This window comes from Notamacropus eugenii, chromosome 5, assembly GCF_028372415.1.
Source record: "Notamacropus eugenii isolate mMacEug1 chromosome 5, mMacEug1.pri_v2, whole genome shotgun sequence".
Taxonomy (NCBI): Eukaryota; Metazoa; Chordata; class Mammalia; order Diprotodontia; family Macropodidae; genus Notamacropus; species Notamacropus eugenii.
The window spans coordinates 281,470,426-281,711,883 of record NC_092876.1 but is presented as its reverse complement, the minus strand read 5'-3'; the positions used below and the strand labels follow the sequence as shown (position 1 = coordinate 281,711,883).

Below are 241,458 nucleotides of genomic sequence, written 5' to 3'. Positions count from 1 at the left end.
ACTTTTATAGCGAAACACTCTTGATTTATTTATTGGTTAAATGTTGCACTTTTATTATGGGGACAAGGGGAGCGAGAGGAAAGAGTGAATAGGAGATAGATAGTTTTATTATTATTTAATAAAGTTCATCACTCTGCTTTGGTTCATTTCTCCTCTCTCCCCCTTCTTTCCCTCCCCCCCATTTCCTGTATGTGTTCCTGCAGATACACACTGCCAGAAAAAAGAAGCTGTCAGACTGACATTTACAGTCTGCTAAAGGGGCCAGCCTAGGGTTACCTCTGCCACCTTATCACTTAGTTACGTATGGCAGAAATATGTATTACCAACAAGGTACCAAGTTGGCTCTGATTTTTTTTCCTCCTAAAACATCAGTCCTAGAGAAGAATGCCAATTGATGAATTGCCATAATATAATTGTACATGATGTATGTTATATTATTTTTTATGCACTGATTTTGTGTTAAATGGGCAGAGGTCAGTAATTTGGAGTCTCAATTCTTTATTTGTATGCATTATGAAATGATTAAAAAAATTTTATTTGAAAAAATGCAGGCCTAGGGAAGTAATCTACTTCCATTAAAAAATGTTTCTTTCATTAAAGCAAATGGATGCAATGGTTGCTTGCTGTTAAAAGGGTTTACACAAAGCTATTTTATTCACAAGGAAAGTTGGTTTTGACATTTCATAAAGAATATGCTGCTAGCTGCTGATCAGCCAGTCAGTTCAACTAGCTTACATTTTTATGGGACCTCCAAACTAACTTGTGCACTGTGATGGTAAGGTAACTTTGTGTTTCTGAAATACTTAAAGCAGTCAATTAAATTACATATTTAAACCTAGGCCCTGTACATTAAACTTAAATTTATGTAATAATGCACTTGTCCTAGTAGCAAATGCTCTGCAAATTTTGTTTCCTTCTTATTGAAGGAAGCATCTTAGTTTTTAATTTCAGAAATTGTTTGAATTTTTTGTATTTTGCTGCTTTAAATTTGTACACAAATGGAAAACAGATCTCTGCTCTTTGAATCTTACACTTGTATTTTGAGGTTTTATACAGTTTTATGCTAATGTGCTCCTCTTCTTCTTTCCTGTGAATAATTTTTTAATTCATGCCATTTCTTGAGAGTTCTTTGGTATTGTAGGAGGATAGCCAGGTAGTTTAAATAAATGCAATCTACTTTCAAATGAAAAACCTAACATATAGGATAACTGTTTGCTAAATTAGAAGAGTGTAGTTTTCGACTTCAAGATTTATGGTTGGGGGAAAAATTTTGTTAATGCCAAATGTGTTTAGCTGCTCAGTTACTGAAGAATTCTGTACAAATGTATTTCTTCAAATTACTAGTTATTATTTTAGTTTTGTTGAATGAAGGAATGCTTACTAGCTTGAGAAAGAAGGACTATTAAAAGCTTCTAAAGATAAATATGTACTACAGTGTGTGTGTGTGTGTGTGTGTGTGTGTGCGTGCGTGCGTACACGTGTGCGTGTGAGGGGGAGCCACTAGAATTTATGGAAATTTTGGGGGACAAGTGAGGAGATGAAATCTACCTAGAATAGACTTAAGTGGCCATTGGACTTTCCTCTCCTTCAAAAAACCATGAAGATCATTGAGTGTAGTCTCTATTCAAGGAGAGGATAAATAAGGATAATATGGAGATGAGGATGTAACTCTTTTTTCCTAGTAGGAAAATGAAAATAAATGAAAACTCAGATTGCCATCTTTGGATTCCATTTGTGGGAAGAGAATAGATGTTCAACAGTCTAGGTTCATAGCATTTTGGGAAAACATTTCATAGATGGGGAATAAAAGGATTACCTTTTATAATCTTAATCTGAGTATTTCGATTATCCTACAAGAGTCTTCTTGATCTCTAATTACTTCATGTAGTGTTAATTTGGATTTAAAATGTATTGAATGGGGGCCAGTTAACCATAGAAGGAAGCCACACTCCACGAAGTTACTCTCTTACTCATGAAAAAAAAATTATGTATCAATTTTAAATACTTTTCAATGTGGGCAGATATAAGGGGAATGTGGCATTCTGTAGAATTATACATGTCTAGTTTGTAAAGTGTGTAATGTGTACTGCAGATGTGTATTCTCTGGGCTCTATGTATCTGTACAATAGCTTTCATTTTAGGAAAAAAATTGTGGAAAGACCTTTTTTTTTGGGTGGTACAAGGGGGAAAATGATCATCTGCATCAAGTAATGATGCTCTAATGTATTAAACCTAACAGAAGATCAGAAGATAACCCTTCTCTGCCTCATGGATGAGCTTTGTTTATCTTTTAGGTCCTAAGATGCTATTCAAGATGTATGGATACACTGGCAGACTGCATGATGTATAATTTGGAAAATGTTAAAAGTGGAAAATAAAATTGAATTAAACTTTATCTTGTCTGATTCCCTAGATTCATATTGTCCTAGAAGAGCTGTCACTTAAGATTTTAGTACTAGTGTTGAGGCTTTGTAATAGAAAAGTTATTTTGCTGATATCAAAGTTCTGTTTCCTGGAAAGCCAGGACTGTATGACACCATCAATTTGACAGAAGGAGATGACAAAGCAAATTACAGAACTGAAAGGAATGACATGCCTCCTTTTCTTCCCTCCCCATCTCCAAACTTCATGTAATGCATGGTAATGAAGTATAGCAGAATATCCCTCATGTTCGGTATTCACTTATGTTACTGAAACTAACTCATGGTTTCCTGTTACCTTCACCTCTGAGCTCTGCTGAGGCTCTTCCTTGGAATCAACACTGCAAAGCTAGAATTACCCATAGGGAAAGTGGGACTGGACCAGTCATCAGCAAAGGCAATTATGAATGAGGTTTGCATTGGCATTAGATAAGTGGCAGGTTTAATTCTAGTATTCATGTCAGGTCAAGTCTTGCAATTTGTCTTATATATACTATAAATCATAGAGAAGTAGGATGTCTCATCAGAGTGACACATCAGATTGAAATGTGCTCTACAAAGGCATCCTGAACCATGAGATTCTGATTTCCCTCTGGCACTTTCTTCTTCCTACGATTTACAAAAAAAGACTCTAATTACAAACAACATAGACTGCCTTCCCACTTTTCCCTTGTGCTGGAAAGTTTGGTAAGTCCAGGATATATCCTTTTAGTTACAATGAGTTCCTGAATTTTTATTGATTGTAAGTTTTCTATTAAGTTTCAGGAACATTTCTCAATTGTAACCTCCTTCCCAAGTATTACCCTCTCTGTTTCTCAATGATATTTAGACTGTCTGCCGTTAAAAGAAATACTCATGATGAAATCTCCATCCTTTAGAATGGATAATTTAGTTGGCAATAGGACAGTAGTATAGCCAACCCCCAGCCACTTAGGAGGCGACTAAGGAGTTGGGGCAGCTAGGTGACTCAGGGGATAGAGTGCCATTTGTGGAATCAGGAAGACTCATCTTTCTGAGTTCGTATCCAACCACAGACACCTACAAGCTGTATGACCCTGGACAAGTCACTTAACCCTGTTTCCATCAATTTCTTTATCTGTAAAATGAGCAGAAGAAAGAAATGGCAAATCACTCCTGTATCTCTGCCAAGAAAACTCCAAATAAGGTCATGAAGAGTTGGACATGACTGAAAACAACTGAATAGCAACAACAAAAAGAACTGGAGAGGTGACGGAAGTAGAGATCTGTGGGCTAGAGTAGAATGAGATGCCATTCTAGTTCTCCAGCATCAATATCACGCAGTGCTTAGGAGGTCAGGACATAAAACACAAAAATCCATTCAGAAATGTAAATATTACAGGTTTTCCATTCTAGCTACTGTTAAAACTGTTAAAACAGTAAAAAAAAAAAAGATTTTCTACCTTTGCCACACACACACACACACACACACACACACGTCTTGCATTTTATAGGCACATAATTGAGTTGAGTTTTTTCCTGTTATTGGAACCAAATTTGTTTCTGGAATCAATTTAATGCAGTTAGGCAATAACCAAGTATGAATGAGACAGGAAAATTTACGTCACTGCAAAAGACCTTGTAGACCTTGTTTATTAAAAGTATGGTATTGACTACATATGTATATATATGTATATATGTATGTGTGTATGTATACACACAGATATACACGTGCATATGTATACACACACATATATATGTAAGACCTTGATAGAGTCTTGCTCTTTAAGGTACTTATATCAATACCATTTTTAGATGTGTTATGTTTGTCCAGGTTTATTTATGCTCACAGGAAGAATACTAGAGTCAGGTGGCATAAGGCATTGAAACTGGGTCTCCGAGTTAAGACACACACTGATTGTTTGACCTTGGACAACAATGTTCCAGATAATTCTCTAAGACTGAAAGCTGCAGAGAAATTCCTGATTTACACTGGTGAAAGGAATGTCTTTACCAGGAATTTTTTACACAGAGAAAATCAAACATCTATGTGTTTCAGTGTGACCTTAGATAAGTTGCCTGACCTCTGGACTGATCTCAATTGCCTATTTGCAAAATGAGGAGTTTGGTCTCCTAGGTATCTTCCAGCTAGCTCTGTATTCTTATTTTAAAATACCCAATTGACTTTATCTTTCCTTTATGAGTTTATTAAAAATTGTCATTTTCAGAGTGTCTCTGGCTTAAAAAAAATCCATGTGTTCTTATGTTATGATCATGGGAACATGGATCCATTTTTTGTAGGGATGTAGGGTCTCAGAAGTCATCTTGTCTATTCCCCTCATTTTATGGATGAAGAACCAACTGGCTTGCTTCCTCCTCTGCCAGTTAGTCAGTCCTATGCCAATTATGCTACCCTGGTGTGAAAATTCTGTAGGAGTAGAAGGGACTCCAATATAGGAGTTCTGAGATACCTGAATACTAGCTTTTACTCATATGATTAACTAATTATGAGACATGGGAAAAGCTTTTCGAGCCCTCTGAGCAGCAGTTATCAGCTTCATTATAGGGCTAAGAACTATAACAGCTGCCTCCTACCTAACCTCTTAGCTCTGGCATGATGATTAATATGATCTCATAGTAGTGCTTTACACTTAAAGTCAAATAAACATGCCAATCATACCACACACAAACACATTTGACTAAGAAGACTTGCTAAGCCAATGATGAGTTCCACCAGCATTTTGGCCTCCTTCAAGGATGACTATTTAGAATAGGGGTGGGGTCCTCGAGTGCACCCAAATCAATCCAAGGGCTGCACTTGAGGACTTAGAGGGCCAACATGTGGTCTCAAGACTGCAGGTTCCTCACCCCTGAGGATTTCTAAGAAGAGGCATGAATGAAGGATCAATGAATGCTGATTTTACAGATTTCTGAGGCATGAGGGTGTCAGCTTCTATAGGCAGGATGAGCACCAGTGTCCATACTCGTCTGTACCATGGTGACCTGGTAAATGCTTAACAACAAACTCTGGGGGAGAGGGGAGAGAATGTGACTGTGACATATTTTTAGGACATACTTTAATCTTCATTATTAACATTTTCTTTATCACTTGTATAAGTTTAGACAATCAACAAAACAATAATGCATGCCCTGAGCTGTATGTTTGTTGATTTCTAAACTATAAATGCTCACACTGAAAATGCCCATGAGACAGTTTGAACTGGCTCCAGCAACCCCTGTCTGCACCCATTCCTTGCAAAGAAGTGTCCAACCCTACCTCGCCTCTTAGCAGGGCCTCCTTGTGCGACTAACCAAACTTAATGCTGCACAAGAAGGCTCCTGCTGCAATTTGCTGGATTGGCAACATGGGAACTCCCAGAAAGATCTTGGAGTTAAGACGTGGTCCACTAAGAGTATGCAGTTTGGCATAGTGGAAAATGCTGGTCTTGCAATCAGCAGATACCCAGGTTTGAATCCCTGCTTTCTGACCCTTTACTACATAACTGTGTGACTACTTAAACTCTGAACCTCTGTTCCCTTCTCTGTAAACTTATTTTGATCCCTGAATGGATCTGGGAAATAGGAATACCTATCATGTGGCAGCTAGATGGTGCAGTAGAGTGCTGGGCCTGGAGTCAGGAAGACTTTTGCAGCGTTCAAATTTGGTCTCAGATACTTCCTGGCTGTGTGACCCTGGGGAAGTCACTTATCCCTCTTTGCCTCAGTTCTTCATCTGTAAAATGGGCTGGAGAAGGAAATGGCAAATCACTCCAGAACCTGCCAAGAAAATCCCAAATGGGGTCACAAAGAGTGGGGCACCACTGGAACTATTAAGTAATGCCTGTCATACCTAACTCATTGGCTTTTTGTGAGGATCAAATGAGGTCATGTAAGTAATGAACTTTGCAAACTTTAAAGTGCTATGTAAATGTTTGATTTTTAAAAATCGTTATGGTTTTTATTCATTAAGTCAACAGGCATTTGTTAAAAGTTCCACTGTATTCCAGGTACTCTGCTAAGTCTTCGGGTTATAAAAACAAAACAGTCCCTGCTCTCAGGCTATTGGGGGATGAGGGGTGGGGAACAACATACATCCAGCAAAGTCAGTACAAAATAAAGACAAAGTAGAAATGATGTGATTTTGGGGGGAGGGCACTAGTACCTGGGGGGGTCACAATAGGCTTCCTAAAGGGGGGAACCTGAGGCAGAACTGAGGGAGAAGAGATTGTATTCCACACAGTGCATCCAAGTTAGCGAAGGGGCTTTGAGTCCATGTTAGATGAGGATCAATGGAAAGAAGTGAACGCATTTGGCAAGGAGCAATTATTGCTGTCTCCAAGAATTTGAAAAGCTATTATGTACACAGAGGATTAATTGGTTCTGTTGGGCCCCACAGGACCCCACTAAGAGTAGTAGGAGGAAGTGGGACTTGATGTTTAGAATGAGAGCTGTCTCAAAGCCTAATGAGCCACCTCCAGAGGTGCTGGGTTCCCCTTCACTGGACGACTTCAAGCAGAGGCTGGACTTGTCTGGTATGCTAGTGTGAGGATCTCTTTCATGTATGCATTAGACTAGCTAGCTGCGGGGGACCCTTCCAGCTCTCAAATTCTCTGTATGAGGAAACGGGAAAAAGGCAAGACCTGAAGAAGGGAAGTCATTTATCCAAGATTACACAGTCAAAAACCTGACATTAGAACTGAGTGAGGTCTCCCAACTCTTTGTATGATTCATTTTTTTCTAGCATACTTTATATCCTTGCCGGAATTCAAAGGGCAAATCTTGTTAGATCAAATATTATTATCATAATCATGCTTTAACAAAAGATTTCCAAATATTCACAGACCACTCATTTATTTCTAAAAGTACTTGACATAAAATTCTGGTAGAATAACAACAAAAAAGGGTACCATTCCTTAGAGTTCATTGTAAAGAGGTTGGGCTTATAAAGAGGGAAAACAGTAAGTGAAACCTTGAAGCAGTTGGAGTACCTTGTGATAGAGAAGGATCAATATTTTCTTTTTCCTTTTTTACTTATAACATTTTAATTGAATTAGAACCTTTGTACAATACCCTTCCAACTTCTATATGTTTCTATTAATCCTCCCCTCCCCATATCTCCTTGCAATATTTTCTTAAGGAATACTTTTTAAAAATTAGGTTTCAAATAAATACTCATATACTAGAGAAAAGTTTAAAAAATACTTTTTTTTAAAAAGAAAGAGAAAAATCCTTTAGTTCTCCCTTATGTTTAAGTAAAAGTACCAATGGCTCTATCCTCTTATGAATCAATAACCAATCAATTTTCCTACTATATGCTAGGAAATTTGGGATACAAAGACAAAATGCAAATAGTACTTACTCTCTAAAGGAGTTTGTGTTGTGTGTATATAAGAGATATGTGTGTGTAAAGGTGAACATATATAGGTATAGATAGAATAAACAGAAAGTAAACCTTAGGGAATAAGGTATGGTGTGTGTACAGCAAAGACTTTATGGATAAAGTAGTGCTGGAGCTGCCTTGTGAAGTAAACCAGATTATTCTAAGAAGTGGAGATCAAGAGGGAGAACATTCTAAGTTCAAGGGACAGTCATTCAGTTAATAAACATTTATTAAAAAATACACTATGTGTCAGGCATTATGCTAAGCACTGAGGATACAAAGAAAGGCTAATGTCAGTCCTAGCTTTAAAGGAGTTCACGGTCCAATGGGGAATGGCTATTTACAGACAAGCTATATCCTGGATAAATTAGAAATAATCAGTAGGAGGAAGGCACTACAATTAAGGGTGATCAGAAAAGGCTACTTGTAGAGGTGGGATTTTAGCCAGAATAAAGGGCAGAGAGATGAAGATGGAGTATCAAATGTGAGGAATACCAAGCAGACAAGTGGATGTAGATCTTAGAGTGTATGGAGGAGGGGGCAAGTCATGATGACCTTTGACTGTCAAAGAGGAGATTTTATATTTAATCTTGGAGGCAAAAGGGAGCCACTGGAGTTTAATGAATAAGGGGATTGACATGGTTAGGCCTCCACCTTAGGAAAATCCCTTTGGTAGTTATGTGAAAGATAGGTTGAAATAAGGAAAGACTGGAGGCACATACAGTATTACCTATTGGTTCTCACTTTTTCTTGCTATATAATGGGTCTACTTCCTTTTCTGGTCATTCATCTCTATGACAAGATCCTTGATGCTGCTTTTCCTGTGCAGTTCTTCAATGACAATAGCTTGCATCCTACTCACATCCACCAGTAACCTTTTGGATATAGTTTGAATTCTTCGGAGATTAAAATCATCTTCTTTGATTAGAAGTCATACAGTATTATTTAGAGGATATTCTGGTTCAGAAAGATGCAGACCAATTTTAATATTAGCCTAAGCAAAACACAGGGAGGTAGGTGTTTCCTCAAAATAAATCAATGTAATCAAATACATGTGATGTATTTGGGGGGGGGGGCGGCAACCCACATGACTACTCCCATCCATTTGAGAGTGACAAAGACATCTACACAAAAAATTAAATTAAAGGTGTCCAAAGAAGATTCTGTAGCTTTACAGGCAGAGGATTAAGGCTGAATGAGTAATGAATAAAGTGGTTTCCTAGAATTAATGAATTTAAAAATATCCTGGTGAAGCAGATCACTGTTTTCTATCAGGCCCTCCTGCCCACTACCAGCTGGGGCTTAGGTTCACAAACTCAGTATCCACCTGAAGAAGTAAGCAGATCTGGGAGGAAAGGCGTAGATTCCAGATCTTGAGATTCTGAGATCCTCCTCGACTTTCTTGTTGGAGAAAAAGAAAAGTGAAGGAACACGCCCAATCAAGGTCATTTAGCAAATCACAGTGGGATGCTGGGAGGAGAACCTGTACAATCCTGACTGATTCTCAGTCCTTTTTGGGTGGTATTCACACTTAGCAGTCACCTCTATTGTTGCCAAGATCACAGGCAGCAGAAAGATTGCCCTGGCACATGCAGCCAGGGCACAAGAGTGTAACTGAAACCAAGAAACACTAAGGATAGACTGATTCACTGTGAGTGATCTCCTAAGTGCCTCCTCTTCACTTTGCTTTACCAACTCTTAGAAGTTTGCTATCTCTACTTCTTCCCTTTCCATTACAGTAATACCGCAAGGCTATTCATTTCTCAGGACCAGAGCTCTCTTTCCCTTCCACCAGCCAGAGACCCGTCCACTGAAACAGCCAAGATGGGGCAAACTAGGTGATTTAGGGATAGTCCCATCTCATTTGACCACATAGCCTATATAGAGCACACATATTATGCAAAGACTTTTTACTAGGGAGGAATAGTGTATTCCAAGGATTTGGAAAAGAGCAGAGGATCAACTTTTGCTTAATACTGCAACCTCAGACTAATCCCTAAATTTCTGTTGTTGTCGTTTAGTCATTTTAGTCACTTCCAACTCTTCATGACCCCATTTGGGATTTTCTTGGAAGAGATACTGGAGTGGTTTGCCATTTCCTTCTCCAGCTCATTTTACACATGAGGAAACTGAGGCAAACAAGGTTAAATGACTTGCCCAGGGTCACCCAGTTAGTGTCTAAGGCAGGATTTGAACTCGGGAAGTTGATTCTTCCTGACTCTGGGTTCAGCACTCTGAGCCACCTAGCTGCCCTTTAATTCCTCTGTGCCTTTATTAATCTGTACAGTGGAAATTGAATGTTAAAGTTGAAATGTCCCTTAGTTCAATAATATCTTCCTATCTTAAAAGTTTCTCATGAGGAATGACTGAACTGTTTGTGAAAGTGCGCTGAAAAATTAAACATGTTATTTGAATGTAAGGTATTATTTTGGTGACATAGCCTAGCATTTTGTAGAAGGATGAGTAATACTAAGGAAAGATAAAATTTGGTTCTTGCCCTTGTTGTTCAGTTGTGTTGAACTCTTCTGGATCCCATATTGGAATTTCTTGGCAAAGATACTGGAGTGATTTGCCATTTCCTTCTCTAGCCCATTTTACAGATGAAGAAACTAAGGCAAACAGGGTTAAGTGACTTGCACAAGATCGTCCAGCTTGAACTCAGGTCTTCCTGACTCCAGGCCCAGCACTCTACCCAGAGCCAACCAGCTGCCCCCTGAGCTTAAAAATAGGTTTTTGAGTTCAGGGTTGTGTGGACGGCTGTGGTCTAAAAGAATTGGGAGTGAGCAAATCTAGATTATTCTGGAATTAACTAGTTATGCCAAGTTGGGTAAACTGCTTCATCTCTCAGTTGATCCTTTCCTTTTCTCAAAAATGAGGAGGAGGGACTAGTTTAGGATGACAATAATTCCCATAACTTGCTTTAAAAAAAACCAATTGGCATGTATTTACAACTCTGAGAAAATTCCCTCTACCAATTGCAGAGACCTGCTCTGCAATTGGTAATCTTAAAGAGTTGCCTGGGACTCTAAGAGGACACGTGTCAGAGGAAAGACTTGAATCTTTCTAATTCCTAAGTCATGTCTTTCCATCTCACCAGGTTGTTTTGAAACTTATATTTATATATTAAATCTATATGATGCTTAAAATTTTATAAAGGATTATATACATAACGTGTAAGCACCTAGTTATTTTCCTATTGTCTTTCCTCTAGAATATGAGCTCCTCAAAGGTTGGGGTCCTGTTTTTGGTTTTCTTTGTTACCCCAGTTTAATCCATATTCCTGGAATATAGTAAGCGATTAATAAATTGTTGTTGAGTGACTGGATGTTCTCATTTTCTCTTCCCAACAATCCTGGGAAATCCATAATGTAGCTATTCATGTCTCCACTTCACAGATGGAGAAAGTGATACTCAGGGATTTGACCAAGTCACAGACCCAGAGCTCATCACTGTCCAACTCGTCTGGGGTCTCTGAGACCAAGGGTCCAACATTCCCGCCTCCCGCATTCTGAGATTGTGCCCTGCTAAAGGCCCAGAAAAAGCACGGGGCTGGGGGTTCATTAGCCTCTAGCTCCCCGGTGCCTACCCAAAGGGAGTATCTCAGGACTCCTGCCCACCCGCTGGCCAAAGCCCACGGTACCTCCGCCCCGCTCCTCCTCCACCAAACGGGAGCCCAGGTTAGGAGCCCAGGCGGACACATTCCCTTAGGGATGTTTGGGGTTTACCTGCCTCCTCCCTCGCCTGCTCGTCTCCTCCCGCACCCTGCCGGGCTCGGGGCCCAGCCCGCCCCAGGTGATGCAAGGTGCCCCCCGCCCCGCCCCGCCTCGCCCCTCCCCCGCCGGGCCCGCCCCACTCGGCGCTCGGCGGCCAGACCGCGTCCTGTCCCGGGGCGCCTTGGGGAGCCCTGGGAGCTGCCGGAGAGCGGCCCGAAGGGGGACCGAGGAGCCGTTGCGAGGAGCGCAGGTGAGCGGCTCGGGGTGCTGGGCAAAGGAGAGCGGGGTGCGGGGGGCGAAGAAAAGCGCTCCGCCCCCAAGACCCTCGCTCAGACTCGGACTCTGTATCCTCCTGCCCGGGCTACCGTCGGCTCCGACCACGGCCCCACACTGCCCCCGGGCCTTCCAGCCCCTTCTGGGGCAGAGCCGACTGGAAAGGGGTGGGGGGGCGGGGTGCTGGGGTTCCCTTTGGACGCGAGGCCGCTGGAGGGCCGGCTGAGGCTGGGGTCCACAGCTGCGGTCTCGGGGCACAGCAGGAGAGAGCGCAGGCAGCTCTCGCTAGCCCTGGCAGGCGGTGAATGGGTGAATGGGCTCGGTATGCCCCGGTGGAGCAGAATCGAACTTTGGGAAGGGGATGGGCACCCTGGGGGGGGAAGAGGGATTCACTGGAGAGTGGCTGGGGGTGGAGGGTGAGGAGAGAGGGTACAGTAACTTACAGTTTCTGGAGTTTCTGGAGCCCTTGCAGTGCAGGCTGTAAAATGTAAATTTGAATCTCCATGGGGTTACTACACTCGGTGCTTCTTTCATCTGCTTCTCTGTCATTTTGTTGTAGACGGAGACGGTGGTGAAGCAATTGATTCCTTTAAAACATTTTAAAAATTAAATGTACATTTATATTATAGCACTGAAGGGCCACTGAGATTGAAATCTTAGCGGGGAAAGAGCAAGTTTTGGACCGATACTAGATTTCAAATCCTGACTCCACGGTTCGCTAATGAGCTGGAAAACCTTGGGCAAATCCGTAAACCTCTCAGGTCCTCAGTTTCCTCATCTTTAAAATGAGGGAGTTGGATTAAATGTTCTCCAATTCAGCAAGCATTTATCAAGCACTGTGCTTCCTTCTCTCCTAGCCCCAGGACCTGGGCTAAAAAGAGCAACTCTGAATCCATGGTGCTTTGATCCTAAATTCTTTGCCTGAAAATTGAAGGATTTTTTTTTTTTTTTTGAGCCTTGAGGTATTCCGGGAGCCAAATTCATCAGCAATCCTCCATGACAATTTTGCGGCACGTTGCTCAGAAAGGAAAAACTCGTGTTGTTCAGTGGGCTGTGCAATTGGCAACTACTTTAGGAGGGTAGATTTTTGGGGGGTGGATTTGAAGCCACTTTATAATTCTCTGGAAGGATATGAGTCTAGATGAAGGAGGTAAGTCTTCGAAGTGGCTACTTTTCCCAGAAACCCTTGACAACCACATTGTAACCCATAGGAAACACCAGGTGATAGTATGAATCTTGAAGAAAACTTGTTTCTTAGACAAATGACGTTTTGGCCATCCCTTTCTTTGTTTGACAATATCATGCAAAACAAAGCAGCACCTGATAACAGGGAGTTATTTGAAGGGGTTCCATACCTGACTAATAATATCCTGATAGAGACTGATCCTGTGATTTTATTGGGAACGTGATCTCTTCTGTCATCCCAACTTGGCATCTTCTTGCCATTTATAGTCTTAGAGCAGAGGTTTTAAATTTGATGTATGTGAGCTTGTTTTGGAAAAAGAATTAATAACTATTTCAGTATAATTGGCTTTCTTTGTAATCCTACAGATTTTTCCCATCATTTAAATACATTGTTCTGAGGAGGAGTCAATAAGATTCATTGGGTTGCCAAATGGGTCCATGACACAAAAAGAGTTAAGAATCATTGGCTAAGACAATTGCCTGAAAGACTTAAAGGTGAAGTGACTTGTGCAGGGTCACATAGCCAGGCAGCGTCAGAGGCAGGACTTGAACCCATATCTTCTTGATTTCCAGGCCGGTACTCTTTACTTCTTTACTACTAATGCTTCTCATCGGTTCATTAACAAGTGTTTATTTAAGGCTTATTATGTCCTGTCTCTGTCAACACTAACATCTTCACTTGATGCTTCCTTGTGGCATGGAGGTTGCTAACCTTGGATTTGCAGAGACTGTGTCAGCAGAACGCAAGCTCTGGCTGGTCCTATGAAGCCGGAAAGACCTTGAGCATGGGCCCAGTGATGGACTATGTATTTCTCATCCAAGGACCAAGCTGGCTAGGTTTGGAGTGACTCATCAACAGAAGATTAAATATGGGGCAAAGGATTATTACGTGTTACCACAGCAACTTGTAAGGACTGGCTTCTAAGACAGAGGGCTTATGATATGGAGAGAGGGCCCATACTTCCAAAATTACTGATCCTTTCAGTTGAAGTAGAAAGTACAATATTGTACTTCGTACTGTGCTTGGGAATGGAGGAAGGGTGGTAAGTGCTTCCCTCCTCCCCCCCAAAAAGCCTAACATACAATTTATCTTCAAAGAACCTATAAACTAGATTATATTTCAAGACCATGTTTCTTTTATTTTTTTAAATTCTTAGTTTTTCTCGGCCTGACAAGTAGGTCATAGAACAGAACCAGCATTTATTATTTGCAAGCGTTGCATTAGGTGCTGGGGATAAAAAGACAAAAGAAAATGCAGTCTTTCTGCCTTCAGAGAGCTTATATTCTTTGGGGGGTATGGGAGAAATACATATATGAAAAAATAAATACTATACAGAAATACATATAGACATTCTCTCTCTCTCTCTCTCTCTCTCTCTCTCTCTCTCTCTCTCTCTCTCTCTCTCTCACACTCTCACACTCTCACACACACACACACACACACACACACACACCCCCTCTCTTCCCAAATATAATCAGTTGCCATGTTCTATTGATTTTAGGCAGCTAGGTGGTATAGTGGATAGAGCACCAGGTCTGGAGTCTGGAAGAATTATCTTTCTTGAGTTCAAATCTGGCTTCAGGTATTTACTAACTTTGTGACCCTGGGCAAATCACTTATCCCTGTTTGCCTCAGTTTCCTCATCTGTAAAGTGATCCAGAAAAGGAAATTGCAAATCTTTCTAGTATCTCTGCCAAGAAAATCCCAAATGGAATCACAAAGAGTTAGACATGACTCAGCAATTAATTCTACCTTCTGGACATCTTTTGGTGTGCATGTCTTTCTCTTCTCTGGCACTACCACCATCCTGGTTCAGTCCCTTATCACCTCCTTACCTGAACTATTGCAATAGCCTGTTGGTTGGTCTCAGTGCCTCAAGTCTCTCTCTATTCCAAGTCATCAAACTGATCTTCCTAAAACCCAGGTCTGATCTTGTGAAGTCCCCCACTCCCATTTGAAACAACTTCTGTGATTCCCTATCATATTCACGATCAAATATAAAATCCTCTCTTTAGCTTTTAAAACCCTTCATAATCTGTCTCTTTCCTCCATTTTCAATGTTTTCTTAATACCTTATTTTCCATGTACCCTATGACCCAGGGACAATGATTTCTTTGCTGTTCCTCAAATACAAGGATAACCCTCCATCTCTAGAATCCAACGATTTTCATCGGCTGTTCCCCATGTTTGGAGTTCTCTCCCATTTCACTTCTGTTTCCTGGCTTCTCTGGATCTCCTATCTTCCTTTAAGTAATTCCCAGCTAAAATCTGATCTCCTATAAGAATTCTCTCCCAATCCCACTTAATTCTAGTGCCTTCCCTTTGTAATGATCTCTACCGGGCCTGGAATCAGAAAAATCTGCATTCAAACTGGCCTCAGACACTTCCTAGCTGTGTGACCCTGGGCAAGTCACTTAACCATAATTTTCCTCAGTTTCCTCTACTGTAAAATGTGGATAATACCTTGTAGGGTGTTGTGAGAATTAAGCGAGGTCATATTTGTAAAAAGCACTAAATCTAATGCCTAGCACATAACAGGCCCTATATAAATCCTTCTTCCCCTTCCCTTCGTCTTCTCCTGTTTTTGAGTCTCCCTCTATCTCTCAAAAACAGTGATGATGTCCATGAAAATTTGAAATTTCTGAACTTTCTCTCTGAGATAAGTTATTCTGAACTTATCTCATGATAAAGGAAGGCAGTAGGGAGGATTTGAACTTGGTCTTGAAGGGAAAGAGGATGTTTGAAAGGCTCAGATGTGATGAAGTGTGTTCCAGGGATAGACTATGGCTTGTGTAAGATGAATTGGACTGGAGACAGAATGGTGACTTTGGGGAACAAGCCAGCTGTCCATTGGGCTGGACCGTAGAGTATATCAAAGAGAGTGGTGTCAAATAAGGCCAGAAAGATATGTTTGGGCCCTTTCCAGACTCTGAAGCCACATTTGGGAGAAGACAAAGTAATCACTAGCTGCTGGCATTAAATAGGTAATACTTAGGAATGTTTTTTACTTAATGTGAACTTAGAATGGGGACTGGACTCCTCTACCAGTTTAGGTTGGCACTTTCTCTGCCTCTTATAGTCTTAGAGATTTGCCTAATACTGAGAGATTAGAGGTTAAATGACTCCCCAGCAGGGTCACGTATCCAGTATTTATCAGACATGGAACTTGCTATGTAGGGGCCAGGGATGGAATCAGAAATGAATATGATGTATAGACTAAAAGGCATCAATTAAATAAGAAAAGAAATAGTGTTCAGAAAGTTTCTTTCACTTGGAATTTCTTTCAGCTCTTTGTACTAGAGTTGATTATATCTGGCAGTTTGGTTAGAGATGGAAAATAATGCTCCATTTTTTAAGTGCCTGGAAGAGAACAGAAGGAGATTCAGAAGAAAGAAACAGAAGTAGAATAACTTTGGAATGTACATGCTAAATTCATCATATGCTTTTAAAAAATCACTGAGTATAATGAAGACTTGCAGTTTCACATAGTGTGCACTCTTTTCTGTTCTTCTTGGGACATGGAAATGCAAATATAGATAGGGGGTCCCCAAATTTTTGGTTAGTTTGATAGCATCAAAGGGCCCTGAGACTTGGGGCACTCAATACTTGCTGGTGTTTGTCAAGTTTAGAATGAGAAAAATTTGAAAAAGAGAAAAGTGTCAGCAACTGTGATTATGGCTACTTATCCAAGAAGTTGGAGAAAGATGACCTCAAGTTCTTGTTTTAGCCATTCCCAATCAACGAACACTTATTTGATCATTTCTTTGCTATCACAGAAAGGGCTGCTATGGATATTTTGGTGTGTTTGGGACCTTTCCTTGTTTTTTTTTAAATCTTGAAGTATAAGCCTAGTGAGATCTGCATCAAAGAATATGCTTGTTTTAGTCACTTTTCACCACAATTCCAGATTACTTTCTAGAACAGTTTTAATTTATCGTTCCATCAAGAATATGTTCACTTGTCTGCCTGATCATATTGGTAAAGGAACAGGTTACTCTTTTGCATTTATCCTCACTTTCCTATCCATGATTTTTATCTTTTATATTTGTTCTTTTATATTTAATGTCCTCTCAATGAGCTCCATGTGTAGTCAAGATACGATCACTGATAACTGTGTTTGACCATCTGAGAATTTTTAAGATATTACCTCTCTGAATTTAACCTAGAATTCTCTAGCTACAAGTCATCATATCTATCACTCAGAATAACTTGGGTCCCTGAGATCCAAGGGGAACTTTACATTGAGAGGAGGAGACATGGAAAGGAAAAGTAATCCCAGTTATCTCTGTGGGCTCTGGAACTATCCCCTTCTGCCTGTAGAGTATTTGAGGGACACTGAGAATAGCCACTGACTTAGCTGTGAGATGAGGCAGTCTCACATACTGGGAATAACGTTAAAATTGGTCAGAGACTTGGGTCTGAGTCCCAGCTCTTCCATTTAACAAGCTGTGATTAAGTAATTTATCCCACTTCTTTGGACCTCAGTTTCTTCATCTGTAAAAATAGATGGATTGAAAGAGATGACTTCTAAGCTCCTCAACAGTTTTAAATCCTAACAGACTTTTCCTTGTACCTTTCCTCCCAGTGGATTTTTAAGAAGAGGTTCTCTGTGTAATATGTCGATTACAGGGAATCCAGAGGATGGATATTCAAGATCATAGCACAGTGACTTTAAGTTCTAAGGAGAATTCTAAGTAAAGGTCATAGGAATAAGAAATGGAGTGGGAAAGGGGAGAAGAGAGGGGGAGAGAGAAGGGAGAAATGGATAAGGAAATCTCAAAGCATTTATTTCATTTTGAAATAGACAATATTCATTAAAAAACTAAGCTTCTCTGACTTGCAAATTGCATATTCTTTTCTTAAAATTCATCTCTCCTTATATCTTGTGCAGTTAAACTTCTCTTTCAAGCTTCTGTATTAAGGGGAATATCTTAGGACAAGAAATCAAAATGTGCAGATGAAGTATCTGGGGAAATTCAAGATCCTCTCCTCTCTCTTTCTCCCCCCTCTCTCCCTCTCCCTCTCCTTCTCTTTCTCTGTCTTTGTGTTTCTGTCTGACTCCCCCCACCCCCCAGCCTCTCTCTGTGTGTCCGTCTCTTTCTCTTCACGTTTCATTCCTAGAAAAGTTCGATAAGTTTACTGTCCAGAAGAGAGACAGACCCAGAACTCTGTTAGCGGCAAGTATATTATTCAAGAGAGAAAGGAAAGGATTCCTAAGAAGGGAACAGATCAGTGATAACTTGACACAGAATAGAAAAGGCTGATTTAACAAGAGCAAGCAAACCTCTCCCAAGAGAGGCTGAGCTCTCAGAATCCAGCCACCAGTTGACAGGTAGTTATTATTACTTTAACCTCAGTGACACCCCATTAAGGGTTCAGTACTCAAGCAGATCCAGGCAACTGTCAGCAAGCACATATTCAACAACCAGGTATCCCCTGCCAAGAAAGGGAAATGAGTAGGAATTACCAACACAAGAGAGAATTGGGACTGTCTTGATAAAAGTTCCCCTCCCTGCGGGAAAGAAGGATGCTTATTATAAGACCCTTCCTCCCCGCCCCCTTTCTAAAGTGAGCAGGGAAGGCCCTATTCAGAAGATTGAAGATGGGATCTACTCTTTACTTTTGAAGTTCAATTAATTGCTAAATGTATGAAAAATTTTAAAGATGGGTATATGAAAATCATAGGATCACAGATTTAGAATTGGGAGGAACCTTACAGGCCATCAAATTCAACGCCTTCTTTTAACAAATGAAGAACTCAGCCTCAGGAATGTTAAGCAATTTGCCTAATGTCATATAGGAAGTACTTAAAATCAGATTCTGGTTTTGAATCCTGACCTTCTGATTCCAAATACAATGATCTTCTCATTGTACCAAATGAATGACCTCTGAACCTCTGAAAGTCTTTCTCATCTGACATATCTGTTATTATTAGCTAGTTAAGATTCTGCCAGGCAGCTAGGTGGCACAGTGGATAAAGCACTGAGTCTGGAATCAGGAAGATGAGTTCAAATTTAGTAGCTGTGTGACCCCAGACATGTCATTTAATCCTATTTGCCTCAGTTTCCTCATCTGTAAAATGAGCTGTAGAGGGAAATGGCAAACTACTCTAGTATCTCTGCCAAAAAAATCCTAATTGGAGTCACAGAGGTTGGAAATGACTGAGATGACTCAAAAACAACAGCATGGTTCTGCCATTGAAGGCATAAGTTGCTGAACCTGGCATTAGATAGAAATATCCAGTTGACCCTCCCCCCTTACCTTTTCACATTTATAGGGAAAGATCTTAAAGTAACTTCTTGTAGCTTAATAATCAAAGACTCATAGACTGTCTAACCTGGGAGAAACCCTAGTATTCATTTAGCCTAAACTCATTTTATAGATGAAGTACTTGAGGTGCAGAGACAGCCAGGTATTTCCCACTCCTTCCTCCCTCTCTACCCTCATTGTGGCAGAGACAGGCTTAGTCAGAGTTCTAGTTAAGTGTTCCTGCCTTTATTCCATATTGACTTCCACACTGACTCACATATATGTCCCAGGTTACCCCAACTTTTGGGGAGTCCCTGTTAGATAGTTAATTGATAACCACATCCTTCACAATGAGTTCAATAGGCAAAAAAAGAAAAGTTGATATTTTTCCTAATTCTAAACATTCATCATTAAATTCTCCCTCTTTCTGAATTCTGACCTGCTTAATAGCCACCAGAACTTGACCACATCTCAAAGTTTCCTACCTTTCTCCTGTTCAGCATCCCTTACATCAGGGAAACAAATGAACCCTGCAGGATTCCTTTTTTCAATTCCTTGTATGTAGTACTTGTGCTTGGTTTGAAAATGTTTACCCCTCTATGTAATGTCATTTTAGGAGACGCCAACATTTGACTGCAGGAAATTGGAAAGAATTTTACAAACAGCTTACTGTGCACAAATACAGTGGGCACTTTCCTATTTCCCCTTTGATTGAATTGGCTGCAGTATCATATGCAGTAAACAGAGCTTTGAAAAAAAAAAACAAACCTTTCTCCTTATCTCACTCACTCACACAAAAGGGAGAAATAGATTATAAAAAAAAAATACAACAAAAGGAAAATAGAACTTTGAATCTAAAAGTTAATTAAATTGGAGGGGCTTGTAGGGACAGTTCACTTTCCTGTAATAATATGTAAGATCATAAGGTTTGTTTTCCACTTTGTGAACAGAATAATAAAAAATAACCTGATGTAATTTCTAATAACAATAAATAATGGATAATAAAGCTGACCTATACAAAGACCAGACCCAGTAGGACTGGTGAGTCACAGACACAATTGAGTTGAATAATTTTTTAGGTTAACATGGTTATTTTAAAAAGAGGGTACACATTTGAATACATTTATTATTGTTGCTGTTATTATTATTTTCTTTTTTTCTACTAGTTTGAGCCTTTTCTGAAATAATGGCTTTAAAATAACCATGGAGTCATGACCTCAGTTCCATCTCACTTCATCTTGTGGAATTTTGACAGGTATGAAATTGACACAGTAGCTGCTTTGCAGAGAAAATTAAATGTAAAATAAAACAGGACAGAAAGTATCCCAGAGTATTCTGGGTAACTTAGATTTGGAGTCAGATAACATTCCCTTTCCTGTCATGTCCATGTCATAGGTATCTGTTTGGAGGACAATACCATGCAGTCTTTGCAGCAGAGGAGTAATAGGAACTTTAGACAACTCATATTCAAGATGAACATGGAGATGGGTGTAACATTACCCAAAGCAGACACACCAGATGGAGCCAGAGAAGGGAATAAACCCTGAAGAGTTTGCTGAGAGCAAGATTCATTGCCTAGAAGGGGAAAAGGAACCCAAACTACGACCTAACATTAATAGATTTCAGAACAAGAAGGGAAGATTGATGATGGATTAGGAATTGAAGCCTGTATGTGAGAGAAAATTCTCCATTCATCAAATTAAGGAGTTGGAAGAGATGGTTTTTGAAGTTCCTTCCAACTCTGAAATTCTGTAATTTTAAACTCTAAGACATAAAGCGAACACCATCCCAACTGGTACCCAAAGAGTCTGAACTGCCATTTATTACTGGTTATTACTTCTTTCTGATTGCTCAACTTTTACTCAAGAGCTAATTTAACCAGTTACTGCCTACATTGGCAACTGACCTCTGAGCTCAGAGGGGGAAAGCACTGGAATTAAGAGGGGCTGGGAAAGAAGATGGAATTTTAGTTGGAACTTGTATCCAGGAAGTCAGTAGGCTGAGAGGAGGAGGAAGAACATTCCAGACATTGAGGAAAGGTAGAGAAAAGTGCCTGGGGCTGAGAGATGGAATGTCTTGTTCAATGAACAGCCAGGAGGCCAGTATTACTGAATGGAAGGCTATGGTGTGGAGAGTAAGATTTAACAAGACTGGAAAGGGTGGAGGCAGGAGCTAGGTTTTATATTTGCCTCTGGAGGCAGCAGGGAGTCATTGGGGTTTATTGAGTAGGGAGATGATACAGTTGGACCTTCGCTTTGGGAAAATCACTTTAGGGGCTGAAAGGAGGATGTTTTGGAGTGGAGAGAGACTTGGAGCAGGCAGATTCAGCAGCAGGGTATTGTAGTAGTCCAAACGTGAGGTGATCAGGGCCTGCACTAGAGTGGTAGCAGTGTCAGAGGACAGAAGGGGGCATGTTAGAAAGATATTATAACGGTGAAATATAAAGGCCTTGACAACATATTCGATATGAGGGGGATGGTAGTGAGAGGCAGTAAAGCTGAGGATGACACCTAGGTTGTGAATCAGTGGGTTTGGGGGGGTAGTGTTGCCCTTTACGGTACTAAGGAAGGTAGGAGGTGGGGAGGGTTTTGGGGGAAAGATAATGAGTTTGGGGCATGTTGAGTTTAAGATGTCTACTGGACATGCAGTTTGAGATGTCTGGTTGTTCTTTCTTTCTAGAAGAGGATCAAAATGACATCACTGTGTCAAGTTACAGTGTGTCTGACGGTGACTGATCAGACCAATATGCGTTTGGAAGGCTCCACCACAGGTCAGGCACAAATAGTTCATATGAACATTTGGAGTAGAGATGTCTCTAAATTTGCACATCACATGTTTCTTTTGAGCTACTGCAATTTTGCTTTGCTCATAGAGCACAGTACCTCCTTTGATGCGGGCACACCGTCCTGGGTGGTCCTTTGCCAGCAAAAGACAGTTGGAGATTAGCAGATAGGTTAGGGCAGGATAGGCAGATAGGACAATCATCAGTATAGACATGGTAATTAAATCCATGGGAGCTGATGAGATCATAAGTGAAGTGGTACAAAGGGAAAAGAGAAGTGGGTCCAGGATAGTACCCTGAGGGACATTTATGGTTTAAGGGCATGTACTGAATGAAGATCCAGCAAAGACTGAGAAGGAGTGGTCAGATAGGAGGGGGAATGAAGAGATAAATAGTATCAAAGACTACAGAAAAGTTGAAGATGAGATTTGAGAAAAGGTCATTGGATTTGACCTTAAGAGATCATTGGTAACTTTGGAGAGAAGTTTAAATGGAATGATGTGGTTAGAAGCCAGATTGTAAGGGATTAAGAAGAGAGTGAGGAAATGGAGGTACCCATTACAGAAACATTTTCAAGGAGTTTAGCCAGAAAGGGAAGAAGAAATGTAAGATGATATTGAAGATGGAAGGTGAAGTGAGGGTTTTTTTTTCAGAATGTGGGAGACATGGGCACGTTTTTGAGTAGAAAGGCAGCCAGTAGATAGATTGAAAATAAGTGATAGAGGGTGATTACAGAGGAGGCAGTCTGTTGGAGAATGTGAGATGGAATGGGATTGCTTGAGCAGGGAAAAGGCTTAGCCTTGGCAAAGAGGAAGTCCTCTTCATCAGGTGAGACAGAAGACAATATAATATAATATTGTATATAATATGAGATGAGGGAGAGAAGAGGAAACATATAACAAATGGCTCAGCATTTTTCCTGTAAAATATGAGGTTCTCAGCTAAGGGAATGGGAGGAGGGGAGCCTTGGAAGATTTGTGGAAGGATGAGAAGGTTCGGAAAAACCTCTGTGGAGAGTGGGATAGTGAGTTGATGAGTAGGTATAGGTGAACTTCCAAGCAGTAGTGAGGGCCAAGTTGAGGCAGTACAACATATTTGTAGTGGACCATATCAGAACAGCTGTGTAATTTTGTCCAACTTTGTCCATATTTTTGTCCAACTTTTGTTCAACTTTGCATGTATGTAGGAGATGATGGGAGTGACCTAAGGCTGAGACTTGGCAGAGACCAATAAGAAATATGAGGGGACTTGAGAAGAAGACAGTGAGTAGATGAATTGCCTCGCCAAGGAGTTAAGATGAGGAAATGAATGAGGGTGATTACTATAGGGAAAATGGCTTGGGAGAGAATTGAGGGATCAAGGGATTAGAGATCATGAAGAATAGGGTTTTGCAATGGGAAGGCAAGTTATGATTTGATGAGGAAATTTCACAAATATTGAACATGGAGGTGTTACATTTATGGGTGATGTAAGATCAAGGGCATTTTATGTGTGGCTGAGGTAGAGTGGAGGAGTAGCTCGTGAGAAGTAAGGCGAGGAACTGAGTAGTCAGGGTGATTGAGAGAGAGTCATTATTTATCTTGAAGTGCCCTAATAGGAGGGCAGGAGTAGGGAAGGAGAGAAGAATTGTGAACCATATACCAAATTCAGAAAAGGAAAAGGAGTGACCTGGAAGTCTGTAGACAACAGCTACCAGGATTTTAATTGGGTGATAGATATGAATAGCACGGACCTCAAAGGAGGAGAAGTTACTGAGTGATGGAGGTAGTTAGAGAATTTGAAAGTAACAATGCAGATTAAGGAGCATTCTGACTACCTTCTCTTGATCAATGAGCCAAGGGGAATGAGTGAAGGGTGCAGCCAGTATTAGAAATGGTGCCCTGCAAGGCTGTGTTGTCCAGGGGAGCCAAGTTTCAATAATGGCTAGAAGATGGAACGAGTGGGAGAGGAATGGATTTAGAATGAAGGGAAGTTTGGTGTCTATGGAACAGGTACTCCAAAGGGTACAGTGGAAAGTGATATTTGATTAGAACTTAGGGGTGGGAGGGTTAGAATATGGAATTAGGTGGTGGGGAATGGGAAAATGAGGTTTGCACAGTGAAATAAGAAAGAAATGAGACAAGTTTCTAACGCATTCATATAACATATATATTCCATCTTCCTCATCCCTACTGTAAAACCTTATGTAACTCATGACGAAACCATGTCATTATCTAAGTTCACACAGGTATTCAGAGTTGAGTTAGGACTTGAACTCAGCTCCTCTGTTCTCTGAACCCAGTGTTCTTTCTATTATATTATTATATTATACCTGTTAATTTATGGGTTAAGTGTGGTGATCCCTCTAGACTCTCCTTCAGAATAAATGTTTTGAAATGCATAAAATAAAAGGCAAAGGAAAAGCCAATTACATTGAAATACAGTTATAAGATTTTAAAAGAAGTTCACTGAACCCAGGTTAAGAACTCCTATTGTAGAGGAAGCTGTCTCAGTCTTTGCTTTCTCTGTGAGAAAACTAGTATCAGAAGAAACCGAGAAATAAACTTCTTGTAAAAATCTACCCCAAGTATATGTCTTAGAAGAAAACTTCTTTTTTCTTTTTGAAGTGGTTACTTTTAGAAACCACAACTCAAAATCATCTCTGCAGGAACAGACATACTAAAATCAGAATGGAATATTGCAATTTTCTTAAGTCCAATATAGAAGAATGATGAGTCATAGTTAGTCAAATGAGAAGGAAAATCATCAAGTTTCCTGCTTTAGGGTATAAATTTATGGCAAAATCTGTTGATGTTACTCAACCAGGGAGGAAGAGTCAGAGAAAAGCTTATTGTATGTTTTGCTCCTGCCAAGTGCCAGACCTTGGACGGAGTCACAACATGTTAGTGCTGAGAAGGACCTAGGAGGTAGTCTAGTCCAACCCCCTTGTATTACAGATTTATTTCATAATTCAGTCAACAAGCATTTTTAAAAAGTGCCTTTTCTGTCCAAGGTACTGTGTTAGGCACTGGGAATACGCATGGAGACATTCAGATGGTAGGTCCATTTTTGCATAAACCATCTGTGGAAGAAAATCATACTAATGGCTAGGAGGCAGAAGGGACGACACGAAAAACAAAAACCGTCCTTATATCCCCAAGGAACTTAAGTCTCCAGTCATCCTGATGAATATCTGGTCACTGGATTCAGATGGCTCTGGAGCAGAAGTGAGGCTGGTGACCTGCACAGCCCTCCCTCACTCAAAACAAAGTCAAGTACATGTCATGTCATCATTTCTCTGATGGTATAGTCTTCTTCGGCAACAAAGGATGAACACAACAAATCAAATGAGGGAACCAAAGCAAAGATGCCGAAATATGACACATAGTGAAACTTATCAAGTGCCAATTAATATAGAAATATATAGGAAAACTATCATCAGAAAGGGAAATCAATATGGTGAGAGTGCTGAATTTAAATTTTAGTTCACTTATAAAATAGCAAATTATTATACTCTACTCTCTACCTCCACCCCATGTTAAAGATCAAGGAGTGAAATGTGTTTGTCTAGGCAGTTGTCATAACACTGCCACCCAAGAAGTGATTGCCCCCTCCAAAAAGAAAAAAGTAAACATGAAGTTCAGATAATGGTTAGTGACTCAACTAACCCACATTACCCTACAATTAAATTCTCAAAGTTGTTTTTCTGCACAGAGAGAACTGATTATTTACAGAAGTTAATACCTAACTAGCTAATTCCTGACTGAAGCAGAGATAGTTTAAGAGATTAAGGTTTTCATTTACTCACCATCTTACAGGGACTGCTCTTAAGACCACAGATTGGTGCCATAGAAAGAGAACTGAGACTGAGAGTTAAAAGACCTAGGCTTGGATACTGTTTGGTTGAGTGGCTTTATGATCTTGGGCAAATTACTTAACTTTTCTGAACCTTAGATTCCTCATTGGAAGCTGCTAAGTTATGACTTGCCTAGATCATGAGTTATTTAAGATTTTATAGTAGGGATGAGAAAGTTGATATATGTATGTATTCTATGGATGTATTCAAAACTTGTGAGTCTCATTTCTTTCTTAATATAAGGAGATTTGAGTTTATGCAACTAGGGGAAGCAGTAGACAGAGTTCTGGGCTTGGAATTCAAATCCTACTTCAGACCCTTACTAGCTATGTGACCTTGGGCACGTCACTAATCCTTATTCACTTTCACCACCTGTGGGATGAGGGGGTTGAATTCGATGGCCTCAGTATCTCTTTCAAGCTCTTAAAAGGTCATCCCATGATGTACTTTCTTAGGGAAATAAGTGACTTAGAACGCCACTGTTGCTTATAGTACTTAAAATCTTGTGGGTCACTTTAAATTTAGGAAGAGAAGTCTTGAATTTTAAATGAAGCTAACTGTAATCCTACTTGTTTCTTTTGAAGATGTGGAAGTAGAAAAGCCCATTTCATTGACTAGAATGGAATGATTTATAGTTTAAATAAAACTATAAAAGATACTGTTCTCATCTGTTTTGTAGGTAGCATTTTGCATTAAAACCTGTTTGAACAAAAGAGGAAACATCTTTCATATCTTAGGCTTTTCGAAACATGTCATCACTTATCTTCAAAGGGCACCTTAGTGATATGGATGCATTCATTTCTATCTTTATGTATATCTTTTCAGTACCCATTGCTATAGGACTATACTAGGGTAGTTAGGCAAACATGTCATTTCATTATCTTGGCTTTTATAAGCAAAGGAAATGGAACCTCTGTGAAGTGATATCCTTGGGGTCACACATGAAGTTGGTGGCAGGTAAGCATTAGAACCTGTAGCTCCTGAATTCTTGCTAATTAGTTAGCCCACTCATTCTGCTGTGTGTGCCATCTGGGAATGCCCATGTAGGGAGATAAGGGCAGAGATAGGGCTTGGCGAATGAGCCACTGGTAGGGATTCATGGAGCATTTACCAGAGTGGTTGGCTGACTTTGCTTCTTGCCACAGCACTGAGGAGTGGCTCATTTTTAGGACAGAAAGAAAGCTACTGCAGTGGGTGGCATGTAGTCTGTGCCTGGTGCACTGTGATGGGTGTGTGAATGAGTCATTCTTTGGTGGAGGCAGGCTCTTGGTGAGGGTGGAAGGCCATATTTGAGTGTTGAGTTGACTTCTTCAGCTCCCAGTTCATCCAATGATGGAAACTAGGGTACGGGAAATAATATGACCTTGGGTGAGTGTGGCTATTTGAAGGCCTTGAGTATTTTTTTAGGCTCCTTTAGCACTTGGTTGGTGTTTTGAGTAATTGTTAGGTGCAGTGGAGAACGCTGGGCATGTAGTCAGGAGGACTTAACTTCGTGAGTTCAAATCTTACCTCAGACTTACTAGCTGTGTGACTCTAGGCAAGTCTCTTAACCCTGTTTGCCTCAGTTTCTTCATCTGTAAAACAAGCTGGAGAAGGAAATGACAAACTGCTTTAGTATCTTTGCCAAGAAAACTGGACTGAAAAATGACTGAACAACAAGTTCTTGGTTGTTTTTTTTTTGTATTTATTTAGTATTTAATTTTTCCCCAGTTACGTGTAAAAACAATTTTTAACAAGTGTTTGTTAAGGGAATAGAATGTGATGCTTCATTTACTGAGGCAGTCCCAGGGTCGCTTGCCCAGAAAATTCAAGAAACATTTATTAAAGTATCAACTCTGTGTAATATACTTTGTTATCCTCTTTTTTCCATTGACAGACCCTGATTCCATAAGCCATATGGTAGAGTTGGGAATTTGATGGATTGATGTTACTGACAGTTGTGACACTTGAAAATTATTTCTTGAGAAATTCGTATTTTGCATCAACCCATAAAGCATGGGAATGCCCATGTCACTTCCTTGTTCTGGAGGCTGTTATGGCTGCCTATTGCCCTTAGGATAAAACTATTTGCATTCTGGCTCTAGACAACCTTTGCAGCCTTTTTACATATCACTCATTTTGACATACTCTAATTTATAGCCAAACTTCCTGTGTGACATTCCTGCTATCTCTGTGCCTCGACTTTGCCTTTTAGAAACCCTGCTTTTCCTCAGAGTTCAGCTCAAGTGCTGCCTTTTACAAGAGGTCTCCCCTGGTTTTTCTAATTGCTAATGCCTTCCCCTCAAATTATATTTATGTACTTTGGACATACTTCATATTTGCTTATATTTGCTCCCCTCAAAAATGTTTCTTAGGAGGGAGGAACTATTTGATGTTTGTTTTTATTTCCCAAGTGCCTAGGACAGTGCCTTAAACATAGTGTTTAATAAAGGTTTGTTGAATGAATATGCCAACCAGAAGCTAGAACCACATTATTTACAGTGAAACAATATGTTATGGAGGGACCCAAGAATGCCTCCTCTTGATGCTATAGCAATGAAACCTCATTGCTCCACCTTAAAGCTGGCCTCTATAATAGCATATGCATCAGAGCCAAAAGGGGATTTAGGGATGATCTAATCCAGTCCTGTTACTGCAGTGGATCCATAATCTCATTCATGTGAGTATTCCCTCCATCAGTAGGGATTACAACCTATCCATGCCTTCCCTTCTATGTCCTACTGGACAATGTTATACTCTTATAATCCTCTAGAAAGGATCCACCCAATGGGCTGGAGGCCTTTCTCCAAATTTTTTAACGTTTTGTGGGTGCCAAGGCAGCATCTGGACTGCTGTTAACCATTACTCTAGCCCCATGACAAGCCTGCCTCCTCCTCTGATCATGCATTTCTTAGGTAGTCACGTTTATGCCACTTTTTCGCTACATACATCTTGAACAGAGACTAGTGTCATCTCTCTGTTGATTATTCCCATTTTTTGCCCCTCTATATCCCTTGTTTGTACATAGGAGTTTGCATGCTGTTTATAGCAGGGACTGTTTTTTGTCTTCCTTTATATATTCTGCACTTAGCATGGTGCTTGGCACATAGTAGGTGCTTAATAAATGCTTGTTCGCTGACTGAAGATAGGTGATGAGCTGGGAGAAAGATAAGTAGGAAGAATTTCATTTGAGAAATATTGCAGAAGTGTTAGTGATTCCAAGCTGCTTTCTGAAATAAAACACCACTAAAAAAAAAATCTGTATTATCCTAGTAATGGTAGGTGATTGTACATCATGAAATATCATAGTCTTCAAAGAATCAAAACTCTGAGTGTCCCAAAAGTAGAGCAACAACTAGGGTGAAGTGGTTAAGGTTTTGTCCTGGGGCACCAAAAACTCCTGTAGTCCTTTTGCAGAATAGAAACAGCCTAGTTCAATGCCTACTTATCAAGAAGGATTGATTAAAAGAAGGTACCAGATGTTTGCTTCCTCTCCTTCACATCATCCATGGCTTCCAAAATTGATTTGTATCATTTTGTCTCATTTGCCTTGAGCATGGTTAATGCCACTTTCCTCACAGGGAAATGTTTGATTAGAGCTCTGCCCAGAAGAAATGGAGAGATGGATGGTAAGCATAAATCAGCCACAGCATTTTGTCAATTACTGGTGACGTAAATAAGTATTCAGAGACATTAAATGGCTGGAGAAGAGTGAGTTACCATCTTTGGTCTTACAGTCAGCTTCTGTGATAGAAGTAAGATGATTTACTTAGAAAGTCCAGAATTTCAGATCTAGAAGGGACCTCAGAAATTCTCATTCACCACCTTTCTTCCTTACCCCTATTTTACAGATGAGAAAACTGAGGTCTAGAGAGGTACATTGGCTTATTCTTAGTTAGTGACAGATATCACTTCCTAGTTATATGTGTTGCTTGAGAAGTGTTTCATTAAGAAAGGGGCCTCTGGGAGATTTCAATAATGCCTTCTCCCCAACTGTCTTTATAATGCAGCTCCTTAATTTTCACTTTGATTCTTGGCCTTCCAAGGAAAGCCTTCATATTTATGTTGGTTCTTGTCTCTGAGTTGTTACTTACATTGCCTTGTATTTTCATGTGTTTGATTTTAGACCTATCTTTAATATTTTTGCATCTCAAACAAAGTTAATTTGCTTCTAAAATCAAGAAACTTTATTTCCCTAAATTAATGAACAGATATACCAGGGGAGTGTATTGTATTTTACATCTGTATCTTTTCTAATCAGAAATTATACAGAGTTTTTAGAATGCTTTTCTTTTTTTTCAGGTACCTGGTTACCTTCTTTGCTTTATTTCAGTGGATATTTTTTGAGAAGTTTGAGTAAAGAGATTTAGTAAAGTCCAATTTAAGATTCCTTTCAGCTCCAACATGTGAAGGAAAACCCTGATCAACTTTTTGAGAAGAAGCAGCATCAATTCATAGAAGTTTGGGGAGGGAGAAAGCTGCGAATGTTATTTGTTGATCAGATTGCCCAGTATTTTTCTGTATTCCTGGAGAGATCCAAGCTTGTCTATGATAGCTTCTTATCTTGCCTCTATAGGATCACTTAAGGGACTATCTCTGAAAGAGTGCCCTATATAGGAAACAGATATGAAATACTTATGCCTTATAAACTTATGATGAACAGAAATATACCACTTTTACCTGTCTTTTTTTCTTCCTCTGCTCCTGACACACACACCTTGAATCAGTCCTCTTGATTCCCCTCTGGACATTAGTTCTGGATTCTTATCTGCTTTGGGAGAAATTCCTGGCTTTCAGTCTTTTTCTTCTTTTTGACCTCTTGAGTACTAGAATACAGATCTTTGGCTTCTTGTGAACCTTCAGGACAGTTTCTTGTCCTCCTACCCTCTTAGGGGCAGATTTTAGACCTTCTCTGCATCTTCTTGGCTTCCATCTGTTTTAGTGACACATTCTTGGCTCTCTTGTCCATTTCTTGGACATCTTCTTGGCTTCCTGTCCACATGGGGACAATTCTCTTGACCGTCAGTCCTCCATAGATCAGTCCTCTTCAGTCAGCTCACTTGAGCCCTGTTGCAACCACCATGTTTTACCCTGGATGTATATTCAGCAACTCATAGAGCATGAAGAGGAATTTATAGTATGGTGATAACCTTAATGACAAGAAGGTAAAAGCCTAGACTCCTTTCTATACCCTCCTTCTGCCCATGTGAACATTACTTTTCTATGTCATTATCAGTCTTATTCCCAAGTACCCTCTTCCCTCTGGAGTACTGTCTCTGTTCCCAAAGGTTCTGTCCTTATTGACATCCCCTGACAGAAACACAAGAGAGGAAGGAGAGGGATAAGGTCAAAGTAAACAAATATTTCTTCAATCCCTGCTATGTTCCAGACACTATGCTAAGCTCTGATGATGCAAAGAAAGGCAAAAACAGCCCCGTTCCTCAAGAAACTCACAATCTAAAAGGAGAAACAATATGCAAACAACTCTATAAATAAGATATATACAGGGTAAACTGGAGATAATCAGCAGAGGGAAGGGACTATTGAGAGGGACTGGGAAAGCCTTCTTGAAGAATGTAGGATTTTAGCTGAGATTGAAGGAAGGGGAAAGGAAGGAAGGAAGCCAAAAGGCTGATAGGAGTTGCTTTCTTTAATTCTTGTTATTTAATAATAATTCTTGTCATTGACTAATTCTGCTAGACTTCACTCTAATCTTCAGGCCCTAATAATTCAGCTAAGATTTCTCTGTATTCTATAAACCCAGCCTCCCTACTTCACTTCCGCCATTATCATCCTCAATCATCATCATCACTCTTGATGTTTTGTTCTTAGAAGCAAATTGACTGGGTGTAAGATAATGGACCCAGCTTCTTCTTTCTGCCATATCTTTGTTTTGGCCTAATCTTTGAGAAACCAGAGTTATATGTGGAGTGAAATATCCTTAGTTGGGGTCACAGTATCAGCTCACAAGTACTTTGTCCATAAAGTAGTAGTTATAGAACATCAGTAATAGAAGAGACTTTGGAGATCATCTAACCCAGCTAAGTGGAATAGGAAATAGAGCACTGGACCTGGAATAGTCAGGAAGATCTGAGCTCAAATCCAGCCTTGGACACTTACTTGATACATGATTCTGGACAAATCATTTATCCTCTGCCTCAGTTTTCTCAACTGTAAAATGGTGATAAAAATGGTACCCACCTCCCAGGTTTGTTTTGAGGCTCAAATGGTAGAATATGTGTAGATTATCACCAGATGTTTGTTAAAGATCCTTATTTTTACATGGTATGAAAACAGACAGTGCTACTAGTATGACTGGCAGCCTGGGATACAGAGTCCTGATCTGGTAAAATTCTTCTTCTTGGAGAACAGCTCCATTATCCTCAAAGCTCAAACCTCAGGATGAAGACAGCCTCCCTGCCACCACTCTATCATGGGGATCAAACTAATTTCAGGTCAGTCTAATGCAGTTGTTTGTGAGTGTTGATCTAAGTAGCTTGTAATCTGCAAAAGTGTTTATGTTGTGTGGTGTAGGACTTTAAAGGGATTAGCAGATACTAGATAATAAAATAACCATCCCTAAACCCTGTCAGTTCAAGATCTTAGATGATAACCTGTGATTTAAGCTGAGAAACTAGTTAGGCAAGAATGATGTATGAGGCATAATCTGAATTTGTGCATGACCAGTATGACATTTAAATTATTCATCTTTAATTAAAGTGTCACAACATTTTTTCATTGTTGCTATGTTTCTTTGGCAAATTATATCATGCTGATCTCATATAGTGCACTAAGATGATACTATAATGTGGTTTAACAATACTCCTCACCATTAAATTATAAATTGCACATGGTACCATGTGGGATCCTCAGTGGAGACATTCAAAAAGGAGTTTATACCATCAGCTTTTTCATTTTCATTTTTAGGAATATGGGCCCTCAATTTTCCCCATTCAAGTTCCTTGTGTTGTCATGGAAGTTTTTGTGTGTGGTGCTCCCTTGGAAGATGGTTATACAAGTTCTTGGAAAATTAGCCAGCAAGCATTTCTGAGCAAACAAAAAGGGCTGAATGAAAATTTGTTTGCTTCTAAGATGGGCAAAAATACTTTGAGGAGGAGTCCTTTTGTCTTTCACACAGTATTTGACTTCCCCCCGAAATTGACATCACCCATTCAGTCTTTTCAGTGAGTGCTAAACTGATTCTGTGAGCAGTCTTTGATTTTGAGGGGAATTGTTTGGCAGACTTCATGCTTGGTAACCATAGGAAATAAACTTTTGTCTGTAGCTTGTAGGAAGATGTACATTCAGAAAAACCAGTTAGTACCTCTTTCTGCTCATTTCTACTGTTTCATGTACTTCCCAGAAGGCAACAGGTGGTAACAGAGGCAACTTGATTGATTTCTGGGAGGGCAGACTGTGAGCATATTTGACTTGATATAGGTAAATGGAATCTTTGGCACTGAAATTCCATTATCTTTTGTCCGAGGATAAGAGGTGTGTGACTTGCTTATCACTTAATCCCACAAATAGCATTACCAGCATGGATTTTGAAGGGAATTTGATGAGTTGGATTGGTGTGTTGTTTTGTGAATATATGTGATAAAGATGGGGGGATTTAAACCCTCAACTTTGCAGAGTTGGCACTGGATTTTGCTGAGCCAATGTCAGTACCTAATTAACTGTGCAAACATTCGACCCGAGATAAGATTATAACTGTTGCCTGTGGAAAAATTCTTTGAGCCAATATTTGTTTTACCTTTTTTTTCTGGTATTATAAAAGTGCTGTTCAGCTAGAGCATGGATCCTATTATGAATGTCCTATTTTAGGGATTTATTTTGTTTGAACAATAGGTACACCCTGGAGAGAGAAAGAGGTTATCGTAATCGCTCTTCCAAGATGTGGTTAGGGAAGAGTATTTCTTTTGATTTTCTTCATAAATTGGTTTTTAAAAGTTTAAATCCTTTGGCTTCTCTCTGTCAACAAGTTTGTGTTCATTATCTGCCTTGCACTCAGCACTGTGCTAGATACTGTAGAAGAAGCAAAAGACGTATATGGGATGATTTTTGTCCTCACGGGAGTAACTGGGGATAGTTTAACTAGGGCTGTAATAAATGGGAAACAATAAAGATAAGACAGCATATCATTGAGTATACAGCTATGTAACATAGAACTATTGTAGGAGTTCAGAGGGAGAAATACAAAAGCATTTGTTAAGCACAACTATGTGTTAGACACTGTTTGATTCTAGAAATGCAAAGACAAAAGTGAGACAGTCCCTGTCTTCAAGGACATTACATTACATTAGAATGGAGGAGACTATACATCTCTCTCTCCCTCTCCCTCCCTCCCTCCCTCCCTCCCTCTCTCTCTCTCTCTCTCCCTCTCTCCCTCTCTCCCTCTCTTCCTCTCTCCCTCCCTCTCCTTTCTCTCTTGCGCACACACACACAACACCATACCACATACGGAAGTGATGGGCAAGGAAGTAGTTTTTGTCTGGTAGACACAGGAATGGTAAATAGATGGAGGAGACAATATACAAACACACACATGTACACAAGGGAGTGGTGGGCAATGAAGGGAGATTTTGTCTGGTAGAGGCAGGAATGGTAAATAGAACCAGAGTGTTATTGTATTTTATCTTGAAGTAATGGTAGTACTGATTTGATTATTATGTAAAAAGGGGATGAGAGATACATGAGCAACAGTGGCAAATTGTGTGTGTGTGTATGTGTGTACGTATATATGTAAATATACATATAGATAGATCTATATACATATAGTATGGATTTGAATCATGATCTGATGGCAGCAAGATATTGTACTTTAGGTGAATTGGTAGCCACTCACTAGCCAAAGTTCAGCCTCAGGAGGAAAATTCAAGCTGAGTGCATTAATTCACCTAGAGATGGATTTGTGGTTGCTGGTTCAGATGGAACTGTTCCAGGTGGGGAGAAGGTAGATGATGGCAAGGTAGATGGCAAAATAAGTAAGTTCCAGCTTCATCAGAGATAATTGTTATAGAAGTGACCTTTAGGATGTATATTAAAGGATCATAAAATTATAGAATTGCAGATTTGGAACTGGAAATAACCCTTAGAGATGATCATGCTCATTTAGCCCTCTCATTTTACAGATAAAGGCACAGGCCCAGAGGAGTGAAATGATTTGTCTGTCATCACGCAGGTGGCTAGTGACCAAGGTCTTTTGACTCTAAATTCAATGTTTTTTCCGCTGTACCAAATTGTATCTGATAAGTAGACTTGGGCAGAAGTCTACTTTTAGGGCATGGGAAAAAATGAGTGAATAAATGTATTTAAACCTGAGTTTAGATCTGATTTCAGGTACTTGACTAGTTGTGTGACACTGAGTAATCTGTTTGCCTCAGTTTTCTTATTTGTAAAATGAGGATAGTAATACTGCCTACCTCCCAGGATTGTTGTGAGGATGAAATAAATAATGCTTTGCAAGCTTCAGTGTTCTCCATCAATGTTAGTGGTGATGATGGTGGTGGTGGTGGTGATGCTGTGATGATGGTGAAATATCTTGGTTTCTGAAGAGTCAAAATTATGAGGGACCCAAAAGGTGATACAGAGGCACACAGTAGGTATAAGAATTATATTGCAATGACTATTGAGGGGAAAAGACTAGGCAGGTACTAATAATAATGGAACGTCTGAATATTAAAAGATCTATACTTTCACCTTCATCCGTACATGACCTGTCAGCCCTTTTTCCATAATTCGCTGACTCCTTCCTTTTCAACCTGGTGCTGGGTATGATAGTTTCCACAAAGACAAATGGAGAGAAAGAGATGGTCTGCCATCACAAAAGTACTGACTAGGGAATATGCTATCAAATGGATCTGTGAAACAGGTTTCCAAAAGCATGCTTACCAGGTTCTGAAGGAAACTGTAAATTTGTCAAAAAAGAAATTGAGAACTCTAGATTACCTGTTTATACCAATCTTTAAAAAAGCTGTTTGGACCAAAGGAACAGTAATGTCCCATGTCACATCTGGGTGAGTTTGTCTAAGAAACACAGTAAGGATGAAGATTCACCAAACAAGGTATATATACATTGGTTATCTAATCTGCCACCCCTTTCAAAAACTCATAGTCAAGGCAGATGAAAACTAAATTGAACTTCATTTATAGTCACAAAATGACTTAAAAATCTATAGTAAGGCCTACTAAACACTGTAAAAATCCTTTATGAAATGTTTATGGGAGGACATGGACAAGAATTGCACAAGTCACGAATGTGTGGATGTGTTGCCATCCACACCCTTTGACAGAGTACCTACATTATTAAGATTGTGGGTTCATCAAAGTAATAATTACTCAGGTATTTGCAGGGTCGTTCTAGAAGTAAGTAGCTTGTATATTATGAATAACTTCTGTCAGAAAAGAAAAGGATGACACTGGGAATGATGAGCACTGAAAAACAGAAAAAATAAAATCGTCTCAATGGGCAGAAAAATGATAGTTGATATAATATTTCTGAATCAGGTTCAGATCACTGGCTGGTTAAAGGGAAAAAAAATACTGCCAAATTAGAAAAAAGGAGAAAGATGAGGAAATGATACAGCATGTGAGTGCAGCAACTACAATGTGATCTATTTAAAAAGTTGAGGACTCTGGGAAATGAGAAAAGACTTTGGTTATCATAATTTCTCAGACAAGTTTAACTGATGTCAGACAATCACCACAATGAAGGGGACAAAACAGCCAAGAAAGCGCCAGGCTTCTTGATGACCCAAGTGGCAGGAAAGGGCAAAACTAGTTTGGAACGTATGTTTATTTGCAAAACATTGAAAACACGGATGAGGGGAGATTAAAAGATATTGCTTCATAAAACCGTGAAAAGTAGTTCAGTGGTGAAAGATTCTGGGCACGAGATCAACTAAGCCAGTTAATCTCAAGAGAATTTAAAGATGAAAATGGAAGGAGGACAAGAAATAGATGTGAAGCCAGTCTTTAATAGCTCAGTATCCTCTGTGAAATATGAGCAAGGAAAAAGGTCATTCATGAAAATGAGATTGGGGAAGGTAACACAATTAAAGAAAACCCAACTTGAATTCATTTTCAAGATATCCCAAAGAAAAGAAGATTTCAAGAGAAGAAATCACAGAAGGAAGAAAGGAAACACGCCTTTATTAAGCATTTACTGTGTGCCAGACAGTGGTACTAAGCACTAGGGCAGAAATGCAATAAAAAAGATTGCCAATCTTTGCCTTCAAGGTACTCACTTTCTAATGGGGGAAGACAACACATACAAAGGAAGAAAAATAAAGGCAGCCAGTCTGAGTCTCTCCATTAAAAGGAGACTCCAGAGTGGGAGAAGGGAACAGGCCTTGCAGAAGGATAATCCATGGTAAATGAGTGGGTTTGTAGAGATGTTAGGTTGTTCCAGGGTGTGAAGGCCTCAGGGGCTAAGGGACATTCCAGGATGAGCTTTGGATGCTTTGAAGGCTAGAGAATCCTAAGATGATGTCATTACAAAAAAAAAAAAAGACAAATGGGAAGATATCAATAATTACCCATATTTCTCCTTCTCTTTAAAAAGCCTTTTTTGTCAAAATAACCCATTTGTGTATCAAGTATATCCTTAATGAAAATATGAGAAGTATACAAACAGGCTTTAATAGATAATTTTCCATAGCAGACCCCATCTTCACAGTCACACAATTGACTAAGGAGATCCTGCTGAGTTTAGTGTTTATTCATTTAAAAAAAATCATTTGACTCAGCAGAGAAGAGGTCAGTCTTTAAAAGAATCTATTCAACAGTTGTCTCTCATGCACGTATTAAGATCATACAAGAGTTCCTATTAGAAACCATTATAGGGCTAACTGCTTAATGGTCTTCTGTCATTAATATGGATTAAGCTGTATAACTGACATGCTAGCCACAGGTCATGGAAGATAGCCTGTGCAAAATCCAGATGAAAAAGGCATTCCCATTAGATATAGAGGTTGTCTAGATAATCTCATTTCTGAGTGACATCATGAAGACTATGCTGAGCCCCATACACTCATAATACTGAACTTCCTTGATAAGGATTCAATGAGATCCAATACCACTCAAAAGAGATTTCCTAGGAATTCCTATATGATCTTGTTCACTGATTCAGAGTCAGGAATACCTTTAGAGGCCATTTAGTTCAGCCACTTAATTTTACATGTAAGCAGCACCCAGGGAAGTTTAAGTGAATTGCCCAGGGTCACACAAATAGTAAGGAAAAATCAAGTGAACGACGCTGTGACTGTTGACTTAGAACATCAGTGCGTTTATTTTGAACTGGCAGTGAAGATTGACAAGGAACTGAGCCCAGATTTGAATGAGAAGAAGTTAGACTGTATCACATTGGAAAGTTGCCCAGCATTTTGAATTATCCTACATGCTCCCTTCCTCCAAATCCCCTCTTTTTAATAGCAGTTTTCTCTCAGGGATTCTAGATGAGTATAGATCATGGATCACAACTTCAAAAGAATCAGAATTGTCCATGACTCAAAGAATAGTTGAAAGATGAATGGTTAGCTGAAGCATATTACCAATACTGACTTTTGAGCAAGAAGTGGCAAAAAAGATGTCGTGCAGGACATACATGATTGGAAAGGAAGATGAGTTAGTTGTGTAACCATAGTAAGCTATTAATAGAAGGTTATCCCTGGTATTACACATTTATTCACAAAATCAAGATTTAGTGTTTGTCCCCTACAACTCTGTGACTTATTTATAAAAGATGGACAAGAATTGAACACAATTACTGTAGGCCAGGCCTAAGCTAGGCCAATCCAGTAACTCAGGCTCAGGGTTTAAAATGAAATAAGGCTCTTGTGCATTATTAGATGCAATTAGAACTAACTTTACTGATAAGACCTTGAAATAATAAAGCTGCTCAAATTAAAAGGATATAAAACTACTCCCTTATTCTTTCTGCACAGCAATAGCTCAAGATAAATGAGGAAGACGTTTTCCACAAGCAAATGGAGTTTTAGTGAAACCTCTGACAAGCATTCCTCCTATGCTGAATGTTTTTATACTTCAAGGAGTCTAATAATCAAATTTCCTTCAAGAATTAGCCTAGCCTACATGCTACTGAAGCAGCTTCCTAGTTTTTAAATGTCAGGGTTGGAGATCAAGGATAAAGGGGAAGGGAAAACAAGGAAGCAAGGGTGAAAGGATAAGAAGGAAGGAGGGCCACCAGACCTTGAATTGATACTGAGTAACAATCCCATTGGTTGCCAGGTTGCTCTTCCCCAGCAGTAGCCCTCAGCACCTCACTCAATGTCCAAACAAAGCCAGTTTATCTCCTGTCCCAAGGATGAATAGACATGGCTAGGTCAGTGAATCAGAGAACCTCAAAGTTGTAAGTTACCTCAATTGAAAAGTGTCTGGTTCAACTTTTAGGTGAACAACAGTCTCTTCTTTAGCATCACTGAGATCATGGAGCCATCATATTACTGAAGGGTCTACTGAAGGTGGTTCTGCAATCGTTCTGAGTAGTTGGAAAGCTGGTTTAAAAGTGAGAGTTTACTACCAATAGGATCTAATGTTAATTGGAGGGTCCATTTCATACTATTGATTAGTGGCAGAGACACTAAAAGCAAGTGGTAGCATCAACTCAAAGGAACTGGGGCATGGTGTAGGTAGGTGGTTGGAAAAGGATGATTCTTGACAATATGGAAGCAAGATTTCTTTCCATATTGGATACAAGGTTTGGAAAATAGAAAAGAGTGAGGTGATCATTGCTAGTTAGGTAGCACAAGCCTCCTAACTTACTAGAGGATTAATTATATGGTGATTTTTTAGTTATCAAAATAGATTAGTGAACTCCTCAGCAATGCCATGTCAGAAATGAAATATGATCCTAGGAGGAAAAAGACATGTTTTTCCTAGACAGCAGTGAGAAAACCTGTTAGGCAAGGTCATGGTTTATGACCATCCCAATACACGCATTACATCTTTAATTCGTAGTCAGGATAATCTGTGCCCCCAGCTGTAGCCAAATCACCCTACCCTCATAATGCCTTTCCATGGCCTACTGTGAAGTGCCGTGGAACATCCTAGCCACTCATTTTATGTTTTCCAAAACCAGTTAGCAACTTTGAAGAGATAAGGTTGGAGTTAAGTGAGTTACACATCTATGCTGTAAGCAGGCAGCAGTGATTTCTTTGAAAGAAACTCTCAAGAGTTTAGGAAAACATGATTTCTTGTTTCCACAATCCTGATGTGATACTTTCAGGCTCTGACTTGATTAAAAAACTCATCTTCATGAAATAAAGCTAAATCTGAAAATAGGGGTTCGTATATGTCTAAAACTTATTTTTATAGGAATCAAATCTCACACATGACAGTTGAAAGCAGCATAGCCCATAGCAGAATACATTATTAAAGTCTAAGTTTCACACTTTGCTTGTGTAATTCTTTAAATAGTTTAAGCGTGCTTTTTAATGTTGTTTGAAGTGAATGACTTTGAAGAATTTTTCCCCTCCCAACTCTCTGTGTTGCCAGGTAGGGTTTTTTTCCCCTTCAGATTGGTGGGTAAAGCTGATCCATGTGAAAATAGTTTGGCAACTCCATTCTCGAACACTAACAGCCAGAGTTAAAAATCAACCCTGTGTCTGCTTGCTCTCAGATTCTCAGTCCCATAGGGTCCAGCATCTGTCTTAATTTCTTCTAATATAGGAGTTTTAACTGACAAGTTCTGAATTAATAAATTCAAACAACTCACATTAGTCACACTGGTGTCTGCATGGGTTTTGAGTTGTCATTCATGTCATACTCATCAGATGTCACTGAAAACAAAGGCAAATGTGGAATAGCATGTTCTAGTTATAGAGTAACTTTGGGAAATCAGATTGCCTTAAAGACATGTTTATGTGATTTAGGAAAGATAAGAGGCTATTTCTGAAGGCTTAGGCAGAGAAATAGAAGGGGGGAATATTGGGAATCACACTTCCATCCAAGATAGTCTCCCTTGTTTACAGTATCTTGTAGTTACCTGGGGGCAGAAAGTTGGCAGAAATTGCCATAATGCTAGCTTCTGTAGAGAGGAACATCTAGGGATTGTTGAGGTCCTTCGTTGAATGTAGCGGAAAGACTGTAGAGCAGCTTATTGTTCTGTCCCTTTTTCATATGTGTGTAGTCTACTTCTTAGACCGTCACTTATCTGACTGGTTTCTGGGGCTAATCAGACCCCAGCTAGTGTTCGTTTGACCTTAAATGTCCTTTTGTGTTCTTTGATTAGAGGGTGTCATGCGTAGATTCCAGGCAACACTCAGAACATTATAGATATTCTGTATATGCATCTATGTTTGTACATATTGATTTGCTCATTATCAGCCCCCACCCCATTAAATTGTGAGCTCCTTGAGGGCAGGGACTGTCTTTTGCTTCTTTTTGTATCTCCAGCGTTCAGTATGGTGCCTGACATGTAACAGGCTCTTCATAAATACTTGTTGACTGATTGATTAGAGGGCCTATTCTTATGCAGCACCCTCTCTGGTTTACTTTCCTGACTCCTATGGTTCCTATGGGATAACTGGCTGTTTCTTATATTAGGTTTCTAGGGGGAGTATCAAACTATTGAACATGGACTATCTGTGCCCAATCTGTGGTAGAGCATTCCAAGCTTGTATTGGTCTGATCAGCCACAGTCCAACACAGTGAAATTTCACTTTTTCTTGGTGATGTCATTTTGGTCCTCTTTGAACACAAAGGACAACAAACAACCAATCAGGGGGAGTAACCATGAGAGATTAGAGACGGTTTTCTAGTACACAAATTATGTTCCTCCTTGATTATCCAGTTGATTACTACTAGCCAGCTACAAGTAGTTACTTTTTAGTTAGGAATATATTTTAAGGTGGCATCATAAGAATAGTTGACACGAAATATTTTCCCCAAAAGGCTAGGGACACAAATGTGTAGAAAGTCTAAGGAAAAGTGGGCTCAAGCTTACAGAAAACATGTAGCAAAGGGTTAACACATAGCTCCTTAAGGTCTCTCTGAGGAACTTTGGAAGTGATTGTGTGACATGGGAGACATTGGTATAGGACTGCCCAGGATGGCTTGCCCTCATCAGAGAAGGTACTGTGCCCTATGAGCAAAGCAAAGTTGAAGTAGTTCAAAAGAAATGCGATACATGCAAATTTAAAGACATCTCCACGCCAAATGTTTATATGGATTATTTGTGCCCAATCTGTGTGTGGTAGAGCCTCCTAAGCTATAATAGACTAATCAACCACAGTTAAACACGCTGTAACTTGATGCCAACGTGGTGATGTCATTTTGGCCTTCTTTGAGAATGAAAGACGACAACCAACCAATCAATCAACAGCTGTCAGTGTTATTATTCAGTCTTTTTCAGTCATTTCTGACTCTTCATGACCCCATTTGGGGTTTTCTTGTCAGAGATACTGGAGTGATTTGCCATTTCCTTCTCCAGTTCATTTTACATTTGAGGAAACTGAGGTAAACAGGGTGAAATAACTTGCCTAGGATCACATACCTAGTCACATTTGAACTCAGGTCTTCCTGATTCCAGACCTAGTGCTCTATCCACGGTGCCACTTAGCTGCCTGTGCAGCTCTTTGCTGGGCTTTAAAGGATTTGTCCTTGTAGAGGCCTAGGGATGCTATTCTCTGCCCAGGACAGTTCATATGCCCTGAAGCTTCCTTCCCTCAGTGGGTTTAAGTTTGTTCTCTTTCTCAGGCCCCTGAGGGGTGCGTTGATGATGGAGAGCCAGAGAGTGTATCGCTATCTTCTTCCTTCTTGCTCCCTTTGCTGCCCTCTGGTACAGGCACAAGGAATCTGTTTGACTCCAATTTCTGAATCTCCTTATCATACACCAGCCCAGAGGTGTGTCTGATTCTTTCAGCCAATCCCAATACAATCCATTATCTGGTTCCCAACTTGTTTAACTAGGTAATTAGCACCGACTTGATACCTTTCAATGACTGATGCTGTAGAGGTGTCTAGAAATTATTTATCCTTATTTTAATTAATTGATTCAGTAATTCAATCATGAAGGTATAAGGAGACCTTTTCTCAGTTACATAACTAGAACTGGGAGTAGGATTTAAAACTCTCACACTTATTCCCTGAAATGTCTTAAATATTTAAGTGTCTACAATGTACAAGGCAATATAGAGCATGTAACAAGTTCCCTCTTCTTCTGAAGCTTATTCCCTAATCATAAAATAGCGTTCTTCCTGTATGTGTCATTAAATCTTGGAGTTTAGGGACCTCAGAGGTCATCTGATCCATGACCAAACAATGAATCCCAAATTACAACACCACTGATAAGGAAGTAGCCACCTCACTTCCATTTGGAGACTTCCAGGGATAGGAATGGGCTGCTTGGTGACACAATGGGTAGAGTGCCAGGCCTAGAATCAGGAAGACCTGAGTTCAAATCTGGACTCAGATACTTACTAGCTGCATGATCCAGGGCAAGTCACTTCACCCTATTTGCCTCAGTTTCCTCATCTGTAAAATGAGCTGGAGAAGGAAATGGCAAACCACTACAGTATCTTTGCCAAGAAAATCTCAAATGGGGTCAGAAGAGTTGGACACAACTGAAAAATGACTAAAAGTGATAGGAGACTTTTGGTCTGCCCCCCCAAGGCAGTACATTCCATTTTTGGAAAATTCTAATTGTCAGGAACGTCTCCCATATGTTAAGCTGAAATCTGTTTTCCTATAATTTTCACCCAGTACTTTGTGCTAGTGCTGCCCTCCAGGACCAGGTAGAACAAATCTAATACCTCTTTCACATAATCGCCTTTCAGACATTTGAAGAGATCTATCATGTCTCTCTTAAATATCTCCTCCATAGGCTAAACTTCCCCAATTTCTCAACTGAGCCTCACATGGCAGGGCTGTGAGTGTCCTTGCCATCCTGGACCCTCTCCCCGGAATGTGCCTCATTTTACCAATACACTTTCTAAAACGTGGATCTCAAAACTGGACACCATAATTCAATTGTTTCTCACTAGGGCAGAATGTTATGTGCAATACTACTATTTTATTTTTAAAATTTTTACTTATTCATATAATTTTTAATTAATTTTATTTATGGAATAAAACAAATAACTATAATAAATGCAATATAAATATATATGTTTTAGAATAAAATAAATAGAAATAAAATAAATTCCATAAATTTATTCCATAAATAAAAAATTTCCCTAAATCTATTATGTACGACTGGCTGTTCCTTTTAAAAGTATGATGAGGTTATCATGTATATTTCTTTCTTCCTCTTCCCTTTTACTGCCCTAAAGATGGCTATTGTTAGAAACAAATATGTTTTTGTGTGTGTGTGTTTATATACACACACATGTATGTAAAATAATTCTGTACATACTTTTATGTGTCAGTTCTTCCTCTGGACCACAGATAGTGTCTTCCCTCACATGTCCTTTGTAGTTAATTTGTGTACACTATTCAAAATGACTCATTTGCTTTTTAAAATTTTATTTATTTTTACTCATTTTTGTTTCTATTTATTTTTATTATATAATTTATTAAATTTTATTTAATGATATTTATTAATTTTTCTTTGCTTATTTATAGGGCATATGTTTCTTCCCCTCCTGCCTTGTGTTGTTGGGGGTCTTAGGCTGACACACAATCTCATTCATTCCCTCAGTTTATGGAACAGTTGACTAGGATTAAAGGTGAAGTCTGTAGTTGTGCAGCTAATGGGCCCAAATGTAGGACCGAACTAGTGACTGTGGTATCAGTAACACCTTGATCTGATCAACTGAGCAGACACGGTGATTGTCTAAAGTGAAATATAACTCAACTATACAGTACATGCTTGGTGCAGAATGACGTTCATGCCACTGATAGAAGGAGGCTTTCAGGTGGTAGGAAGCATGCAGTACAAAGAAAACAAAATGACCCCGATGCCTGAGACCTAGCAGTTACTGATGAAGGTGTTTGAGGGATAGGGGCATTCCTCCAGATAGAGGTAATAGGCATAAGCCAAAAGAATCAGTGAAGGAATCAAATCCAGTGCTGAACAGCTATCCTTACTGCCCTTAGTACACTAAGTATTATTTCAGAGACTTGCAGGTCTGAGAGTATCGAATACAATTCAATAAATATTGATAATGTATATTTCTATAGAGCCAAGCACTGTGCTTAGTGCTTGGGATCATTTTACTGGGGAATGGAGGATAGGTAGGCAGGTAAAAAATATAATAAATATACAATTAATTTTGGGGAGGAGATAAAGAACACTATCTACTGCAGGGGAGCCAGAGATCATGATCCCCCGAAGATGAGTGAGAAGGAGTGGGCAGGTAGGAGAAGTAGGAAAGAGCAGAGAATCAAGGATAAGAGTGGAATCAGCAGTGGTCAATGCTGCAGAGAGGTCAGTCAGGTGGAGGCCTGGACAAAGGTCATTGAATTGAGCACTTGACAGATTGTTGGTATCCCTGGAAAGAGCAGCTTCCGCCAAGTGGTGGAATGGGAAGCCAGATTGCAAGGGGTTGAAAAGTGAGGGGTCACAAAGCAAGGACTGTAGACAGCTTTTTCTAAGAGTTTCAAGTTGAGAGCTTGAAGATATGACTAAGTAAAGTGAAGTTTTCTTGTTTGTTTTATAAGGATGAGGGGAGACCTGGTTGTATTTTGTAGGTGGTAGAATAATAGTAAAGAAATATTGGCTATTGGAGTAAGGAGTAAATTCATGGATGAGAAGTGAGGGAAATGGGATCAAAAGTGCAAACAGAAAGACTGGCCTTGGCAAGGAGAAAAGCCAACTATTTCTCTAAGACTGGGGCACAAGAGAGAATGAGGAATGAGGTTGATGGGATTTGAGGTCTTAAAGAGAAGAGGAAGCTCAAGACAGGTGATTTTAATTTTCTCAGTAAAATAGGAGATAAGGTCTCAGGGGAAGGGGGGTATAGGTGGTGTGAGGAGAAAAGAAATTTGTAACAGATGCTAGAGAAAGTACAATAGGGTTAATTGGGGAAGAGTAGAAAGGTGATCTTGCAGCCATGAGAAGTCATATGAGATGAGATAACATACACTTGTAGTATGTAGCATGGTTGTGTGACATCCTCCATTGGCATTTGGCAGCATCCCGGTAGGAGAGAGTAGAAATGGAGACTAGTAGATGGTAGTAATATTCCAAGTTTAGAGTATACAAAGGTGTGAGGGTCTACAGGTTATACAGGCAAGGGACTAAAGAACAGATTAATTGAATTGGTAAACTGCAAGAAGATTACAAAGGGAGAAAAATGAAGCGGGCGCAGGAGTGATGGACTGTGAAAATAAGGGGTGGTATAGTGACTAGAGATTGGGGTGAGACACAAGGAGAGATGAAAAGATAGGAGAATTTCACACTCTTGGATTGTAGAAGTAGCATCTTTGTTGGGGATAGTAAGATCAAGGGGATGTGGAGGTGTAGGTCATAGCTGTTGAGGAGGTTGATGATGAGGGATCATCAGCTTGTATGTTGAGGTCCTCAAGTAGGGATTGAGTTGGAGAGAAAAAGATTTAGGCAGGTCCTGTACTCCTTGAGAAAGGAATGGGCATGACTTGGGGACTAACATGTAACTCCAAAATCTGTATAAGGCAGTATAGCTGGACAGAATGAAGAAAGTGATGAATGATCAGTATAGGGTCTGGAAATGTCAATAAGGAGCATGCTTGCTTCTCCTCTTGATCTTGTGCCTGTGTGGGGGTGTTGGGGATGGGGGGAGGAAAAGAGAAATTCCTAGTACTGGAAAAGGTAAAGGATGTGGAGTCCTTGGGGCAAGGAGGAGAAGCCAAATTTCCGTGATCAAAAAAAGAGAGGAAGTATGTGAAATAATATGAGGGACAATTTATTAACAATAGAGTGGAGTTCCAGAGGGCACAATAGAAAGGGATGGGGCAATGGGATAAGGACAGTGGAAGAGATAGAGCTTAAGTGAATGGGGATGAGGGAGTAGGGGATGATAGCCAAGTATGAAAGTCTTCTATTTAGCCTTTGACTCTGAATCACAGAGATTCAGAGAGAAGGAGAAGAATGTTTGCTAGCCATAGGACAGTAGACTTACAGCCTTCCCCTTCCCATAGAGGAGGCTGCTTTGTCCCAGATGCCAGTTCAGATACTGCTTTATCACCCCTGGCAGGGGGCAGGAGCTAACTCTGTTGGGGTCTGTGGCCTGGGTGGTGAGGGTGGCATGAGCCTATGCATAGGGTCCTCAATAGTTATAGAAAGTTGAGGCTGGGATGGTGGCTTTATTCACCCTCCCATGTCACCAAAGACAACCCTATTCCATTCCTTTCTGGAATGTTGACCAAGAGTAGACTGTTGTAACGTTCAGTTCTTGAGCAACTCGATCTACATAGCAGCTGGCGTTTCCTTCGGTGTTGTGACTCACAGAATGCAGAAAGTCCTTTGTAAACCTTAAAATGTTACGTAAATGTGAATTATTATCATGATTGTTTTTTTTATATTTGGAAGATATAAATATCTCATAAAAAACCATCATTTACAAATGAGAAAACGACTTAGCAAGAAAAAGTGACATGTATTAAAGTCACCTAACCAGAAAAGTGAGAAAACTTGGATTTAAATCCACTCTCTTCTACTTCCAATAGAGTGCTGGGCCTGGAGTCAAGAAGACCCGAGTTCAAATCCAACCTCAGACTCTGCCTGTGTGACCCTGGACAAGTCACTTAACCCTGTTTGCCTCAGTTTCCTCATCTGTAAAATGATCTGGAGAAGGAAGTAGCAAACTGCTCCAGTATATTTGCCAAGGAAACCCCAAATGTGGTCATGAAGAATGGAGGTGACTGAAAAACAACAGAACAGCAACTTCTGCTCAGAGTTCTTTCTCGTGGGCACTGAAGCTGTCCTCTGAAGAAAGCTGATTTGGAAGCAAGTCACTTTTGAGAGCTCCAGTTTATACTCTTATCTTTCAGTAGAGGAAAGTCATGCTAGTGTGTCCTCCTCAGTGCATTCACTGTTTACAGTTTCTTAGTAGATTCAAAACCTTGAATCCAGTGATTTGATGGGAATTTTTATTGCTAATTTATTAATATATATAATATGTTAATATAATATTAATAATAATAATTATTATTAATGATTTATTTTTTGTTGTTTAGGAATCACAGGTCTGGAAGAGACTTAAAGAGGTAAATTAACCCATCCCTCAGCTTTTAGATGGAAATACCTCTAATCTGTTCCAGAAAGGTTCTTATCATCCAGAGAAGGAGAAACCATACTCTCTTCTACTTTGTCATAATTAATCTCTCTACAACTTTCCCAACATTTTTTCACAGTGGTTTCCTGATTTTTTTTTTTTTCTTTTTAGACTAGTGCAACAGGAATCAAGAGATCTATATTGCAGTCCTAGTTCTCTAATTATCTATGTGATTCTTGGTTAGTCAGCATCTCCAGGCCTCCGTTTCCTCATTTGTAAAATGATCATCATAATACCTCTTTTCCTATGTTAAATAATAAACATTTAAAGAATAAGACAGTGAAGTGGAATTAGGTCGTACTGCTTCTTTATGAATTTTCAGGTTTGATTTTTGCCTTTTGGAAAACTATAGTGAGAGAGACCTGAAAGATTTGTTTAGAGGTCAGGTTCATTTCAAGAGATTTGGTTTTGTTTTAAACAGCCTCAAGTTCAGGCCCTGGGGTCATTAATTTCTTAGCACACAGTATAAAGATTTCTATTTTCTCTTCTGATCATGGCCATATGAGTAACAGTAATCAATCCATCTAAGAGTATTCAGTCAATAAATGGTTTTAGTATACTTCTTAGAGGAGGGAGAAGGATTAAGAGAGATTTTAAGAGTGAGTAAAAGCTGGCTACTACAGTAACAACCACAAATTGTAAAGCTCACAGTTGTAAAGTACTAAGCCTATATTAGCGCATTTGACTATTCCAACAACCCTGTGAGGGAGATAGGCCAAGCATAAGATGATGACGTTGATCTGCATGACAATAAAGGGACTGGACCTGTGAATTCATTCAATAGGAAACATCCAAACGAGGAAACTCCCTTTACCAATGTAGGTCAGCACCTTTTCTGTAATTTATGGCCAGAGGATTTCCTCAAGCACGGAGAGGTTAGGTGACTGGCCCAAGGTCACATAGCTTCAGTAATAATCACTAATTAAGGATCTCTCAAAGTGCTGCCTGCCTGCCTAACTTGTTTAATTTGTGAACGCCCATGAATTTTGGAGGTCCAAGTTGTTTTTTTTCTTAATAATTCTTTATGATAACTTTGAAGAGGGGAAACATCTGGTTCTATCTTTAATCACTAATCAGTGATTATCACATCCGTGATAATGGAAATATAATATAGATATAATAATCACTTTTCATATACATACACATAGAAATACATACACACATATATACATATGTGTGTGTACATATATATGTATATGTACATACATACACACATACAATCTTTCCTTAATACTTAGAGTATGTGGCATTTCCTGTGCAATATCTCATTTGATTCTCACAACAGTCTTAAAAAGTAGGAAGGACAAATATTATTCTCATTTTCTCTATGGGGAAACTGTGACTCAAAAAAGAAGTGATTTGCTGGTTGTCATGCAAAGATTCAATGTGTCTTCTTTTGTTATTGTTCAATAGTTTCAGCTCTTTCTGACTCTTCATGACCCCTTTGGGGGTTTTCTTGGAAAAGATACTAAGTGTGGTTTGTTATTTATAGATGAAGAAACTGTAGCAAACAGGGTTAAGTGATTTGCCCAAGGTCACACAGCTAGTAAGTGTCTGTGGTCACATTTGATTGTAGGTCTTCCTGGCTCTAGGCCCAGGGCTCTATCCACTGTGCTAGCTCAGTGTATATTAAGAGGTTTCAAAAAATTACATTGTTTTCAATTTGCTGATATGTTTATTTATAAGAGCTGTCTATTTCTATTTAAAAGGACTTCTAACTTCATGTTACATATGGTACTTGCAACATTGTTAACATTTAAATGATAGTCACTAATTGCCTTGAGATGTTCATATGCTCTAAGTAGAATGTTTAATATTTAACACCATTTCTGAGGTTGCATAAAAAAGAAAAAGTTGTAGGTCTCTTGGTACAGAATTAGTAAAATGCTTCATTAATAAAGAATAGCAGCTATCTATGTGTAGCTATCTTAAATTCTGAGGTCACTTTCATAAATCTTTGCCATGCTTATAAATTAATGTATTAAAGTTGTAATTCAACTGGGATCTCTCAAAGTGCTGCCTGTCTGCCTAACTTGTTTAATTTATGAATGCCTTTTCTCCCTTTATACCAGCCCCATGGGTTTTTTGGAGGCCTAAGTTGTTTTTTTTCTCTTAATAATTCTCTATAATAACTTTGAAGAGGGGAAACATCTGGTTCTGTCTTTTGAATTTTCCAAAGTTTATGTGTTAAAAGAGAAAGTGTGAGCGATGGAAAAATGGTAGATTAAGAATGCCCTAGGAGTAACAACTGGCCAACGCAACACATCATTTCTTCTGTTCTTTTGATTACTGTTCTAGACAGAGTCAGTGTCAGAAAGCAAGCTGTGATCTTGATTGTAGATACCTTCCTTAATATAACAAGCACTAGGAATGTCTCTCTGAGCTAGGCTTGGGGGATGCTTTAGGACTAATAGCTTTTAGAGTGGGAAAAGCATGAGTTTTATCTCTCTCTGCGTTAAAAGTATTAACTTTAAGCAGCTTCTACACGTAAGTGAAGTTACAAGAAATAATGAACTTTGTCCTTTGCCAATAAACTTATATCAATAATCTAAACAAAAATCTATATGTAATACACACACAAGTACGTGTTTATACATGTATGCATGTACGCACACACATATATTGCTTTAAGGTTTATAGAGCATTTTATAAATATTATCTCATTTTTATCCTTACTACAACCCTGTGAGGTGGATGCTAGTACTATTCTAATTTTACAGATTAATGTTTAGTGCGTAATGGGTATTGGATAAACATTTCAAACATAAGGAATGGGCATTTTTAGAAAATGAAATGGCTTCAAACTCAAGAGAACTGAGGACACTTTCAGTGTTACCAAGGGAAAATAATGGAACCTCTCTCCTTCCAGTGGAGACAGACCAAATTGGCAAATTCTTCTCAAGGGAGTTAATAGTTACCATGTAATCAGGTCACCGGAAAGCCTTGTCATATGAGTCAGGCTGGACGTGGCCATAATTCAGCCCTAACTTTCCACCTCATTGCCCATAGGAAATAAAAGATTCAGTGTGTGGAACTGTCTCATGTCTAACTGCTTGACTGCACTTAGAGGTGCCTCTGTGAAGGAATTGTTATGTTGGTGTGCAGAACATATGTTACTAGGTGCTAAGCAGACAGGTTCAGGAGGCAGCCCAGTAGATTTAAAACTAGAAGAGACTTTATGGAGTGTTAAGTGAGACCTGAGAGGTTAAGTGGCTTGTCTAGGGTCACACAACTAGGAAGTGTCTGAGGCAGAATTTGAACTCTGGTCTTCCTGACACCAAGTCCAACACTCTTTACCCTCACAATGACCCTATGGAGTAGGTATGGTAGTGGATGGTAGTTTTCCTAATTTACAGGGGAGGAGAAATAAGATTAGAAATAGATGTTCAAGACCTTTTGCCTTTAAGTCTACTGTGAGTCCCAGTATACTATGTTTTCTCCCCTCCCCCCACATTACATATAAAAATAAATTTTAATATTCATTTAAAATGCTTTGAGTTCCAAATTCTTTTTGTCCCTTCTTCCCCCTTCCTTGCAATAGTAAGCAATTTAATACAAATAGACATGTACAATCATGCAAAACATTTCTATATTAGTCATGTTGTGAAAGAAAATACAAATTAAAAAAATAAAAACCATGGAAAAAATTAAATAGTATGCTTTGATCTACGTTCAGACTCCATCAATTCTTTCTCTAGAGGTGGATAGCATTTTTCATCCTAAGTCCGTTGAAATCATCTTAGATCATTGTATTGCTGAGAACAGCTAAATTCTTCACAGTTGATCATTATACATTATTGCTGTGACTCTGGACAATGTTCTCCCAATTCTGCTTTTTTCACTTTGCATCAGTTCATGTAAGTCTTTCTGAAACCGTCCTGCTCATCATCATTTCTTATGGCACAGTAGTGTTCCATTGCAATCATATACCACAAATTATTCAGCTGTTCCTCAACTGATGGCCCGCCTCTCAATTTCCAATTCTTTGCCACCACAAAAAGAACTGCTATAAATAATTTTTGTACCAATAATTTCTTTTCCCTGTTTTTGACTCTCTTTGGGATACAGACCTAGTAGTGGTATTGTTGGATGAAAGGATATGCACAGTTTTATAGCCCTTTGGATATAGTTCTAAATTGTTTTCCAGAATGGTTGAATCAATTTCCCCCTCCAACATTACTAATTTTCCTTTTCTTCAACATCCCTACCAACATTTGTCATTTTCCTTTTCTATCATACTAGCCAATCTGATAGGTGTGAGGTAGTTCCTCAAAGTTGTTTTAATTTGCATTTCTTTAGTCAGAAGTGATACAGAGCATTTTTTTATGATAGTTTTCAGATAGTTTTGAATAGGCAAAGACTTGTGTTCTTATAAATTTGACTCAGTTCTCTATATACTTGAGAAATGAGGCCTTTATCAGAGATACTTGCTATAAAATTTTCCCCCTTCCTTCCTTCTAATCTTAGTTGCATTAGTTTTGTTTGTGCAAGACCTTTTAAATTTAATATAATCAAAATTATCCCTTTTACATCGTGTAATGTTCTCTGTTTCTTGTTTGGTCATAAATTCTTCCCTTATCCATAAATCGGACAGGTAAGCTGTCATGCTCCCTTAATTTGCTTATGGTATCACCCTTTATGTCTAAATCATGTACCCATCTTGACTTTATCTTGGTATATAGGCTAAGATGTTGGTCTGTTATATTACTATGTTTTCAAAATAATAGAAAGTAAGGTTTTGCTCACTGGGGTACCCTCTAATTTGGGTGGTGTTTTTTCAAGTTTGAACTTATAAGAGAAATGTTCAAATTCACTAAAACTTCCCAGTTTCATTAACTGTTATGATATTCCTGCCTGCTTTATCCTTATCCTGATTCCTTCCCCCCACAACCTTCTCTATCATCTGTTTATGCTGGTTTTTGTTTTGTTTCATCTTCCAGAGACTCTCTTGGAATTATTGAATCTACAGTCATTTCTCTGATAGTTAATGTTTGCATCGCTCTTGAAGAACAACATCTACAGAGAGGTAAGGGAACCAGAACTAGAGATTAGATGTAAATATAGCTATCCTACTAGACCTTTCCCCTTTGTGGTTCCCTAACTGTTTTGTGGTTACATGATTTGCCATATCTGTCTTGTAATTGACTCTTTAGGGATTTGTGATAATTTTTTACTGAGTAAATTGTTTACAGCAAGTGAATTAAAACTTTTGTTTCCTTAAGAAATGATTGGGGGGAGGAAGGGGGGAGAGAGAGAGACAGAGAGAGAGAGAGACAGAGAGAAGAGAAGAGATTAGGAGTGATATGATAATGGGAGGAATTTGGATCAGCTAACTGTTTACATTTGCTTAATCTGATTATCAGCAAATTTGAGTAGGTTAATCATCAATATATTGGCAGGTATCTGGTGGGTGATAATGTGGTTGCTTCTAATGATGAGACCATGACAATTGGTTTTTACAACTATGCTGTGTGTGTATATACATATATGGGTATATACATACATATTTAAAGTGGATAGAGGTAGAGAAAAAAATTGTCCCTTTGTAAGAAGGAGGTTGATCTGAGCATGCTTTGTTTTCAGTGAATACTTATTTCAGTGTTCTACAATCACTTCCATATAACTTAAGATTTTTTTCCCTTCCTCCCCCTCTTCCCCCCTCCCTCCCTGAGATGGCATACAATTTTATATAGGTTCTACACATACGTTCCTATTAAATACATTTTCACCTTAGTGATGTTGCATAGAAGAATTAAGATGAATGGGAGAAATCATAAAACAAACCAAAACGTAATGCAAAAGAAAATGATCTGCTACATTCTGTGATTGAATTCCATAGTTCTTTCTCTGGATGTGGAAGGCATTTTGCCTTAAAAGACCACTGGGAATTTTTTAAGTCCTTGCATTGCAATGAAGTTCTAAGTCTACCAGAGAAAACTCTCACACACTGTGGTTGTTGCTGTGTACAAAGTTCTCCTGGTTCTGCTCCTTTCACTCAGTATCAGATCATCTAAGTCTTTCCAGGCCTCTCTGAAGTCTTCCTGTTCATCATTTCTTATAGCACAATAGTATTCCATTACATTCATATACCACAATTTATTCAGCCATTCCCCAATTGATGGGCATCCCCTTGATTTCCAGTTTTTGGCCACCACAAAGAGTGCTGCTATAAATATTTTTGTACGTGTAGGACCCTTTCCCATTTTTATGATCTCTTGGTGATACAGTCCAAGAAGCAGTATTGCTGGGTCAAAGGGTATGCACTTTTTTGTAGCTCTTTGGGCATAGTTAAAAATTGCTCTCGTAAATGGTTGGATCAGCTCACAACTCCATCGACAGTGAATTAGTGTTCCAATTCTCCCACATCTTCTCCAACATTTATCATCTTCCTGTTTTGTCATGTTAGCTAATCTGATAGGTGTGATGTGGTATTGTTTTGATTTGCATCTCTCTAATCAATAGTAATGTAGAGCATTTTTTCATATGACTATAGATATCTTTAATTTCTTCCTCTGAAAACTGCCTGTTCATATCGTTTGACCATTTATCAATTGGGGAATGACTTGTATTCTTGCACATTTGACTCAGTTCTCTACGTATTTTAGAAATGAGGTCTTTATCACAGACACTAGTTGCAAAAAATCCTTTCCCAGTTTTCTGTTTCCCTCCTAATCTTGGTTGCATTGGGTTTGATTGTGCAAAAACTTTTCATTTTAATGTAATCAAAATTATCCATTTTGCCTTCATAATGCTTTCTATCTCTTCTTTAGTCAAAAATTCTTCCCTTCTCCATAAATCTGATAAATACATCATTCCTTGCTCCACTAATTTGTTTATAGTATCAATCTTTATACCTAGATCATGTACCTATTTAGACTTTATTCTTGTGTATGGTGTCAGGTATTGTTCTGTGCCTAGTTTCCACCACACTGTTATCCAGTTTCCTCAGCAATTTTTGTCAAACAGTGAGTTCTTATCCCAGAAGCTGGCATCCTTGGGTTTATCAAACAGTAGATTGCTATATTCATTGACTACTGTGTCTGGAGTACCTAACCTATTCTACTGGTCTACCCTTTCATTTCTTAGCCAGTACCAAGTGGTTTTGATAATTACTGTTTTTTAATACAAGTTGAGATCTGGTAGAGCTAGACCACCTTCCCTAGTATTTCTTTTCATTAGTTCCCTTGATATTCTGGACCTTTTGTTCTTCCAGATGAATTTTGATATTGTTTTTTCTAGCTCTAGACAATACTTATCTGATAGTTTGATTTGGATGGGACTGAATAAGTAAATTAATTTAGGTAAAATTGTCATTTTTATTATGTTAGCTTGGCCTATCCATGACCAACTGATGTTTTTCCACTTACTTAGATCTGACTTTATTTGTGCAAAAAGTATTTTGTAGTTGTGTTCATATAGTCCCTGGATTTGTTTTGTCAGGTAGACTCTCAAATATTTTATAGTGTCTATCCTAGCTTTAAATGGGATTTCTCTTTCTATCTCTTGCTATTGGGCTTTGTTAGTAATATATAGAAATGCAGAAGATTTGTGTGGGTTTATTTTGTAACCTGAAACTTTGCCAAAGTTGTTAATTATTTCAAGTAATTTTTTACTTGAATCTCTGAGATTCTCTAAGCATATCATCATATCATCTGCAAAGAGCAATAACTTAGTTTCTTCTTTGCCTATTCTAATTCCTTCAATTTTTTTCTCTTATTGCTACAGCCATCATTTCTAGTACCATATTGAATAATAGTGGTGATAATGGACATCCTTGTTTCACTCCTGATCTTACTGGAAATGCATCTAGCTTATCTCCATTGCATATAATGCTTGCTGAAGGTTTTAGGTAGCTACTGCTTATTATTTTATGGAAAGTTCCAATTATTCCTATGCTGTTCAGTGTTTACATATCTTTCTTCCAGAGATTTTCTTTCATGTTTTTAATCTCTGATTTCATTTCTCCTAAGCATTTATGGAAAATCAGTATTTTTCCCCCTTAAGTCACTGCCTCATTGTTACAAGTCTCTTTTTTACAGATCTCTAGATTAATAATAATTTCTTATACTGGATGGTGGTTTCTTTGATTTATTCATATCTCCAACTTTAATTCCTGAACTGGAGCTTTGTGCCAGAGTTAGGCTCTCCCCACTACTACACTTCTGGATGAAGTAAGCCCTGCTATGCCTTCTAGGTTCCTTGGATGCCACATGGGGCAAAGGGATAAGGTAATAGAATCATGCATGATAGCAGTACTGCTGCTTGCCCTCAATATAGTACTTTTGGGAGAATTAGAATAAAGACTTCTGTGGAAAATGTTCCTAACTACATATGGTCTGAGCTTAATATACATTGCTTTAAACAAACTTAGTACAACATTGTGATGGTGGGTGGGGCGGCATAGAGGAGAATATTTATTAACACAATCAAAATTCCCTTGTCCAACCTAGGCTTTCTGACATCTTTAATCTCTTCATTTAGTTAATGACTTAGTGTTTTACCTTCTTGGCTTGGTTAATGCTACCCAGGATAATTACCTAGAGCAGCATAGGAGCCAAGTATAAAATCCAAGTGACGCAAACAATGCCCTCACTCCTTTTTGGGATAGCTCCTGCTCTCATCTAAGCAATGTGGGAAAACTAATGCTGACCTATGGCTGTACATGAATGATATCCCTAGTGAATATTTGTCTTCCTGTGTGATGGTGCCTAAATGAAGTGATTTCCCTAAGCAGACTGCCAATTCTGAATATTATATAAAATAGCATATTGTACCACTTAATTTAAACATTGGAGGTTTAGTAATGATCTCGTGAATAATGAAGGGATTAAACAACAACAAGCCAAAGTACTATAAGGTTGTTAAGTGAAAGAATTCCCAGGCTTTGGGTTTTCTTGGAGATTTCCTTAAGTAGTCACCAGTTTTCATCTTAATAGGCTTGTGCATTCTTTTTGTTTAGTCATTTCAGTTATATCCTACCATCAGTGACTCCATTTGGAGTTTTCTTGGCAGATACTGAGTGGCTTGCCATTTCTTTCTCCAGCTCATTTTATAGATGAGGAAATTGAGGCAAACAGGATTAAGTGACTTGCCCAGGATCACACAGCTAGAAAGTGTGCATCGTCAGATTTGAATTCAGAAAGATGAATCTTCCTAACTCCAGGCCCAACACTCTCTCTACTGCAACACCTAGCTGCCCCCTTTGTACATTCTAGACATTTAATAAATTGAATTGGTGATGAAACATAATTGGGTAAAGGTATGAAAAATGTTGGATTTGGGGAAATAAAATGACTAGTATGAGGTGACATTTATAGTTCTCATTTCTGTAGCCTTTTGTTTCTTTTGGGTGGATTGCTGGGCTGATCCGTTTTGAGTTGTCGTACAGTGGATAGAGTGCTGAACCTTGAGGCAGTAAGACCTCAGTTCACATCCAGCCTCAGACACTTAGAAGCTGGGTAATCCTGGGCATGTCACTTGTCCTTTATTTGCCTCAGTTTCCTCAACTGCAAAATGGGAATAATAAAAGCGTTTACTTGAAAGATTGTTGTGAGGATTAAATGAGATGTCTGTAAAGAGCATAACACAGTGCCTGGTCAGTAGTAAGTGATATGTAAAGTGTTTATTCATTTCCCTTCCCCTTCCCCTCTCAAAAGTACACATAGCATTCTGTGGGGAAACAGCTCCAAGTAGAGACGTGCAGGAACAGGTAGGGAACATGCGTGGCCATCCTCTACCATTTGCTGCTCCAGTGAATGCTGGCAGATGATTGCCAATTGATGCTGCCATTGCTGATGGTGGTGGAGAAAAGAAAATCCTTCCTCCTTTGTTTACCCCTCTGCTCAAAGTATCCCTAATACTTGACTAGCTCAGCTCTCTGTGAAGCTCTATTGCTAGCCCGGGTTGGCTCCTCCACTTTTAAATGTGTCAGGAAACTCTCCTTCCCATCCACACATGTGCCTGAGCAGGTAGAGAAAAGGACCCTGAGGCAGTCTGGTAGGAGGAGCCACATCTGTTAGGGCCTGTGGCATTAGGCTGGGCTAGTGTTTTCCCCAAAAGACCTGGGCATCAGTCCTTGAGACTCAATTAGTTAATGAGATGAAGAATAGGACCTTTGAGCTGTCTTGGTCCTCTAGACACAAAGGAAGGAAGGAAAGGAGGGAAGAAAGAAGGAAAGAAAGAAGGAAGGAAAGAAGGAAGGAAGGGAGGAAGAAAGGGAGAGAGTATGGAAGGGAAGAAAGAAGGAAGGGAGGGAGGGAGGTAAGAAGGAAAGAAGGAAGGAAGGAAGTATGGGAAGAAGGGAAAGAAGGAAGGGAGGGAAGGAGGGAGGAACAGAGGAAGGAAGGAGGGGAGGGAGGTAAGAAGGAGGGAAGGAAGGGAGGGAGAAAGGAAGGAAGGAAGGAAGAAGGGGCAGAAGAAAAGGAAAGAAGAAGGATGGAAGGAAGGAGGGAGAAAAGAAGGAAGGAAAGGAAGGAAGAAAGAAAGGAAGGCCAATTTACAAAAAGTCATTGCCCCTCAGATTTGATAAATATCTCCCATTGCCTTGCTAGTCAACATACTGTTCTAACCAGAGACATTTCCGAATGATAATGAAGGGGGCTGCTTCTACCTGAATCAGTGTTATATCCTTGCTAAATAACCTTTCCATGATACTGTTAAGTAGTTTTTTTTATGTCAAATTTTGTTCAGTCCCAAACCTGAATCACCAGCCCGTTCTGACCTAATCCACTTGAAAAGGGGCCACTCAAAATTTTCTGTGTCAACATTTATCACTGTTACTAGGTCCTCTTATATTTTTTAATTTCATCAAGTGGATTATAGAAACTCAATCGGGGGACTTCTGATGATTGATACTGCCCTCTTGATATCAAGATAACAGGAAATAGTAACAAATGACTGAGCAGCCCTCAGTAAATTCAAGTCACCAGGTTGAGATGAACCGAATCCCCCAGGTACTACGTTGATATCAATGATGTTGAAGAAATTGTGGAGAAGCAGAGATGTTCTGAAAGAATGCAAAGGGCTTCTAGTTTTCAAAAGAGAAGATGGTAGAATATTCAAATGATAGGCCAGTGAACTTGATTTGAATTCCTGGAAAATTCTAGAATGCAGTTTAAAGGGTGGGTTAGCTTGCTTAGAGTCAGTGTGACTTCATCACAAATTATTTGATGTTAGAAAAAAAAAAACCCAAACCTTTTTTCATATCCTAACAATTTGAGCTGTTTTAAAACCAAAAAGCTTTTAAAGTTGTTCTAGAGTGAAATGGGTTGCCTCAGGGTGATAAGGTTCCTTTCCTGGAGAGAGTGAATGGCTACTTTGGGGTAATTTGGAGGAATGCTAGGTGATGCAGTGGATAGAGGTCCAGGTGTGGAGTCAGGAAGACTTATCTTCATGAGTTCAGACAGTTACTAGCTGTGTGATCCTGGGCAAGGATCACTTAACCCTGTTTGCCTCAGTTTCCTCATCTACAAAATGAGCTAGAGAAGGAAATGGCAAACCATTCCAGCATCTTTGCCAAGAAAACCCCAAACAGGGTCATAAAGAGCTGGATATGACTGAAAAAAAAACTGAATGACAAAGTGAGGGGATTAGACTAGATGATGTCTGGGATCTGTCCCAGTCCTTTAAGTCATCCCTAGCTGAGGTAGAAGTATGGAATCTTCAGTTTTGCCATTTGTGGGCAGTGATGTCCACAGAGTAGCTTTCTTAACAGGTTGTAAATAAAAAAAAGATTTGGAAAAGAAGAATAATAGACAGAGGTTGCTAAGTCTAAAGTGGGTTGGGATTGGGGAATGTAATTGGATGGTGGAAGGAGTAGTGAAGATGAGCAAAGCCTAAGATATGGGAATATCCAGGATACTTCACTAAAGAGTATGTGCTGTAGGCCAGAGGAAGCTCCACACAACTGTACAGAATTCAAGAGTTGGAAGGGGCAATCTGTTCCTGAGTTGATGAATCACATATCACCCAAGTGGTTATCCAGCCTCTGCTTGAAGACCTTCCGTGAGTGCTAAGCTCCACCTCTGGGGGCAGTCCATTCCATTTTTAGTTGACTTAATGAATAGCATCTTGCTGGAGCGCTCTATAAGACTACTACCAATCTTTAAGTGGCAGGCAGACAATTGTCTGCACAGTGCTTTGGGGAAGGTAGCTCTACCTGTGGGGGAAAGAAATAGAGTGGATGAAAATCTCTACAGGGAGAGAGGGGGAGCATACCACCATGCAATTACCTCATTCTTTCAGTATACATGCAATATATATGCTGCCGTTTTAAAAGAGAAAATCGAGGACACCAAGGCCCCAAAACATCACTGTCAGATTCAGTAAGATTTTTAGGAATGTTTTCCCCCCAAATGGAGAAATGGAAATAAAAAGAAATTAGTTGATGATAAAAGAAAACCTCCTTTCTTCAGGAATCAGAAAAGAAATGAAAAGATGGTAGCACAGCCTAAGACTGGAAGTTAAAAATGGAATTAACTAGCTAAAAAGGCTGTATCCCTAGAGGTCAGGCGCTGGTGCAGACTGTGTTGATAAGGTTCATTTGGTGTTTTAAAACCAGTGGAATTGGATGTTTTAGGCCCAAGTTTTCAATTAATTCAGTGATGTGGAACTATGCATATACTGTGCCTCAAATGTATCTGGTTTGTGCCTCAGAAGTCCCAACACTGAAGCGTTTAGCTCTATTACCTGTTTGTGTAGGCTGGACTGCTTGAAAAAGGTTCTGTCACAGGATAGGGGGAAGACCGAGACACCAGGGGGACAGCTTTCTATCGGGGAGAATTGTGGTAGCATTTAAGGAGGAAGCATTAGAGAATGAGACAGGGACCTGCATGTGATTTATTTTCATAGTCCATTATAATACCTTAAGATGATTACTGTCCACTGATGGGTTCATAGCCCAAATGAATTCCTTCATGCATGAGTTTAAAGGCCTATTGCCTTTGCTTCCATCTTCATTGGAAATAAAGTTTTGCTTGACAGCTTCCGTATAATAAATGGACGCTGTGAAATCTGTGATTTCACTGTCCTAAGGTCTTCATAGATTGTTGTGACTCCCTCCCCACCAAAATGATCACATTTGTAGTTGAATTTCTTATGATGTGCTTCTCTATAGGTAGGTAGGTCCTCAGGCAACACAGATATAGACTATCACCAGGTCCATATTCAAAGAGGACCTGTCACAATTTATGTTTTTTTGGCCTAGCTTTTGAGAAGTCATGGTCATCTCTAAGTCACCCTTAGAATCATGAGAATCAGACTTTGGTGGGATGTCTCTATATAACAGTCCAGCATGCTACTCCAAGGCTTTCCTTAAATGACCTTTAAAGTTTATGTTCTGTAGGCAGATTAATCTCAGGTCCTATAATTTTTGTTTTTAATGCCTTCTTCTAGCCATTGGGTACTAAGTTGTACTTGCCTTAGAAACTCTTCCAAATTCATCGTCACTCATTAACTGCTGGAATTTAGAGCACATAATAAATAATCATTTACACTTAGGTAATAATAAATAAATAAATGATAAATAAATAAATAATGATTTACACTTAGGTAATCCTTAAGGTTTACTTAAAAGTATTTTTCTTCCAACAACCTTGTGAGGTAGGATAGTTAGTCTAAGTGTTATTTCTGTTACACAATGGAGGAGAATGAAGCTCAGGGAGGTTAAATGATTTATACAAGGTCACCGAACTCTGATTTGAACCCAAATCTTTCCTAAGTCCAAGGTTTGTGTACTTTCTGTTATACCATGCTGTTATCACGTGCATGTAGCAGGAGGAGAGAAGGATTCGTAGCCAGGGCTGAGAATGATGCTATTCTTTTGGCCATTTCTCTATTTCATATTCCTATTTATGCATTTGGGTGCCATCCCTTCTTCTTTCATAGCTCTTAACAGCTTGTGGTCGGCTATGGTACTTAGGGTCTTTTATTTCCCCCAGGGGAGATCTTTACATATCTTGTGATCCTGTAGTTTATTTTTCGTTTCCATGGATACGTTCTTGCATTGAGCTTTGTTGAACTCAATTGTTTCCTTCTTTCCACTTCTCCACTTTAGGAAGGTCACTTTGAATTCTGAGGTCATCTCCATGCCATCAGCATCCCTTAGGTTGGTGTCATTCTACTAAACTAGTTTCCTTACCCTTCAGTGGATTCTAGCACACTGAGGACTGATTGAATGCTTGTACCATAGCAATACCTTCATCACCCCTTTCACTAAAAGAGCCAGATTTTTTCAGTAATTCTTTTGTTTCTCATGTGTTTAAATGGAGAATCAATTTGCTTCATCAGTCCAAGTGATATTTCACAAACCATTGTCAAATGATACAAAGAGGTGCAATTCAAGAGACTCATATCTACATAAAATAGGAAAATAATGATCTGCTTAATTTTAATAGTGACTTTTTTTTGCCCTTGAAATGTGCATATGAATGAGTAGACATAATGAATGTCGCAAAGAGCAAAGTGTGTTTTACTGCCTAACAAGGATCAGAGTGCCAGCCAGCATGTAATTTCAATACAATAAAGCCGAGTTGGATTTTGATACAAGGAATGAACTGGCTATGGTGTCCATAAGAAGAAATTGAATAGAGCCTTGTCACTGGACCCCTAGAATGCCAGAGAAATTATGTCATTCTTGAGAAATGTTTGCCTGTAAAGATTACAGACCCTGAATTCCCAGAGTGCTGACGGCAAAAGACTGGAGAGAGGACCAGCTTGCTAGGCAAGGAGACTCTCTTTCCCTGTGGTTAACCACTTGGGGATTATGGGCTGAGTTTGGGGCCTATTACAGCCAGTGAACAATGAGTACATTTCACAATCAGGTTTAATTCCCATGAAATTGATATTCTTTGTGACTGTTCCTAACTTTCAAAGGGGTCCTTAAGAGATGGAGGGATTGTATTAACCAAATATTCCAAAATAACTTATTGGAACAATAGGAATGTGGTCTCTTAATCTTCTCTTCTTATGTGGGTTTTTCTTTTTAAATACCTAAATATTATTTTTTTCAGGGGGTCTTGGCATAGACATCACAGCCAATGTGACAAAAAAAAGGACAAAAAAGCACTTACCTTACTTTTTAAATCATAGCAGGCTAACCAGTGCAACCAAGAGGATTGAGCTACATCTGGCTGAAGAGACTGACATTTTCTCCTCACCATGAGGCAGTCATGATACTCAGTGTTCTGGTCTGGCTGGGTCTACTTCCCTAGAGGAGTGTTTACTTGAGCACATAATAGTTATCAGTGGTGATTTGTACAGATTTGGGTGGTCTTAATGGAAACTATTTACTCAGCCAGCTAATTATTGTTCCACGTTAAGTGGAATTTGGACTGGTTGAACTGTACTTGCATGTTCAGTGGAGGTGAGGAGTGAAGGAACACCAACCAGGAGATTTAGGTTTTTTCGTGACCCCTCAGGTAGCTACCAGATTTTCCTCTTGTTAAGTATACCATGCTCCAGTTTGAAATTTTATCAGCTATTGGTTAATGAGTGGGAAAATCATTTGAGATACAGAGAGCAAATTTAGCCCCTTGGGTTAAATATTGCCTTGTTTCTAATTCAGGTCATGATTTTGGATCTCAAGCTAGAGTCCTGAGCTGCAGTAATCATTACTTAATATTAATATGGAAATGAGTTTGCCCTGTTACAGGTCCCAGAATCAATCAGTAAGTAATTATGATAATCAGTCCTAAAGATGCTATGAAAGTGTGGTACTTTCTAGGTGGTAATTAAACTTCCCAGAATCCCTGGGTGGTTGATTTGGGGGTAGAGGAATGTTTCCTCCTTCTGTCATGCAGGTGGCAAAACACAGACAGCAAATTACGGACAAGGAATCTTTGGCAAAAGTAGAAATGGAATCCAGAGGATCAAGTGTCCATTCTGAAGCAGGGAGAAGTATGGGCCAAGGTGAATGTCTTTAAGGAGAAGATATCAAAAAGGAAAAGGCAGCTCAGTGGCTCCTCCTTTTCATTCCTTATAGGAGATATGTTTCCTGTGAATTTTAATGGATCCCAAAGCCTAAGGTGCTATGGAGTAAAACTCAGGAGACTTGGCCTTTAAATCCTGAGTCTGAAACATAATAGTTATTTGGCCTTTGAAAGTCACTGAGCCTTAAAATTCTCATCTGTAAAATGGGCATAATAATATGTGTAGTGCCTACCCTATAATTTTGTGTGATGAAAGCACTTTGTAAACTTTAACGTTTTGTAGGAACATAAGCTGTCATTAACCTTTCACAGGTGTCACTACTGAACAGGAAACAACCATACCTACAATTTCAGTTTCCATGGTGCTAGTCTTTTTTAGAGCATTCCCAAAGAGAGTTAGTTGTATGGTATTAGAGAGTTAGTAGTCCCCTAAGATAATAAGCCCACTGCTCCAACCTTATTGTGTTTTTTGTCCACTGAAAAAAGTGCTATTCAGGTATTTAGGGCCAGAATACAGGAAAAAGTTCTAAGAGGGAAATTATTTAAACATGAGATATTAGAGCATGGGGCCTGTGGAGTTTAGTTATATTTGGTGGAATTGAAGGCAACTCTTTGATCACATTGAAGTTTACTTCATGATTCCCAGTTAAATATATGTGTGTGTATGTGTGTGTGTGTGTGCGTGTATGTATACACACATATGTACACACACATATACACACATATACATTTTCCCTTTTGACAAAAAGTTTCTTCTTCATGATTACCATATCCAGAAGTATACTTGTCACACATTACTTTGGCCAACTTCTTATTTGCTACCCTGTTCTTTTGTCTCTGAAATCTTTCCACACACCTCTTCTCTCCCCCCACCCCACTTTGAGTGCTTACATGACCAGCCCTAGTCATACATCACTTTATGCTTGAGTCATCTATCTTGACTACATCTTTGAGGGGTCCCCCCACCTCTACCTTCCCAACTCTGACTTAAACCATTATCATTCAGAACTGCCATTGCTTTTTGAGAAAATATGACAGATATTCTCCTTTGGCTGCACTCACCATCTCTTGTAACTTTCCAAAATTCCATTGCATATGTATGTTGTCTTCCCCATTAGAATATATGCTCCTTGAGGGCAGGTCCTGTCCACTTTAGTTAGCACAGTATTTAACTACATAGTGAGGATTTAAATACATTTGCATTCATTCATTCATTAAGAAGGAAATCTCTTATAATAATTTTCTAAGGATCCCTTTCCTTGTTGGGTAGGTGGAGAGCCAGTTAATTCAAAGTAAAAGGAATAATGTCATTCAGTAGAAAAATTAAGCCATTCAATTCAATGATGATTTTTTTTCAAGTATCCTGTCTTCAAAGGAATTCCCTTCTGCTAAGTGGATATTATATGTGCACAGAGAGTTAGCTAGGTGGTACAGTAGATAGAGTGCCTGAAAAACAGATGAAAAAAATATACACAGATTATACAAGATAAGAAGCGATAAGGTCAATAGAGAGATCAGACAAAATGTTCAAGTATTTATTTGGGGAGGAGAGAACACAGGGAAGGTTTTATTTAGGAGTTAGCATTTGATAGGAGCCTTGAAGAAGATAATAGAAGAAAGCTTAGTGTCTGACATGTAGTAGTTGTTTAATAAACGCTTGCTGATTGCTCCATTGAAAAGTGAGGATGATGATGTACAATTAGGCTTGGAGGATAACCAGTGCAGAGATAGGAGGTGGTGTTGTGAGTAAGGAACAGCAAGACAGCCAGTTGGTTTGGACTGTGGAGTGGACAGTATGTAAGGTTTGGAACCTGGACCTGGGAATAAATCTCACTTCAGATGCTTCACACCTTCATGGTCTTGGGTCTCTTAACCACCTCAGTTTCTTTATCTGTAAACCAGGATACCTAGAATGTCTACTCTTGCAGTGAGGCTCAAAAGAGATAGTAATTTTTTTTAATGTAATGCTAAACAGAACAGTGGCTTTATTTGCTGAACGAAAGATTTTGGGAGGGGGGGCAAGTCTCTGTAGAACAGACCATCTTGGGCAGGAATTCTTAACCTTTTTGATGTCATGTAACTTATAAATATTTGTTTGCATGTTCTCTCACTTCTTAGACTGTAAACTTCTTGAGGCTAGGGACTATCTTTTGCCTCTTTTTGTACCCCCAGCGCTTAGCACTGTGCCTGGCAAATAGTAGGTTCTTAATACACATTTATAGATTGATTGATGATGTCCCTCTGTCTAACAGCTGGCAAACCCATTCTTAAAATCATATTTCCTGCCTCCATTCATAATTGAAGTAAATACTAAATTTCAGTTTGTGAAACTAAATGTAATTTTTTTCCCATCTATGTTCCTGGATTCTTGGAGGTTAAGAACTCCTGATGCAGGGTTTTTGGATTCCTTGTATTTGTCATCCCTGGTGAGCTGAACTTCAATGAACAATGGTCCTTTAACCTATTTCTCTGGAAGGTGAAGAAGTGGGGGTGGATACTTTCTAATTTCTTCAAGGAGATCTGTATGTGATCATCTGGGATTTCTCTGCCTTTCAGGTAGAGGTTGAAAAAATTTTCACATGATTTAGTTTGAATGCTCTTCTATGTCCTGGCATTTCCGTACAGCCTCTCCCATATATTGAGCTGTCATTGCAATGATCAGTGGTTTAGAACTCTTCCGGAATCCCTGTCCTTCTGCTGAAACAATTGTTAAGGTATGTTCCCCTTAGTCTAATGACTGTCACAACTGAGGCTTTCAAGTTATGCTTTAATCTTAACTGAAATAGAAAGTTTCTTCAGGAAATAAAAGTGAGCAGTACAGTTGAACTTGATTGAATCAGAAAGGGAAAGGAAAACTAATAACAGAGGTCCAGCATCATTTCCCTCTCTATCCGTTAGCTGTTGCCATTAAATTCACATACTTCTGAAGAGAAGGCCACTATATGTTACACTGTCCCTTGTGGGAAATGGATGTGGAAGATGGAATTGGAATCCCAGGACTGAAGTTTGAATCACACTTCTGCTATAACCTATCTTGCCCTCAGTTTTCCTCATCTATAAAGCAAAGGTCTGGGACTAGATGGTTTCATGCTGTTGCTGTTCATTTGTTTCAGTCACGTCCAACTCTTCATGACCCTATTTGGGGTTTTCTTGGCAAAGATACTGGAGTGATTTGTCATTTCCTTCTCCAGCTCATTTTGTAGATGAGGAAACTGAGGCAAAGAGGGTTAAGTGACTTGCCCAGGGTCACACAACTAGTAAGTGTCTGAGGCTAGATTTGAACTCAGGAAGATGAATCTTCCAGATTCCATGTGTGTCATTCTATCCACTACACCACCTAGTAGCCCTAGATGACTTCCTAGGTGTGCTCATTTTGTTCTTGGTTAGTTTATGAAAATCTTCAAAATTATTTATCTTATAATATGTTGCTATAGTATGAGAGAGGAAGGAGACAGAGGAGTCAACTCCCAGGAATTCAAGCATGGTTGACAGTTTGGTTTGGGACATGTTGCGTTGGAACTCCCAATGGAGCATCCTGCTACTCTACTGGAGCTCAGAAGAATGTCAGAACTAGAGAAACAGATCTGGGAGTCATCTGCAAAAAAAACAGTGTAATTTAATTCAGCAAATTCATTCCAATTTAAGAAACATCTATTAAGCACCTACCGTATGCAAGGGTGAGCAGATAGGTGGCACAGTAGAAGGCCAGTTGGCTGGGAATCAGGAAGACTTGTCTTCCTGAGTTCGAATCTGGCTTCAGATACTAAGTGAACAAGTCACTTAACCCTGTTTGTCCCAGTTTTCTCATCTGTAAAATGGACTGGAGAAGGCAATGGCAAAGCATTCCAGTATCTTTGCCAAGAAAACCCCAGATGGGGTCATGTAGCATCAGCAGGAGGAGAAGATGAAAGAAGAGGGGGACAGGGAGGAGGACTCAAGTACAGTGTGCTAGCCCCCAGGGATGAAAAATACAAAAAATATGCAAGTGTCAGTCTTTAAAAAGCTTACATTCTCTCAGTGGATGTAGCATTTATACAGATGAACAATAACACCGTAATTTTTCAGGAGGAAACCAGGAGCATCAGGGAAAGTTTGGGGGAAGATGGGACAATTGAGTTGAAAGGAAGGATTCTGGAAAATGAGATATCTAGTGTCCCATTGTCATGAGAGTACCCTTCAACTAGAGAGCACTAGAATTGCTTGTGACCAGGCACCCCTACTGAAGGAACCCCAAAAAGGTCATTGCTAGAATAAGCTTTTTATATTTTCAGAACATATATATGTTCATCCTTCATTGCCGAAGAAGACCATGCCATCAGAGAAATGATGATGTGACTTGCACTTGACTTTGTTCTGAGTGAGGGAGGGATGTGCAGGTCACCAGCCTCACTTCTCCTCCAGAGACATCTGAATCTAGTGACCAGATATTCATCAGGATGACTGGAGATGACCCAGGATGAGGCAGTTGGGGTTAAGTGACTTTGCCCAAGGTCAAGTGAGTGTCAAATGTCTGAAGTGAGATTTGAACTCAAGTCCTCCTGACTCCTGCACTATCCACTGCACCACCTAGCTACCCCCTTCAGAACATATGGGTCAACACAAAATCATCTATCTTATGCTAATCAATTTAAGGAAGGTCCCAGTGAGAATTAAGCATTGAAATGTGACCGATCTTGAGTAAGCACTGAGTGTTTGGCCAGTCACACCAGAGTAAACATGTGAAGTGGGTAGAGAGACCAGCTTTAGTGAGAAGTTTGAGTTCCTCATCTATGACTAAAGGGAAGGAGGAGAAGAGGGTTAGAAGGTATTGATGCTGGGACATGTTGAGGAGTAGAAGAGGGTATAGTTAAGGGGAATCCATGTAGAATGGCTAGCATCTTTTCAGTGAGGTAGAAAGCTCAGAGTGTGGGGTGTGTATGGGGTGGGATGGGACGAGAAGAATGAAAAGAATTGTCACTATGGAGAATGAAATTAACAGGTTGATAGGAATTTTCCCCTCCCTTTTCCTCATTTTAGTCTCCTTTCTCCATCTCTTTCCAAGACTTCTCTGTAGTCATCAGTCATTGTTTCTTACAGCACAGTAATATTGCATCATCTTCATATACCACAATTTTTGGTAGATTTGTGAAAATTCTTTTGGTAAAAGAATGACAAGTAGTTAAATTCTAAATTTTTTTATTTTAAGAGTATGCCTTTGTAGGTGTTTCATCTAATTGTTAAATGTGATAAAATTTCCCCTCCTCACCATATTACGGATCTGACAGATTTGTCTCACTTACTGTATGTTGTAGTAAGTAAAATAATCAAACTCTTTTTCCTGCAGGTCTTAATTCTGACCTTCCCACAAGTTTTTCTGCAGCATTAAAAATAATAATAATAAAAAGCCCAATGACCTATAGCCCCCTTGTCCCTTAAATGCACTCTTGTCGATATTTTAATCTTGAGCAGGTCAGAGCTGTCTCCTCTGACAGCCAAAGCCCATTTAGGTAAACAATAGATCCTCTTGTGGTCAGCGCTGCTGCAGCTAATAATTTACCTTGGCCTCATGTTCATTAGTAGGTGCCTTTGGCAGAAGCATATCTCCAGTGTGGTTAATTATCCAGTGGGTCAATAAGAAGGCTGGGTAAAGTCACCCTGTCATTGGAGGAAAGGTTTGTTTTTCCTGCAGAGCCAACTCTTGATTATCCCTGGTGGGAGGTGGAGTGAACAGGAAATGAATGGATAAGCAAAATCAGCTAATCATCTCTAGGGAACCATTAACACCTTCAACCCCTCTAACCTCCTTCCTCACCCACCCAAAGGGAGATACTAAATGGAGCGATGAAATAGCTAAAAGCCTGGGAACTGGAGGAAACTGGACAAGCAACATTGACTTGAATTATCCAAAAATCAAGTTATCCCTCCTTCAGGGATTCGTAATTTCATCATTGTAGGTATCCTTCCTACAGGTGCAGATCAAAATCCACCCATTATTTCTTGTTTTATGTGTCTATGTTATTTAGTAAATCCCCTGGTAGAGGACTGATGTAATGTGCTAAAGTCCTTCCTCCTCTTCTTTCTTTCTTTCTCTCCCCCGCTTTGTTTTTGAGGCAGTAGAGATAATTGACTTACCCAGGTTCACACAGGTAGTAAATGTCTGAGGCTAGGTTTGAACTCAGGTCCTCCTGACTCCAGGGCTGGTATGCTTTCTACTGTGCCACCTAACTGCCATTCTTTTTTCAAATTTTTAAGGTATTCTGGTATCTCACAGGGTCCTTTGGTCATTCACATTCACAGGGGATTTTTAACATATTTTGCCTTCAGTGGTAGACATTGCATTGGACTTCCTCAAACTTTCTGTACTACTATGCCATTATCACCAATAACTTCATTGTTATTCAGTATCACCAGTAATTTCATTATTTACCTAGAAATGATATTCCCAGAATGTCAACAGAGTTCAGATTCAAATGTAATAGCAAAAAACTGTCTCACAGTTAAAGGTACATCATACATGTTACTGCTTTTACTTCATAGTGCAGATAAGGAACATGCATTGACAAAATGAAGGTCCAATGTTTATGTGACTGCAGTGCCATCTGCATACTCCTCTACCTCAGTGGGAGCCCCCATAGCTCAAGAGATCTGTGGAAGGTGACAAAAAATGGCTTTCTTCTCATGAGAGAATAGAATGAGTAAGGCTGGAGGAGAAAGAGCTACACAGGCTTGAAGGAAAATCATACAGAGAATTTTCATCCTTACTATGAAGGCCATATACAAAAAGGACTTATGTTACGTTGGAAAGGTTTAGATTCAAATACCCATACACATATTGCAGGGAGCATGGAAATCACCATTCTTGTGAGGAACAAATGAGATAATATTTGTAAAACACTTAGCCCAGTGCCTGGCACATAGTAGGCTTAGTAAAGGCTTGTTTCCTTCACCTTATTGCCCTATGTGAAAAAGTTGATGGCATCTTCTTTATGCTGCCTTGTGATTTCTAACAAGTGCTTCCTAATGGTGGCTCTGGAAGGAATACAGGAACCATATAATTAGTACCGCTTCTTACATATGGGCTGAAAATGAGCTGGGAGGACCCAGATGAAGAAAACATCTGTCTCTTACTAACAGCTAGTATTCAGATAGTGCTTTACAAATAACATCTCATCTGATCCTCACAACAACTTTGAGAAGTATGCCATGTTTTTATCCCCATTTTACAGTTGGGAAAATTGAGACAGGCAGTGGATAAATGATTTGCCCAGGGCCACACAGATAGTAAGTGCCAGAAGCTGGATTTAAATTCAAGTTTTCCTAACTCCAGGTCCACTGTCCTATCCCCTGGACCACCTCACTGCTTGTTTCTTAACACTTCACTCTCCCTCTGGTCCCTTTCATCCTCTTTATTCTCTTGATATGTGACATATATGCACATAAGTTGTCATAACAATTCAAGAAAGGTATGTAGTAACTGTTTTTCTCCATTCATGTAGAAGGCGTATAATGAGATTATAAGATTTAGAGCTAAAGGTGACCTTTTAGTGTAATTTTGTGTTTAATTGTAATCCAGTGTAATCTATAATATAATTTAATATAATTTTTTTATGATATAATTTTACAGATAAGGATACTGGTCCAAAAGGGGTTTGCTTAGGATGATATAGTTAGTAAGTAGGATTCAAACCCAGAACTTCTGATTTCAAGTCCAGTGATCTTTCCACTTTATTAATATATTGTAGAGACAAGAAGCTATATGTGCTGAATGATACTGGGATCATTTTCAGACTTTTGTGTACAAAGTGGTGCCAAATGCCATCTAGGCTCCCTGTTGGCATGGTTCTAGTTGAGAATACAGCAGTAAAAACAAGCAGTGCTACCTAATGTTTATACAGAGAAAATGGTGTCATCTGATACAATCTCGGAAATCTCCTGCCATGGCCTTCACAGCAATTAGTTTAGACTATTTCATAGAGAATTAAGCTGAACAATGCCAGTCTGCTCCTAGGTGCTCTTCAACTGTATTTCTATAGTGAGGCCAAAAATTAAGTTGGAGAGAAAACACACTCATTTTTTGGTTGAAAGTTTACAAAGAGGGCGAATAGGTGGTGCAGTGAGTCGGCACTGGCCCTGGAGCAAAGAGGACCTGAGTTCAAATATGGATTCAGATACTTGATACACTTACTAGCTGTGTGACCTTGGGCAAGTCACTTAACCCCAAGTGCCTTGCCTTCACCCCTCCAAAAACAGAAAGTTTACAAAGAGAAAAAGCTGGCTTTTCTTGGATCCTCTCAATTCTAGTGCCTTCCCTCTGAGATTTCCTCTCCTTTATCCTATTTATGTCGTTTGTTCATACAACAAACGTACAAACAAACATACAACATACCCTATTTATGTCGTTTGTCCGTTGGTGTCCCCATTAGAATATGAGCTCCTTGAGGGCAAAAACCATGTTTTTGCCTCCATTCATTTCTCTAGCAGTTAACACAGTGTCTTTAACATAGTAAGCACTTAATTGGTGCCTTTTCAACTGGACTTTGAATTTTCAGCTCTTATTGCTAATGCTAATTGTCCCCATTTCTAATGTTCCAGATGGATTTGGTATCTATTTCACTTCACATCTAGCTGAAACATCAAGTTTATGAGGCAAAATAACCCAGAAAACATCTTCACTTAAGGATCCTAGGAAATATTTGTTTGCTTTGGGAGCTTTTACAAGACTCATGGAATAGGAAAGGAAGTTGAAGATATTATTTTCTACTCCCAATTTTGTCATATAGTATAAAAGTACAATCTATGATCCTACTTCCTTGGACTGTATCATAAGAATATAAATTTTCTAGGAATTGACTTAACAATCAAACCTGATCTGAACTCTAAAATTCGCTTCTCTTATCAGAATAAGTGATTCTTTCACATCTTTTATTCTTTCATTCCTACTTACCAACTTTTCTTATGGGAATGTGGTCCCTTGACTTCTCCTTGTATTTCCAGTTCATTACTTCTCTTCTGGCTTCTCTTGCCTCTTGGCTCATCCTGGACCTCATGCTTAGCCACTAATACTGATGAGGGCTGGAAAGGGGGTGTAAGACTCCCACAAAGACCAGGGTAGCAGGGGCAGGTTGTCTGGAGAAGAATTCATGAACTCAAGCATTGTTGGTCAAGGTAAAGATTTATTATGCTTTTCAGCGGGCAAGAGTTCTTAGGGAACCTGCAACCTTAAAGGGGTACAAGGAAAGTTTATATAGGATATTCTATAGTGTCACTTGTGCCAAATATGCTAACTAGATGTTTTGGGATGGGATTAAGGAGTGGTTAAGGAGTGGTCAGTTCTTAAAGGAACATATACTTGGTTTTGTATAGATATCAATTGTGCAGGTATTTTACCCAAAATTCATCAGGAAATAGCCCAAGCTGGGGCTACCTAGAGGTGTGGTTTTAGGCCTGAAAGTCACTAAGTCAACCACCAGTCAGGGCTGACCATGAAAAACCAGGCTTTTCTCGTCAATGTCTTGTTAGACAAGATTAATGTAAGGGAATATAGGTATGTCTAAGTCTAGGATACATATGATTGATCTGTGAGTAGTTAATGCCATTATGACCCAGTACACAGCCAGTTCAGTACACAGATGGTTCAAACTAATGAGTTCTTTAGGTACAGATGGTTACTATAGTAGGAAAAGAGATAACAGTTTTTGCTAGGTCAGGCTGTGTCCTTAGGCTGCGGAGAAACTGCCTGAGATAGTATTTTGAGGCTAGAGAGAAATGTGATTTTTAAAGAGAAATGTGATTTTAGAATTGGGGTCCAAGTACATGCAACCAAGCACCCCATCAATACCATGTGCTTGATACCAACTCCAGTACCCCCTTAATTCCTTACTTGACTCTCCACCATTCCTACCTCCTTAATCCTCAGCCCTGGTGTACTGGATGACTGTTCTCACTGTCTGCTTTCCATTGTATCTCTACTAATATGCCACTACAACTGGAGAAAGTTGCAAAACCATTTTATCCCATGCTATTTAATTTGGGTCTTTATTGCTTCTCAGAAATCCTTTTGTCAGTTTATCAATTCACCTAAAGCTCTCTGTCCCCCTAAAACTCTACCTCCATCAGATAAGGACCTCACATCTTATTTTCATTGAAAAGTCTAAGTCCATTCAACATGAGCTTTCCTACCTCCCTTCTATAATTGTACAGTTCTCTGACTTTTGCTAGATTTCTACTTTCCCTTGTGTTTTAAATGGCAGTCCTCTTTAACCAAAAAGGTATTCTTCTACCTTTTGACTTTGATCCTATTTCCTTCTGCCGGTTGCCAGACCTTCTCTCACATCCTCAGACATACTAAGCCAGAAGGAGGATTACTTTTAGTCCTTTCTCTTCACTACCACTTGCTATCGTTTCTCAGTTTCTTCTCCTTCGTGGTTTACCCCATCTGTCTTTATTATTCTACCACTGAGGTTCTTCACCTTCAGGAAGTCTACGAACTTGGATGGGAAAAAATATTTCCACTAACCACTAACTGAATTAAAAAATAGAATTCCTAGAAAGGGGCCATAAGTTTCACTAGTCTGCCGAAGGGGTCCACGACACAAAAGAGATTAAGAATCCCAATAGAGATCTTTGTTATAGTTACCTGCTACCCTCCCTCCTCCACAAGTTGTCTTTCTTTCTCAAGGAGTTCAGTACCTGGACCACAGTCTTTTCCATCGCAATCCCTACCCTCATACTTGGGGCCTTCAAAATAAACATTGATGTCCTCTTAAATACCTTTACTTTTCAAAGTTCATCAGTCTCAACTCCCATGACTTACACTTTTATTCTATGTAGAACCAGTCTCATTGTAGTCATCTCTTCATCATCTATAAATCTTGCCTTCATAATTCTGAAATTCCTCCTTCTGATTACAGCTTCTTATCTTTCTACCTTTCCCTCTGCTTCATTTCTTAAATCTATTGTATCTTTAGTCCTGATTCCTAGTCATTCCACTCATACCTGCTCTCCTAGTGTATCAACTTTGCTTTGGCCCCGCTTTGCTTCCTTGGCAATCTTGACCCTATGGTTAACCAGTTTAGCTAGCTCTCTTCAAGTACCAACACAAACCCCATCTTCTGCAGGAAGGCTTTTCTGATTTCCCTTAGTGCTAATGCCTCTCCTCTAAGATTATCTATGTATCTTGTTTGTACGCAGTTGTTTATATGTTGTTTCTTCCATTAGATTGTGAGCTTCTTGAGGTCATGGACTGTTTTTGCCTTTCTGTGTATTGCAAGCACTTAGCACCATGTCTGGAATTTAGTAGACACTTAATAAGTACTTGTTAACTTGACTTGACTTTGCTCTACAGTCTTTAAAGAAGTGATGGCAGTTCTCCTTGCCAAAGCCAGTCCCTTTACCTATGTCCTAGATCACATCTCCTCTCTTCTCTAGGAACTTAACCCTTCAATTATCCCCTCTAATATTTCTCTTGTATAATGAGAAGCCTTCCTTGTCTTTGGACTCCTTCCTTGTTGACTAAAATGTGCTCTATTCTCTCCCATCATTGAAAAGTCTCCATTGGACCCTGCCACTTCCTCAAGTTATTTCCCTAGATTTCTTTTCCCTTCAGACCCTAGGTGTGATTATGGCCTCAACTCCCACTAATTTCTCAGCTCCTTGCTGAGAATTTTCAACTCCATTCTTTGACTGAAACTGTTATGCTCTGTGCAAAATTATTAATGATCTCTTTGTTTCTGCCTTTGAAGACAGCTAGCTGATTGCAATGGATAGAACACTGGACTTTAGTTCTGGGACTCCAGACAAATTCACTTAATTTTTGTCTATCTCAGTTTCCTCAACTGTGAAGTGGGGATAATAATAGTACCTATGTCCCAGGGTTGTTTTGAAGATCAAATGAGATAATAGATGTAAAACACATTACATGCTATGTAAATGTTTGCTATTATTATTAAAATTGTAGTTGCCTTGGTCTTTCTGACTAATCTTTTCTCTATCCTATCCATCCTCCATGCAGCTGTCAATATCTGATCTTGTCAGTCTCCTGATTATTATGCATTTTCTGCGACTCCCTATTACTTCTAAGAAAAAAAAAGCAACCTCCTCAGATGGTCATTTTAAGTTCTTCACAATTTGCCTCCTTTGCCTTTCCAGTGTTTACTTTCCACACCATCCTTTCCAGACATATTGGCTTATTTACATTACCTACTTGCTTACATGAACTCTGTTTTATATCTACTATACTTTTGTATACACTATCTGCCATATCTGCGACATACTCCCTTCTCATCTCCTCACCTCTTGGTGTCCTTAGTTTCAGTCAAGGCTCAGCTCAGGCTGGAAAACAGAAAACAGTCCTCCCTAATTGTCAGAGTTCTCTTTCTTCTCAAAGTGTCTTGTACTGTATTTGCTTATGTGGGTATGGGTTCTATTCTCCTCTCCTACTCCAGCAAATTATAAGATTTTTTGAAGGCAAGGTCTGTTCTTGGTTTTGCTGTTGTACCACAGTGTTCAATATGATGCCTTGTCCATAAGCCATGGAATTAATGTTTATTAAATTGAATTGAAATGGAATGCTCAGTCTTTCAGCTTGGTGTCAAAAGTATCAGCTGATCCTAAATGTTTCTTTGTGCCTTTTAATTGAAACACTTTATTTTAGAAGTCTCTTTATGATGAATGTTGCATAGCATTTCTTAGATCTATATTGTTGTGTTCGTCCTTCATTGCTGAAGAAGACCATACCATCAGAGAAATGATGACATGACTTGCACTTCACTTTGATTTGAATGAGCAGGGCTGTGCAAGATCACCAGCCTCACTTCTCCTCCAGTGCCATCTAAATCCAGTGACCAGATATTCCTCAGAATGACAGGATTTAGCCCAGGATGCAGTGGGAGATGTTGGCCCCTTTAGGCCAAGGCCTATTCCATACTCATTTAGGCTGAGGTAATGCCCATTCAGTGAACAGGCCTGTTTAAGAAGTAGTCAGGGGATGGCCCCTTTAATGAGGCAAAGAAAAATAACTAAATCAGGATGGGAGGGAAACAGCAACAGTTAATATTGGTAATCACTGTTAAGCCAGGAGGGTCCCGAAAACAGCCCTTAAACGATGCTTGTATAGAGGTCTAGTGTGGTACAATCTATAGGCTGCAGAGTATAGTAGGTTTAAGGTTTTGGGAAAGGGAAGGGGATGGGAAATGATCTAGCCAGTAAACCTCAAGTTAACTGGTCATCCTCTGAGCATCCAAATTTACCTTCCTTTGGAGAGGAGAAGGAGGAGAGGGGGAGACAGACAGGAGAGAAGGAGCTGAGTTACCTAGCTAACTGGGTCCCCATTCAGGCAGCTGGGTCTACTCACAGGTTGTTGTGTTCATCCTTCGTTGCTGAAGAAGACCTTGCCATCAGAGAAATGATGACATGACTTGCACTTGATTTTGTTTTGAGTGAGGGAGGGCTGTGCAATATCACCAGCCTCACTTTCTCCTCTGAACCAGCTGGATACAGTCACTAGATATTCATCAGAATGACTGGAGATGGCCACAGGATGCAATGGGTGACCTTGGCCCCGTTAGGCCAAGGTCTATATCTATGACTTTATGGGGAAAGGCATAAAACTAAGGGGAGAAAGACTAATATATGAGTTGGTTCACTTAGTGCGATCCACATGTTTACTACTGGAATAATATGGTGCATTCACTACACAAGATTTCATCACTACATAAGGAATCTAGTAGGACCATCTGAACTTCTTGGTGCATATTTGTGTACCATTGTGGGAGTGGTAGCCTCGTGTTTGTTTTTCTTAAAGGATTTAAGAAAGAATGTGAGCCATCCATCTGGGCAGTCATAATTCCATCACTTTCTCTGAGGCAGTCAGATGAAACAGAGAGGAAAAAGCAGTAAATTGGAAATGGTTTAAGGCCTTTGAGGATTATACCTGAGATTAGTTTAGATTCCTGACTAGTATTAGTGATTTATAAATGAAGTCTGAAGAGAAAATTGGAGCATACAGCTAATTATTTTTTCTACCTCATGTTCCTGCCTCATGAATTCTTTAGAGGAAAACCTTGTCATTTTAAATAATGATTTCTTCTTAAACCCAAATGAAATTTCATTTTGATTTGGATATTCTGGGCTTTGCCTTAGAATCTTCAAAAAAATGGTTCGAGTTGGTTTATACCGTTGTATTCAGTTATTGCTGAAAAGAGAAAAGCCTCCGGTGCAGTTTTTCTCTGATGTTTGGAAACTAAATCTCCACCCCATTGTAACTGAAAGGAGGAAATTGTGTTGGGAGGCTTAACACTGAACTCATAAATGCTGGTCTTATGTTAATATGGTGCTGTCAGCAGCCTGCAAATTAGAGCTTTGGATAACACTGAAAGCTTAAACTCTGCCTTTGACACCAGAGCAGTCCATAGATTATGGTTCTGATGGCTAATCTTTAGTGACAGATGCGGAGAGAGAAGAGTTTCCTAATGTTAGTAGCAAACTCCAAACACTCTGTCGTGAGCCTCAGAAGTTTTTTGCTTTCAGGTGTCAGACAGGTAATCATTCCAGGAATGCCTTCAAAGAGAGCTGATGAGCCACTTCTAAAGGGTTCTTTCTGTGGATAATTTATTGAGTGAGCAATGGGGTATTTACACAGTGATGGGCAAATACAGAATTACCCAAACTCAGTCTTGGAAGGGAACTCCAAGGTTAAATCTGTAACTGACCAGGGTACCCCACACTCAAGAGTTGGTAATCCAAACTCTCCTTGAAGACTTCCAGTGGGGAGGGGACCTACCACTTGTTTAAACATCCCACTTTACTTTTAAACAGCTGTAAGTGGAAAAAAGTTTTTCTTTATCGAGTCTATATCTGCCCCCTACTACTTCCACCCATTGCTTCTTCTGGGGTCAAGCAAAGCAAGTCTAATCTGTCTTTTGCAGATACTGCTTCATATTATAAGACTCGTATGTTCTCCTTTGAGAATTCTTTACTCAGCAGATCTTCTGCTACTTCTCTCAGGGTCTTCAAGCATAGATTGGAGGGTCACTGGTCAGTAATGTTGTGGAGGGGAATCCTAGTCAGGTATAGATTGGACTGGTAAATCTCTGTGGTCCCTGCCAACTCTGAGATTGTATGAACCTTGCAACATAGGGATCAGTGGCATTTTTTAAATCCTCAAATGCCAGGATGATTTTGTAAAAAGAGCATGAAATTGGCTGTTCATATTGCGGTTCAATAAATAGAGCCCTAGATTTGGAATCAAAAGACCTGCATTAGAAACCTGACTCAGTTACTTAATACCTATATAACCTTGGGAAAGTTACATCACCCCTATGTGACTCATTTTTCCTTACCTGTAAAATAAAAGTGTGTAGACTAGAAAGAAAGTGTTGTAGGTCAGACAGTATACAGAAAGTAGTTACATATGGAACTGGTTGAAAGGCAAGACTTTAAGGAAGTAATTTTCTTTTTTAAAATAGATTTTATTATATATTTATCTTTTACATTATATTATATTATTATTTTGTTATCATCACTTAGATTTCCCTATTTCACTCCTCTCCTTCCCCTGAGAATTATTTCTTTTACCAAAGAATATTTTTTAAGGAAGAAAAAGGGAGAAAATCAGCAAAAATGGCCAGTATTTTGGGAGAAAAAAGTCTTTTATGCTCCATTACATGCCTCCCCACTTCTGCAAAGGAATAGAGGGAAGTTTTTTTTCTCACTTCTCTTCTTTGGGGCTAAGCTTATTTGTATAATTTTGCAACATTTGTTTTTTATTGTTTTTTGTTGTTGCTATGTATTTTCCCCATTTAAGTTGCTGTGGTTGTGTATGTTGTTTTACTGACTCTGCTTACTTCTCTTTGCATCAGTTCACTTAAGTCTTTCCATGCTTCTCAATAGTTGTCATCTTCATTATTTCTTGTAACATAGCAATAATTTGTTGTATTAACATACCACAATTTGTTTAGCTATTTCCCAAAGAATGGGCATCTACATTTTCCCCATTTCTTTCTACCACAAAAAGTGCTGCTTAAAAATATTTTGCCTCTCTTTTTGTCAGTTATCTTTTTGGAATATTGGCCTAGCAATAGGATCCTTGGGTTAAGTGATATGGACATTTTAGTCACTTTATTTTCATAATTTCAAGTTGCTTTCCAGAATAATTGTACTAATTCATAACTCTAACAGCACTGCATTGCCTGTCCTTATACCACCCTTCCAACATTGCCTATTCCTAACTGTTTTCATTTTGCCAATTTGATGGGTAGGAGATGAAATCTCAGGGTTGTTTTGATTTTCATTTTCTTATTATTAGTGATTTGGAGCATTCTTTCATCTGACGGTGAATAATTTACAATACTTCTTTTGAGAACTATTTGTTGATATCACTTGTCTATTGGGGAATGCATTTTGGTATTACATATTTCTGTTAATTGTTTATATTTCTTAGATACCCAAGCTCTCAGCAGAGATAATTCAAATAAAGATTTTTTTTCCCCCAGGTACCCACCAACTTCCCTTTCTGTTCTAGATACATTGATTTTGTTTGTGCAAAAGGTTTCCAATTTCTTATGATAAAGTAATCACTTTTTTTTTTAATCACCATTATCTTTTCATAAAAATCTACCTGCAGCTTTGTAAAGCACATGATCTGCTTTTCTTCTAATTTTTAAATGGTGTGATCTTTAATATTCAGGTTGAGTATTCATTTTGAATTTCTTGTGGAATATGGTTTAAGATATTAGTCTAAGATTAAATTAAGTTCTTATCAAATAGTTTTTTCCAACTGATTTGTGTTTTATGGGTTTATTGAACTCTAGGTTATTGAGCTCCATTACTTTGGATTCTTTCTTGTCCATTAATCTACTTTTCTTTCTTTTTTAACCAATACAAAATAGTTTGAATAACATCTGCTTTATAAATGCTATTTCTCCATTCTTACCTTTTCATTATTTCCTTTGATATTTTGTTCCTTCAAATGAATTGATATTTATCCTGTCTAGCTCTATAGAATACCCCTTTGGTAATTTGATTAGAATAGCAGTAAATATATAAATTGTCTTTGGTAGTATTGCTATTTTCATTTAATCAGTATGGCCCAACCATGGCCATTGAATATTCCTAAGGAATAGTCATTTTCAATTTCATCAATAGGATGACCAAGCAACTTGAGCTTCAGCCAATGCCATTTAGCATTTTTATTAATGACTTAGATAAATGTTTAGACATTGCCTTATTGGATTTACAGATGATACAAAGCTAGGGGGAATAGCTAACATGTTGGATGAAAGAAATACAACTCAGGCACCATCATCCCATCTCATCCTCCTAATGCCTTTCCTCCCTAATTGCTTTGTATTTAACTACTTTGTATATATTTGTTTTTATTCACTTTATTTTTATACTGCATATATTTATATGTGTATTATGTTGTATGTATGTGTATTAACATACCACAATTTGTTTAGCCATTTCCAGATGAATAGACATCTACCTTTTTCCCATTTCTTTGCTACCACAAAAAGTGCTGCTTATAAATATTTTGTTGTACATGGAGCCTCTCTTTTTGTCAGCTACCCCCCTCCCCTTTAGAATTTGTGCTTCATTTGAGTAGAGATTGTTGTTATTGTTGTCAGTTGTTATGCCTAAGGCTGTTTCTGGGCCCTTTTGGTTTCCTTGTGGAGACTGATTTATGTCAGTTAAAGTTTTTTTCTTCATCACAAGGACTCCTCTGACCCAGTGGCAAATGAAGGCATCAATAAAACTTCAAAAAAAATAAAAAGGCACAGGATTTTAAATTGAGATCTTGAAAGGACCTCTTTGTACTCTTATTTTGCAGATAAAGACAGTGAAACCGATAGGGTTGAGTGATTTGGCCAGAACCTCTGGGTTGGAGGTGTCTAAGTCCCAGTTTGACCGTAGGTCTTCCTAACACCAAACACCAAATTCAATCCATGATGTTATGTAAATGATTCCATTCCTCTTGTTAACTTATCAGGATGAAATGTCAGGAAGGGATTCTTGCCCCTTTCCAATTATTTTGTCACGTCCCTATAGAAGCAGAAAGGGGCCCACAGTGAACTAAGGGTAAATTTCTGTTTTTTAAATTGTTTCATGGGTTAACAGAGTCAAAGCATTCATCACCCATTGGCCATGCTCATGACGGTGATCCTCTTTAGACTTAACTTGACTGGTCCTTGGGAAGCAGAAGGGCTGTACTCAAAGGCTTTCTCAGTTGTTAGAACATGTGTTCCTCTGTTCTAGACTTCAGGAACTGAGGGTTATGCCTGTGCCACAGGGAGGCTTTGGTGGAAGCAGGTATGAAAACAATGTATTCTGCATCAAAATTAAGAAGGATAGATGCAGTTATGGAGAGGCAGCCCGATGGAGTAAAGAGCTGTCCAGCTGAGCTGCAAATGGGAGCTGTTTAACAAGATAAATACAAATGCAGTATAACATAGAGAATGCTCGTTTGTGACTTTCTGAGTTAACATGTAGCCTGCAGGATCCGTTTCTGTTTGGATCACAGAGGTCTGACCTCAGAGTTGTGAAGGAACTGGGTTCAAGTCTCACCGTTAACACCTACTGGACCTCTCATCCAAGGCAAGTTACTTACCCTATCAATATAAAAGGCAACTCTCCAAAACCCTTGAGTTGCCAACCTGCATTGGTGAAGGTAATTCTTGAGTATACCTGTGAAATCCCAGGTCCAGTCTCCATCACTCTATACTGGTATTATACACAGACAAGTAAAAATGAATCATGGGCAAGGGGTCGAGTTCCAACATTTTTCCTTCAGTAGCAGTAGTGCAGTAGTAGTATGAGTGGGTTGATAACAGTAAATCAATCAGTTTGAGTCCTAGATAAAGAGTTAAAGGGACCTTAGAAATAATTTTCTCATAATGTTACAAGGATCCCATGACTCCAAATCTGTAAGATTCAGAGCTGGAAGTATGTTGTAGATGATTTAATCCAACCCTCTCATTTTACAGATGAGGAAACTGAGGCTCAGAGAGGTTAAGTGACTTGCCCAGGGTCACATAGCTAATAAATATCTAAAGCAAGATATTAATCCAGTCCTTCATGATTCTCAAGTCCAGCACTCTGTCCACTATCATGATGCTTCCCTCTCATTTTGCAGGTTTCTATACTTTTCCAAGGTCATGCAGCTTTTAAACATTGAACCAAAATTTGAACCCCTGTTCCTCTGAAGATAGTGCTCTCATCTATTCTACCTTTCAGAGCACTTGATCATTAACTCAAACCCTCTTTTAAAAATTACAATATGTGTGTGTGTTCTGCTATATCCAGTAATATATTCAAATTAATACACTATTAAAGAAAATTATCACCCACTTTGCTATAGAATGGGATTAGTAATATTTCAAGATAATAGAGATTCTGGACCAGTTGATGATTTAGATCAGGAAACTTTGCTGAAATGAATATTTTAGCAAGACATCAAGTCATCAGTTTAATATTCAAGGATGAAAAAGTGTTTTCCTTCAAAAGGTGCTTTTGGTTTTCATGTTGAAATTGTGTCATACTTGTCGGCAAAACCAGGATAGAACTTCCCTGGCAAATACAGCTTAAAGAAAACCAGAAAAACCTTAGACACAGGGTGGAGAAGCCAATTTTTTTCTTGGATTTTTGCCCCCTACCATTCTAACACACATTTTGTTTGTGGAGTTAACACATTAAGGATGAACCAGAATGATGGTCTGGAGGTTGAAGGATGATAAGTAGACCTCATTACATTGCTTGGCATACAGCCCATAGAAGCAAGCAGCCTTGATTTCATTTTAAAAGGAGTTAGAAGAATGTGAAGAAGGTCATTGCCATCAATCTGTTATTGCCCTGCTAGATAGCATCTCTTTAAGGAGACCTAGGAAATGCTTTTTTAAAAAAAAAATCAAATAAAGGTTCTGAATGAGGGTGTTCATCTTAACAGCTTTTTAATGAAAGTGTTAGGTTTCCATAATGGAGTTCATAAGCCCTTAGATGTAAAAACTGTTTCAGAAAATGCTTTTAGCATCGTTACGTTCAGCTCTGCTGGTACAGGTGATACTTCTGCCTTGTATTTCCTTCCGAAAAAGCAAGGAAGCATAAAAATGGTTGGTGATAATACTTTGTTATTACTTCATACAATATTCCTGTCATAGTAGTTTAGCAGTGAACCCATTTCATAGGTAAAGAAGTGGAGCCTGAGTCCGGATAGCTTGTTCGTGCTTCCATATTGAGTAGAAGGCAAAAGTGAGGTTTGGGGGTGGGGCTGGAACTGTGTATCTGATATTTATATAGAGCCTTAATGTTTACAAAGTTTTGTAGATATTGTATTATGTGATCATTGGAGAACCTTCTTCCTGGATCTATGGCTCTGTAGTATGTGTGTACACACGTGTGTGCATGCACATGTGTATCCTCTTCTAAAATCCTATAATGATGTCTTGTCATACAGTGAAGGTAGTATTCTGGCTTCTTGAAGACTCTGCCCACAGGACACCACCCCTGGCAGGTCTGAAAACTTGGGGTGATGAATTGCACCTCTGATTAGAGGACTATCCTAGGTAAGTTCAGAGTCATTTCATCTGGTTCAGTGATGAATTTGGTGGGTAAGAAGTAGAGTAAACCACTCATAAAAATCATCTCTTGAGTCATGGTGGAGATATAACCTCTCTGTGGAAGGAGTGCTCATACCAACAAAATCACAAGCCAGAGGAGCACGTATGCATAGCCATGTGTGTGGATGTATTATTGTCAATCACCATTTATACACATGTATTACTGTCAGTCACCATATACACACATGTTGGTGACACGTACATGCATGTATTATTGTCAGTCACCATGTACACACATGTATTATTGTCAATCACCATATACACAGATATTATTTTCAATCACCATGTACACACACATTACTGTCAATCATCATGTACACACATGTATTATTGTCAATTATGGCACGATCATATATAGACATGCATTATTGTTAGTTATAAAAGCTGATCTTCTCTATTACATTGCACATTCTGAAATTCCTAATCTATACTCAGCAATCCCTGAGTGCTGCCTTGCTCTCTCATAAATGTTCTCTGTGATGATTATCTTCTATAGAGCCCACTTGACTGTGGTGTATGCACAAATAGCAGAACCCTGAACTTTGAATCCGAAGACCTATTCTTTATTAGGTGTGTGACCATGAGCAAGTCCTGCTGAGCCCTAGTTTTTGCATCCATAAAATGGGAATAACACTTGAACTATACATATATACATATATACACATATATATGTATGTATTAAAGGTATGGTATGTTGTTTTGAGACTCAGATGAGATAATGTATAGGAAAACACTTTTTAATCAATAAAAGTCCTGTTTAAATGAGCTTTCCCAAACTTCATTCAGTACAGCTCTTAATTTGCTAATGTGTATGACGAGTGTGTGACTTTAGGGGATTCTATTTTCTAACATAGGTGTCCTTAACCTGGGGTTCAAGGACCCCATAGGGTCTGTGGATAGATAGATTTCGTGGGTCTGGGAATCTGAATTAGAAAAAATTACTTCTTTATTTTCACTAACATTTGGTTTCTCTGTAATCTTACAAAGATTTATTTTATGCATTAAAAAACATTATTTTGAGGAGGGTCCATAGGATTCACCAGACTGCAAAAGGGGCTTGTGATACAAAAAAAAAGAAAAGTAAGAGCCCCTCTTAAGAGATGCTGATGCTGATGTTAAGTAGCTGACCTTTCTTGAGCACTTTAAGATTTTCCAGTTCCTTTATATAATTACCTTCTTTTACTTTCATAAGTAGCTTCTGTGCTATGAAAACAGATATATTAAGAGGGCCAGGGGACTCGGAATCCAGCAGGAACACTTTTCAGGACAGAGGCTTTTTTGTTTGTTTTTTTCTAGACATGTGATATGATAAATATAAGAGACCCTCAGCAAAGAATTTCTTTATGCCAGTGTAGATCAGTGACTGTTTTACAACCTATAGTCTTCAAGAGATGGCTGAGGCATCAAGAGGTTAAGTGACTTACTCAGAATTATACAGCTAGTATGTGTTAGAATAGGAAACCTAGGTTTCCCTGATTCTGAAGTCTCAGTACTGATTAAATGCCACCAAAATGGTTTTGATCCAAGGATGTATCAGTGAGTGACCACAGTCTTCACATCCCATGTAACCAGACCATAAGCCCCTTGAGGGGAGGGAATCAACTAATTTTATACAGGGCCTTGCAGATATCGGGAAATATTTATGGAATTCAAGTGAATCCCTGGGCTCTGATGGAGCAGAGCTAAAAGGAGTTCTTGATTGTTCCCCCCAAAAGTACTGCTCATAAATTGAACCTGGAAATGAAATCTGAAAAGGTTAAAAAAACACCGAAGGAGCAGATGTCATCGCTTCCACTGATGTGCAGTCTTGGTAGACAAAGGAAGGTGAGATTGTGTTTACTGCTAACCAAAGCATTAAGGTTTCTTCTAAGAGGTACGCAAGAACTAGGGTTTGCTTGCAGCCCTCAGAGAATATTATGGAGCCATGCTCTGTCCCATCATTCAGATAAGTATCACATGAATAGACTTTTGTAAAGCAAAATAGAAATTTAAGGAGTAATGGTGCAAATAGATCAGAGGTATAAACTTTTAACAAACATGTAATTTGAGTTTGATTCCCCTGATCTGAGGAACTAAGGAGCTTTTGAATTCTAATCACTGGTCTGGAATGGGCTTCCCTAGGGACTGGATTACTTAAAGAGCATATCTTTGATATCTCTGCCTGTAAAGTAAGAATATGAGGAGAAGAAGGTCCCGAAGGTCACTTAGCTTGGGAGTTCAGCAAGATAAACTACTCCTTATGCAACTAAGGCTTTTCTAAGCAACTACTGTCAAAGATGGAAAGAAGAGAATATGGGCTTGGTGGGGGGTAAAGGCACATGATGGTCCACTGGTCTGGAAATTTTCTGTGTTTCCCTGTTAGGTCCCATTGTTATGCCTAGAAGGTAAAGCTGCTAGTGGGGATCACAGTGGGGGGCTTCACTGCCCCTCCCTTGAACTTCAGGAGGGAATCACCATGAAGTGGTGGTTTGGATCAATTTGTGGTCTCTTTTATGATATCCTCTTCAGATGTTTTTTCAATACTGGGGCAGTGACCCTCAATTCTTGAAGGCAGCTGAATGGTAGAGTGGATAGAGTTCTGGACTTGGACTTAAGAAGCCCTGAATTCAAATCCTGGCTCAGATATTATTAGCTGTGTGAACCTGGGCAAGTCACTTACCTCCTCCCAGCCTGTTTTCTCCACCTAACTCAGAGGATTGCTGTGAGAATCAAATGGATAGCATATGTAACACATAGTGCTTTGCAAACCTTACAATGTTTGCTGTTATTGTTTTTATAATGGAAGTACCCATACCAATGAAATCATGTATTTCTGAACTATTGAATTATAGGTACTCAGGAGATACATGAAGTAGGGCATACCTGAGAGGAAAGGATCAAAACTGATGTCTCTAATGATTTAAAAACAGACATTTAGTAAATAACCATATGTGATAGGCCAGTGGGATCGGACTGTTTTGGGAGAGCCAATAAATGCTATGCTTGTGCATAGTTGGAGGACTGTTTCCTGTAAGAAATCACTCCCCTACAGTCCAGTCATAGCCCAGTAACATGAGCCCTATGCAAGTTATTGCTTTTTTTTCTTTTTCCTGGACCCGTGATTTATTTCATCAGTGTGAGGAGTTCTCAGTGAGGACCTTTCTCTTACCAACATAGAGCTGAACACTAACTTACAGTCTTTGAGAGATACCAGAGTCACTGAGAAGGGACTTGTTCTGAGTTTCACAAAAAAAAAAAACCAACCTGTGTCAGAAGTGAAGTTTGAAATCAAATTTTTCTGTTCCTGAGGATAGCATTCTATCTACTATATCACACTGATATTCTTATTTAAGTGAATATTTAATAGATATATTCATGTTTTTGCAAACTGTCAAAAATGTGGATTCTTAGCATAACACATTTTTGGGTGTTATTAAGCCTTAGGCCTTCTCAAATATCATGACTGGAGAAAGCCACTCTATGATCACCAATGACAGATCAAAAAACCTTACACATACACATTAAACATTAAGTCAGTTCTCATATCAACCATATGCAGGTTAGAAAGCCAGGGAGTGAAATGATTAGAATTAGATGTGATGCAATTTTTCCTCCAGCAGGTGTTATAAAACCTGGTTATAAAAGCATTGGGATCACATGGTACCAGGAAAAGGTGTTTGTGTATGATTTCAGTCTCTCATTTAGGTAACATTTTATCCTTGGCAGCCCTTAGGAAGACACTCCCTTATATCACCTGGAGTAGCTAAGGGTTAAACTGCACCACTGCAGAAGAGCAGCTTTTAATCTATGGAGTCAGTCTGATGCTAATGGAGGTGAGTCAATGTGTAGATAATCTCAGATGGCAGATAATGCAGAAATAATTTAGAGTTGGATTGGTAAATTTTATGTAAGTGTTATATAATTTTTTTCCCCTTCAGATTTACCTTTATAATTCTCTTTGGCTTAGGGTTACATTTTAATGAGTTTGCCCTCCAGGAGTGTAGCTAGAAGGCTGTTCTTTACCTCCTTTCTTCCTTTCACTCAGACGATTGATGTGGAGAAGTAACAGGAATAAGTTCTGAATTCCACTACATTTTACTTGATGGCAGAAAGCATGGTGCTCAGATCCATACTTATAGTCATAAAGCATAGTTTCCAAGGGTACCAGCAGAAAGGTACTTTATTCTGATTTCTTCTAAGAAATAAGAGGTAAGAGCAACAATAGACATCCAGGAAAGGATGTGTCTTGGGGAGACTGTCCTGCTAATGCTTGTTCTGATGGTTTAGACACTTAGGTGGAGAAGTGAATATGTATTCTTTTCTTTCTTTGAAAATCATCACTTGGTTCTCTGTGTTTGAATTTTGCCTGGCTTTTCCTTAATTGTAAACTAGAACTACAAAAGGAAAGTGGATAAAAGTTGCTAAACCCAACAACAGTGAAGTAAATGCTAGCTGATCTTAGGAAGTAAGAGTCTTCTTCCAGGAAAAATTAATTCATGACGAGATATAATGTTGAGTCTTTGGATTGTTTTGATTTGAGTGAATGGCAAATGGCATGCCTTGTGGGCAAGCAGATTTCCACTTGAAATTGCTTAATCAGAGGAAATCTCTCAAACACAAATTAGAAATCTGTGTTGTGGGAAGAAGTTGGGTCCTTTGAAAAGCAAAAATAGTATAAATATAGAGTTTTGGGGAAAAGGTCTAAAGAATCTAATAGATTTTCATCTCAAGTCACAGAGCAAGAGACATGAGGTGTACATTTATGTAAAATATTTATGATATACAACATTTAAAATTATAGATGTTTTGACATGACCTGCATTCCCACTATAGCCTTCCCTGAGACCCTTCTAAGAGATCCATCCTTATAAGAGGGATTCTTGCCTTTTATTTTGTCCTGGACCCCTTTGGCAGGCTAGTGAAGCCTGTGGATCTCATCTCAGAATAAAGGTTTTCAGTGAATAAGATAAAATACTTAAGATTATGAAAAAAACCGCTATTAAAATAGTTATCAAAATATTTTTTAAAAAAAGTTCACAGGCTGAACCTAAAAGAACTCCTGCTTTATGACAAAGAATTATAAAAGGAAAAAAAAAACTGCTGAGCAAAACTAAGAAAATAGCAAATCACTCCAATATGTTTGCTAAGAAAACCCCAAATGAGGTTATAAAGAGTCAGACAGGAGTGAAGCTTCTGAACAACAACAAACCAACACATCAAAAAAGTGAGATTTTTTTGCAGCATTCTTCACTCATTGTCCTGCTGTCTCTGCAAAGAAGGGAAGAAGGTGCCTTTTTACTCTCCTCTTTGGGGGAAGATCCTGGTCAGAAGAACATTCTGTTTTAATTGTTTGTTGTGCTTTCCATTTACATTGTAACAGTGGTGACTTTTTTTCTCTTGAATCTGCTCATTCCACTTTCATCACTTCTTGTGCCTTTTATGCCTCTCTGTGTTCATCATGTTAGTTTCTAGCATTAGTTTGCAAGCATTTAGTAAGTTGTTACGTATTCCAGGTATTGTACTAAGACCTGAGAATAGAAAGATAAGGCAAAAAAGAGTTTCTTTTTATATGTTGTATTACAGCTCATGTTATAATGAGGGAGGTAACATGTAAAAATGCCTAGGCACATATAAAATATATAAGGAGTACTTGGGAACTTTCTAGAAACCTCAGCAAGAAGTGGAGGGCAACAGTGAGCTCTATGCACAAGAACTCATCCCCCACCAATGGTCTCTTTCTTCTACTGACTGCCCCCCAAATCCTAACAGGATCCTAGGTGGTCCCCTTTAATCTCTCACCCAACTCCTGGACATGAGTGTTTCAATGCTGGGTCTTTCTCCCGAGCTATAAAAATTGGTGAAGAAAATGACTTGGGTTTTTTTGAGTAAAACCTAATGCCTCCCAGAACTAAAAAAAAGACATATAGAAAACTATCCTTGAAATATCATCCCTATAAGAATTCAAATGAAGGAGAAAAGGTCAAATAGATTTCTTGAGCTTATGAAGTGCTTTCTGATGCAAAAAGAGACATATGACAAAAATAGAGAACAAGCCATCAAAGAGGATGATTCTGGTGGTAACTTTGGTTCACCAATGAATATCTTTGTTGTTTTTTGGGAGAAGTGGAAGAATGCAAAGGGAATGGAGAGGTAAAAATGTTCATCATTTGTCTGTGACCTAAGAAGATTTAAGAATCTGATTTATAATAAATGTGAAGGTTGTGGTGGTAAGAAAGGAGATGTATAATGCTGTCCCAATTACAGAGGTACTGAAATGCAAATAAAAATTAGTCAAATAGGACCATCTCTGCAAAGAATGGAAGGGAGGTGCCTTCTCACTCTCCTCTTTAGGGTTTAGGGAAGAACATGGTCAGCAAATTCTATCAGTTTGCATGGAATGCCAAGGGAATGGGGATTAAATCAGTCCTAAAGACAGATGTAAAAGTTGCAATGGAAGGAACATTGTTCAAGAGAAAGGTTCCTATTGACAAGAGTAGGAAAGCTGGTCAGAAGACAACATTCCATGGTGAAGGTAACAATATTCCATGGTGAAGGTGACTGGGATCCAGGAGGTGAACAGGGAGATAGTCATCGTTTTGGATCAGAAGGATAATGCTATATTTACACAATGAGCTGAGGATCTTTTCATGGATATCAGTTGGTTGTTGCACTGTGTCACTTCCAGAACTATAGTCATTATTTGTCATACTGGTCAGATTATTAAATATGGAAATATCAGATGTGTGCAATGACTTTCTTTCATCTGATAAGGAATCTTTGTAGAGGAAACTGAAGAAATGGATCAGGTAGAACTGATGGGACTTAGATCCATCTCAAGAAAGAAGCTGCCATTACAGTGGTGAAGTTTCCAAAGATGATGAGCATGATCCCAGAGGTAGTATTCAGTATCAGACTTCTCAAAGGGGGCCAGTGAATACTCTTCATTGTAATGCTGGCTTTTGTATGCAATAGCAAATGAGTGAAGGACAGCAATCATCTTAACACACTCTTATAGCTATTGTTTTGTTGTAATATTCAAGTAGAGTTGTGTTTTAAAATGCTGTCTTTGCAATTTGTCATGTTCAGTGTGCAAGATAGTTTAACATTGTTAATTATGTCTTTATGGTAAGAAACCCCTGAGCACTTTTTTTATGACTTGCACTTTTTTGTTTTGAAGTGTATATACAAGTTTGATTCTTGACTGAGTAATTAACATAAGCATTTATAACTGTTAAATTCTGAAATTAAAATTTTAATCTTGCTGAATTTTCCTTAAGAAAACTTTTCTTTTAAAAGTACATGAAAAAAAAGCACATGAAATTGCATCTACTAATGCTAGCTGCTGGGTGAACTAAGAAAGGTTTCTTGAAAATCCTGAGTTTAAAACTGAGCCTTGAATGAAACCAGGGAAACTGAGGAGGAGATGATGAAGGACTGTACTCCAGGCATGAAGGATGGTCCCTGAAATGGTAGATTAGATGGAGTTAAGAAATGAGAGATGGAGAGCTATGTGAGAGGAACCCCAAGAAGGTAAATGAAGCTGGATTCATGTCAATGAAGTGATTGGAATAATAGTAAAGGGCCAGGTTACAAAGATATCTAGTAGGAACATGGTATCCTCAGTAGTAACAGGGAAGTTAGGAAGAGAGAGGAGAGTTTGAGAGAAAAGAAAGGTTTAAAAAGGTTTGAGAGACAAAGTTTCTGGGTAATTCCGTCATTTTATTAATAAGGCCAGGAGGTTATTAATAAAAGGATAGTCATTTGTTCATCTCTCTTAGACAATCATGACAGTGGACTCAGCTAATATAACCTTCCAATAGAGACTGATGTCACCCCCCCCCCCCCAACAGAGAAAAATATCTCTTTACCAGACCACTCCCAGTCTTGGGCTATCTAGACAAAAGGATCATCACCAAAACTTGAATAGAGCACAATGGACTTCCCCACCTCAGATTAAATTCTTGCAAGGTTGGGTGGGGTCTGACCAAGATCAAGGAGAGTCCATGTGATCTCCTTATCAGCAAAGTCCTTCTGAAGAAAAAGTAAACTTTTAAAATGAGGAATTTAGAAGGGGAGAGCCTCTGAATCTCCCCAAGATATTAGTTATTAATAATAATTTCTCAAATTCCCCCATTTGATTTTTGATATGACAAGCACTTCATCAAGAATTTACAACTATGGGATGTAAAAGGGGGACAACATGAGAGCAAAAAGGGGAAAATGGTTGGGGCTCTTTGACAAAATCAAAGGGAGGGGCAATGCCCTTTGATAACATTTTGACAAAATCCAAGAGGGCAATCCTTTTTGATAAGTAGACCATACAGATAAAAGGCAAAAAGGGAAAAAGTAAACAGCAAAATAAAATTCATAGATATGTCTCCTTCCATTCCTCTGGAAAGATCTGATGCAGCACTGTGGTTTGGGTGGGGTCTCAGAGTAGTTCTTCTACAGCTCATGTCACTTGTAGAAACTCTCCTCTCTGCTAAAAATTTCCTACAAAATTGATGTTAACACAAATTTTAAATTTACTTTGCCAATAACCAGGGAAAATAATGAAAGTTAGCTCCAACCCTATGTCTATTACTAGAAAATCAAATTTGGAACATTTAGACAAGGGAATTTATAATTTTGTGTTGGTCAGTTGTCATGTTGATATATCTATATCTATCTATATACATATGTATATGCATATATATATGTGTATATATATAAATATATATGAATATATATATGAAACTCAGGTACAAACAGAAAATTAGAACCCAATTTTTATACTTCACATTATTCATTCCTACTTGGCATTATTCATTCCCCGCCCCCGCACGCGCACGCGCGTGCGCACACATTAGGAGAATGAGATTCTGCTAAGGAATGAACAGGATACTTTTTACAAGAAGACAGACTCAGTACAAAAATAAGTCATTTAAAAGTTGCCAGATCAACTTCAATTGTAAAAAAAGGTTCAGGGATGGCATATATAAATACACTGAGTAATCAATTTTAAAAGTACATACCAGGTAAGTTATTATAATAAGACCAGTTCTAGCAATGTTCAAATGAATAACCCCTGACAAAAGTGGATGTCTTTTTAACAGAACAAATCTTATACTGGCATCTTATTATGGTAACTCAGATATTCTCCAATATTAGCCTGTAAGATAAAGATTCAATAGTATGTTCATATGGATCATCTGACATGATTATAGAAATTTGCCATAAAAAAAAGAGGAACATAAGGGAAAGTGTTTCCTTATTTTGATGTCAATTCCTGGCAAAAGTTATATAGATGACCAACTGCATTGAGCCAGGTGGAATATTTTCCATTCAAGAATGTCATGCTGGGGAAATTGAGTCAAGAGAATACTACCTCAGTCCATGCCAATAGTTGTTCTCCCAGACTTTCCCATGAGAATTCCACCGGCAGATTATGCATATAAAACTCCATAGGCTTGGCTGGCATCATGGATCATTGACTCAGTAGCATTCCTTGATGATCATACCTGGAGTCAAACTCAGTACAATATCAGTTAACAGTCCCATAAGATCTTAAATAGCATGTTCCAATAATCAGAGTTTCAGGTGGGTTCAGTTCTCAAGGATCACATTATTATTGACTATAATCACATTGGTTAATGTAAGAAATTCATCACAGAAAAATGGCATCTTGATATAACTAATACTCATGTTAAGTGGATGCTTTTTCATCCCTAAATTCAATAGCTTTAAGATGCTTAATAACAAATAATTTAGCATGAGATATGTAAATATAATAACCCCACACTGTATACAGATTAGATAATGTTTCATATAATAGCATATAGTGAAACATGGTCAGTTATTAGCCATGTTCAAATGAACATAAACACAGACTACTGCTCTTAGAATCCCTTTAAACAATGTAGTTTGCATGCATTTCTACATGCATTCTAATCCCAGATTAAATAATAAACTTAAGTAAAATGGGATTGCTCATTGGGGTGATACAAGGTAGTTCATAAATTGCTACTGTGTAGTAACAAAACTGTTGGTACTGAAATCCTATTCCTTAAAACAAAAACAAAAGAGGCTCCTGACTTTAACCTCACAGCCTAATAGATTCACATCTTTGTTTCAGAAGTTTGTTTACCTTTATCTACTCAGACTTATATCATTCTGAAAGAATGAGATATTTCAGGAACAGAACATGAACCTATGAGAAGTTCAAGCAGTAATTAAACTCTTGCTAGGCTATGGAATCACAACAAATTCAGATCAAAACAGGAAAATCTTTCCCACTTACAGCTTATTACAGTAATCTAACATCTAATATATTCAGTATTGCAATGGCAAACTTCCACTTTGCCTACCCTGATAATAAAAATTTGCTATGAGAGTTATAAGCAGGCACATAGTTAAAAATAGCATCAAAACTGGTCCTTGAGGGCTGCACCCCTATAAGTGTCCTATAGCACATGGAACGAGGTGAACAGATTTCTTGTATGGGAAAATGAATTAAGAAGAGCCCGTTTTCAAGATAATCTCCCTACTTATTTCTGGGGACAGATATGGACAGATATTCTCACTAGCCTTAGATCTCAGGTGTTGCTTCCATTGAACTTTTGACTGCTGATTTCTCTGAAAGTACCCATGTAAGAAAAATCGAAGGACACAGCAAAGATAAGAATGAAACTCGAAAAATATTCCGGGTTCCCCCCCGCCCCCCCGCTGAAAAAAAAGCATTCTCTTCAAACTATAAAGCCTCACTACTCACAGTAGATCTGGATACAGTTGTTATTAATGCCATCAAATTAAAAATAATTAGCTTACAAATAAAATTAGTAGGCCTTCTAAACATCACAAAAAAATTTTTTTTTGCTTAAACATTCCTTCCTAAAAGTATTTCCCTTTCTAAAAAACAGCTTAAAATTTATTCTGATGTTAAAAGGAATAATCACTAAACTTCCAAGAAGCAAATTAGTTGAAAATATCTCAAATGACATATTTCTCTTATTGAACCTTAAAGCAAAAACAAATCTTTAAAATTGGAACTAATCAAGACTAAGTTGATATAAATTGTCTTTAAGTATCATAAACCCCAAAGTGCCATAAAACCAAAATTCTTAATCGTCACAAATTCCTAAGTACCCACCTCCTTTGGTCAAAAGGTGTTTACAATGTGGAGATTCAGTTTTTATAAGCCAAAAAGAAAAAATATACCCAGTTAAATTAGTCTTACCACTATAACAAAGTTTACCAGGCCTTTGAAAACTTACTCAATAATATCTTTTTCATCCCTTATCACTATAAATTAAAGAAAATGGTTACTTTCTGGGATCCCACATAGATAGTGAATATGTGAGAGTTCACTTAAACCCCTAGAAAACACAAACCTCCAAATTAACATATATACATATACCCTTCTTTAAAGGTATTTTGTATTCACTCCTCCACTCCCATTTTGTGCAAGGATTCTTATTTACTGATCAGGAATTCCACAACACAGAAAAGTCCTGTATAGCATTGATAAGAATTTATGACTAGATAGTTCCAAAAATCATTCTGGGTTTACCAAGGAGATTTTACAAGGTCTTTTTTGTACAATTGTCCATTTTCCCTTTTAAAAAAGCTATGTTAATATTTGATTGAAACAGTAACTCCAAACAACTTAGTTAATAGTCTCATAATTTTCATAACAGCCCAATAATTTTAGGTGACCTTCTTAACATAGGCAAAACTTGGAAGTTTATAATTTCTTTAATTACAGTACTTTAGAATATTACAACACATGATCATCAGGGCTGATAGAATGACCTAACAACTTCCTAATCCATCCATTCTTTTTGGTTTTTGACAGTACAATTCTTAACCTAACAGCATCTCGATTATAAAAGAAATTGCTTTTCCAACAACGTAGCCGATGGAATTGTTTACCAGATTTCACAATATAAGAAAATTTAGAAGCATAAGAATACCATAGACAATATTGTATATTCAAAACTTGAAACAAAACCCATTGCCAGTCAGGTGACCTTAATTTAATTGATTGTGCTTCCAAATTACTTTACACAGAAAATCATTCATCTCGTCAACACTGACATTGTATACTGATCACATCTGAAAATCCATGTAAAGTTCTCAAGTTATCAAGTATCAAGCAATTATATCTCTTTAATAAGAGATAATAAAAACAATTATCTCATTCGTATAGCTATTTGCTCTATGTCAAACACTTTACAATCAGGAGATCCTCACAACAACCCTGGAGGGTGGCTTCTGTTATTATCCCCTTACAGAACAGCAAACTGAGTGTATCACCAAGGGCATTCATAGCACCAAGGGCAGCTGTAAATATGCTGGTGTAGTTCTGCATCGCAAAGTATAACAGAATCTCCATATAGAAGGCAGAAGAAAAACATTTATTCAGACACCAGAAAGCCGAATCCCAATGCCAGAAAGCCAAATCCATCATAGTAACCAAGAAGTGAATATACATTATCAGGCCTTCCCACAAACAGGGTCCCCTTAGCAAAATGCCCTTCTCTCACTCACAGCCCACTGCCTGCTAACCTGGGTCCTTCCCAGATCTGACTAGTCTGACCAACTTCCTCTCAGCTCTGCTCCAGCTCCGCCTCTTTCTGTTCCACCTACAAAATAAGCTCCTCCCACCACATGTGACTTAGACTTCCATGTGATTTAAGTAGGTCACATAGGTCTATTAATGAATGGGAAAAATCTTCCCAATTAAATTACTATTACACTGAGGTAAATAGAACTTTCTTGGAGCCTTACCGCTAATAAATTTCTTAACGCCAAGTAGCAAATTTCTTTTCCTTTTAGGTTGTAATTTACCATAATAATATGGATAAGGAGGGAATTCTCAGACCCCATTCTATTTCTTTTAGGTCCTGATTTGGCTTAAATCAAATCCAAATTTACAATCACTAATGGTAATATTTTAATTTCTAAGATCCAATATCTTAAGACTTTAAAAGAAAAAGATTATCCATAAATTCATATATTTCCCTCTTCCCCTTTTAAAGACACACAGTGACAATTCCTAGCTTCAAATAACCTTTTCCTCTGCTTCGTTTAACGAGCTAGGATAAAAAAAAAAAAACAACTAGCACCCCCTGTTTCTCAAAACTAGGATAAAAAAAAACTAGCATCCCCTGCCTCTCTCTACCGTTGAGACTTATCAGATAAAAAATTGCCCAGATAAAGAGCATTCCAAACTCTTCGTTCCCATCCTCCTGAGAATTTCAAGCTGCATATACTAGGAAATACATATCAAGTTTTACAAACAGTTTAAATTCACACCTGTTTTTATCAGGTTAGCTTAAAATGTCCTGGGATAAAATATCCTAAGATTCTAAGTTGACCTGTGGCTTTTGGCCCAGGCAAAGAGACCTAAAATATTTGATTTAATGCTGGCAGGGCGTGGCCAGTTATCCGAGGCAGAAACCTGAAGAGCTTTCAGAGTTACTAAAGTAATTGAACAGTACAAGGGAACATTTAAGATTTTATATAATAATCACAAATCACAATAACCAAATCGTTACCATATTCAATATTTATATAGTGTTACATTTAATAAGGTCTTCCTACAGATTTATCCTGAAAGGTGGAGAGACATGATTACTCTTAGGCTATAACTGGTTACAGACTGATTTCTAAATATCTTTTGCAGTTTCTAGTTCTGCTTTAACCACTCAGGCATTGAGGTTAGATCCTGAAATCTTAAAATACTGGTACCGTTACTCAGTTACTAATATGCTACTTATTTTTTTACATCAGTCTTAGCAATACAAATCCATAACACAAAAGAATTAAAGGATTCACATTTCTAACAATCTAATACAATAAATTATCAAATTAATGTTAGGCATTGTACATTACAAATCACATAAATGGGGTAACTTTGCTTAAAACCACAGAGCTAATAAGTTTCCTGATGTAATATAATATTAAATAATAAATTTCACTTAAAATGAGACCAGAATAAATTCAATTATACCTGGATCTATTTTCTAAATGTTATCATACAGAACCTTAATTTATAATTTCAATTATTTAGTATTATATTTTACACAAGGGTTATTTATTCCAATATAATGGGATTCACTATTTCCAGCTAATCTACTGCCAAAAAATTTTAAAGTGATAGTATATAACAAGAGGCACTTGAAATACATAGTATCCTCCATCATGATTCCTCCTACCCCTTTATAACTTTGTCTATTGACTTTCAAATCAAGTTACAAAATTTTCATTCTTAATCATTCTATTTAAAAGAATCAAACTTCCTCATATCTTCTCAACATGCTTAAACTGTCTGAAGCTGGCACCCAGGACACCCAGAGCAACTAGGTAGGGACAGGAGGGGCTTGGCACATGTGGGCTTGCTGCTGCCCACCAGCGTTGTGTAGGATTATCTCCCCAATTTGTCCTCAAACCATCTTAATCTACCTTCCATATTTTCCACTCAGGACTTTATTTCTCTTTCTTAATCTTTCAAACCCAATTACTTAGGCTACCCCACTTTCCTTTACATTTCAACCATATCCCAGACTGCCCATCCTGTTGGTTAAACCAATGTCTTTCAACAACCCAGTTTTCCCAAGCTATGAAATTAATTTCAAATAAGGGGATTCTATTTATGATGTGCATATCATAAAATTCAAGGTTCCCTAGGAGATCAGAGAATTCTAAATTTCTCATTGTCCCCAAAGGAGATAGATACCTGCACTGACTATTCCTAATCTCAATATAGGAAGAAGTTTGTAGGACAAATTTTTAGATGTTTTAGTGAATACAAAAACTTTTAGGAGACATGCAGTGGTTAATGTTCCTGTTCAAACGCAAGAGTGGGGCTCTGGCTGCTCCCAAGCCCCATTAACAGATTACAAAAGGCTTGACTGACTAATTAACAGTTTTCCAAATTAAAAATCATACTCACCCTCCCTTTTGTCCTGCTTCTCTTCAACTTTTAGAATCTAGAGAGAGTTAACACTTGATAATTTACAAATCAAGAGAACTGTATTTCTTTCACACCCTTTACCAACATAACTTATAAAAAACAGCTTTTACAATGCTAATATACATTTTGAGCAAATCTCTGAAATCCTGAAGTGGTTACATTTAAACTTGTGATATTAAAGCCCTGATTGTAGTGTCTTAAAAGACAAACTTTTCAAACACATTGCTCTGATATTGGGGGCTGGGGGGTGGAGGGTGGAGGGTGGAGGTGGGGCAAAGACAGCTCTCTAGGTCTAATTTAAACATAATCTACAAACTAGCCTTGGGATTTAATTAAACCTGCATTCATCTAACTTTGAAGTAACAAAAAACTCCCTTAACTTTCCCTCATCAGCCCTTGCTATCTTCTGGCTGCTTGGCCTATATCTTTATTGGTATAAAGCTGCTGCTACAGCTTCATCCAAAGGTAAAAAACCAAACAAACCCCGCCCCCCTTGCCCCCAAAACAACTTGAAAGTTTTACTCAGAGAGAAAGATATCTTCTCTGATACCACCCCCCAAACTACCTCCTGGGAGAGTGTCACCCTGCTTTTTCAGTTCCCTCACTTAACAAGCTAGCCTTAGAAAACCTTACACAAATGAACAAAGAGACTAAAGAACAGAGCCTTACTGACCCAGGATGTGAAAAGTTGAGATTAAAACTGCTTTTGTTGCTTTAATATGTCCCTTAGTTTACTTAGTGTACCTGACAGCAAGAATCCTTTTAACACATCCCACCCTGAAAATGCTAAGAATACAGCCCCTCAAAGTTCTCTTGGGCAGTTTTTCACACCTCCACACCTTTACTAAAAGCATTCCTTATACACACACACACACACACACACACACACACACACACACACATATATACATACACATACACACATATATACATACACATACACACATACACACACACACACACCCCTCTACACCTTTACTAAAAGCATTCTTTATACACACACACACACATATACACACACTCACACACACACACACACACCTCTACACCTTTACTAAAAGCATTCCTTATACACACACACACACACACACACACACACACTCCTTAATTTATATGTAACCCCCAAAACCTGAAAGCAAGGATTGTAGCTTTCCCTTTTTGCAACCCTAGTCCTGCAAGGAATGATATTGCTAGTATTTTGGGGGCATACCAAGCTATTTGTTTTGTAAACTGAAATCCATAATACCCCAAATTTCCCAGGTAGCCCTTTACTGTGTACACAGGTTTTCTCTCTCTCATCCCCATCTAGCTCATTTCAGAGGATCTTTTTCAAGTAGAAGTATCTACCTGATGATTGCCTCTCTGTGAGAGTGAAAATTAGAAAAAAAAGCTGCAGTACAAACACTAAAAACAGACATATAGATGTATATGTTTACCTAGATAAAACTTGCTTAATCACAGCCAGAGTCCTAACAGAGAACTTCCCTTCTGGAGAAACTCTACACAGGGGTCCAGTTGATGAGTGAACGACTCTGATCCCTTCACGGTTAGCCTTAACTGTGATCTTTAAAAAGGTTTGAGAAACATAGTTCCTGGGTATTTTAATCATTTTATTAATATGGCCAGCAAGTTATTAATAAAATAATTTTGTTGAGAGTTAGGGGTCCTAGGACCCCCAGATAGTGACACAAGTCCTGTCCAAATGAATTCCACCCAAACCTTCTTTCAGCTAAAGAAAAATAAGGTTTTAGATCTGCCACATTGTCCAGACTCTTAAGGAATCTGAACGTTTTTATCACTAATGCAAGTGGGCCATACTGAATCTGAGCACTCTTGGAAACAAGATGGATCTTACATACAGAAGGATTGTGGGAGGGATCTAGGGTTGGCAAGTAGACTGGGGTGACTGGAGGAGGGGATCTAGGGAGGATCTTGATGGGAGTGGCCAATAGTTGCCAGACTGGGGGTTGGATGCCAGGAACCTAGAGAATGGGGTCTAGAGAGGATCAAGGGTGGGAAGCAGCTGGAGGCATTCTGGAGGTAATACACCTGGGCTAGGTTAAGGGGTACAGAATTGGGCATTGCTATAATGAAAGGCCAGTTGAGGGAATTATAGCCTTGGCATGACATTAGATCAAGTAGGAAGATTCAAGGAGAGTTCAAAGGGGTTTCCAGAGCCTGTACTCTGTCAATTTGGTCATCTCTCTTAGACCAAAGACCATCATGGCAACAGGCTCACAGTTCATATGCTCTTCTTATAGGGGTTGATGTCACCCCTGGACAGAGAAAAGAGCTCTATACCAGACTACTCCCAGCCTCGGGCCTTTGGACAAAAGAGTCCATTTTCACCCAAGCCAAGTGGGCTTCCCCACCTTGGATTAAATTCCTTACAATGTTGGGTGTGGTCTGACCAAGAGCCAGAAGAGTCAATACAATCTCATTATCAATAGTGTCCTTCCAAAGGAAAACTGAACCTTTAAAATAAGGAATTTAGAAGAAGGGGAATCTCTCCAAGATGGTGGCTATTAATAATTATTTATCACAACTGGAGTCCTGGCTCACCTTGGCACAAACCTCTCCTTTCCCTTTCACCCTGCTCAGGAGGTCACCAGAAGCAATCTCCTGGCAAGGATCGTGGTCATACAGACTTAATGCCACTCCTTTGCCTCTTTCACATTCGTCTCCCTCCCTATGACACTCCCTACAGAAATGGCAAATTTCCAGAGATCGTGGGAGTGCATTGTTCTTCAATAAAGCTTTGCCATAGTTTTGAAGGCAAGGAGAAAGAGCAAAGGGCCTTTGCTGGCTTTCATTTATGTCACGGTGGTGGTTTGGCTTCTGTCCTATTGTCTTGTAGCTGTATTGTAATGAGTCTTTATTTAGGCACATGTCCATGGAATAATTAATCAACTAGAGAAGAATGTTGGTCATCGATCTTACGTTTGCTGGCGGACTCTGTTTTGTAAGAAAAATGTCTTTCTAGCTTCAGACCACAAAATTCTAGGTGTTGTTCAAAAACTGATTAATCTTGAACTCTACCTTCCTTTACTACTTGTTTAAAAAGTCAGGGGGTGGAGGAAGGGGTTAGGTTTTGTCTTCTTGATTTAGATTAGGATCTGATTTAATTGATTACAAATGTCAGGGAGAGGGAAACTGCCCAAATTTTTGTCAGACACTTTACAGTTTCTTTTAACTCACTCACTAGGTCATTACTATCCTGTTAATCATTTCCCAAGACTGAGGGAATCCAGACAGCTGTAGTTACCTGGATAGAGCATTTATTCTGGAAGTCAGAACTTCTAGGTTTTGGTCCTGGACTATGCCAATAGACAGTCTTGTGATCTTTTAGAATTCACTTCACATTTTTGTTTCTCATCTTAAATGAGTTGTTGGTTGGGTGATGTTACCTTAAAGGTTCCTTCTACCTCTAAAGTTCTGGGATTTTAAATATATTCATTCATTTGACTTTTTAGTGAACCTAATAGAAAAAGAGAAGCAGAATATAGTTTCATTTTTTAGGTCAATGATCAAACATTTACCAAGCATCTACCTAACTATGCTTTTTATTGTTGTTTAGTCGCTTTCAGAGATGTTTGATTCTCCCTGATCCCATTTTGAGGTTTTCTTGGTAGAGATACCCGAGTACCATTTCCTTCTCCAATTCATTTTGCATATGAAGAAACTAAGGTAAACAAGGTTAAGTGATTTACCCAGGGTCACATAGCTAGTAAGTGTTAGAGGCCAGATTTGAACTCAGGAAGATGAGTCTTCCTAACTCCAGGCCTGCCACTTTATCCACTGTGTGATTTAGCTTCCCCAGTGTTTGAGGAAGTGTGCTAAGTGCTGGAGGTCTGCTATCTGTCAGTACCAATGTTAAGGCTTCAGTAGAGACATCTGCCAGTCATAGGACCATAGATCTGGAACTTGAAGGGGTTCACTCCAACCCTCTCATTTTACAGATGAGGAAAATGAAAATAAGAAAAGATTAAGTGACTTTCTTGCCCAGGATCACATGGCTACTAAGTGTTGGAGGTAGGATTTGAACTCTGTTCTTCTAGATTCTAAGTCCTATGGTCTTCTGTACTATTGGAATGAATATATATGTGTGTATGGGCAGGGAGGGGGGTATGTGTATATATGTGTGTGAGCGTGTGTATAAAAGGACTATACATGTGGGAATGCTATGGAAAAAGAAATTCTAGGTATAATGGTGTCATAGCAGGAAGAGATTGCTTCTTTACCTGTTAAATGATGCAGAAGCAGGATAAAGTCAAAGTATCAACTCTAGTTCCAAGTCCCGTAGTTAGGAAGCCCATTTAAAAATTCAATTATGCAATTAGCTTTTTATTTTTCTTCTAGATTCAGTTTTTAGTCTATGATGACATAAAAGCCAGAGCCCTAGATTTAGATTCAGAGGATTTGTATTCAAATTCTATTCCTGGTATTAAACTTGTATGACTTTTTTGGGGGGTGGGGTGGGGAATGTATTACTTTATCTCTCTGGGTTTCTGTTTCCTTATTGATTAGGAAAAATAAGAGACCTAGACTCAACTCAGTGTCTGAAAAGATGAGAAAAGTGAATCTTGTCACATCGTGTCTCAGTATCCCAGTATAATAATGCTGAGAGGTATGTCCCCAAAACTTGTGACACAATTTGGGGTGGATTTTTATGATAAGATGGCCCAGTTCTTTCTCTCCAGTTCCCTACTATTCCACCTAGACAGGTTTGCATACCTTACTTCTTAGCTTAATCTTGAATATTTGTTAGTTTTTTCCTTTTCTAGATTTTGGGATTAAAAATTTCCAGGTGCTCAGAGTAGTCTATGACTTAAAATTACATTACAAATGAGGACAAAATATTTACAAGCTTATGAATTTCTGTTTATGTCAGTCTGTTTTTCAACTCCGTTACAAAGATTATATAGGAAGTAAAAATACAAGCTTAGCTTAATGTAGGTCTGGAGTATATGTAGGGGGAGGGCACCTTTATGGGGAAAGATCAGCATTTTCAATAATTATTTATAACAGGAAGGATAAGTGAATAGAAATAACTTTTTGGTTGGAAAGAAGATAGGAGTCAGTTTTAAAATATATTCAGAGATCCTAAATTAGTATAGTATAATGGAAGAGTATGCAAGTGGGAGCTAGGAAGTGTGAATTCTTGTCTCTGGTCTATCATTCATGAAGTGTATGACCTTGAACTAGTGAATGAATCTCTCTAGACCTCAATTTCTTTGTCTTTAAAATGATGGGATTGGACTAGAGCAGGAATTTGTAACCTTTTTGTGTGTTTTTGAGTGTCCTGGACTCCTTTGGCAATTTGGTGAAGACTATGAATTCCTTCCCAGAATGATGTTTTTAAATGTATAAAGTAAAATAATATTAATTATATTAAAACAGTTATCAAAATATTAAACAAACAAGTTCATTCCTCTTCCCTCCCCTCCCTTGCAGGTTAAGAATTCCTGGATTAGATAATTTTTTTCAGTTTATTTATTTTTAGTTTTCAACATATACTTCTGTAAGTTTTAAATTTTCTCCTCCTCTCTCCTCTCTCCCTTTTCAAAATGGCCTGCAATCTGATATAGGCTCTACATATACATACCTATTAAACATATTTTCACATTAGTCATGTTATATAGAAAAATTGTAATGAACAAAAGAAACTATGAGAAAGAAAAAAACAAAACAAAACAAAAAAGAAAAAAGTCTGCTTCACTCTGTATTCCTACTCCATAGTTCTTTCTCTGGATGTAGATGGCATTTTCCATCATGAGTCCTTTGGAATTGTTTTAGGTCTGGATTAGATAATTTCTAAGGTTGCTTTCCACTCTAACTCAGATGATAACCATCGCAATAGGAATTCAGTGACTTGTTACTGTGGTTGGCCATATGAACAAAAAGTTCAGGGATTGAATCCAGGAATTTTTCCAGGAGCATATCACTAGGAGGAGAGTAGTCCAGGCAAAAAATTACCTGTGACCATAGTGTATCTTTTCTTTGGCTCATGAAGAACACTTTCTCTGAAGAGACCTGCCCAGGCAGAAAATCTTTCACTTATCCCAAAGCCTTCCATACTCAAAGTCTACTGTGTCTGTTTTAATGATATGTTGCCATGTTGGTTTGTTTAGATATGCCATGCTTCTCTCTGTCTTTGGCAACTATCCTGGTCTAGCTTGCTTTTCTTAATCACATGGATGTAAGGTATTATGTTCCCAAGTGGATGTAGAAAAGGCATTTTGATTGAAGTGCAAATCCCCAACCACATGAGCTACTTAGATTTAACAAAGTGTATTAGACCATCATGATCTGAGTGTTATAAATGATAGGGATCATTCTGCTTTTTCCTTTTTTAAATCCTCTAGTCCCTAGATTTACCTAGTTGGATTGACTTTTATCAACATCTATTTCTTGGGATGTGATCTCAAATTGCAGTCCTGAACTTGTGCCACCTTGCATCTTTATTTCTTGATGTTGAAACTGAACGTTTCCACTTTTTGTGGGGCTGACTGTGTCTGTGGTGGCTGGAAGGACTGATAGAAATCCTAATCTTAGGAGTTTTGCTCTCTGCAGACAGTGCAAAGAAGAGAGTGGAAGACAGTCATTATCATCATCATAAGAATTAACAACAGTGCCTACAAATTATATACTTTAAGACTTAAAAAAACCCCATTCCTTACAAAAGTCTATAAAATAGGTAGGTTAAGTAGTATTATTTCAGTTACATGAATGAAGAGATTAAAACTCAGAAAAGAGAAGAATTTGCCCAAAGACACACAGCTAAGAGATGTTAGAGCTGGGTCTTGAACCCAGGTTTTCTGACTCAAAGACCAGTGCTCTTTCCACTATACCTAATTGCCTCACAGAATTGTATAATCTTAAAATTGCAAAGAATCTTAGAAGTTATCTAATCTTGTACCTTTTCTGATCCATGAATCTCTTCTATAATATGCCTGACAAGTGATCATCCTAGACATGTGTAATGACAGGGAAATCTCTCCTGAATGAAGCAGCCCATTTCCTTTGCAGTCAACTCTAATTTTTAGGAAACTCCTCATCATATTGAGTGAATATTTGTTCCTATATAATGTTTATCCATTGGCTATGCCCTTTAGACCCAATAGAGTATAAATCTAGTCCAGTTGTTTCCAAACTTTTTAGTTTGCATACTCCTATAACAAGCACTTTAGTAACATAGCTCCCATGTATGTGTGCGGCATATATATACATACGTATATATATATATATATATATATATATATAAAAATATACACACACACACACAGGCCACACACATATACATATATGCATATACATACATACACATATAAATAGATAGGTACATATACATATGTACCTATCTATTCATGTGTAATGTATAGCTATACATGCATACATAATATACTTATGTATGCATATATAAGTATGTAAACACACATCTGTGTGTAGTGTATACATACACACATGCAGGTATGGACTGTATATGTGCATATATACATACATATATGCATACAGGTATAAGTACAGAACATATGCCTATGTAGCCATATTTATGTGCAGGCACATACACGTGTGTTTACATGTATGCATATATGTACACACATAAAACTTATACACATGTGTATACATATATACACATATAAGCATACACATATATACACATACATACACACATATACATACACATGCACATATAATGGGGATGGAGCCTAGATGTCTGATTCACTGGAGTAGGGAACTTCAGCTGAGGAAATGATCAATGCATGTTGGAATCTTTGAAATGTAGTCGTCTTAGAGAGTTGCCTAGAGCCTTGACAGGTTAAATGACTTGTCCAGAGTTGTACAGTCAATATGTGTCAGAGACTGAACTGGAGCCCAAGTCGTCCTAGATTGAAGGTTCGCCCTCCCTTCTCTGCCAACACGATTACCATCATTTCTTCTTTCTCCTCTGTTAGCTTCAGTTTCCTCATCTATAAAATGGAGATAATAACACCTCATAGGATCATTGTGAGGACCAGATAAAATAATATTTGCAGATTCTAAGGTACTATATAAATATTAGCTATGCTTATCACTTCTATATCACATTCATGTACCATCATACTAATACTTATGTACATTGTAAAACTTACACAAAAAAATAGAAATTAAAAGGATGAGCTAAAGTTTGGAAAATCATATTTTATTAATGGTGCAGAACTTCTTTGCCTTGCTATCATTATTAAGCATATTTTAGTGAGAGCAACATGATCTAATAGGCTTCCTTATTTTTGAAAATATTGCTTCAATACTTTGGGATACAGCAATTCAAAGGTCTGGTGCCAAGTTCAGTTTATTTTGATTCTTGATTTTAATAATTGTCAAAACTGAAAAATATTCCTTACAAAGATCCATAAATCCAGATGGAAGAAGTGCAACATTAGCTGCACTTACTAAATCATGACACTAATTTTTTCGATCCCATTCACCCATTATTGTGCTGAGCTTTCCTTGCAAGCAAACCTCAGCTAATTCTGGGATTTAGTATTCTTGACACTCTGTTTACCGCCCCATGCCATGATTTTGCATTCTCTCTGGTTTCTGTCCTTGCTTCCATATTTTGTGTAAATCTTTATTAAATCTAGGTTCCTTGATGAGTTCTTTTACGCTGGCATCGGCCTCTTCAGACAATTTTTCTTTTCCTCCTAGTCTTTGGAATTGTTTTTTCTTTGTATTTCCTGCATTTCATTTTTGCGAGCTTCACATCCCTCCTGTGTTAACTTACCCCAGTGAAAGAAAAAGTCAATAGTCTGCACAAGTCTGTCAGAAACAAATTTGTTAATTATCTAAATTCAACATCTCTGCTTAGAGAGAGAGAAATCCAAGGGGACACAGCTCCATCCTGCTTTTGAAAATCTCTCTTACCCAAACCATTTCCTCCTGATAATTCATAGAGTTCAAGAACAAAGACCAGATTTTACAGAAAGATTAAACAAGGGTACAAAGTTAAAGTAGTGGTTTTGGATTTGTCAAGCAGAACAATAAGTGTCATTACTTGGAGAATTGTTTCCCTAAACCCATTCAGGGAAGGAGAAAAATGAAGTACTGCATTTTGTCTAGTCACCATCCTAATTCTGTCATCAAAGAATTATGATTTTAGGCACTGGCTAGGCCTTTGTTAAAAGGATTTCAGACTGGAACATTGATTAAGGCCTGATAAGGTGTATTTTATTCTGATTGGCATCAAAGGACTTGAGACTGAAATAATTTTATTTTTAAATATTTTCCTAAAGAAGGAACTAGAGGGTGTAGCAATCTTCCAAATTCCCCTCTTTTATGCCAAGAACAAATTAATCACAAACATAATCTATGTTTGTTAATTCCAAAACTACATTAAAAAAAAAAACAAACCTGTACTCGTCCTTTAGGCTATGTATAATCAGTAGCTAGATATAACACTGCAGGTGGTTCAGTGTAAATATGGAGCTCATTGAATTTTGCTTTAAGATAGAAGGTGAAAAGAAGAGAAACATTCCAAGTGATATAGTAGTATACTAAGTAGCGTCATAGAGTTCGGGCATTGCCTTGAATGTCTCAGAGTATATTGTTTGGGGAATAAAAAGCTATGCAGTGCATTGAGACAAAAGTCCAGTGTTAAAAAGTCTCCCTCCTCTCTTTCGCTCGGTCTCTCTGTCTCAGTCTCTGTCTCTGTCTCAGTCTCTGTCTCTCTCTGTCTCTCTGTCTCTGTCTCTCTCACTCTTTCTCTCTCTTCTGAACCTGAATAGTTGTAAAGACCAGAAAGTTCACAGATTCCTTATTCTATTGGTATTTATCTGGAGCTCTTTTAGGAGCTTGAACTCCCACACATCGTAGAAGGTCACCCAATCCCACAGTCCCTATCCGATGTCAAGACTCAGACTCCCTTTTCATTAACAAAAGAGAAGCTGTGACCAAAACTGTGGCTGTAGGTCACAAAGAATTCCTCGTTGTTGCAGTAAACTCTCAGGACAGTATGGATGAGTGAGAGCATAGCTCATTATCAAAAGGATCCTGGATTTTTGGATGTTTAGGCTGTTTGAGTCTCTTGGAATATCTCATTTTCATGAATGAGTATGGTTCTCATTTGGTCAGCCAGTGCCAAAGTGATATGGAGCTAATTCCTGGGAGCCTCTCTTTTAAAATTTGTAGTCTCACAATCTGGAATACAAATCAGAGTATGCCTAGTTTTCCTGTTATCTACTACAAATTAGGTCATAATCACTTCCTCCAAAAGTTCCCATCATCTCAACTCCAACAACAAGTTTCTACTGATTTGTGAAACTCAGATTCAGAATAGAATTCTTCCTTGTTGTTTCTTCTGCCCTTTGAAGAATGAAATTATCATAAGTCAAGAAGTTACTAGCTCTCTGTATTGGGGAGAGAGCTCATGGAGCTCCAGATAATTGAGTTTTTCCATCACTGGTGATTCTTTTCCCTAAAGATGAAGTTCTGGTATTATATTCTACACGGATCCTTTCCTGATCTCCGCAAACACTAATGCTTTCCCTTCCAAACTAACTTGTATTTAATTACCTTGAACATATCTGTATTTATTAATATTATATTCATATTTTATTTCTTTTGTGTGTCCTTTTTTCTCCCTTATTAGAATGTAAGCTCATTAAAATAAAGAATAGTTTCACTCTTTGTATTGTGTTCATGTCCTCAGCACCTAACACAGTTCCTGACACATGGTATGTGCTTAATAAATGCTTGATTGATTGATTGATCATGGCTCTGTGCCAGACTTCCAATCAACTTCTCAAACTATATATTGGCTTCTTCCTGTTCAGGTGATCCATGGTGTTCTCTGACAACAGAATTGCCACTCATTGTCCCATTATTGATGAAAGCTCACATGCTCCTTGTTCCCTGTATATTCTCCCATGAGTATATCTTTTTCATGTACAACAAATATTCTACCTCCACTTGTCTTTTTGCCTGTTCTGATTGAATTGGATAAGGCATAATCTACCAAAGCTTTTCTTTTTTTATGTCTCTCATTCCAAGTCTCAGTAGTACCTATGATACAAATCTGCTTCTTGTTTTAGGACCTACAGTTCATGTTGCTTGTTGCCTAAATTTTGAACATTTATGTATAAGAATTTGAAGTTATCATTTTTTCTAAATTTTATCTCCTATGTCTACCAGGTTTTCATCTACTGTTGCTCTTCCTACATTACAACTACTCTTTGTATTATTTATCTTGATGGGCATATACATAGACTGTTTTCTCCTTCCACTGTCCTTTCAAGTTTATGGCACCTTTTATTATGTTTATGAGTCAATAGGCAAATACCTTCTTACCAATGTTTCTTGGGTGCACAATGAGCCTGACCAGCAACCTGTCAGCAAGGAAAAACAGCAAGGAAATGAATCTGGACCAATGAAATTTGTGTTATTGAGGTTTCTGGGAGATGGCTCTATTCCATGGTTTGGGTAACTTGATGCTTAGGGGTCTGACCTCAGTGTCACTGAAGCCACAGTGGGCCTGCTAAAGTACACATGAAGCCCTACCCTGAAAAGAGAAGATCCATTTTCGTAGGGGATCTTTGATTTACTCAGTTACAGAGGACTGAACCAAACCCTCAGAAGCGAAGAGGGAGCCTTGGGCCAGCTTGAGACTGGATTCTAAGGACTGACCACTGCAGTGCCATGAGCCAGACTACAGGCTTTCTTAGCACTTTTTAAGGAGTGGTATAGCATAGAGCCATTGTGCAAGCTGATAATCAGTTAAATGATTGAAAGACTCTACATTTCTTTTCATAAAAGAAGGGATTATGTATGGATACCATGATCTAAATTGTTTGGAAATAAGTGTTTAAATTCCAAAGGACTCACAAAGAAAAATGCTATCTATCTCCAGAGAGAGAACTGAGGAGTTCCGAGTGCATATTGAAATATACTTTTTCACTTCATTTTCTTGCTTTTTTTTTGCAACATGGCTAATATGGAATTATGTTTTGCATTACATTTTATGTATAATCAATATATTGCTTGTCTTCTCAACGGGTAGAAGAGTCTGAAGGGAGGGAGACAATTAGGAAATTCAAAAAAATGTTAAATGAATATTAAATAAAGTATAATTAAAAAAAAGTCTAATTTTACTACTGGGATTTCTAGGTTTCCTGAGGCAGCTGATGGTGCTTTCCAGAGGCAGCACAGTGAATAGAGAACACTGGACCTGGAGACAAAGAAGAACTGAGTTCAAAGTTGACCTCAGATACTTCCTAGCTGTGTGACCTGGGCAAATCACTTAACCTCTATTTGCCTCAGTTTCCTCCATTGCAAAATGGGAATAATAATAGCACCTACCTCACAGAGTAGTTGGGAGAATCAGTTGAGGTAATATCTGTAAAATGTTTGCTTAGCACAGCGCCTGGTACACAGTAGGTGCTGGCACACAGTAGGTGCTATATAAATGCTTATTTCAGTAGCTCTGTCCTCCCCTGTCCTCCTCCCCCCACCTCTAGGGGTGCTGGAAGTAAAACAGTTCCTTGCAGTCTCCCTTATGTAGATATGAATATGGAATGGCTTGACTTGTTAGTGTCAGGCTTGGAAACTGAGAACAGAAAGTGCTCTCGGACTCCTTTAGAGCTCCTTAGAGGGGAGACTTACTGCTAATGATTCGGGACAACTTATTTTCCTCTTACAGATGTGCAGCTTGTTAACTGCACTTGGCCTTGCCCCATTAAATTAGCCTTCCATTCTCCCCAGCTTGTTGAGAGAATTGCCAGCTCTCGGCTTCATTGCTCCTTGGCAGGCTGTTTAGTAAAGAGTGCTGTGGTAGTGAACTCCAAGACAGAATACCAGTGCTTATAATTAAGGTCCGCCAGCAGCTTATCTGATCCTGTGCTCCAAAGCTGTTTATTTTTCATTTAGGTTAAGTAACAATATCCTTAAACCAATAGCAGTTATAGATCTGAAAGCCTCTTTTTTCTTTATTTATGTTTTACACATCTCTTTCTGTGTCGAGTCGGCTAGTCAATGAAGTAACATAGGTCCTGCTAATGTGGATTTCAAAGTACCTATTCCTAGAAAGGAAGTTTAAGATCATTTTGTCCTAAGACCATAAGAGACTTAGAGATCATAGAGCTAAAAGGCATTGCTAGTCTGGTCTCTAGTCCAATCTCCTTTCATTTTACAGAAGAGGAAATAGAAACTCATGGATGCTAAGTGGATTGCCCAGAGTCACACAAGTAATAATCATCAGCTATAATCTGAACCCAGGTCCTCTGGAAACCAAGGTCTATATGGGATTAAATGATGTATAAAATCACACATGCAACTAATGGCACATTGGTGACTCGATCCTCTACTGAGGGTCTTTCGGGCTCATACATAAATGGGCATTTCTGGGTAATTATTGTGAAATACAAAGTAATCTTACTCAATTGGAATTCTTCAATGAGTATATATGTTGTCTTTTACAGAATCCATCTCATAGAATTCTACTAGTCTTTCCATTTGGGCAGGGGTTAGCTCTGGAGCTTCCTTTCCCAGGAAAAATGCAAGGGTAAAACTGATGTGTGGTTAATTAGGTTTAGTTTTTTTTTTTTTAATTTTAAGGCCATTGACACAATACAGAGAATTTAAAATAGTCTCTCACTAACGTTGTGTAGTAATTAATGAGCCATTCTTGTAAAGGTCCTTGTGGGTAGACTTCTCCCCCTCAATATCATTTAGGATAAAAATATCCTTTGTTGTAAAGCTGAACACAATTCCATGGAGAAGTGTTTATTGTACAAGATTCTAGCTACAGAGGCTTTGTCTTAAAAAAGATATAGTATCTGAGTCTGTGGGTGCGACTTAATTGCTGAAGATTAATCACCACTACTAAAGCAGATAGCCTGGATTTATGTTGACCGGGACCAAGATGCAGTCCCTACTTGCTCTGGGGGAATGAGTAGGGCAGAGAAGTGAATTTGGAAAAGAGAATATTCTTACCGGCATGTTGTGATAAGTGGTAAGAACTGGACTGAGGTTGTGGAAAGACTTCAGTGTTGAGTTGGTAGATGATAACCAATTTTCTAATCAATTGAGAAAATTGAGTTGGTTATCTCCCTCTAGTTCTTTTAGATATGCATGGTCTTTCAATATTTTCAATTTTTATTCCATCGGATGCTGACATTTTTTTATTTATTGTTTTAACTTTTCAAATAAAATTTATTTTGTTTTAAAATAAGATTTCTTTACCTGTGCAATCTAAAGATTCTTTAGTTTGAAATTTGTTCTGTATTTGCATGCCATCTTTGTTTAGTCCTCATCTGTCACATGGTTTGCCTCCTTCAGGTAGGCTTACAGTTACAGCCTGATTTAAACAGGACTTTCAGATAACTCATGTGCAGAAACAGGCCACTGAGCCTGCTCTTGGCCATACAGTCTCAAGTGATCACCACCATCCAGGAGACCTCAAGGTGAGCTCTATGCTCACCCCTTGCATATCCTTCAAGGGAAGTTGTTTTTCAACTGCTCTGAGATAGCAGTCAGCATCATTTTCTTCCAGGATTCCTACTATGGTTAAATGCTGACATTTTTAAAAAGAGAAAAAGGCACCAATTGGCAGTACCCAAGGGTTTGGGTTTTTTTTTGGCATTTATAATCATAAGAAACAATTCAGCAGGGAAAAGCAGACTAGTATTTTACCTAGAATTCTCAATCATTGGATAGTATTCTTTTGAAATAAAAGACCTCTTGAAGGATAGATTTGAAACAGTGGCATCTCTTGAAATTTTTCCCATCGCTCCACCTCCTGAAATATTCAGAATGTGTATAGGATGGCCATGGCAAAAGTTATTTGTTTGTGGGTACTGTAGTAGTGTATGCATTGACATCAGCCAGTTCTGGAAGTGGACACTATTTCACGTGTGCCTGTTTGCCTCGATCCTATAGTCAGCTTATTTATGGAGCCCCATTTTGGGTTCTTCACCAGAGATCAAAGGATGTTCTTATACTTGTGAACTGATAAGTCTATCAGAAGGCTGTTTCCCTCTCCCTCCACCACACCCCTCAGTTCTAGTGCCCTTATTCTATTGATTATTTCCAGAATATTCTGTGTATGTCTTAATTATACATGGTCTTTTTCATATTGTCACCTCAATTAGACTGTGAGCTCCTTGAAGGCAGGAACTGTCTCACCTGTCTTTTACCTGTGTTTGTATCTCCAGTGCCTAGTACCTGGTGGGCAGTTAATAATTTTTTTTACAGACTGATTATTGAGTAGAATAGTTTTACCAATATCATTGTCTTGAGGAAACAAGACTTTCTCATTTTGATCTTTGAAGCCTCATTGCTTAGCATATAGTAGACTTAATAAGTGTTTATTAACTTCAGTTGGTCATTCAGTCACATCTTGCCATTTGATCACACCAACTGAGTAAAAGGCACTCTTGCATCTCAATTTCTCTAAATCTAAGTTCTGTTGACATGGTCTTTGTTGGCATTCAAAATGGAGAAATTGCATGACCTTATAATAATGGCATTTATCCAGTATTTTAAAATTTGCGATTCACTTTACATATATGATCTCATTTTGGCCTGACAACAGTATGGTGGGATATGTTTTACATGCAAGATTATCTCTTTTTTACACTCAACACAGAGGCCTAGAGTCCTGACTATGGTCATATAGCTAGTAAGTGTCAAATTTGAATCTGAACCCCAGTCTTCCTGACCTGGTGGGGCACCGAGTTGGTGTAGTGGATAGAGACTGGACTTGGAGTTAGGAAGATTTATCACCCTGAGTTTAGATCTGACCCCAGACACTTATTAGCAGTGTGACCCTGGGTAAGTGATTTAACTCCATTTATCTCAGTTTCCTCATCTGTAAAATGAATTAGAGAAGGAAATGGCAAACCACCCCAATATCTAGGCCAAGAAAACCCCAAAATAAAATCCCAAGGAGTTGGACACTGTTTGAAATAACTCAACAACTCCCTAACTTGTAGTCTAGCACTCTTGCCCAAGACTGTACCATGATGCATTTCTGACTTCACAAATGAGACAAATCAGCTGTACACTTCATCTGTAAATTAAACACACTTGTGAACTAGATTGACTCTTAAATGCTACTAGGTCACTGTATAATAAGTTACTGCTGTACTTGCCCGATGGACAGGGTTAATGTAGCTTCTGAAGCTGCTTTAGCTTACAACTGGAGAGGATCATAGGCACAGAAAGATTCTGGGGCATTAATGGTTTGTTTGCTGATTAACTTTTAGAACATCACTTTCCCAGATGGAAATGATTACATGAGCTGTCCCATTTTATGGTATTGGGCTTTATTTTCATTAATGCTGCTATCTAATAGATATATTAATGAAAGATTTTATTGTGTTTGCAGGCCGGAACATTAAGTGAAGACTGAATTAGGAGGGGGGGAATCTGGTAGAAAACAACGAGAAAGGAACAGTAAATTTTGAAACTGTTGCATGCCCAATCTGTTTTTGTTTTTTTGTTGGTTTTCTTTTAACTGAGCCCCTGGTTCCCTCTGAATTCTGTAAAACAAATTTTCCCCAACAGCCTTGAAGCTTGATGAGAAAAACTTTGCTAATAGGAATTGGAAATAAGAATGAGATAAAAATGGCTGAAAGTGAACTGAGAGAGATCTCTTTATCCAGCTCCTCTTGGTCCATAAAAGAGCACGTTCAGTTGTATGTGGATTGTCTTCCTCATTCAAATGTGTGAACTCCCTGAGAGTAAGGACTGTTTGACTTAAATTTTTTTTTAAAGTTTGATTTTTTTTTTACATTGCAAATATTTACAGATTATTCCCACTCTGTGAGAATCCTCTTGTAACAAAGTAAAACAAAAAAGTAAAACTGATAATATAGTGACTTCACCTGAAAGTGCATGAAACATTTTACATCAATAGTAATTCACAAACTCTCTATTTAAGAGAAATAACAGAAATCTATTTTTTCTCCCTCCTACTCCCATCCCATTTTTTAAAAAAGAAAAGAAAAATAGATTTCTTATAACAAATACATATAATCAGGCAAAACAGATTCCCTTACTGGCCATATACAATAACATATGTCTCAGTCTGTACTCTGAATCCATCCCCTCCCTGTAATGAATAGTCTGTTTCATCATTAACCCTCTGGAATCATGAATGGTCATAGTTTTTATAGCTTTCAAAGGTTTTTATTTTGTTCTGTTTTACAGTGTTGTTCCATAAATTGTTCTTCTGGTTCTTCTTATTTCATTCTTAATCAGTTCATCAAAATACTCGAAACTGTTTTCCAAGGTTTCCTATTAGTTTCCAGTTCTTGATTTTGTTTTGTTTTGGTTTTGGTTTTTTGTTTGTTTGTTTGTTTGTTTTTTGGCCATCACAGAAAGAGCTACTATAAATGTTTTTTGTGCCCAGTGTTTAGCACAGTGCCTAGCATATAGTAAGCACTTAAGGTTTTTTTATTAGACTTGATGTGAATTGGTCTTGGCCTATTGTTTTATTCCTGTGAAAGAGTAAATCTTGTAAATCATCAAGAATGATCACAAATGACCAAAATATTATTTTGGCTACTCAAAACAAATCCACCTAATATTTTAAACCATTGGAGGTAAGCAGTGGATAGTCAAATTTTCTGACTCCTGGGGTCAGCATAAGGGAATGGAAAGAACATGGGACTGACATGGGATCAAGAGGCTTGGATTCTAGACCCAGGTTCATGACTTTCTGCTGTTTTTCCTTGGGTAAGTCACATAACCTCCTTGACTCTGTTACCTCATCTCTAAGATAAAAATGTGTTAATATATAATGCTTTCCCTACCTACTTTGAGATGATCAAACAAGATTTACTGCACCAAAGCCAATCAGTGGTTAAAGAACACTATTTTAAAAGAATATTTAATAGCGTTTTGTTTTCTTCCAATTACATGTACAGATAGTTTTCAACATTCATTTTTGTAAGATTTTGAGTTCCAAATTTTTCTACCTCCTTCTGTCCTCTCCTCCCTCTCTAGGACAGCAAGCAATCTGATGTAGGTTATACATGTGCAGTCATGTTAAACATATTTCCACATAAGTCATGCTGTGAAAGAAGAACCAGAACAAAAGGGAAAAACCAGGAGAAAGAAAAACAAAAAACAAAAAAAGTAAAAATAGTATGCTTCTATCTGCATTCAGACTCCCTAGTTCTTTCTCTGGATGTGGTCAGCATTTTCCGTCATGAGTCCTTTGAAATCATCTTAGATCACGGCATTGCTGAGAAGAGCTAAATCTATCATAGTTGATCATTACACAGTGTTGCTGTCTGTTGCTGTGTACAATGTTCTCCTGGTTCTGCTTACCTCACTTAGCATCAGTTCATGTAAGTCTTTCCAGGTTTTTCTGAAATCCACCTGCTCATCATTTCTTAATGAACAATAGTCTTCCATAACATTCACATACCACAACTTGTTCAGCCATTTCCCAGTTGATGGGCATCCTCTCAATTCTTTGCCACCACAAAAAGGGCTGCTATAAATATTTTTGTACATGTAGGTCCTTTCCCCTGTTTAATGATCTCTTTGGGATATAGACCTAGTAGTGGTATTGCTTGATCAAAGGGTATGCACAGTTTTATAGCCCTTTGGGCATAGTTCCAAATTGCTCTCCAGAATGGTTCGATCCATTCACAACTCCACTAACAATGCACTAGGGTAAAGAACACTGTAAATTACAGGTTTTTAACCTTTGTTTGTACCATGGACTTCTCTGAAAGTCTGGTGAAACCTGTTAGGATGTCCTCAGAATATTTTTAAATGCATAAAATAAAATGTATATGATTACAAAGGAGATCAATTATATTGAAATAGTCATCAAGATATATATGTGTGTGTGTGTATACACACACACACACACACGTTTTAAAAGTTCACAAATGCCAGGTTAAGAACCCCTTCTATTATTATAAGGTGCTGATGATGGTGTTTCCTCTAAATATGGGTAGGTTGTTTCTTCAGAGGCTAGGTTTTATTTGATTTTTAACCGTTATAGGAATACAGTGTGTAGGCAGCTAGGTGACTTAGTGGATGGTATACTGGACTAGGAGTCAGGAAGTCCTGAATTCCAATCTAGGCTTAGACTCTAGTTGACTTGTATAATCCAGGGCAAGTCATTTGACCTAGGTCTGTATCTGCAAAATGGAGACAATAATAGCACCTACCTTCCAGGGTTGTTGTGAGGATAAAATTAGATAATATTTGTAAAGTGCTTTATAAACTTTGAAGTGCTGTGTAAATGCTAGCTGTTTTTATATGGTGATCCCAAGACTGGTATTTGTGTGCATCATGTATAGTTAATTTCTGATTAAAAAGGATGATATAATCATCCATAGAATTTTATTTTTTAATTCTTATTTGGGACTATATTTTTGTACTATAATGATTTCTCTTTATATCCTTGCTCTACTCCAACCCACAGCCCCCGATACTTATTGGTAACAAAGAAAAACAGCCTAGCAAAACTGACCAACTATTATCATCCATATTTCTGTGTCTGTACTCATCTGATTTAGGAATGTAGTGGTCACTGCATTTATTGTGAATTCCAATGACTTTTTGTGTTTTTATTTATATTCTTGCATTCATTGTTGCATATGCTTCTTCTGATTCTGCCTGCTTTGTATCAATTCCCACCAATCTTCACATTTCCTGTCTTCCTCTAGGCTGTGATGAATGTTTCCCTCCCATCCACTTTAGATTTGCATTTCTCATTTGTCATTTCTTGTGGCACGGTTATATTCTGTTATATGCATATACTACAATTTGTTCGACCATTCCACAATCAAAGAGTGCCTACTTGATTCCAGTGTTTTTTACTACCCTAAAATTGCTTCTATGAATATTTTCATACATATGAGAACTTTCTTTTTGCGTTTCATTTCCTAGAGTGAGATGAGGTCAAAGGGGATGAACAGTTCGGTAACTTTTGTCATACAATTCCAAATGCCATTCCAGAATGGTTGGTCCAGTTCCCAGCTCTCCTAATAGTGTATTAGTGAAATTGACTTCCAGCAATTCCTTCAACATTGACTATTTCCCTTTTTTATTGTCTTTGCCAATTTCTGTATGAGATGAAAGCTCAGAGTTGTTTTACTTTACTTTTGTTATTATTGATAGTAGAATTTTTCTATATGGTGGCTTATAGTTTGTATTTCTTTCAGAAGTTTTGTTCATATTCTTTATGGCATTCAGTCATTTGATTTTAATTAATCAACAAGTATTTCAGGTTAGAGTTAGTACCTACAGTGTTCCAGAACTGTGCTGGGAAAACAAAGACAAAAATGAAATATTCTCTGTCCTTAAGGAGCTTATATTCTACATGAGCAAACCACATGGACGTAAAGTAAATTCCTGGTAATGAATGGGCACTGATAGCTCAGGGAGGGCTGAGGAAGAGGCAGATAATAAGGAGGGAATGTGCTTCAGGCATGGGGAACAGCCTGTTCAAAGGCATGGAGCTGGGAAATGCAATGTCATATGAGGAACAGTAAGAAGGTCTATTTATTTGGACTAAAGAATGCATGAAAGAGAGTAATATAAAATAAAACTGTAAGTAAGGATTGGAACAAGATTATCAAGGACTTCACACATCAAACAGAGGCATTTATATTTAACTCTAGAGATAGTAGGGAACCACAGAAGTCAAGCAGGATAGTTACACAATTAGATCTGTGCTTTGAGCTGATCATTTTGGTAGACTTAGGACAGTTTGGAATATTGAAGTTCCATACAAAGAAACACGGAGCATACAAGACCGTAAAGCAAGGCAGCTTTATTGACTTAGTAAACATTTAGGAAGTAACTACTGTGTGGTAAGTGCTAGGGATACAAAAAGAGGCCAAAGTCAGTCTCTGTCCTCAAGGAGTTTAAAATCAAATAAAGGAGACAACAAGCAAACAAATATGCACAAACTAACTATAGGATAAATAGGGATTAATTAAGAGAGGGAAGGCTCTAGAATTTACAGAGGTTGGGAAAAGCTTCCTGTAAAAGATGAAGCTTCAGCTGGGACATAAAGGAAGCCAAGGAACACAGTAGGTGGCCATGAGAAGGGAGAGCATTTCAAGCAAGGAGACAATTGCAGAAAATGCCCAGAGCTGAGACATGGAATAGTATGGAGGCCAGTGTCATTGGACCGAACAGCATATGGAAGGGAATACAGTGTAAGAAGACAAACTTGAGGGGACCAACTTAGGATATGTTGGATGTTCAAGAAAGATGGTAGAAGTCATTCTGGTCCATTGGAGCCCTGGAGAGAATGGGGCACTCTCCTCAAACCTGTCAAGTCTGATCATTTTGTAATGTTTGTATGTGGATCTAGGTCAACCTAGCATTGGGAGAAGGAGTGAGGAGCACTTATGGGGTGGCCATTGGTGTTGATTCATACTGGTGGAAGGGAGGGAAGACTCTGGGGCTATTGGAAGGTAGTTGATACTGCTTGAAGGAAAAGTGACTTTGGGATATTACCTGCTTTATTTAGCAAGGAGCTTTGAGCTGTCCCAGGGGTTCTTCTTTAGTGGATTGGGTAGGCTGCTACTGTAGTTCTTATAATCAGCTGAATGGATGGCTTGAAAAGGAGAGATATTTGAAGCAAGGGAAGCTAATTAGGTTAATTTCACAAGTCTAGGTGAACTGTGATAAGGGCTTGAACTTGTGTGATGGGTGAATTCAGGTGATGCTGTGGAGGTGGAATCAGTAAGACTAAGCAGCAAGTGATTGGCTATGTGGAGTGAGAGAAAATGAAAAGTCAGCAATGACTTGAAAGCTGATTATATCCTCAGTGGAAAAAGGGGAATGTCGAAGTGGGGTGGCTTTGAAAGATGAGTTCAGTTTTTATTAAGTTTAGTTAAAGGTGACTACAAGACATCTGATTTGGAATTTCTAGTAGGTAATAAATGATGTGGGACAGTTGCATTGTATAAAGAGTAGGGATATAAAGATCTGGAAATCATTTATATAGAAATGATCATTGAACACGTGAAAGTTGATGAAATCACCAAGGAAGGATTGAGATAGAAGAGAAGGGGGCCCAAGTCAGAGCCTTGGGCTATCCCCACAGCTCTTTCCACTCTACCACCGTATATAGGCTGAAAACTGTAACAATTATAAAACCCAGAACTAGTCAATGCTGGAGGAGCTGTGAGAAGATAGGTACACTAACACATTATTGAGAGAGATGTGAATTGGTTCAGCAGGCTGTGGGTTCAGGGAAGATAGCACTGTTTTAGCATCAGTTTAAATGGAAAAGTATTTAGGATAGTGAACTTGTCAGAGAATTTGTGGAATGCTTTCCAAAGCCAAACATGAATGATTTGTGGATTATCTGCCATTTAAAATAGTCACTCCTCCTCTTTGCTAGTTAATATGAATGATTAAAGTCTTACTCTAGATTCATGTTTGCTTTCCTACAGAATGAGAATGCTCATATTGGTGATTGCTTTCTTCATCTGTAGGTGTGGATGGAAAGAGTAACTGATGACCCCCTGTCCTTCCCACGGTATCTGCATAAGGAATGTTGGCTGCGTAATCTGTGTTTGTGAATTCTTCAGCATCCTCTGCTGAAAAGTCTTCCAGAAACACAAGTGTTTGCCATCTTTAAAGCCATATTCTCAGGTAAGTGGCACTAAGCCAGAGAGAGAGAGAGAGAGAGAGAGAGAGAGAGAGAGAGAGAGAAAGAGAGAGATATATGGCAGCTTAGCAGCTTGGGTGATATGCTCTCCCTTCCTTTGGATGATTGCCACTGAGAGTTAAGAGCCAGGCTTTTCCTATGGCTTGTAACCAGCCTTATTCCTGTGGATTTTCTGTTGGGCTTATTAGCACTAGAAAGGAAGCAGTTCTCTTTCAGTCAGGTGCACACAAAGGCTGTTGTTGTCTGAGGGCTAAGCGAGGAAGGGTGACTGTGCTTCTGGGCTGTACTAATTTTCAGATGGAGACCCATCAGATGTAATCTTCCACCTCATTAAGGTGACCCAGGGCCTACCTCTCCTTGTAATAATGTTAGAAGAGCACTTAACAGACTTGGTGACTGCTGTAAGCAGGGTAGCTGAGGAGATCCAGGGTGAGTGGGGACAGATGCCATAAAAAGCAAAAGTGTGTGTGTGTGTGTGTGTGTGTGTGTGTGTGTGTTTGCATGTTTGCACAAGTGCGCCATGCTTGCTCACTCTTCTCATATCCTGTTCTAAATGTAACAGGTGGAGGAGGCAGTAATCATTTGGCAAGGTAAAATAGCAGAGATACAGATTTCCCTACAATTTAATTGCTTTTATTTCTGACTTGAACTTTAGCTACATCTTTTGAGATTAAATGGGAAATGAAATAAATTAGGCAGAATAGCATAGATTGAAAAAATTGAGTTTAGGAAGTTAGATCTTAAGACATTAGAGTTATTCTGCATGAATTATGGTGAGCCCTCATTCTTTGCTTCCAAAGAGACCAGGAAAAGATGAAATGAGCTAAGGTTGCAGCAGAAGGAATTTAGGGGTAGACATTTAAGGGAACTGCCTGCCTGTAAGCAGCCATCAGATATTAGAAAGAGGCTATTTGAGAAAGTTATTACATTATCAATTCTAGGGGGAGGAGGGGTTCATTTGCTTAAATAACCAATAAGCATTTATTAAAGTATGGGGGAGGTACTGGGCTAGGTTCTTGGGGAATATGAAGACAAAAATTAAATAATCCCTATTCTCAAAAAGCTTGTATTCTTTTGGGAGAGGTAGTGTTTACACATGTAAGTAAATATAAAATAGACATCTTTTCATAGGATATCTAAGCCATTTTTCAACTTCAAACCTATGGCCTTGTCTTCTTTGAAAAAAAGTTTTATTTTTGCCTTTTGTTTCCATATTATAGTCATTACTGGAAATATTCCTAACTCTCCCTACAGAATTAATCCTACCTCATAGCAAAGCAAAAATACTCAGCACAGTGACCACATCTGACCCTGGGAAAGTCACTTAAATTCTGTTTGCCTCAGTTTCCTCATTTATAAAATGAGCTGGAGAAGGAAATGGTAAGCCCCTCCAATATCTTTGCCAAGGAAATCTCACATGGGGTCACAAGGAGGAGTTGGACAAGAGTGAAAAATGACTGAACAATATAATTTGCTTGTCATATACGATTTAAGATTTGAAGTTATGTTTTCAAGTAGTTGTTTGCAATTGGCAATTCTTTGAAAACTGCTTATATCCCTTTACCATTTGTACACTGGAAAATGGTTCTGTGTCTCATGTTTCTGTCCGCTCCCTATAGATCTTGGATATCAGAGTTTTATCAGGGGTATTTGATTCAACTCTTTTTCCCACTAGACTTTTTCTCTTAGTATTCCATCTTCATTGACTTTGTTTATGCAAATATAATTTTGTTGTGTGTTATCAAAGTGATTTACTGTGTTTTATGATGACATCTGTCCCTTGAGTAGGAATTTCCCCTGTAACTGTACTTGTGAGGATAACTGGCTAAGACTGAGGGGCTGCAGAGTGGTGTGTGTGGTGGTTTCAGAGCAGGGTGGGCCTGGACTTAGTTCCTCCTCCCTCTTGCTGTCTTTGTTTAAGTACTTGTCCTCCAGGATCTTACATATTAATGCAGGAGACCACATGTGAATAAATAGGTGCTGGGTGAGTACAGATAAGTTTGTACTTAGAGAGTTGAAGAAAGGTAACTTTAAGGTCATTTTAAAGGGTGAGACTTAAATGGACAAGGAGACCAGGAGAGGCCATTTGTAGGTGGCACAGGGAATAGGTGGTTGCAGTGTAGTCAGGAAGACGGGAGCTCAAATCTTTACACATTTAATACTGTGTGACCTTAGACATGTCACTCAACCTTTTCTAATCTCATTTTTCTCATCTGAAAAATGAGATAATGAAGCACCTACCTAACAGGGTTGTAAGAATCAAATGAGATATAACATATCTAAATTTCTTTGCACACTTTAAAACATTTTACAGATGTTAGCTATTATTATTTTTAGAAAAATGTTATCTCATTGTTGTCTCATTATCTCTCTGTTGCCTCATATAATAGAATTTTGTCTAGTGTAGTGGCTTGAGACGCCAAGGGAGCAAATTACTTTTATGAGGTCATAACAAATTAGTGGTGAGTCAAGAATAAAATCTAGGACTCTCTCTTTTCTCTAGCTAAAAATCTACTTTTTTCTGTAGAAAGAACTTTTCTCCATCTGTCCCCATTTAGGGTCATTAGCCAGGCATGAAGGACTATTTTAAAGTGCATGGATTTTGTCTTTAAAAAAAAAAATCCTACAGTAGATCACTGCTTAGCCAAAATGAAAGAATAGCCATATTGGAGGCCTCATTTGGTGAAAGAAACTTGAAGCTGGTTTGCAACGTAAATGGAGCAAGCTTGCACTTGGGCCTGTTTCTAGTGGCCCTGCTGTTTGTTTCCTAGCAGCTATGACATGCAGCCAGATAACCAGCCTCTTGAAAACCTTGTTGAACATTTCTGTTCCTTTCACTGTGCAAATCTGTCAACCATCGTGCTTTGTAAATAAAGGAATGTAAAGAGAACAAGGAAAGGCATTTAGAATTTCTGCAGTTTATTAGGCCTGAGTGGATCAAGGTGGCCCAGCTAGCCATTCAGCTTTCCCACTTGGTGTCATCCAACAGAGGTGTCAGAGTCCAGAGGCCACCTCCTCATTGAATACAGTTGAATCACATTAAAATGTAATTCAGAATTTTTAAAAAAATACAACAAAATGTGTAATGTGCAAATTCATCTTTAGCTAGGAGGAGGGGGGAAAAAGCAGAGAAAGGAAAGGGTTGGGGAGAAACAGCATCTCTTACTACATAGGAAACCACCCTGGAGAGGGGGTAGGAGTTCTGGGAGGGGGGCAGGGTGGGAAGAAGGGCTTTATGGTCCTGGGTGGGCAGGGACAAGGGTCAGGAGAACAAAACTGAAAAAAAGTTTTGGCTGTATAATAAAAACATACTGTGTTGCTAGCAATTGAGAAATAATTAACAAAATAAATAAAAATGCAATAAAATATACAAAACATTGCCTTTTAAAGTTGTTCCATGGGTGGCTCGGGGATCCTTATGTATGGATTCATGACCTGTGCTTTTATGTGAGTTTGACACCAGTGCCGTGAAAGATAATTCAAAGTTAATCAATCACCAAGCCCTTATTAGGTCCTTTTTATGTGCCAGGCGCTGTGGTAAGCATTGGGAATATACAAAGAAATGCGAAAACACAACAAAAGATTCCTGCCCTTAAGGGTCTTACATCAGAGTGGGGGTGACAGTGAGCAAATACACAGATACATATAGCATACATACAGAGTAGAAGGCAGTAATCTTCAATGGAAAAACCCCAGGGGTTGGGGTAGAGGAGCCAGGAAAGGCCTCTTGCAGCAGGTGGTCATTGGGCTGAGTCTTGAAGGATGCTGAGGCATTGGTGAGGAGGGACAGGATTCAAGGCATGGGGGTAGCCAGGGCTAAGACACTGTCACATGGTCATTGGATTGTAGAATGTGTGGAGGAGAAAGAAGATAGGAAAGGTAGAAACAGGTACAGATAGGAAGATCCTTGTGACAAACAGGATTTTATGTTTGATCGTGAAGTTCCAAGCTGCTGAAAAGCATCTTTTCAATACAAATGTTCTTCTGATAGTGTTGAATGATTGAGAAACATGGAACTTCACAATCAGCAAGGAGTAGAAAAGTTTCTGGTGACTCAAAAGGGAGCTACATGGTGGGTAAAAGTAGGCTGGGGCACAGGTCCAATGACTGTAAAGGATATAACAATAATAATGACTAATAACAGGAAAAGCAAGTAATACAATGCTTCTAAGGTTTGTGAACTGCTTTACATATGTCATCTTATTTGATCTTTCCAACAGCTCAGGAAAAAAAAAGCTCAGGATAAAGCACTGGGCTGGGAATCAAGAAGATTCATCTTCCTGAATTCAAATCTGACCTCAGACATTTACTACTTATGTGACCTTGGGAGAGTCACTTAACCTAATTTTCCTCAGTTTCCTCAAATGTAAAATGAGCTAGAGAAGGAAATGGCAAACCACATGTCTCTGTCAAGAAAATGTCAAATGGGACCATGAAGAGTTGGATACAAATTAAATGTAAAATGACTGAAATTATTATCCCCAGGAAACTGAGTCAAGGAGAAGTTCAGTGACTTTCTCAGAGTCAGTAGGTCAGCTAGTAGGTCTCAGGAGTAGCACTTGAATTCAGGTCCTCTTGACTCTAGCCCTAACACTATATGCACTGTACTACCCAGCTCACCCATTAAGGAAATGGAGGCTGGCAAAGGAAGTGAATCAGTCAGCTTGTAAGATCATGGTGTAGAACACATAGATAGCAGAGTTTTCCACCTGCTTCACAATGTCACTAAACCTGTAGCTCTGCCTCCAGTGCATTGGGTAGATCCTCCGTGGAGCATCTATGAAAGAACATGAACATGATTCAAATAGGATTAAAAAGGCCTGATGATCTATAATGAGTGAGGCAATATTCCCATTGATGAGATCACAGATCTATTGGAAAGCTCATAGGGTCATGGATTTAGAACAGGAAGGCTGTAAGCTCCTTGATTGCAGGAACTGTTTACTGTTTGGCTATCTAGTCTTATTCTGTCATTTTACAGAGGAGGAAACTGGGGCACAAATAGAAAGGTTGTGACTTGTCCTACTTCATCCAGGAAGCATGTGGCAGAGATGGGTTTTGAATCAAGGACCCAGTCTGATTTCAGACTGAATTGGTTTATTTTCTTTTCATAAGTAGCCCTTATGTAGAGAAGGAATCTAATCTTAGTAAATTGAGGCTTACCTCTTGGTGTTTGTTTTTGAATTGATTGGAGACAGCATTTCTTGTAATGCCCTTTGATGGGGAAACCCACAGTGAACTTCTGGTTCCTTTTGTATGAAAACCTTAGAATCTGGGAACCACTGGCTCATTTTCTACAACCCAACCACATGAAACAATTCATTTGGTAGATCTGAAGATAAAAAGGTGAAAAGTGGAGACTATAACAGCCAAGGCTTTCTCATCTTGAGCTCCTTCCCAAGAACCATTTGTTTCATGTGGTCATTGAGACCTAACATCAGAGAAAATATCCTTTCTCTTAGGGAATCAACTTATTCTCTCAGCCATTAGCCAGCCAAATGTGAAATGCCCTTTAATGATAAATGGTCCACAGGCTGTTGTACCCAGAACCAAGCAGTCCATCTGTCCACTTCCTGCATTTTTACCTTCTTAACTGCTGAGCCAAAGTGCTTTCTTCATTTTGGCTCTTTACATCAAGCATTTTCTTCTCATCAGTGAAACAGCAACTGTTAGAGAGAGACTAAGTTTGCCTTTTAATCACCTAACACCTGAAACCTCCTCACTGGTCTCAACTGCTTCCTCACTCCCACTGCAATAAATTCTTCACATGGATTGCCTTGGCCATTTTCCTAAACTGGTACTTGTATATGTTCACACCCCCTATTCCAGTACCTTCTAAGGTTCTACACTGCCTACAGGATAAAGCCTAATATTCTGATCTATCATTCAAATCCTTTCTCCCACCAACCTTTCCTGAATAAATGCCCCATTCTAATCATATACCTTTTGCTCACAGTATCTCCCCTTCCCCAGAATACTTCCCCTCCATTTATCTTACTCTTATCCATTTTTAGGTTCTACTCAGTAAGTCAGTTCAATTCAACAAGGATTTATTAGGACCTGATATGTACCAGGTACTATGTATACTAAGACCCCCCCCGCAAAAAAAAGAGAAGAAATAATTCTCAAAATAAAGGAGCTTAAATTCTGCAAGATCTCAGAGGAAGCCCTGTTTGATCCCTCCTGCCTGTGGTAATTTCTACTTCCTCTAACTTTCAAAGTTCCAACACTTATTGGTCTTATTTCACCTGGAGGTGAGGGACAGGATTGGAGCCAGGGTAGGAATGGAGCCATGGGGAGAAACCAAGACTTTTATTGGGCCTTTGTGAATTTTGGTTCTTCAGGTGAAAGGTTGAGGAGTGGAATCAAAAATGTAAGATAGTGGGTCATTAAGCTCTCTAGTAAACAAAGCTTAGAGTTGAAAAGAACTCTGGCTGGGCTGGTGCCTGTCCCTAAGGTGGATAATTGTCGGTAGTAGTAATAGATCGTAAACTGGGTCTGCTGTTTGAAGGCAGTTTGCAAAGACAAGCATCATCTGGGAAATCAGGAGGACAAACCAATGGAAGATCAAAGTGGGGATTTCTAGGGTATGATAGATAAGAAACCATTTTCTTTAATGGGAGGATGGCTGGCCTACTTCATCTGGGGAGTGAGGGACTGACTGGTGGAGGTTCTCCATTGTCCCAAATACTTGTTAGCTATATTGTCTCATTAATCCTCTACATTATGAGCTTATCTCTTTCAATTTTGATGATTACCACATAATTACCACACTTTTGGCCTTATAATTAGTTGTTTTTTTATTGTTCTTATTGCCTAGGCTAGCTTTCAAGTATTTTGAGGGGAGAAACTGTGTTTTACTTATCTCTTTTCTTGGCGTATAGTAGGGTTTCACACAGGTTTGTGGAGTGAATGTTGAAAGTATGTAGTTAGTTAGATTTTCGTATACCTTATCTTCCAAACTGGATTGTGAACACATTGGAGACTTCATAAGTCTTTCTATCTCCTCATAGCACCTAGTGATACCTTGACATTTTAACTACTAAATAGGTAATATTTAATTGAATCATATTTGATTGTCTGTGATATGAACAGAAACAGGTTGTAAGGATGAAATAGCTTAAACAGGGAAGCACAATGATAAAGTCAGGGGAGAAATATGTTAGTCTTTTAAAAGACATTTCCATTTCCATAAGCTGGAATAGGGGTACCAAGAAGTTTGTGGTTTGGATAGGGACATTCTTCATATGGTTATCCTTATAATTCTCAAGGAAAATGTACCTAATCTTTTTTTTTTAAGTTTTATTCATACCTTTTGATTTTAATAATTATTTTTCCTTACAGAGTCTTACCTACCCAATGAACTCTCTTTTCTAATAATAAAAAGTTAAGCAAAGTAAATTAATATAACAACCGTATCTGACAGCATCTGTAGTATTCTGGATCCCTTAGTCGCTCAATTCTTTACAGAGAAGAGGGTTATATATTCTCCTACACCAAGAATTATCATTATAATTAATCAGAGTTGAGCTGATTTTCAGTTTTCATTTAGATTACTGTAGTGATTGCTTGTATTGTTCAGAGTGTGATTACTCTTCACCAGTTCATGCCATTCTTTCTCTGCTTCTCTGCATTCCTCATATTTGTCGTTTCTTATGGTGCCATTTATATACTATGCTTTGTTCAGCCATTCCTCAACTGATGGACACTCCACCTTTTCCAATTTTATTTATTTAGTTTTGTAGCTGGAAAAAAATCTCTCTGGATATTAATGATAGCTAACATTTATATAGCAGTTACTGTATGCCAGGGACTGTGCTAAATATTTTTCAAATATTATCTTATTGGATTCTCACAAGAATCCTGTGAAGGAAGTGCCATTATTACCTCTATTTTGAAGCTAAAGAAACTGAGGCAAACTGAGATGAACTGATTTGCCCAGGATCACACAGGTCTTCCCGACTCTAAGGTCCAATGCTTTATCCAAAGTACCACCTAGACACCCTGGTGTATATGGGACCTGTCTTTTTGTCTCTGACTTCCTTGGGGTATTTGCCCAGTAGTGAGATTAAAAGGTGTCATGGAAATCCAAATTTGTTTTCAGAACTTTGGATCCACCTACAGTATAACAAAATACTTTTCTTCTTATCATTCGCTCCAACATTAACTACCTTGGTCTTTGGTCATCTTTGCCAGTTTGATAAGTGTGACATTGTGAAGTCAGAATTGAAGTATTTTTCCTTTTGCTTATTAGTGATTTTTTCAGTTCATATCTTTTTTGTGCTAAAGACATCAAATAACTTTGACATGTTCCCAGATAACCAATTTAGGGGTATAGATTTTGAGAACCTTAAGGAAACATTTCCAGAAATGTAAAAATGGGTTTCCCAAAATTATTCAAAGGAAAATTATACAAAAGAACAAAGTAACTTCTTCACCCTCCACCTCAGCATTTCCTAGACACAAAGGCCCAGTAATGCCTCTATCTGACATTTTTATTTTGATGCATGAGAGTCCAGAATGTTCATGAGATCCACTAAATGCCACCCACAGAGTTTAATTGGTTTTTAAAATTGCAATTATTCTTAATGACATTAAATGCAAAGAAATGAACAGCTGCACAAGAATTTTTAATATAGTTTTTGAAGTCACCCCCACTTCTGTTATTACTATAAATTTTCATGAGATAGCAATTTTATAGTATCCATTATTTTACCGTCTGTACTGGAGATCTTAAACACTAATTTGGTAAATTCATAAGTTAAAGTAATCTTTGGGCTATCCCATCATTGGACCAAGATTGAAAGTGTCTCAGATCTGTCTCTTAGGTTTGAACCATATGACCTAGGGAAAGTCACTCTCTGAGCCTCAGTTTTCTCATTTGTATGATGTAGAAGCAGTATGAATTACTACTCACACTACATACTTACTGGATGGCATCATTATGAGGATCACAGGACATTTTATATATATGTATATATATACATATATATATATGTATATATGTAGGAGCACTAAATAAGTAAGACATGTTTATTTAGCACTTTTAAGTTCAAGAATACTTCTCTCACAACAATCCTGAGAGATAGATGACATCAATTTTATTATTTCCATTTTACAGATGAGGAAGCAGAAACTGTAAGAGGTCAAGTGATTTTCCCAGCATCCTTCAAAAGAGAATTTCTTAGACAGGATTTGAATTCCTGGCTTCAGATCCAAAGTTCTGTTCACTGTTCCATGTTGCTACTTATAATGTAAAAGTCACTTGTTAGTGCTATTGCTGGGTCAAAAAGCATGCAAGTTCAGTAACTTTTTAGATATAGTTCTTAAATGCTTTCTTGAATAGCCATTCCAGTTCACAGCCCCCTCAACCATGTATTAATGTGCTTTTTTTCCTGTTGTGCCTCCTTTTTGTCAATATCCTTTTCTTCTTTTTGGTCAGCTTTGCCAATTCGATAAATATAAGGTAAAATATCAGAGTTGCTTAAATTTAATGATTCAGAACATTTTTTTCCTATAGTTATTGAGAACTTGGATTTTTTTCCTTTGAAAATCAACTGTTGTATCCCTTGACCATTTATCATTTTGAGATTGGTTTGTATTCTTATACATTTGAATCCGGTCCATGTATTTCTTAGAAATACTCCAAAGAAGGAGGGAAAGGAGATATAATATGGATATATGTGCATACACATATATGTATACATACATGTATCTATACGTAGACACATGTACATATGCATATATGTGTCTTTATATCTGTCTGTAGCTTTCTATAGCTCTGTATCTTTATAGAATGATTTTGTTGTTTGGTCATTTTCAGTTGTGTCTGTCTGATTCTTCGTGACTCCATTTGGGGTTTTCTTGGCAGAGATACTGGAGTGGTTTGCCATTTCTTTCTCCAGCTCATTTTACAGATGAGGAAACTGAGGCCAACAGGGTTAAGTGACTTGCCCTAGGATCACACAGCTTGTAAGTGTCTGAGACTATATTTGAACTCAGGAAGAAGAATTTTCCTGACTCCAGGACTCATACTCTACCTACTTCACCACCTAGGTGTGTATATACATGTGCATGTGTATGTTTATGTGTATAGATATGCATATATACACAAATACATATGTATATATGAAATATGGCAGCTCTTTTTTTTTGTAGTGACAAAGAACTGGAAACAGAAGAAGTGTCCATCAGTTGGGGAATGGTTGAACAACTTATGATATATGAATATGATTGAATACTATTGTGTCATAAGAGATGATGAAAAGGACAATTTTAGAGAAACCTAGTGTGTGGAAATTATATTTTGTTATTGATTCCCATGAGCACCCCAGTAGTTAGAATGGTAAATAAGTATGTAAGTATCGAGAGTAAGGTAGTAATAAATAAGAAATAGGGACTAAGAGTTGAAAGAGGAACATAGAAGTCACTTGTCGAAACTGCATCTAGAGACTATTTACTAAGTTAAAAGTCAGCGAGGTCCCACTAAAGGTCTTCTGTCTGCAAGCTACAGATAAGTACCAGACATATGCAGTAAAATTAGAGAAATATTATGTTAATGAGGCAACCCTAAGGTGGTATTGATAACTTTGAGGTGACATTGATGTACTAACCAGTGAATCCTAAGGTGGTACAGATAAGACTTAAGCTGCTTCCCTCCCCACTACATCAGTGTATGAATGGGACTCCTAAACCCTACCCCTTGAGCACTTTTTTAACTGTTACGGGTCTACCCTGCCTGAATGCTCCCAAGTCCAATTCACAGTGACATAAGTGATTCTCTGTGCTCCTCTCCCTCCTACTCTCTTTGCCTGCTGTCTGCCTCCTTCACCAGAGCCATTTCCCCACCATCCCCACACAGTCTGCCTCTGGACTCTCTGTACCTTATTAAAGTGTGATTGATGAATTATTACCCCCTTGCTTCTAGTTTGATCTTTTCTGGTGCATGACCAAAGATTGGGGCTGGTTCACCCTGATCCTACAGGGACCTCATTATGGTCTTTTCCTTTAAAGCATAAGCTGGATATCCAGACTGGGTAAGTATGGTGCTGGGTAGAAAGCAAAGGCTGATAAAAGAACCCTGCCTCACTCTGGATAGGGACCTCCTTTGAAGTTGAGGGCAATTTGATGAGCAGCTGCTAAGTAAAAAAAAGTCTACTTCCTCTTCCATTTGACCAATATTTGAAGGCAGTGTCTCCTCAGTTTACCTCCTTACACTAAACAACTCTTTTTAAGCAATCTTTGTATGGTATGATTTTTAAATTTTCTCACCAGTTTACCCTCCTTTACATAGTTATAGACTCTAGAGATAGAAGTTAGATTAAAGTTCATCAAGTCTAACATTCTCATTTTACAGATGAGGAAACTGAGATTGGGGGGAGTGAGGTTTTCAACATGTCGCCCAAGGTTACATAGATAAGAATTATGAAGACTAAAACTCAAACCCAGGCCTTAGGTTGAAGTCTTACCCTACAGAGTACAGCTAGACTATCTCCCCAGACTCAGAGCTTCTCATTAAGCAACTACACAGAAAGCTATAGAATCAAAATAACTGCCCAGAATTTGTCCTTTTGGATACTAGGGCCCTCTGCTAAAAACCAGAGCCTTCTTTGTCTCCTAGTCACTAATAAAGTTAATAAATAGACATTTGTTGAGTTCTTGCTATATCTAAGATAAGAAGCTTAAAGTTAAATGCAATAATAACTCAAAGTTAAATATATTTCAACTGTATTCAGCACTAGTAGATAGACAGATATATAGACAGACAGACAGACAGATAGATAGATAGATAGATAGATGAAAAAACTGAGACATAGAGTTTAATAATTTGCTCACAGTCACACAAACTATCAAGTATCTGAGATAGAATTTGAATTCAGGTCCAACTCCAATTGTCACTCTATCCACTGTACTACCTAGTTGCCTCTAGGAAATAGAACTGGAATTTCCATTTTCACATTTTAGGTCCCAAATCCACTGCCCTTTTCTCTAAAATCAAAACTTATATCTACAGATCTATAGATAGATGTATGTATATCTATGATATGAATATAAATAGTAACTGTTTCTGTTTTGGCCAGTAACTCTGAGGATCTTCCCCTCCCAGTTTGATTTTTTTTTTTTAAAGGGGCCTCCCTTGACTCATTTCTTAAAGAGGCCTATTCACTGAATGGGTGTTGCCTCACTCAAAGTGAGAATTTGAAAAGACCTTAGTCTAAAAGGGCCAAAGTCTTCCACTGCAACTTGGACCATCTCTGGTCATCTGGATCTATATCTGGCCATTGGACCCAGATGGCTCTGGAGGAGAAAGTGAGACTGGTGATGTTGTACAGCCCTCCATCACTCAAATCAATGTAAATTGCAAGTCATGTCATCATCTCCCTGATATCATGGTCCTCTTCTAGAATGAAGGGCAAACCATAATACCAAATATATGTAATACATATTATATGTAATACTATAATAAGCTACTAATACATTAGTATTATTTAATATATAATATATAGATATATCTTATACAAGACTGATTTCCGCCTTATTGGCATTTATAGTGTTTCACTATAATTCAACTTGTTAGGCACTAATGACATAGATACAAACAGACAGCATGTTGAATATGTGGCACTGGAGATATTCAAATGTAGATCTCTAGAGAGCAATTGAAATATGAGATTAAAATTCTTCAGGAGAGTTTGGGGTTAGAAATAGGTCTTTGAGAGTCATCTGCGTATAAGTGGTCATTGCATTCATGAAAATGAACTAACTTGTCATTGAAAAGAGTGTTAGAGAAGAGAGAAGAACCGAGGACAGAACTTTGGGAGATACCCATATTTAAGAGTCAGGGCAAGATGTGAAATCCCAAAAGTCAGAGAGGGAGGAAGTGAACTGTGAGAGTGAAAAGCCAAGAGAAAGGAGAGGGGATCAATGAGGAAGAGAGAGTTCCAGTTATCAGATGCAGCTTGGGAGTCTAGGGAGATGAAGACTTAAGGAAGGCTGTTAGATTTAGGGGGGAAAAAAGAAGTCTTTAATAATTTTAGAGACAGTTGCCTTCGAAAAGGAGGTGGTACCTAAGCAAGGGCTTGAGAAAGTACCTGGTGAAAAGATAGAAATAGCAAGTCCAGACTCCTGTTATTTGACTCACAGAGTGTCAGATTTGGAAGGAACCTCAGAGGCCATTTAGTCCAACCCATACCTGAATAAGAACCTGCTTGACAACACGTCCCCAAACTGGTTATCCAGCTTTTGCTTGAATGCCTCCGATGTAGGGGAAGCACTACCTCCCAATGTTGTCAATTTCAGTTTTGGAGAGTGCTAATTATTAGGATGGTTTCACTTACATTGAGTTAATATATGCCTCTCTGCACATTCTATGCATCACTCCTGGTTCTGACCTCTGGAACCAGAGAATAAATCTCTACCCACTTACATGGGACAGATATTTGAAGATAGCTCTCATTTCCTCAAAGTCTGCTTTTTTCAAGCTAAGCATCCCCCTTTCCATCAATGTCTTATTGTCTGGCATGAATTTAGGGGCATTAATGGCACTTACAATACTAACAATCTTCCTTTGGACAGTCTCTGTCATATCAGTGCCCTTCTTAAAATGCAGATCTGAACACAACTCTTACAAAGTGGTCTGACCAGAGCAGACCAAAAAGTGTGTGAGTGAATGAGAAGAAGAGAGGAAGGGGGAAAGAGGTGTGAGAGTGACAGAGATACAGGAGAGAGATAGATAGAGATAGAGAAAGAAAGAGAATCTATATTCTTCCTAAGACACAAATCCAAAATGTTAGAGAGATTGTTGAGACTTGTCAAACTAGGTGACTACTAGGTTTTTCTTAGTGATTCAGATTGCGCTATTAGAAGAAAAGTATTTCTAGATAAAGTCTCAGGTAAGAAACTAGAATATTGAGGCATAGGTAGTGTTTTCATTGCTGCTGACAATTGAAGGGTAAAGGGTTCAAAAGAGAAAGACTGACTTAGAAAGTGAATAAGAAGACAATGCCTAAGAATAAGATGTGAATTTTTGGATCATAGCTTAAGATATAGGAATGATAGTTTCCTGGCTGTGTATATAGTGCATCTAACAAAAGCTGATCATAATGGAGCCCATTGTTTGTTGTTGAGATTCACTCATTCATGTCTGACTCTTTGTGATCCCCATGGAAAGACCCCATGAAAAGTCTATCCAAAGCCTATTCAAAGTCTGTCCAAGTCCATGTTCATTGTTTCCATGAAACTCTCTATCCATCTCATAAGTCACGTCTTCTCATTATGTGGTTAAAGCTTCAGCTTCAGTATTTGCCCTTCCAGCAAATAGCCTGAATTAATTTCTTTAAATATTGACCAATTTAATCTCCTTGCTGCCCAAAGGATTTTCAAAAGTCTTTTCCAGGACCACAGTTTGAAAGCATCATTTCTGTGCCACTCAGCTTTCCTTATGTTCCAGCTCTCATGGTCATACATTACTACTGCAAAAACCATAGCTTTGACTATTTGAACCTTTGCTGCAAGGTGATATCCCTGCTTTTTAGTGTGCTGTTCAGATTGGCCATAACATTCCTTCCAATAAGCAAGTATCTTTTAATCTCTTGGCTGTACTTGCCATTTGCAATGATCTCTGAGCCCAACAATATAAAATCTGACGTTGCTTCCATTTCTTTTCCTTCTGTTTGCCAGGAAGTGATGGGACCAGTTGCTAGGATCTTAATTTTTTTTTATTAAGCTTCAAGCTAACTTTGATACTCTATTCTCTTACCCTCATCAAGAGGCTTCTTAATTCTTCTTCACTTTCGGCCATCAGAGTTAGTATTGTCTACATACTTGACATTGTTGATATTTCTCCCAGCAACCTTAATTCTAGCTTTTGATTCATCTACATTTCACATGATGTACTCTGCATATATGCTAGTATATGCAGTCATGTAGTCATCCTCCAGTCTTCCCCCATAGTGTATTAGACGCTTTTGAACTTGAGGGGCTCACTTTCCCCTGTCATCTCTTTTATCATTTTTAGTACTGTCCACAGGGTTTTCTTGGCAAAGATATTGGAGTGGTTTGCCATTTCCTTCTCTAATGGATCACCTTTTATCAGTGCTTTCCACTAAGACCTGTCCATCGTGGGTAACCCTGAACATTATAGTTCATAGGTTCATTGAGCTACATAAGTACCTCCTCCATGACAAGACCAGGAGGGGAATGTAGCCTGGAATCCTGCCAGTTTAATCACAAAGTCTTTACACTCAAGAGAAAGGGGAAAGGAAAAAACTGATTCTATAGATCCAACCAGCAAGCTATAGGCATAGTGGGTAGCCATGATAAAGAAAAATGGCAGATGAACCTCCCAGAAGGTCACAGAAGACAAAATCTAAGAAAGAAGCTAGGAGATATGGTACCAGACGTCTATAAATAAATGTATGATATTTGGATAACAAGCAGGATAAACTAAAGATCCTAATGCAAACATTCAAATTTGACCTCACAGGTACTACAGAGACAGTGCAATGAGTCATATGACTGGAATTTGGCTTTGGAAATAAAGCTCTTTGTTCAAAAGAATCAGGATAGGTAATAGGGCTCAGAGGTAGTAGAAGTATGGCATTTTATACTATGATGGACTTGATGGAGAAATATAATAAGGGAGGGGCATTTACATAAAAATCACTGCAGGCAGAAACACAAGAGTTTTCTTTTGTGTGTGTGTTTTTAGTCTATAAACCAACTGAACAGAAAGGAGATAGAAGAGGAGTTTGGGAAACAGATCACCAACCTGGTTCAGAGGTATGACATAGTAATGATGGAAGTTTCTTGGGGGCAGGGATGGTCTCTCTTTTCTCTTTGTATTTGCGGTGTTTAGCTCTGTGTCAGGCACATGGTAGGCTCTTAATAAATAGTTGTTACTCTAGGATTATAATATTATAGATTTAGAGAAGGAAAGGATCTTAGGGGCCATTTAATGTAATCCTTTCTTCTTACAGAAGAGGAAACTGACGCCTGCAGATGTTAAATACGTGCTCAAGGTCACACTGGTAATAAGTGTCAGAGATAGTTCTGGTGCCTCGTGGTAACACAGAATATTTAAAATAATGGACCTATTAGAAGCTCTTACTGAAGCATTCAGGCTTTGGAAACTTTACTTGAATCTTTGAAAGGAGTAAAAGCAGTTCTGAATAGAGTTTATATGGTTTGGAAGAACCTTAAGAAGTTCTCTGAGTTTGGGTAGGGCATATTTGGCACTTGCATATTTATGCATATGGACCAACCATGTACGATTGAGTCAGGTTAGGTCTTGTGCAGCCAGAGAGTCTAATGTGCTGGAGATGACTGGCCGTTCTATACACTTTGCCTTGTCTCCAGGGTGTTTCAGTATGGTCACAGAGGCAAGTATCAAGGACCCACTTTGTTTTGTTTCTCTTAACTACAGTGCATGAGAGGAGTCTGAGTGAATATCTAAGTTTGACAAGCAACTGCATGTGAAGAATGAATTCATTCTGTTCTCCCTTTTAGGGTTTTCAAGTATCCCATCTCTTCTTCTAATACTAACTGGTGTAGAATCTTATGGCGGAAGAGAGATGAGGAACTTTCTTTTTGGCTTTGTACAAATTAGAAAAATTTAGAAAACCATAAGATGATAAAAGGCCAGAGGACATGACTGAGAGATTTAAGCAGTAAAATATACATTTTAGTTAGATTTCAGATGTAGGAGGGGCAAAGGGAAAAACTTTTAGAAGATCATCAACAGTTTGGAGAAGAGGAGCTGTTTCAAAATTATCCAGAGAAGAAGGGTTAGTGGGTAATGGGAACAATATTTAATAAATGTTTTAGTATTGCCTGATATATCTAAAAATATTCAGACATCTAGAAAGGAAAAATTGGAGGAAAAATTGGAAGGAGTCAGTTGAAGTGGCTTAAAGGAACCTGTATTAATCTTCACGTAAAACCTGTAAAGCCTAGCACTAAGCGATATGTATTGACATATAATTTTTAAGTATTTTGCATGTGTGCATGTGCACGTGTGTGTATGTGTAGTGGTGGATTGTTTTGCTTTCTTCTTGTACATACTTACTTTTGACCATATACCTGCCCTCTTACCCAGTAATACTATAACAGAATTTAGCATCTTAGATCTGAGAGGAGAACCTTAGAGATAATCCAATCCAACCAAGGGCAGCTAGGTGGTGCAGTGGATAGATAATCTGGCCTGGAGTCAGGAAGATTCATCTTCCTGAGTTTAAATCTGACCCCCAAACATTTACTAGCTATGGGCTAGTCACTGACCCTGGGCAAGTCACTTAATCCTTAATTGTCTCAGTTCCTCAGCTGTAAAATGAGCTAGAGAAGAAAATGGAAAACTACTCCAGTATCTTTGCCAAGAAGACCCCTGAAAAGTAGGACAAGACTAAAAAAATACCACTGAATAATAAAATCTTACCAATCCCTTCATTTTATGCTGTTGATGAGATAACAGGTGACAGGTGGATGGACTTAGAAGATAGTCGACTGGCCAGGAAGATTCAGGTTCAAGTCTTGTTTCTGACACCTTGACTGTGTGACCCTGGCCTGATCATGTGACCCTCTTAATGCTTCAGGTAACTCTTTTAAGACTATAAATGGCAGAGCAGGTGCTTTTCTGCATTGGTAAAGCAATCTTCTCCTCTAGGATTCCCTAAACCAAGGAAATCACAGATTTCAAATTTAAAAAATGAGATCAAAGGTCTCTTTAGTTTTCAAAGGAAAAGAGCCTAGAGGGTGTAGAGGCAATATCATCATAGTGTGCTTAGTTCTTCTGCTCCTTGAGAACAAGGCGTGATGTCAGCAACCCTAGCCCCATCCCATGGGGAGCTAGAATAAAATTATAAGATGGAGCTACTGCCCTTGAGTTCTAACGTTCTATTGGTGGTAATTCTATGGAGCAGTTAGACAAGCTGGTATGTAATGAAGGCCTGAGTGTTTTGGTGTCCATTAAACAGGCAAGGTAAGGTTAGAGGTTTGTCCATTTTGTTTTACTTTAGAAAACTAGAACTTTGAGAACCGGAAATGTTCCAATTTAGAAACTCAGAAACTCTCACGTGTAAACTGTGGGTAGATGTGAGGAAAGTAGGTTTCAGTGATTTTCTTCCTTTGATTCTCATTAAGATCAAATTACATTTTGGCTTGAGGCAAGCACCCACTGAAAAATATGACTTTAACAACAGAGCCCACTGATTTAGTGGCATAGCACTGCAATTTCTAACTTAAAAAATCATCCATTCCTTTCTTTCTTGCTTAGAAAACACTTTGTGCCTACCAGATCAGCGGGGGATGGAGGCTCATTCTGCCCTCTGGTAATGGGAATTGAATAAATTCAAGTACTGTCTTATCTAAATGGTTTGACAAGTTCCCATTTGCCAGGCTAATTACATCAGTCTGTTCTCTCTCTCTCTCTCTCTTTCTCTCTCTGAGCTCCCTCCACCTCCCAACATTGGGGACTTGGCAGGTGTTAGCATTCCAAAGCTGCTGTAATACATGGTTGAACTATGAAGTCTATTACTGTAGCCTGGGCGAGCCAAGAGAGGGACTTATTTGCTGACCTAGGGGGTCCTCAGAGCTGTGTTACTTCTAATAAAATATGGGCAAATTCCACATTTATTTCTAAGTAAATTCCTGCAAAGGAGTAACAAGACTAGTGCAGTTTTATCAAGAGTCATCCAAATAAGAGCTTCTAGCTTTAGAGAGAAACCTAGAAGTGTTGGGAATTGGAGACAAATTTCTTCCATTGTCTTTGGATGTCTCCTGTTAGATACTCTCTCTTTCCATTACTCCAGCTCAGTATTTTCACTCTCCACATACAAAAACACCCTTTTATAAAGATGATATCAAGGAGACTTTGATCCTTGATATATCTGAATTTTTGCAATAATGAGCTATATAAAAACAAGAGTCTCAAGAATTGATGTGTCTAAAGATATTGAGACATCCTGGTCTGTGGAGGTAACATTGGAAGGAGTCAATTGGAGAGGTTTAAAGGAACTGTATTAATCCATTCCCAAAACCCCTACAACCTAGCACTTGGCTATATGTACCCAACATAGAAATTGCAAGTATTCATATATGTGTGTGGGTGTGTGGGTGTGTGTGTGTAGTTGTGGATTGTTTCACTTTCTCTTATGTACACCTAGTTCTGACAGTATACCTTTCCTCTACCCCAGTAATACTACAGCAGTTTACCTTCTTGGATCAGAGAGGGGAACCTTAGAGATCATCTAATCTAATTAATTTTTAAGTAAAGGGAAGTGAAAAAAATTTTAACTGTCTTTTTGAGAATGACTGTCTTGAAGCATCAGAGAAAATCCTGAAATGACAAACTGCTTTCCACACAGTTTGTTTACTTGAGCAGCAAATGTAATGTTGGGGAGGGGAGGACAGGAGAGAAAAAAGGTGGGGTTAAAATGTTAAAATGTTTGAGCCCCTATTGGTAATGACGGTAATAATGAAGAAAATGCAGGCATCTGACTGTCATCCCCTGATTCATGTATCCCTATGCCTCCAGGATCAAATAGAAAATCCCATGTTTGGCTTTTACAGGTCATCACAAAGTGGACTCTTCTACCTTTCTAATTTTCTTCCATTTTACTTCTCCTCACTTTTACTCACTCCTCACCTTTACTACTCCTCCTTACTTTACTCTACAATTCAGTGACCCTGGTCTTCTTGTTTCCTTGCCCACAACTCTCCCATCTCCTGACTTGGCCCTACCCATCCCTGGAATGATGTCCCTCCTCACTTCTGTGTCCTGGCTGCCCTGCCTTCCTTCAAGATGGCTCAAATCCTATTTTCTACAAGAATTTCAAATCCATAATTAAAGAAAAGTCAGCATTTTGGAGACAGCGTGGTACGTTAGAAAGGGTACAGAATGGAACACTTGATTTAGAATGAAAGAATCTGGATACTAATACTGTCTCTGCCACTTATTTATTACCTGGGTAGCTTGGAGAAGGTCTCCTAACCTCACTCGACTTCATTTTCCTCATCTGTAAATGGAGACGTTGACCTAGATGATGTAAGTGTCATCATCCCATGTGGATAAGCTGAATGATGCTGGTCTTGAGCTATTTGTTATTGTTCTCCTCCCCCTCCTCTTTTTCTTGTTTCTTCTTTCCTTTTGTGCCAATCTCAGTACAGTTTGCCCATACCCAAGTTAATACTTTTGGTGGTGCTCATTCTTGTTTTTTTAACATTTTTTATTTAAATTTTGAGTTCCAAATTCTATCGTTCCCTTCTTTCCTGAGATGGTAAACAGTCAGATATAGGTTATACATGTGAAATTATGTAAAGCATTTCCATATTAACTATTTTGCATAGGAAGACTCGAATAAAAGAAAAAAATGAAAGTGAAAAATAGCGTTCTTCAGTCTTTTTCCAGTCAATATCAGTTCTTTCTCTAGAGGCAGATAATATACTTCATCATTAGTCCTTTGGGATTATTTTGGATCACTGTATTACTGAGAATAGTTAAACATTCTTCACAGTTCTTCATCAAACAATATTGTTGTTAATGTGTACAACATTCTCCTGGTTCATATTCGCTTCACTATGTGTCAGTTCATGTAAGTCTTTCCAGGTTTTTCTGAAATCATCCTGCTTGTCATTTCTTAAAGCACAATAATAAAATCCATTGCAATCATATGAGTAGTATTCTCTTTAGAATAGAAGGTGTTTAAACTTAACTCAAAACTTAAAAATCTGAGTGATGCCTAAATTTTATCTTTCCAGATTGGGATGAATTCATTCTTGTCCTTTGTAAAGGAAATTTTTATTATTGCTGTCCTGTTAGAGAACTAGCCACAAATTCTGATAGTCATACATTTTTTCTGGCACAGAATTATGTAAATAATAAATTAACTTTGGAATGATGAAAAAAATTAACTTTTTAAATGATGGAAATTTCCTCTAGTTGAGAGGGGGAGAACCTGTAGCTTTGAAGCCACCTCTAGATCCTCAAATGTGGTCTTTTGGATTGAGTCACACTTGAGGACCTAGAGGGTCACATGTGCCATTGAAACCACAGGTTCCCCAGCCCTGCTCTAATTAATAACTAATGAGAGTTTGTGAAAAATCATTAGTATCAAAACCTTGGAGCCTGCAACTCAAAGCATAGTACATTTGACTTTCCTCAAATAACCTTTATTGTGTCAACTCTCAAGAATAGATAATTAAATTTTATCAACCAAAGTGATGGGATTTGTGATGATAAGAAGTACTCTCAAGAGGGAAATTTGCATTCAGCAAAATTTTCTGAATCCTTATGACATTTATTTGTGGTTTCCTTGCCAGTTTGCAAACTTTCCCCATAACAACCCCAAGAGGTGGGTTGATACATGGAAAAGGGAAATTCAGATGATGCAGAATCTTTTCCTTCTGTACCATCTGTTGTTCCTCTGTATCTAATAAAGACAGAAGTGAGAGAATAGTGAGAGAGCTGTCATACTTTAATCCTAGAAACCTCATCCTAGCCACCATCCTCTGGGAGCTGTGTTCTCCCATGGACAGTTATTTATATTCAGTATAGATAAAAAGTTGTAACCAGCGTGCCAGTGAGCAGAATAAGTGTCTTTTAAAAAGACTTTGTCATCATAATTTATCTGTAAGCAGGAAAAAAAAATCAGTGCTCTCCAATGGAATGATCCTTCTGCCCTCTGAACATCAATTGCAACTCTCATAGAACCCTGTGATCACTGGTGGCAAGGGACAAGGATAGAAACTTTCTAGGTTCAAATGAGAGGAGCACGCACTATACATTAGTATAAGATATGAACCACAATCCAAGTAAAGCTGAGAAATTTTCTATCAATGTTTACTGTTTACAGTAGGGAAGCATTTAATCTAACAATTTTAGATACAAAAAGTTCTCATTTAGGTTTACTTTTCCTAAAACTTTAGGGGAATAGTCCCTGGCTCCCAGAATCATAATAATCAGCCAGAGATCAGCCAGATATGTCAAAAATTACACAATTGGCCCAACCCTTCCTGAATTGCTGCTGTCTTTTACTTAGGATACTTGATGTTTTTTCCTCAGTCTTTGTTCCCAAGTATGGTATATATCCTAATATTTTTGTAAGTCACGTTGGGTTATTGGTTGCTCCCACTCACCCACCCCCAGTCAGTGATGACTTCTTCTGGTCAGTCTCTCAAATCTGTATGTTAGTCTGGGATGTAGTCATAACACTAAGACTGTTCATGGTGTGAAGTCCCTTGAATATGCTGTATGCAATATTCTTAAATCCTAATAATTCTAATTGCTTCTAAAGGTGTGAATACTGTAGAAATATTACAGTATCAATGAATAATAATGTGGTGTATGAGTTTTTTCTTTTACCAGGTAAATTAATATTATAATAAGGAGCTGTGACATTCATAACATTTGTAGGAAGTTGATTTGAATTATCGATAGTTTGAGGAATTTACAACTGGCTTACATACCATCTGTCCTAGTCACTTAGTAGTTGTTTAACTTTGGACAAGTCACTTAAGACTTTGTGAACCTTAGTGTCTTTATCTGTGAAATGGGAATGATATTTTTGGCTACTGTACAGGTTTGCCATGAAGATGAAATGAGATATAAAATGCTTTTCAGTGAGTTATTATTAAGGGTAGCAATTGTGTCATTTGTTCTAGCTAGCATCTTTCTTCCATATCTCTTATGGCAATGAGTACAGTACTGAGCACATTAAGAGGGCTGAATAAATATAAGTACTCACTGATCGATTTGAAATTGGCTCCAGCACTAAGACCTGGAAAATTTTAGAAATGTAAGAAATACTGAGATAGAAATTCCTATTTTCTTGCTCTTGAGCATAGATGTCTTCTCCTTTTAGCTCTAAATCTTAGTACTTGGTACTTCTCATCCTGGCTTTCAATCCTAGTAGTTGGGCAGATGCAAGAGAATGTTGCAATTTCCACCCAACTCCCCACCCAGTTTCGGGACTCATGTTGCAATCCACGTTTGGTTTTTACACTTTTTGGCTGGGATTGTTTCCAGATGTCAGGCGGAAGAGATGTACAATGTATTAAAGTTATTATTCTGTCAGGACACCCTGGTATATATGTTAGTGTTATAGAAAGTTCTGCCAGTAGCTTGATATATGAAAGTCTTTGTCCCTCCTGGAAATTCACTCGCAGTCAGAGGTGGAGGATTAAGAGCATGGAGGATGAGAACACATGTATGTATCACGTAATTCCATTCCCAATTATATTAAACCCAGGTGTATGTCAATAAAAGCCTTATTTCTTAACTCGCTTCTAACGTTAATGTTTCCACTATGACTTGGTTCCAGGATTTCCATCTATTTTATGGTGTTAAATCAATTGCTCTGTTGGTGTTTTATTTTTATACCGAAATTCTTGGAACCTTCCAGTTACCTGACTTTTGTTCTAAGACATTTAAGTGGTTTAAAGTATGTAATTTATCAAGTGCTTACCTTATCTTTTCTTCATCTTTGATAGACTAGTTGCTTTGTTTGTGAACAAACTTCTTCACTTTTCTTGGGAGTAAGCTAACAGTTGCTTATTCTGAAGTATTGACCTGCTACTTAGAAAACACATGTTTCTTAATTGGAGTTGAGTTATCTTGGGTAAGATGGCCAGCTATCTAGTATTGACCTAGACAGATTCAACATTTCACAATAACAAAAGATTTAATAAAGACTACTGTATGCAAGCCACTGGATATATAAAGATAAAAAATGACATGTTTATAGCATTTCTACAAATATGCAAGGAATGAGGTGCGGTGTTAGGTGTGCAAAAGAGAGAGCAAAGTACTCCGGGGGTATTTGAGGAAGGAGAACACGTTTTCAGTTTGGTAGATTCAGGAAAACCTCTGGTAAGAGGTAGAAACTGAGTTGTCTTGAAGGAAAGAGAAGGATATGAACAGGCTGGGATGGGAAAGAAACACATTTCTGGCATGAGGGCTGAACTTCACAGATACATATGTAAAGCTAGGAGGATGTTTGTTGATCTTGGGAAACAGAAGCCCTATTTGGCAGAAGAGGAATGACAAATCAACAAGCATTTACTTGACTTGAATGTGTGAAGGGGAATGACGTAAACTCAGTCTGACGCCAAATCATGAGAAGGCCTTCCATGACAACCTAATAGTTTTGTGTATATATAAGCAAATGGAAATCAATAAATGTTTTTGAACAAGAGAGTGGCATAGCCAGATCTATATATTAGAACCTTCCAAAAATTTGGAAGTGCAGTGTTATTAGCTTCTATATTGATTTATAATGCATATATTAAATACTTACTGGATGCTAGGCACTACAGTAGGCAATGGAGAAACAAAGGTGAAAATGTTTTTTTGTGAGATAATTCCTGTTCTAAAGAGCTTCCATTCAAGTAGGAGTGGGGTTATGGCATGTAACATGGGTAAGTAAATACAAGATATATAGAAAACAAATATACAGTAGTTTAACGGGGCATTAACAACTAAGGAAATGAAGTTCTGCTTGAGCTGTAGCTTGAAGGAAGTCAAGACTCCAAAAAGCAGAGGTGAAAAGAAGAGTTTTCTAGGCATGGAGAACTAGACAGAATGTACAAAGACACAGTGGCAGTGCTGTGTACAGAGGAGAGCAAGTTAGTTAGCTTTGAGCGACTGAGTCATTTTGACTATTATAAATACCCAAATTAAAAATAGAAGGCATATGAGGAAAGATGCTATTTGTATCCAGAAAAAGAATTGATAAATAGAAGTATGTATAGAATAATTTATATACATACACTCCCATATATTTGTGTCTAATGGTAGCCATCTCTAGGGTGGGGAGGAAGAAAAAAAAGAAAGAAATTTACATGATAATTTTATTATATATTTAAAAGGAATAACAAGATGTACATAATAGATTTGTAGTTTCATATGCAATCATCTTTTTTATTATACTATGTTATGGAAATGCTTGCTTATTCCATAAATTAAAAATAAAATAAATTTTAAAAACAAATCAGTTTGGTCAGAACATAGACTGTATGGGAAGAAGTAATGTGCAGTCAACCTAGAAGGGTATACTGGAATCATTCTTTAAAGGCCTTAAATAATAGAGGAGCTTACACTTTAGCCTAGGTATTGTAGGGAGTCACCTAAGGTTCTGATGCAGGAGAGTGACATTATGTAGGGTCTAGGGAGGTGAGGGACACTTTTTAGGAGCCTCTTTGAGATCAGAATGCCTGGGTTTGAATTGACACTTCTTTTTATTACCTTGAGCAAATAATTTAAATTTTCTGGGACTCAGTTTCTTCATCTGTAAAGTGAGAGCATTGGACTTGATGTGATCCCTGAGGGTACCCCTCTCTTGTAAGTACTGTGAGCATCTGTCCTTGGGTTTTTCTGATCCTGGCCCAGCATTAATCCACATGAGCTCAAGCAAAAATCAGAACTTGATAGAAGTTCTCAAAGCAGGCAGATTTGTTTTTCTGTTACATAATAAAAAGTGTTTAATGATGAAGCAAAATGTTAGCTTAGTAAACTGAAGTATTTTCAGAATAAATTTGATGTCTACTTTAAAATGAAATTGCTGACCCTCAATGACAGGAAAAAGAAAAGTCTCTATCAAGTGAGGTGCAGTTGCTAACTATATTTAATTTGCATATGTATTCATTATTCTGTATTTATAATGATATGTCATTTAAATTTGCAGTTTAAACTCAAAACTATTTGCTGAGTCAGAATGGTGATAGACTAAGTATTGTAAATCCCTTGAGGGCAGGAGCTTTTTTGTTTTTGGTCTTTATTTCCAGAGTGCCTGGCCCATAGAAGGTGCTTAATGAATTCTTATTTTAATTGAATTAATTTTTTAAAAGCTGATCCCACTCAACTGTATTCAGAGAGCATTAAATTAAAATAGAAGATATTCATTTCTTGCAAGCTGACTTCCCTTAACTGAAATGACCCTCTCCAAGGTTATCAGTAATTTAAGTTTCAGTTCCCCACAAGTTCAAATCTGGTCTCAGACACTTACTGTCAAAAACAACAACAAACTTCTCTTCCTTAGTTTTAACTGAACACTCCCCCCCACCCTTCCTTCAACCTGTCTGGCTGATCTTCAGTTTCATTTTCTGAATAATCATCCACATCCCAATTCCTATCTGTGGGTGTACCCCAAGGTTCTATCCTCGGCTTTCTTTTTACCATCTCTATGGGCAATCTCATCAGCTCCTAGGACGTCAAGTTTTGTCTGTGTATACAGCTTCCAGATCTAAATATCCAGCTGTAATCTTTCTCCTTAACTCTAGTCATGTTCCATTAATTAGACATTTTAATTATGAGACATAATCCGACTACATATCCTGTAAATATCTCAAACTCAACATATCTAAAATAGAATTTGTCTCAAGCTGTCTATTGGACAGTTTGAACTGGATATCCCATAGACATTTTAAACTGAATATATCTTAAAATGTACTAATTCCCTTTCTTCATAAGCCTTCTTCACTTCCTAACTTTCCTGTTACTGTCCAGGGCATCACCCTTCTTAGTCACCCAGGCCTGCAATCTAAGTAGGTATCATCCTGGATGCTCCACCCTCTCTCATTCCCACATTCAATCTGTTATTGTCATTGCTACCTTTGAATTATCCCTTTTATAGCGCTTCACTCTTCTAACACTGCCAGCACCCTGACTCTAGCCCTCCTCGCTGATGCCTGGATGATTACAATAACCTTCTGTTTGGTCTTCCAGATTAAAGTTTCTCCTCGTTCCAGCCCATCCTCCACTCGGATCCTTAGAAAGATCAAAGTGATCTTTCTAAAGAGCAGCGCTGACCATGTTTCCCTACCCCCATTCCCCTATTCTGTAAGCTCCAGTGGTCCCCATTACATCCAGGATAAGCTATAAAATCCTGTAGCATTTAAAGCCTTTTATAACCTGGTCCTTTACTACCTTTCCAGTCTTCTCAGACATTACTACCCTCCATGTGCTTTGTCATCTAGTGACACTGGCCTCCATCTCACAACTCCATGCACTTTTATCTGTTTGTCCTGCATGCTTGGCATTCTTTCGGTCTTTATCTCTTCCTCCTGGTTTCTCTGGTGTCCTTCAAATCCCAGTCAAAATTATACCTTCTGCAAGAAGCCTTTTCTGATCTTCCTTAATGCCGGTGCCTGCCCTCTGAGATTCTTGAATTTATCCTCCATCGTGTTTGTATATAGCTGTTTGCATGTGGTTCCTCCTATTAGACCAGGAGCTCCTAGAGGAGGAAGTATTTTTGGTTTGTTTTTGCCTTTCTTTGTATCCTCAGCTGTTAACATAATGCCTGGCACATAGCAGATGTTTCATGAATGCTTATTGACCTGACTTGTTGAGTTCACTTTCTCCCTCCCCCTCCCCCCCAATCTCCTCTCCGTCTTAACTTCTTTTCTATCAGGAATACCACCATCCTTCCATCCAGAGTTGTCTTCAACTTCTTATAATCATAATTTTATATAGCACTTTAAGTTTTGCAAAGTGCTATAACAACAACAACCTCTGCTTTTTAAAATCTTTAGCTTCCTTCACAGGTCAGATCAAGTACTGTTCTCTAAAGGAAGTCTTACTTGTTTTATTCCATAAATTAAAAATAAAATATAAAAAATGTCCCTCCCTTTAGCTGCTAATGTCTTCTCTGGAATTACCTTTTATTTACTTTGTATGTATCTGTTCTATATTTACTTATATGCATATATGCAAACTCACTGAGGCAGGGGCTGTTTCATTTTTGTCTTTGTATCCAAACACCTAGCACTGCGCCTGGCACATAGTAGATATTTAATAACTATTTGAGGAATGATTTATTGAAGGCTAAAGTTGAGACGCGGAGCTACATTAAGTACTGTGTTATCAAGGAATATTTTTGTTTCCACTTATTTTGCCAATTTGCTTTTTAAGAGGATGCAGACTGCTTATATTTGTCCATATTAGATTCTTTAGTGGTGTCTCCATTTTTTAGGTGAGGAAGATGAGTCACAGAGGATTGGTTGTTCTGCAGTTAGGCTCTAGGTCAGGGGTTCTTAACCTTTTTTTTTTTCTTTGGTATCACGGGTCCCTTTGATAGCTGGCTGTAGACTCCTCAGAATTTTTTTTTAAAAATTCATAATGGAAGGAAATGATCAATTTCACTTAGAGGTTTGTGAAATAAAGGTCTAATTTTTTTCTCATCCATTCACACACCCCCTGAAATCCATCCACAGACCTCTAAAGAGGACCCTAGGTTAAGAACCCCTGTTCACTTAGAAATGGGACTTGTTGCCTTCGATAGGAGAATGTGGTAACCCTGAGTTTGTGGTTTTCCTAAGGCAGCAGAATCATTCCACATTTTGATTACCCTCCTTCTACCTTGCCCCCTGGCCCTCTGCCTGATAAGTAGACCTCCCACTTTGAATCTGAGGGACCAGGGAAGAAATACCAAGAGCAAATTATCTAATTGTGAATTACTTAGGTAGGACCATGTCTGAGTTCCCATTCTCGTCGAGCAGAGTAAATTTTTGGCACTCAAATATTTGTTAATGATAATTATCTCTCTAGTGCATTACAGAATTCATTAGAGTGTCTGCTCAGTTACTCTTCTCTCCCATTTAATAATGCCCTGCTGCAGACTTATTAAAAGGACTAGATCTCTTGCTCTGATTAGGCCTGAGTGCATCCAGCAACCGATTGGGATCTATTTACTCTCAGCAGGTTTTTCCTTATGACTTGTGTCTGGGCAGTGGTGCCTTAACCTTAAGAGTCCTGTTTGTTAGGGGTGTATTCCACCTGAAATGAGTTTTTCTTAATAAGCCAAGAGAGTGTGAAGATCTAGGCAGTGATTCTCAAAAGAACCTTTGAGAACTTTAGGTTATTTTCAAAAACAAAGAAATTCCATTTCTTTTTAGCCTAAGATGAATAGAATATTAATGGTGTTCATTGGTGTTGACTCAACCTGTACTTTTGCCTTTCTCCCTCCACTTCTTCTCATTACTAGTCTCCCTTCCTACTGACACTTGGATTCAGAATTGAATATTATCTTATGTGTAGTGACTCTTTGATTCCTAGCTTCTAATAGCCATGGGGGTAAGATGGCTTAAAGTCAGTGTCACAAGAAACTATGTCTCTGAGTACATATCTTGTGGCAGGTGTTAGGACCCTCTGAAATCCATCCATGATTTACTCATTTAAAAAAAATTTACAACACCTACTATGTGCCAGGAATGGCACTAGGCACTGGTAAGAGACAGACAAAGATGAAATCTCATAGAATAATGTTCCTTGAAGAGCAAAGACTATTTCATTTTACTTAATAAAAGCTTTTTGATTGATTGATTGCAAAAAATGCATGTACATATAAGTGAAAACTAAGTAATTGGGGCCAGGAGGGCAGATACTAGCATCTGAGGAGATCAGGAAGTCTAATTTAGGAGGTGATGCTTAAGCCAAACTCTAAAGGAAGCTTAGGGCTTGTGGAAAGCAGAGGTGAAGAAGAATTGCATTTTAGAAATGGAGGGAGTGGATGAAAGGTCAGGGACAGGGAACATTAAGTACTTCACAGAGAGTCATGTGTTATATACTTTGGACCACAGGCTAGAATTTGATTTGGAATTGTTCCCTTATAGTCACTAACCTGTGCATACCTTTTTACCCAGTGATAGGATTGCTATGCCTATTCCTCGAAGAGATCAAAGAAAGAGAAAAAAGACCTGTAAATCCAAAAAAGATTTACAGGTGCTCCTTTAGTAGTGGTAAAGGACTAGAAAGTAAGGGGGTACCCATCAGCAGGGGAATGGCTGAATGATGATAGCATATGAAGGTAATAAAATGACATTTTGCTATAAGAAATGATGAAGAGAAAGTTTTTTGAATAATTTCATTACACATTTCTCAGAGACATTTCATGGAATTCTTTTCAATAATGGATAAGATATCCAAACCCTCATCCAACATGAATTATGTTTAATAGGGGGAAAGAACATCTGAGCTCCACCTGATTCGTTCTTCCTGCCATGATGGGAATTAGTGTTTTGTTTTGGGGGTGAATTCTTTGTAAGTTATCCAACATTTTAATGTTTGATGCAATCAAATGATATGAATAAAGTTTATATACCAGAAAAAAACCTCACTGTATTATTCATTTAACAAAAAGCCTATTAAAATAGTTGTATTTTCACCCTCTACTTCTCTAGCAGTCTGATGGAAAACGTAGGAAAGGTAGAAAACACATTTTATAATAAAGCATCTTATCAGTAAAAATAAAAAGAAAATTGATGAATGGGGCAAGTTTCAGATAAACTGGGAAGATTTCTATGAACTTGTGCAGAATAAGTGAGCAGATTCAGATGAACAATTTATACAATAGCAACAACGTTGGAAAGGCAATCGACTAGGAAAAAAACTGAAGATCATCACTGTGATGACCAGCCACAACTCTGGAGGACCGATGATGAATCACATTACCCCCCTCCTGAAAGAGAAGTGATAGATTCAAAATACAGAAATAAATATATACTTTGGACACATAAATGTGGGAATTTGTTTTGCTTGACTGTATTTTGTTTTTGTTTTTTCTTTTTAACAGAAAATGTGTGGATAGTAGAGAAAATAATTTTTTTTAATTGAAATAGAATTTTAAAAATGAAAGACTGGAATCAGATCATGAAGGACTATAAATGTCAGATGGAGGATTTTCTATTTTATCCTTGAGGCAATGGGTAGTCATTACAGTTTTTTGAACTGAAGAGTAATATGATCAGACCTGTGTTTTAGTCTGTCAGTTTGGTATTTATTTGAACCATGAGTTGGAAGGGGGCAAGACTTTAGGCAGAGAGACCAATAGGAGACCATTTAAATAATCCATATGAAAAATAAAGAGGCCTTGAACTCCAGTAGTGACTATGTGAGTAGAGAGAAGAGAATGGTTTTAAGAGACACTACAGAGGTAGTGTTGAGATTGTAAACCTGAGTGACCGGAAGAATGATGGTACTCTTGGTGGAAATATCAAAGTTAGGAAGAAGGGTAGGTTGGGGGAAAAGACAATGAATTCTGTTTTAGACATCTTGAGTTTAAAGTAACTTTAGGTTAGCCAGTAAAGTATCTTATACACAGTTGGAGATGTGAAACTAGAGTGCAGGAGAGAAAAAACAACTGGATTTATAGATATATGAAAGGCATCTGCATAAAAATAGTTGAACCTATGGAAGGTAATGAGATCATCGGTAAAGAAGGTATAAAAAAAGAAGAGAAGAGTGCCCAGGGCAGCACTTTAGAGAATATCATGGTTAGGGAATGGGATGTGGTTAATGATGTAGAAAATGTTGATGTAGTATAGCTGATGCAGACCAAAAGTTCATCAGTCAGTTTTGTGTCCATTTTACTTGTATTATTGGACTGTTTTAGCTCCTAGTCCATTCATTTATTTCTAAACAGGACATGTATTTACTTGGAAAGACTGTATTATCAGAAATCAATGTTAGTGTTCCCCTCTGAAAATTACCTTGTATTTTTTTATTTGCATGTTGCAGTTGAGTTGTTTTTTTCAGTTGTGCCTGACTCTTTGTGACTCTATTTGGAGTTTTCTTGGCAAAGATACTGGAGTGGTTTGCCACGTCCTTCTCCAGCTTGTTTTATAGGTGTGGAGCTGAAGCAGAGTTAAGTGATTTGTCCAGGGTCACTTAGCTAGGATGTGTCCGAGATCAGATTTGAACTCAAGACTTATCTTCCTGACTCTAGGCACTGAGCTCTATGCACTGTGCTGCCTAGCAGCATACATTTTATTTTTTTGTCCTTATTCCCTCCAAGTATTTACATTCCTTGAGAAAAGATGCTGTTTTGGTTTCTGTCGTTATAATACCTGTTCCTTGGCATAGTACCAGGAATATAGCATCAAGTGGAAAGATATATTTAAATAGTTTTTGCAAACCTTAAAATGCTATAGAAAAGAAATATTAGCTAGTAGTAGAAGTAGTCATAGGAGCTGTAGTGGTTATAGTATGTTAGCTTAGTAAAGGCTTGTTGAATGAATAAATCAGAATATATGGAAGGTTTCCTTCAGATTCAGGCAGTGCAGATAGATATTACCTTATGCTTTTGCGTCAGTGCATAAATTTTTCACTTTACCTATTGTATGAATAGAACAGTAAGCTCTCTGAAGTTGGGGATTACATCTTATTCTTCTTTGTATCCTTTACAGTATCTTGCATGCAGTAAGCCCTCCCCCTTCTAAGAAAAAACTGGATTGACTGACTGAATGTTTTTTAGCTTTCTTTAGGTGTAACTGAATCTCTTCCTCTCCACAACCCATTCAACTTTTTAGAAACAAGTAGGTGAGGTTATTTATCTGTGCAGACTCCTAGTTTCCTTTACTGGGATGTAGGATGTGCTGCATTGCAACAGATTTTGGTAATTTGTTTCATGTTACTTTCCCTACAATGTAGCATCCATCAAAGCTTCTCTCTTGAAGATTAGATAACTTGGAGGTGTTAAGTGATTTTCCCAGAGTAAGGTGGATTGACCTCATATTTGCAGTCTGCGAGCTAGTAGGAAGAACACTGAAAATGGAGGGTCATGGTTTGAGAACCGGCTTCTATGCAGGGGGTATTTAACTACTCGCACCCTCAGTTCCCTCAAATATAAATTAGGGATTATTAGTGCTACCTATTTTCAAGGGGATTCATAAACTATAAAAATGATATTATTCCTCAGACCAGTCTCCTAAATTGTGGGGCTGCTTTGTGGGGCCTCATTGCCCAGGTTGAATAGCCACAGTAATGATATTTTTGGTCTCCCAAGCCACTTGTCCAATTGTGAGCAAACTCCTTATGTTTTCTCCTAGATTCTGATCTGTTCCCCCATTTCCCACATGATACTATCCTGAAATAACTCAGAGTGTGGCCCACTGCGACAACTTCAGGGGATTGATATTGCCCAATTGGTGAAATTATGCCTGGTGCCATGAGGTCAGGCAGCTCCAGTTGAAGGTAACTCTAGTTAATCCTGGCTGACTATCTCCTCTGTGGGTCAGAATGAATAAAGGGATGCATCCTTTATTCCTTCCTCATCTCCCACCCTCACCTCCAAAATCTCACATGGTACAAATCTCTCAGTTCTCAGCAGTAGGAAATTGATTAGGGTGATCCTATTTTTGCCTTTTCCTGAGTAGAAAAATGAATACGGTGCCCTCGTTGGCCTCAACAATGTGAGAGTAGAGCTTGGCAGTACTTGGTGGCATTTGGCTAATCTTTAGCATTGAGCCCCTGTTGCTGAGTTTAAAATGCTGTATTATAAAACTTATTTCAATCCAATAAAGCTTTTTCAAGGGACTACTTTGTATGAAGCTTGTACTTGGTGTTGTGAATACAAACAGAAACCTTCCTCCCATCCCCAGGGGAAAAAAACAAAAAGCACAACCCCCAATAAAATAAGAAAGCAATAAAAACAAAAGAATAACACAATGACAAAAAGTAACAAAACTTTACAAATACACAGATAAGAGACTGGGGGTGGGGGGAGAAGGGACAGGAAAAATAAGTTAAAATTGCTACTGGTTTGTCAAAGTTTATTGGTTTCTTTTCTCACAGTTCAAATTGTATGAATTTATTTGAGATTCTAGTTTTCATTTAGGTTTATTTGTTTCTGGGGTTTTGGTTTTTTTTGAGACTGTCATGGAGTTTATGCTAAAAATCATTTTTAAAAACACATTTGTTGAAAGGCTACTTATTTGACACTCTTAATTTTCCAAGTGCTTTAATATTTATTATTGTGTTTAATCCATAGAACAGCCCTGTAGAATAGATGGAGCAAAGGTTATCAACCTTTAATAGATGAGGAAACTGGTAGGCACACAGTGGTTTAGGTCACATAGGTAATATGTGAGTGAACCAGGACTAGAACCCAGCTCTCCTTGTTTCCCCAGCCAGAGCTACTTCAGTAAGAACAGGAAAAGAGAAGCTTTCACTAAGTAGGTGACTTCCGTGATGCATGTTTTTGAAAATCCTTTGGGCAATAATGTGGTGATTGGTTTTTTGGAAAGGGTCATTCTAATAATACCAATACTAGTTATGAGGGACATAATGATTCAAGATTTGGAAAATGTTTTACATGTGCTATCTTTACCACAGGTCTCCCTGGCTACTTCTTAAACAGGCCTATTCAATGAATGAGCATTACCTCACCCTAAGTGAGTACCTGCATAGATCTTAGCCTAAAGGGGCCAAAGTCTCCCAATGTATCCTGGGTCATCTCCAGTCATCCTGATGAATATCTGGTCACTGGATTCAGATGGCTCTGGAGAAGAAGTGAGTCTGGTGACCTGCACAGCCCTCCCTCACTCAAAACAAAGTCCAGTGCAAGTCATGTCATCATTTCTCTGGTGGCATGGTCTTCTTCAGCAACGAAGCTCAAACACAACAGCAATCTAGATGTGTTCCAAGGATGTTAGGCTTATCTTACAGATGAAGAGACTGAGGCAAAATTTAAATGAATTGCCCATGATCATTCTTATTATCTCCATTTTAAGTGTAGCCCTACTCCCCTTTCTATTGTACCTTCCTGCCCCTCAATTCAGGATCAAGTGATCATCTCTGGGGCCTTGAGGACATCGTGGGAGACTCTCATTCAACTTTGGAGACAATAGGGAAGTTCACAGCCAAACCCTACGGGTTGAGCTTGGCTTCTTGTCCTCTGCTTAGTGGGAGGAAGGGTTTATCCTGTCAGGGTTGAAAAATGAAAATAATAATGCTCTAGTCAGCCTTTCAGATAGCCACTCATTCCTGACTTCAGGCAAGCAGACAACTGGTGTCAACCCAGGGGAAAAGAATGTTGATTTTGTGTGTTTAATTGTCTATAAACTGCCCCAGGGCCAGGGTGGGTGCAACCTTTTTTTTTTTATACCTTGTCTCAATTCAGGACAATGTACATGTATTGTTCAGCTCATCCAAGAAACATGCTATATTTCACTGACATTCATGATCTCATATTCACAGCAGCTGTGAATGAAGTAGCCCGTAGCATCATTTGTACTTCCCTGATGGGTCATGAGTTTCGAGATCAGGCCAAATGGAATTAGTGTGCAGAAGCAAATCAGCTTTTATCCTGGAAGCGTGGTATTGGGCTGGTTTTATAATCCGAAGGTTTGGGTTGGAGGGCTGGTGCCTACATTGACTAAGTGTGTAGCCCTGTCCCTTAATCTGAGACAGCTCAGTGGAGTCATAAACAGACCACTGCATCGGAATTCAGGAATAAGTGAATTTAAATCCAGCCTCAGACACTAGCTATGTTAACTTGGACAAGTCAATCAACTCTGCCTGTCAGTTTCTTCATCTATTAAATGGAGATTTTTTTCCTCACAAGTATTATGGGAATAAAATGAGAAAAATATTTATAAAGTGCTTTGTAAAGTACACTGTTGATCTCTCTGAACCTTATTCTCTGTATCTATAAAATGGGGGTGTTACTTCAGGCACCAACCTTGTAGAGTTGTTGTAAAGAAAATTACTTCTCAAACTTTAAAGGACCATATAGGGACAGGGACACCCATCAGTAAACATTCATTGAGCCCCTAATATGATTTTATTGGTATAGGGAAATCCCTGCTGGAGAAACTCCCTTTACCTGTACAGGTTGGCACCTTTTTTTGCAGCTAGAGCACCCAAAAGTCAAGTAATTTCTTCAACATCTCAGGTGACACTTACACCCAGATAGGTATTCTTTTTTTTTTTTTTAAAGGCCATTAATTGCTCTTGCTTAGATCTTTTTTTTTTTTAATTTAACTTTTAACATTTATTTTCACACAATTTTGGGTTACAAATTTTCTCCCCTTTTATCCCCTCCCCCCCCCAGACCCAAGCTTTCTAATTGCCCCTGTGACCTATCTGCTCTCTCCTCTATCCTCCCTCCCTGCCCTTGTCTCCGTCTTCTCTTTTGTCCTGTAGGGCCAGATAGCTTTCTTGACCCCTTAACCTGTATTTCTTGTTACCCAGTGGTAAGAACATTACATTTGGTCCTAACACTTTGAGTTCCAACTTCTTTAGCTCCCTCCCTCTCCACCCCTTCCCCTTGGAAGACAGGCAATTCAGTATAGGCCATATCTGTTTAGTTTTGCAAATGATTTCCATACTAGTTGTGTTGTATAGGACTAACTATATTTCCCTCCATCCTATCCTGTCCCCCATTACTTCTATTTTCTTATGGTCCTTTCCCTCCCCATGAGTGTCGACCTCGGATTGCATTCTCCTCCCCATGCCCTCCCCTCTATCCTCCCCCCGACCCTGCTTGTGCCCCTGTCTCCCACTCTCCTGTATTATGAGATAGGTTTTCCTATCAAAATGAGTGTGCATTATATTCTTTCCTTTAGTGGATTGTGATGAGAGTAGACCTCATGTTTTTCTCTTGCCTCCCCTCTTTATCCAACCACTAATAAGTCTTTTGCTTGCCTCTTTTATGAGAGATAATTTGCCCCATATAACTTCTGCCTTTCTCCTTCCAATATTTCTCTCTCACTGCTTGATTTCATTTTTTTTTTTAAGATATGATCCCATCCTCTTCAATTCACTCTGTGCACTCTGTCTCTATGTATGTGTGCGTGTGTGCATGTGTGTGTGTGTGTGCTCCCACCCAGTACCCAGATACTGAAATGTTTCAAGAGTTACAAATATTGTCTTTCCATGTAGGAATGTAAACAGTTCAACTTTAGTAAGTCCCTTATGACTTCTCTTTGCTGTTCACCTTTTCATGGTTCTCTTCGTTCTTGTGTTAGAAAGTCAAATTTTCTTTCCAGCTCTGGTCTTTTCATCAGGAAAATTTGAAAGTCCTCTATTTCATTGAAAGACCATTTTTTCTCCTGAAGTATTATACTCAGTTTTGCTGGGTAGGTGATTCTTGGCTTCAGTCCTAGTTCCTTTGACTTCTGGAATATCCTATTCCATTCCCTTCTATCCCTCAATGTAGAGGGTGCCAGATCTTGTGCTATCCTGATTGTATTTCCACAATACTTGAATTGTTTCTTTCTAGCTGCTTGCAATATTTTCTCTTTCACCTGGGAATTCTGTAATTTGGCCACAATGCTCCTAGGAGTTTCTCTTTTTGGATCTCTTTCATGCGGTGTTCTGCGGATTCCTTGAATATTTATTTTGCCTTCTGGTTCTAGAATCTCAGGGCAGTTTTCCTTGATAATTTCATGGAAGATGATGTCTAGGCTCTTCTTTTGATCATGGTTTTCAGGTAGTCCCAGAATTTTTACATTGTCTCTCCTGATTCTATTTTCCAGGTCAGTTGTTTTTCCAATAAGATATTTCACATTATCTTCCATTTTTCGAATCTGCACGGTATGTTCTGAGATATCTGTCTTTCTCATAAAGTCCTTAGCGTCCATCTGTACCATTGCAGTTTTGAAAGATCTATTTTCTTCAGTGAGCTTTTGAATCTCCTTTTCCATTTGGTTAATTCTGCTTTTGAAAGCATTCTTCTCCTCATTGGCCCCTTGCACCTCCCTTGCCAACTGAGTTAGGCTAGTTCTCAGGGTGCCAATTTCTTCAAGATTTTTTTGGTTCTCCTTTAGCAGGGAGCTGATCTGCTTTTCATGCTTCTCCCTCATCCCTCTCATTTCCCTTCCCAGTCTTTCCTCCACCTCTCTAACTTGATTTTCAAAATTCCTCTTGAGCTCTTCCATGGCCCGAGCCCATTGGGTGGGCTGGGACACAGAATCCTTGATTTCTGTGTCTTTGCCTGATGGCAAGCATTGTTCCTCCCCATCAGAAAGGAAGGGAGGAAGTGTCTTTTCTCCAAGAAAATACCCTTCAATGGTTTTATTTCTTTTCCCTTTTCTTGGCATTTTCTCCACCTAGTGGCCTGACCTCTGAATGTTCTCCTCACACCCACCTCCCCTCCTGGTCCTCCCAGCCAGCGTTTGGGGACTGAGATTCAAATGCTGCTTCCCGCCTTAGGGTTTTTGGCGGGGGCAGGGCTGCTATTCAGTGCGAGAATTAAGTCCAGGTGGTCAGGGGCAGGGCCACCTCTCTGGCTCAGTCCCCTCAGGGGGTTTATGCACAGACCTTCCGCAATGGATCCAGGCTCCCGCCCGTTTGGGGAGCCCCTGTCTGTAGCCGCCTCTCAGCTTCTATCTTCTGGGGGGGCCCGAGCCATGGGGGCACCCCACTCCCCTCTCGACCGCCAAAGACACTCTCTCACCTATCCCCGTCAGTCACCTGTTGGTGGGGGGGCTAGTGCCGCCACTGGAGATCCCGTCCCCGTAGCCCTCTCGGATCTTTTCCTCACGGTGTCGTGGCCGCGGCAGGGCTGCACTCTGCTCCCCGTCCCGGCGCCCAGTCCACGGCGCGAAGGACCCCCCACGAGAGGTTTGCAGGTCTCTCTGGAACAGAAATCTCCCTCGCTCCAATATTCCGTGGTCTCTGGGTGCAGAATTCGCCCTGGGTTAGTCCCCTCTAGCCGTTCTGTGGTTTGTGGGTTCGGAGCTATGTGTATGTGCGTCTTTCTACTTCGCCATCTTGGCTCCACCCCCCCTAGATAGGTATTCTTGGTTTTGAGACAAGTTCCTTATCACCTCTGCCACACCGTACCTAAAACACTACATAAACATGATCAATGAATGCTGCCGCTATTCTCATTAGGTGGTTTGGCATAGGGTTGGGGTATTGGCAGACTGATGTTGAAGAGCCCAGAGCATATTTTGGTCTCCAGGTAGAAGCATCTTCTCTACTCTTAAATTTTTTTTTATACAAATTCATGATTTCGTCAAGTTAGGAAGCTCTAGGTAAAGACTAATGTAGATGGGCAGTTTCTCTGTGGTTTAGTTAGAATCTAGAGAGCTGGCTGGGACAGTGAAAGGTTAAGTACATCGCCAGAGTCACACAAGCCTGTGTGTAGCAGAGGCAAGACCAGCTAGGTAACCCTTGTACCAATTTGCCTCTTACTTCTAAAGTTGGGAAGTAGGGGATTTGACTTTTGTTCAGATGCCAGCTGGGAGTCAGGCATCCTGCTTTGTCTTTTCATTTTCTTCTTCAAACTCAATGCTGGGTTTGATTTCTTTCCCCCTAAAACTACCATCACACCTCCTTTCCCCGTTGGCTTTTGCCTTTCCTTTTGTCCACTGCCCTGGATACCATGGCGGCTGCTGCTCTGCTGGGAGGCCTGTCTATGCTGCAGGCACCCAAATTGCTGAGCTGCCTGGGAACTCTTCACATAGCCTTATCTCTCCATCTCCAGTAGCCCCTTCCTGGATCCTGAGCTGGAAAACAAATAGGAGTACATGAGTGGGAAGACACATGTTGGCTGGAAGGCCAAGGCTGAGCTGAGTCTGTGACTGCCACTGGCCTTCCTTACTTAATTCAGCTTCCATCACTAATGGCTTCAGGGTAAGCATAGGGGTTTGTGAACTTAAAAGATTTTGTTTTTATAATTATATTGCAATATAATTGGTTTCCTTGTTATTCTGTTCTTTTAAATTATGTATTAAAAACATTATTCTGAGAAGGGATCTGTCTGTAGGCTTCACCAGACAGCCAGAGGGATCCATGTTACAACAAAGGTTAGGAACCTCAGAATTAAGGGGTATCTGCCTGTGGGCCAGGTTTCCGATTGCTTGGAGTGAAAGCTTGTTTCTCCAGACCTGTGGGCAGCTGCCTCACTCCACACCAAGGAAATCCACTTACATACTGAAATTTGTACATTCTAGCCAGGTTCAAGGGTGTACACATCCTGCCCTCCTCTCTGAGCCTGTTCGTGTGCATATATGTTCTTTTCTTTTTTTTCTCTCAACTGAGACAGCCATCTATCCTTCAGCATGGAAATTCAAACCTGACAGGCAGGTCTGTGGAGAGAGAACCAATGTTGTCTCTGGTTTTAACAGTACTTTTACTGTTCCTTTGTTGCAAATGAATCATTCAGCCTTCTTTATGATAGAATAACTGAGACCCAGGGAGGCTTTCTTCTATTTCAGATGGCCTTTGGCTTCTTCTTTTCCTGTTGTAAACTTAATTGCTTGCTATGTGTTTGTCTGGCAAATAAGGCCTTGTTACCTTCCACCTGCTTCAACCCAAGGCCACTCACTAACTCCTTCAGCTTTACTTTACAGACAGCAGGAAGGTTTAGATCGTTATAAAACAGTTTTTGCCTTTTATGTCTGACTTCTTTAGAGTCAAGTACGTATTCAGCATGAAACTACCTGGGAGGGAGTGTGTGAAAAAGGAAAGGAGCATCGTGAGTTAAAGCTGGACTTTTTAGGGGACTGAGGTACAACTGAACATACTTGGAAGTTTTCATTCATTAAAGGCTGGCTGGGAAATAGAAATTTACAACACTGCCCAAAGGGGTAGTGCAGATTCATGGCCTTGTCCCTAGGCTGGAAAATACAGACCCAGTGTCTTCAAGACCTCACATTTTTAAAGGAATTAGCTCATCCTAGGTTTGTTGCTTTGTATTGTGTTCCTTTTTCTTGTTGATTTTATAACCAAGGCTTTCAGAAGGTAGTAATTGAGGGTTTATGAAAACCCCTCCCTGTTTTCAGACTATTGCTTAATAAAGACTAGGATATTTTACTGCAGGCTGTCTGTTGGCAAAGGTGATCTGAACCTGGGAATGTTTTTAAATAATTAGAATACATATTTACTCTCAGCTTTTATTAGAATTTGATCCATTGGTGTGTGGTAACTTCAAAAACTTTGTGGAATTGAGTATCTTTTTAATTTAAATTGCTTTTCAAATGTCTTAAAAAGAATAGTAATTTCTTTTTATGAGCTAAATAGCTACTGTAAAGAGTGGTGTCTAAAACTCTGCCTTAGTCAGTCAACAAACTTTCAAGTTCCTACTGTGTGTTGAGCAGTGTGCTATGCGCTGAGAATGCAGACAAAAATAAAATTGTCCCCACTTTCAAGAAGCTTACATTTGATTGGGAGATAGAATGTATATGTGTGCGTGTGTGTATATGCACAAATATACGAAAGAATATACAAGTTATATGAAGAAGGACCTTCTGATTTCATTAGTATAGGGAACTCCCAGAGGAGAAAATCTTTTTATTAGTACAGGTCTGTACCTTCTCTGAAATTTAAGTATTAGCATCACCTAGAGTACTGAAAGGTTAGTTAAATAACTTGCCTAGGATCACACAGATAGTATGCCTCAAAGGTGGATTTGAACAAAGATCTTTCCAAGTGCAACTCTCCCTCACTCTCTTTCTCTCTCTCATTTTCTCTCTCTCTCTCTCTCTCTCTCTTTCACGCGTGCGCACACACACGTACACACACACACACACACACACACATACATACAAACTGCTCAGGGAATTAGGAAAAGTTTTATAGTGAAGGTGATGCTTGAGCTGAATTTTGAAAGAAGGTCCAAATTCTGAAAGACAGAGAGATGACATTCTGAGCATGGGGGTTGTTGTGTTTGTCCTTCGTTTTCAAAGAGGACCATGATATCAGGGAAATGATGACATGACTTGCACTTGACTTTGTTTTGAGTGAGGGAGGGCTGTGCAGGTCACCAGCCTCACTTTGTCCTCCAGAGCCATCTGGATCCAGTGACCAGATATTCATCAGGATGACTGGAGATGGTCCAGGATTCAGTGAGAGACCCTGGCCCTTAGTGCAAATGCATGGATATGGGAGATATGAGGTATCATGTGAGAAAAACAGCAAGAAGGTTATTCAACTGGGATCAGAGGGTAGGAACCAGATTAAAATGTAGTTGGGAAATGTTTAACAAAATAAATAAAAATATAATGCAACATCGATAATGTTAATTTGTGGTTTTCTAAGTCAATTTGCTGCTTGCAGGGATCATTTCTATTTGAGTTTTAATACCATTGAGATAGACCATATTCTATATGAAATGGAGTAATTTATAATAAGGTTGGAAAAGTAGGTTGGAGCTAGATTGTGAAAGGGTTTCAAACAGAAATTTCTATTTGATCCTAGAGGTTAGTCACTGGATTTTACTGAGAGGGGAGTGGCGTTCATTGTCAGATGTGGTTTGGGGAGGAGGTCAGCAAATCCTCCACTGGAAGCCTAAGGTTGGAAATCTTCCCCCACATCTAAATATGAAATTTCTCATGAGTTTCTCATTCACTGCTATAAATGATGCATCTAATCTTTTTTATTTATTGACGTGTGTTTGTCCATTGACAATTGTCACCATGTAAACAGCACTGGTTTTGAAGTCAAAATCTCAGGTGGATAAAATCCTCAGTCCGATGCTTACTCCCTTTGTAACCTCGATGGGCCTTTGTTTCCTCAGTTGTAAAATAAGTGAGTTGGACCAGGTAATCCTAAAATTCCTATGTTCTTTCCATGTGCCCTTTATCATTGTCATTGTATAAATGGTAACTTCTGGAGGGTCTGGGATGTTGCAAAGCATAGCAACCATCCTGGAGAGACATTTAACACAGGAATTTTAGTGATGGTTGTGTTAACTGAAACATGGATATGACTCACTTCCTATACTTCTGTGCATATCTGATTTCATTAGCATGGCTACTTCCTCCCACAATCTCCATCCATGCCTTCGCGTTCTATGCAACTCTCTTCTGTGTCCTCCCATTAATCCTCCACAGAAGAGTCTATTGTGAAGGCTATAACCTTTCTTCTAGGTCTTTTAATATATCCTGGCTGCTGCCGCAGCATGAGGGCTCTTCCTTGATCGTCTTTCACTCTTGTTCCGGTGACTGGTTAGCTTCTTTTCACGTAACACATCCCTTAGACGACATCTTTCGTGTTATTTCTTGCCCATCAGTTGCAAGTGATCATAATAGCATGGATTTGGATGCTTTTTATCATTACATAGTGCTTCTTACATATTTTTCTCACTTGATCTTTATGGAGACTTTGTAAGGTAGGCAATGCAAATATAATTATCCCCATTTTTCAAATGAGACACCTGAGGCTCAGAAAGGTTAAATGATTTGCCCAGTGTCCCATGGCAAGTGAGGATCAGAGTTGACATCTGACCCTGCTTCTTCTGATTCCTAGTCCTAGACTCTTTCTTCCTCTGATATAGGATAAAACTGTGCTGCATTTGAATTTGAAATGCGCTTTGCACAACTCTGTGGTCAGATACGTTCATTTAAGTTTACTTTGTTGGCACAACAGCATCATCTTCTCCAAACCCTATATTTAAAGTGATATTCAAGTCTGACTCCAGTACAGTGTGTAGTTTTCTTGCTACACTTTCCCTGTACGGCCTGTGCCTATAACTCTCTCTCTCTCTCTCTCTCTCTCTCACCCTCTCCCTCTCCCTCTCTTTCTCTCTCTCCCTCTCCCCCCCTTTCTCCCCTTCGCTCCCTTTCTCCTTCTCTCCCTCTCTCCCTCTGTCTCTCCCTCTCTCCTCTCCCCCTCTCCCTCCCTCCTTCTCTCCCTTCCTCCCTCTGTCTCTCTCTCTCTCTCTTTCTGTGTGTGTGTATGGGGAACATGGGGGGTGGGGATTGTTTGACTTTTCCCAAATGGAAATTATCAATGAGAGTTAATGGCTTGTCTCCTAAGCTATTGTACTTGGTAGGGATGATGGGGGGAGAGATTTGGTCAGAAAAACATTTGGCAGATCCATCTTATACTTATACATTTACCATATACTTGCCATGCAGTGCAGGACTTGAGGTGATAGTTACCAGACTCTGAAGGAGGTCCTATGAATGACTCATTTTAATGCATTTAATTTAGCTAGTCTGTTAACACTTCAATTTGAGAGCTTTTGGCAACACCGAGACTCCTATGATTTGTGAGGTGATGAGGTGGGTTTTTTTGTCCTCACCTACATCTAGTATTGGCTTAGTCAGTCAGCAAGCATTTATGAAGTATTCATAATGTGCCAGGGACTGTGCTAAGAACTGGCAATACAGTGAAGGGCAAAGAAAAGCATTCTCCTGATTGGCTACAGGGTTTAGAGCCCTTGAACAGAGGTAGATTGACATAATTGCAAAGTTGTTGTTGAATTGCTGCACAGGCATTTGCGCTAGGAGGCCTAGGTTTGAGTGGCCCCAAAGTCCCATTTTGCATCATAAATTCCATTATTATGCCTTCTTATTGAAGGGGACTAGGACCCTATGTGGTCTTAATGTGCCCTAGAATTTGAAAGTTCCAGTGGTTGTTACACCAAGGCTTTGCCCTCTAGGAGTTTAGTCTAGAAATCAGACAAGGGAAATACAGATTATTAGAAAGTTACAGTAAAATTCCACTATAGCAGAAATTTCCATATAAATATCCAAGCATCTTTTTCAGGGACCATTTACCTAAAGCAATATTTGGCTAATATTGAAGTACAAGGAAATAATTTGGATGGCTGCAATGAATTTTTATGGCATTTTATTCACTAATAAAGAAATTTAATAGGATGCATATGTTCAATACAACAAACTTTTATTAAATATGTGGCCCTGGGCATTTATAGAGAGATGGGACAGGCCCTACCCTCAATGAGTTTACAATTCAGTGGAGGAGAGAATCTCATTTATATAAATAACAATTCAAAGGAAGTTTTGGCAAAGGTGGGAGAAAGTCTAGACAAAGTACCCAGAGAAATTTTGAGGATAGGAAAAAAGTCTTCTTGTGGGAAGTCACACGTTGAACCTTGAAGGGGAAGGGTTTCCACAGAACCCAGAGAAGGAGTCCATTTCAGGCACAGATCTCTTTATGTCAAAGATGAGATTAGAGTGTTGGAGATGGAGAATGAAAGGAGATTATTCAGCAAAGACATCCTTAAAAAAAGGATTTTGAAGTGAAAAAAATCTATGAAACAGAAATCTTTTTTATTTCTAATGTTGGTATTGATTCAGATGAAGAATGAATGATCCCAGTTCCCATGACCTTAACATACCACTATCTTATGTACTATCTACATTAGTCAGTAATATTTATTTACCCCATTGGGTCTAAGATTCTGGATTACATAAGTGACACCCAAAGTAAGTGAAATAGAACATCAAAATTGAAAGAAGAGAACCTTTTTATTCAATATTTATTGAACTCCCATGTGGTATAATACGACCTTGAATCAAATAGTTCTACTGTAAAATTTTCTTCTTTATTTACAAGAATATTTGGAGGCTAAGTGGTACTATTTGGTACCTAGGTGGGGATTTGGTAGATAGGTGGAGCTCTGGGCCTGGAATCAGGAAGACCTGAGTTCAATTGTGGCCTCAGACACTTACTAGCTGTCAGACCCTAAGCAAGACCATTAGCCTTTGCCTATCTCCATTTCTTCATCTGTAAAATGGGCATAATAACAATAGCACTTATCTCTTGTTGTTGTGTGGATAATGAGACAATATTTGTAAAGCACTTTGCAGACTTTAAAGCAGCACTACATAAAATGCTAGCTAATATTATTACTATTATTTTTAACATTCTGTTTTTCTTGTACTTAACCTCAGACTATCTCTTTTATCACTATATCCAAAATGTATACCTATCTCTCTCTCTATCTTCTTTGAACTGGAAGTTTGCATACAACTTTAAATATAGGGTTTGGAGATGTTAAGATGGAATATAACATTGATTTATTTGTTTTGCTCTCTGCTAGCCAGAGAAACCTGTTTCATCAGGTAATGAATAACTGTTCTCCTCCCAACCAGTAACTTCCAGGGAGAGATTACGCATCCTATCATTAAAATTCCTCCAAATCATCTCTTCTTCTTCACATTGGATGAAAGTTGATATCTTTCACCAGTAGATAACTATTAAAAGTCAGGATTTTGGTTTGGCCATTTTTCTGTGAATATATTTTTGAATGCAGTTTTGCCTTCCCAATGTTGAGGAAGGTATCAGTGCTTTAAGAAGTTCAGTTTTTGTATTTTAAAAGAGAAGATTAGGTGAGACAGTCTCTAAGGTCCTTCCAGCTCTAAGCTACGTATGGTTCTAGTGTATGAATTCTTACCTGATATCTCCTTCTACTTGGCATATAGATAAAAGTAAGTGAAATTGATCCAAGAACTTCTGAATAATTAGTGTGGCTTGCTGTATGGCAAAGAAGGCTTCCTGTGCTGAATGGTATTGCATTATAAAGTATAGCCATAGCTGTTAAAATATATTAGGGCACCTATGTCGTGTAGTGGATAGAGTGTTGCACCTGAAGTTGGAAAGACCTGAGTTCTAATCTACCTCAAATACTAACCCCGAGTAAGTCAATTAACCCAGTGTGCTGGTCCTAGAGTGTGTAGAGACTTGAAAAGGTAGGAAGGGACCAGGTTATGAAGAGCTTTAAAAGTCAAAAATAGGAGTTTATGTATATAGAAAATTTCTGATATTGCTGTTGCTGCTTTCCATCTTGTATTATCATAACTGTATGATATCTTGTGTTAGCATAACTGGATAAGGCCAAATTGGATATACTACTGGGCAGAACAGAAATTCAAATATATAATCAATCTGAACATCATATATTTTATTAGATGGCAAGAAATACTTCAGCTTGAGTTGAATATTCGAGAAGTTTTAATTCCAGAAAACAAAAGGTACACTCGTTGATATTCAGTTGTTCAGTTGCATCTGATTCTTTGTGATCCTCTATAGCCACTATAGCATATCTATCCTCCACTATCTCTTGAAGTCTATAAAAGTTCATGTTCATTGTTTCCATGACACTATCTATCCATTTCATCCTCTGTCATTCCTTTTCCTTTTGCCTTCCATCCTTCCCTACATTAGGGTCTTTCCCAATGAGTCTTGTCTTCTCATTATGTGGTCAAAGTATTTAAGCTTCAGCTTCAGTAATTGACCTTCTAGTGAACAGCCTGAATGAATTTCTTTAAGTATGGACTGATTTGATCTCCTTGCTGTCCATGGGAAACTCAAAGTCTTCTCCATCACCGCAATTCACAAATATCAATTCTGTGGAGCTCAGCTTTCCTTATAGTGCAGCTCTCACAGCCATGCTTTGTTACTGGAAAAATCATAGCTCTGACTATATGGACCTTTGTCAGCAAGGTGACATCTCTGCTTTTCAGTATGCTGTTCAGATTTGCCATCTGTAGTCGCCATCTGCAGTGATCTTTGAGCCCAGGATTATAAAATCTGACATTGCTTCTATCTTCTCCCTCTCTTTGCCAGGCAATGATGGGACCAGTTGCCAAGATCTTAGTTTTTTTTTTATGTTAATCTTCAAGCCATTTTTTATGCTCTTCTCTTTTACCCTTCTCAAGAGGCTTCTTAATTCTTCTTCACTTTCTGCCATCAGAGTGCTATCGTCTGTATATCTGAGAATGTTATTTCCCCCAGAAACATTAATTCCAGATTTTTATTTATCTAGCATGGCATTTTGCATGATGCCCTCTGCATATAACCTAAATAAATTAGGTAACAATATATACCCTTGTCATACTTCTTTCCCAGTCTTAAACCAATCAGTTTTTCCATGTTTGGTTCTTCTACCTGTTGCTTCTTGACCTATATGCAAGGTTATTCAGGAGACAAATACTCTCATCTCTTTGAGGACTTGGCCCATTTTGTTGTGATTCACACAGTCAAAGGCTTTAGTGTAGTCAATGAAGCAGAAGTAGATATTTTTATGGAGTTTTCTTGCTTTCTTTGTGATCCAGTGAATGTTGGCAATTTGGTCTCTAGTTCCTCTGACTCATCAAAGATCAACCTGTACTTCTCATAATTCTCCATTCACGTATTGTTGAAACCTAGCTTGCAGTATCTTAAGCAAATCTTGCTGGCACGTGAAGTAAGTGCAATCATTCAATAAGGTGAATATTCCTTGGCCTTGCACTTCTTTAGGATTGGGATGTAACTGATGTTTTCCAATCCGTTGACCGCTGTTGGGTCTTCCAGATTTGCTGGGCTACTGAGTGCAGCACTTTTAAGAGCATCGTCTTTTAGGATTTGAGGATTTATATAGCTCAGCTGGAGTTCCATCATCTCCACTAATCTTATTGTTAGCATTGCTTCCCACTTGATTTCTTTCTCCAGGATGGCTGACTGTAGATCAGGAATCATATCGTCATGGTTATTGGTGATATTAAGATATTTCTTGTATAGTTCTTCTCCATATTTGTATCTCCTTTTCTTAATGTATTCTACTTCTCTTAAGTCTCTGCCATTCTTGTCTTTTATTATACCCATTTTTACATGAAACATTCCCTTATTATCTCTAATTTTCTTAAAGAGATCTCTTGTTTTTCCCATTCTGTTATTTTCTTCTATTTTTTACATCACTTATTTAAGAAAACCTTCTTGTCTCTTCTTGATACTCTGGAATGCTGCATTCAGGTAGGTATACTTTTCCTTTTCTCCTTTGCCTTTCACCTTCTTTCTTTCCTTAGCTATTTTTAAAATCTCATCAGATAGCCATTTTTCCTTCTTGCTCTTCTTTGGAATGTTTTTTGTTGCTTCCTTCTGTACAATATTGCCAACCTCTGTTCATAGTTCTTCAGCACTCTATCAACCAGATCTAATCTCTTAAATCTATTCATCACTTCCACTTCATATTCATAAACATATAACTTCTCATCAATATAAAACTTATCACATTGGAGAAATTTTAATTCCAGAAAATAAGAGGAACACACTTAAGCCAAAATAATACAATAATGAAATCTCTTCGTCATCTCTATCTCTACAGTGTTTCCCTTAACCTTCTCATTTCAGAGAGGTTTTGGCTTAGATGTAATTGTAGCACCCCTTCCTGGCTACTTCTCCAATTTGACAATAACAGTTTTGGAAATTGGTTTCCCATAGGAGCAACTATTCTCATGGTTTCCATGTTGGAGTCCACACTAGCCCCCACTGGTGAGCTTACCCTTAATAATAAGTTAGTGAACCTAACTGGCTCAAAGCAAAGGCATTTACTAAAATGGATATGGTAAGAATATTGTCTATAAAATATCTTTTTCTCTCTCCATCTACCTCACTGCACCCAACCTAGGCTGGGGCATGATCTTTCACAAAGATACACAGCATCCTTGGGAAACATGAGCACAAACTGAAGAATAAGCACAAACTACTAGTGAGGCAGACATATAAAGGGCATGTGTCACCCGAGCAGTTCACACCTTCACCCTATAGGGCCCCTGTGCCCTTTCTCCTCTCATGGTGCTGCCATGCTGCTTTCCCCTGGGCGCAGCATCTCTGCTGGGGCAGGTTGTTCAGGTGCACTCCCTGGGTTTCCTCCTCTCTCCATCTTAGATCTCAACTGCCAGAGCTAGTTATTTCTTGAATTCTGACTCTTTGTGACCATAGATCACGCTCTTTGAAGCTGCTTCTTGCATCCCTCTCCTCCTAGCTCCATTGAAAGATTCCTGTAACCTATGAAGGAAGGAAGGAAGGGACAAGAAGGGCACAAACCTCTGGTAAAGGCTCAGGGGCAGCATTGAATTCCTGTGTTGAATGCTCTTTTAGGCTGTCAGGCTTAGTTTTCATTAAGGCCGTTAGGGAATGACCAGTCTTTTGCTAACCAAAGGCCAATAGCCCTTCTAATTCTATTGAAAGAACATTGTATTTCATAAAGGAATGACAAAGCAAGCCTTTGTATCTCATGCTAATATATTATCATCTAATTGTTAGAATTTTCACTGTTTACATTTATACCTTAGGAATTAGCAAATGCTATAAATCAGGGCTTGATGTATTTTGCTTTTATTATCTAGATTTAAGAAAGTGATGAAGAAAATGGGGATATTGCAGATTAAACTTAGGAGGATGTTTTCCAATTTTCAGAGAGCTAGTTGTTAAATATTAAATCCTAATACCTGTTGTTATCTGTTTCCTAGTACCTATTGTTTTCTGTGTCCCCCTTATTTTCTGTGATTACATCAACTGAGAGGGAGGAGAGGAGGGGATAGACCAATTCCCCTTCCCTGCACAATCAACAATGTCTACTGTTGGCTCCCCTTTCGTTATGGATAGGAAGATTTTTTTGGGGGGGGGGAGATTTAAAAATATATATCTGGTAAGCCTTATATATAAAATGATTAGTTTCATAAGTGAGTACATGCATAGAAAATGAATAGATGTAGAAATCCCTAGTTTTCTGCAGCCTACACAGCAGATTCTCTGACTAATGACAGGATTCTTCCCTTAGGGAAAGGGAGTAGTCTTGGAAGACCACATTACTTGTGTAACAATAGTGGGAACCTATGACCCAAATTGCTACTGACTGATTTTCTGTTAATGTTCTAAGTTCTGAGGTCCCTGGTGGCTCTTTGTTGTGGACACAAACACACAAGATATATCTGGGAGATGCTTAGCTTTGTGCCCTGACTAGAGAGACCAAGAGAACAGAAAGAGACAGGAGAAAGTTCCTGTGGAGTTTAGACCATGATGACTTAAGTTCCTGTAGAATTAAGACCTTGATGGCTTCTCTGATTCACTGTGGGAAAACTTTCTTTCTTTTTATTTATTTATTCTGTGTTAGCAGAGTTAGTATGAAGGAGAACACCAAGAAAATCCAGTCATTCCTCAGAGCTGAAGTACACATATGATTGAAAGTCTCCGTGACTGTGCCCTTCCAGGTCCTGTGCCTCTCACTCCTGAGCCTCAGCTCTGCTTTTTCTGAACTGATAACCATATCCTGGAGGCAGATTTTTAGATTGCAAAACTTTTCAGGGAAAGGGGTATTTGTCCTGGGCTGCCCTAATCCAAGGGAAGGTAATGCTATACACAGAGCACCTTAATAGATGCCCTTTGATTGACTTTATTTTTATGAGGTTCATGATTTCTGGATTGAAATATACAGGCTGCACGATAACAAATGCAGGGGAAACACACCAGGTCTTTAATCCTGGTCATGGCTGAGCCCAATAAGAAAGATGGTGCCTTCAACCTTAAGGCATTCTGATAGTATTTTCTCTGATTTATTTTCTTTTTCACAACCAAGAAGCAAATAAAATATTTTATCACCTTTTGGGTAGACTTGGTGTCTTTTTCTTCATTTCATTGCTTTCTGGTCTATAAAACCCTTTCCCTTTCTGTTTTTAATAATTTAAACATAGGTATCTGCTGGCTCTTTCACATTTAAACTCAGATCTCTTTCCTCATGCAAGGTGTTTCAGGCTTCAGGAAAAGCAGACCTTTTTTGTGTGCTGAAAATATGGACATGTCTGAGATGACATACAACAGACAGGGAAAGGTTTTGAGTAATAGCTATAAAAACATGTCTTTGAATGTCATCCTTGGTGAAGCAGATATTTAAGAAGATGCTGAGCATTTAGGGATTGGGGAAGAAAAGGAGAGTAGCTTTTATGTATTGGTTTAAGGGGAGGGAAACAGACTAATAGCTCACATTTATACAGTCCTTTAAAATTCATAAAGGGGTTTCCTACAACAATCCTATGAAATAGATAGTACAGGCTATAATTATTCTTATTTTACAAAGTGAAGAAACTAAGACAAGAGAGGGGGGATAACAGCACAGTCATCCTGTTAGTATCAGTGCTGGAACTCAAAACCCAGAGTCCCAGGACACATGGCCTTTCCAATTTCACCATCTTTTCATTGACATGTGTTGAATGCTTGATAACAATCTACTATGAAAACAAGTTGTCTGTTGTGAGGATTGTATTTAGAAATAAATTAGAAATCTCAGTCTATGAGTTACTTGCCTAGTAAAGGATTCTAAGAGATGGAGTTAAGGAGTGAGTACATTTCAGTGCATGCTAGGTTCTTTGTTTTAACAGCTGGCTATACCTTGGAAACCTAGCTTCACCCCTTGTTTTGAGCAGCCCTACTTGTAGTAAGTTATCAGTAACAACATGTTCTCAGGGTAGCATCTTGATTACAACAATAACTACTTTACTGCAAATGTTTATAATAGCATAGTATAAATAATAGTATTAGTGATATAGATCATAGTTGAGTTCCATTTATAGTGTTCTAGGAATAAGAACAAGGAAGGAGAGAACCAGGAGAAGGTGGCACCTGATCTTCAGTCCTAAAGTAAGAGAAAAGAAATGAGCATTTATATAGTGTTTCATTTGTAACTTGGCCCTTTATAAACACAACAACCTTGTGAGGTAGGTGCTATTATTACCCCCATTTTAAGGTTGAGGAAACCGAGACAAGTTAAGAGGTTAAATGACTTGCCCAGGGTCAATAAAGCTAGTAAGTGTCTGAGGCTGGATTTGAACTCACATCCTTGTGACTCGAGGTCTAGTGCTTCACCTAACTGCTTAGCACAATAAGAATTCTTTTCCTTAGATAGAGATGTGTAAAACATTCAATGGAGATATGAGGGGTGGCCTGCGCAAATAAAAGGAGGAAGGAGGTGGCATCCAGGGTTCAAGACAAGGCTAATCCAGTTTGGCTAAAACATAGGCAGGCAGACAGACAACAGGCATTTATTAAACACTTGCTGTATGCCAGGCATTGGGGATATAAATACTCACAAAAAAAAAAAAGAAAAGAAAAACAAATAATGTGAAACAAGACTGAGCAAAGTAGGTTAGAGTCAGATTGTGGAGACCCAGAAAAGCCAGACTATAGAGTGTGTTTGTTTCCCCACGTGCACCAGAGGTTTTTGAGAAAGGGTCAACTATGGTCATATTAGCACATTAGGAAAATTATTTTGGTAGCCAGGAGAAACCTAGATTAAAGAAGCATGAGACCAATTTGAGGGTAATTTGCAATGGTCTAGGAGAGAGGTGACAGTTATTTGAACCAATATGGGAGCATTATTGGTGGAGAGAAGTTCCCTGTCTTTATAATTATATTATGTTCACAACTGGTCATAATACTTCAGACTTTCTCTGACCAGACCTGATTATAGAGTGACTACTAAGTCCCCTGGCCTGGATGCTACACTTTCATTAATCATTCTAGCCTAAGATGGCATGGATTTTTTTTTTTAAGTAGACATACCACTCCTTTGATTCGTATTCAGTTTGTGATCAGATAAAACACTTGGGGGTATTTTCACCAGTAGGTCATAGAATCAGAACCTTAGAGGTAAAAGAGACCCTAGGTGTCTTCCTATCTGACTCTCTCATTTTATAGATGAGAAAACTCAGGCCAAGAGAATTGATTTGCCCACTGTCATGCAGGTAGTAAATGGAAATGTCAGATTTTGAATGCAAGTCCTCCTGCATTTTCATATATAGTGTTCTTTCTGTTATTCCCCTCTGTGCCATATTGACCCAGTTGATTTGGGAGAATCAGAATGTTTAACTTCACATCAATTTTTGTTATATGTAAATTTAATGGTTTAATTTAATTCCTTTCCCCCAGAACTTATTGAGATGGCCTTAAAGATCTTTTAATCCATTTCTATCATATAATACTTTAGCTTTACTTCTCAGGGGTGACATTGGAATTTTTGAAAAAGTATGCCATCTTTCTCTTTATACAAATTGTGTTTAAAAAAATTGGATGGGACAGGGCTAAGAACAGAACAGTATGGTACACCACTAGAGACTTTCTTCCATAGACATATTATGCATATGCTGGCCAATTAGTTTGAAATCCATTTTTGTATACTATCTTCCAGACCTCATTTCTCTGTTCAGAAACATTTCATGAGAAACTTTGTGAAATGCCATGTGCTGAAATTGAAATGTATCTTCCACATTTCTCTTATCTATCAGATCATAGAAATAGGAGCTAAACCTGTGATTTCATTGGAATAGGGAACTCCCAGGTAAAGAAACTCCCTCTATCTTGGCAGGATGATAGCTTCTCTGAGACTTATCATCTTATAGAGTTACCTAGAGCACTGAAAAGTTAAATGACTTGCCTAAGGTCACAAAGCCAATAGAGAGAGAACTTCAAATCAGCTTTTCTTGATTTCAGGACCATCTCTCTAACAGTACTGCTTCATATCAGACCATAACCCTATTTAAAAGGTAAGCAAGATTCACTGGGCATGGCTCTTTCATATTTAACTTCTCTTGACTCTTCATGATCAACTCTCAGATGCATCACAAGCATCATCTATTCCAGAATTTTTCTGGAATAGTTTTCAGAATCTATTTTTGCTCCTGTTTTGAGCACTGCCATTTGCCTTACCTTGAGGTGTCATGATTTCTCAGAGATGACCAGTCATAATTCTTCAAGCGTGTCAGCCAGTTCTTTCAGTAGCTGGGCTGTGATTCATCTCAGCCTGGAGTCTGGAGCTCATTTGAAGCAGAGAGATAGGTGCTCTATTATTAACTCCTTGACTGTCTTGGGCGTTTATTAATGATACATCTTCTGTCCTTTTCAGCTTGCAGCCTTTTGCTCCTTCAGATTTCACCTTCCAATCCAAGTTGAGTTTTCCCTGTGCTTCCTTGGGCAATAAGGGAGCAGTTATTTTCACCTGGTATCCCTCAATTCCTGGTGGTTCAGTCTGACTGGTCAGCTTCCACTAAATGAAATCTTTTCTCATTCTGCTTTCTACCTCATAGCAGGATTTTGTTTCTACCCTTGGTGATTGCTGTTTAAATGGAGGAATCACAGCTCTTTCATTTCTTTTAGGAGATGCTAGAGCAGAGATTCTCAACCTGGGATGCCTAGATACCCAGGGGTCCATGGATTTCAAAGAGTACATGAACTTGAATGGGAAAAAAACCCTCATCTTTATTTTCACTAACTTCCAACTGAAACTGAGCATTTTTAAAAATTACGAATGTAGGCCACAAACCACAGTAAGTGTTGGTAGTACTTGTGTGACTTTGTCACCATTAGAAATCATAGGTATTTTCATATCACTTTACAGTTGTTATAGATATCTTGAAATATCATTCACTCTTCCCATGACTTTGAAATTACTGTAGTTATTAGGGAGACCTGCTACTACATAGCTATATATGTGTGGGTGTCACAAATTTATTTCTAAAATATTTTTATAATTATTTCAGTATATTTTTGGGATAATCCTATGTATTTCATTTTATGCATTTAAAAACATTCTAAGAAAGGACTCATAGGCTTCATCAGAGTTTTGGAGGGTGTCCATGACACAAAAAAGATTAAGAACTCTAACACTTGAGATATTTCGTGTTAACCTAGTTGCCTTAACATTTAACTCTAGCATTAAACTTTATTCATAATAACTATAAGAAAATACCTGTAACTTTGGTTTCCTCCCTTCTGCCTCATAGGAACAGAGTGTACTTGTAGGCATAGTTCCCTTGGTCAGTTACCTCTTACACCCTAGCAATCCAGATAGGAGACAACATGCATAGCCTCACCAAAGGAATATCTCATATAAACATATAGATAGTCAAAACCTTCCTCCCTCCCATAATGCACTTATTGTAATACCTGTCTATTAGATGACACTTTGTTAAATATCTGGCTAAAAACTGTACTCTACTCTTTATCCTTACCATTTCTCTCCCCCACCCCCTAAAAAAACCCTTCACAAAATCGCAAAACACTTTGGTTTGAAATATCTCATCTGTTTTCATCCTCAGTAGAATTGTTTTTGAAGGTCTGAAGTGAATCAGTTCAGCTGTGTTTGTATTTTCTGGAGCATGAAAAATGGTGTTTCATTTATTAGTTGGGGAAGAGATGGGAACCAGATGCACAACTTGGCTTTTCATATTGCAGGTGGAGTTGGCAGCATTGGCAGTTACCGAAATGATCCCCAAGCTTGTGAGCTGAGTAAATTGGATCTGCATTACAGAAAGGGAGCAAACTTGGAATATGGCAGCACCATCTTTATGGTTACATTTCTGGTTTGGAAAATGGCTTTTTTTTTTCCATCGCTGGACTTTTTCTCCCCACTTCTTTCTTTCAAGTTCTCTGCCAGCTGGCTGGTATGGGCAGGACCTCTCTACACTGGTGGGGGTCTGCATTTAGTTTCATGGCAGGCAAGAGATGTATTTATGACATGTAGTCACCTTGCTTTTGCACTCTTCCATCTGCCTATTTCCTGCTGTCTGCTCTTCCCCTTCACTTTGTTTCTTTTAGAGCCAGAGGTGTAATTTTTTTTTATTTTTGGCCAGGAAAATACATGTAAATTATTTTTAAGTGGCACTGAAACAACCCACGAATTGCTTTTTGGCTTAAAGATGGGAGAGCTTTCAAAGTTAGCAGTAGGACACTTTCCTATGTAATGTCAAAGGGATTGGAATTGCTAATATCTGTGAACAAATTTTGTGCCTTTTGGGTACATATCATTATCCATTTGCTGCCTTGAACTGCATGAGCAGGCATACTTTCAAAGCCCTGTTTACAGAATTCATAAAATTTTATCCAAACCTACCACCTAAGAGATGATAAAGCCAAAACAGGTAATCCCATCTGTTCTACTCTGTCTCCCTATAGTATGGTTATCTTTTCACAAGAAAAGATCAAATTTACTTTCCAGTGAAACTCAGCAGATTCTTACATTGCAGAATCATATGTTTAGAACCTAAAGGGACTTCAGGAGTTTGACTCAATCCCTTCATTTTATAAATGAGGAAACTGAGACCTGGAAATATGAAGTGATTTGCCCAAAGGCATTCAGGAAGTACGTTGCAGGGATGGGAATTGAGCCCAGATTCTCTGACCTCCAAATCCAACTGTCTTTCTATTATACTACATTGCCTCCCCAATTATTGTCCCTATTTTTACAGATGGGAAAACTGAGGCTCATAAAGATTAAATTCAGTTGCCTATGACCATAAAACCAGAAAATATCAGAGGTGGGATTCAATCCTTGATCTTCCTGATGCCAAATCCAGGAATGTTGACTCCATCCAATATATCACACTGTCTTACTAGGTTTCCAAGATTATTTGTTAAATTTTTTTTTTTTGTCAGGGGCTATTATGGGATAAACAGCTAAATCCTCCGGAACAATAAGAAATATTTGGGGCCCCAACCTAACCTGTATATTTTTTTTAAATGCTTGTTGAAGCCATTTTTTAGTATTCCATTAACTTTCTTATATGTACCTCCTATTCCCCATAGAATCCAGAACTTCAATATTCTTCATATTCTGGAAATAAAGCTGCTTTTTTGTTGAGGTAATCAAGGTTAATGATTTGCCCAGGGTGACAGAGCTAGTAAGTGTCAAGTGTCTGAGGCTGGATTTGAACCCAGGACCTCCTGCATCACCTAGCTGCCCCCTAATAAAATTTATTTTAAAGGTGACTTCTTATTTATCAATCTGCCACTGAATGACTTAAAGCATTCTTTCTTACTGGTTTTATCCAAAAGGTTCCAAACACTGTATTCTCTTTGTATTTTACAACTAATCAAAAGACAAATCAGAGGCTAAAAGTTTCCAGGATATGATTTAGTTGTTCTCAAAGAACAAAGGCTTAGCCTTAGAGGGCATCCCAGTATATGCAAAGAATTTTCATTCCATGACATGCACATCCAGCAGTAGGTCACTTTACTTAATTTTTTTTTTAAACTTGGACACTTTCCCACTTGTGCAAAGATACTATAGATAGGATCTTTGAAGCCAGAAGAATGTTTTATGAGGAATTAGGAACTAGGGTACCTTCTTTTTCATCCTGGCAAATATTGCTTTCCTAAATACTGTTACTAGTGAGCCCTGTCAAGAAATTCATCAGTTGATAGACTTGCCTCCCTGAAATTTGATTTTAGCCTTCAGAAACAGGGTGAAACCTATCTCTCGAAAAGCTTTAAAAGCTGTATGCAATGGGAATTACTTTTTAACTAGTTTATGCACAAGACAGCACATCCTTTCAACTTTCAAATCCTAACCTACCACAGTGACGAGGGGAGCAACATTTCTCATCATTTTTTTCCACAAGCCTGTCTCCATTTAGTGCCCCTCTCATTCTACAGTTCTTTTCCATTCCCTCAAGCTATGACTCTATGAAGTATTTGGAAGGCTTGCTTTCTTTTTGGTTTTTGTGTCTTCTCTCACCTCCAAGTACTGGTCTTTCAGGAAGTGGAAAAAGGAAAGTTTATGCATCAGGTTACAAGAAAGGATTAGAGGAAGTCTCAATTTCTGGGAGCATAATTATGGGTCTTTAGTGAGGATTAGTATGCTCTGGAATTGTGCAGATGACTTTGCACAGCAATACAAGATACTTCACCTCTTAAGTGAAACCCATAAATATCTTCTATATGGAATTGACAGTGTTATAATGATTGCCAAAATTTGGAGCTTTGGTCTGTGAATGAAAGATAAATATTCCTTGTTATAAAGGCATGTTAGATTGAAATAGGATTATGCTATTGCTCCGTTTAGCTGATATAATCATAATTTATTTTCCCATATCTGTATTTGATACATTATTGATTAGAAGGTGAATGAATACTTACAAAGCATTCTCTTCATTCCACCCCCTCCCCCAAAATTGTGGATTTCTAGGAGTTCATCATGAAACTATGGATAATAGAGAGTTAGCAGAAAGTTTCAGACTCCATAGAAGAAAAATTGTATGGTAGGAGTAAATAAGATGTGACATTTACCATTGGTTGGAAGATGGAAGGAGAGGAGTCAATCAAGGCACCACTGACCAATTGATTTTTCTCCCTGCCCAGTTTCTGATATGAAAGGTATGTGCATCAGAGATTCCTAACTTTTTTTGTGTCAGAGTTTTTTGTATCAATTTAGTGAAGCCTATGAACCCCCTTCCTGGAACAATGGCTTATTACCTACATTCACAATTGAGGGAAATGCTAAATTTCAGTTAGTAAAAATAAACATTAATTTTTTTTGCCCATCTAAATGCTTCCCCTAAAACCTATCAAAAAATGAAGCTTAAGAACCCTTCTTAGATGGCATGCAAAGATGTTCCTGCTCTTTAATAAGTGTGAAGACGTCTTTATTCAAGGTTGATAGAATTAGAGGATTTGAAGTATCAGCCATACTCTGGGTGGCTCTTTAACAAACACTGGCTAGGGAATCCTGGTCAGTAAGTCAGTTGAGGTAGTTACAAAGGATGACACAGAATTCTGTCAATAAAAAACAAGAGCCATAGATGGAGGAGTCTCCCAGCTCTTGAGAGGAGTTAATTCCTATGGTTGTAGATGAGGAAAGGATTTCCTTTCCTTTCCCTCATCCACCATACCTTGAACCTGGCAATAGCTGCCACCCATGCTATACCAATAGCATCTTGAGCACACAAAAAAATAGCACAAAATATCACCCAAGACATATATGGCTGAGAAAAAAAAGCTGACTGACATAGAATCAGAAGACTTAGCTTCAATTCCCAACTATGCCTATCATTCTTCTGTGACCATGGGCAAGTTATTTCATCTCCCTGGTGCCTCAGTTTATTCATCTGTAAAATGAAAAGATGGAGGTAAATGTTTTTTTGTAGTTTTTTCTAGTCCTAGCATTCCATGGTTCTAAAATTCTCGGGACAATTTAGACAAAAGGCACAAAAAGCCAAACAGTTGGACATAGCACTTACCCGGGTTTCAAAAGTTAATAAAGCATACATTTATTACAGCTCATGTCCCCAGTCCAACTAATCTGTACATTAACCAGATGCTAATGTTAACTCCTGGAAGAATAGACAGAAATTAGTGCAGTGGTTGCCACTAAGTTGGAATGTTTTAACAGTCACGTTCTTCCCTTTGGAAATTTCTCTTTGCAGTTTTCCTTTTCCGTTTAGTATCCTCATTATTTGTGCACCCACTTCTTTCCCTCCATTAAATTGCAAGCTCTATGAAACAAGGATCTCGGTTGCACTTGTCTGTTGCATCCCTGTCATCTGAACCACTTTGGATATATTTGTTGAATCGAAGTGGAAACAAAATCGTAACATTACTTGCAAAGAGCCAGATGCCCATTCTGTTGCTTTCATGAAATGCTGTCTGTGACAAACAAGGCACGATTTTGTACTCAAGTTTTCTTTGTCACTGCTGCTTTCCCTAGTTTTCCCATCTGGCCAAAAGGTCCATCAAAAAGAAGGTTTGGATATTCCAGCAAGAGGTCTGGCCTCAGAGTCAGAAATGCTGAAGTTCAAATCCCATCCCAGGTACTAGCTGTATTCACCTCATGTAGTCAATCACTGAATTCTTCCAAACCTCAGTTTCCTTGTCTGCATAATCAAGATAAAAATAACACCTAATTTACAGTGCTATTGAAAATCTCAAGTTAGACAGTATATGTAAAGACCTTTGCAAACCTTAAAATGCTACATAAATGCCAGTTATTATATCAAGCAAGTTAATTTAGATGTCTAAGGAAAAACTTCAGTTTAAAGTAACTGGCAATGAAGAAATTTCTTTGAGAAAATATATCTATAAGACATTACACTTTTATTAATGACAGTGAGAAAAGGAACTTTGTTGGTTAGAATTCTAGAAACCTGGAGTTTTGGAATACTATCTCTTTTGTAACTTGCACATGGGAAGATTTTGAGTTGCCTTACTTTGCTTTTGGAAGATTTAACCAGCATTCTCTGTCAAGCAAGAGAAATGTCCAAGCTTCTGAGAAGACACCTTGTCAGTCTTGATAAATACAACTAAGGTGATGTTAGGCCCCATGTGTAGAAGTGAGGTGAATACTTTTTTTTATGATTGGAATACAGAAAGACACAAAAAGATTTACTCCAGGTTTTGCAAGCTGTTTTCCCTTCATGATTCAGCAGGTATAGTGGTTGTAGATACAGGGTTATATGCAGGTACACAGAGGAAACTAGCCTGATTTAATGCATCTTTGCTTCTGGACTGTAATTTATCTGAAGCAGTCAGAATACCATTTTAAGGATGGGGAAAGTACAAACTTAAAGCCCCTCCCTGTTTTCTTCTCTCTTAATGGTCATGTGTCCTATCTCCTTTCGATTTTTATCTTCGCTGAAAAAAATTTAAAACAAAAGTGTTTACAGATTATCTCCTGCCTATTCAAAGTTTGGGGAGAGGAGGACAGTGGCTATTTAGTCTACCCCCAAGGAATTCCAAATTTGGTGGCAGAAAGGCAGCTAGAATAGAAAAAATTATAGTCTGGAGAATTTTGAGATATAGTTGAGTCAGAGGTAAATGTTAACCAAAGCTTGTGGTTGTTAAGAAACTCCATATTTTTATTTTTTTTCTTTCTTGGAACAAAAGTCAAAATCGTATTCAGACAGCACAATTTACTAAATTTATTATTTTTAATTTATGGAATAAAGCAAGTGTTTCCATGGCATAGCATAATAAAAAAGATAATTGCACATGAAACTGCAGATCATTATGTACAATTGGCTTTTCCTTTTAAATATATAATAAAGTTATTGTGTAAACTTCTTTTTCCCCTTTTTCTTCCCTCCTCACTCTAGAAATTGCAGTATGTATATATGTAAAATTATTCTGTACTTAATTGTATTTATCAGTTCTTTCTCTGGTTGTAGATATGTCCTTTGTACTTAATTTGTGTATCTATAATAGTCGAAATGACTTAGTAGCTCAAAGTTGTTCATAAAACAATATTACTGTTATGGTATACAATGTTCTCTTGGTTTGCTCATTTTGCTCCTCGTTATTTTGTGCAAATCTATCCATGTTTTACTATGATCATCAAGCTCATCATTTCTTATATCACAATAGGATTCTATTATAATCATATAGCACAACTTGTTCAGTCATTCCCCAATTGACTGGCATCTTTGCAATTTTCAGTTCTTTGCCACTACTGTATTTTAGAACATCTAGGTTCTTTTCCTTTCCCCTAACCATCTTTGGAAATAGATCCAGTAGTGGTATTGCTCAGCCAACTAGACTGCAGATGTGGAGGCCAAACATCTCAGGATGATTCTACTAGTTCTAATAACTCTTAACTGAGAAGACACTCAGCCAAGGTCATATCTAGAGCCATTTCCTCTACCCCCATTCCACCTTTGTTAACTGGCTCCTGAAAGCAAGGTAAAGCTTAGATTGTGACTAGTTGGCCACTGTTTTGGCCTAAGAACTGCTAACCCTAGAATTTGGTGTCATCAGATGGATTTAAGTATCTTTTCTTGAGTTCGCTGTTGCTCAGTTTGGTGCAGGTTCCTCCATTCCTTCCTCAAGAGCAGGGGTGGGGAACCTGTGCCCTCGAGGCAACATGTGGGCCTCTAGGTCCTCAAGTGTGGCCCTTTGACTGAATCCAAACTTCACAGAACAAATTCCCTTAATAAAAGGATTTGTTCTGTAAAACTTGGACTCAAAGGGTCACACTTGAGGATCTAGAGGGCTGCATGTTGCCTCAAGTTCACAGGTTCCCCACCCCTGCTCAAGAGGTAACCTATGTCTGTATCCCAAAGAGATCATAAAAATGGGAAAGGGTTCCACATGTACAAAAATATTTACAGCAATTCTCTTTGTGGTGGCCAAGAACTGGAAATCAAGGGGATGCCCATCAATTGGGGAATGGCTGAACAAGTTGTAGTATATGAATGTAATGGAATACTATTGTGCTATAAGGAATGATGAACAGGAAGACTTCAGAGAGACATGGAAAGACTTATATGATCTGATGCTGAGTGAAAGGAGCAGAACCAGGAGAATTTTATACAGAGCAACAACCTCAGTGTGTGAGGAATTTTTCTGGTAGACTTAGCCCTTCACAGCAATGCAAGGACCTAAAATATTCCCAATGGACTTTTAAGACAAAACGCCTTCCACATCCAGAGAAAGAACTGTGGATGGCATATGGATTGCAGAATGAAGCAGACCATTTTCTTTTGTTTTATGTTTTGTTTTGTTTTGTTTTATGGTTTCTCCCATTCATTTTTATTCTTCTATTCAACATGACGAAGGTGAAAATGTATTTAATAGAAATGCATGTGTAGAACCTATATAAGATTGCACACTGTCTCAGGAAGGGAGTGGGGAGCAAGGGGGGAAAGAAGGGGAGAGAGGGGAAAAAAATCTAAGATATATGGAAGTGATTGTAGAACACTGAAAACAAATAAAATAATTTTTAAAAAGTAACCTATGTCTTTGGAGTAAGACAGTCTTAAAGACCAAGGAAACATAGATTAAAAATTAATTGGACATTAAACAACATAATCTTAAAGAATGAGTGGATTAAAGAACAAATCACAGAAACAATAATTCCATTAAAGAGAATGATAATAATGAGACAACATATCAAAAACCTATGGAATACAGCAAAAGCGGTCATTAGGGGAAACTTTCTGTCTCTAAATTAAATGGAGAAAGAGCGGACAAATGAATTGGGCATGCAATTAAAAAAACTAGAAAAAGGACAAATTAAAAATCTCCAATTAAACACTAAATTGGACATCCTAAAAATTAAAGGTGAGATTAATAAAATTGAGAATAAAAAAAATCATTGACATTCTTATTAAGTTTTTAGGGATGGGGATTGAGGAAGATCTCAAGAATGCAGCAGTCTTGCCAGAGACTCAGAAAGTCCTATGATGGCCAAATATCTGAAGACTAAATGAAGAAGCATTTGTATGTAAAGGTAGCCAGAAATAGAGTATTCTTTTACAGTGTCTAAATTGGCAGCAAAAAGAGGGCGTGAGATGACCGTATGCCAGAATCTGACAGTTGTCTTAGGCTGCAACTGCCGAGTCTCAGAAATACTCTAGAACTTAAAGGTCCACTCCCCTAATCAGGCATGCTCCTGCATGTTAGCTGGGAGACACCAGACATGAGCAGAGCTGATCTGATTGGAACTAAATCTAGGAGCCTATTGAAAATTTAATATCATCAGTTTGACATTCTTTCCCATCTTCATTCATTCAGCAAACTTTTATTGAATACCCAGGATTTGGATTGCATTATACCAGAGAATATGGAGGACTCAAGGCTGAAAAAGACTGATAAAAGAGCTTTCACTCTGGGAAGGATGGTTAAACAAGTGCACTTTAATATAATGAAATAATGTAATACTTGTGTGGATTACAAGGGTAGCCCATTTGAAGTAGATGACTAATATACAGTCTGTTATAATATGTGATAAAGGGAACCTCAAAAGCTTCTTATGAAACAAATGAAAGACAGCTTTGTTTCACTTGGATCTTACAAAAAGATTTAAAGTAATTAATAGAATTTGAGTTCTGCTTTCCCCATTTTCATTTCCCCTTCATCTTTTGTTACAATTGGGTTTCTTCTTACCTGTGTTTATTTTGCACTAGAGCTTTTAATGAATAATCATCAGTTGTGGGGGATTGCTTGAAGGATGTAACTGACAATACCCTAGTGCGGATACTTATTCCTCATTTGAATCATTTCAATAATTTCCTAGGTTCTTTTGACTCCAGTCTTACCCTGCCCCCTTTATGCCATTTCCAGTTTGGTCTTTTTTTTTAATTCATTTTGTTTTATTTTCAGTTCCAAATTCTCTCCTATTCCCCTTTCTCTCCCCCACCTATTGAGAAAGCAAGAAAAACAAAACTGATTATAAATTATGAAGTCAAACAGAATAATTTACTGTATTAGCTAGAGGGAAGGAAGGAAGGAAGGAAAGAAGAGAAAAGAAAGCAGGCTTCAAACTGCATTCTGAGTTCATCACCCCGTTTCTTCATGAGTTCTTTGGAATTGTGGTTGGTCATTCTGTTGATCAGAGTTCCTAAGTCTTTCAGAGTTATTTGTCTTTACAATATTATTGTTACTGTATAAATTGTTCTTGTTCTCACTTTGCCTTGCATCAGTTCATACAAGTCTTCTTCCCAAGTTTTTCTGAATCTGTCTTCTTCAGCATTTCTGACAGCATAGCACTCTCACAGCTCTACCAGCAATGCATTAATATACCTGTTTTCACAAAACCTCTCCAGCATTTGTCATTTTCCCTTTTTGTCAGCTTTGACAGTCTGGTGGGTATGAACTGGTACCTCAGAGTTATTTATAATTTTCATTTTCTAATTATTAGTAGTTTATAGCATTTTTTTTTCACCGTATGGCTATTGCTAGCTTGGAATTTCTTCCTCTCAGAACTGCCTATTTATATCCTTTGCCCATTTATCAGTTGGGTAATGATTCTTATTAATATAAATTCAACTCAGTTTACTATATTTTAGAAATGAGATCTTTATCAGACAAATGCAACAAATGAATTTTTCCCCGATTTTCTGCTTCTCTTCTGATTTTGGCTGCATGAGTTTTGTTTGTGAAAAACCTTTTTAAAAATTCTATGTAATTTATTCTGTCCTTATTACCTTCTGTGGACCTCTTTATCTCTTGTTTGATCATGAGCTCTTCTGCTGTCCATAGACCTGACAGGTAATATCTTCCTTGCTCAGCTAATTTGTTTGTAAAAAAAGAACATAAAAGAAGGTCACTTTTTATGTCTAATTCATATATTCATTTGAAGCTTGTCTAACTATATAGTGTGAAATGTTAGTTTATAGCTAGTTTCTGCCAGACAGCTTTCCATTTTTCCCAATTTTTTTTTGTCAAATAATGAGTTTTGGACCCAATAGGTCTTTAGGTTTAACAAATACTAGGTTACATTGCTTATTTACTTTTGTGTACCTAATCTGTTTCGCTGATTAACCTCTCCATTTCTTACTTAGTGCCATATTGTTTTAACAGGTATGGCTTTGTAATATACTTTGAGATCAGGTACTGCTATTATCCCTTTCTTCCTACTTTAAAAAAAAATTATTCCCTTGATAGTCTTAAGCTGTGTTTCTCTAGACAAATTTGTTGTTAATTTTTTCCAGCTGGCTAAGGTAATACTTTAATGGTTTGATTGATATGGCACTGAATAAGTAAATTAATTTAAGTAATATTATCATTAATATTATATTGACTTGACCTATCCATGAGCAATTAATATTTCTCCAATAATTTGGATTTGTTTTTATTTGTGTAAAGTGTTTTGTAATTGTGCTTATATAATTCCTGAGTTTGTCTTGGCAGGTAGACTCCAAAGTATTTTTTGTACTGTCTGTAGTTATTTTTAATTGCATTTCTTTTTACTATCCCTTTCTGTTGAATTTTATTGGAAATACAGAGAAATGCTAATGATATGTGTGGGTTAATTTATAATTTGCAATTTTGCTTAAGTTTTTGATTGTTTTAATTAGCTTTTTAGTTGACTTTCTCCATTTTTAGAGTCTTCTTAAGAAACCCATCATATCATCTACAAAAAAATGATCTAATGATCTATTTTATCTAATGATTTTAATTAGATTTATTTATCTAATGATCTAATTTCCTTTTCTTGTTGCATTGCTCTAACCAGCATTTCTCATACCATATTGAATAATAATGATGATAATATCCATCCTTGCTTTACCCTCAGTCTTACTGGAAAGGCCTTTAGCTTATGCCCATTATAAATAATGCTGCCTCTTGCTTTTAGGTAGATGCTACTTATTTTAAGGAAAGCTACATTTATTTATATGCTTTTTGATGTTTGTAACAAACATGAGTATGGTATATCAAAAACTTTTTCTGCATCTATTGATATAATTTTTGTTTTATTTGTTATGAATATGGCCAGTAATAATTATAGTTTTCCTAATCTTGAATCAACCTTGCATTCCTAATATAAATAAAGCCTGGTCAAAGTATATAATCTTTGTGATATATAGTCTTGCTAATATTTTATTTAGAACGTTTGCATTCTTTAAGGATATTGGTTTACAGTTTTCTTTCCCTCTTTTGATTCTTCCTCTTTTAGGTATGAAAACCATATTTGTGCCATGAAGTAATTTTGTAGGATCCCTTTTTTCCTATTTTTTCAAATAGTTTATATAATATTGGAATTAATTATTCTTTAAATGTTTAGCTCTTCTAATAGGGTAGGAGGAAAAAAACAAATTTCTGTTGATTAAAAAAATAGAAATGGGTACAATAGTTGCACTGAACTTTCAAATGAGGTCACTGTATGATTATTTTAATGAAAATATTTTACTTTCTTGCAAGAACCTTCTCATTAAGAGGTATTAATCTGTAAATGTTTTCAATGTAAAAACAGAAGACATCAATAAAACTCAAAGTGTAAAACATTGAAAAGAAAAAAAACTATAAGCTAGAGAGGGTGAGTGATCTTCTTAATGTAACTACTTAAGCTAGCTGGTTATAGAGATAGGATAGATCTATGGACTCCAATGATAAATTTTTCACAATGCCACGTGTAGTGCCAGTACCTGAATTGACACATATACCTGAAATCTGTTGCATAAATTATAACAATGCCCTTTCCACAAAGCATTCATATGCCATGGATAACATAAAATATAACTAAAATTTTTATGTTCTGCATGAAGCCTTTCCTTATCTCCCTCTTCTCCCTTTCTTGTTAGCTAATGTTGTTAGCTAATGATCTTCCACCTGGAATGTCATATACACTTTATTTTGTGTCTCTCTCTAATGTAATTTTTCATTATTTTATAATAATATTTACATGTCTCATACCCCTCCTAGACTCTAAGCTTCATGAGGGCTGTCTAGTCCAAACTTTGTATCTTCTTTATCATTTAGCATAAAGTTCTTTACACATGGTAGGTTCTGTATTAATGCATGTATTAATGTTTGGTCAATTGAATCGAACTGAATAATCATCTCTAAGCCCTTTTTTTGTCCTGCTATTGCCCCTCCCCCACAGAAATATATCTCTCCTCTTCTTCACCTATCTAGTGCCTACTTACCTTTTAGTTCTTGATTTTTCCTATAAATAAATCTCTATGAGGACAGGAACTCTGTCTTAACTCTCACTACATTTTAGCACAGTGATGTAACATATTAGACATTCAATAAGCATTTGTCAAATGAATGAATTGTGAGTCTCTTCCTCTGTGAAGCTTTTCTGATTGATTTAGCATACGAGTTTCTTCTTTCTCTGAATTCTTTATACTCTAGACCAGCAATTCTCAAATTTAGTGGTCTCAGGACCCATTTATACTATTAAGAATTATTGGGGACCCCTAAGAGAGCTTTTGTGGGTAATTTCTATTGACATTTATCATATTAGAAATGAATATATTTTAGTGTAACCATGAAAATAGTTTTGACTTTCTGGACCCCCGGAATGGATCTCAGAGACCTCCAGAAGTTTCTGGACCAAGCTCTGAGGACTACTTCCCTAGACCACACATTTTGTCACTTAATGATATACAGAGTTGTTTTGTTCTCCAAGTGTTTTATATGTCTGTGTCTTGTCTCCCCAGTGAATTTAGGGAGCTCTTTGAGGTCAGAGACTGTGTCCTATTTTGTATCTCCACAGTGCCTAGCAGTGTGCTAGTCCAATACTAGACCTTCAGTAAGTACTTTGATCCCTGATACCCTCTAAGTGGCCCACTGTAATGGTATGCCAGAAACACAGAGAGTTTAATTATCAGGAGACAGTTCTAAATTCTGGCTCTCTACCAAAAGAAGATTAAAATTCTAGCTATTTCAAATGGATGTAGAACACCTCTGGAGACAAGGCAAATAAGTTCTAAGTTGTAGTGCTCTTTTCCTAATGAATTCAAGGTCAAATTTGCTTCCAGAACCAATTGGGCACAGTCTAGAAATCAATCCACAGAGCTAAAGTTAGGGGAAAAGCACAGAGCAACTGAACAAGTCCAGATTAAGGTTCATCCAAAGAGATGAAAAAAGAGAAACGTCTGGTAAGACACTTGCCGTTGCTGCAGAAAGTGAGTCCACAGTCATGAGGGGTGGTGCTCCAAGTCCAAACAGCTTAGAAACTCTATACAGTGTATTCACTTATTAAAGACAGGTAGCATTTACATATCACTTTATGGTTTGCAAAACACTTTGCATATTTTCTCATTTGATCCTCACAACAACTCTATGAAATAGAGGCTGTTATTATCCTTATTTTACATATGAGAAAACTGAGACACAGTATGTTTAAGTAACTTGTCCAGGGTCACATAGCTAGTAGCTGTCTGAGGCCAAATTTGAACTCAGGTCTTCCTTACTCCAAGTCCAACTGCTGCCTCTTGGCCTACTTTAAATAAAATCAAATACATAAATAGATATTTTTTAAAATGTATGTTTCAAAATAAATTTTATTTTTTTCTATAGGGAAAGGAAAAGTATCCTTAGACAATAAGAATATTGCCAAGTAAATGAGATGGACACATTTTGAATCTGTTCTCATTCTACACGCACACACGCACACACACACACACGCACACACACACACACTTGTTTATTTATTTTTAGTTTTCAGCATTCACTTCCATAAGTTTAAAATTTTCTCCCTCCCCAAGACAGCATGCAGTCTGATATAGGCTCTACATATACATTCTTATTAAACCTATTTTCATATTAGTCATGTTGTGTAGATGAATTAGAACAAATGGAAGGAACCATGAGAAAGAAAAAACAATGCAAAAAAGGGAGTAAATAGTCTGCTTCCATCTGCATTCAGACTCCATAGTTCTTTCTCTGGATATGGATGGCCTTTTCTATCATGAGTCTTTTGGAATTGTTTTAGGTCCTTGCATGGCTGAGAAGAGCTAAGGCTAACAAAATCAGTCCCTGCACACTGTGGCGGTTACTGTGTACAGTGTTCTGGTTCTGTTCACTTCACTCAGCATCAGTTCATATAAATCTTTCCATGTTTTTCTGGAATCTTCCTGCTCATCATTTCTTATAGCACAAGAGTATTCCATTACTCTGTCCTCATTCTTTCAGGACTTGACATGTTTCTTATGTCCATATAACATGAGTTATTTATGGTTTTAGTAATCAACTAGAAGAGGTGCAGGTTGGACTAGCTTAGGAGTCTGGAAGACTTCAGACATTTATCAGGTTAGGGTTTATGATTTATCAGTGCCCCTAAGCAACTCTCAGATACTGTGTACTGTAGACTTCTATGATCTGTGTAGGTAGGAGTTTTCTATGCCAGAAGCTGCTCAGGCTGAAGAAATCACTGGTTTGAACAAAAAAGAAAAATTTCCTGGAAAAGTTATTGTGACCTTGAAGAATCTTTGACATGTGTAAAGGGAAAGAGTGTACCTTGTTCCCTTCTTAGAAAGGAAAGGTAAAAATTTTAAACCAAGAAAGGTGATACAGTCTAATAAAATATACTGTAAGCCCTTGCAGTGGAAGTTTTCCCTGCTCCTGATTTCTGGTGTTTTCCATATCTTTTGCCATCTTAAACAGCCAGTGCAGGAGATACATTCATTAAACATGTCTCTCCCTTTGCCTGATATCTGGGAATTCTCTTCTGATTTCATCTAGGGACCCTAGCCTGGTCTCTTATTGAAGTTGTTTTTCTACCTACAACAGGTGCAGTGAATATTCCCAATTTAACTGTTCACTGTGATTTCTAGAAATCAAGCAACTAATTTTATTATCATCTTTCTTTTGGGATTTTGGTGTTGTGTGGTCCTTTCAGTCAGTCCCTACTCATCATGACTCCATTTGGTGTTTTCTCAAAAGAGATACTAGAGTAGTTTCCCATTTCCTTCTCTAGCTCATTTTACAGATGGAGAAACTGAGGCCCAAGTGACTTATCCAGAGTCACTCAACTAGTAAGAATCTGAGGCCAGATTTGAACTCAGAAAGATGAGTCTTCCTTATTCCAGGCCTGGCACTGTGTGTCATCTAGCTGCCCACCCTTCACATAGTAGGTGCTTAATAAATATTTTTGTTTGTTTGTTTTCTGCTATATTTTGGTCAAAGGCATGGATTACTTTGAAGCTCTGTTTGTTAGACAGCAGCACCCTCCTGGTGAATGGGTAGTGTGCCCTATGTATAATAAATAGGGAGAACTTCAACATAAATAATGCACTTTCCTACAGCACCCTTCTGCTCACCTAGAGCAAGTTATTCATAGAAATTCTTAGCAATTTTGGAAACAGGCAATATAAAGGTTTTTTTTAAGGTGTGCATCATAATAAATTTTCATTTTCACAGGATATTTTGATTAATGCTTCCCCAGCTATGAAAAGCTCCAGAGATAAATTTGGTTTGATACTGCCAAAGCATGACACTTATAATCTAATGCTGGATGTAATTACCTACACTAAAGGAAGCCAAAAACACAGAATACATTTATAAAAGTGGAAGTGGGCTGCTGCTTATAGCAAAATTTGGCCAAGTTTCCTCAGTTCTGTCCTTTCTCCAAGGTCCCACTGAATCCTAACTGTTCTGTAAGTAGTTCAACTGGTAGACATTCCACATGAGTAGCTCGTGAAGATTAACCTTGGAGGAGGAAGTTTCTACTCAAAGCTTGACTGGCAGGTCAAGCAAGGCGGAGTGGATCTGAGCCTATCTGTACATAGTGCTTCTTGGTACTCAAAAGTAGGAAACTGAGACAGATAAGACTGGCTCAGAGAAGAAGTAGGAAAAGCCTTGTGCTTCTTTTAGAAGAAAGAAGCAGGTGATATCAAGATGACACTAGATAGAATGTCTCAGAATATTCCCTCTCCTGCCTTATTGTCAAGCAAGCCCTTTATCTATCCCTGTATATGTATATGGAGCAGCTAGGTGGTGCCACAGTGCACAGAGCGCTGGTAGGAAGACCTTCATGAATTCAAATCTTACCCCCAACTCTTATTTCCTAACTATGTGACCCTGAGCAAGTTACTTAACTCTGTTTGCCTCAGTTTCCTCATCTATGAAATGAGCTGGAGAAGGAAATGACAAAACGACTCTAGTATCTTTGCTAAGAAAACCCCAAATGGGGTCACAAAGAGTCAGGCATGATTGAAAAACAACCCTTCCCTTTTTAGAGAAGATTTTTTTAGTAAGTCATCTATCACATTCTAAACTCTTCTGAAGAAATGAAGAACTCAGAAAAACAAAAAAGGAAAAATAAAAAAGAGAGGTATAGCTACTCTTCATGAAAAACACAAAAAATTGTGTCCTCTTGAGGGCTAGGATCTGGTAATATTTATAATAACTCATATTTATGCTTTACAACTTAAAAAATGCTGTATATGAAACCATCCTGTGAGGTAGCTAGTAACAAGTTTTATTATCCCCATGTTACTGATAAAGTAACTGAGTCTGAAGGGTCAAGGGACTTGACCAAGATCAAACAGCTATGAAGGGGCAGAACAGGAAATTAAACTCAGGTCTTGTAACTCTGTACCTATTGTTTTTTCTACTTCCCATCCTTGCTACTTTACTAGAATTTCTACTGTATCTGGTTGGCCCATGACTTGCATCTAGAAGAGAAGAAATAATCTAGTGGTAAGAAGGAATTGGGTCTCTTTCCTCACCTAGAATATACCTTTTCCTCTTTGCCAAGAAGGGTGGCTTTCACAGAATAGAAACAAATTCACTTCTACAAGGAGATTTTCCCCTGTGTAACCCCAGCCCACCCCACTCTGCTCTCTTAACAGCTTCATGTTCTTTTAGCTCTTACATATTCTCTTTTTGTTGAGTTTCCTGTAACGTGAACCATTCTCACATTTGATATAAGGGGAGTCTTTTGTAGAAACTTTGAGTGAGGGACACTTGTTGGAAGTATCAGAAGCCACCCATGCTAAACCTATTTTACCTCTAAGTATGGTCCTTTGACAGATTCCAGGGATAGACTTATAATGAGATTTTATGTGCTTTCATTGGTGGGGTTTTTTCTCACATTTCTTTGAAACTATTCTTTCCTTTTTCTAGGGTGAATGCTATGTAGTCATAGAATTAAATAAATTTACAGCTGGCAAGGACTTTATCTAGATTTCAAAGTCTTTGATAATAGCAGTTACAGCTTCTTTTCTCCCCCTTTCCCCCCAACCTTTCTTCCTGATTACTAATGTATTATACACTCGGAGAATACTCTTTGCTTATGTAGCATTCTAAAATAATTCTCAATTTCACTTTCTTTCCTTGGGTCTCTAAGCTTTGTTTTGATTTACTCATCTCCTAGAATATCATCATCCTTTATCATCATCTCATAGCCCTGTAAGCAGATGGCTTTGAGTGTCCTTGTTGGGATGGCTTTTCTGGTACAAGGGGAACCCACAATAAAACCACCATTCTTGTTCTCCCATATTTTCTTTCTCTGCTTTCTGTGTCTCTTTAGCTTTTCTCATCTACACAGATGTATCTTTTCATTTGTAGGTTTTGAGGATGCAGAGGAAAGCTGGAGAGGGCACAAAGACCCTGCTCCTAAGAGACTTACATTTTAATATCTAAGAATCCAGAATATAATGAAGTAAGTACAGAGAAGTGGTTGAGGTAAAGTGCTGTGACAGAATGGAAGAGTTGTTTTTCACGTAGGGGTAAGGGGAAAGTCAGGGATGTCTTTAAGAAAAATATCAAACCAGGGTTGGACCTTGAAAGAGGGAAATAACTTCAAAAAATAGAAATTGGCTAGGGCAGGGGTGGGGAACCTGCAACCTTAAGGCCACTTGTGGCCCTCTAGGTCCTCAAGTGCAGCCATTTGATTGAATCCAGACTTCAGTGAACAAATCTTTTTATTAAAGATTTATTTATTAATTAGCTGCTAACGAGTCAATTCTGGATGTATATCTGAGATTTATTTGTATACTCTTCAAAATGGCTCCAATGGAAAGAAAGGAGGGAGGAGGGATGAAGTTTTGCCTATTGTTTCTTCTTCCATACATATTGTATTTTTTTTCTGGGCATAAGGAACAGAAACATTTGGCAAGATAGTTCTGCTGTGTGCCTCATAGGCCTTACCCGGAGGAATGCTGACCTTTACACTTTGAAGTGATATCCAGTGAGCCTGCCTTTGTGCGTTTGAGGACTGGAGCCAAAGCTTCTGTCAGTGAACTAATGGAGAAATAACCTAAGAGAGTCATTTGAGGTTGTAGTTTGAACTTTGAAAGAAATTTTCACCTTTACAGTCTCACACTGACCTGGCTTTAAAAAAATGTCATCTGTGATTGTTGTCTCCAAAACAAGAGGCAAGCCCAGAGTGTGTTTGGTATGAAGCACTGGCCAGGCTGGCTTGCCTCATGGAAGTGAGAGTCAGGCTTTTCCATGGGGTCATCGCAATTAGAAACAGGCTTTGAGCCATTTATAATTTGCTTAATCACTCTCACTGAGCTGAACCTCCGTTTCTGAGTCATAAGGGAGCAGAAAATAGGAGGAAAGGACAGGAAGAGATTAGGTAAAGGGACTCAAATTGGTTTCTCCCATTTCAGTAAAAACCAACTCAGTTTCTGGCTGACAGGAAAAGAAGGCAAATGAGATCAGTGATCTGGTAGGTGTAAATAAAAGGAGGGTGGTGCAAAAGTTGATTCTTTGTGTGCTGGTTGCAAGGGGAATCTTTCAGGTCACAAAAGGAAGGGGCTGGTAAATTCTGGAAATCTCTGATTTATGGCGAGGGCCTGAATAATGCAATTCTAAGGGAGTGTGATTAAGTCCATTTAAAAGATAATATTCATGAGAAAGCAGCCTAACTTGATATTCCATTGCTTGTGACTTGGTAGAAAATACCACATTAGGGGTTAAGTTCAGAAACATTCAGGTGTTAATATATATTTATATATATTATAGGTGTTAATGTATATATTATATTTGTCATATATATAAACATAAAAGGATTTGTTCACTGAAGTCTGGATTATATATATATATATATTATAGGTATTAAAATATATATATATATGTATGCGTGTATTTTTTTTTGAGGCAAAGGCAGATGAGTGTTGTCCTCCATTTAATCATGGAAGGCTCAGTTTAAATGTGAAGCATGTCTAACTAAAGGTTCTTTTTTTTTTTTGCAACGCTACAAGTTTGTTGAGTTTATGTTAGATGTTAAAACATAATTATGCGATTAAGTTCATTAAAATAAGAACCATGGAGAAGGAAGTGAAAAGTCCTGACTTTTGTAGTGAGCAAACTTTACTTTTCACATTGATTAAGAAGAAAGAGATTTTCCTTATTTTCCATTAGGGAGGATTGTTTTTCATTTGTTGGGTTGTTTTAAATATGCAGACATATAACCAGCTAACTCCCTCCTTTCTCTTCACCAGCGGAAGTGCCCTGCCCAGCAGGCTGCTCTCTCCCAGGGTGAAACATTCCTGTTGTCTCTTCCACTCTCATTTGAATGGAGCAGAGAGGAGACTTTGTGTGAGCAGAAAGACAAGGCTGTAAATTTTTAAGCTGCTGATTGTGGAACAATGTTTCTTTAAAGGTGGCTTCTGTCACCTTTACTTCTGGAGTTGACAGTTTAATGTCCTTTTGTGATGGAAAAAAGATAACTCCAGAGGTGATAAAATTGGAGCTTTCCTTATTAGGTAGCTGCTTTCCTGTTTGCCTGTTCCCAATCTCTGTCTGCATCCTGGCTCTCTCATTTTTTATCCAGCAATGTACGTGTGTGTGTATGTGTGTGCGCGTGCGTGTGCGTGTGCACATATGCATGCACACGTATGTGTGTGTGTGCAAGAGATAGAAAGGTCAAAAGAGATGCATAGGGAGAATAACAAAGACAGGGAGACGTACTTGGAGAGATTGTGAGAAACGGGTAGAGACAAGAAGCAGGAAGTGGGACAAGGAAAAGAAGAGGGGGGTGGGGGAGAAGTAGCAGCAGCAGCAGCAGTAGTAGTAGTAGTAGAAGTAGTAGTAGGGGTAGTAGTAGTAGTAGTAGTAGTAGTAGTAGTAGTAGTAGTAGTAGTAGTAGTAGTAGTAATAGTAGTAGTAGTAAGGGAATAAGATTGGTTAGCCTCTTCAAAACCTAGAATTGTAGAAGATTAAAGCTCAGAGGAACTTTAGAGATTGTTTTACAGATGAGGAAATTAAGCCTTTGAGATAAGCAGTAAATAGGCCACCTAGCTAATTAATGGTAGATTTAGGACAGAACTCAGATCTCCTCCTCCCCTCCAGTGGTCTTTCCATTACACCCCCACTGCAATCACCATGGTCCAATAGGCTGGAATCATTACTTAGACAAGAGGGAAAGGCTTTTCTTAGGTGAGATGAGTAAATATTGGCTTTGCTAGAAGAAGCACAGATTTCACATCCAATTAAGTGGAGTGGAAATGTATGGGACATGAGAAAGGAATGCAGTCCTAGGACTTTCTGGGACCTCCTTGGCTCCATCAATATGCAAATCATTCAACAGTACTAAAGCTGAAATTACTAAAGTAAGTAATTTCCATTTCCATCACTACTAATTAGTGTAAGGAAATTGGTGAGGGAAGATGATTCTGTAACCACTTATGAATTAATCCTGAGAGGCAGATCCCTGAGAGGGTTAAAAGCTTAATCATATAATGCCAAATCTGGAAGTAAGCTTAGCAATTATCTCTTCTGACCAATTACTCTTTTTTAAAAAAAAGTCAGGAAACCAACACCTAGAAAAGCAAAGTGACATGCCCAAGGTCACATGAGTCACTTGCCTAGTTTATTAAGCTAACATATTTCTCATATATATGTATGTGTGTGTGTATATATATATATATATATATATATATAATGGAAAAAAACCATTGTGTCCAAATATATTTATGTATGCTTGTATATATGTACCACATATAGATTCTCATATGTATATACATATATGTGCATGCATGTATTATATATGCATATAGTAATGTAAATACACACATATATGCATATAATGATGTATATACACATATATATCTCCCCAGAATATCAACATCCTTCCCTCTGCCACCCTGGTATGCTTTGGGGCCAAAGGTATAAATAGGAAGAGAATTGGCTTACGTGGAATCCTCCCATCTACTTTCCATAGTCTGTGGAGCAACCCAGGTAGTAATGATGTCAGCATGTAGCTCATAATGTGTTTGTCAGCATAATCACTATTTTTGAGAAAGGCTTTCACTTTGACTCAATCTGAACCTTCCTATGAGTAGCATATTCACAAAGTTCTAATAGAATTTTAATATTGTTGTTAGCAAAATATAATTAGAATGAGATGTTGGCACAACTCTCTCTCTCTAAAAATATTTATGCCACTTTTGGTGATGGAAAATTAATTTTTCAGAATCATCAACATAAAGATTATAGTTGAAAATGAAAGTAGATGAGATCAGTGAGGGTGAGTTGAGCATAAAGGCTAAAGACCTTGGGCCGTACCTAGTCAGGAGGAGGAAAGGAAAGTAGAAAAGGCGGAGAAAGAAAACTAAGGTAAGTATATATTCACATAAGCCAAGAAAGGATAAAATTTTAAGAAGGGTGGAGTGGAGACGTGGAACAGTGGGATTAAAGATTTAGGAAGAATATAACAGGTTTGGAATTGCTACTCCAAGGCATGCACTTGGGGAACCAACGAGAAATGAATAAAAGGATTGCCAAGCAGCACTTGACATGTTTCATAGCGGAAATTCAGAGAGAACCATCATTGCTGCCAGGCACCAGGCACGCTCAGACAGGCATCAACCATAAATTCTAAAGCTACCTTCACACTGCCTTGTGCTACTATGGGCACAGGAGGGGAATTCTGTGTGCCTCACCTTCCCTGGGAGTTGGATAAAGAAGAAGACCGTAGGAAGAATCATCCCAGCAATTTTTTTTTTTTGAATGAACAAAGTCTGGGGGAGGTAACTAAGGACTGAGAATTCCTGTGGGAAAAAAAGGCTGAAGTGTTTTGTAAGTGGCAAATAGCAATCCATTTAGTTCTCACTCTAAGGTGGACTAAACAGTGTTTTTATCTTCTTGTGTTGGCACAGAGGGTGGGAAAATAGTATGGTCAAGGTGTGGTAAAAATGGTCTGAACCAAGTTATGGGCATTGCAACAGCTCTTGTATTTTAATTTCACCTCTCATACAGATCCCCTTAATAATCTTTGGCATGGCTTGTAACTTCTTTGTCTCCAGTTTCCTCCTCCATAAATTGGAGATAATCATTGTGATTATCTCCAATTTATAGAGAAAACGTGATGAAGATTATTAAGTCCCAGAAAGTGCTTTGAAAATGAGAAGTATGGTATAAGTGGTAAATGAACTTATTAGTAACCTTATAACCTAAGGTTGGGGGTGCCTCCAAATTCATAAACCTCTCTCTGGGATGACTAGGAATAGAAATTATGCTAGCTCAGAGCCAGGGTAGTATGACTTCCATGTTGTTTTAATAAAGGGAACTTTTGCTTTCTTTATGGTGGATACCACAGAATTGTAAATCCAAGGAAGAAATTTGTAATCACAATAACAAGGTAGGAAAGAAAGGAAGACAGAAAGAAAGAGAAAAGAAGTCAGCAAGAATAGAAGAAGCATCTATTAGGCACCTACCCTATGATAGTGACTATGCTAAGTGCTTTACAAATATTATCTCATTTGGTCCTCACAACAACCCTAGGAGACGGATGCTATATTACCCCCATTTTACATTTGAGGAAACTGAGGCATAAAAAATTAAATGACTTTTCCCAGCTAGCAAATGTCTGAAGCAGATTTGAATTTGAGTCTTTCTAGGGTTAGGATTTATACTCCATCCACTGTGCCCCTAGCTCCCAGTAGCAAAAAATTGCTGGGCATAAATTTCAGTTGTCTTCAAATTGGTCTGGCAACTGCAAGTTATTCCACAAATATTTCCAGTGATCCATGCCAGTCCCTTCATCATCTTTTCTCTTAGTATTCTGCTGAATGCTTCCCATGAAAGGGAGAGCTTAATCGATCATCATTCATAGGTGATTATTCCTATATTTCTCTAACATGCACATTTTGACTTAAAGCAGGTTAGATGAAGTGGTAAGGTTTCATTCCATTCCATCTGTTAGAACAGATACATTCATTAGGGCCTGATATCTTATATAGAGTCAATACAAGATTATTTTCACTCATGAACCATGTAAGATAGAGGAAAATGCAAGGGAATAATGAAGTCATATAGCTGGAAATGCGTGTACAGTTTATGAGAAGTTTCATATTAGAAAACATTGTTCTAACCACATGGGAAGGGTGGCCGCTAAGTTGTGCGGTAGATAGAGTGCTGGACCTGGAGTCAGGAAAACTCACCTTTCTGAGTTCAAATTTAACTTCAGACACTTACTAGTTGGGTGACCTTGGGGCAAGTCACTTAACCTCGATTACCTCAGTTTCCACATCTGTAAAATGAGCTGGAGAAGGAAATGGCAAACTACTCTAGTATCTCTGCCAAGAAAATCTCGAATGAGGTCATGAAGAGTCAGATACAACTGACTCATAACTGAAACAACTAAACAGCAACAGCAAAAATCGTATGGACAAGATACACCCCAGAGAGATAAAAGAAAGCGGAAAAAAGATCCATATTGTACAAAGGTTTTCACAGAAGTACTTTGGGTTAAAGGATGTGGAAATTGAAAAGGTGCTAATTGGTTGGGAAGACTGGCCCTGCAAAAATATAGAAAGTGAATGGGATAGAATCGAATTAAGAAATGATCAAAGCTAAGTGCTGAGGATATAAATACAAACAAAGCAGTGCCTCCCTCAAAGATCTCACATTCTAATGAGGAGGGAGAGACTAGACACAGAGGGGAGCTGCAAGTGTAGGAGGAAGAGTCCTCATGTTGGGCCAAGGTGAACCCAGAGAGTGTCTTGAACAGGGAGTAAAGACAAGCATGTCTGGGGTGCCTCCACAAATGGTGGGGGCTATGGAGAAGTGGAACCCTCAGAGGAGAGGAGTCCTCAGCCTAGAGACTTTTACAGGGGGGAAAGTCAGCTAGCTGGTGAGGAGATGGAGAAGTCCGAGGCAACATGTACGACCTGATACAAAAGAAAATGGACATAACCAGAAAAATAGCTCATACAATGACAGTAACAGTGTAAAGGAAAACAACTGCAAAAACTTTAAGAATGTTGGTCAATGTGATTATCAGCACTGACTCCAGAAGAAACATGTTTCCCACTTGGAATAGAGGTACAGAATGAGACATATTTTCAGATGTGACCAATAAGGGAATTTTCCTTCCTTCCTTCCTTCCTTCTTTCATTCCCCTCCCTTTCTTTTTTCTTTCTTCCTTCTTTTTTTTTTTGATTGACTAGACTTATTTATTACAAGAGGTCTTATTAAAGATTGAGGGGAAATAGTGATAATATTGCAAAAAAAAATGACAGAGGAGAATGTCAATGTAGCATTTTTTAAAAATGCACAAAAGAACAAAAGGAGGTTAAGAGGGAAATACAAACATGCAGATAGTTTAGCACTAATATGCTAAATTTATTGTATATAAAATAAAACAAGCTATATTATAATGGAGATTCATGTTTAATCCTCATATGCTATTCTGTTTAAGAAAATGTTTATGTTGGGTGTTTATCAAATTGAGAATGACAAAACATATTTAAAAAAAAAACAGGGCAAAGTGCCTGGTTTGTTTCAAGCACCATCCCTTTTAAAAGGCTGTTCCACCAGCATTTTATGTATATATAAAAACTGCCCTCAGAAGATTTTGTAGTCCTGAAAACTAATACAAAATCATCAACAGCAAGCTTTTATTGGTCATCAACTGCAGTATTTAGACAAAGGTGGATGAGATTTATATGTGCCTTTGTCTGATTTTTCTTATGTTCCTTCTTCCTTTCAGGTGTCCTTGAGTGAGAGAAGGGGGACAAGGGCCAGAATCAAGGAGTGGGGGATAGAGAGGAGTGTTGACAGCTGCTGAAGGGCTAAACAGCAAATAAGGCTGCCTGGAACATTTTCCCTGAGTGAAAATTTAAGGCTAAGGGAGAAGGTTAAGAAAGTGCTAGGCAGATCTTTATAAACATAAAACAGAAGTGTGGTGCGATGAAAGGAGCCCTCACTGTGGAGTCCTAAGCCCTGGGTTCAAATCCCATCTCTGATGCTCACTGCATGTGTATGTATCTGTGGGTAAATTCATAGGCCTCAGTTTCCTCATTGGTAAAAAGAATTAGAGGGCCTTTGTGGGCTTCTCTAGCTTTAGATCTCTTAGTCCATGATTCAGTCTGGGGACACAGATGCACAGAAGGTGACAGCAATTTTACTCAAGGAAGTGATGAAGAAGACTGATCTACTTTTCACTGTAATTCTTGACCTCTGTATCCCACAGATATCTTATGAAGACATGAAATATGAAAGCACTTAGGAGGCTCCAATGAACAAGTATTTATTAAATATCTATCCAAGCAGAGTTATGCTAGGCATAGTGGAAGATATAGGAAAATATGAGACACGGTTTCTGCCCTTAAAGGAGTTTACAATCTAGTTGGGAGGCAGAAAGGGAAGACAATAAGCATTTATCAATCTATTATAGATTTATTAACCTATTATAGATTTGTTAATCTATTATATGCCAGGCACTGTGCTAAGTGATTTTACAAATATTTGATCCTCAAAACAACCCCGGGAGGTAAGTGCTATTATTATCCCCATTTTACAGTTGAAGAAGCTGAGGCAGGCAGAGATTAGGTGGTTTGCCCAAGATCACACAGCTAAGAAGTATCTTAGGCTTTTGGACATGTTTTGTTGTGTTGTGTGGCCTGAGGGCACGTACAGTGCAAAGTGTGCATGCTTTGTGTTCTGAACAAGTCTTCTGTAAGTTGTGCAACACAACACAGGCAAGCACTGCCAGAAACTCTTGATTTTTAATTAATCTTTGCTCATTCTGCATTCAATAACCTTTAACTATTGCTAAATTTTTTGCGACCCCATATTGGGTTGCAACGCACAGTTTAAGAAGTGCTCCACCGTACTACCAGTTGCCTTGGGTAGCTTAGTATAAAATAGCAGCATACAGTTCAAGAGCATATGTCATTAAATGTGAAATTTACAGATAGGCTTGAAGATGGTCCAACAGAAAGTATCCCAGGTTCAAGAAACTCTGTGAATCAACACACACTCAAAGCCATAGCTCGGAAGTCTCCACTAATATGTTTACTTTTATAAAGTCAACCAGAAAGGATAAGAGGCACTTTGGTGCAAAAGAAAGAACTCTGAAGTCAGAACCCAGCCAGCAGAGAGTGAGAGGAAAGGAAGTGGAGGCACTGATGTAGATGATCTTTTCAAAGGAGTTTAGCCACAAGAGTGAGGAGAGAGATTATTGAAGATAGACAAATCAAGTGAGGGTTTTTAGAGGACTGGAGAGGCAGAGGTGAGTTTGTAGGCAGTAGGGAAGCAACAAGTAGACAGGGAAAGATTGAAGATTTGTGAGACAGTAGAGATGATAGAGGGGACAAACTTCTGGAGAAGATGAGATAGAATAGGATCACTTTGGATGTAGAGGGGTTTGCCTTGGCAAAAGGAGGGCCATCTCTTCATTTGAGATGGACTGAAGGAGGTAACAATAGCAGGATTCTAAAGAAAAGAATAGTTCTGGGTCAATGATCTCAATTTTTGCAGTGAAATATGAATCAGGGTTTTTAGCTGGTAGGTTTAAGAGGAAAAGAAGTCATGAGAAGTCTGAGAATGAATAAAAAGGTTTGAAAAAATCACTATAATGAGTGGAATGGTGGCTTGGTTAAAGAGGAAAGGATTGACTTTTTGCAGCAAGGGCCCGGTTGATATTGTATAACATAAATTTGTGGTGGATCTAGTCAGCGTAATCAGGGAGGATGTCAAGAGCATGGTTAGACATAAGCCAAACCTTAAAATATGTGGTAGTTTGGAAGGAAAAATAAAGGACATTCTAGGTTAAGTAGGACACTGTGAGTGAAGGGAAACAGGTAGGAACATGAAAACTTTTTTGATATGAATTCTGTATTTCTTGGTGTTTTTACTTTTTTTTTTTGGTTTTGTTTTGCCCCATCTGACCCAAGGAAAAAATACTGTAATGAGGCTCAAATCTTATTCCCTCATATACAGTTGGTATATTTTGCAAAGATTTAAAATTCTTCAGGACCTATCCTTCCTCTGTTATCTGTAAACTGTGTCAAATACTGCTGCACCCAGAAATACACTTGAGCATCATGGAAATTAATGAAGGTTGGCCAGTTCATGTAACCCAGGAGGAAGGAAATGATAAACAGCTAGTTTAAAATTTTTAAATTGGTTTTTGAAATTGAACTCTGCACCTGCATTTTTCCTTTACTTTGTGGGAAATCAACTCAAACAACGATTTAAAAAGTAGAGTTTCATGCTGCAATTAAAATACTATTTAATGTATATAATTTTTCAACTCCCTGTGGGAGTATCAAGCTGTCGTTGTGTGCATATCTTTCTTTACATATGTGGACTTTCTTCTGCTATAAGAGGTAATAGTTGTGATTTGTAGACCAAATAATTGTGCTGTGATTTTGTTATCCATGCAGAATGCTGGAATTTTTTATTAGGGTCTGACTTTACAAGGTTATCAACTTTCAGAGATTTCCTTGAACTATCTGTTTCTGGTTGTTTGGCTTTGCAAGAATGTAGTTAGCATGGTAATCCTTTGTAGGAGAATGATATTCGTCCTACACTTCTACATCTCTGGATAGATTGGTTCAAATCTGCTTAAAATGATAAGTCATTTCCTTATTTTATCTGATCTTAATTGTCTGGTGTTTTTTAATTGAAAAGCAGGGCTCCAGAAACAATGGGAATTAACTCTCTGAAATTGCTAGAAAGGGTAAAGAAAACAGAGAGGAAAATGAGCACTAACAGTTCTATGTCTTAGAGCAAAACTGGACACCATTTCTTCTAACATAAAATGAGGTATGTTCTGATTGGAGGAGCTGAAGTGGCAATCCGATTGCTAGTTAGGCCCAGAATTAGTTTTCTAGGACACTACAGTGTTCCAAAGGCACCATGTTTTAACACAAGTTTTATGTTAGTCCCAAATAAATTTATTTCCTGAAAACTTTTGATTAGATATAGAACCCCTGTGCCAAAACAATAAAGAATCATGGAGAAAGTGTTCCAGGACCCAGAAGATTGTTGGGTACAGGAAGGTTTGCTTTGGGGTCAATTTTAAGTATCAAAGATGTGACTCCATTGCCTTTATTTCTGCCCTGATTTTTTTCTTTCTTTCTTTCTTCCTTCCTTCCTTCCTTCCTTCCTTCCTTTCTTCCTTTCTTTCTTTCTTTCTGTCTATTTATTTTTAGCATTCATTTTAAAAAATTTTTGAGTTCTAAATTCTTTCCCACTCACCCCTCCCCTACCCACTGAGAAGGTAAGCAATATATCAATTAGACATGTGAAGTTATGTAAAATATATTTCTGTTAGTCATGTTGTAAAAAAAAAAGAAAGTAAAAAAAGTATGTTTCAATCTTCATTGAGAATTTATCAGTTCTCTCTCAGGAGAGAGAGTTTTCATCATGGATCCTTTGGAATTGTTTTAGATCATCATCTTGATCAGAGTAGCTAAGTTCTTCACAGTTGATCATCCTTATAATGTTGCTGTTACAATACAGTGCTCTGGTTCTGCTCACTTCCCTTTACATCAGTTCATATCAGTCTTCCCAGGTCATTCTGAAACCATCCTGCTTGTCATTTCTTATATCACAATAATAACCCATTACAATCACATACCACAACTTGTTCAGCCATTCTGGACAAGGGAATCCATTTCTATGTAGACCATATCCTCGATTTCCAATTCTTTGCCACCCCAAAAGGAGCTACTGTAAATATTTTTGTGCATATAGGTCCTTTCCCCTTTTCTTTGGTCTCTTTGGGATATAGACCTAGTAGTGGTATTATTAAGTCAAAGAGTATTTGGGCATAGTTCCAGATTGTTTTCCAGAATGGTTAGACCAGTTCACAACTTCAACAACAAGCACTGTCATATTCAAAAGACCCCAAATACTATACATTAAAATGCTCTTTTTGACCCTGATATTTCTAAAAGAAGAAGAGGAAAGGAAATTCATTTCTCTTCTGTCTCTGAGACTGGCATAATGAACCACACAAGTATGGAATAGTGGGCCCTTAACCAGCAGTGACTACATTTCCATCTCAGAAATTGATTCTATTTGTGCCTTGATCGATTATTAAAAGTAATAAACTTGATGAAGTAAAGCAAGGATAGTGAACAGTATACTGAGCAGACTCAGAGGCTAGACATGAAAGAAATTGGGTTTGTCAAGTCAGCGGTAGTGAAGTGTTTATTTATTAGCAGCATGGTGCCAGGTACGCCATAAATACTTGTTGATGGATTGATCTCTGTATACTCAAGTGTTTACACCAACAACATTCATCAAACAAATCCATATTTTTGGTTGGGGCTTAATTCACTTTCAAAAGGCTTAGACTGTTATTTCCCTAGCAGCGAACTGAACTTTTTTGATTTTTGCTTGTGAGATTCTTGACTTCCCTTTTCCCTTGGAGTTGTTAGAAATCACTCTCTGCACCAAAAGGTCCAAGTCTTTAACCAATAGATAGCTAGAAAGAGATTTGTAGGACTGTGTTCTAATACTTTCTGATTTAATTCAATAAAAGCATATTAAGCACCTACTATTTGTCATCACTGAAGGGAAGATCAGTTGAGCATAAGGACCAAATCTGTGATTTCACTGGTATAGGGAACCTCCCATGCTCCCTTTACAGATTCAGATCATCACCTTCTCTGCAATCTCTGCAGATTTTAAAGAGTTGCCTAGAACATTGAGTACTTAAGTGACTTGCCTTGAGGTCACACAACTCATATGAGAGGAATTAAAACTAGATCTTCTTGGCTCCTATACCAGTTCTCTGTCCACTAACAATGTTGCTCTTAAAGCAAGAAGACGTTTAAAATTGGTCTTATGATTTCCCCCCACCCTCCAAATATACCATGGTAAAGTAAAGCTATTATAAAAAGAGAATAGAGCAGTTGGGGTCAAGAAGACCTGGGTTCAGGTTTTACCTGTGACACATACTCACTGTAGGATCATGGGGAGATCACTTAAACTCATAGTTCTCCGCTCTCCACTTCACACATACCCCCAACCCTTTGAGATTGTAATTTATAGTTGAGTTACCTGTTCTGTTAACATCATACTGTATCTCTGAAAGGAGTTTCCACATCAAGTCTCTCCTCACATAGATGAAATCATAGATAGGGTAGGGATGGGAGAATTTTAGCTTAAAATATGGTCAAGAATCACAGGTTTTGTGTAGAACAAGAAACTCATTCCATTGAATCTGTTCTTGAGTCTAGGCTATGACATGTAAAGAGTGAGAGAAATTATTATTTTACTATTTTGTTAATAATCACTTATTAAATTGGGATCCAGACTTTTTCACTCAGTTTCCTCATTAAGTCTCAGCTCTTGTTAAAGTCAGTTTCTGAAGGACATGATGACTTTTTGAGATTACCTCTAGCCTTCAAGGAACATGCTCTTCAATCTTGGCCAGGATCCCACTCAACTAGGAGACCTAACTTCTATTTAGAGTATAAACAGAATCCAGCTGGTGACCCAGTTCATGAAGGAGAAAACCAGCCAGAGTTGTCTGAATGGAGATGGATTTCCTGTCCAGATTGCTGGAGGCAACTGAGTTTCATGATAAAGACACATTTTCAGCAGCAGAAGCAGAAGACTTTTAGCACACCTCCTCATTAAATGTCCACCAATCAAAGTTGAGTTTCCCTTGTCAGGGAAGTTTCCTGTCTGAAAGTACACACCCAATTTAAGGTGTTTCAGAACCTCCCTTGGTGTCTTTGGTTGCTGAGAGAAACCATTGACCATCAATCAGCCATCAATAGTTGCTGGCTAGCCTAATTAATAAATTGATTATTAATTACCTATGGTTTAATTACCAGGATTTTTCATTCATTTCAAAAGTATAGAATGATTTTGAGGTAAATGCAGGTATGTTGTAAGGTTGGTTTGAAAATGTCATCAAATGCTTGGCACCATACTTATATGTCAATTCCTCTAAAAAAGATTTTTATATCACTGGTTGTGTGAATCCAGGACCATGCCAAATCATGTTGTAAAGCCAGTCAAGATAGTTACAAGTCCTGCTGTAAAATTTGTAACTTCCAAAGCTATGGAGTAGGACAGTGTAAGATTATGAATATAAAAGGACATTTGTGACTCTTCTGTCCCTGAATTTTTTTCCTTTCTTCCTCAGTCTCCTTAAGTCTCTTTTAGGGATAACCGTGGATTTTTTGAGTTAGAAACCAGCACAAAAGGTCTTCTAGCAGTTCCCTGAACTTGACTTTCTACCCCTGGTTGCACTGCTTTTGGGCAAATGAGCTCCCAGTTCACTTTTTCCTCTTAGAATCCCTCACTTCCTTCAGGTTCAGAGCAACGATGACTTCCTCTGCAAGGTTTTTCTTTACTAGCTCCCTCCTCAAATGATATTGTATTTACTTTTCTAAGTAACTGTTTGCTCCTGCCCCAAGCAGAATGTAAGGTTCTTGATGAAAGGGGTTATTTTGTTTTTTATCTTTGTATCCACAATACTCCACATAATAAGAACTCAATAAATGTATGTTAAATTAAATAGAAAGACTCTTAGAAGCCAAAGCAGTCTTTTTTTTCTAATGCAGAATTCTCTTGCATATTATCATTCTTAAAAATGTGGCACTCCCACACTGAAGGCATGACTTTACTTTTTTTATTTAGCATTTTATTTTCCCCAATTACTTGTAAAAACAATTTTTAACATTTGTTTTTACAATTTTGACTTCCAGATTCTCTCCTTCCCTCCCCAATCCTCTCACTGAGAAGGCAGGCAATTTGATATAGGTTATCATGTGGAGTCATGCAAAACACATTTCCATATTATATTGTAAAAGACAACAGAACAAAAAAGTGTGCTTTGATCTCTATGCAGACTCCATTTCTTTCTCTGAGGATGGACAGCATTTTTCACCCTTCACAGTTGTCTTGGATCATTGTATTGCTGAGAATAGCTAAGTCATTCACAGTTGATCATTTTACAATATTGCTTTTGCTGTGTACAACACAACTCATTTCACTTTGCCTCAGTTCCTGTAGGTTTTTCCAGGATTTTTCTGAGAGCATCTTGCTCATCATTTCTTACAGCACAATAGTATTCCATCATGATCATACAGTACAGCTACTTCAATCGAACCTCAATTGATGGGCATCTCCTCAGTTTGCCACCAGGAAAGACCTGAAGGCATGACTTTAGGTGTTGCCTTAGCACAATGTCTGATACCTAGTAGGTGCTTAATAAATGTTTCTTAATGGATTTTTTGAATACATGACCAATATGGAATAAAGTAAGGTCTTTTACTGCACTTGGATACTGTGTTGTTAAGAATAGTAACAATAATAAGTACCATTTGCCCTTTATAAAGTTTGGAAAGCATGTACAACATAGTCTCTTATTTGAGCCTCAGAACAACCCTTTGAGTTTAGTGATATTGTCCCCATTTCACAGGTGGGACAACTGAGGCTGAGATATGTTGCTTATGGTTACACAACTTCTAGGTGGCAGAGCCAAATCTTTCTGATTCCACTTCAGTTCGTTGTTATTGATACAGCCTAGGGTGACCACATTTGCTTACAACATAGTTTCTAATAATAGCCCACCTTTACATAATGCTTTATACCTTACAAAATGCTTTCTTCATACCAGCCCTAAGAGGCTGGTGTACAAGGATCACTATCACCTTATTTTGTAGATGAGGAAAATGAAACTCCATGATTCCAAGTAATTTGGCTAAAGCCAGTAACTGTCAGGTCTGAGATTCCAAACCAAGTCTTCCAACTTCCAAGCCATAGCCTTTCCCACTGTGTTACGTCCCAAGGATGTTGTAAACACTGATCAGGTAAAGAAATTATTCCTATTTTAAGAATAACATATCTTGGGAGAGCACTTTTAGAAATTTAGAAGTTGGCACTGGCATTATAACAGATTATAAAGGTTCTTTAGGTCATTCTCATTCCTTCAGGAGAGGCACCCTAAAACATCCTAGATCTAGTTTGCTTTTTAAGACTTGCTGAAAAGTGTATCCATAATATGCCTTGGAAGCTTTTTCAAGTGCTTAACAGCCCCTCACTGCTAAAATTCATTCCATGAAACCAACTCAAAACCTTCATGCTGCAAATGAAAAAACCAAACTCATAGCAGTAACTAAGAATAGAGAAAGTCACTGGTCTCAATATGATAATAATATAATAATAATAATATAATCGATGCTTATTAAATCACTTTTTAGCCTTTTTTTCTTAAGGCTAAGTAGCCTGACTTCCTCTCACCCTTCCTCATAGATCTAATTTCCCAGTCCTTTCTTTTTAAAGCCTCTTATTGATTGTTAAAGTCCAGAAGTAGCATTATGTTTCCTTGGGGTCTGATTATCCTGGATAGAATGAGAGAATTCCTTACCAGTTTCTGTATATGAGTGAGCTTATAGATTATACATATATCTGATATGTATACATATATATAAATAAAATTTATATGTGTGTATATACATATGTGTGTATATACTACCTCTGAACTATAGAATATATTCATGATACATATGTGTATACGTTGTTATGTTTGTCCTTTGTTCTTGAAGAGGACCATGACATCAAGATGATGACATGACTTGTAGTTGACTTTGATTTGAGTGAGGGAGCGCTGTGTAAGGTCACCAGCCTCACTTTCTTCTCCTGAGCCATCTGGGTCCAGTGGCTTGATATTTATCAGAATGACTGGAGATGGTCCAGGATGCAATGGGAGACTCTGGCCCTTTCAGGCTAAGGTCTTATCACATTTTCACTTTGAGTGAGATACACCCATACAATGAATAGGTTTCTTTAAGTAGTTACTCAAGGGATATCCCATTTACTAAAATTTTAAAAATCAGACTGGGAGGGGAAGACCTTCAGGGTTCCTGGGTAAAAGAGAAACAATTTCTACATGTATATGTGGGGAGAGAGAGAGAATTGAAACCCTATTTTTGACACCTATTAGGTGTGTATTCTGGACCAAATTGGTTAATCTCTTGGTTCTCCTAGGTTATTATGACTAGAAGTCTCAGAACAGTTGCTACCAAGAGATCCCCACATCTATGAAGGCCAAAAGTTATCCCACAGCGACTGGTTCTAAATGTTCTAGTCATGGGATATGCTAGTTGAAATATTTTTATCATTCTGTTAAATAACATCTTACTGGCTTGAGTTCATCTACTTGGGCAGGGTGAGTAGCTTAGTCTTCATCATAAGTTATATCTTAACCCCACTAATTGATTATTTATAACATGATAGATAATATGCAACTATATGGCAAACCATGGAATATCCTTATTCATATTTCTTAGTGACTTGGGTGGAGAGTTTTAGAAATAGATCATTTCTCACCTAGCTGTACTATTTTGGGGACTTCTCTGACTGACTTCTCACTCATGCCCTGGGAAGTCCATTAGTGGGAAAACTTCCTATTAGATTCGTCAGCCTTGGTCCTCCTTCCGATCACTACCCTCTGCCCCTCTGTTTGGAAGGAGGGGCCATGAACTTCAGAACTTCTGTTTAAGGAGGGAGCTCAGCTCAGACATTTCATTTCTCACCTGGCTGTACTAATTTGGGATTTCTCTGGTAGACTTTTCAACCAGGCCTCAACATCAGGTATTTTCCTTGGCTTTTCAGCTTCCTTTTGTATGTTGTCTTCTTCTATTAGATTATAACCTTCTTGAGGGTGGGGACTGTCTATCTTTTTTTTTGTATTTGTATCCCCAGCACTTAATACAGTGCCAACCACATAGTAGGCACTTGATAAATGTATATTGACTGACTGAATATAATTGTACACTTAGAATTCTAGCCAATGTCAGTAAAGGCATAATTGACATGCTTCTCACATTTATGGATAACATAAAGTTAAGAGTGATAGTTAACATGGTAGGTGACAGAATAAGGATCCAAAAAAGGCTTAGCAGGCAGATATAATAGGCCACAGCTTATCTGATAAAATTTAATAGAGATGGACAGAACATCCTGCACTTGGTTTAAAAAATAAATTATGCAAGTACAGATTGAGAATATAGCTAGAACACAATTTATATGAAAAATGTGCTAGGGATCTTAATGGATTGCATATACAATACTAAGCCAACATTGGGATAGAAGAGCCAAAAAAAGTTTGCATGAACTTAGGTTGTCTTGTAGAAGGACAATGTTCAGGATGAGAAAGTCATTGTTTCCATTGAACTCTGCTACAGTCAGACCTCATATTCAGTATTGTGTTCAGACTTGAGTGCCATAGGTAAATGAAGCATGTTGAATAATTGGAACACATCCATAAGAAGGCAACCAGCCTAGTGAGGGGAGCCCAAATCATGCTGAAAACAGATCCACTGAAGGAATTAGGATTGTTTAAAAAAAAGGATTTAGTAGAGACAGCATTGCTGTCCTCAGATATTTCAAAGGTCATCTTGGGGAATTAGACTTGGTTTTGCTTGGCCCCCAAAGTAGAAATATGAGTAATCAATTAGTGTTCATTAAATACCTATTATGTGCCAAGTACTATGTTAGTCACTGGAAATATAAATACAATGAACAAAATAATTTGTACTTTCAAGGAGCTTATGTTCAAATGGGGAAGATGACAAATGTACATATAAGTATATAGAGAATAAATACACACATGCATGCACATACATACACAAACATATACATGTATATATACACACATACATGCACATACACACAAACATACATGTATGTATATATACACATGCACATACACACATATACATGTATATATACACACACATACATGCACACACACATATACATGTGTATATATATATATATATATATATATATATATATATATATACACACACACACACACACATGCATATGCACACATCCATAAAAGTAATTTGAGTGGAAAAACTGGCAATTAAGGGGACCTCAAAGGACTCCCTGTAGAAAGTTGTGCTTGAAGGAAGAGCAGGATTAGGGGGCGGAGGGAAGAAGAGGAAGACATTTCAGCAGTGAGTGGCAGGCCCACAGGTCCATCCTTAGGCTTGGTATATATAAGACAACAGATCTCATCAAATGTGGAATACGTTATCTCTAGAAGTAACAGAGGTCTTTGAGTGGAGCCTAAACGGCCACTTAGATAAGGTTACAGAAGAGATCGTGCTTCAGGTATCATCAGAGATACTCTGAGTCTCTTCCAGCTCTGAGATTCTATAATCTGTTCAGGTCTTTTTCAAATTCATATTTCCTCCTGTAATCGTACACAGTGATATAAAAAAAATCTAAAGGCAGATGATGTATCCTTAAGAAATTTCATCTTTTTTTGTTTCAACTTACATTTTCATCCCACTGAAGTATTTTTGAATCTTTATTTTGTCATCTCATATATTACCTATTTTTTCCAGCTTATCATTGGAGTTCTTTATGCTAATGAAATCACAGGTCCTTTCTCTTTCCCTGTCTCTATTTTTTCACGTCTTTATCAATTACAAATGTTGGATAAAGTAGGACAAATACTGATACTGATCATGCTATTCTGCCTCACTGTGCTGTCTTCCATCCCTTAATATACCAATCTTGTCCAGAAGGATTGAGAAGAAGCTGTTATATGTCATGTTTAAATTCTGAGATACTGTATGGCAGCCATTTCCTTGATCTTCCAAATTAATAATCCTTTCCTAACCTTAAGTGTCTAAGGCAAGATTTGAACTCAGGTCTTCCTGACTCCATGTCTAATACTCTATCCACTGTGCCAACACTACAAGTGATTTCTCTGTTTTGAAGATGAGAAAACTGAGGCCCAGAGAGGTGATCTTCCCAAGTCACCCTGCTTTATCTTTTTGAAGTCCTTATTGGACCTCCCAGGTTTAGCTGGGCCTCCCATCTACCTACTACTTCTGCCTTCCCTGCTAAGGAAAAAGAATTACTGTCTACCAGCATTTTATGATTATGGTAATAGTGTTGACTTCAGCAAGCATTGAATGAGTTCCTTATATGTGTCTACCACTATCCCAGGATACAATGAAGCAGACTTGGCAGACTTTCATGATACTGATCCAGGACGGGGTTTTACCCTCCCCTCTGCCCAACTCCTTCCTTCCTTTCCTTTCCCATTTTTATCTCTCCCCCCCCCACCCCCCCTTGAGAAGTAGACACTCAACTACTGGGATAAGGCTGCCCGTCATACTGGGTGATGGTGGCAGCCACTATCACTTTAGGTCACTTAACTTTTTACAGAATTCCTGGTATATTTGTCTAATCCTCTTTCCTGACTGATATTAAGCCAGTTATCTTGGAAGAAATACTTCTCTCTTCACTGACTAGCAAGCTCTCAATAAGTGCTGCAACTCCAGTCATATAGAAACTATTAAATATCTTGTAGAAAGACAGTACAGTTTACAAAGTGATGTGGCTCTTGTAATGTACAGCAAGTGAGAGATGGCTTGGCTTAGATATGGTTGATACAGTGCAGAAAATCTTTGGAAAGTGTTAGTGTTAAAAATTTGGATGAAAGAAGATTGGACTAGGACTGAAAAAAGACCTGGATTGCAGCACTAGTTCTGTCCCATACTAAATGAGTAACATTGCTGGGTGGCTGAGTTACCGGTTATGATCAGGTTAGCTAGACACTGTATGACAAACATTTCAATATAGTTTTAAGAAAGAGGAAACAAAACAGATGGCTGTCAATTGGAGAATCACTAAACAAATTGCAGTACATGAAGATAATGTAATATCACTACATAAGAAATTATGAATATGAAAATAGAGAAGCATGAGTAAACTTATAAGAACTGATATAGAGTGAAATAAGAAAAACTATCAAAAATAAGATATATGTATTTTATATGTATACATATGTATATACATACATATGCACAGAGAGAGGAGAGGGACTATATCATGAAAATCAGAACAACAGATGAAAAAACAAGGAAAAATACTCTTTAATCACTATGACCAAGCTTGGTCCAGAAGAAGAGTTTTGTTTTGTTTTGTTTTTTTAATTGTACCTTCCACCTTCTTTGCAGAGGGTTGTGGAACATTGTGACTACAATTAGATGTGACTGGTGTGTTCATCGGTTTTACTGACCTGCTTTTTTCTCTTTTCCCTTTTATTATTTGTTAGAAGAGATGGATTCCCGGGCATCAGTAAAAATAAAATAAAAGTTTAAAAAAATGGGTGACATTGGATAAGTCCTCTTATCTCTCTTCACTCCTGTTTCCTGATGTGTAAAAATAGAAAAAATGCTCCCCACCTTGCCTATCCTGTAGGATTGTTGTGAGGATCAAATGGGAAAATCCAAAAACACCAGGAAAACTAGAAAGCTTTTTTTCTGAGATTTGTACAGCAAACCTTAGAATGTGAGGTTTGAAGAAAGTGTGATCAGTAGAGAGTTCATACTACTTTATACATGGGCTAACACTGCCCAGTGTGATTAAGAGAACTTTTGTTGTCAAGTGATATTTCATTGGAAGCTTCTGAGGGATGCTTCGCTGGAATATACTGTAAGTTGCCTTCTTTAGTACAAAACTTGGTTTAATATAATTTGCTCTCAAAGGAAGTGTCAGGGGGACTAAATTATGACAGTCTCACTACTCTGTCTTGACCTGTGGAAGAGACTGCTTAGGACAGTCCTATAATTACACTAAGACTAGTTGGTGTAGTGGATAGAGCTGTGTTTGGAATGAGGAAGACCCAAATTTAAATCCCATCCTCAGACTGTGTGATACTTAGCAAGTAATTTAATTTTTCTCTACCTCAGTTTCCTCATCTGTAAAATGGCACTAATAGTAGAACCTACAACCCAGGGTTGTTATGGAAATCAAATGAGATAACATTTGTAAAGTGCTTAGCACAGTACCTGGCACAATGTAGAAGATATAGAAATTTTAGCTTATATATACATATGTATTAGCCATATAAAGGGCTTCACAAACTTTTAAGTGTTATGTAAATGCTAGCTAGTAGTGTGTTGTTTTCCTAATCAGGTCTAAATGCAAAATAATTTTCAAGAGCCACAGCAATTCATCCAACTTTAGGATCATTAATATGACTCTTTAATTTCGCTAAGCATTCTTATTGTGGCAAGTAAAACAATGGACCCCCTTAATCTGGTCTGTGCACTGAGGAGCCAGCTCATAATTCACAGGGACCAGGAAAAGGAGGCATGACATGATGTTAAATGAGTTACTCAGTTAACATTCTCCAAAGCTGAAAATGCTATCTGGATAAACCAAAACTAGATATCTTTGTGTAAAAATAAACTTTCCCCCCCCCCCAAAGCAACCAGTTAATTTTTAGTTCAAAAGAATAGAAAGATCTATTTGCCTCTTCCTTTGTTTGCATTTGGTATAGATGCAGGTTTTGATGGCATCATAGATGAAGACGTGGAAAGGACTTCAGAGGTCATCTGGTCCATCCCTCTCATTTTACAGGTTTTAGAGATGACATATCATTTTTGGAACTTATTTTTTAAAAGATGTCTTGGTAATTGTGGTGACTCAATACTTTCATTAGCTAATCATTCAAGGTACATCTTAGGACAAGCATCACTGATGGTTATAAACCCATGATTCAAATAAACTTGAAAATTTCATTCTCCAGGGAATCTTGAAGGCTATCTAATCCAACCCCCTCATTTTATAGATGAGGAAAATGAGACGCAGACATGATAGATAATTTGACCAAATCATGTAGGCCACAATTAAGAGGCAGAGATAGGATTTGAACCTGGGATCTCAGATTCTATTATCTGTTGTACTTTCCACCAGACCACACTGCTCCCTTGGTTTGGTGCTTTGCTGATATAACAGAGAACTAGATTTGGAATCTAGTTCTAGAGGGCATCTAGAGGGCATGGGTGTCAACCTTAGCTTTAGCATTTACTGCCTGTGTGGCAACATGCAAATTTCTGAATCTCTATGAGCTTTAGATTTCCTTATTAGGATTGAACTAGATTAGAGGTTCTTAACCTGTGTTCCACAGAACCACAAGAGGTCTGTGAATTGATTTTAGCAGCTCTAGGAATTGGGAGGGGAAAAACATATTTTTCCTTATTTCAATATAATTAGTTTCCTTTGTAATCCTATGTATTTGGGGCGGGGGGGTTTAAAAACATTATTCTCACAACTCCAACTGCTTATTGGACACCTCAGATTGGATGTATCATAGACCAGTGGTGTTATGATGAATGAAAAACCTGAGAGACAGAGTTTCTGGATAATTAATTATCAATTTACTAAGCTAGCTAATATTCAATAAATTGATGGTCAGTGGTTTGTCTTGGAAAACCAAAGATCCCCCAGTGGAGACACCAAATACTTTAAATATTTTTGTAAAAGAGAGTGTCCCTTACAAGTGAAAATCAACCCTGATTGCTGGACATTTAATAAGGAGATGGGCCAGGAGTCTTTAGCTTCTCCTGCTGAGAATGCCTCCAGCAATCTAGAAAGGGAATTCATTTCTATCTAAGATGGCTCTGGATGGTTTTCTCCTTTATGAACTGGGTCACCCTAAATTCTAATGGAGGGGTGCAAAGACAAGGACTGTTCCCCTTGGGGCAAGAACACCCCCAGACTGCATTCTGTTTACACTCTAAACAGAAGTAATGTCTCCTGATTGGATAGGGTCAGATCCCAAGATCCCCACATCCAAGGAGCATGTTTCCCAAGGATTAGGATAATCTCATCAACCCGTCATGTATTTTGGAGACTGACTTTTTACAGGGACTATGTCTTAAAATTAGGAAATAAAAGGAGAGAACCCTGGATCCTAATTTAATAATTGGTTATTTATATAATAGCAAAATAATATTTTCTCAGTGTCAAACTCAAATAGAAACAGAGACCCACTAATCCTTACATAAGGGTCTCTGTGGGCCGTATAATTGACTTAGTTTTAAAATGTAATATTATCTATGTTTTATTGTCTTTTTGTTTATTGTGTTAAATATGTCTCATTTTAATCTAATTCAAGCCATAGTTGGGACTGTTGCGGGCTGCATATAGCCCTTTGGCTATATATTTGACACCTCTGCTGTAGACATTTTAAACTTAATCTGTCCAAAACTGAATTTATTATTTCCCCCCTTAAATCCTTCCCTCTTAACTTGCTTGTTGCTGTTGAGGACACCATGATCCTTCCAGTCACCCAAGCTTGCAACCTAGGGGCCACCTTTGACTCCTCATTCTTTCTCACCCCCCTAACCCATTCATTAATACTCCAGGACCTCCCTATCGTACCCAGGATCAAATATAAAATACTCTGGCTCTTAAAAGCCTTTTATGGAGGGAGGAGGCAAGGCAGTTAGGGTTAAGTGATTTGCCTAAGGTCACACATCTAGTAAGTGTCTGAGATCAGATTTGAACCAAGGTCCTCCTGACTCCAGGGCCAGTGCTCTATTCACTCTACCACCTAGCTGCCCCTTAAAAACCTTTGATAACCTGGTTCCTTCCCAGTTACACTTTACTCTCCTTCACATACTCTAGTCCAGCAACACTGGCCTCCTTGCTGTGCCTTGCACAGAGTATTCCATCTATAGACTCAATCTTCCATGTCTAAAATGCCTTTCCTTCTCATGCCCACCTCTTGGCTTCTCTGGATTCCTTCATGTCACAGCTAAAATCCTAGAAGTGTTTCCTCTTCCCTTTTAATGCTAGTGCATTTCCTATGAGATTATCTTGTTTGCATATAATTGTTTCCATATTGTCTCCTCCATTGGAATGTGAGCTTCTTGAGAGTAGATTGTCTTTCTTTGTATCCTCAGAATTTTACACCATGCCTGGCACATTGTCAGTACTTAACAAATGCTTGTCAACTTAACTTCTGAGAATGCATCCACAGGCTTGACTAGATTGCCAAAGGAGTCGATAACACACACACAAAAAGTGTAGAACTCCAGGACTAGATTATTTCTGTGGAAGGTCTTCTCCTCCCCTCAATACTGTGGTCCTAGAAAATAGCATTTTCCACTGTAATAAAGCTTGTCCAAAATCCCATAGTAATCTAGTAATGAGATTGGAAAGGCTACCTGTCCTAAGGCAGTGTAGTACAGTGGGTGGAACACTGGTTCTGGCGTCAGAGGACCAGGAGATCTGGGTTTAGATCTCACCTGTTGCTCCCTACCTCTTTGTCCTTAGGCAAATGACTTCTACTTTATGGGCTCATAATAAAGTTCATTGATTGAGGGGGTAAAATGAGAGGTTTTGACTAGCTAGCATTCAGATGGTATAGTGGATAGAATCCTGAGCTTGGAGACAGAAAGAATTGATTTCAAATCAAGCCTTATATACTCACTAGCTCTGTGACCCTGGGTAAGTCACTTAACCTCTGCCTTAGTTTCCTCAACTGTAAAATGCAGATAACAGCACCTACCTCAAAGGCTTCTGGTAAGGATTACATAAATGAGATCACATTTGTAAGTGCTTAGCGCAGTACCTGGCCCCTCCCTTCTCCAGATGGCCTTCAATCTCTAGATTGAAAGAGCTCACAGTCTCTAGATTTACGATCCTATGAAATTCAAATCATCACATTTGCTTATTGATTTAACTTTTCAAATTTGGTGAAGTTTTTAGAGTGTACATCAAACATTTACTAACCTAGCAACCTTAAAAGTGATGTATTGACACTTTCTTTTTAATTGTGTTCCCATTTACTTGAAGCTGCAGAGAGGCAGATTTAAACCTGATGCAAAAGAAAATTTATAGTTGTCCAAAAATAGAATGGCCTGAGATATGGATACTATTTGATGTGTCAGGGCTGGGTTTTGAACCCAGGACTTTTGACTTCAACTCCTAAGAAGTCACTTTTGGCCTCTCAGCATTCAATGGTAGTCTGAGCCTTAGGAACTGTCTCTTATCCAGATCTAACATCATATACATTCTCTTCACCCAGAGCTTCCTCACTCCCACTTCCTTAGAATCTACAAGGTATTATCCAAGAGAATGGTTGATTCTTGTGTGCAGTGAGGCTTGGACTTCTTTACAATCATCTTAGAGGTGTAGAGAGGGAGGAGCTATGGTCTCTCTTTTCCTTTCAGTAGGGATGAGGCAAAGGGTGGGGAGAGGGTTGGTTTGGGAATTCCTTGATACCTCCCTGAGGATGTTAAGCTTCTAACTCCTGGTCTTTGGGGCAAGGTTAGCCCTTAGAAAAAAACTGAAATAGTTGTTTGCATATTGTCTCCCCCAGTAGACTGTGAGCTCTTTGAGAATAGATTGTCTTTCTTTGTTTTCTCAGAATTTAGCACAATGCCTGGCACATAGTAAAACCTGAAAAACTTGACATTTTTCTTTGCTGTCCTACCACTTCCATTTTAACCCCTTCTCCTAATTGTTGACTTTAATCTTCACACTTCCATCTAAGTCTCACTCAGACTACTCCCTTTGGCTTTACCCCTCCCACCACACCTCCTTCTTTATTGGCAATTTATATCAATCAACCAACCAGTATTTATTAAGCATCTACTATATGTCAGACGCTAGATGTTGAGTCATTTCAGTCATGGTTGACTCTTCATGACCCCATTTGGTTTTCTTGGCGAAGATACTGGAGTGGTTTGCCTTTTCCTTCTCTGGCTCATTTTACAAATGAGGAACATGGGTAAACAGGGTTAAGTAACTTGCCCAGGGTCACACAGCAAGGAAGTGTTTGAGGCTGAATACAAAGGCAAAAACAAAACGTTCCTTGCCTTCAGGGAGCTCATGGTCTGGAAGACAGATGAGGACGACGCGTACAGGTATAGGTAGACATAAAAAAGACTCCAGAACATTTTGAGGGGAAGGCACTAGCAGCTAAGGAGACCAGGAAAGACTTAGGATTATGCTCAACCTAATGGGCCAATGAGTTTTTCAGTAATTAAACATGATGTCCTTGGTCAGTGCAGGTATGTGGTATTTTCATGCATGTACCTACTAGCTTTGCTTTGTGAACAAAAGAGCCCATTGTGCACCCTGCAGAAACCAGTTTAACCTAGTGTCTGAGCCTGACCAGCAGAAGGCAGTAACTGCTTAACTTTCTTCAGATCAGGATGGATTGCTGTATGTTCCCAGGTTCTAGCAAGAAAAAGATTTGCTACCTTTGAATAAATGGGCAGTAAAACAGACAGTGTAGCTCTCCCATTTCTCTTTTGGTTCTCCATGAGACATGACTCTCTTTTTCCTTTCTAGGTTTATGAGGTTGGGATTTTTCAGTGCATCAAGGCAGCATGTTACCCATCGGTCCTGGGTTAGCTGTAGCTTGTCTCCAGATCTTCATCTTCTCTGAAAATTGGGCTTTGGCCAAGAACATCAACTTCTACAGCGTGAGGCCCTCTCTTGATCGTAAGTAACTGATTGCTACCCAGATACATCTGCCATGTCAGCTATCCCCTTGGACGTCTGTTTCAGCAGTTCACAACTCTGCCTTCTGGAGATGTTTGGGTGCTGAACAGACTAAGGCAGGCGTTCATTATCATCCATGGTTTAGCAACCACCAGGACAAAGACATTGTCTTAATTGCTTTGGTTGTCTTGGCATCATCCTCCTTGTTCATTTTCAAGTATATTTAAGTACTGCCCCTTTAAGTCATCTTTTGATTCTCCTATTTCCCCATGGTTTAGGTGAGAAATATTGCAGGGCTCTTATTGACCTCTGCATTGCAGGAGTGTCTTACAAAGAGGTTCATAAAGTGTAGGAGAGAGGAAAAAAAATCCTAGCTTGCAAAAGTTTCTGCATAATTGATACCATACTAATTTCCCCAAATGGCCAGATTAGCATTTTTGAAAATGAATAATTACTTGGGAATTTTGGAGGGTTATATTTTCCACATCTGCATTAATATTGTAGCAAATCATCACCAGCAATAGATACAGAGAGCACCATTAATATTCAGCTTCCAAATAAGTAAATGGCAACTCGTTACGGAGCTCGTTCTGGGGGAAATACTGATTTTATTTGTGTGTGTGTGTGTTTGTGTGTGTGCATGTGTGCATGTACATGCCTGTGTGTAGTTTTCCTCCGCTGCTCATAAGCACTTTGTCTCAATGTGGCTCAGCAGATAGAATGCATTCTTTTGGCCTCTTTAATAGCTAAAGTATGATCACGGCCATGAACTAGGGTTCTATTGGAGAAGACAGAACTTCAGTGGTTCTGAGGAACAATTTAGTCTTCAAATCCATTTCTGGGATGTATTTATTGAAAAAGAGAATTCTAAACAACCACTTCATCCCATGGGACCCATGAGAGCTGCCCAATCTCCTGCCCCAGTGCTTTGTGGCCCTTTGCTTTGTCCTAACTTAGATTTCCTTTCCGTAAGGACATATGAGACAGCAAGTGCACATCTCTATGCATAAACTCAGGAAGGTTATTAATGACCAATTTAAAATGTGATAACTCCAGTGTCCTGGGAGCTTAATTACATAAGGCAATGTCAAAGTATAGCTTTTGCCCTAAAGGCTTATTCTAGGATGCGAAAGCCATGAAACACTAAAAGTATAGGTTCTCACAATACTTAGATCTTTAGCAAATTAAACTGAATGCACTTTTAATTCTAAGCAAAGCTATGGTGTTTTATCTTTTTGCCTTCTGGACTTTGACCTTCAGCACTTGGTCATGGATTTTTACCTAGTCAGCTCTCATCTTTTATAGGAGGAGCTGTATAATAAAAAGAACACTGCCTCTGGAATCAGAGGACCAGGGTTCAAACCCCATCTCTAGTATTTACTGTTTGTGTGACCTTAGACAAGTTGTTACTTCCCTGGACTTCAGTTTCCTCCTCTGTGAAATGAGGGGATTGGGTTAGAGGACCTCTGAGGTTCTTTCTAGCTCTATAGCTATGATCCAGGGATCTGGGAGTTTTTCTTTGTTTGTTTTTCTTTTTGTTTTTTATTTTTTCAGTGGTTGTCTCATGCTCCTAGCCTGTTCTTTATGCTGCCTTGTAGTCAGGAAGACCTGATTTCAAATCTGCCTGTAGACCAGGGTTGGGGAACCTGTGACCTCAAGGCCACATGTGTCCTTCTAGGTCCTTGGGTATGGCCTTTTGACTGAGTCCAACTTTTACAGAACAAATCTTTTTATTAAGGGGATTTGTTCTGTGAAGTTTGGATTCAGTCAAAGGGCTACACTTGAGGACATAGAGAGCCACATGTGGCCTCCAGGCTGCAGGTTCCCACCATTGCTGTAGATCCTTACTAGCTGTGTGATCCTAGACAAATTGTTTAAATTCTATTTCCCTCAATTTTCTCATCTGTAAAATGATGATGATGGTCCTAACACTTGCCTTCTGTGGTTGTTGTGAAGATCAGGGAATTTAATATTGATAAAGTGCTTTGTGAATCTTAAAGTACTACATGAATGCTGTCTTCTTATTGTTGCAGTTATTTAAGACAGAGTGGATTCATATTTAAATCTCTCATTTCTTCAGTTTGCAAAAGGAGGGACTGAGTGTTTAATCCAGTATGTTACACACTGGCAATAGTTTCCTCAAGCATGGAAGCCAGCAGAATAGAATTTTTGGCCTCTGACCTTTGGGGTTTTGATCAGCCAGTCTGATTCAGGTTCCTGATTATGGGTAGAATTTTTTTTTATTGTGGTTTTTTAAAATCTCTGATCAAGAAATTTTTTAAAAATTCTCAGATTCAACCTGGTATAGAAATATTCAAGATCACTGTACCATACCATATTCTCCCATTAATATGTGAAACACTGCCATAGGAGGAGGAGATCAACAACTTGCCTGAGACTTATCAATGTTGTCTAACACATAGAGAAATTAAGTAAATGGCCCGTGGCCACCTGGCCTGGCACATAGTCCGTAGTAATCACTTAATGAATACTTATTGACTTGTTGACATATGTCAAAGACAGGCCTTGAACCCAAGCGCTCCTGACCATAAGATTTGTGCTCTGTTTACTCTTCCATGCTATCTGTTATATAATGCTGCCTATAAAATTCCTAGCCAAAGTATAATTCCATCACCATAAACGTGAACAAATAAAATCACTTTATTTTAAATGCATACATAAGAGCAGCTAGGATGGGATCTTGTTGGTTTATGGCTCACAAAATATATAAATTTGGTCAAATTATATACTGTCAAGCTTGACAGCTACAAAGTGTTATGATTATAAAACAATAAGCCTGATTTCTGTAAGTGACTTGAGGCACTGGTTACTTTACTTCATAGTCACAAGCAGTAAAAATAGTCCTGACAGTTCATAGCAAGGGAGTTTAGTCTTGTTTCTTAACATCCATTTATGAAGGGATTCAACTATGGATATATTTGACTCTCAGAACTAAAGCAGCCTCCAGTATTGTCTGATGTTTGAGATATTTTCTTTTTGTCAGCCTGATCTAACTTTTCAAATTTCTTTAAAGCCACACCATTTCCAAACAGCTTCAAATGTTTTACCTGTGAAAATGCCGGAGATAATTATAACTGTAACAGATGGGCCGAAGATAAATGGTGTCCACAAAGTAAGTGTGCTGGGTTTGGAAGATGCTCTTTGAGGATCTCATTTCACTTAGATTTTCTCTTGACTCACTCATGGCATAGACTTTGAGTTTAATGGGATTAGTGTACCAACAGGCTGATGTCCTGTAGGCATGCGATGCAAGAGCAGCGCATCCTGTGATCTTGCAAGTTGGGTTAGACCCAGTTTCCAGATAGAGTCATTTGATGATAAAGACATTTGCTAAAGGGTATTTATTAGAGGAAACTTATACAAAACTGATAACCTTATATGGTTTAGTGACTTCAAAAAAGTCTGGTGCTGATTCTATTATGTCAGACGTACCTACTACTGAAGTAAATTATAGAAGCTTCTCTACTTTTTGGGAGGAGGAGCAGCTAGGTGGCTCATGTGATAGAATGTCAAGCCTTGAGTCAGGAAGACCTGAGTTCAAATCCAGCCTCAGACACTTATTAGCTGTGTGACCCTGGGCAAGTCACTTAACTCTGTTTGCCTCAGTTTCCTCATCTGTAAAATGAGCTGGAGAAACAAATGGTGAACCACTTCACCAAGAAAACCCCAAATGGGGTCACAAAGAGTCAGACATGACTAAAAATGACTGAACAGCAATAACAAAAGTATGAGATTAGCCTGGAAAGAGAGGCTGGAGGGTTTTCTATACCAAACAGAGGAGTTTCTATTTTATCCAAGAGGCAATAAGGAGCCTTCTTGAGCAGGGGAGGAACATGGTCCTAGTATCATAGGAATTAGAAATGTGAGGACAGTAGGAATGTATAGAATGCAGCATTCATTCATTGTTCTTAGGCTTCCAAAACTAGAGAGAGGGACAAAATGTATTCAAGGAATTAGGAAAAGAATTTTTTTTTCCCTTTATTGGTTTCAGCCAATTGAAGCATACTATGTTCTGGTTTCACCGATGGCATTTCTACATATAAAAGGAAGGTTGCTTAGCTGTAGCATGGGCCAGCTGTAGGAAGGAAAGTTTACTCAGCAAGCAGCCATCGTTGGTTCTGCTGGTCACAATTTCCCTGCCTCTATGTTGTCTATAATGGCTGGTTGTCAGAAGCCTCGGGGATGAACCAAGTGACTCCTTGTACATTGACTTTCTGGTAACCAGCCCATCAGGAAAGTGTTTCAACAGCCTGAGCTTTCCCTGCATGGAATAAGGTTTTAAGAAAAACTAGTCCAGCCTATGTGGCAGAGCCCTGGGAAATACTACTTCTAACACAAAATGTAACTCAAGTACCAGTGAAATTGGAAAAAAAAAAAAGTTGTTAATGTCTAACAATATTTTATCTTGGATCAGTTTAAAAGTTCTATATATATTTATTATGACATTTTAAGCTAGTGTCCCCATTTTTCATTGTTGTTGATCATTCTTTGTTCTCAAAAAGGACCATTGACATCAGGAGGGTGATGTTTTGACTTGCCAGTGAATTGCATTCAGGTGAGGCAGAGATGTGCAAAGTCATCAGCCTTACTCTCTGCTCCAGAGTCATCTGAGTCCAATTGGCAGGACGTAGGTCAAGATGACTGGCAATGGCCCAGTATACCATGGCAGACCTTGGCCTTTTTAAGCTAAGGTCTTTCCCTGGTTCTCAGTTTGCCTGAGGCAATAAAAGATGCCTTAGTTTGACTTCACAAAAGAATCAGTCAGGGAGGGGAAGACTCTAAACATAGCCTCTAATCTATTTAAAGTTTCATTTATATTCCAGCCATCTTTGAAACTAAGATTTCCACTTAGTTTGCTTCCTATCCTTTCTGATTCATGCCATGGATGGATGTCATCTTTTGAGCAATACATTTTAGATTTCCCCTCTTAACCTTGAACATGCTTTAGGGAAGTAGGAAAGTGGGGACATCAGTGTCTATCCTCATTCCTTTCCCTCATTGACTTTTTTTTTCATTTTTTGGAGTTGATCCAGGAATTGCTTCTTGCTTGGTCTGTGAATTTTTTATCCATTTTGTCATACATTAAGTGAAGCCATTTTTAACTGAGATGTTCTTTGCTATTTCTAAATTTTAAAATGGCATCCCACATTCAACATGTTCTCCCCTTGTGTGATCAAAAGAGAAACTGTGGCTTTTGTCTTGGTTGTTGATGTAGTATTATGAAACTTATATGTTTATGGGAGTGAAGTGGATGGAAAAATTGAGTAACTACATACTCACCCAGACTCCAGTGATGCTAATAATCTGGATTTATTACTAATGATATAATTTCTTACCTTTCTTTTACATTTAGTACATTTAGCTATTGTTCTTTATCATTACGGTATCTTATACAGTAATTAGTTCCTTTTTAGCAGTTACACTTCTCTGATTTGTGTACTTTGTTAATAACGGGATTGGACGTAACAGGATATGACTTGAATGATATTTGTTCTTTCATTTAAGTGAACTCTAACCAGGAACTTTTTAGCTGGCTTCAGCATATACATCATTTTGTTTAAGCATGCATTGTTACCAGTTTTTAGTCATTTTTTCTTGTTTATGAGGAAATACTTAGTTGTTTCATTTGATTGATCTTCCTTTAGAAATACTGATAAAAAAATCTAAGATACATTTGAACTTTATTTAGATTTCTTCAAAACAAGGGGTAGTCTAGATTTCTTGCAATGATATTCATTTACTGATTCTATCTCTGTACTCTTGGTATCTCTAGCCAGGGGAACTATCTTGGAGTGCCCTAGAGAGTGTTTTAAGAGAGAACCTCTGAAAGTGTGAAGACTCGCATTTAAAAGGAGGATTCTGGGTAGAAAAAATCCAAAGCAAAGTAAATAAATAGAAGAGAAGCAGAGAGAGAGGAAGAAAAAGGAAAATACATTGAAGAGAAATAATAAAGGCAAAATAGAGGGGGTCATACATTACAGGAAAATTAGAATAAACACTTGATGAATGGACCAGTCAAATAATGATATTATACTGGTGCCCAATTTGAAGTGATTGCATTTCTGCCCTGTTAACAAGAAGTCTGGCTGTTGTTTTGTTTTAGCCAAAATGTTAGTCAGTCTAAACCCAGTTAATTCAAAATCAAATCTTCTATCTGATGTTTTTCCACTTAAGATCTCTCCCTCTCTTCTTCCTTCCCTCCATCTTTTCTCTCTGTCTTTCTTCTTTCCCTTGCTCTCCTCTCCCTCTCTCTCTCTTTTTCTTTCTCTCCCTCCCTCCCTTTCTCCCTCTCTCTTGCTCCCTCCTTCTCTCTCCCTCTCTCTCTCCTCTCTCTCCCTCCTTCCCTCTGTCCCTCCCTCCCTCTCTCTCTCCCTCCTCTCTCTCTCTCTCTCTCTCTCTCTCTCTCTCTCTCTCTCTCTCTCTCTCTCTCTGTGTGTGTCTCCCTGCCCCCTATCCTCTCTCTATGTCTGTCTCTCTTTCTTCTCAGTCCCTTATGAGCTCATCTTGGTCTTTCTGCTTAGATACACAGTACTGTTTAACAGTTCATCACTTCACCAGTCATGGAAGAAGTATATCTATCACCAAAAAATGTGCTTCAAAGAACGAATGTCATTTTGTTGGCTGTCACCACCACCGAGATGGAGGGCAAACAGTAAGTATTGTGTATGTGTGTCTTTGTTTGTGTCTGTGTGTCTCTATCTATATCTGTGTCTGTGTGTAAGATAGAGAAACAAAAGTTGCTATACTGCTAAATTTAGCTCTTGCCATTCAGGTCTTTCTTTTCAGAGAGGGTCCTTGACCTAGGAAATAGAGTTGCTGGATTTGATGTCGGGAAGACCTGAGTTCAAATGCTGCCTCAAATACTTACTAGTTCTGTGACCAAGGACTAGTAACTAGTTGCTGGTTAATTAATCTCCCTCAGGTTCAATTTTCTCATCTATAAAATGAGTAATTATAACATTTACTACACAAGATTGTTTTGAGAATCAAGTGGGAGGTCTGTAAAGTGCTTTCTGAACTTACAGCACTATGTAAATGGTAGCCTTCATTATTATTTATAGTAGACATTTCTGTCCAGTAGGTAGAAACGTGGGCCCAGGTGGTATATTTGAATGCACTTGTAATTTGGAAGTAAATGTCTTTGAGATACTTGGATGTAAGTGACACTAGTGACAAGGTAAAGCTTCTCTTTCACATGTCATGTTGATGAAGATAAATTCAATTTCCACAATTTGATTTTGCACCTGTGACCCAAAAGCTCCAGGAGAATTGTTGGAGGCTAACAGTGATGCTGTTAGAGAGAATTATATTACAAACTCCAGCTCTGGGACTCTGTTCTTGGCCAATAATTGTTGGATGAGTTGGTTTGGAAGACAGAGGAGTAGAGAGGGCAGAGATGTCTATTATGATGGGGAAATGTTGAAAAGATATTTGGCATTTTCTTGATTCTTCATACTTTAAATATAAAGAATGTGGAAAAGAGCACTAGTCTTGTAGATAGGAGACTTGATTTTAGGAACACTGGTTGTATAGACAGAAGACAGGAAGTTGTGTTAGGGAACCCGCATTTGAAGGGACCTCAGAGGCCATCTGATTCCAATACTAGCAATCTTTCTACTGCCCTGGTATAGTCAAGGGATCCATACTTGGAACCATCCTACCAGACCAAGACCTACTAGACCAAGAATCTATGACAAGTAGTCTTCTAGCTTTCACTTGAAGATGTCTAGTAAGAAGAGAACCCAGGGCAGAATGTTTTGCTTTGAGATAGCTCTAATTGTTAGGAATTTTTTTTTCTTACATTGAGACAAACTCCTTCTCTTTCCAATGTCCATCTATTGCCTCTGGGCAATGGAACAAACCAGTTGAGTCCCACTCCCATAAGATGGTCCTTGAAAATGGTTATCATGACTCCCCCAAGTTTTCTCTTCTGCAGAATTAGCATCCTAAGTTCCTTTACCTCATTGTCATAGAGCATGTTCTCAGGGCCTTTCTCTATTGTGGTCTTGATCTGGTTGATCTCCAACTGTCCTATGTTCTAAAATGTCACCAATGGGAATGGAACACAACATGTGACCTGCCTAAGGAAGAGGACAGTAGGACTATTACCTCTCTTACTCTGGTCATTATGACTCCTTAATGTAGCCCAAGATCACATTGACTTTTTGGCTACAGTATCACATTATTAACTTAACACTGACCTTGCAGTATGCTAAAGCCCCCAGATCTTTATGAGAATAATGTTCTGGGACCACAAAGACCAGTTCCTGTCCTTCATCCGTACAATGGCCCTGATGTTACTTGCATATAGTTACCATGAGTCCCCTAAGTCTTCTGTATTCCAGACAGCATCCTAGGTTCCTTCAACTGACCCTCTCTGTGAATTATCTCAGGATGCTGAAAAGAGGCTTCTCAGGCAAGTAGGGATACTGGATACTCTTTGAGGTCCTTTCCAACTCATATCTAATCAGTCCTTCTCAGTTTTATCTTTTTAAAGTTTACCTTTTATACCAATGTCCTATTAACTGTCAGCTTAGTAGAGTCAACCCACTATTCTAATTTGTTGAAATCTTTTGAAATCCTGGCTCTCTCATTCATTGTGTTAGCTATGCCTACAAGCTTTGTGTCATCTGCAGATCTGAACAAAAGATTCCACCTCATGCTTTATCCAAGTTATTGATTTAAAAGAAATAGTTATATAGTACAGGGCCAAGCATGGATTCCTTCACTGCACCAGGACAGTGGAAAGAGTACTAGTATTGGAACTGGAAGACTTGGGTTCCAGTCCTGGACTTTGCTATAACTTATGTTACCTTAGGCAAGTCATTTAGCTTTTCTGGGTCTTAGTTTCCTCCTCTGTCATGAGTTGAAATCCAGCCTCAGAAATTTACTAGCTGTGTGACCCTGGTTAAGTCAGTTAACCTGTTTGCCTTAGCTCCTCATCTATAAAATGAGGTGGTGAAGAAAATGGCAAATCATTCTACTGTCTTTGCCAAGAAAACCCTAAATTGAGTCACAAAGAGTGGGATACAACTGAAACAACTCAACAAAAAATGAAGGAGTTGGATTAGATTTTAGACTCTCATCTATAACCATAATAATTCATCTAAACAATAGTACTAACCTACAAGAGTCAGGGAGTGATAATGATTCTTATCTTTGTTAATAAGTGTAAGTTTAGCAAATCAAGCCCCTTCTTTCCATTGGTTTCAAGGCTTTCTCTTGCCAAACATATAAGATTGTGAACTCACTTGAATTATAAAGGTGATTGCTTCCTTTGTGGTCCCTTCCCATCCTCTTTCCCTTGCTCAGGCTCCTATCAGGTGCTGGTAAATCAGGGATATCATACAGAATGTTGACAGCAAGAATACAATAGAACTTGATTGATTAATAGGCTGGCTAATCAGTTTTGTGGGGTTTTGGGGGGAGGAACCACCTAATAAATGCCTTCTCTAATTTATTTTTCTCTTTTTCCTTTCTCATTCCTCTGTATTTTGTTATTTTTTGTTTGTATTTGTTGACCTTTTCCTCCACTATGAATCTTCATTCCCAGGAATGCAGATCATGCTGTGAAGGGATGATCTGCAATGTGGAAGTCCCCACGAATCACACAAATGCAGTGTTTGCCATAATACAGGCCAGGCGGTCATCTGGCACCATCCCTTGGACATTCAGTTTACCAGTGCTTGCTTGGGTTTTCATGGTTCAATGGCTATTATGTCATTGTTCTCAAGAAAATTAAAGATAGTCCCTCCAAGCAAGCTCAAGCTTGAAACTATGAGCAATGAACTTTTGGGTTGGAGATGAACTTTGCACATCATGAAGAATTCCATAAGCATATGTTAGACCACAACACAGAGGTGTGTGGTGTATGGAGCCAAGTGTTTGCTGAACTAAATGCCCCATGAAAGGGCCTGCAGTATTGAGAAGCTACGATGGAGGCAAGGATGGAGAACCCAGAGGCAAGACCTGGAGAGGATTAATCTACCATTTCCTTACCACTGCTAGTTGCACTATTCAATACTGGAGGGTTCTAATGGATTCCTCTAGTATTTTAAAATAATAATAGGAGCAGAGGCAGAAGAAAAAACCCTCTGGGTCAGGACCTTAGCAAGAAGACCATCTGGTCTTCCTTCACCACAAGGAGGTTGCTGAGTCAGACCCTCTCAATCATTACAACTTGTTAGAAATTCAGTTCTTAAAAGTCTACCATTTCCCTCAGGTGAGAAAGTGATATTCTTATCAAAGGGGAACAGTGAGGAAAAAGGAAAGCAACTTTAGTGAAACATTCTGGTTTAACCATTCTGAAGTCTGGTCACTAAATGTGGGAAAAATAAAAGCTTTTAAATTATGTAATTTCAGTGTATGTGTATCTTTTGTCATTTACGTGATGTTATATTCCAAAGTCTAAAAGTTATATAGCAGTGGTTTCTACAGCAAAGAGCAGTTTCTTGCCATTGGTAGATTTTTACATCAAGTATCCAATTCTTTGACATAGTGACTTTTTTTTAAGTCCTCCCCCTTGCCTAAGACTGGGAGGTTTTAGGGTGTGGGTACTTAACAAATTCTAAAGTAGACATAAACCTATTTTTGAGTCCTAAGCCCAGATGAACTATTTGCCTTGGGAAGACCCTTGACAAAGACAACACCTTTAGGAAAAGAACCTTAAGAAATCCCCAAAATACCACCAACAAAGCAGTATGAGAAGTTCCTTCTCCCTCATAAGGAGTACGCCAAAGAATCAAAAGAGATTCCTCCAAATGGACCCTATTAGAATGTTTTCGCACTTCTTTGTCAACTCCCACCATAGTGCCTTTTCAGAACTCCAGGTGAGCATCTTCTCTCCATATTCAGGAGATTATTTGGTTCACTACCATTTAGGATGTGTGGGGGCATGACCTCTAAGCAGTCTCTGCTCATGCCTGCAATGCCAATTGATTGGATGGTTGAATTTTACTCTATATTGAACTGGAACCATTAAAAAATGCCCTGTGGTTTAGAGCAGGGTCTGGGGGCAAGCTACCCCACCTATTTTTATACAGCTTGTGGGTTTCTTACAGACATATCTGCACCCCCCAAATGAGAATTATTATTTTTTTTTATAAAACTAAGCTTGTGAGCTGTTCAGAAACAGGTAGCAGGCCAAATCTATTCCCCTCTACTCCTAAATAAGATTTTTGAAAATCTTTCTTTTGGTTTTTTGAAAAAACTAAATTTGTGAGCTATACAGAAACAGGCAGCAGGCTGGATTTGTCCCTCAGGATGTAATTTGCCAATCCCTGGTTTAGAGAATTAATCAGCAAGCACGTTTTGAATATTGACTATGTGACAAGCATTGTGGTAAACACTGGAGCTACAAACACAAAAATAAAACAGTCTCCTACCCATTAGGGGTTTACATCCTAATGGGGGAGATAACAAGGCCTATTCACTGAATATTCACTCACTCACCCTAAGTGAGTACCAAATAGGTCTTGGTCTAAAGAGTCCAAGGTCTCCCAGTGCATCCTGGGTCATCTCCAGTCATCCTGATGAATATCTGGTCACTGGATTCAGATGTCTCTGGAGGAGAAGTGAGGCTAGTGACCTTGCACAGCTCTCCCTCACTCAAAACAAAGTCAAGTGCAAGTCATGTCATCATTTCTCTGATGGCATGGTCTTCTTTGGCAATGAAGGATGAACACAACAACAACAACCACAACAGCAACAATGTGTACATATAAGATACAAACAAAGTGGAAACAAGGTAACCTTAAACAGGAAAGCACCAGCACTAGACAAGACTAGGAAAGACCTTCTCTAGGAGACAGCACTTGAGCTGAGTCTTGAAGGAAAACAGAGATTCCAGGAGGCAGAGGTGAGGAGTAAGAATATTCCAGGCATGGAGGAAGGAAACACAGAGGCAGGAGGTGAGCTTCATATGGAAGAACCAAAGGATAGTACATATCTGGACTATAGAGAGCATGGAGTAAAACTAACATATAAGTAGAATGGAGAGGCAGGAACGACGTAAGTTATGAAGAACTTTAAATGCTAGAGATGCATAGATTTGATCCTTAAGATAATAGAGAACAGCTAGAGTTTATTGAGTAAAAGGGTTGACATGGTCAGACCTGTGCTTGGGAAAATCACTTTGGTGACTACGAGGAGGACACCTTGGAGTGAGCAGAGACACCTCAGGAAGATCAAATAGGTTGTTGGTTGTGTTTGTCCTTCATGACATTAGAGAATTGATGACATGACTTGCACTTGACTTTGTTTTGAGTGAGGAAGGGCTATGCAAGGTCACCAGCCTCACTTTCTCCTCTGGACAATCTGGATCCAATGACCAGATATTCATCAGGATGACTGGAGATGGCCCAGGATACAATGGGTAACCTTGGCCTTTTAGTCTAAGGCCTTTTCAGGTACTTACTTAGAGTGAGGTAATGCTCATTCAGTGAATAGGTCTCTTTAAGAAGTAGTCAGGGAATGGCCCTTTTAATGAGAAAAAGAAAAAAAATAACTAAATCAAGCTGTGAGGGCAAGAGAAACAGTACTATTGATAATCTGTTATCAGGCTGTTGGAATAGTCAACCGAGTGGTGATGAGGGCTTAAATTAGGGTGGTGGCTCTGTGAATGGAGAGAAGAGGACATATCCAAGAGATGATATGGAGAGGAAAGCTAGATCTGGCTACTAATTGGATAGGAGTGTGTGATAGTAAGGAATTGAGAAGGACCTGAAGGGTGTTAACCTGGGCTGCTAGAAAGATGATGGTGCCCTTAACAATGAAAGAGAAGTTCAGAACAGGGATGAGGCAAAAAATAATATGTTCTCTTCTGAAAATTGTGAATTTTTTAATCTTTTTTTATTATTATTTTATTTGTTTTCAGTGTTCTACAAGCACTTCCATATAACTTAGATATTTTCCCCCTCCTTCCCCAAGTTGGCACACAATTTTACATAGGTTCTGCACATACATTCCAATTAAATACATTTTCACCTTAGTCATGTTGCATAGAAGAGTTAAAATGAATGGAAAAAATCATAAAACAAACCAAAACATAATGCAAAAGAAAATGATCTGCTACATTCTGTGATTGAATTCCATAGTTCTTTCTCTGGATGTGGAAGGCATTTTGCCTTAAGAGACCATTGGGAATTTTTTAAGTCCTTTCAGTCTACCAGAAAGAATCCTCACACAACTGTGGTTGTTGCTGTGATGCAGTAGTATTCCATTACATTCATATACCACAATTTATTCAGCCATTCCCCAACTGATGGGCATCCTCTTGATTTCCAGTTTTTGGCCACCACAAAGAGTGCTGCTATAAATATTTTTATACATGTGGGACCCTTTCCCATTTTTGTGATCTCTTGGGGACACAGTCCTAGAAGCAGTATTGCTGGGTCAAAGGGTATGCACATTTTTGTAGCCCTTTGGGCATAATTCCAAATTGCTCTCCAGAATGGCTGGACCAGCTCACAGTTCCACCAACAATGAATTAGTGTTCCAACTCTCCCACATCTTCTCCAATGTTTGTCATCGTCCTGTTTTTTCATGTTAGCCAATCTGATAGGCATGATGTGGTGTCTCAGAGTTATTTTGATTTGCATCTCTCTAATCAATAGTGATTTAGAGCATTTTTTCATATGACTATAGGTAGCTCTGATTTCTTCCTCTGAAGCTTCTTGTTCATATCCTTTGACCATTTATCAATTGGGGAATGACTTATATTCTTGTACATTTGACTCAGTTATCTATGTATTTTAGAAATGAAGCCATTATCACAAACACTAGTTGCAAAAATTCTTTCCCAGTTCTCTGCTTCCCTCCTAATCTTGGTTGTATTGGTTTGTTTGTGCAAAAACTTTTCAGTTTAATGTAATCAAAATTATCCATTTTGCACTTCATAATGTTTTCTATCTCTTATTTAGTCAAAAATTCTTCCCTTCTCCATAAATCTGATAAATACACTATTCGTTGCTCCACTAATTTGTTTATAGTATCAGTCTTTATACCTAGATCATGTATTCATTTGAACTTTATTCTTGTGTACGATGTCAGGCATTGGTCTACGCCTAGTTTCCGCATGCTGTTATCCAGTTTTCCCAGCAATTTTTGTCAAACGGTGAGTTCTTATCCCAGAAACTGGGGTCCTTGGCAAACGTGAATTTGATATGCCTACAGGACAGCCAGACAGAATAGGCAGTTCATTATGGAGGACTGAAACTCAGGAGAAAAACTAGTCTGTATACATCTCAGGGGAGGATATCATTTAAATAGAAATGATCATTGAATCCATTGGAGCTTATGAGATTACCAAATGATAGATTGTAAAGAGAGAAGAGAAGAGGCCCTAGTACAGAACACAGTGTGACATGATTATGAATCAGAAAACAGAACTTAAGAATAGCTAGACATGTAGGAAGAGAAACAAGAGAGAGCAAAACTTAGAAGAAAGTATCCAAAAGAAGATGGTCAATAGTCTCAGAAGTTGTCTAGAAGCCTAGAAGGAGCATTGAGAAAAATCCATTAGATTTGACAATTATAAACTCATTGGTAACTGTGGAGAGAGCAATTTTAGTCATGAAGGCAGAAGCCAGATTGCAGAGAAGTCACTAATGGAGTTGTTCTTGATGCTCAGTAACTTACTTCTGGTATGATAAGATTGACCTCTCTGTATCTGTGGTTCCCTTGCTGTGATAGAAAATTTCAGTCCCTAAAGTGATTTGCCCATGGTCACAAGGTAATAAGTGATAGAGTGAGATTTGAACCCATGTCATCTCCAATGATTTCAGAACTCTGTCTCTTCAATATATAAGATCATAAATTTAAAGCTAGAAGGAACTTTAGAGACCATCTACTTCAATTCCCCCCTGTTACAGATAAGAGAAACAAAGCAAAGAGAAGGAAAGGGGCTTTGAAATAGTGAGTGTGAGATGCCTGCAAGACAGCAGATAGAAACATCTAGTGAAGAGTAGACTCAGAAGACTAAAGGGACCAGGAAGGAAGTCCTCCTAGGAGGTAAGAGATTTGTTGAGATTTGAGCCCTCTCACTCCAAATGCAAATTCCAATCCTTCTAAATTAGTTGCTATGGTTGAGGAAGTTAACTTCCTGGTGACCAATCTCTGGTGATAAACCTTTAAAAATTTAGCTTGGATGACATGTCCACCACCTAGCCTATACTCACAGCCTTTCTTCCTTATTAAGACCCAGTCAGAACTTGTGTTCTTCTGGGATAGCTTCCAAGAACCCATTATAAGTTCATCCTATGACAAGGCATCTGAAGAGGATTTGTGTGAAGGTAGAAAACTGAGGAAAATGGCAACTGGTAGGCTGTCTTCCCCATTAGCACACTTATTTTCTTGGTCTAGATGATTTATGCCCTGAAGCCCATTCAGTATTTTAAGTATTATGGGCTGGTTTAAGGAATTGATGACAGCAATAACACAAGTCTGTATTTATGCTGCATCTCTTTTAAATGTTCTGAGTGCTTCACACCCTAATCCTCCCAATCTCCCTATAAAACAGGGAGGAGGGAGGCATCATCATCCCCAAGTCTCACCAATCCAGCCTAGGGAGAATCAGTTTGGAAGTATGAGGTAGATTTATCCCACCTTTCACTCATCAACTTGAAGTACCTGAGTTTTCAAAGCTCATACTTGTTTGAAATTAATTATATATGGCTTTGTTTGGAGACACTTTAATAGCATCTTTGGTTTCTTTTTATTCCCCAGGGTTTCTTTTGAGTACTAAATGGATGAATTGTCTAGTAAAAAACCATTAACAGCTGGTGCATTTTTTCCCCTTGTTTTTGTCTCAGTGGTCTAGGTCAGAGGTGGGGGAACCTGCAGCCTCAGAGCCAGATATGGCTCTTTAGTCCTCCAGTGTAGCCCTTTGACTGAATCCAAACTTCACAGAGCAAATCCCCTTAATAAAAGGATTTGTTCTGTAAAACTTGGACTCAGTCAAAAAGCCACACCCAAGGATCTCGAAAGCCACATGTGACCTTGAGGCCTCAGGTTCCCCATCCCTGGTGTAGGTTAATGGATATTCTCATGCTTCCCCCACCCTCCACCCCAGGAAAATTCATTCTTGCCCCACATATTGAGTGGGTGTTTCCTCCCATCCACCACAAATGTTTGAGGTTTTCCCTGTTTGATAAATGCCAGGCCTAGAGGCCTGAGGGCGACCCGAGTCTTACCTTACCTCTATTGCAGGTCTTCGGCTGGCCAAACCAGATAAACGTATGAGAGAAGAGACTTTCCGGAGTCGAACAAGGGTTAAGCTTTATTCAGGGTCCTGGTTACAAGTGCAGGGGGAATTCTTCCTTAGGAGGGAGAGAGAAAATCTCCCAAGGAGGCAAAGATCTTACGATAAGAGATTGGAAGCAGAAGTGTAAGTGGGGAGAGAGGGGGAGGGGAGAGCGAAGAGAGGGAAAATGGAGCCCTCTGTCCTGTAAGGGCCCCTCCCGAGCTAAGAGAGCCTTCAGGCTTTCCTGACCCTACTTAAGCTCTCCTGCCGCATAGTTTGCACCTGAATACCATGCCTGTTAGATAACAATAGGTGTGCCCAGATCCGGGACAGTCTCGAGGGGGATGCTCCTCCCATCAAGTTTCTCACGGGAAGAGGCGGAAATACACGAGATTGCTCGGTCTCACTCCTCGATTCCCTGGTGTTTTATGGGGGGCCTCATGAGAACTCTAAGATTTAGAAGTTCCCACCTTTACCCGCCCGAGACTGTCCACATGGAATTGAGCTTCCATCCCCAGCAGATAAACATTTATAACTAAGCAGCTCCTTCTAAGTATAAGTCAAGGACTTCCAGAAATGCTTGATGATGCATCTGGCCTGGCAAATGTGTCTCATGCAGGACTATATGTCCATCATTGATTGTACCAGGGGCAGGTTATCCAGGATTCTTGCTTTTTCCATTGGCCATCTTTTATCATTTAACTGTCATTTTAGTTAGCAGACACTAGACCTAAATCAGAGAGTTGGTCTAGAGAGAGATACAGAGAGAGGATCAGTAGCGTAGCTTCATCATTCTAGGCTCTTTACATAAGCATTTAGAGTTAAACCTACATTGCCACACTAAGTGACTAATTATCATTGTAATTGAAATTATGCCTACTTTTTGTTGTTTGTTGCTCAATGCAGAATGAGTAGGGTGCTGGACCTGGAATCAAGAAGCCTAGGGTTCAAATCCTGTGTCTCACAATTAGCCTGATGACTTCAGGTCACTTATTTAACCTCTTTAACTCCCTAAGTTAACTCCCTAAGTCTTAGATGCCAAGTTATGAAATGGTTTCCATCTGTGTTGGTGGATAGCATTGCCATGTTGACAGATCCATTATATGAGAAGCTTCAGAGTGTCTGCTCTAGTAGCAAAATGGCTTCATCTAGCTCTGGTAAAGCAATAAGAAAGAAAACCCAGGCCAATCAATTTTGCTATATGTTAATATTTCTGGTGGGAGATTTGCAAAGAGGAGACATGGAGAATTCAAGAGAATGAATCTGCTGATGAAAGGTAAGGTTCATAAATGACTCAGCTAACACACTTACTAAGGCATGGTGGTAGACACTGAGGAAGATACAAAGGTCAGACTCGTAGAGATGACAATTTAGAACAGGAAGTAAGCTATGTGTACAAATGACTCATGCAAAATAAACAGTTATACAAATGGAATTCATGCTATCCTTGTATCCCATTACTAGGACTGTCTTAAAGAATGGTTGTCATAGACTCTTGTCATGTATTTTAGATAAATCTACTTCCTTGAATAAACTGGTTTTGAGTTTTTATTACAAGTTCAATCAGAATGAAGTAAGTCATTTCTTAGAGGAGAAAGCATGCATATGTACTCTTTAGGGTCAGATGGGAACTAATAAAACTAATTAAACTAACTTTAATTAGTTTTGCTGAACTAATAAAATAAACTAATAAAAATATTCAGAAAGCTGAAAGAAGAATTTAGAGTCAGGAAAAGTTGGCAACTTGTCCACTTTCCACAAAGTCTGAACCTTGTCAAGTCACCTGCTTAAAGCAAAATGTAATCTGCCTTTATGATGAGAGGCTGACTCTTATTTTGACCTTTAACAAAATATGAAGCCTGCCAACTTTTAAAAATCTTTGCTTTGACTTTTAGACCTTCTACATCTCATTTGTCATCTTGTTCTATGACCTCAGATACTTTGATTTCTGTGTGATTAGTGTGCACTTCTGCCGTTTTAGAGTGAGTGGAAAAACCCCCCAAAACATTGCTCAGATGGAAATTGTTGGTGTTTTGGTCACTGACATAGCCATGCTGCTTTCAGTCATTTATTTAGAAATGTTTCCTGCCACATTATAGCCAGGATAAATGTCCAAGGTGAAGGTGGTTGAAAGTTGACCAGTTGGACTGTCTTTGTGTTTCCGATCACCTGTGAAGACCAGCAATGGCCATTCTTACCCTCATTTCTATTTCTCCTTCCTTCACCAACTTCAATCAGGGAGAAAAAAACAGTTGAAAATAGTCTGTTTTTCTCAAACTTCTTTTACTGTTAAAAAAAATCTCTTTTATGTACTTTATTCTCATTTGTAGTAGAGGGTAGGGGTTTGGTTGTTTTTGTTTTTTTGCATATGTGTACCCATCTTATCCTATTAGACTATTTTCAATTTAATTTGAGACTCCTTTTGGACAGAGACCAAGTCATAGTAATTCAGTGTTCGTTGTGGAAGGAGCACCGGCTCTGGGATAAAACTTCTACCTCCAACCTTGCATATAAGTTCCTTTGGACCTTAGTTTCCTCATTTGTAAACTGAGATTGGGTGAAATAGTCTCTGAAACCCCTTCCAACATTAAATTTGTGATTTTATGATCCTAAGTATAAGAGAATAAACTTGCACCTGAACAAGAAAGCCAGGTACCACCTACCTGACGAGTGATCTGGTTTTGGCTTATAAACCTCCTTCCACTTTGGGTAGCCTTTCTTTCTAGGACATTCTTCCCAATATCAAACTGACACTTGCTTCTTCATATCTTTCTTCCCTTGATCCTGTTTCTGCCATCCAAAGTCAAGCAAGACAAGTCTGTTCTCCTGTCCATGTGGCATCCTTTTAAATACTTGAAGACATCACTTTCCAGGGTCTTCTCTAGATTTAGAATCCCCAGTTTCTTCAACTCATCTCCACATGACTTCAAGGTCCTCCATTATCCTAATTAAAAACTTTCCAGCTTATAAGTGTCCTCTCTGAAACGCAACACCTACAACTGAACACTTCATATAAGGTCTAATGAGGAAAGAGTATGACAAGTCCATTGCCTATGAAGTTCTGATCACTGTACCTGTCAACCCAGTCTAAGATCACATTGGACTTCTTGGCCATCATGCTGTTAAACCTTATGACCTGTAGTTCACTGACATTCCAAGACTAGTTTCAAATGGCTGCCTAGCCAAGTTTACCTCATCTTGTACTAAATTTCCTTTTTTAAAAACCCAAATATAAAACTGCTACATTTCATCTTATTGGATATGGCCCAAGATTTTGGCCTGTCAAGATCTTTTTGAATCTTGTCTATGTCATCCAGTGTGTTAGCTACCCCTGTTAACATGAAACTTTCTCCACTTCTCTTTGTCATCTGCAAATTTGATACTCATGTCAGATCTGCTTTCTATCCAAGTCACTGATAAAAAAAATTAAAGGAAGTACAGATCCCTGGAGCACTCCCCTGGACACCTCCTTCCAAGTTGGAT

At 38.4% G+C, this 241,458-nt stretch overlaps 1 protein-coding gene and 1 pseudogene across 23 annotated transcripts; one reads left to right on the top strand and one right to left on the bottom strand.

The window, feature by feature from the left end:
- The first annotated feature begins 11,584 nt into the window (after window positions 1-11,584).
- Window positions 11,585-232,091, top strand: LYPD6B (LY6/PLAUR domain containing 6B). 23 transcript variants are annotated; one of them, XM_072613137.1, is made up of 10 exons: window positions 11,593-11,721; window positions 47,385-47,924; window positions 52,933-53,018; window positions 121,899-122,058; window positions 175,782-175,834; window positions 177,522-177,649; window positions 221,562-221,695; window positions 224,749-224,847; window positions 228,223-228,387; window positions 231,289-232,091. In XM_072613137.1, the coding sequence occupies exons 7-10, from the start codon at window positions 221,600-221,602 to the stop codon at window positions 231,475-231,477; spliced, it is 549 nt and encodes a 182-aa protein (XP_072469238.1). In that variant the 5' UTR covers window positions 11,593-11,721; window positions 47,385-47,924; window positions 52,933-53,018; window positions 121,899-122,058; window positions 175,782-175,834; window positions 177,522-177,649; window positions 221,562-221,599; the 3' UTR covers window positions 231,478-232,091. The 23 variants fall into 23 exon arrangements, with proteins under 23 accessions (XP_072469250.1, XP_072469238.1, XP_072469232.1 ...); XM_072613131.1 differs by lacking the exon at window positions 175,782-175,834 and adding an exon at window positions 154,886-155,030 and having other exon boundaries at window positions 177,522-177,637; XM_072613130.1 differs by lacking the exon at window positions 175,782-175,834 and adding an exon at window positions 154,886-155,030.
- On the bottom strand, window positions 169,459-170,186 carry LOC140507876 (uncharacterized; annotated as a pseudogene).
- Window positions 232,092-241,458: the final 9,367 nt, after the last annotated feature.

Bases quoted from the DNA above. Each gene is read 5' to 3' on its own strand.
- LYPD6B (XM_072613139.1), top strand. From the start codon at position 221,600: ATGTTACCCATCGGTCCTGGGTTAGCTGTAGCTTGTCTCCAGATCTTC. The intron at 221,696-224,748 runs GTGAGGCCCTCT...ATTTCTTTAAAG, and splicing joins AGAACATCAACTTCTACAGC to CCACACCATTTCCAAACAGC. The intron at 228,388-231,288 runs GTAAGTATTGTG...CTTCATTCCCAG, and splicing joins ACCGAGATGGAGGGCAAACA to GAATGCAGATCATGCTGTGA.